Source organism: Ovis canadensis, chromosome 16, assembly GCF_042477335.2.
Source record: "Ovis canadensis isolate MfBH-ARS-UI-01 breed Bighorn chromosome 16, ARS-UI_OviCan_v2, whole genome shotgun sequence".
In the NCBI taxonomy this organism is placed as follows: domain Eukaryota; kingdom Metazoa; phylum Chordata; class Mammalia; order Artiodactyla; family Bovidae; genus Ovis; species Ovis canadensis.
Window position 1 is genome coordinate 51,591,663 of NC_091260.1, and position 288,358 is coordinate 51,880,020.

Below are 288,358 nucleotides of genomic sequence, written 5' to 3' on the forward strand. Positions count from 1 at the left end.
TGCAAACTAGTACAGCCACTATGGAGAACAGTGTGGAGATTCCTTAAAAAATTGCAAAGAGAACTACCTTATGACCCAGCAATCCCACTTCTGGGCATACACACCGAGGAAACCAGAATTGAAAGAGACACATGTACCCCAATGTTCATCGCAGCACTGTTTATAATAGCCAGGACATGGAAACAACCTAGATGTCCATCAGCAGATGAATGGATAAGAAAGCTGTGGTATATATACACAATGGAGTATTACTCAGCCGTTAAAAAGAATTCATTTGAATCAGTTCTGATGAGATGGATGAAACTAGAGCTGATTATACAGAGTGAAGTAAGCCAGAAAGAAAAACACCAATACAGTATACTAACACATATATATGGAATTTAGGAAGATGGCAATGACGACCCTGTATGCAAGACAGGGAAAGAGACACAGATGTGTATAACGGACTTTTGGACTCAGAGGGAGAGGGAGAGGGTGGGATGATTTGGGAGAATGACATTCTAACATGTATAATATCATGTGAATTGAATCGCCAGTCTATGTCTGACGCAGGAAAAGCATGCTTGGGGCTGGTGCATGGGGATGACCCAGAACGATGTTATGGGGAGGGAGGTGGGAGGGGGGTTCATGTTTGGGAATGCATGTAAGAATTAAAGATTTTAAAATTTAAAAAATAAAAAACTAAAAAAAAAAATAAAAAATTAAAAACAAACAAACAAACAAACAAAAAACAAAAGCTGGTTCTTTGAGAGGATAAATAAAATTGACAAACCATTAGCCAGACTCATCAAGAAGCAAAGAGAGAAAAATCAAATCAATAAAATTAGAAATGAAAATGGAGAGATCACAACAGACAACACAGAAATACAAAGGATCATAAGAGACTACTATCAGCAGTTATATGCCAATAAAATGGACAACGTGGAAGAAATGGACAAATTCTTAGAAAAGTACAATTTTCCAAAACTGAACCAGGAAGAAATAGAAAATCTTAACAGACCCATCACAAGCATGGAAATTGAAACTGTAATCAGAAATCTTCCAGAAAACAAAAGCCCAGCTCCAGACGGCTTCACAGCTGAATTCCACCAAAAATTTAGAGAAGAGCTAACACCTATCCTACTCAAACTCTTCCAGAAAATTGCAGAGGAAGGTAAACTTCCAAACTCATTCCATGAGGCCACCATCACCCTAATACCAAAACCTGACAAAGATGCCACATAAAAGAAAACTATGGGCCAATATCACTGATGAACATAGATGCAAAAATCCTCAACAAAATTCTAGCAGTCAGAATCCAACAACACATTAAAAAGATCATACACCATGACCAAGTGGGCTTTATCCCAGGTATGCAAGGATTCTTCAATATCCGCAAATCAATGTAATTCACCACATTAACAAATTGAAAAATAAAAGCCATATGATTATCTCAATAGATGCAGAGAAGGCCTTTGACAAAATTCAACATCCATTTGTGATAAAAACTCTCCAGAAAGCAGGAATAGAAGGAACATACCTCAACATAATAAAAGCTATATATGACAAACCCACAGCAAACATTATCCTCAATGGTGAAAAATTGAAAGCATTTCCCCTAAAGTCAGGAACAAGACAAGGGTGCCCACTTTCACCGCTACTATTCAACATAGTTCTGGAAGTTTTGGCCACAGCAATCAGAGCAGAAAAAGAAATAAAAGGAATCCAAATTGGAAAAGAAGAAGTAAAACTTTCGCTGTTTGCAGATGACATGATCCTCTACATAGAAAACCCTAAAGACTCCACCAGAAAATTATTAGAGCTAATCAATGAATATAGTAAAGTTGCAGGATATAAAATCGACACACAGAAATCCCTTGCATTCCTATACACTAATAATGAGAAAGTAGAAAAAGAAATTAAGGAAACAATTCCATTCACCATTGCAACAAAAAGAATAAAATACTTAGGAATATATCTACCTAAAGAAACTAAAGACCTATATATAGAAAACTATAAAACACTGATGAAAGAAATCAAAGAGGACACTAATAGATGGAGAAATATACCATGTTCATTGATCAGAAGAATCAATATAGTGAAAATGAGTATACTACCCAAAGCAATTTACAAATTCAATGCAATCCCTATCAAGCTACCAGCCACATTTTTCACAGAACTAGAACAAATAATTTCAAGATTTGTATGGAAATACAAAAAACCTTGAATAGCCAAAGCAATCTTGAGAAAGAAGAATGGAACTGGAGGAATCAACTTGCCTGACTTCAGGATCTACTACAAAGCCACAGTCATCAAGACAGTATGGTACTGGCACAAAGACAGACATATAGATCAATGGAACAAAATAGAAAGCCCAGAGATAAATCCACACACCTATGGACATCTTATCTTTGACAAAGGAGGCAAGAATATACAATGGAGTAGAGACAATCTCTTTAACAAGTGGTGCTGGGAAAACTGGTCAACCACTTGTAAAAGAATGAAACTAGATCACTTTCTAACACCGCACACAAAAATAAACTCAAAATGGATTAAAGATCTAAACGTAAGACCAGAAACTATAAAACTCCTAGAGGAGAACATAGGCAAAACACTCTCCGACATAAATCACAGCAGGATCCTCTATGATCCACCTCCCAGAATTCTGGAAATAAAAGCAAAAATAAACAAATGGGATCTAATTAAAATTACAAGCTTCTGCACAACAAAGGAAAATATAAACAAGGTGAAAAGACAGCCTTCTGAATGGGAGAAAATAATAGCAAATGAAGCAACTGACAAACAACTAATCTCAAAAATATACAAGCAACTTATGCAGCTCAATTCCAGAAAAATAAACGACCCAATCAAAAAATGGGCCAAAGAACTAAATAGACATTTCTCCAAAGAAGATGTATGGATGGCTAACAAACACATGAAAAGATGCTCAGCATCACTCATTATCAGAGAAATGCAAATTAAGACTACAATGAGGTACCATTTCACACCAGTCAGAATGGCTGCGATGCAAAAGTCTGCAAGCAATAAATGCTGGAGAGGGTGTGGAGAAAAGGGAACCTTCTTACACTGTTGGTGGGAATGCAAACTAGTACAGCCTCTATGGAGAACAGTGTGGAGATTCCTTAAAAAATTGCAAATAGAACTACCTTATGACCCAGCAATCCCACTGCTGGGCATACACACCGAGGAAACCAGAATTGAAAGAGACACATGTACCCCAATGTTCATCGCAGCACTGTTTATAACAGTCAGGACATGGAAGCAACCTAGATGTCCATCAGCAGATGAATGGATAAGAAAGCTGTGGTACATATACACAATGGAGTATTACGCAGCCATTAAAAAGAATTCATTTGAATCAGTTCTGATGAGATGGATGAAACTGGAGCCGATCATACTGAGTGAAGCAAGCCAGAAAGAAAAACACCAATACAGTATACTAACACATATATATGGAATTTAGAAAGATGGCAATGGTGACCCTGTATGCAGGACAGCAAAGGAGACACAGATGTGTATAACAGACTTTTGGACTCAGAGTGAGAGGGAGAGGGTGGGATGATTTGGGAGAATGGCATTGTAACAGGTATACTATCATGTAAGAATCGAATCGCCAGTCTACCTCCGACGCAGGATACAGGATGCTTGGGGCTGGTGCACGGTGATGACCCAGAGAGATGTTATGGGGAGGGAGGTGGGAGGGGGTTCAAGTTTGGGAAAGCATGTACACCCGTGGTGGATTCATGTCTATGTATGGCAAAACCAATACAGTATTGTAAAGTAAAATAAAGTAAAAATAAAAATTAAATAAAAAATCTCAAAAAAAAAAAATCTTCTAGTTTAATTTCTTATGAAAAGTTCCCTGAGTAACGAAAGCTCTTGAACGTTAAGCTCATTCCTTCATGCAGTAGTTTAGGCTCATTTTCTTTTGTTGAAGTCAGTAAACATCAAGAATTGCTACTCATTGCTTTTCAGAGGAGCCTTCACATATATGAAGAAAGGAGGCACAAAGCTTAAATCCTTTGTATTTTTATTGCTGTGTCATCTGCATTAGGGCTTCCCTAGTGGCTTAGTGGTTAAAAAACCTACTGTCCAATGCAGGAGCCCCAAGAGATGAGGATTTGATCCCAGGGTCATGAAGATCTCCTGGAGGAAGAAATGGCAATCCATCCCAGTACTCTTGTCTGGAGAATCCCATGGACAGAGGAGCCTGGTGGGCTACAGTCTGTGGGGTCGCAAACAGTCAGACACGAGTGAGCGACTGAGCATGCATACATACACATCTCCATTAGCTCTCTCAATGGTTTTATAATGTCTTTACAAATTCTTCTGCCTGGATTAAGATCACAGAATGGGATCTGGAATGTCAGCAAATGCCCATTAGCACTGAGTCTCTTGAAAGTCCTTCCATATTTGCTATAATCTGAAAAAATACTCCTGTACCTTTCATGAGGGCAAATGCATATGTTGATATTATTTCAACGAAATAAATAGAAAAGAACAATTTTTCAGTTTTTTTTTTTTTAGGGAAAAAGTGGTTTTTTTTATATGAAGACTTTAATATTAAAATAAATGGATTGACTTTGAGTTTAAAAAGAAATTTGTTAAACAACCCAATTCAGTATGCCCTCTCATTATTTCAATCAATAAAAACAAGTCATAATCTTAAACATGTTTTTCCTCCTCTTTCTCTTTGGTCCCTTTCCTGCCTTTTTTTTTTTTTTTTCAGATAACACAAAATTGACTCATCTGATTGGCTGCAACTATTCCTGCCTTGTTATCTTGCTATGAGTTACTAAGTAAGTTGCTACATTAAAAAAGCAGAATCTCAACCATTGCTGGCAGCATCTTGATTTACCAACACGGTTGCTGAACAACAACAAAAGGTGCTCAGGTAGGAAGTTTTAGAGACTTTAGGTTTTCCTGTTTACGTAGTTTAGACAACAGTTATATCCTGACACATCGGCTTTTATTTTTGTGATGTACCCTCAGTTGATTTGAAGTAGTGGCATGCTATGAGCCTGAGTTCAAAGATACGGATTTAATCTTGTTTGCCAAGCAATGAAAACGGTAAAAATCCTGAGCCAATTTTGAGTTGAAATGAAAATGATTCTCCACACTTCACTTCTGCTTGGTTTTTGAAGCCCAGTTAATCCTAAACCGTTTATCTTGTAGACTCGTTACCTTTTCAGCTGTTAACCAGCATCTCTCTTAAGTCAGCAGCTTGGGCCAGAACCAGGTTGATACCAAGTTTTGCTTACGGATACAAATTGTTCTTGAACAAACTGCGGGAACAAAGAGTTTCTTTAATCTGACACTCTGCTTGTGGTTTATAGGTGTTAGAAACATTTTCCCCAATAAGGGAACACCCAAAATAACATGTAAAATAACACTTTGGTAATTATATAATAAAAATGAATGGATGGATGATTTATCTGGGTAATTCTAGAATTTACAAACACTAGACCCTCCAAAAGCTTAATCTAGTACCATTTTGAGTTGTATTTCCATGTGGCCTAAGTAGAGAATATTTTATGTGCTGCAGTGTTCCAGATCAAAATCGTGATATTTAGGCAATATCTGACATGATACTAAAAAAAAAGAAACCCAAAAAACAAAAACACTGCCAGATAATTTGATCAACTCCTGTAAGCAGCTTTTTAATACTTGGATTAAATAAATTTGTTCTGCTATGAGTCATCCTTCCAGCAAGATGAATTAAACTGGTCAGTTAATAGGAGGTAAGAGCTGTCTATAGGAGCAATTTGGTCCCTAAGGATACTTCTTAATGAATCATTAAGAATACACGAGGATGAAAAAAAAGAACACAGAAAAGATGTTGACATCTGAATAGCCGAGTAGAAGAGGCTTTGATAGTAGCATTTTCTGTCATTTTGCTTCTGTTTGATTGAAGAGGCAATTCCATAATGATTTTAATCCACATGCCCCGTAAGTGTTCCAGAGAAGCCTTATATAATTGGAAAGAGGTCAGCCAGTGATGATAAGTGAAAGGCACAGGTACAACCCACTCCACTCCCATCAAAGTAGTTCAGGCCAGTGTCCTGCTGAGCACAATGCTACTTGTATAAGCAGGAGCTCAGCTCTCACAACAAAAATCTATGTAATGTTTGAAAACAAGGAGGAATAAAATTAGAGTTATATAGCTCTTCTTCCACAGTGATGCAGCATGAGTTGTAATACAGTCAATGAATCTGGGTAGAATGACCTGGCCAGTAAGGCTTCAAGCCAAGATGGAAAGAGAGAGATGACCATAGTAACAGAAAAATTACCTTTAAAGGAAAATATCTTTAGTGCGGCACCAAATACTTCAGAATGTTGGTCAATTATGTAAGCTAGAAGGATGTCTAATGAGGTGTTATCAATAAATAAAATATTTCCTAGGTTAATATTAAAAAAATCCTGAGATGTTATAATTAAGAGAACCACTAATTTTACAAATATTTACAATTGCTTTAGAACCAAAAACATTCATATGTGAATTTGGAATTAATTATTGCAATTCACCAAATCTAGATGACATTATTTGGAAAGTTCATGCCAATTTCATAGATGTTAACTTGTGGGAAAAAAGTTAATCTTTTAAAAACTGTCCTTTGATTAAGAAGCAATTTTGTCCCCCCAGTTACTGTAAATGTTTGTCTTTAATATTTGTGAACTATAGAATGGTACTGCTTGAAGAATATCATATTTCTATTCTTGTCCTTAATTCAGAGAGGATGCCATATTAATTTATACAAATTACTATGTACCATGCCATGAAGTTGTAAGACAAGGGGTACTCAAGTTGTAAAAGCACATGACTCATATGCGCCAAATCTCATGTCCTATCAGGAGTTGTCCCTCTCAATCCATGGATCACCCTATTGTCCCCTGAAATACTGTTGGGCTGCATTTCCAGGAACTAGCAACAGGTCTAGAACTCCGAATTCCCAATTGACTTTAATGTTCTAAAAGCGATGGGGAAGAGTCAGAGTGGGACTTTGTCTCCCTGGTGCCTTCTTAATCTATCAAGGCTAATGCTCTGTGAGAAGGGGTGGTCCCAGATACTTACCGCATGGGGGTAGTTCAGTATGTGGCTGGAAGGGAAAGTTACAATGAGTCAGAGACTATGGTTCTTCTAGCTGCCTTGCCGCTGGCCCCCATCATCTCATTCAGACAAGCATGGGGACTCTTTGTCTACACGATGTTTCCCATGGATGGAAGGAAGGCCCCAAAGGTATTTGCCAAGGAAGACTAAATGTTTACCGATGGTAGGTATCTGAAGCCCTCAGAACATCAACTTTCGAAGACTTGCCTTAACAATATGTAAGTAAACAGTATGCTACCCATCAGCACTACTGTGAGAACAGTTAATGCAGGTGACAAGAAAAATGAGACGAGGAAGACAGTTTTTGTCCTAATCTTTTACTTCATGAAGGAAACTTCTCAGAAAAATAAGAAAGCAGACAGCAGATGTTTTAGATGTCTGGATGTCTAGATTTCAATTTGCTATAAGAATAAACATTTAGGGTGCTAATAACTGAATGTATCAGATTACATATTTGTTTAGGTGTAGTGGTTTTTTGGAAATGGCAACCCACTCCAGTGTTCTTGCCTGTAGAATCCCAGGGGCAGCGGAGCCTGGTGGGCTGCTGACTATGGGGGTCACACAGAGTCAGACATGACTGAAGTGACTTAGCAGCAGCAGCAGCAGTGGTTTTTCATTTAAAAAAAAGCTTTGCTTGTTTTATTTTGGCTGGATTGAATCTCTGCTGCAGCACAGTCTCAGTAGTTGCTGCACATGGGCTTAGTTGCCCCAGGGCATGAGGGATCTTAGTTCGGTGACCAGGGATGGAACCCATGTCTCTTGCATTAGAAGGTAGATTCTTAACCACTGGACCACCAGAGAAGTCCAGGTTTAATGGTTTTGCCACTGAAATTAAATTAAAATATGTTCTGCATTTTGGAAGGATGAAGGGACTAGTAATCTATATGTTGCTTCATTTCTGAAACAGTTAAAGCATTGCCCTGGATTCTAAAACCAGGACTGTGGCTTGGAAACAATCTTTGATATTATCTGAAAATCTTCAAAACAAAATGCAAGTGTGGCCGTATTTTTTTTTTTTTCTAGCTGATCTGCCATATGCTTGTTTTAGGTGTCTGTCTGATCGCACTCATATGTGGGTAAGTGGTGGGGAGGAAAAAATAATGTTTCTTAGCTCTGAGGATAAAAAGACCTGAAATTAGATGCACTTCACACACTTTGGTAATCTGCCCCACATTCCGTGCCATGATGTGGGATATATACTGCTAATTCGGTGATTATTTCTTTGGGGGAAAACAAACTTTGCAAAAAAGCAGTTACAGATAAGTGACAACTTCTGTGCTCTATGAAGAGAACCTGATGATACTACTTGGTAAAGACTTCAAGGGGATTTAATCAGTTATGGAGCCTACCCTTCAGAGCTATTGATTTTGGGACTCCCAAACCACATCCTCTCTGGTCATTATTGACATACCAATCATCACTATGATGTTTTCTTTTTTTTTTCTGCTGGAAGCAACCAAACTGGAAAGTACCATGTAAACATCAGCAAGCTAAGAAAAGCTTCTTGAACATTCATATGAAAGTAATTTTGAAGTAATTAAGAAGACCAAGTTCTAAGTATATCAGAGACTGCTGTTTTATAATTTATTCCTTCTTGGCTAGAGCCTCAGAATGGCATTGTTGGGTTGAAGACTTCTAATACTCCTAATTTTAATAAATGTTGTCAGATCACTTTACAGAAAGTAATTCATGTTTCTCACCAGGATATATTAGAGTCAATATAATGTTTTAAATACTTGCTGTTCAATGTGTGATCAAGGACCAGCAGCCTTGGCGTTACCTTAAAACTTGTTAGAAGTGCAGAATCTTAGCCCTATTCAAGTTTGACTCAGTCAGAATCTGCATTTTACTAAGATCCCTGGGTGACTCATATATACTTGACCATTTGAACATTTCTGTTTTTAATCACTTGCAATCTGTGTTAAATTGACAGGGGTTGTATTGATGAAATATCTTCTCTGGAAGAAGAATTAAGAAACTGGTAATGGTAATTGACTCTTGGGTGGAGCATTGTGGGACTGGCATAGAGAACTGAGATGGAAACTTGTTCATCACCATATAGTCTCATCAGCTTTGAACTTTTCCATGTGCATGTATTATCTAAATGAAGAATATTTAAGAACACCTTCTTACAAATTTAACGACTACTTTCCACCCACAAATCTCCAGGGAGATGGTTGCCCAGTGGTTCCACGTTTATTCCTCACACACTCCTGCTGACTTTGTCATGTTAGTGGCCTTCAGTTTAACAGCATGATGGAAAAGAAAAACTTTCCAAGTCACACAACTTGCTTTTTGAGGATATGAAAATGTAATGATGTCAGTGGGGGTTTGTCTGACAAGGGAAACCTCGACAGGGCAGACAGAGTGAGTCAGTGTCATGGGGGTGCCTTTGAACTTTTTCTGTAACCTCCCCATAGTCTGAACTGTGATCATCATCCCAGTGTTCATGTTGCGATAATATACAATTCCCCCACAAGAGAAAATTGCACTTAAAGCTTTGTGACTGATATAACTTCTTGAAATACAAGAATTCTTGGGTTTCTTGTAAATCAGAGAGCTGGCAAGCTGGTTTGGAACATCTCAGTTTCAGAGTTCACACTGGATCTGCTGACACCAGGATGGCTGCAGGTTTCAAGGAGAATGGGAGGCAGCTTCACCTTGGGAGGTTAGAAATGGACCATCCGCACTGCCCTCTTGGTGCTTGGAGTCTTCTTGTGACAAGAATCCCCCTTTTCCTCAATGATCCATTATATACAGTGTAATGTGGTTTTGGGAAATGTTTCATACAGGCTACAGTGAAAATATATGGAAGTGTTAAACAGACTCTGAAGGTTAAAATAAATCAATCTGTTATTAGATTAGATTGATTTATTTTAACCTTCAGAGTCTGTTTACATATACACAATGGAGTATTACTCAGCCATTAAAAAGAATACATTTGAATCAGTTCTAATGAGGTGGATGAAACTGGAGCCGATTATACAGAGTGAAGTAAGCCAGAAAGAAAAACACCAATACAGTATACTAATACATATATATGGAATTTAGAAAGATGGTAACGATAACCCTGTATGCGAGACAGCAAAAGAGATACAGATGTATAGAACAGTCTTTTGGACTCTGTGGGAGAGGGTGAGGGTGGGATGATTTGGGAGAGTGGCATTGAAACATGTATATTATCATATAAGAAATGAATCGCCAGTCTGGGTTTGATGCAGGATACAGGATGCTTGGGGCTGATGCACTGGGATGACCCAGAGAGATGGTATGGGAAGGGAGGTGGGAGGGGGGTTCAGGATGGGGAACACGTGTACACCCGTGGTGGATTCATGTTGATGTATGGCAAAACCAATACAGTACTGTAAAGTAAAATAAAATAAAATAAAATAAATCAATCTTTTAAATCTAGTTTCTCCAGATGTCACCACCTTGTGGGTCTAACTGGCATTATAATAAGCATGGTAATTTAAAGTTCTCTGGCCCTTGAATACACCTACTCTCTTAGGACCACCAGCCTCCTGAAAAATGTTGCCCAGGTATTTTGGAGAACTTTTGGGAGGGTGGTGGTGGTTTTCACATATGCTCACAAGTAAACCAGGTGAGCCACCAAAAGTTTTCCATTTCTTAATTTTCACTGACTTTGGCCCCTTCCTCTGAGCATCACCACTCTTGTCAGGAATTTCTTCCTTTTATTTTTTTCTGCAGACAGTAAGTCCAGGCTTCCCTCATGGCTCAGTCAGTACAGAATCTACCTGCAGTGCAGGAGACCCCAATTTGACTGCTGGGTCAGGAAGATTCTCTGGAGAAGGGATAGGCTACCTACTCTAGTATTCTGGCCTGGAGAATTCAACGGACTATAGCCCATGGGGTCACAAAGAGTTGGACACGACTGAGCAACTTTCACAGTAAGTCCCCTCCATATGCACAAATTCTGTTCTGAGAGTGCATTCATAAGTTCAATTTGTTTGTAAGTTTGACAAGGGTAGCCTGGGTACCCAACTAACAGCTATATAATTCGGTACTGTAATAAGTTTATAATACTTTTCACACAAACAATACATACATGGAAAACAAACACAAAAAATAAAACATATTTAATCTTGGAGTACAGTACCTTTAAAAGTACAGTCATATAGTACAACAGCTGGCCTACAGGGGACTGGCACACATGTTCAAATCTTTGAGAAGTTTGCATCCTTGAAAGTTTGCAACTTGATGGTTTGTAGGTAGGGGACTTACTGTATCTCCTTTGTCCTAGGAGGCATCTGTCTCCAGATGTATCTGGGACACTGGAGCCCTGGAAAGTGTGGGGAGTGGAAGGGGTTGAGGCTGCAGGGTTTTCTTCTGGATGGGAGCAAAGAACTTAGTCTTCTTTTGGTGTTATTCTCCCTTAGAGGCCCTGTGTCCCAGGGTTCTTGTGAAACAGCCTTTTTAGCATGTCCTTACATTTCCCTCTGTCTTGAGTTCATGGCCATTTCACTGTTATTGAATCTAGTTTCTCTAGCTCTCTCTATGTTCCAGGTACATTTTTGCCTTAGGATTTTATCTTCTACCAATGGGTTTCTGCCTCCCAGAAACCCAAGTTTATGTTGGGATTTCTGCTCTATCCTCAGTGGAAACTCTAGGTTCATGAGAAACAATGGTTTATTACCAGGACCTTTCTGGGATTTGGGATCTAACTAAGAGGTTTCCATGGCCAAACAGATGCCACCTACTCAATTCTCTAGGAGCTTCTGGGGTAGGGGGCCATCCAGCTGTTCAGTTATGGGCTCCATGGCAAGGCCAGTTCTTCCTACGCTTCAGCCACTTCTCTTGCCCTCTCTAGCATGGAAGTGGAGATGTTCCATCCTGCGTGGGAGAGAACTGCCTCACTGCCTCACAGAGAAGCTAAGGGAGAAGAGACTGTGCTCCGTCCTCCAGGCCCATGATGCTTCAGAGCTGCTGCTGTGTGTTCAGCTCAGTGGTGGGGATGTTTGGTGTTGGTGGGTGGATGTGTGGGTGCTGGCGTGGAGGTGAGGAACCAGAAGATGGGAGGAGAATAGGGGAGTACCTTTGCCCACAGTGCCCCTAAAATTCATAATGAGGTTTTCAAAGGGTGCGTTTTTATACAGTATTATTTACTTTCCCCAAAGAGTGAAGGTGGTGACAATAAAAGGGGACAGGGTGACTCGGTGGGCATGGAGAATACATCTCCTGACCCTACTTTTCTGTCTTTGGGAATTTCTGTGAAAAGAAGGGGGTGCCTTACAAAGAGAGTCTGCAGCCAGTTTCAGGAGAGACCCACAAGCTGTGGTTTCCGGAACGACAGTGTGATCATAATTGATACCTGTGTTGTAGTAATCACCACTTCAGTGGCCTTGTCTGTTCCTAGACATAGGGGGAGGGGTGGCGACAGGAAGCGGTGTTGGTTCTTCCATCTAGATTCAGTCTTGCAGGTGAATTTGAGAGTTAGGTAAGAAGTACATGGCTAAACCACCGCCTAATCAAAGGAACTTGTGGGCAAATGCTGGGGAAGATGGCTGGAGGCTTTGTGTGCTTCTTCTCAGACCTGCCCTAGTTCACCACCTCCAGGTCTCTTTAAGGCGCAGCCTCATCTATCTCATGCATGTTTCTCTTCCACCATTCCATGTTTAGCATGGATAGGAGATGCAGGCGACAAGAAGATGGGCTGCAGAAAGGGTTGTACCTCTGATCTTGGTCTAGCCATGCACGCCTAGCTTCCCAAAGGGTCAAATGTCTGGTAGCCCAGGCCTTGCAGAAGGACCAGCTGGAGAACCTTGGTCACTTACTGTCTTCCTCCTTCAGGTTATTTTATCTTTTCATCCACGTGGTTGGAGTGTCCACACAAGCTGGATGGGACCGTGTCAAGGTGGCTGTGTATGGTTGGGCAGTTTGTACACTGTGAAAATGCAACCAGCTGAGAGAGAATGGGGCCTGGGCTCTATTAGCCCTGAACTAGGCCTGCCGTGAAGCTGTATCAGGCCACAGGAAGGAATGTCTCCTGCATAGTGCCTGGTGGAGAGTCAGATGAAGGTGCTGTCACGAGTTAGTGGTGGCCCTGGGTGAAGGGTTTAATGGAAACTCTGAAGCGTTGAATTTGGCAGCAATCTCCATTCTTGCTGCCACAACCAATCCTCTGATGTGCTTGGAGAGACTGCCTCTAGGAAACCTGATGGTGGAGAGCTGAGGCCACAGACCACACACATGGCCCACGAGGGTAATCATTCAGCTTATACAAAGTTGGCCCACATAATGTTTTAAACTATTGGAATTAATTGTCAATATTTGCAATGCAAGAGATTTTGCATGAGGATCAGAACTCCTGCCTTCCCATGGCACAGCCAGGTGACATGTGGTTGGCAGGCAGTTAGGGTGTGACAGTCCTCAACGTGCTCCGTAGACTCTCCAGCACTGAGGATGAGACTTCATTGATGCTTATCATAGTACTTGTGCTCTGTTTTCTTGTAGTAGAATTAAGAGACAAGTGAAATCTATCCTGGACTGTCTTTGAAAAGCAGGAACATTAAAGGCAGACTAAGAAGCCACTTAAAAATAATTCTGTTGATGTATTTTTTAAATACCTGCCAAGTCCCTCGGGCATTTGTGATTACACCCTGCACTGTCATGTGAAATCATCTCATAAACACATGGTAGAAAAAATTGGAGAAGTTCCTCTAAAGCCCATGCTCCTTCATTGGGCTGTTATATTAAGTGACTAGGCTGACAGAAGAAGCTTGGCTTATCATGATTCCTCTTCAGTGGAGTTCAGGTTGGGAGGTGTGTTTGGGGGATTTGCTTGTCACTCTGATGGCAGTTGGATGGCATCGCCAACTGCATGGACATGAGTTTGAGCAAGCTCTGGGAGTTGGTGATGGACAGGGAAGCTTGGCATGCTGCAGTCCACGGAGTTGCAAAGAGTCAGACACAACTGAGTGACTGAACCGAACTGACCTGTCCCTCTGCTCTCAGTGTTTGTCAGGACGGAGGGTTTTCGCCCTCTTGCTGAGCTGCGGGGCTAGCTGATGAGTGGAACACACAAGACCAGGTCAAGTGTCAGATAGAAAGATACTGTGATCAGATATATGGAATCTAAATGGTGGGGTGGGGAAGGACAGAGAAAATTCGAACATAGGTAAGACAAGCCAGGTGGCCACAAAAAAATCAGGTATCTAGGTCAATGGTGTCAGATTTCATAAGCCAAATCCCCTGATGGCCAAGTTCTGTTTGTAGGGAGGTGATGCTCAAAGGGCAGAGGGTTGAAGAGATCAGTCCTTAGCTGAGGGGACCACTGGGAATTTGACACCTGTGTTCATACTTTGTGTTGCCTCTACCTGACCCACACATGGCAGAGAAGTGGTGTGGTCCACGGGTTAAGGGCAAAGACCCGGAAAACTGATTCCTTCCCTCCCAGGTAGGAATCCTAGCCTCTTAGCTATGTGAGTTCAGTGAGCTCCTTACCCTCTTTGCCCCTTATTTCTCCTGTTTTATAATGAGGATAGGTACATATCTATTTTATAAGGTTACCTATAGATGAGAATTGAGTTAATTCTTAGAAAGTGCTTAGAAGAGTGGCTGGCACATGTCAAATACCCAAGAAGTATTTATTACTACCAGCTTGCTGTCTTTCCACCTACCTTAGGAAAATGCAATATTCAGAAACATAGTTATCAGCTTGGAGGAAGTCACCCTCTGAAAGAAATGAGAGCAGCGTATATTTAGAGTCACTCCATTCAGAAAGGAGATGTGAAGTTCTCCTGGAGAGTGAGAAGCTAGGAGATGGCTTCCTGTTCGGAGCACTCTTCCTGCAGACACTTGTGCAAGACACTTGGCAAAGCCTCTCCTTGATTTACAGGAGCTTTACCATGAAAGGGGCTCAAACGGTGGCGACATGGGTGGGAGAAGACTCAGCCCTCGCCCGCGGGAGGGCATGGCTTGGTTTGCCCTACGCAGAGCACAAGGATGCTGTGGTTTCAGCCTGGTTTGTGGGGGCACAGCCAGGTGAAGCTGCTTCAGACGGAGCTCAGTGTTGCTGTCTCCCTGCGGTTAGCATGAAGTGAGCAAAGACACAACTGCCTGTGCTTGGAGCTCAAGAGCTCGGGGTGCTGCTTTGAGCCCTGTGCGGCCCTTCTGGGGCTTTGAACTGTGGCCACAAGACGCTAGTGGCATCTTTTTCCAGATTTGTTTTGACGCTTGCTCGAAAACAAGATTTCACTCTGTCCTTCTGACGAGAATCTGACAAGGAGTGTGCTTGTAGATTTGTTTAGCCCTGGCGCAACAGACTCTCTGGTGATGCCTTGAGCAATGCAGGATGCTCTACGTCTGTGCGGAGAAAACTTTGGAGGCAGAAGGAGCCGTTACAACAGGCAATGTAAATTTGTTAGTAAGTCCAGTTTGCCAGCAAAGTAGGAGACAGAATAAGGTGCAAAAGGTGTTGGAAGCAGGTTTAGGAAATCTTTTGTTTAGACAAAAAAAGGAGTAGGAATGGGGGAGGGGCCTGAAAGAGCCCAGATGGCGGGGGTTGCTGGGCTGATGTGCTTGGAGTTAGACTAGGCTCCCAGTGCTGAAAGGAGTCCTGGTTCTCATTAGTCCTGGTTCTCATTAGTTTCCAGAGTCATTAGGCCTCTAGCAGATGTACCCTGATGTCAGGCAGCCTCCTTTCTCCAGAGCTGCAGGGGGGCCACTTGAAGAGGAAAGCGACCCTCCTTTCACACACACAAACACACACACAAATAATACTGACAAGATGAAATTGGTTCTCTCCACAGATCTAGAATATGGAACATATAAGATTATAGGAGGGCTTCCTAGGTGGTGCAATGGTCCAGAATCCACATGCCAATGCAGAAGGTCCAAGAGATGTGAATTCGATCCCTGGGTCCAGAAGATACCCTGGTGGAGGAAATGGCAACCTAGTCAAGTATTTTTGCCTGGAGAATCCAATGGGGAGAGGAGGCTGGTGGGATACTGTCCATGGGGTCGCCAAGAGTCAGACATGATGGAGCACGCATCCAAGCAAGATTATGGGAATATCTTTACTGTAAAAAGTTACTCTCCACTTGCTAGAATTTCTGTTAAAGGAGACATTCCTCTTCATTCATTAATCCATTTCATATTTATTGAGTATCTAATATTTATTATCTCATATTAATAAGTATGAGAAATCATGTTGAGGGAAGCTGTGTAAAATTGAGTAGAAAAAGATGATAAGCATAGAGAGATAGATTCTGAATAGCATCCTAAGAAATGTGGAATTTATTTGATAGTAAGGAGTCAGGGTGGAGAAGGCGATGGCACCCCACTCCAGTACGCTTGCCTGGAAAATCCCATTCACGGAGGAGCCTGGTGGGCTGCAGTCTGTGCGGTAGCTAAGAGTCAGACACGACTGAGCAACTTCACTTTCACTTTTCACTTTCATGCATTGGAGAAGGAAATGGAAACCCACTCCAGTGTTCTTGCCTGGAGAATCCCAGGGATGGGGGAGCCTGGTGGGCTGCCGTCTATGGGGTTGCACAGAGTCGGACACGACTGAAGCAACTTAGCAAGCAAGCAAGGAGTCAGGGGGAAGGTTTTAAAGCAAAAATGAGACATGCTTAAGTAAAGATTCAGAAAGATTATTTTGGGAATAATGTAGAGGCTGGGTTTGGATTGAACGATGGAGGCTTTGGGAGAAGATATGAAAATAGGGGGTCAAATGAGTGCTATTTCCAGAGTCTAGAAGAAGGATTCAGAGGGATTTTGAAATAGGGTGGTGAGTGGGCATTGAAAGGAAAGGAGAGATGTTTGTAAGAAGTGATAGGTAGGGGGAGGAGAATGAGAAGGGAAGGATGGAGCCCCAGTTCTGAGAATGGGAATCATCCTTCTGGGAGATGGAAGTTGGGGTAGTAGAGCTGAGGACCTGATTCAGTAGAAAGAGAACTGCAGTCAGGGTAGGTCAAAGGGGTCAAATTCTAAGTTCCTGTCATAGCCGCCAACTTCCCTGCTTCTTGGTACCCTTCATCTGTCAACACTTCTTGTAATACGGAGCTTGTAGTTTCTCATGGTCAGCTGAAATCTGCCACTAGTATTGGTTCATCCTTGGGGACCACAGAAAAGCCACCTCAGCTGGACATCTTTTCAAATAGTTTGGAGATGGCTCCTTTATCCCTTACATTGGAAGCTTTTCTTCTTTAGGCTAAAGCTATAGGGCTTTGAATTTCCTCCCTTCTGAGCATATGTATCAGTTCCTCTGCATAAATAAATGGTGAATATATTAAAGTGTGTGGCTACAAACTGCACACAGAATTGCAGGTGAGGTCTAACCAGCTCTGATCAGAGGAAAATCAGCATCTGCCTTCCTACCACTGATGCTCTGTGGACACCAGATTATTCAGGGGACTCATCACACAGCAAATTAGATTCAATTTACTTGGACTAAAAACCTTCTGCTTTTTATTTTTAAACACTGATAAGTCATACTTCCTCTATCTTGGGCTTGTGCAATTGGCTATTTGTACTCCAGTTGAGCAAACTAGGTAAGACAATGGCTTTGGGGGTTCATATTGGGTTCCTAATCTATGTCTATAATTTACAAGCTTGTGACTTTGGGAAAGTTATATGATCTCTCTAGCTGTCATTTTCATTATGTATAAATGTCCATCTTAAAAGAGTACTTACCTCACAGTTATAAGACTAAATGAGATAATGCCTGTAAAGCATTCATCACTGTGCCTGACTCACAGAAAATTTCAATAGTATTAGCTCTTATTATTTATTGTTACCATTATTGATCTTCTAACTTTGTTATTGGCTCCTCTTTTTCTTATTAAGCATGTGTGTATATGGGTATGCTCAGCCACGTCCTACTCTTTGCAACTCTTTGGACTACAGCCTGCCGGGCTACACTGTCCGTGGGATTTTTCAGGCAAGAATACTGGAGTGGGTTGCTATTTCCTTCTCCAGGGGAGTTTCCTGACCCAGGGATCAAACTCACATCTCCTGTATTTTAGGCAGATTCTTCACCCACTGAGCCATCAAGGAAGCTGATTAAGCATTATTTAACTCAAATTTCTTCAAACACTGTGTCAACCACAATTATAATTTATATGAATTCTCTCTCTCTTTGGATTTCTTTGTTGATGGTTTGATCACAGAAGTGAGTAAGACAGACATGGTCAGTTTCCCCTATATCTAACTAGTCCTAGTCCACCGAGGGAGAGGGAAAATGAATAATTCATGTAATGAATTCTGTGTTCATTAAACTCACTCCACCATTACACATTCACTTGTCATTCAGTCCTTATTTGTTTACCTTGTTCCCAAGGATATCACGAAGATGTCATGGATAATCCTGTAAAATGCCACAATGTTACACAGAGGAGAGCAACCAGGATAAGATTCAGATTCATCTCATAGAAGCAAGAGTTAGAGGACAGAGTATTATTTAGTGCCAAAAAAGAGGAGATAGTATAAATGTAGGTACTGAAGAGGGTGACAGTTTGGTGGGTGAGTTGAATGAGGATGGAGAGAAGGTGGGCCTGGGTGGCATGAACATCCAAGGAGGCCAGTCTTATGTTGGCAGGAAATGATCCTGGAAGTAGCTCTTTCAGGCAGCCCATGCTGATACCTCCTTGATCTACAATTTGTGAGAAATGGTAGCCCCCTTTCATGTCTTTCCCATTAATTAATCTAAAATACCAATTTTTGTAAAGAGAAGGAAATGTATCTTTGAAATAAGTGGACATGGACAACTAAGCAAGAAAGAGGAAGCTATCCAGTCAGGGGAAGAAAGAGAAGAGAAACTATGGTTAAGTAGCGGACTTCCCCAGCTTCTGTCTGCCATCATTCATGTTAAATGTGTGGAAACCAATGGAAGTGGTGAAGGAGGCATTTTATGCTTGTACCATAGGTTAACAGTCATTCTGTTTCCTTTGCCATCTTTTGCCCAGCTGATCTCTTCACTGAGACATCACTAGTGCAATATTTATTTTAGAAGAGAACAGCATCAGCTTCCCTTCCTTTTCATAGGAAATGCTATAACATTATTTTTTTAGACAGTTTTAAAATGGGTGATCCCTGGATTTTGTCATCTAACTTACAGCAAAAGTGCAGTGATGTACATCAGAATCATTGCCTGGTAGAAAGGTTGGCTCAGCTGTTCATCATGTGACAGATGGCTTCTTGAAGGCTGGCTTTTCAAGACTGGTGTTCAGGTTGAATGTCCAGAGTCCTGAAATGGATAACCTCCTTTGGGAGATTTAAAATCAAATGAACTCTATAGTTTTGAATTAGTTGAGGACTTGCAGGGGAGCACAGGTTCATCATGGGAGAGGGCAGACGAAACACCAGGGCAGATGAAAAACCATGAGTTTCCCAGGAGGGAGAGTGAAAAGCCTTCCTAACTCAGAAACGGGTCCTGAGACCAGGACACGTTTCACCTTTTAAGTGGACAGTATCCTTGTACTATATGGTAGGATTACATTGGAAACTGTCTTCTAACACCTTGACAACAGAATACAAGAGCATATGTTAGAGATGAATTTAATAGGGTTATGTGAAAATACCTGTACTTTAGTTTAAGTTTTTGTTTTTTTTCAATGTGGGCTCTGTTAAGATAGGTGAAAAGGTGGTTAAACTAAAGCACATGAAACGAGGACTTAGAAGTTTTTGTTACTTGTAAATTTAATATAAGTCATCAGTTTCTTTTGGTCATCACAGACTCCTGGTGTGTGTGTGTGTGTGTATGTGTGTGCGCGTGCACATCCATACACAACGGCTTTGACCCTCTGGGGTGCATTAAGAGGGATGCCGTGGTGGTGTATCCAGAAGGGAGAAACCCAGATCAGAGACTTCAGAGACATCTCAGGAAAGCAATTCCTGGGGGACATGGTGATGTGGAAGGCAAAAGCGATACCAGCTGGTTTGAAGATGGCTGGGCATTCACTAGAATTATGAGACATGAAAGGCCCTTGGGGAGATGAACTCCTAGAACATTTTTTCTTTCTCTGGCAGAATCCCACGCAGCCTCTGGTTTGAGTGTGAAGTTCCACCCTTGCCTGCTCTGGAACCTGCACAAGGCAAGAGCTCTGTTTACTTTCATCTCTGGGTCATCTTCCTCCTCCAGGTCCGCCCAATCCTGACGATGATTGGAGTCTCACCTGGTGGCAAATGCCAACCTGAGAGACCTTTGTGGGGGTTGCTCTCCCACTGTTTAGATGAGCTAATGGGCCGCAGGAGGGGAATTCTGCCATTTCCTCCTTCACACTGGGCAAGAACACTATTACAGCAAGAAATTATAAGGAAATAAACAAGGAATTCCTACAGAGCCATTGTCTCCGCTTTTCATTTCTTTCCATTGCAATATAATGTTGCCTTGTCTAGTTCAATCTTTAATAAAAGTGGGTTAGTTGACTGCCTGCATCCTTATCACAATATGTTTTTTGTTTGAATCCTATTTGCAGATACTCTTCCATTTCCTTCTCTAGAATAACTAGAACTACATTTGAACCAACTAAATTGAAATTGTGAAATCTTAGCTGGGTTTCCTCTCCACCTCCCAAGCTTCTGTATCACCACCCCACCCCCATAATCCTGAAGGCAAAAGTTCTGGGAATGGAACTGACAAGAAGCAGATTTAGGCAACACATCACTCTCCAGAAATAGAATACCATTACCACTGATAATTGAAATCATCTTTGGATCACTCATTGTTTTAGTGACCAATCAAGATGTGATCTGCCTACACATTTTGCACAAGTGTATTCTAATGCAACTTAAAGTTGGCTGTGCTTTTAGTCTTAGGTTCGGGAGCATAGCAATAAAGAAAATTCACAACATCCCTGATTTCATGGAACTTACACCTAGTGGAGTGATAGACAAACGAGAGTAAATGTACAATTTATCAGTTGTTGATAAGTGCAAGGGAAAAAAAATTAAAGTGGGTTTGAGATGTATGGGGATGGTAGGGTATTTCTATTTTGTATTATGTGTTGAGGGAAGGCCTTACTGACAAAGTGTCATTTGAATAAAGGCCTGAAGGAAACTGGGGACAGGCCATGATGATATTTGGGAGAAAATTACTCCAGGCAGAGAGAAAAGCAAGTGCAAAGGCCCTGAGGCAGGTATGCGTCCTCTGTTCCAAAATAACGTATACTTGTTGCTTATGAAGAGTGAGCTGCGGGGAGAACAGTGGGAAATGAGATCAGAGAGGCAGCAAGGGGTAAGATCCAGGTGAGAACCTGGATGAACCTCTGCACAACATGGGACTCTAATAGAAGGCTAGAGCAATGGGGTGACTTGAAGGCTCCTTCTCCTTGGCTTGCATATGTTGAGTCTGTGATGATGATAAACCATCCAGGTGGTAATCAAGTCCACAGCAAGAGAGAAGTTTGGATTTCGGGGAAAGAAGATGGGAATAGAAATTTCAACTTTGGCCTCATAAAGTCTTGGAAAAGTATGAGTCTTCCAGGAATTGACTGTGGATAGAGAAGGCTGAGTGCTGGGGCCTTCAACTCTTAGGGGCTGAATAGAAGAGGTGTGTGTGAGGTCCAGCAAAGATTCTCAGAAGAAGTAGCCAGTGAGGGGACCCAGAAGGGTTTCAAAGAGGCACAGCCACTGAAAAGAGCATTGTTGTTCACTTTGCAGAAATATGGATGGACCTAGAGGTTGTCACACTGAGTGAAGTAAGTCAGACAGAGGAGGAGAAATACTGTATGACACCCCTTATATGTGGAATCTAAAAGAAATTATACAAATGAACTTATTTATAAGACAGAAACAGACTCGCCGACTTAGAGAACGAACTTATGGTTGCCAGAGGGGAAGAGATAGGGAGTTTGGGATGGATATGTACACATTGCTATGCTTAATGGATAACCAACATGGTCCTACTGTATGGCACAGGGCACACTGCTTGATGTGGCAGCCTGGATAGGAGGGGATTTTGAGAGATAATAGATACGTGTGTGTGTATGGCTGAGTCCCTTTGCTGTCCATCTGAAACTGTCACAACATTGTTAATGGCTATATATTAATAAAATAAAAAGCTAAAAAAATACAACAAAACAAAATCACTTTCTTGAGATAAGTATCACTGAATTAGATTCACTAATTTACACAAGTAAAGAGCTATCATCGTACATCAATCTCTACAAGACACATGTTCTATTAATAAAGGACTATGAATAGATAACAAGATCATGACTATACCAGAAGCTGAGACAACAGCCTTCTCCTTGACTGGTGAGACACACCTTGGGATTTTACAGAGCAAGAACTATTGACACAAACCGTATGAAGCCATGCTGCCCTGATTTGAGCTTTGGGAGAATTTTTAATGTATCTGCCTAATGCAGATACTTCTCACAGGGACACATCATGATGTATGTGCTTGTTTATTTTTGAAAATATTGTTTTGGTGTCTTCTGTTTTCAGAATCACTTCAAAATGCATTCCTTCTTACTTTGGATTTTGGCTCAGAAATTTAAGGTTTATTACAGAATATTCTTTGAATTAAGGAAGGAAGACTCCCTTTACAGTGCCCCTCCTAGGCTGGTAGGGGCCATTTCTTCACTTACAGTGACAATGTATACAACAAACACCATGTTCACATGAGTTGTTTGGAAGATTCATTGCCACTCCCGTGCCTTCATTTCTTTTCCTCTGTAAGTCTTGAAGGAGACCTCTCTTCATCACTTCCTTGTACATGCTCACTCCTTTGGAGAATTATCTTAACATCCTAAGAGAAGAGATTCAAAGAGAAGTTACAACTCTTAATAAATGAATTAGAAGTAATGATTATTAATAATATGGCCTTTCAATATGTGGCAGGATTAAACAGTGAGTTTTTATTTTTTCCTCTGAAAAAATTGTTCTCTATTTAGTGTGAATACTACCTTGCAACTTACTAATTTTGCCAATGGAAAGATATTAAAGATCTTAGAGACTTCATTTCCCCATCTAGTAAGATCTAATAATAGAGTTGTCATATTAGAATAATTAGATAACATTTGTAAAAGCAATTACACAGTTCTTGTTTAGTTGCTAAGTCATGTCTGACTCCTTTGTGATCTCCTGGGCTGTAGCCCACCAGGCTCTTCTGTCCATGGAATTCTCCAGGCAAAAATACTGGAATGGGTTGCCATTTCCTTCTCTGGCAATTACAGAGAGTTTGGCACAAAATGGGTAAGACAAAACATTATTTCCCTATTAATCAATAAAAAACAATATTCATCTTCTATTAAAGGAAAATTCTAATGTTAAATTAATCATGTTTACAGATTTGTAGAATTTTAGAACAGCAGATTATTTTGAGGTGGGGAATTATCCCCTTTCTGTTTCCTTTTTTAATATTAGGGATAGAATGATCTGTTTTTTATCCAATTAAAATATCCAACTATGCTGCATTTTAAATCACAGATGTTTATAAAATAAATTTAAGATATTATCACAATGTATTAATAGAAGGGGTTCAGTTCAGTTCAGTTCAGTCACTCAGTCATGTCCTACTCTTTGCAACCCCATGAATCGCAGCACGCCAGGCCTCTCCATCCATTACCAACCGCTGGAGTTCAGTCAAACTCATGTCCATCAAGTCGGTGATGCCATCCAGCCATCTCATCCTCTGTCGTCCCCTTCTCCTCCTGCCCCCAATCCCTCCCAGCATCAGGGTCTTTTCCAATGAGTCAAATCTTCGGATGAGGTGGCCAAAGTGTTGGAGTTTCAGCTTTAGCATCATTCCTTCCAATGAACACCCAGGACTGATGGACTGGTTGGATCTCCTTGCAGTCCAAAGGACTCTCAAGAGTCTTCTCCAACATTGCAGTTCAAAGGCATCAATTCTTTGGCGCTCAGCTTTCTTCACAGTCCAACTCTCACATCCATACATGACCACTGGAAAAACCATAGCCTTGACTAGATGGACCTTTGTTGCCAAAGTAATGTCTCTGCTTTTGAATATACTATCTAGGTTGGTCATAACTTTTCTTCCAAGGAGTAAGCGTCTTTTAATTTCATGGCTGCAGTTACCATCTGCAGTGATTTTGGAGCCCCCCCAAATAAAGTCTCACACTGTTTCCACTGTTTCCCCATCTATTTCCCATGAAGTGATGGGATCAGATGGCATGGTCTTAGTTTTCTGAATAGAAGGGGTACTAGCTAGCATAAGGGGAAAATGTAAAATTACATTTATTCAGTTTCCAGTTTTTTTTTTTGTTTGTTTTTTAGGGAACTATTTAAGAGTATAAGTTTCTTTACTTCAGAGCTGAGTTCCAAAAGTTTCTATTTAATTGTAGTCATTTTACTCATGAAAACATGAGTTAGTTCAACATCTGAACAGAGCCCTGCTGAGTGACACCCACATGGCTGTATCAGTCACTGCCAGGAAACATAGTGAATCATTTTCTTGAAGGAGCTTGTTCTTTGAAAATATAGATCTCCCACAGCTGAAGGGCAATCTTGGGCAAGTTAAGTGAAAAAGAACAGCTGCTTGCCATTGACCTTTCTGGTCCTACCCTCCACAGTACTTACTGACAGGTCTTCTTTGCAGAGAATATTATTTTTAACAGCTATTGCTGACTAGTGACTATTTACTTGGGGATTAAGGAATGAGTTGACCTGTGATTATTTGACACTCCATAGCATGGGGGAAAATTATAAGCTCTAGATATTTCAATCAGACTTGGCTAGATTTATGGCTGAAATCAAGGGCCATAATTTTAAGTAACAGTTAGTGGAGAAAAGGCTGAGAGAGTCTAGAAATGTTTGGCATGGGTGCCTTGAAAACACAAAGCACTGAAGCAGCCATTGTATTTTGTTATAAACATAATAGAGGCCGTTGGAGTGTATCTTAAAGTCAGATACCTTGAAGACTGTGTCCCTTCTAGGTACATTTATATTTATAGGTACTTTGGCCTCATGTAATCAGGTCCTGACTCATTTGTTTCTAAGAAATTCTCCTGTGACATTCTGACTTTAACACTGAAAGATTTATTTTTATCTCCTAGTGAATGGAACCCTTAATATTAAGCCTATCCGCTGGATGTACAGGTTTTGTTAAAAGAGACTCATATTTATGCAGCATATGTGTGCATAACAAGAAACTACATTTGGTGAGTTGGTGCAGAAAATCCAATGCCCACTTACATTTGTAAATCTACTTATTGGAGGAAATTGACTTTCTTCACTAATCACCCAGTGATGGTGTCGTCAATGATCTTGTTATATTTAAGCAAAGGATTTTCTTAAGAATTTAGGAAACTTCTTTGAAAATAACCTCTCTATATAAACATCTATGAAAGAAGAAGTTAAATAAATGAGCATGAATTGAATAACTATAAAACCCAAAACTAAACATGGATCTTCTGAGTTGGAATTGACCACATGTGGATTCCTGGGACTTTGGTTTGGACTCCCTGTCATCATGACACTCTCCAGTGGAAGTCTCCTTTCTTTCCAGAGAGCAGACACTGAATTTGGCAGATGAAATGCCAGCTTTTAGTTCATCTGTGTACATTTTGCACTGTTCAGAAATATTTCTTATGCACTGCAACCACCAACAGGCCAGCAGTAATAATAATAGTAATAATAATTACTATGTAGTGTTAGTCACTCAGTTGTGTCTGATTCTTAGCGATCCCATGGGCTATAGCCTGCCAGGCTCCTCTGTCCATGGAATTCTCCAGGCAAGAATACTGGAGTGATCCAGGGGATCTTCCTGACCCAGGAATCAAACCAGGTCCCCTGCATTGCAGGCAGATTCTTTACCATCTGAGCCACCACGGAAGCCCCTACTATGTAGTGAGGGCTTTCTATCTGCCAAGCACGGAGCTAAGCACTTTGTATGGCTTAAGTCATTTAATCTGTACAAGGACCTTGAGAGGCATGTTTGAGAATTAACCTTATTTTATAGATGGGGAAACCAAGGCACCACGCGGGTCACTTGCCCAAGGTCACACAGTTAGTAGCTATGAACCCAATCAACATGGCTCCTGAGTCTGCTCTCCTAACCACAAAGCCAGGCCACTTCTCCACAGGAGCAAAAAAATAACACGTATCAAAATAATTACCCAAACTGGCCTTTTTCATATGTATTTTAAAATGTTTGCTAGTTCCAACCATGAATCTTGTAAACACAGAGCTGTTGGGTGACAGCCTTTACTTCCCACTGTTTATAACAGCAAACAACATTTTAACCTGAAAAACCACACTCTAGTTTTTGCTCTACTTATCTTGAAAGATCTTCAAACAACATCACTGTGGTTAAAGTTCATTTTAAAAATGTGATCTATTTACTTGCACATGGATATCTGGAGCAAAAAAAATTGATGACAGGATGAGAGTGTTAGTAATACAGTCTTCAGAGATTTTTTTCTTTTCCTTTCTTCTTTTTGTTTATTTGCTTAGTAAAAATGAGAGTAGAGCATCTTACTGGAAAGGGAACCTCTTTCCTTTTCAAGCATCACATTTAGGTTTTTCAGGTCAAAGGCTCAACTCTCGTCAGAATGGTGCCCTGACTAGATTCTAGCAGGTGGTTCACTATCCTCTTGTCAGATTCCAGGGTGAAGTGATGACAGGGAGGAGAGATGAAGGACCAGGACGGGGGAGGGTTGAAGAAGCCGACTCGGCAGAAGCACCCTGGCAATGAAGGAATGAACCATCGGACAGTTAGACAGACTGACAAGCTCTCTTTCTACTATTAGGGTGTCAGGTGACATTCATACTCTGAAGCTGGAGGTCAGAACAAGCTCCAGCTGTGGGGTGAGGGTGGGGGGAGGAGGGCAGGTGCTCTCAACCCGAGGGGTCTGTGCACCAAGCAGGATTTGGGGAACGTGAAGAGATCTTTTTGGTCATCAATGCATCAAGGTGCTCCCAGAATATAGTGGGCAGCAATTCAGAATGTCAGATGTGTTCTTCCATGCCAGAGTTGGTCCTGTGCTATTCAAAATGCCAGGAGTATTTCAGCTGGGGTGCATGCTGATAAAACTCCTTCCTAAATAAAAGAAATGCACAAAGTAATAAGAAGCCTGCTGACTCCAGCTTTCCCTGAGGATCAAAATCCATCTTCAGGGGATTGATCTTTGAAGGCAGTCAGCCATCTATTGACGGAGTTTTTTCTTCAGGAACATGCCAGATAGAATCATCTCTGCAAAAGTCAGTAATAGACATTCTGGTCAGAGTAAAAATGTTCCCAAATCGTCCTGACTTTGCAGGGAGTTCTTCTCCCATAATAGGAGGAAGTGATGGTGGAATCATTTTAGGGTCCTAGTTGTTGATAAGACAAGGTAAATCCTACTGTAGATTATTCTAGGGAACTGAAAATTATTTTGCTGGTTTAAAATAGGGGGGTTGTTCCCTGAAATGTGAAACAGAATGTGTAGGATGAAATGCACTCTAAAGAGATGGGCTTCTGGAACCCACCTCACACAGAATGATGGTTGCTCAGAGGACAGAAAAGGCAGGGAGATCCCACAAGTGGCAGACTGCCCCCCATCCTGCCCGTGACAACCATGAACCCACCCACCCACCCACCTCTCTCCACCCTCTTTGTCTAGTTCTGATGTGTGCTATTCCCACTAAATCCAGGGTGACACTAATTTATCCCATTCTCATCCTAAGTGGGGAAGAAAGCTGGTCTTTATGAGTGAAAGTAGGAGTGTAAGATGCTGAAAAGGGACCTGTGACATATGGGTTTCATTGTGAAGAGTAACTGTTTGTGGGATGTATGAGTACAATTACTTGGAATGTTGCCAACACATATCCAAGTATTCTGGGTCTGTTTAAATAAAGAGACCCAAATAATTTTACAAAGAGGATGGTTAGATGTAGAGATATAATGATGTGATATGGTTAGACGGCTTCCCTGGTGGCTCAGTGGTAAAGAAACCATCTGCCAATGCAGGAGACACACGGGTTCGATCCCTGGGTTGGGAAGATCCTCTGGGGGAACCCACTCCAGTATTCCTGTCTGGGAAATCCCATGGACAGAGGAGCCTGGTGGGCTACAGTCCATGGCGTCACAAAAGAGTAGGGCACGACTGAGCAACTAAGCAACAACAACAACAATGGTTAGAGATAAGGAAACACTTCATTTCAGTTCAGTTGCTCAGTCATGTCCAACTCTTTGCGACTCCATGGACTCCAGTACACCAGGCTTCCCTGCCCATCACCAACTCCCAGAGCTTGCTCAAACTCACGTCCATCAAGTTGGCAATGACATCCAACAATCTCATTGCCTGTCATCCCCTTCTCCTCCTGCCTTCAATCTTTCCCAGCATCAGGATCTTTTCTGATGAGTCAGCTCTTCACATCCGGTGGCCAAAGTATCAGGGAATTCAGCTTTAGCATCAGTCCTTCCAATGAATATTCAGGACTGATTTCCTTTAGGATTGACTGGTTTGATCTCCTTGCAGTCCAAGGGACTCTCAAGAGTCTACTCCAATATCACAGTTCAAAAGCATCAATTCTTCAGTGCTCAGCTTTAGATCACTTGCATCTTATCAAAATGAAAGCACTTTTATCGAAAACTCAGCTAACTCTCTGTGGTCCAATAAACCATTAGGAGAAGCCAAATAGGGAGACTGCATGCTGTTAGGTGTGTGAGGCTTGTGAGAAGGTTGTAGCAACCTGCCACATTCTGAAAGGTGGTCACCCCCAGCCTTCCGTGGCCCTTGCTGTTGGGGACCCGGCACTTGCCAGGTAGATGCACATTCAGCATGTGTGGTTGATGTGCAAGGTGATGGTGTGCGCTCTGAGCCCCAGCGCTTCCTCTCTTCCTTCCTTTATTCTGCTGACTTGGTCCAGCCTCTCTGGGTTTGGTCCTCAGAGTTCCCACCCTGAACAGTTTCTCTGATGGAACCCTTATCCCTTCTTTCAGAAGCACGGTCACCGGATGAGTTACAGCAACAATGTGTATGTGATGAGAGTTTGGTGAATAAATCAGCATTTGGCTGGGGATCAGGGTCTCCTTTGTTCTCTTGGGCAGGGGGATTCTTTTCCCCATGCTCTTCAATCATAGGCCAGGGTCATTCGATGGCTGGAATAATGCAGAACATGAATATAGCCACCCATCCAACTTTTACTGCCATTTACCTCCAGCCTTCTGTGGTAGACTCAAGGCCTCAGAGTCCTGGTGGGGCAGCTCTATGGTATTATCCCTAGTATTGGCGGGCCTATTGGTGGTACTAATCATACTACGCATACACTGGTAGTGCTAACTATCACGGTATCCATGTACTGATAGTCACTTCTACTCTGCCTGAACTCACTGCCTTTGCGGTATTGAGGGCTGGACTTTTGGCTGGATGCTGTTACCAGCTCAGCTTCCTGAGGCCCTGGTCTAGCCTAGTCCAGCTTCTTCCCTCCTTCTCTTCCTCCACAGTTGTTTTATCCCACCAAGCCCTGAACCTGAATTCAACCACGTTAAGACAATCAAGAAAAACAGTCCTGATGAACCTATTTACAGAGAAGAAAGGAGACGCAGACATAGAGAATGGACTTGCGGACACAGTGGGGGAAGGAGAGGGTGGGATAAATTGAGAAAGTGGCATTGACATATGCATGTGTAGATATGATATCATGTGTAGAATAGATAGCCAGTGGGAAGCTATTATATAACAGACAGCCCAGCCTGGTGCTGTCTGATGACTTAGAGAGGTGGGATGCGATGGGGGAGGGAGGCTCACAAGGGAAGGGATATACATATACATATATGCATATATATTTATATATATACAATATGTATATATAAAACAATGCAACATTTATAAAGCAATTATCCTCCAATAAAAATAAAATAAAATTATAATGACAATTTTATAAAAGACTGTATTAGGAGCTTTGGGTAATACTCACAGGGATCTTATAGTCTGGATAACTTGAAATCAGGTCTTGAATAAAAGGATGCTTCAGAAGAACAGCAACTTCAATTGGCTCAAGGTTCTTGGAACCTAGGTCCTGAAACACTTTTATGAAGTTCTTAAAAAGATTAAAAAATAAGTTAATTAAATCTATGATCCTGATGATATTAAAAATGATTTACTAAAGGAATCATCATAATTTCTACACGTTGAGACATTTCAGGAGAAATTCTATGACCATACACTCAAAATTGATAGAAATTTTCTTGGGTATAGGTTGTCTCTTTAATAAAAGAATCCAACCAACCTCTAAATAAATGTTCTCTATCTTTTGGTGGCTGGCAAATCTGTTAGCGTCCAGTACTTCATTTCCTCCTCGGAACACTTGGAGTAATGTTTGCATGGAAATAATTTCCGTATTTGCATTTTCAGGGATTTCTTCTTCCTTTTCCTCCCCGTCCTCTTGTAATTCCCTTTCCTCACTCATAAAGTTGTCCTCGAGTTCAGGATATTCCTCAATGGGACTCATATCAGTAAAGGAAGAGGTCTGTGCAATTAAATAAAGAGAAGATGAAGTCTTTCCAGTAATAGAGATATTTACTGCTGCTGCTACTGCTAAGTCACTTCAGTCATGTCCGACTCTGTGCGACCCCATAGACGACAGCCCACCAGGCTCTGCCGTCCCTGGGATTCTCCAGGCAAGAACACTGGAGTGGGTTGCCATTTCCTTCTCCAATGCATGTAAATGAAAAGTGAAAGTGAGGTCGCGCAGTCATGTCCAACTCTTCGCGACCCCATGGACTGTAGCCTACCAGGCTTTTCCGTCCATGGGATTTTCCAGGCAAGAGTACTGGAGTGGGATGCCATTGCCTTCTCCGAATAGACATATTTAGAAAACACCAATTTTGTCCCGAACTTTTTATGCCTCGCGATGGTAATGCCTACTGGTGTGCTGCAGTCCGTGAGGTTGCAGAGAGCTGAACACGACTTAGTGACTGAGCAACAGCCACAGACTAGCTAAACAAAGTCTAAAGATAGAATATGCTAGACAATAAGACAAGTCTTTCTTCCTTTTCCAACTCAGAAACAACAGCAAGAAGAAGCAAAAGTGGTTACCAACTGGGAAGGGTGGGAGAGGGATAAATTAGGAGTTTGTAATTAACATATACACATGAATATATCTATAAAATAGATAACCAATGTCTTACTGTATACTCAATACTTTGTAATAACCTATGACGGAAATGAATCTGAAATGAATCTGAAAAATATGTATGTATAGCTGAATCACTTTGCTGTACACCTGAAACTAACACAGCATTGTAGATCAATTATACTTCAGTAAAAAATAATAGGGTAGAAAGAATAAAAAGAAAAGAAGTAGAATATGCTGGCCGCACTGGAAATCATGTTAAAATTCTAGACCAATTCTGCTGGTACTTGACAGAGGCCTTAGTGTGGGGTGAGTTTTATTTACTTTCACACATGCTTTTGCTTATCACTATTTCAGATATACTGTATGCACTTGTACTAAGTCCCCTCAGTCATGCTCCATTCTTGGTGACCCTATGGACTGCAGCCCACCAGGCTCCCCTGTCCATGGGATTCTCCAAGCAAGAATACTGGGGTGAGCTGCCATTTCCTTCTCTAGGGGATCTTCTCCATCCAGGGATAGAACCTACCTCTCTCCTGCAGGCAGGTTCTTTACCACTAGTGCCCCCTGGGAAGCCCCAGATACACTGTATTACTCAATAAAAAAGCACTGAAATGAATTGTGTGACTTCTGTCAAACTTTTACACATGAATCTAGATTTTTGACAGGATTTGCTTTGGAAACTGCCTGCAGTCTAGAGGTTGTGGCAGGTTAATTTCTCAAGTTTGATAGATTCTGAGAAACTTTGGGGCCTTGGTTTGGATACTGGATGTTAAACTCAATGAAGCACTCAGAAAGTAAAATAGAAAACAGATTGAATACAGACAGATTGGGATTCATATTGCTGCTCTTTGAAACTTGGCCAAGAACCATGAATTTAGATGCTGGCATTCTGAGCATGGGAAAGAGTAAATTGTTTCTGATGTAGTTTCTTATGTATCAAAAGCCTGAAAAGTATCACCTACTTTTTGACCCAGTAATTACTGATCTAGGAACTGATTCTAAAGAAATATTCATGTGCACCAAGACTTTTGTATGTGGGTGTTCATTTTGTGTTACTTACCGCAAAAATAGAAAACCTATGATTACAACAACAGGGAATGGTTACATCAATGATAGTATCATTGGAATGATGGAATGCTGTGCTGCTGTGCGCATTTTAGCTTAGAATGATAGTGAAAATGACAGTGAAAAAACACTCATGGGATAAGTGCAAAAGGGAACAAAAACACAAATAATAAATACTGCTGGGGTCCAGCCCCGGTGGATCCAGGGTAATTCGAAGTGGGGACGGCATGGTGAGGGAAAACATATTTATTTAGAAATATAAAAGAGAGATTAGGAAAGAATAGTGTAGTAGGAAAATTTAGTGGAGAAAAGAGGCTGAATAACTTGGTTTACAGGGAAAGCTAATAAAACGTCAGGATAAGAGATTTGCACCATCTATGTTAGGCCACCAGCGCCCATTTGAATAGAGGAGGGTGCCCCGCCTTGGGCTCCCTCTCTCATGGATCTTAGAAGCCAGGGCAAGTAAGTATACATGGTGAGCCTCCACGCCCAAGATGGGAATTCAGACTGAAAATAGAGTAAAGAAGACACGGGGGAAACCAGTCCAGTGACTGGCCCATCCTCTATTGTCTGGAAAGGCCTTATATACTTTTGATTTTACATAGAGATCAATGGATAATACAAAATTATGCAGTGTCAACTGCCCTGACTCTTATCGAGACCAGGCTTTCTCTCTGCATACCTAGTTGTATACATAAGTCTTAGTGATTTACATCATCTTCTGGCCAGAAGGCCAATTAACATTTTATGGCCCTTTTCTGATAATGGTAATAGTGTTTTTCTTCCCAAAATCTGGTGCCACTCTCAGAAAGCACTAAAGAAAGTTACATTCTTACATAGCAAGGATACAACAATTTATAACAAGGAAAAAGGAGTACAGTGATTTACAACAAAGAGAAAATTAATTAACTCAAAAGTCTAGTATTGCTAACATCAAAACTACTATATTCCTATTTCTGCATTCTGATTACATTGATTAATATCCTCCCAGGTGCCTAAAAGATAAAGGATATGGAGGCCTGGTGGCAAATATTAACTTAACAATGGAACCCTTCACCAAACTAATTCTTAGCTCTAAAAGGCTCTATATCTTTGAGATGTTTTGAGCTTCGTGCCTCTCATAGTTGGGGGCTGTAAACAATCCACAAGTTGTAAAGTCCGGGCAGACCGGTCAGATAAGTTAGAAAGCCATCAAAGGGGTTTAAACCGAGACATTCTTTTTATATGCAGGAGACTGTTAACTGGAGCCCTAAGTTAATTCCTTTTAGAGGCAGAAGAGTGGAAAGCACAGTACAATAAGGCGGGCAGACTCTGGTTTTTGGGGGTAGATGTTCAGGAAAACCCAGGGGGAACCCCTGAAGCCTGACTCGCCTTGCCCATCAGGCCTCTCCGCATGACCTTGTCATGGGTGGGATCTCCCGTGCTGGCTCCCAGCAAAATACACCAGGGTCCTCATTTCCTTATATATATAATACTTATTAATGAAAAAGAAGATAAACTGATACATTAAAGAACTGACAGTAGTTACTACCTCTGATTGGTCAAACAGGTGATTTACTTTTTATTTTGTACTTTGCAAGTTCTCTGCAGTAGATTTGTATTTATAATACTTACTGCAATAAATGTGTGTTTCTGATGATGAAGTGATAGATATTCAATGATTTGCTGTTGGGGTCCAGCCCCAGTGGATCCAGGGAATTTGAAGCTGGGATGGAGTTGGTGAAGAAAGATTAATTAGAAATTTAAAGAGAGATTAGAAGAGAATAATGTAGTGAAAAAATAGAGGATAAAAGAGACTGATATTTCTTGGTTTACACGGAAAGCTAATAAAGTCTCAAGACAAGAAACTTGCACCGTCTACATTAGGCCACAGGCTCCCGCTTGAATAACAGAGGGTGTCCCACCTTGGGCTCCCTCTCGCGTGGGTCTTAAAAAGCCCAGGCAAATAAGTAGACACGGTGAGCCTCTGTGTTCCAAGGAATCAGCCTGAAAAAGAGAGGGAGGGAGAGGGAGAAAGAGAGAGAGAGTCGACACGGGGGAGGCCAAGCTTGTGCAAAAACCCTGTAACTTTATTTTTAAAAGGTACTTATATACCCTAAGTTTTACATAATGGAAGATACAGAGTCATGTAGGGGCAGCAGTCCTGACCCTTATCAATACCAGGCTTTCTTTCTGCTTATCTTTCCGTATACAAAAGGTCTCAGGTGATTTACATTATCTTCTGGCCAAGAGGCCTGTTAACACTTTATGGCTCTCTTCCTTAATGAATGTTAATCTCATTTCCCCTGAAGTGTTTTTCTTTAATCTGTATCACTCTCAAAGCACTAAAGTTACATTCTTGTAGAACAAAGGTGCAGTGGGTTATAACAAAGAAGGTACTTAACTCAAAGATCTATGTTGCTACTTGTTTTTTTCTATATACCAACTATATCAACAAATAAAAGATATGAAAACTTGGCGGCAAGTATTGGCTCAACAATGAAACCCTTAATCAGTCCTATTCTAATGATTTTGACTCCTCGGAAGCCCCTACATTCCTAGGATGTTTTAAGCTTCCTGTGCCTCTGCAAACAATCACATGCGCAGCTGAAAGAGTCCAGACAAACCTGTCAGGCAGGCTAGAAAGCCATCAGAGGGGTTTTTGGATTGAAACACTCTTATTATGCCCAGGAGATTTATTATCTAAAAGCTCTAAATTAACTTTTTCCAGAAAAAGGTGGTGGAGGGACAGCCCCCTGTTAATGTCAGAGGAGTTGGTGAAAGGCATAATATAGTAAGGAAGACAGATTTTTGGTTCTGGGGATAGATGCTCGAGAAAATCCAGGGGGGACCCCTGAGGCCTGATCCCACCTTTGCATTTTGTCAGGCCCCCTTCCTCATGACCTTTGCCACGGGTGGGATTCCCCATGCTGGCTCCTGGCATCTTGCCATGAAAAAATGAGTGTTTTCAGAATGTTGACTGGCCCGATGTCATAGAACACCTGAGGGCTGGTTCTCCTTTATTCTGAGGAAGGAAAAATGCTAATTTAGGTTTAAAATTAGAAGAGGGTGCCATTGCCTGCACATACTCAATTCAGTAGAAGCATTAAGTGCATAGATCATACAAGTTCTTTCCAAATAGCCACTGAAGTCCCATGTGTAAAAAGACTATACCAGGGCACAGAATTAAGCCTCTGGTCATCGTAAGCCCCTCTGAAGGATGTGTAGAGGCGCAGGGTGGTGCAATGGAGATAGGTTGCATTTGGCCTAGTTCTGTGTGGTCACCTTGCTTTAGTTGAGTTTCTGTATCCTTTGCTAAATTGGAAATATAATCTGATCTTGAAGTTCTTGGAACTGAGTATATCTATCTATTTAGTTTTCCTTGTTTATCTATCTGTCTACCTATCCAATTAGCTTCTTCTCCATTTTAAGCAACTGCAATATTGATTTACTTGGCAGAAATGTGAAACTGACTTTTTTGTCTCTACCTAGGAAGCTTTGGCAGAGAAGGCAATGGCACCCCGCTCCAGCACTCTACCCTGGAAAATTCCATGGATGGAGGAGCCTGGTGGGCTGCAGTCCATGGGGTCGCTGGAGTCAGACACGACTGAGTGACTTGACTTTCACTTTTCACTTTCATGCACTGGAGAAGGAAATGGCAACCCACTCCAGTATTCTTGCCTGGAGAATCCCAGGGACGGGGGATCCTGGTGGGCTGCTGTCTAAGGGGTCGCACAGAGTCAGGCACCACTGAAGTGACTTAGCAGCAGCAACAGCAACAGGAAGCTTGGGAATCATCACACTGGCTTCCCATCAATAATCCCTTGAAGAGACGGAACATTGAGTGTGGTGAAAAGAATCGTGTTGAGACATAGAATGTCTTGCTGATAGTATGAAGAATGAGTGAATTTCTATTCAGACAGAAACTGTAGGTGAGCACATGATGAACTGGGATGGATGAGCAGGCGATACCAAAATTAAAGAGCAAGAATCTGGTCTCTCTTCATCATTTCTGGAACTAGAGAGGGCCAAAAGTCTCAAAGGCTTGATATTGTCATCATGGGATAAATGGATTTTTAAAAATTTTAGCCCAAAGATAACAAATTAAACATTTGAATGAAGAATGTTTTTCAAATGGCATTATGTCATTAGGTCTTATTAGGTCAGAGGATACTTTATAAGCATTTTCTAGTTTTGCTCTTTAAGGGGTTGGACAGAATAGATTTAGTGGTTCAGTGGGAAGGGAGGGAGTGAAGGGCGGCCAAGATGAGAACCCAAGGAGCCAGCTCAGTCTCCTGGCAGGACTTCAGGGTGTGCACGGGAGGGGGTGCTCTCCAACAGACCGCAATTGTGGATATGGATGTATGGACAAAACCAGGCATGCTGGTTTGGAGAAAAGCCAGGGCTTCTGAATGAGCAATTATTAGAGGCATTAAAACTCTGTGTGAGTCACATTATCTTCTAAGCAACAGGCAGATTGTGGGGCTGGCAAGCACTTTGTCACACTCTCAGAGGCAGCCCTTGAGGACTCCCAGCAACATGTCTTCAGAATGGTGCCTGAGTGTGAACTTCTACCATTCAATCTGTTTAGTTCCCCACATCTCAGAAACAGAACAGAAGGTCAGTCCTCTGGACTAATGTAAACAAAGCATCAAAGAGCAGAATGGGAGGAACGTTTAAGTTATTTGAACCCCAAGGCCTCAACCCACCTATCAAGGTGCTTTAACAAGACTCTCAAAACGTGGGCAGTTCAAGCTCACAATTTACTAAATTCCAATATCATAACCCCGAATCCCACAGGCCAGGATGAACAAACATCAACTTCTTTGATGTTTCACATTAACTAGTGCCTGGTCATGAGTGCTTGGCTCTCGAGCTTCTTTAAACTACCCAAAGAAGCTGTGGATATAAACAGGAGGTCTGTGCCACACTGACTAAACCAGCGTGTAAGGAAGAATACAGTGAGGAAGAATGAAACATCAGGGAGATTTCCAGTTGTTTATTTGGAAAGCAAAAACTGAGATCTGATTAAATGTCTTGGGAGTAAACACAGAACTGTTAACCTGTTACAGGCATTGTTTCTGAGCAGGCTCATTTTAACTTCCTGGGATCAGGTTGCCCAGGAAACCAGAACACAGTTGGAAAGGGCACAGAGAGGCAGCAGGATAATTGGAGGCAGGATGGTGAGAGCTAGGAGGAGGCAAGAATGGGGGAGGCGATGGGTCCTGTATGCCAAAGGCTCCTATGCTTCACTCCCAGCCAGGAGCATGCCTGTGTGTGTGGCATGTGACAGACCTGCCCCCACCCTGGTTTCTTTGCTGCTGTACAGTGGTTGTGGGAGAATTCTTGCACAGTGTCCTTGGACTTTAAAAGAGTTCTTAAGAGAAGTAACCCAGGGAGCTGCTTCCTGGGTGAGCACTAGCTCTGGGGTCAAGGCCAGAAGGGATGCAGCCTCTTACAGTGCTGGTGGTAGCTGGCCTGGGTGCTACCCATCCAGACAGCTGTCTGTTGCTATGGCAACTCTTCTAGCATAGGCTGCCTTTTCCTGGTTTTTCTGGTGTCTCAGTGCAGCCTCCGGGAGAAGGAAATGGCAACCCACTCCAGTATTCTTGCCTGGAGAATCCCAGAGATGGAGGAGCCTGGTGGGCTGCCATCTATGGGGTCACACAGAGTCGGACATGACTGACGTGACTTAGCAGCAGCAGTGTAGCCTCCAAATCTGCTATTGCTTCTGCCTCTTGAATGTCTGCTCTCCTCCTCTCTGCTTCAGAGATGGGAGTCCACCCCTTCCTTCTCTCTTCTTCTCTTTCTTCCCTTTTACCAACACACATGGAGAACTTGTTATGTGCATTGCTGAGCACTTGCTACTTTAGAGGATGCAAAGAGGGGTAACAAGTTGTCTCCAGTGCACAGTGGAAATAACAGAAGTGGGAGTCAATAGATAAACCACTCCCTGCTTGCATTACTAGTCTTGCTTCCCTCCTGTGCTCCCTACAGTCTGTTCTATATGGGCATCCATTTCAAATGAAATGACCCTGCTCCAGTGCCTTCTCATCTCATCTCTTGGCACAGCCAAAGCCAAGGTCCTTCCAGGGGCCCTCAGAGTCCTCTCCTCATCACTGTCCTTTCCTGCTGCTCTCCTCCAGCTCAGTGCTCTGCAAGTGCTGACTTGAGGTTCTTTGGGATGCACCAGGCATGGCCCCACATGAGGTCTTTGGCATCCACTGAAGTCTTCATTTAAATGCTCTTCCTCCAGAGGTCTATCTGCAAGGCTCTCTCGCTCACCTCTCTGGGCCTTTGCCTGTATGTCTTTGCACAGAGACACCTTCTGTGAAGCCCCTATTTAACACGGCAACTCCTTCCCAAACTCCTGTATTTTTCCCTATCTTCTTTTTCATCTACGGCATTCATCACCATTTGATTTAGCCTTCACTTTACTACCCTTATCCCCAGGTCAAGGGTAGTTCCAAAGTCACCAAGGTGCTGGATAAGTAATTGAATAAATGCCTGGGTATGTGGGATGGTTCTCAGTCTTGCCAGAGAGGATCTGGATATAAATGGGGCCCAGGTAAAGGAGTGGTCAGTGTGTCAGGGGGAGCTTCATGAATGAGCTGGTGTAGGAAATAGGCCTCGAATACTGGAGAGGCCTTGAACCTCTTGAACCAGATGAGCTGGCAGGTGCTCCAGGTGGAGGGAACAGCAAGAGCAAAGACACAGAGGGGGCAAAAAAGAAGGCACAGACCTCTCTTTGGATCAGTAAGGCCTCACGCTAATCTGTCTTTTATTCTGTGTTCCCTCCGTGTTTGGGCCATCATTCCCTCGTCCTCCCATTCTTTCTTGTATGGTGAAAGCGAAAGTGTCAGTCACTCAGTTGTGTCCTCTGTCCATGAGATCTTCCAGGCAAGAAGAGTGGGTAGCCATTTCCTTCTCCAGGGGACCTTCCTGACCTAGGAATTGAACCTGGGTCTCCTGCATTGCAGGGAAATTCTTTACAGTCTGAGCCACCAGGGAAGCCCTGTATGGGTATGGGCAACTGGATTTGTAACCCTTGTAGATCACAGGACTATACAAAGGGTATAATTTACAAAGCTAATAGTGAGTTAACTGATTGTTCCACTCAATGAAATGTGTTTACTGAGCTCTATAGCAGTAATTCAGGTTCAGGAATGCAGGTTTGGGGATGCAGAACAAGACAGATGGCCCTTCCCTGACCACCGGGGGCCCAGAGCCCAGAATGGAAGCTGACCATGTAAAGCAGTTGTCTGTGAGGGGAGAAGTGCAGGGAGCTATGGGAACACAGGCAGGGTGCTGCCACCACTGCAGGTCAGGGAAGGTCTCCAAGAGGACAGACATTTCATAGAGACCTCAAGGCAGGTCATGATCCATGCCAGAGATGGGTGAAGGAGGCCCAATCCATACAGAAATGCAGAGACATCCCTGTGTGTGTGCGTGCTAAGTCATTTCAGTCGTGTCCAACTCTTTGCGACCCCATGGACTGTAGCCTGCCAGACTCCTCTGTCCGTGGGATTTTACAGACGAAAATACTGGAGTGGCTTGCCATTTCCTCCTCCACGACACCAACCCAGGGATCAAACCTGCAGCATCTCTGTCTCTTATGTCTCCTACATTGGCAGGCAGGGTCTGTATCACTAGTGTCACCTGGGAAGCCCTGGGAAAGTGGCAAAAGGAGTCCCAAGTGAAGGCAGACTGCATCTGGCTTGTCATTTATTTGGGAAAATGTAAGTGGTCCTCCTATGGTCTAAGAAGACAGCATTCTCGAGTGGGAATAACAATAACTCGCTGCTGAACTTTGTGTTGTTGAGTCAGTGTTAATGCTCCATTGACAGAGCATTGGGGTGAAGAGCCCTGAGCTGTCAGCTTCCTAGACAATAGTCCAGCCTCAGCCTGGTTCTGATAGAACGGGTAGGAGTTCCTCCTGGCCATTTGCCCAGGGCTGACATTTGGAGATGAGAGGGTCTATCTATGTCTTTTGGGATGTGAAAGCTATCACAGGAGCTTCCCATTTTCACTCAGAGAACCCAGCATATTTTTTCTATGAAAGGAAAAGAACTGTGGCTGGGATATCTGAGGAGTCTGGACACATAGTAGCCCTCTGCCCTCCGTGTCCACAAAGAAGAACAGAGGAAAGCGTTCCACTATGAGGGCCACAGCTCACCTCACAAGGCCTGCTGCAGACTAAAAAGTCAGACCAGCGGGCACCTCATAAGTCAGTACTCTGTTCTGTGACTTTTCTATCTGCCCTGCCCCCCACTAAAGTCAGGGAATGTTAACCCTTTACAACTCTATGGTGGGATGTGAGGTTTTATTGTACATTAAGGTTTTCTGTCCCTGGAGGCAGGTGACACAAAGATTGCCCATGCATCTTAGGTGGCCAAGTTTGGGCCTGAAACTCTATCAAGTGTTACAAATCTGTGGTATATGTTCCAAGGTTGAACTTGTTTTACATAGAATTTCCACACAGTGTGACAAATAGCCTGGATTAATACCCAGTTCATTCTCATTTATCAGGATTAGCACTTCATGCAAAATAAAGTCTGTCCCTGACAGAGCAATTTCGGTTCCACCAAGAAACTTTGAGCAAATTTTGGATTTTACTACCAAAGCATTTTTTTTTTTTCAGAGTTGGCCCCAAGTTCTAATCCAACTGAGTACGGCCAAGGCTATCCAAGACCTAGTAAAGCATTGTGTGAGGAAAAGTTCAGAATCTTCTGGGATCCCCTCCAGACCCCAATGCTAGTCCATTTCTGGAACACAATTACCTTTGCTGCAACAGGATGAGGCATTTCAATTGGCTGGAAGACGTGAGTCCCAATGGCTACGCTGAGGGCCCTGTAGACCCCTTCTGTACTGTCTGGATGGCAAGCAAAATAAAGCAGCATCTGTGTGTAGTCAAGCTGGGGTGGAACCTTCTCGCAGTCAGCAAACAACCTAAAGAAAAACTGTCACACAAAAAAGAATTTCAGCCAGAGGGAAAATGCAAACCATTGGGTAGACAGTGGATGCACAGACAATGAAGAATCTCTCCAGGAGTTTTGGAATAAGGTCATTTTCTGAGGACTGAATTATTAAAACTAACATGTAATGAATGGTATTAACTGAAAAGTAAGCTAAAGATTAAAAAAAAAAGTAGGGCTCTAAAAATTCTGATGTTCTAATGAGGTGGGTGAACCTAGGGCCTATTAGACAGAATGAAGTAAATCAGAAAGAGGAAGACAAATATTCGTGTGTGTGTGTGTGTGTGTGTGTGTGTGTGTGTATGTATGTATATACAGGAGACACAAGAGAGGAAGGTTTGATCCCTGGGTCAGGAAGATCCCCTGGAGTGGGAGATGGCAACCCACTCCACTATTCTTGCCTGGAGAATCCCATGGATAGATGAGCCCGGTGAGCTACAGTCCATGGGTTTGAAGAGACAGACAAGAGGCATGTGCTGATTAAAGTGGTGCACATTAGGTAGAAAAAGAGAGCAAGGACCCTTCTGTCCATCCTCAACTCCATCCTGACACACTGGCCCTGACTTCCAATCATGAAGCTTCTGGTACATCCCTCTCTGTGGGAAGTGGGAGAAGGGAGGGCACAATGCCCAGAGCCACTGGGACTCCAGCCATTAGCCTCCTTGTTTCAGCCACTTGACTCTGAACTCCCTAATCTGTTGATGCAATGTGACTCCTTCCAGTGAGGACTCTCACAGAGGAAGAGTGTGCTCATCACTGAATACCAGCTTTTTTAGCAAGTCTCTCCCTCATCCTGAATGACTGAGCTTCTAGTCAGTTCTAGAAGCATTGTCTCATGCATTTGACAGCAGAGTTGGTGCCTGGGGATCTAATATCATCCTCTGGGGCCCGGCAAAGCCCAGGCCAAACCCTGGGACACACAGGCCACACTTAAATACCTAGGGACTTCTGTTCTGGGAGGCAGCTGGCTCTTCTCAAACATGTGTGCTTAGTAACCTTTTAAAAATGTAGACTCTAATTAAGTAGATGGTTCTGGATGTTTGTGGGAGACCCCCATTCGATTCCTGGGTGGGGAAGATACCCTGGAGAAAGGATAGGCTACCTACTCCAGTATTCTTGGGCTTCCCTTGTGGCTCAGCTGGGAAAGAATCTGCCTGTAATGTGGGAGACCTGGGTTTGATCCCTGGGCTGGGAAGATCCCTTGGAGAAGGGAAATGCTACCCACTCCAGTATTCTGGGTCACAAAGAGTCGGACACAATTGAGCGACTTTCACATTTTCTTTCTTTCTTTTCTGGATGTTTAGTAGATGGCCTAAGTTTCTTTATGTTTAGCCAACTCCTAGGTGATTCCAAAACTGCTGGTTCTGACTTACACTTTGAGAAGCAAGTATCTAGATCTAGAGAGAGCATGTCATTCTTAAAAAAAATTTTTTTTAATTGGAGTATAATTACTTTACAACTTTGTGTTGTTTCTTCTGTTCAACAATGTGAGTCAGCTGTATGCCCTCTCTCTTGAGCCTCCCTCCGACCCCTCCATCCCACTCCTCTAGGTCATCACAGAGCACCAAGCTGAGCTCCCTATACTACACAGTAGCTTCCCACTAGCTATCTGTTGTACACATCATGTCATTCTTTATTACTAGCAATCCTTACAACTATTAGCAAATTCAATTATACATCCATGATGAATTGGTAAAATAAATTCCTGATATTTGACAAATCTAATCCAAATTTAAATAAAAATAACTTTAATAGGAAAACACTGAAGTCTAAAGCATAGCACAAACTAAACTTCATAGCATAAACTAAAGTTATGCTATGAAGCAGAAAAGAATTTTTGAGGTCAATGGGCTCTGCAAGCTCAATCATTCAGTTCTATCTTAATCATAAGTTTACTGAGTATTTGCTGTAAGCAGGCACAGACAGAGCCAGGCTCAGATGGTCAGGCAGCCTTATATTTTTCAAGAGTCATGATCCAGCTTTTGGGTTCCTTCAGGACGTTGTATTTATTTCCTCTTCCCACTTGTCATTGGAAGTCCTCAGGGATTTCCAGCAGGACATGGGGTAGAAGGGTGTTGACACTGATAGATAACCATGGCATTGTCCTTTCATGCTTATCTTCCATTTCTTTCATAAGAATTCTTGACCTTTAGTATTATTTCCACTGAAATGCTCTTGAAAATGCTATGTAGGTGCAACACATTATTTCTATTAACAAAGAGGCTGAATATGATATATTGAAGGAAGATGTGAAAAAATAAAGTGAACTGATATGTGAACTCCTTCTCTAACTACAAAGGCTTGATTTTAAATCAGTGGATGAAACATGTAAAAAAGGTAAGGCCTGCTATATTCTTAAGATCATTTACAATGTTTTTATGGGAAGAATTCTAAGAAGGCTTTGAAGTTTTCTGTCCCTTGGAGTATCCTCTTGAATAAATATCTTGTATAACCCCTTCCCCTTGAGTGTGAGGGATCTTAAATGTGATGAGAAAGTCATTCCCAGGAGTGAAGGCAAAGAGATTCTGCAGACAATTAAGGTACTTAATCAGTGGGTTTTGAGTTAATCAAAAGAGATCCCAAACTTGGGTCCTGATTTAATCATGTGAGGTGTTTTTTAAAAAGGACTCTTTTTAAGGAAGGTCTTAAGGAAGAGATTAGAGATTTGAAGCCAGTGAGATGCTCTCCTGCTGGTGAAGAAGCAAATCTCACACTGTAAAAAGGCCATGTGGCAGGGAATGATAGGCAGCCTCTCGGAGCTGCAGTTCTCAGTCCTACAGGATAATTCTGCCAGCAGCCAGTCCTGGAACCAATCAACCCTGTGTTTTGATGGTAGAACTACCAAGGCTTCCTAAAGGATTGGCTGTGAGAGTTTGAAAAGAAAAAAAGGAAAAGAACTGGGGATGACTCTAGGGTTCTGGCCTGACCAATAGAAAGGTCAGAATGTCCATTGACCAAGAGGGAGAGGGCTCTGGGTGAGGGCAGGGCAGTAGGGTGGGGAGATGGGGGGTCAGGACTCAGACTCGGATGCAGTAAGTTTGAAATGTCTACTAGAACATCCACGTGGAGAGGTCCAATAAGCAGCTCTGTTTAGGAGTCTCATGTTTGGGAGATAGGTTGGGGGTTGAAATAGACTCTTGGGATTTGTTAGCAAATAGATAGTATTTCAAAACACAAGCCTGGCTTCAACAAATGGTAACAGTCCAAGGTCCACTGTAGGGGAAAATGGAAGACTACTTCAGTATTTCTGAACCCCATGAACAGTAGGAAAAGGCAAAAGAAATGACACCAGAAAATGAAACCAGCCCCTGCACCAGGTCGGTAGGTGTCCAACATGCTCCTGGGGAAGAGAGGAGAAATAGCTTCAGAAAGAATGAAGAGGCTGCACCAAAGTGGAAATGACGCCCAGTTATGGATGTTTTGGGTGGTGAAAAAAAGTGATGCTGTAAACTATGATATTGCATAGGAAACTGGAATGTTAAGTCAATTGTAAATTCCAAGGTAAACTGGAAGTGGTCAAACAGAGATGGCAAGAGTGAACATCGACATTTTAGGAGTCAGTGAACTAAAATGGATGGGAATGAATGAATTTAATTCAGATGATCATTATATCTACTACTGTAGGCAAGAATCCCTTAGAAGAAATGGAGCTGCACTCATAATCAACAAAAGAGTCCCTAATGCAGTACCTGGGTGCAATCTCAAAAATGACAGAATGCCAATTATACAGAGTGAAGTAAGCCAGAAAGAAAAACACCAATACAGTATACTAACACATATATATGGAATTTCGGAAGATGGCAATGATGACCCTGTATGCAAGACAGGGAAAGAGACACAGATGTGTATAATGGACTTTTGGACTCAGAGGGAGAGGGAGAGGGAGAGGGTGGGATGATTTGGGAGAATGACATTCTAACATGTATACTATCATGTGAATTGAATCGCCAGTCTATGTCTGACGCAGGATGCAACATGCTTGGGGCTGGTGCATGGGGATGACCCAGAAAGATGTTCTGGGGAGGGAGGTGGGAGGGGGGTTCATGTTTGGGAATGCATGTAAGAATTAAAGATTTTAAAATTTAAAAAATAAAAAACTAAAAATTTAAAAAAAAAAATAAAATGCAAAATAACAAGTATTGGAGAGACTAAAAAAAAAAAAAAAGAAAGTTCATTAAATTAAAAAAAAAGATTAAGAGAAAGAAATAGAGGAAGGGATGAAGAGCAACAGAAATAGGTATTAATGATAAAAATATGTACGTATATCTAAATAAACTTTAAATATACAAAAAAAAAAAATGACAGAATGATCTCAGTTCATTTCCAAGGCAAACCATTCAACATCACAGTAATCCAAGTCTATGCCCTAGTCACTGATGCTGAAGAAGCTGAAGTTAACTGGATTCTATGAAGACCTACAAGACCTTCTAGAACTAACATTTTAAAAAAATGTCTTTTTCATCAGAGGGGATTGGAATACAAAAATAGAAAGTCAAGAGATATTTGGAGTAACAGGTAAGTTTGGCCTTGGAGTACAAAATGAAGTAGGCCAAAGGCTAACAGAGTTTTGCCAAAAGAATGCACTGGTCATAGCAAACACCCTCTTTCAACAACTCAGGAGACAGCTCTACACATGGACATCATCCGATGTCCAAAAACAGATTGATTACATTCTTTGTAGCCGAAGATGGAGAAGTTGTATACAGTCAGCAAAAACAAGACCTAGAGCTCACTGTGGTGAGCCATCAGCTTCAGTGAGATCATTAGCTTCTCATGATGGAAGACGTGGAGAAGAGATTATGACCAAAAAATGTGTGACTTTGAGTAGATGAATTAAATTGCCTTTTCTCAGGATATCCCTGTAGATCTGTTAAAACACTTGGTATTGTGTGGCCAGCTAGGGAGCCAGGACGCGGCTGAGCCTCATCAGTTATAGGGAAGTGCGCTGTCACTGTCGGGAGGCAAGGATGTGACTGCTACACAGACCTGCCTCAAGGATCCTTTCTCGGATGTAAAGAGACCTCTTCCCCAGTGCCTGGGACTCATCCGAACTCATTAACAGTGATAATGACCTATCTCCAGGAGCCCTGTCAGTCCTGGATCATAGAGAATACAGATGACAAAGCAGGAGAGCTGGGTGTGGCCCTAGACTGTAGGCCAAGCCCTCTTCTTAAGCCCTCTTAAGAGGATGCAGAGGGCTTGGCAGGTGAAAGAACCTACAGTTCAAGGTCCTACAGTGATTCCTGGCAGAACTGGAACACAGCCCAGGGATCCTGACCCTTAAAATTCCTCTTTATGGTGTTTTCCCCCAATTTGGTCTTTACTATTCTAATAATGGCCAAAAAGTAAACTTATTATTTTGTTTTATGTTTTCCCTTTGTGCAACTTCTTTGGGATGTTAACCATTAAGCGTTGTTTCACCATGTAGGGTTAGCGTGGTTAGCTTCTGTTTAGTTGACACTTACGTAAGTCTTACTGTGTGCTGATCACTGTTCTGAAAGGACCACACATATGAACTCATGCTGAACAACAACCCCAGCAGCAAAGGATGAAAATAAAACCACGGCACAGAGAGGTTAGGTAACTCCATCAAGACCTCACAGCTTGTCAGCCATGGCATCTGTGCTTTTAGTCCTAGTTGAAGGGTGTTGAGATTTATGTAATGTTGAGCATCCAGTCTGTGGGACAGAGAGGCATGGAAAATTCCACTCCCTTCTGTCCTCTGGACACTACACACACACTCTCATACATATCTGTCAGCCATCCTTTGCCCCATTATTGTTCGGCTGCTAAGTCATGTCCGATTCTTTGCGACCGCATGGACTGCAGCATGCCAGGCTTCCCTGTCCTTCACCAAGTTTGCTCAGACTCACTCTCTATTGAGTAAGTGATGCTCTTTAACCATCTCATCCTCTTTGCCCCTTTTTCCTCCTGCCCACAATCGTTCCCAGCATCAGGGTCTTTTCCAGCGAATCTGCTCCATAGAGCACATCTTTTTCAGACTTTGTGGTCCTGCCTCTACCCTCCCCCGCACACTTTGTTCCAGCAGTTTGGGTAGCAGCAGATGTGAGCCATACTCCTCCTTGGCACCCAGAGGCCTCTCTGGCTTCCCTGCCTTGCAGTCCTCAGGGCTGACCAGCATAGGCTGTATCCTACTTTCAGCAGCTCTGTGAGCAACTGAAAGGCTCTGCTGTGATGGACATTTCTAACAACTTCTCACAGAAAAGGAAAGTGCTTTGTACTTGACATCCTATTCAGACTACTGGCCTCTTCCCACAGAATGAAGAACCTATTTATATATAGATATGCTTTCCAAAGCTTTACAGGAGAATTGAACTAAGTCCTCAGGTTATAAAACAATCAACAACAACCAAAACAAAAAGCTGCCCCACAACTGCCAGCCTCATGTTTTGAACTTTTTTGGTAACTCCCTGACCCTTTCCTTTCACCTGCTCTCCTGCTAGCATCTAGCAGAGATGCTTGAAATATGCATCCAATGGAAGAAAATTGCTCACTTTCACGTTACAACAAGTCATGTTCAATTTTGCATTGCAATTTTACACTAATGGCTGGCTGAATTGATTAATCAATACACATAGCTTGCTGTCATGTCTAAACCTACCATTCAATGTTTCTCATATCTTATCGAACTTGATTGTGTTGGATATAGTTTCATATTTTTAACATTTATATTGAAGTCAGAATAGTTTTCAGATTTTAAGATCTTATATACTATTGTGGCCTCAGGTATAGAAGTTAATGATAGAAGTTAACGGCCAAAGTGTTCGTTTAGGCTTTACCATAACATGATATGAAAAGCCCAAATGAATTTTTTGGCCAATCCAATAATGATGATGATATTTTTGATGATAATAATAATCTGGTGGGTATGCAAACTCTTGGAATGTTACATGAGTTAGTCAAAATCAAAGAGAAATGAACAAATGCATATATTAGTAAAAGGCAGTTCTTATCCAAAGCTTTTACAATTGTAAGGACCTTTAGTGAAGAATATGCTCAATAACAGCTGATTTGCTAGATGAGAAAAGTGAAGCCCAGAGAGCTTAAGGATATTGTCCAAGATCACATGGGAGTTAACAGGAGGACTGTTTAAGATTTTGATCCCTGCCTCCTCCTCCCCAGACTCCTCTGTACTGCTGCCTTGGACTCAGTTGCTCGGTCTTGTTTGACTCTTTGTGACCCCATGGACTGTAGCCCACCAGGCTCCTCTGTCCATGGAATTTTCCAGTCAAGAATACTGGAGTGGGTTGGGCATTTCCTTCTACAGGGGATCTTCCCGACCCAGGGATTGAACCTGAGTCTCTTGTGTCTCCTGCATTGGCAGGCAGATTCTTAATCACTAGTACCATGTGGGTGAATATTAAACTCTGCACTTTGGGAATACATTAAAGAAACAGGGGGTGGGGATGGAGTCTAAGACTAATTACACAATTGATCAATGTTACCGTGATATGGTGCCACATACACTTTTTTTAAAAAACCTCAGTAATTACCTCTATAAGATGCTCCTGCCTATTGAATGGCAGGGGTTCAAGAGGATTTTCTGGAATTTTGATATCTTCATCTCCTGTAAACCACAGGCCAGCCTACACAAAAAAACAAAAATAAGAATCATTAAAGTTATGCTGAGATGTAATTGCTGCCCTCAGAGCCACAGAGGTTGAATTGATCTTTGCAAGATGTCTAGAGCAGAGGTCCACAAAGTAAGCTGCAGAAGCCATGCGGGTGCTGAAGCAAATTCTAGAAATTCCATTCACATGTATGAGATCTCATTCTTTTGTAATAATTGTTTTAAATTGATAATGTATAGAATGCATTAGTGCAGTAGTACACATGAATGACTTGTTAATGAAAACCCACAGACCAGGGCGCCAGGTACACTACGACTATGCTGTAACTGTTGGAGTGTGCAATGAAGCTTGGAGGTCCTCACCCTGGATGTGGATTGCACAGCAATATCATGGCTCAGACAATAAAGAATTAACCTGCAATGCAGGAGATCTGGGTTCTTTCCCTGGGTGAGGAAGATCCCCTGGAGGAGGGCATGGCAACCCACTCCAGTATTCTTGCCTGGAGAATCCTATGAACCGAGGAGCCCGGCAAGCTACAGTCCATGGGGTTGCAAAGAGCTGGACATGACTGAGGGACTAAGCACACTCTGCTGGTGTCTGTGTCCTCCATCACATTGCACGTGTCCTGTCCGTGTTTATATATGTCTTGGAGCCTAGTGTCCTGCTGGGGCATGTTGTTGGTGTTGGAAATCTTGGCTGAGTGAGTGACTCACTGACTCAAGAGCTCAAGGATCGATTTTGAAAAGACAGCACTTGTCGTCAGCCCATGTCTGACACTAATTACCAAACCCCTTGATTGCCATCTGGGGATGCCTTGCCCCTCTCCCCCTTTCCCCCACCCCACTGCTCCCATGCTGGTGTAGAGCCCTATTGCCTCCATCATGAGCTGTTCCAGCAGCCTTCGAGCTGTCTTCATTTCCAGTCTCCCTCTTGTTTGTTTCAACTCAGACCATTTGACCATATCAATTTTCCCTAAACTTGACTCTTGTCATGTCAGCCTCTACTCAGAACCATTTCCTTTTCTTGCTGTTTTGCTCACATCATTCCTCCTCCAGGTGATTACGTGTCCACCAATGTCAACCTGCTTATCTCTCCAGATCCAGCTTAAATTACACCGCCTCAGAGAGGTCCTCTCATCTTTGTTCTCTCCTCTAAACTCCAGTTTGACTTGTTTGTATCACACATTTGGGCATTCAGTACATTTTGGGCTGCCTCATTCATATTTGCTATTAAACAGGTATTAATTTGCTATTAAACAGGTATTAATTCCTTGGGTTCAAAGAATGTGTCTTGCCAAGCTTCCATATGGCAAGTACTTCCTTTTGTTCCTAGGTCTTGCTCCCTTGCTGTCTTCCACACTGACAACGAACTATTGGCAGGTCTAACTTGATTCTGGCCTATGCTCTGGGCCTTCTTTCCTTCCGAGAATTACCTGTGCTGGGAGAGAAAGCTGGAGTGGCACTGGGTAGCTTATTATGAGGATGCAGCCTCCAGAGGTGGAGACTGAGTTTTCATTTAGAACAGAGGAGTGCTGGGTGGGAGATTCTGGCCATGCATAAGCGTGTGAGGGAGAAGATCCAGGAGAAGTGAGGGTCCAGCATGGGCTCAAGTTTTGAATATAAGTGCTTGGCTTTGCCCAGTGACTAAACTGTTGACAGTAAGTATCACTCCATGGGGGCTTCCCTGGTGGCTTAGATGGTAAAGGAACTGCCTGTAATGTGGGAGACCTGAGTTCAATCCCTGGGTCAGGAAGATCCCCTGGAGAAGGGCATGGCAACCCACTTCAGTATTCTTGCTTGGAGAATTCCATGGACAGAGGAGCCTGGCGGGTTACAGTCCATGGGGTCAAAAAGAGTCAGACATGACTGAGTAACTAACACTTTCACCTTCACTTCACTACTCCATGGAGAATAGAGAGATAGGAGCACAGTTAACATTCATGCTTTGGGACATGATGGAGTGACAAAGCTCAGAATTACCCCTCCTGCCTAAAAAAATAAGAAAAATGACATATATATATATATATATATGTGTATATATATATATACACACACACATATATACATACATGTAACACAATTATTTCAGACATTGGACAACAGGCAACAAAGGATGGTGATTCCTGCAATAAGGAGAACAATGAGGAGCCCAACTATGGTTCAGGCTACAGAGCCAGGGGCGGCATCTAAATCGAATTGGGATGTCCTGCTGGGCTGAGAAGATAGACTTGGATTTGAGGGAAGGGTAGCTTCACTGGTAGCTCAGTTGGTAAAGAAGCTGCCTGCAGTGTAGGAGACCCGGGTTCCATCCCTAGGTTGGGAAGATCCCCTGGAGAAGGAAATGGCAACTCACTCCAGTATTCTTGCCTCTGTTCCTATGGACAGAGGAACCTGGTGCGCTACAGTCCATGGGGACACAAGAGTCAGACACGATTTAGCAACTGCCACCAAACGACTGCCACCATCATGACCATTGGGCTTCTCTGGTGTCTCAGACAGTAAAGAATCTGCCTGCAATGCAAGAGACCTGGGATCAATTCCTGGGTTGGGAAGACCCCTGGGAGAAGGGAATGGCAACCCACTCCAGCATTATTGCCTGGAGAATTCCATGGACAGAGTACTGCAGGCTGCAGTCCATGGGGTTGCAGAGTCGGAGATGACTGAGCCACTGACAACACTAACCACGATGATGACTATTAATAGAATTTCCAGGGCAAAACACTAGAGGTGCAGAAAGAGAAGGTGAGCCCTAGAGATGTGCAGAAAGATCTTCCAAGTCTCGGCTGAGAGCTGACTTGTGCAGATGTGTATGGAAAAATACCAGAAATGGGAGAAAGAATCACAGGGAGGGAGTAAGCTTAACAATTCCTAAAACTTACATAGGGCTGGGACTATATTACCACCAGGGAGAATGTGACCACCAGGCAGGGAAGGACTTTCTGATGCACAAAGTATTGGGTAGTGTCCCTAGGAGGATATTGCCTGAGTAGTGGGGCCAGAATGTTGTTATTTAGCGGTTCAGTCGTGTCTGACTCTTTTGCGACCCCATGGACTATATAGCCTGCCAGGCTCCTCTGTTGATGGGATTCTCCAGGCAAGAATACTGGAGTGAGTAGCCATATTATATCCTCCAGGGGATCTTCCCAACCCAGGGATCAAACCTGTGTCTCCTACATTGGCAGGCAGATTCTTTATCGCTGAGCCACCTGGGAAATCAGGGCCCAATTAGCCCTACGATAAAAGGCTGTTTTAGACCCACCCTTACCAGTCTTAATGTAACTTCGAAAGGTTAAAACTGATTGCACATAACATTATTGCATGCCCAATAATATTTAAAGGCATATAAAATTGGGCACTTAGCCATATAAAATTTGTAACATGTGGCATTCTATACAAAGGCATTCAAAAAAGCCAGAAAATATAACCCACAGTCAGAAGAAACATCAATCAATAGGAACAAACACAGCAATACATAGATAATAGAATGAACAGACAAGGATGTTCATTTAACTCTTCTAAATAAATTTCATTTGTTCAAGGAGATAGAGGGGAAAAATGCATATGATGAAGAGAGAAATGAAGGATATGAGAAAGATCCAACTTAAACTTCAAGAAATAAAAACACACTGGATTGTATTAATCACAGATTTGGTGCTACAAAGGAAACGATCAGTGAATGGGAAAAATGGAGCAGTAGAAATGAATACAAAATAGAATCAGAGAGAAAAAAATTGAAAAAAAAAAAATGAAACCAGGATCAGCAACTTTGGGACACATGTGATTGGATTTTGAAAATGGTAGTGGGGGAGTATGAAGAAAAAAAAAACTTCTGAAAAATTTCCGAATTTGACAAAAACTACAAACCCACAGATTCAAGAAGCTCAGTGAACCCCAAGCAAAACAAATGTGAAGAAAACCACACTGAGGGACACACTAATCAAACTGCTGAAAACCAGCAATAAAGAGGAAATGTTAAAAGAAGGATTCATTTTCATCCCCAATTTCTCTACTGTCAATTCCATATCCAGTTGTTTTAACACATAGGAATTTCCCCTGAGTCTTAAAACCAAGAATACATTCAGTCACATGAAAAAATATAATAGATGTATTTTAAAAATTAGGAAGCTGTTTCAAAGCATTTCACACAACAGGAGTGCCACAGAAGAAAGAACTTAGAGAAACTTGTACTTTTTAAAGAGTCGCCCAAGAAAATTTTGCTATGTGAAATGGTACACGTGAACTTTAGGGTTGGGTTTAAATTGATCAAGCAGGGTTCAGTCAACCACATCCTGCCCCGCTGGATAATCAGGGGCTTTCTCCTTGAAATGTGGAAATGTCCCTTTGTACTCTCTTGATAAAATATGGCCAAGGAATTTGAGGTTTACTTTTCCTTAAGAGAATAAGTGCTGTGCTGTTTGGATCGTAGAACACCTGACTCATTAAGCCTGTGATAACATGCATCCTCACTGACAGAAGGTGAGTCGAGAGAGTTCACCATCAAAGAATTCAGCGTGAGTGTGACTAGACACCCACACATGACAAAGGCCAGCATGTCACAGCTGCCTGAGGGCTGGGAGCAGAGGCAAGGCACTTTCACGCTCGCGTGGCTCAGCCCAGGTACACAGTCAGAGCCGCTTCACAAGCCCTGTGTCTTATTCCATTTTAGAAGCTGGGGAAGTCAACACATTCTCAAGTGGCAGTTGTGGTGAACGTGCAATTAGTCAAGAAAAGAAAAAACAAAAACAAAATTAAAAGCGGAGTAAAGAGCCTCTTTACCTGCCCTCACCCACACAGAACTTCATTTCAGCAATGCAATTGTACTATTTGTCTATTCTAAGGTGACATTTTCCACAAATCATAACATATTGCTGAAGGAGCTGTTTTGATATTCCCATAAAAGAACTCTGTGTGTGGTGTGATCTGGCAAGTGCTGGGAATACGTAAGTCATGTGAAGTCAAGTAGGGCTCTCCAGTGGCTCCCTTGTCATGGGCTTTCTGAGGAGTGGGCACTGGGTGGGCGAGGGGACAGGGAAGAGCTCAGAAATCAACTGCTCCCCAAACCCAGGTGGTGTTCTGATATGTATATTTGAGTTTCTGTTTCATGCAGCAGTCAACTTTCTCTAAGAAATTCACACCTTTGGTGAAGGAGCTTTCTGGTTTTGCTCAGCGCTTGCTGGTACAAATTACCAACACTTTATGTTCATCTCATGTTTGTGCAAAAAGATGTTTAACTGGATATCCTGTGTTCACTGGCACATACTGCAAAGAGTGAAGGTTGTTACTTTCATGACTGCACACTTGTTAAAATCTTAAGCCAACAAGTGTTGCTCTGCTGTTTGTGTTATTACACAAAATCATCTTTAGAGGTTGTAAGTCCAGGTCCAGGACAGTGAAAGAATTCACAAATTGCTTGGGAAGTAAGTCGGCCCAGTCAGTTATGTGTCTTTCTTCATCGGCCTTGAAGAGCCTCTTCAGTGTGTCAGTGCTGTTTCCTCTGGCTCAGCTGCCTGAGTGTGGGAATGTCAGGGTTGTCTATGAGCACGTTATCCATTAATTGAGGAAGAAAAGAGAAGCAGCAAGAGATGTGATCTTTCAATGGTGAAATACACGGGAGATACCGGCGCTGAGAGATTATCACCTGATTCAAAATCAGCACCTTATGAACCTTTCGTGTCTACCAGCTTTGTGAAGTGGTGGGCACTAAGATAAATTTCTTTGCTGTTGTTCAGTTGCTCAGCCGTGTCTGACTCTTTTGCAATCCCATGAACTGTAACCCGCTAGGCTCCTCCATCCATGGGATTTCCAGGCAAGAATACTGGAGTGGGTTGCCATTTCCTTCTCCCAGGGATCTTCCTGATTCAGGGATTGAACCCCGTGTCTCCTGCATTGGTAGGCAGATTCTTTGCCACTTTAGGGAAGCCTTGAATTCCATTAGCAGACACAAACTAAGTCACTTACACCCTTCTTAGTTATGGTGTTTCATTCTAACTCACTCTCTTCTTACTCAAACTTCTCAAAAGATGAATCGACTGTCTTATCTTCACTTCCTAAAGAACAACTTATTCCATCAGTCTTCTGCAATCTAGATTCTGTACTCTCTTCAAATTGTTCTGGCGAGGGTCACAGTTACATCCTATGTGCAAATCCATTGGCCAGGTACCATGTTACTGGATTACCCATCACTTTACACACTTCCCTCGGGTGATCTCATCCATTCATAACTTCAACATTTGCCTACATGATAGTGACTGGCTTCTGCATCTGCCATATCAGATGGGACATTTCTGCCTGCATTTCCCACAGACATTTCAAAGTCAGCTTGTCAAAAACCATCTCATCATTCAGCATGCTCATGATCAAAGGGGAAAAAAAGCAAATGTGTCCTTTCCCTGTCTGTGTTTACTGTAACTGTTGTTGCGACTTGCAAAATATTGGGTATTGGGCATTGGGCTGATTAAAATCTCTGCAGGTGAGTCTGATAAAAAGCCAAGGTTAAGAACTTGGGAGGAGGACAATGATGTTTGCTGTGATTTCTTTAAGAGCCCTTAGCTCTGCAAGCAGTTTGGACTTTTTCAGGCCCTCCTTTTCCCAGGGGGTGAAGTGGGGGTAGGTGGGAGCAGACTTCTGCCTAGGACCTGGGCAGTACCTGTGCTGCCTCTGGGAGCCTAAACATGGGCCATGAGACCTGGCATGGTGAGATCAGGGAGTAATACACTTCTTAGGTCAAAAGTACTCTGATAGGATTAGTGCCACCAGGGGCCGGGAGTGACCTGCTTATACTGTTCATAAGTGACGGTGCCCAGCTGCTCTGCATCCAGGGCCTTGAACCTCTGCAGGGTCTCCAGAAGCTCCTCCTCCAGGGGGATGGGCCAAGGCAGCGCTACGACTAACAAGAATTTCCGCCAGTCCACGGACTCCGAGTTTGTTACCAACAAAGATGCTAATTCCTGCAACTAGAAGAAAACAGGAAATGCCATTGGGATATTTGTATGATTCTCTTGTGACATTCCACCTGCTTGCATTTCATAGTGAGAGGTTCTGGCAAAGGAAGCAAAATTTTTAGCTTGGTTAATACAGTCAGAGCTGACTTGTTCCCTCAGATTCTACCAAGCAATCCATGCCAGACAGAACCTAGAGAGTGTTTCCATTTTTGCTTCCTTGACATTTGTGGGTTTTGCTTACTGTTATACAAGGAATTGGATTTCCCAGGTGGCACTAGTGGTAAAGAAACCGCCTGCCAATGCAGGAGATGCAAGAGATGTGGGTCTGATCCCTGAGTTGGGAAGAACCCTGGAGGAGGGCATGGCAACTCACTCCAGCATTCTTGCCTGGAGAATCCCATGGACAGAGGAGCCTCGCAGGCTGCAGTTCATTGGGTCACAAAGAGTCAGACACGATTGAAGTGACTTAGCACACACACATGCACACAAGGAATTAACGTTTGTGACCACAGTACACTTTGTACCTTTCCAACAGAGGAGGAATAAAGATGATATGAATGTGGGAGGGCTCGACAGCTTGTAGGGAAATATTCTTTAACCATCTTGTTTTCTTAAGGAGCAGAATATGATTAAAGCAAGCCTAAATCATCTACTGTTACTCCTTAGGATCACTCCATCTGGTAATAATAGGTACAAACTCATTGGCTGACCCTCACAGTCTCCGTAAGGTTTCACTGACTGTGAACATCATCACTTGTTTTCAAATACTGTGTATGAACATACTACGTGTCTTAACTTGAAGTTCTTTCATTTGTTTATTTATCGGCTGCCTACAATGCAGGAGACCTGGGTTTGATTCCTGGATTGAGAAGATCCCCTGGAGAAGGCAATGGCAACCCACTCCAGTACTCTTGCCTGGAAAATCTCATGGACAGAGAAGCCTGGTAGGCTACAATCCATGGGGTCACAAAGAGTTGGACACAACTGAGTGACTTCAGTTTCTGCTAAATGTCAGATACTGTGAATGGACTGGTTATTTTAAAACTATTGACTTATCAATCAAAGAAGAGAATTCTCAAGGCTTGAAACCCAAACAAAATTGAAGCTTACTTCCGGTTGAGTGAGGTTCATCCAACTAGTAGGAAAGTTGTTTGTTCCAAGGTTCAGAGTTACCAAATCCAGCAGAATGTCAGCAAATGCTTTATTTCCTATTATACCTACAATACAAGGATAAATATTTTTTGGTGTTATATGATCTGTTTATTTTGCTAAAAATGGAATAAATAATGAATATTTGTATAATCATTTTATTTAAAACTTCAACCTATAGAGAAACATTAGACATTTTGAAAATACAAAAATATTAATCAATTTCCTGATTCTCTTTCATGGTTGTTTCTCATCTAAGTCAACATGTCTTTTTTGGCTTAGTAATAACTCATTCCAGACTGGGTAAAATACTGAGACTTTATATTTTGGTTTGGAGTCTTCTTTGACCTTTTATTCAGAATAGGTTGATTGAATTAAAAATAGTTCATTATTCTTATTATTATTTATATTATTAAAATGAATACTATTGTTTACAGTAATATTCCTGTTATTCAGTAGGGCACTAGAGTACAACATTTTGGCAAATATGGGATAAAGATGTTTCAAACACATGCATATCACCACTGTGATCAAAATAACACATTTATCCTCATTTTGCTTTTTTTAGATCAGAATATATTTGTTTGGGTTAAATTTAGGGATATTTGAATCACTAAATTACTGGGTTGGAAGTGCTGATTTAGTTATCTAATTGGCTCAAACATTCTGATATATTTTATAAAAGGTCACTTTGAAATTTTTGAAGGCTTTTGCTCTTAAACATGAATCTACTTTACTATATTTGTTTAGTCTGTTGCTTATTTCAAATTGCATGCACATGCATTAAAAAAGAAGTAGGAAAGCAAAAATAAGTGTATCTGCTTAAAATATGTCTAACTCCCATAGCAGAGGTACCTTCTAGAGCCAGGAGACACTCCCACATGTATTCAGGTAACTGTCAGGTCCAGAGAATACAGCTATTTTTCTTTGTTTAGGAATAAAAAGAGTGAAATAGGCATAGAGTCTCACATTTTTCTTCCTATATCTAAGTTTTTAGCATTTCTCAAGTCCAACATGAACTTTATTAATAATTTCCTCTAACCTTGGGAAAAATGTAGTAATCATTAAAAAATGTCAATGGTTCAAATAAAATACACAAGGTTTAGATCTGGAAGGTAATTTTCTGTGTAGCAAGAGCAGAATATTTCTTTCTTTGATATGACTGGCCATTCAGCAGGTTGTTCAGAAACAAATTCTCTATCCTTTTTGACCAAACCTGAATATCCAATTTTAAAGAAATGAGAATAACTTCCCCAGGTACTGGAATTTTTGGTAAAATGAGCTTTGTATGATACTACATTGGTTTTCAGGTAAGTTAGAAATAAATCATTCATCTTCCTTAAAATGAAACCACAAATAAACTCAACTGAAACCATGAAGAGGCTCAAAGTATTTAAAATTTCTGGTAGATTTGTGAAATAGTTCCACTGTCTCTAATACCTATGGCACAAGCAAAGTGTTCTAAGAAAATACTTTCAGTTCACATCAGGATTATTTATCTGGGGACTTTAGTGTGAAATGCAAAAACTATTTTGGTCTTCGGCCTTGTTTCTTAAATGGCCAAGGCATATAATAATGTGACTTTCACATATAATGCAGTAATGGAAATAGATAAGCTTACAAATTTTGTTTACAGATTAAAAAACCAATTGGCCCTAAGTTATTTATCTAATGCAGCCATCCATTATAATAATCCCGGAAAAACAGTTTATTGTAAGCCAGGCCTAAAGGCACTCTTGGTCATAATTATAGTCCGGTTACCCTTAGCAATAATGCTCAGAAAGATGACATCAAGATAGTATCATTGCTTAGAAGTATACACTTCACTCAAAGAGTGTGAAAGAATGTGTGACTATAAAACTAGATTTAGAAGGTTATAGGAAAACCAATCTTTAGATTTTTGCTTTGTATGTCTGGATGATGCCAAATGCCTTTTGTGTTTGATGTGAAGACTGGTGACTTAAATTTCAGGGTTTTGAAAACAGTTCTTTTTGCTAGGATCAATGATGAGGTCGATATTTATCACATTACTCGTCACTTTCACCAAGGCTTTCTGAGTTTGATGAGCAGTCTGAGTTAGGTCTTGTGTCCTCAGTTGAGGATGGTGTTCTCGTATTCCATAAATGAATGGCTTTCCTAGGGTCAAAGTTGTTAATGTCTGGAGAATTCAACTGAATTATCAGGAGATCCGTCATGTTGTCAGCCTTGACCTTGGCATGCGTTTGGGACCTGATGCGCTTCATCTGACTAAAGCCACGTCCTGCCTCAGCTGAACTTGCAGGCAGGCTCAGCACGAGGTCAATGAGTGTCAGGATGTTTGGATACTTGTGTAAATAAACAGAATTCACAAAATCCCAGGTCAGTTTGCGAATGTTCTGAAATCTAGGAGAAAAAAAATGAAAAATGTGAAAGATGGAGACTCCTAAGTTTTACCCCAATATTTATAAATCAGCTAGGTTACTTATGCTTACCTAGAGTAGATCTCCAATTTCAACATGCTCCATTCTGTGTCTACTTGGTCAATTTTCACCTTGGCTGCCTCTAATACTGGTTCATAATGTGCAATCAGGATGGCCACCTCTTTTTCTCCAAATTCTGCAATCGATATGCCAAAGAAAAGGTCACATATCTGACAGACACGTGTACAGGCGATCAAAGAACAACAGAATCAGAGCCAGTGCTCCTGGGTTACCTTGATTTATTTTTGCCGGCCACAGTTTAAAGCTTCCAATCGTGGTTGCCTTCACCACATCTTGGTTGGCATCTCTGAAACAGCCTCGCAGCCTCTTGATAAGATGTGTTAAAATAATGTTTCTCACATCAGAAATGTTTCCCTTTCCTCCGAGGCAGTTACCATGAAAGTGTGTGACCGAATCCACCCCACGTTCTTTCGGCCCTGGTCTAGGAGGGGAAAAAAAATTGCCCCAAGAGACGATTACCTGTAAAAGCCTCTGGCAAATGGTTCCCAAGTAGCTGTCTGGTTTTGATAGACTCTCAGATCACCCCGGACTCCTCACCTTGTCTGATAAATTTGGAGAATTTCCAGTGTTGACTCTAAGGTGGCAAATACATCAGCAATTGAGGAATTTCTGTTCTGATTGACGTGGGACAGTATGCTAAGGACATTGATGACATCCACCAAGAAGTGGACAAATTTGACAATGTCTGCCTGGAGGAGAGACTCCAGGAGTTCTTCGGCTTTCTGATGACTGCTGTTGCTTCTGCTTTCTTCTGTCTGCAACACAGGTTGGGAATAAAATAGTGGTTTATCTTTCTCAAAATTATCTCAAATTGCTCAATAAAAGTATTTTTTTTTAAATTCTGAAAATCTGAAATAGTACCATATTTCAAAATTACTTACTGACTGCAGCTGCTGGACAATTGCTGGATATCCCTTGAGAAAGTTCTGGAGGGCAGCCTGCAATCCCTGAAGCCACCTCCGGCCTCTGATTTGAGAGGGCATCGCAGGTTGAAGGTGGAGGCCCTTGAAAGCAGTCACCAGAGCACTCCTGTGAGCAGGAGAATCGTGATAGAAGCGGTACATGCTATGCAGAAGGTCTTTCACACGGCTGTAGAGGGGAACGCTCTGGAACACCGCCTGGTAAGACAGTTCGAGGTGATGGGCAAAGCAGTAAACAGGCAGCACACCTGGCTGGATTTCCCTTAAAAGCAGGGCCACTGCGCTGCCGTTTTCTCCCTCTGAACCTGGAGCTCCATCGCTTCCGAAACCCACCAGTTTCTTTGCCCAGTCTTGGTTCGACAGTCGAAGTTGAAGATTTCTCTCCAGAGTTTTCTCGATGGCACGTTTTATCGCCCAGGGCTCCTTCTTCTCCACGGTCTGTACCCCGACGATTTGGCAGTGCACTTTCCCTGCGCGGGCAAACTGCACATATACGAGTTCAGCTTTCTCAGCTGAACTGTCTGCAATCCCATCACTGAGGACGGAGAAGAACTGACTTTTTTCTAACTTCTCTCTTAGAGTTCTCCGTTCCACTTCAGCAATAAAGTAGGTAAAAGTTCTGGCCGATTTACTGGTTCTGAACACCGGGCCGATATCAACTCCCTTCATATCGTCCAGCGAACACATCCAGAGGAAGTCTTTGAGGGGACGTCCGGTCTTGGCGATGGCGTGGCAGGACCGGAACAGGTTCTCCACCCTGCCGAGGGTCACCTTGCTCATGGTCCTCACCGTCAGCTCCGTGGTAGCTCTGCTCCCTGGAGAACCACTTGTGGCTTCCATGAGGGACGCCTTGGCGTGAGCCTCGCTCAGATGATGCGCGTTGAGAAATTCAGTCCTGAAGTTATCCGTGCCATAAAAAAAACTGACCTGATTTCCCTTTGATGTCACTCCATGTTTACGACACAGGCCGCAGAACATAAGATTTAGTATCTCATCATATACAAGCCAAGGGTATTTTTTAAGCCAAATTTTCAAAAATTGATTGTTCCTCTTTGGGAGGTAATGGTCAAGCTTCCAAGGCCTTTTCTGCTTCTTGGTGAATCCACTCACATTGTCTGGAGGATCCCTGCCTTTAAAATAACTCCATGTTGTTATTTTAAGTAATTTCTGATGCCTACTGGCAATTTTAATGCCCATCCCCCACTCTGAACTTAATATTTCTAGAACAATCCTAGGGAGGGCTTACCCCTTACTAGGCATTTTGGGAGTGCTCCAAGGGCTTTATATCATTTACTTGTCATCACCCAGTATCCCTATTTTATATAGTTAAGAAAGTGGGTCAGTTACTAGTACTGATAGCCAGTTTGTGGATTAAAAAACCTAAGGCACAGAAAGGGTAATTAACTTGTCCAGGGTCACAGTGGCCATCCACGGTGGAGTTGGGGTTAGCTAGCAGGTGGTCTTACCTAGCCCCCCACTGTTGCACACTTCATATTACAGGTTCCTCCTGTGGGCAAAGGGTGCTATGGTCTCCTTCTCCCTAAAACTGTTTCTCCAGGCAGGAGAGGGGCATGGTCTTTTGCTGTTAATTGCCTTCTCTGGGTGAAAACACAGGAATCACAGGACAGGTAGGGCCTTGCCTCTGCAGGGTTTGCTTTGGACACCTCTCCCCTCCCGCCTCAGCCCTGCCTTCTCTGGCATTGGTTGGTTGCTACAAATAGGGGGTCCTAGTGGGAAGCTCTTGTAGAGCACAGGGAGCCCAGCTCAGTGCTCTGTGATGACCTGGAGGAGGGTTCAGTGAAGGGAGGGTGGGTGTGGAAGGGAAGCTCAAGAGGGAGGGGATATGTGTATACTTATAGCTGATTCACCTTATTGTACAGCAGAAACCAACACAACACTGTAAAACTATTATCTTCCAATTAAAAAAACAATTTGAACATTTACTGATACTAAAAGAAGTTATATAGTTTAGATTCTACATTTAGATCTATAAAAAAAGGGGGAGGGCATCCTTCCTAGATTATTTTGCAAAGGAGCTGTGCCTCATCTTTTTCCTTTCCCTTAAGGTCTAATTTCTGACACTCATTTATCTGCCAGAGAGAGGAATATGTATTTATCTGGACAGAAGGACAAAATAATTAAAATCACACAAAACTGCTAAAATACGTTTCTTCCTAAAGGCAGAGAGCCTAGACCAACATCTCTCTCTCCTCCTACAACTTCTGTGAAACTCCTGGTCATGAGATTACATTGTCCTATTTCACAGCAAAATGAAACCTGGAACATGTGCTTGTGTGACTTGATACTAAAATGACTCATGTTGACACACACACTGAGTGTTTGCTTCAATTTAAGGCTTTAGGGTCCCAGGCTTTCCCTCCTCAACAGACAGAACCACCCTTCTTCTGTGCTTTGTCACATGCCAGATGACTGCTGAGCACTAGGGAGATGTTCAAGAAAACAAATCTCCTTTCCTAATTGATCTTTTGGATCTCATGTCTCTTAACATCTTTAAATTGAAAACCTTTGCACTCGTATCAGTCTGCTTTTGCCTCTTACTTTATTGGCCTCTAATTTATATTTTGCCTTTTAACCAATCCTTTTGCAGTTGTTGTTGTTAAAACAAATCCTTATTTATTTATAGATCCTAAATTTTCCTGTTTTCATTTAAACCTAGTCTGCTTATAGCTGGGACCCACTGCCTCCACTATCTTTCGTGCAGGTTGGCTAACTTTCAAGCTTCCCACACTAGACCCTCAGCTCCATGCTGGCTGCCTGCTCTATACACGTGAGAGCTGGTGAATACATGAACAGCTGCATGAAAAAAGCAGACTCTGGTTGTTGAATGAAAAGACTTTAACTTTCACTACTAATTTAGCTAGTTTTTATATCTTTAGCTTGCTGGCCAGATTTTCCATAAATTCTATCTTGAATTCTAAGCACACACTTTATCACTGGCCTCATGTAATTCTCTGGCTTCATGAGACTACATTCCCCCTGAAGAGACACCTGGAACTGTGCCCACAGACTATTCTACCAGGTCTAAAGGCTTCTAGATTTACTACTGCATTTCTGTGATGTGACTTGAGCAAGTGGAAGGAGTTTCCAGGCTGAGAGAAACACAGGGCTCCTGAATGCCACACTCCTTCTTGCCCTAATCTCCAGGACTTGCCACCTGCTTAGATATTCCTGTTAATAACATCAATCCTTTTACCTTTTCTAAGAAGCGTGAAAGTGTTAGTCGCTCAGTTGTCTCTGATTCTTTTGACCCCATGGACTGAAGCCCACTAGGCTCCTCTGTCCGTGGAATTCTTCAGGCAAGAATACTGGAGTGGGTAGCCATTTCCTTCTCCACTTTTCTAAGAAAATTTTCTGTATTTCTTGATTTGAGTAAATGTCAGACTGATTTATTTTCAGATCAAAATAGGGAGCTTATTTACCTGCAAAGTGTGGTGTCATAGTTCTAGAGTTTTCTCGAAGACACTAAGCCTGGGAAAACCCACACAACTGTCTAGTTACTCCTTCCAGGGCATCACCAGGTGCCCTTACTCTTGCCTCTAGGTTAGCTGAGGCTTTCTAGGGAGACAGTAGTGTCTGCTGTTCTCAGACACAGTCTTATCCTCCCTCCAATCCAATCTCCACATCCTTTGGCTCTAAATGTTTTTGATAATTCTCTCCATTGTGGCCTTTGGGGGCAGCCTGAGGCTTCACGTGGGCTTCCCAGGTGGTGCAGTGGTAAAAAAAATCCGCCTGCCAGTACAGGAAATGAGGGTTGGGAAGATCCCCTGGAGGATAAAATGGCAATCCACTCCAGTATTCTTGCCTGGGAAATCCCTGGTGGGCTATGGCCCATGTGATTGCAAAGAGCCAGACACGCCTGAATGACTGATCACACAATCTTAAGATTTCACAGCTTGACCACAAGCTCTTTGTGGCCCTCATTTCCTGGCTGGTCTGTTGCCCATTCCCTAAATAGGTCATGCAACTTCAAAATCTCAGTGTTAATTCCATTTTCTCCTGTTCCTAGAAGACTCTGCTCCTGCTTCTCTTCCTGGAAGCTTCTGTCCAGAAGTTTCCCATGGACTACACCCTTTGCTGACCCACACAGGAGCAACAACTACTTCCTCCTTGGATTCTTGTAAAAACCACGGAGCTGGGTGATATAGCTCGGCCACTACAGCCTAAACTTCCTGAATTTGTGCCCCATCTCTGAGACCAATCATTGACTCCCAGGGTCTCCAAGAGGGTGTTGAGAGGGACACTTGTCATTTTTTAGAACAAAGTTGCAGGCCTTGAAAAACTAAGCACTGCGTCTCTTGAAGAAGGAGTTGAGGGTACAGAATTTGCTGAATAGTGTTTTCTCTGGATAGCCTCTGAGCAAAAATCAAAATAACTATGAACCGAATCTCTATAAGATATTACATCGAGTACTGATGAGCTTACAAAGAAAAGGAGTCCTTATGGCTTAAGTGGGGACATTGGAACATTGTTAAAGTGTTCTAGCTTCAACAGACTCCAAATTGCTTGCTTTGGAGAAAGACTCTCTTTCTGATATGCTTGGCACTTGATGTTTGGACAGGATGTAACTACCCAGAGCTTACTCGGTACATAGCTGAAAGTTTTTGGTTTGGAGGCTTACAGTCCCCAGGGAGCTGCATACCTCATGGTTCAGTTCCACTTGGTGTTGTGAATTTTCTTTTTTTTTTTTCTTCTGGAATCATTCTAAGATAACCCTGTGTTCCTATGTGTTCTGTCAATTAGTCGTGTCTGATTCTGTGACCCAATGGACTGTAGCCTGCCAGGCTCCTCTGTCCATGAGATTCTCCAGGCAAGAAATCTGGAGTGGGTTGCCATACCCTTCTCCAGGGGATCTGGGGAGTTGAACCTGCATCTCCTGTGTCTCTTGCATTGCATATGTATTCTTTACCCGGTGAACCACCAGGAAAGCTCTGCAGCTACCTCTTAGGGCATGTGCACCTTCAGGATACCGGAGCTCACATTTTGCATAATAACAAGCAGAGTTTGTATCCATATTGCATAATGTTACATATTACATAAGAATATAACATTACTGTAATTATATAATTAAGAGATAATGGCTTATATCACATCTGAATTACACATTTAGTGTGCCAGATACTTTTAAAGCACTTTACAAACATTAATTACTTTAATGCTCATAACAGTGAAATATCCCATTTTTCAGATGAGGAAAGTGTGACAAAAAGAGGTTAAATAATTTGCTCAAGATCATATTACAGTCATTTGACAAGAGGGGGAGTTGGAAAGAGCTGTCTGACTCTTCTTACCCATGGATGGGTCTTCTTCCTCATCCAGCCATGGGTAAGAAGTGAATTAACGTGGAGATGCTCGAGTAGGGGCTGACACATAGGGCTCGACACCATTCCAATATTGACTACTGTCATAATTCAGAAAATACCCACAAAATCCATTCTGTGCTGGGAGTATGCTCATGGGAATGATCCTTGGGACAGGCAGTGGAAAGAAGGTCGTGAAGATTCAGGCTCTCTTACTGACTTAAGCTGCTCCTAAAATTTTAAGTATAGATCTTTGTTGGATCTTTGTTGGGTGGGAATAAAAATACTAGCATGAAAAGTCCTTTAATTATATTTTGCATAACTTTGTATGATTATCACATATAAGATCTTTTTTTTCTGGCATATTTGTGACAGTTAACTAATGATATTTTATGTCTAATTACTGCCTTTATCAAAGGAGATTTAGAAATATGACACAGGCAGAATTTGATGAGGAAAGCAGGGCTGAATAAAAGCATGACAGTATATGACACACTTTCAATTTTCCGTTATCTTCAGTAACCACTATCTTAATGACTTAATTTTCATGTGGATAACCAGTACTCAGTAAAAACTCTTTAAGCTTTAGTTCTTTCTATTAATATTTTGATACTAGTTATTCACAAGTATTTATTCAGTCACTTGTTTTAATGAAAGATTATCATTTCACTCAATAATTTTATTTATGTAGTATAATTAAAAGTAACAAAGTGTAACTTAATGACATTGATAGCCCTTGTAAATTTGCTAAAATACTCTTACTATGGGCCTAGTAACATAATGATTGTTACATGCAAATATGTGTTTTTTTCCTAGAAAAGATTCATCTATTCATCATATTTTAATATATTTTAGTGAGCTTGATGCATGCATCTTAGATATAATAGGTTGCATTGGACTATATGAGATAGTATAAGAAAATGCTCACATTTCTTGGCTTAGATATAACAGCAATTTTCAAGTTGAAGCAGGAAGTTTTGTAGGAGTCCACATTTAGAAAGTTACTACTTTCAGCCAGTTGTTCTATATTTTCAAAATGGTTATCACTTCGATTAAGATGGTCTTTTGAAATTGTAGATTTTTAGGGTAAGTACCATGAGAGGTATCCTAAAAGATTTTCTAATTCTTGAATACAACAAAAACTTCACGTAAAAGACAGATCAATGTGTATCTATTAATAATCACAAGAATGAAGAAGAAAGACTTAAGTCAGAGGATGTTTTGGGGGTCAAAGGAACTGGGAGAAAGGGTGAGTGGTAATTAACTTCTAAGATGTCATCAGAGAACCTCTAATTCTGTGACTCTGGGATACAGGAAATAGAATGATTATTATTATTTTGTCTTACATTTTATACATGAGCAAAATGACAACAATGAGTATTATTTCTGTTGTAGACCACCCGACTCTATGCTAAGTGTTTCACATGAACTTGAAAAGTGCCATATGTAACATATATTTTTTCAAATAGTATGACTGAGCTAATAACAAAGAAAGGGTTTAAACTTTTTGCTTATAGACCGTAACTCATTTTGAACCATTGAGATCTCCAAATCCCATGGTATTATATAGCTTTGTCAATTCTGTGTCAATTACAACTGTCATTCTTAAATCTGGATAATTCTCCAGCACAGGTGGTGGAGGTGGTTCCACAGAAAGAGTTGGTCTCTGTATCTGTTTTCCTGCAGTTCACACAACTGGGGAAGGAGAAGAAGAGAAGTCCCTGACCTTTCCATGAGCATCTGTACTCAAGCCTCATAGCTCCATGGTTTCTGGTGACTGTTCCCCCAACTTTAAATATCCTCTGTATCCTTGCCATTTAGTCACTCTTACTTCTTTCATTTCCTCCCTCCAAGCTGTTTTTCTGCAGTTTCCCTGACCAACTTCTTTGCACACTGATTCTCCCTTGTTTGCATTCTTGAGCACTTTTTTTTTTTGTTTTGTTTTGATCAAGTTCAGATTTTGTTTTGGAAAGAACCTAAATAGAAGTTTATATTTTCTTCTTCTTTGGATGCCTTTTCAAATTATGCTCTAAGTCCCTAGGGCAAGTGGTTTTCCTTTTACATCTACAATATATATATATATGTACATATTATATTGGAGAAGGAAATGGCAACCCACTCCAGTACTCTTGTCTGGAAAATCCCATGGACAGAGAAGCCTGGTAGACTACAGTCCATGGGATTGCAAAGAGTTGGACACAACTGAGCGACATCACTTTCATATATTATATATAACTATCTCCTTCCTCCTCTACCTCCCTTTCTTTCTTCTCCCTTCCTTCCTCTTCCTACCATACTTTGAGAACTGTTGTATCCTACCATACTCTGAAAATAGACAGTGAATCAGTTGATATCTTTTGGTCCAGTTTCTAGAGTTAATCTAAGACAAACACAGGTCAAGTTATAACTGATATTTGTAATTTATTCATTTTTTTACTTTTTGGCCACTCCTTGCAGCAGGAGTGGACCAGGGATTGAACCAGTGCCCCCTGTAGTGAAAGTGCAGAGTCAGCCACTGGACCACTAGGGAAGTCCCTGTAATTTATTTTTAAACTTTCAGTTGAAATGCAAACTCTTGACTTTGAGGCTGGATGCAAGAATGTTTTATGGCTATCGTAATAAATGTAAAGTCTCTTCTGAAAGGGACTATGAGTGGTTGATAATTTTCCACCTACTCAAATGTCCCCCAAAACTTTAAATTTTGACCTGCTTCCAGTCACCCTCGTTTAGGATTAAAGCAAATTATATTTTATATTTGAATTTTTGTAGCTCTGTCTTATTTTATATATAAACAATTATTTGGATAAAATGAAAAGTGAAAGCAACTTGGAAGAAGGAAATATGTAATAAAAAGACATTGTAAGCCCACACAATGGCAAAGAGGCTGGAATCTGCCTGACTGAAGGACTGAAGGGATTTCATGTGCTGGCTCTATAAAATTGAGATTTTTTTTTTTTTTCTGTAGCTGCTGATGGCCATATTTTGGGGCCTTCTGCTCCCTGCTCAAATGCTGCCAACCTGAGTTGCTGTCCTCTTATATCCTGGAGGTGTAGACCCACTCAAGCTGATTAGATGAGGTGACACTTCCCAGGGTAGGGGACTACCCAGGGATACAGTGGTTACATCTATTTCACCCACTGGGCTTAGCAAGAAAGTCTTTAGGCTTAAAGTAAAGCAATACTCTCTTGACTAATGAGATCTAATGTGGTTTTCTGGGGATACTGAAAAAAATAAGTGAAGTACAACCATTACGAAAGTAAAATTGTGTTAGTAATGGACAAAGGTCAGCTGACTATTCTCTAGGGAAAAGCAAATGATTTTCCAGTAAGTAGGAGACAGTAAGTTGGAAGACAAGCCTCTTCATGTGAGGCAACTTGGTTCAGCGAGAAGGGACAAGATCTTTGAACCTGAAGTGTCCTGAGGGCTATGTGACCATAGGCAAGTTCTCAACTGCTCTGCCACTCAGTATCCTGACCCATAAAACGGAGATGATGATCCTCCATGTTCTGTCTGAATTACGTGTGCTGTCAGTTGACGGCACTCACTGCTGAATATCTATAAGTAGAAACATCCAAAGCTTAAAAAAAAAAAAAAGCCTATGTAGGTGTTACAGAGTCATAATAATAAAATGTGAAGGAAATCAAGAATTTGTGTGCAGAAAATAATGTGTCCACTTACATGTGAACAGATTAATTCGTCAATTGATTAAGCAAGTATGTGCTCACAAAGGTTCTACTCTTGGTCTACAGAACATGGAAGGAAAAGGCATGCATAAATGGGAAATTCTCTACTCCCTGGTCTCCCTCCCTAGACTAGTTGGGGAAGATAGAAACATAGCTCATAATCCCAGTAAATTCCCAATGAAACTTAAACTTGAAGGATGCATGAAGGCTGCCTCTCGACTGCCAGATGAAGGAATGCTCAAGTTTGCCAAATGGCTAGCCAGGGGCAGGGAGAGCAAAGAGGAGAACTACCAGGGATGAGAGTCGCCATACCGCCAAAGTGTTAGACACTGTTTTGCTCTGTTTAATTCAGATCTCTGTTGTATGAAGCAAATACTAGATAAATTAGAATGAAGCAAGGGCTCATTTTAGCACCACACGACCCCAGAAGGCTGTCTTACTTGTGGACAGGTGATTGCCTTCCTGGTTAACCTCAAACTTTTTTTTTTTCCCTCTTTTCACAATAATCACTTTTCCTACCTTTGGGCGCTATATCTAAGAACTGATCCCGGAGGTTGTCAAGCTGCTCGATGGTCAGGGTGCCATTTTCCTCCTTTTCCACAGGTGGAGGGCGTACCGGAGGAGGTGGATCTGGAAAGACTTTGATATCGCCATTAATGAAGAAGTCTTCTTGGTCTAAATAAAGTTCATTCTGAATTTTGGTTGATGTTTCAATGTGATAGCGAGCTACCCCAGTTAGTTTTTCCACACTGAAAATAGAAACATGAATAGGTTTATCCTCATTGAAAATACTATCAGATTAATAGTGTTTTCTTCCTAGATATACACAAAGAGTTAACACATTAGAAAATATAGCTAAGTTAGAAAATTCAGTCTGCATGTTTAAAAATTCTAATTTATCCTCAAGTCCATTTGTACAAAGGTAGGATAAAAATAAATAAACATAGATTAGAAGTAAAATACATGCTCATTACAGGGCTAATAGTCTCACATTTTATTTTATTTTTTTAGTCCCACATTTTATACAAAACTGAACAAAAAGAGATTCCACTAAAATGATTTTATTAGTATTAGGCAAGATTATGTCGAGATATATTTCATTCTAAATATGGACCAGAATAAGGTTATATGACAGAAAAACCTGTAAAATATGACTATTAGTATAACACATTTATTTGAAATGAGGACAAGTTGTATGTAAAGTGAATTAAAGTTGATAATGGATTTCAAGAAAAATGGCTTTTTTCCAACTTTATATCAAGGAGTTTGATGTTATCTAAGACCCATTTGACAGAATGGACTCTGACAAAGCCTGTTGAAATTGCTTTCCTATGTTTATGGAGAATAACGTTGTTGGTATTGTTTAGTTGTGTCTAACTCTTTTGTGACACAATGAACTGTAGCCCACCAGGCTCCTCTGTCCATGGGATTCTCCAGGCAAGAATACTGATGTGGGTTGCCGCTACCTTCTCCAGGGAATCTTTCTGACCTAGGCACTGAACCCACATCTCCTGCATTGCAGGCGGATTCTTTACCACTGAGTCATCTGGGAAACCTGGTGAATAGTAATTCCCAGCTAAATCACATGGTATAAGCAGCCACAGTTTGGAGTGACTGTGGTGCAGTGGAAAGAACCCTGGGAGCTGTGCTCTCATTGTACACCGTCTCCAGCCCTGGGTCCTTGAGTTAGTGACTTAAGCTCTCCAAATTCCTCATTTTTGCAAGGGAGCCCAAAACACATAACTCCATACCTTATGGTTATTAATGTGAAATCACATAGGGCATGGATTTAGGCTTTCTTAGGGATTATAGTTCGGAGAAGGCAATGGCACCTCACTCCAGTACTCTTGCCTGGAAAATCCCATGGATGGAGGAGCCTGGTAGGCTACAGTCCATGGGGTTGCTAGGAGTCGGACACGACTGAGCGACTTCACTTTCACTTTTCACTTTCATGCATTGGAGAAGGAAATGGCAACCCACTCCAATGTTCTTGCCTGGAGAATCCCAGGGACAGGGAAGCCTAGTGGGCTGCTGTCGCACAGAGTTGGACATGACTGAAGCGACTTAGCAGCAGCAGGAGGGATTATAGTTATGGATCTAACTAAAGGCTACTTTAAAGGCCAGAGAAGTTTTATACAATAACTAAAATATCACTGTAATACAGAAAGAATCTTATATCTTGCAATAAAGATTGAACATGGCAGAAAAGTGCATATTTAATCTGCTTGTATATAACTCAGGAACACCAAAATAAACAACAACAAAAAAATCGTATTAGTCATTTTCTTTCAAAAGACAATCTTGAATTTAATTCCAGTACACTGTATTAGTGAGGTGTTTGTGAGTGCCCATATAGTAGGTATTATCTAGGTACTTTCTGCTTGATGGTGTTTGTAGGGTGGGGCAGAGAAGGGGCACTGGGTTAGGAGGGACGCCAAATGCATGCAGAGACCCAGCCAGAACCAGGTTATCAAAATAAGTGCGCCATCTAGTGGAAGGTTATGAAGAGTACCCTCAAAAGGGTAGAGTGCAAAGAGTCGGACATGACTGAGCAACTGAACTGAATTGAACTGAACTGAAGGAGAAATGCCAGGAGAATGAAAGTGGGATTCGAAGTTGAAAGAGATCCGTTAGGTCTCCCTATTAATTTTTTCTTGCCACTGGAGGATTTTTGCAAGAACCAAAAACTAACAGCATAGCTGAACAGTACTAGGTTTTCATTTCTTGTGGCCATATTCAGGTATCAGAGAGAGACGCACACATACAACCCATCTGAGAAATATGCACCTGTCAGATAAAAGTCAGCATTTACACTTAGTGACCACAAGGATGGGCGCTGCGAACCCTAAGAATGAATAAGATATGCTTTCATTTGTAAGTGGCAGGCAGAGATGAGGACTGTACATCACTGTTCTATGAGTAACTGTCTAATTATTTTAAGCATTATGGCAATGAGGTGACCAGGCTGAGGGGTATGTGTGTGCATGTGTGTGTGTGTGTGAGAGAGAGAAACTTAGATACAAACAATGAAGCTGAGGATTTTACAACAGAACTTTCACAATGAGGCAAGAACTGGAGAAAACAAACCATACTAACCATCTTCTAGCTGGCTCACGTTGCTTCTAAGAACACTTGCCGTTTGTATTCTATGTATGCCGTGACTTACAACTTATCAGTAAATGTTTATTGAAAACTGTGGTGTGGCCCAGAATCTAGCAGAAACCTCTAGAAGAGCCTGGTTGGAGTGTTTTCTTTTACAGATGAGGCTTGTGGGGTTGGAAGTGATTAGGCGTGCTGTAATTTGTGGACAAGGAGAGAGTCCCCATCTCTTGGTCTCCTGACTGTTGAGGGCATTTCTGCTCTGCTGAGTTGCTTTCTTACACCTTTCAGGGGAGAATTAAGAGGATGAGATGTTCCCTAAGGACCTGTACCTCCCCATAAAGAACAATGATCGGTCACAGGTCTGTTTCTGCTCTAGACTACAGTTCTGTTCCTCACTACAAATGAGGATCTAAAAAGCCTGTAGAATCTAACAGAAAAGTAAACTGGCTGTCACGAGGGAATCAGCCTAACGGGGAAAGCATTCCTCTAAATGCCTTCTCCATCTCCCGCTCACTGGCCCTGACTAATAAGATGCCTGGCATTAGAAAGATATGAAATTTTATATCATGTCTAAAGAATAATTTTAAATTGCTTATATGCTTACCTGGTACACTAAGGTCCTCATGGAGCAGTGTGAGAACCAAACTATCATAAATAATGTGTAGTAGTGCCCTTTGATACATGACTTAACTATGGTTAAAAAGAAGCAACACAAGCGTATAGGTGATTTCCTGCTGCTGCTGCTGCTGCTGCTGCTGCTGCTGCTAAGTCGCTTCAGTCGTGTCCGACTCTGTGCTACCCCATAGATGGCAGCCCACCAGGCTCTGCCGTCCCTGGGAGGTCAGAATTCTATTTATAAATATAATTCACATTTGTAGACATCTTAACATTTTTTGGTCAATTTTAGTCTTCAGGCATTAGCAAAGTAAATACTCAAAATACTTAAAATGTCTTGCAGTTCTTTACCTGGCCATTTCATTCAAGTACCTCTCACCGAGCCACTTGTCCATGAGTCTATATACATCAACCGCCTTTATTACTAACTCTTCCAGGAAAGCCAATGCTTTTACCTTTATCAGTTCAAGTCGGAACTGTGTAGCTATCTCTATTTAAAAAAGAAATAAAAATGTTTTTAATGTTTTATATGGCATGAACTTTCTGATGAACCAAATTCAATTTTGAACCAATTATGCTTTAGTTTGTGGAAATTTTGGCACATCTTTGATATACTAACATGGATAATTAATAACCTATCCACGTTGGAAACAAAACAGCATGTAGTAGAGTCCTTTGACAGTTTACTTATTATTATAAGTAAAAAATTATAATTCAATTTTACATATAATTGCACTTTATCATATACCATTTGATAAATTGGGATGGGAAAACAGAAATAGATAATTTCTGAATTTCAAAAAGGGGGAGGCTAACTAAGTCTCTTGATCTCTCTTCTTAGAACCTTGGGAAGGCGACACCATGTTCTTCAGCACAGGTGAGAGGAGGGTGAAGCCCATGGTCCCAGGGCCCGTTGATATTCTGGGCACACGGTGAGGTCTGTGATTTCCCTCTAAAATATCTGTCCAATCCTTCTTCTTTACTTTTTCTATTGCCACGTTTTGACACTGATTTATGTCTCGCCTCCACTACAGCAACCACCTCCATCCTGCTTTCTCTAAGTTCCCTTTCCCACCTCAAACCCAAATCTACCTGGCCCAGAGTGACCCGTCTCACCTGCCTGCACACATGCTTCTGGGCACTTTCTGCCCAGAATTCTTTACTAGCTCCCAGTTGCCATAAGGGAAACGGAACTTTCTGGACAGGGCCTATGTGACCCTCCATCTCCCAGATCCCTCGTTTCCAGAATGTGCCTCAGACTCCCCAGCTACTCCCCATCGGTGGGTCACCTAGTTCCCCTCCCCAATCTGTGCCCTCATCGTCCCCTGCACACATTTCTCACATTCTTCTTGTTCAGCTCAAGCATGAATTCAACTGCTCGGAAGTCTTTCTTGACTTCCTGCTTTTGCCCTTTGTCCTGTCCACCGAGCTCCAATATCACAACATATTGTAAGTGATCATTTGCAGTTCTGTTCCTCTCTATTTTTTTTCTTTTGATGCTTTGTGTTTGTGTATATATGTGTATATTTTTTTCACCTACTGTAGGACTGGCATATAGTAGAAACTCAGAAAACCTTTACTGTGTAAATATGTGAATTCAGCCACACTAGGAACCACGTATGCAATGAACTGAAGGATGACGTATACTTAGCTACTGAAAGCAGATGTGGGAACAGGCAATGTGACAGGCATGTGTCTTGACTCCCTGTGTTCAACATCCTTCAGATTTTACTCTTGGAAATAAGAAAACAGGGGGTAGGAGGATGAAGAGAGGGGAGAAAAGGAGAGAATCAAGGGATGGAAAGTATCTTTAGTGGCTAATCATCATTGAGTAGTTAATGGGTCCCAGCATATCCAACGCTGCATTTTTATGGTTTTGACATCTAGTATATTGACCATGGCTTCTTTCCAATGAGGATACTTTGGTTTAATTTCTCGATCTTTTCAAATTCTGTTTTGAATTGTGTTATAAAACACCTGGAAGAGTCAGGAGGAGATTATGTCGTATAAAATTGTCGCTCTCCATAGGGAAGGAGGCCCTTGAATGTTATTGATCCGTCACTAACTCTTCCATGGGGTCTACTCCCAAGAGCTCCCTTTCAGGACTGGTTAACCTTTAGTCAGAGTTTACTCGCCTAATGAGATGCCTAAATTATTCTTATTATATTATAGAAGCATAACCTTAAGCCTTCTTTCAGCCTGTAAATTCACACCAACTCTAAATATTGCTTCTGTTTTTTGACTTTGAGATTTTAATTACTGCTGATTGCAGCCATGAAATTAAAAGACGCTTACTCCTTGGAAGGAAAGTTATGACCAACATAGATAGTATATTGAAAAGCAGAGATATTACTTTGCCAACAAAGGTCCGTCTAGTCAAGGCTATGGTTTTTCCAGTGGTCATGTATGGATGTAAGTGTTGGACTGTGAAGAAAGCTGAGCGCTGAAGAATTGATGCTTTTGAACTGTAGTGTTGAAGAAGACTCTTGAGAGTCCCTTGGACTGCAAGGAGATCCAACCAGTCCATTCTGAAGGAGATCAGCCCTGGGATTTCTTTGGAAGGAATGATGCTAAAGCTGAAACTCCAGTATTTTGGCCACCTCATGCGAAGAGTTGACTCACTGGAAAAGACCTTGATGCTGGGAGGGATTGGGGGCAGGAGGAAAAGGGGATGACAGAGGATGAGATGGCTGGATGGCATCATCGACTCAATGGACATGAGTTTGAGTGAACTCTGGGAGTTGGTAATGGACAGGAAGGCCTGGCATGCTGTGATTCATGGGGTCGTAGAGAGTCAGACGTGAGTGAGCGACTGAACAGAACTGAACTGATGCTCTCCTAACCGCTTCCCAAATTCCCTTTTTGAGATCCCAGCAGACAATCATACAACAGTCAGATCTAGTTTTCATATGGTCATGTGAAAACAGCCAACTGAGTGTTATGCCTTTCAGTCAGTTTGCTTGTGCCTCATAGACACAAATCCAGCCAAGGGCTGCTTGCCTACTGGTCTATTTTCTACTCAAAATATCATCTTAGTTCTTTCCAATTGCTACCTTCAAATTGCAGGGCAGCAAGATGCTCTTCCTTTATTCTGAGCTTCAGTTCATTTTTTAATTCCACTTCCTCAGTCTCTTCTGCTGGCACTACTACAGGAGTAGCTTCTGCCATAGGTGGGGATTTACCTGAAAGGGTAATGAATCATGCTGAGTTATCTGCTAATGGGCAAGTATACACACAGGGTCTTGGATAAAATGCCTACAAAGTGGAGTGTGTAGAGATATACATGTCTAGTGATTTGGGAAGGAGAGACCCCAGGCCAGACAGTGTGAGTGATGAAGCATTAATAATCCTTCCTTGAGAATTCTCCATGTGGTATCTGGCTGGACACATATAAAAACGCCCCATTCATGTAGCATCACAGAAAGATGAGATATGCGGCTAGTGCAGACATGGTCACAGAATCCAAAGAGGGTTCAATTTAGAGTTTGGGAACAGAAATTAGCAAACCCCAAGATTGTGCTGGCCACCTGGAGAAACAACAGTCTTCAAAGGATACTTGCCCTGGCCAGTGTTCCCCAGGTTCTCATCAAGAAAGACCAGACAACAGCCTCATGCAGATACAGTGGAAATGTAGCCTATGGTCAAGAATTCATAATTCACTTCATTTAAAAAATTTAATTATTTTAATTGGAAGCTAATTACTTTACAATATTATAGTGGTTTTTGCCATACATTGACATGAATCAGCCATGTACATGTGTACATGTGTTCCCATCCTGCACCCCCTTCCCACCTCCCTCCTCATCCCATCCCTCAGGGTCATCCCAGTGCACCAGCGCTGAGCACCCAGTCTCATGCATCAAACTTGGACTGGCGATCTATTTCACATATGATAATATACATGTTTCAACGCTATTCTCTCAAATTATCCCACCCTTGCCTTCTCCCATAGAGTCCAAAAGATTGTACTTTACATCTGTGTCTCTTTTGCTGTCTTGCATATAGGGTCATCTTTACCATCTTTCTAAATTCCATATATATGTGTTAATATGCCCTATTGGTGTTTTTCTTTCTGACTTACTTCACTCTGTATAGTAGGCTCCAGTTTCATTCACCTCATTGGAACTAATTCAAATGCCTTCTTTTTAATGGCTGAGTAATATTCCATTGTGTATATGTACCACAGCTTTCTTATCCATTCATCTGCCGATAGACTTCTAGGTTGCTTCCATGTCCCGGCTATTATAAACAGTTCTGAGATGAACATTGGGGTACATGTGTCTCTTTCAATTCTAGTTTCCTGGCTGTGCATGCCCAGCAGTGGGATTGCTGGGTCATATGGCATTTCTATTCCCAGTTTTTTAAGGAATCTCCACACTGTTCTCCATAGTGGCTGTACTAGTTTGCATTCCCACCAACAGTATAAGAGGGTTCCTTTTCTCCACACCCTCTCCAGCATTTATTGTTTGTAGACTTTTTGATAGCAGCCATTCTGACCAGCGTGAGATGGTACCTCATTGTGGTTTTGATTTGCATTTCTCTGATAATGAGTGATGTTGAGCATCTTTTCATGTGTTTGTTAGCCATCTGTATGTCTTCTTTAGAGAAATGTCTGTTTAGTTCTTTGGCCCATTTTTTGATTGGGTCATTAATTTTTCTGGAATTGAGCTGCAGGAGCTGCTTGTATATTTTTGAGGTTAATTCTTTGTCAGTTGCTTTGTTTGCAATTATTTTCTCCCATGCTGAAGGCTGTCTTTTCACCTTGCTTATAGTTTCCCGTGTTGTGCACAAGCTTTTAAGTTTAATTCGCTCCTATTTGTTTATTTTTGCTTTTATTTCCATTATTCTGGGAGGTGGGTCATAGAGGATCCTGCTGTGATTTATGTCAGAGAGTGTTTTTCCTATGTTTTCCTGTAGAGGTTTATAGTTTCTGGTCTTACATTTAGATCTTTAATCCATTTTGAGTTTATTTTCGTGTATGGTGTTAGAAAGTGTTCTAGTTTCATTATTTTACAAGTGGTTGACCAGTTTTCCCAGCACCACTTGTTAAAGAGACTGTCTTTTCTCCCTTGTATATTCTTGCCTCCTTTGTCAAAGATAAGGTGTCCATAGGTGTGTGGATTTATCTCTGGGCTTTCTATTTTGTTCCATTGATCTATATTTCTGTCTTTGTGCCAGTACCATACTGTCTTGATGACTGTAGCTTTGTGGTATAGTCTGAAGTCAGGCAGGTTGATTCCTCCAGTTCCATTCTTCTTTCTCAAGATTGCTTTGGCTATTCGAGGTTTTTTGTATTTCCATAAAAATTGTGACATTATTTGTTCTAGGTCTCTGAAAAATATCATTGGTAGCTTGATAGGGATTGCATTGAATCTATAGATTGCTTTGGATAGTATACTCATTTTCACTATATTCATTCTTCTGATCCATGAACATGGTATATTTCTCCATCTATTAGTGTCCTCTTTGATTTCTTTCATCAGTGTTTTATAGTTTTCTATATATAGGTCGTTTGTTTCTTTAGGTAGATGTATTCCTAAGTATTTTATTCTTTTTGTTGCAATGGTGAATGGAATTGTTTCCTTAATTTCTTTCTGTTTTCTCATTGTTAGTGTATAGGAATGAAAGGGATTTCAGTGTGTTAATTTTATATCCTGAAACTTTACTACATTCATTGATTAGCTCTAGAAATTTTCTGGTGGAGACTTTAGGGTTTTCTATGTAGAGGATCACGTCATCTGCAAACGGTGAGAGTTTTATTTCTTATTTTCCAATCTAGATTCCTTTTATTTCTTTTTCTGCTCTTATTACTGTGGCTAAAACTTCCAAAACTGTGTTGAATAGTAGTGGTGAGAGTGGGCACCCTTGTCTTGTTCCTGACTTTAGGGGGAATGCTTTCAATTTTTCACCATTGAGGATAATGCTTGCTGTGGGTTTATTATATATGGCTTTTATTTTGTTGAGGTACGTTCCTTCTATTCCTGCTTCTGGAGGGTTTTTTTTTTTTTAAATCATAAATGGATGTTGAATTTTGTCAAAGGCTTTCTTTGCATCTATTGAGATAATCATATAGTTTTTATCTTTAAATTTGTTAATGTGGTGTATCACATTGATTGATTTGTGGGTACTGAAGAATCCTTGTATCCCTGGGATAAAGCCCACTTGGTCATGATGTATGATCTTTTTAACATGTTGTTGGATTCTGTTTGCTAGAAATTTGTTAAGGATTTTTGCATCTATGTTCATCAGTGATATTGGCCTATATTTTGCTTTTTTTGTGGCATCTTTGTCTGGGTTTGGTATTAGGGTGATGGTGGCCTCATAGAATGAGTTTGGAAGTTTACCTTCCTCTTTAATTTTCTGGAAGAGTTTGAGTAGGATAGGTGTTAGCTCTTCTCTAAATTTTTGGTAGAATTCAGCAGTGAAGCCATCTTGTCCCAGGCTTTTGTTTTCTGGAAGATTTCTGATTACAGTTTTGATTTCCATGTTGTGATTTTCTATTTTGTATTTCTTCCTGGTTCAGTTTTGGAAAGTTATACTTTTCTAAGGATTCATCCATTTCCTCCAGGTTGTCTATTTTATTGGCATATAGTTGCTGATAGTAGTCTCTTATCATCCTTTGTATTTCTGTGTTGTGATTTCTCCATTTTCATTTCTAATTTTGTTGATTTGATTCTTTTCCCTTTTTTCTTGATGAGTCTGGCTAATGGTTTGTCTATTTTATTTATCTTCTCAAAGAATCAGCTTTTAGCTTTGCTGATTTTTGCTATAGTCTCCTTTGTTTCTTTTTCATTTATTTCTGCTCTAATTTTTATATATTTTTTCCTTCTACTAACCCTGGGGTTCTTCATTTCTTCTTTTTCTAGTTGTGTTAGGTGTAGGGTTAGGTTATTTATATGATTTTTCTCTTGTTTCTTGAGGTAAGCTTGTATTGCTATGAACCTTCCCCTTAGCACTGCTTTTACTGAATCCCATAGGTGTTGGGTTGTTGTCTTTTCATTTTCATTCATTTCTATGCATATTTTGATTTCCTTTTTTATTTCTTCTGTAATTTGTTGGTTATTCAGAAGCATGTTGTTTAACCTCCATATGTTTGCATTTTTAATAGTTTTTTTCCCTGTAGTTGACATCTAATCTTACCACAATGTAATCAGAAAACATTCCTGGAATGATTTCAATTTTTTTTGAACTTACCAAGGCCTGATTTATGGCCCAGGATGTGATCTATCCTGGAGAATGTTCGTGTGCACTTGAGAAAGGGGTTAAATTCATTGTTTTGTGGTAAAATGTCCTATAGATATCAATTAGGTCTAACTGGTTCATTGTATCATTTAAAGTTTGTGTTTTTGTGCTAATTTTCTGTTTAGTTGATCTATCCATAGGTGTGAGTGGGGTATTAAAGTCTCCCACTATTACTGTGTTACTGTTAATTTCCACTTTCATACTTGATAGCATTTGACTTACATATTGTGGTGCTCATATATTGGGTGGATATATATTTGTAATTGTTATATCTTCTTTTTGGATTGATCCTTTGATCATTATGTAGTGTCCTTCTTTGTCTCTTTTCACAGCCTTTATTTCAAGATCTATTTTATCTGATATGAGTATTGCTACTTCTGCTTTATTTTTGTCTCCATTTGTGTGAAATATCTTTTTCCAGCCCTTCAGTCTGTACAGCCTTTCAGTCTGTATGTGTTCCTTGTTCTGAGGTAAGTCTCTTGTAGACAGCATATATAGGGGTCTTGTTTTTGTATTCATTCAGCCAGTCTTTGTCTTTTGGTTGGGGCATTCAACCCATTTACATTTAAGGTAATTATTGATAAGTATGATCCTATTGTCATTTACTTTGTTGTTTTAGGTTCGAGTTTATATACCTTTTCTGTCTTTCCTGTCTAGAGAAGATCCTTTAGCATTTGCTGAAGAGCTTGTTTGTTGGTGCTGAATTCTCAGCTTTTGCTTGTCTGTAAAGCTTTTGATCTCTCCATCATATTTGAATGAGATCCTTTCTGGCTACAGTAATCTGGATTGTAGATTTTTCTTTCATCACTTTAAGTATGTCCTGCCATTCCCTTCTGGCCTGAAGAGTTTCTTTTGAAAGATCAGCTGTTGTCCTTATGGGAATCCCCTTGTGTGTTATTTGTTGTTTTTCCCTTCCTGCTTTTAATATTTGTTCTTTGTGTTTGATCTTTGTTAATTTGATTAATATGTGTCTTGGGGTGTTTCACCTTGGGTTTATCCTGTTTGGGACTCTCTGGGTTTCTTGGACTTGGGTGATTATTTCCTTCCCCATTTTAGGGAAGTTTTCAACTATTATCTTTTCAAGTATTTTCTCATGGCCTTTCTTTTTGTCTTCTTCTTCTGGGACTCCTATGATTTGAATGTTGGGGTGTTTGACATTGTCCTGGAGGTCTCTGAGGTTGTCCTCATTTCTTTTAATTCTTTTTTCCTCTCTGCTTCATTTATTTCCCCCATTATATCTTCCACCTCACTTATCCTATCTTCTGCCTCAGTTATTCTACTGTTGGTTCCCTCCAGAGTGTTTTTGATCTCAGTTATTGTGTTATTCATTATTGATTGACTCTTTTATTTCTTCTAGGTCCTTGTTAAATATTTCTTGCATCTTCTCAATCCTTGACTCCAGATTGTTTATCTGTAACTTCATTTTGTTTTCAAGATTTTGCATCATTTTTACTATCATTATTCTGAATTCTTTTCCAGGTAGACTCCCTATCTCCTCCTCTTTTGTTTGGTTTGGTGGGCATTCATCATGTTCCTTTACCTGCTGAATATTTCTCTGCCTTTTCATCTTGTTTAGATTGCTGTGTTTGGGGTGGCCTTTCTGTATGTTGAAAGTTTGTGGTCCTCTTCATTGCAGAGGTTCCTCCATGTGGGTGGGGTTGGACGAGTGGCTTGTCAAGGTTTCCTGGTTAGGGAAGCTTGTGTCAGTGTTCTGGTGGGTGGAGCTGGATCTCTTCTCTCTGGAGTGTAATGAAGTGTCCAGTAGTGAGTTTTGAGGTGTCTATGGGTTTGGTGTGACTTTTGGCCACCTGTATTTTAATGCTTAGGGTTATGTTCCTGCACTGTTGGAGAATTAGCCTGGTATGTCTTGCTCTGAACCTTGTTGGCTCTTGGGTGGAGCTTGGTTTCAGTGTAGGTATGGAGGCTTTTGAATGAGCTCTTGTCAATTAATGTTCCCTGGAGTCAGGAGTTTTCTGGTGTTCTCAAGTTTTGAATTTAAGCCTCCTGCCTCTGGTTTTCAGTCTTATTCTTACAGTAGCCTCAAGACTTCTCCATCCATACTCCACTGATGATAAAACATCTAAAGACAATGGGCTGCCTTTCTGCGTGGCTGGTGTCCTCCACCACCGTTCAGAAGTTGTTTGGTGGAATTTGCTCAGCATTCAAATGATCTTTCAGTGAATTTGTGGGGGAGAAAGTGGTCTCCCCATCCTATTCCTCCACCATCTTAGGAACACCCCCCCCCACACTTCATCGTTTTTTAACTAGTACTTAACTACAAGTACTTCAGAGATAGTCTATGAGAATTAGAAAATAAGGATTTGTCAGTGTTTGCCTGAGAATGTACCCACCCATAAGAAATGGCAGTTTGATTCTAGCTGCAAGCCCAGCTTATACAATTCTTCTTAGTTCAATAAATCTTTCCTGAATGTCTGATCTCAGGGGGTTCAAATTTTGGGAAGAAGACAAATATTAACAAAGAAATTGTAATTAGATGTGTTGCATCTTATTTGCAGTAGTGGATATAAGTATACAGATAAAAGAGCCCTAATCTCTCTGGGTTTCTGTATTAGCATCTGTAGAATTAGGAAATTCGACCCAACTAACTATTCCATTAAAGTAAATTGAATCATTTCCTTCAAATGCTGATTATTTCCTTTATGTTATTTAGCCCAGATGAAACCCTGGAGGGTTTGTCTCAAATTTACCATTTGAGACAAATGAGGATCACAAGTTCTTAATTGTAGTGCTACTCTTTCCTCTGTTCCAGTGGCCATCACCTCACGCCTCCCCCACCCTCAGGGCTTTGTTGTAACTCCCACTCTAGATACCTGGATGGACTCCACCCAGGAAGCACTTCCTATTTCCTCGGATGGAGTGAGGTGACTGTGCTCTCCAGGGACCTGTTCAGTTCAGTCGCTCAGTCATGTCCGACTCTTTGCAACCCTATGGTGACCCCAGAGACCTGTACCTCCACATAAAGAATAATGGTTGGTCACATGTCTGTCTCTGCCTTAGACTACAGTTCTGTCAGGGCAGGGACCACGTTTCTGATTTTTTATGTAAGTTCGCCATTGGGTCCCTTGGACTCATCTTCATTGTGTTCTGCATGGTGGGGACTTAACAAACACAGGAGCAACTGATCAGTGGAGGGACTTCTGCTCATATGCTTCCCTCTCTTTCTCTCTGGTCTTAAGTCACTTCAGAAATGTACAAGTGGGAACATTCAGAGGGCAGAATATATCTGTGGTGGAGCTCATCCCCAAGGTTATTGGAGGTGTCTCCCAACTTAAGTTTTCTTTCCTCTTTTTACTCTATGTTAAAGAGTTTTAGGCAGGAGGAGGCCTCTAGGAGGTTAAATTAAACCTGAGATCTGAATTAAACCTAAGGGCATGGCAACTCACTCCAGTATTCTTGCTTGGAGAATCCCATGACAGAGGAGCCTGGCAGGCTACAGTCCATATGGTTGCAAAGAGTCAGGCACAACTGAGTGGCTAACACTTTCTCACTTTCACTTCAAGCCTGAAATTTACACACACAGAATTAGCTTTTGGGCTTCCCTGATGGTTCAGCAGGAAAGAGTCGCCTGCAGTACAGGAGATGCAAGAGATGCTGCTTCCATCCCTGGGTCGGGAAGATCCCCTGGAGAAGGAAATGGCAATCCACTCCAATATTTTTGCCTGGAAAATCCCATGGACATAGGAGCCTGGAGGGCTATGATGGTCCATGGGGTCACAAAAAAGTTGGACACGACTGAGTGACTAAACTACCACCTGTTGCTTGTAACCCTCTTTTGATTAAGGCAGCTACTGTCAGTCCCCTTTCACATACTTTTCAGATTGTACAGTGTCATCTTGGGGTTCTTTTCACATGTCTTTGAGATTTATTTCCCCCTAGATACACTTGGTTATGTGGATAAACAACTTAAAAGGGGCTGGCATGGAGAATGTTTGCCAGCTAACATTCGAGCTTACAGATTCCTGAGTCTCTAAATAAAACCTAATGAACAGCATTCTAGTAGCTCAGAGGCTCATGTGCCTGGTTAAGTGCTTATTTTCCACCAAGGAGAGGTTAAGCATCCACGGTTCTGGATGCTAAAGCTGTGAATACCTTTTCCTTTTTTGTCCTCTTTCTTTTTCTTGGGTGGTGGTGGCGGTGGCGGAGGCTCCTTTTTCACTTTTTTATTTGCAGCTGCCTGAGGAAGTTTTTCTTTTGTTTCTGCTGGCTGGTTTTCTTTTTCTTCTTCCATGAGCCTCTGATGAATTTCAGCAGCCACCTGGTTGTATAAGAGGAACACTTCAGTTCGTGCAACATTTATGAAAAATGATGACTATTTGGACTGAGTCATCACCCAATGTCATTGAAACCGCCTTTTACTGAAACAACCATGCCATATACTGAGTCTTTACAGGACACACTTTGATGTTTCACTTAAATGGAAACCTGTCTCTGTCCCAAAATGTGGCTTTCTGAGGCCATCTGTGTGGCAGCCACTCACTTTCTCAAGCCCTGCCTGCCATGCGTCTTTCTGTTTCCTCATTCCTGCCTCCAAACCTGGAAAGCTTCAGAGTCATGCAAGCATTTCTTTCTCAGTTTCAGTCCTATGGATTGAATGATCACTATTCCTCCAAGTTATTTAACTTATATGCAGAGTACATTACATGGAATGCCAGGTTGGATGAAGTACAAGCTGGAATCAAGATTGCTGGGAGAAATATCAATAACCTCAGATAGGTAGATGACATCACCCTTATAGCAGAAAGTGAAGAAGAACTAAAGAGTCTCTTAATGAAAGTGAAAAAGTTGGCTTAAAACTCAACATTCAGAAAAAGAAGATCATGGCACCAGTCCCATCACTTCATGGCAAATAGTGGGGAAACAATGGAAACAGTGAGAGACTTTATTTTTTGAGCTTCAAAATCACTGCAGATGGTGACTATAGCCACGAAATTAAAAGACATTTGCTCCTTGGAAGAAAAGCTATGGCTAACCTAGACAGCATATTAAAAAGCAGAGACATTACTTTGCCAACAAAGGTCTATCTAGTCAAAGCTATGGTTTTTCCAGTAGTCATGTATGGATGTGAGAGCTGAGTGCTGAAAAATTGATGCTTTTGAACTGTGGTGTTGGAGAAGACTTTTGAGAGTCCCTTGGACTGGATCAAACCAGTCCATTCTAAAGGAAATCAGTCCAGAATATTCATTGGAAGGACTAATGCTGAAGCTGAAACTCCAATCCTCTGGCCACCTGATGCGAAGAACAGACTCACTGGAAAAGACCCTGATGCTGGGAAAGATTGAAGGTGGGAGGAGAAGGGGATGACAGAGGATGAGATGGTTGGATGGCATCACCGGCTTGATAGATGTGAGTTTGAGCAAGCTCTGAGAGTTGGTGATGGACAGGGAAGCCTGGCATCCTGCAGTCCATGAGATCACAAAGAGTTGGACATGACTGAGTGACTGAACTGAACTGAACTGATTCTTCCAAGTTCCTGTTATCTCTTGGCTTTCAATATGGGGCATTCCCCTAAATCAGTGTTTCTCAATCTTTTGTTTGTTTGTTTTTTGCTGTTGATTGTTTTTATGTCCATTTCTCCTAATTACATTCCCCTCCATGAAATCTGAATACTGCAGAAGTGTACCTGCCTGTGTACTTTATATATGTCTGTGCTTTGTACATAAAGTTAGTGAGAATCTGTCTTGTTCTTCAGTCAAGTTTTGGGAGTCCATGCCCTGTATTAACTGGGCTCACCGACACTTGAATCCTGGGTTCCCATTCTATTCTAACACTAGACATCACCCCAGGAATGTATGATGTTCATGGAGGATGACTAACCACATTGCTGGTTCTTAAGTTCCTCTCTCTGGGAGACTTTGAACTTCTCTCCAATCTGTACCCTCCTCCTTTCACTCTCACAGATTTCCTGGTGTAAGAGATTAACTGTGTGGTCACAACACAACAGCTGATGAATGGGGTGGGGTGAACTGCTGCTGGGACCCCTCCCTCTCCCTGCTCTGTGGCCCTCAGGAAAACCTTGTCTTGGGGCTTGTGCAGCTGTGGCTGTGCCTGCAGTTAGAAAGAACGCAACTTTCAAACCATGTTATCTTCCTGATATATGCCCAGGAGTGGGATTGAATTTGAAAAAGTATATGTGTTAGTAGTTCAGTTATGTCTGACTCTTTGTGACCCCATGAACTATAGGCCGCCAGGCTCCTCTGACCATGGAATTCTTCAGGCAAGAATACTGGAGTGGGTAGTAGTGAAAGTCACTCAGTCGTGTCCAACTCTTGCAACCCCATGGACTGTAGCCTGCAAGGTTTCTCTGTCGATGGGATTCTCCAGGCAAGAATACTGGAGTGGGTTGACATTTCCTTCTCCAGGGGATCTTCCTGATCCAGAAATCGAACCCAGGTCTCCTGCGCTGCAGGCAGAGTCTTTACCGACTGAGCTAGAAGGGAAGCCTTACCATCCAAGCCACCAGGGAAACCACTGGAAAAGAATAGACATGTATATATGTATAACTTTCTGCACACCTGAAACTAACACAACATTGCTAATCAACTATGATCCAAGGTAAAATAAAAATTAAAAATAAAATAAATTATAAAAGACTAGACCTGCTAAAACGTGTCCAATGGCTACTGGAGAGGTGAAGGGCATTTATGGGTATCAAACTGAGAAACGAAAGCTGAGACAAGGTTTTCAAGGTTTTCTTTCTCCCTTTCACACACACATGGTGTGCGCCCCACACACCATGGGGGCGGTAGCAACAGATGGCTGAAAACTTAAAAATCTCAGTAAGGCAACTGGTGAGGAAATGGAGGTCCACGGACTTTGTTTATAATGTTCTCACTGTGTCCAAGACTGATGATATTTCTGGGGAGAATTGGGTTAGGGGCCTGGAGGAGAAAGGGGAAGTTGGATAGAGGTGAACCGAAAGAGGAAAAAGGCACAATGTAATGTTTACCTTCAAAGAAATTTGCTGTCTTGTGGGCAACATTGACCAGCCAATTCCTGTGCTCTCCAGATCCCTGCTGCAGAATCCCACCAAGCTTCACAACCGTGGCTCAGCATGTAACTGTCCTCAACTGTTCTGCGTGTTAGTCACTTAGTTGTGTCTGACTCTTTGCAACCCCAGAACTGTAGCCTGCCAGGCTTCTCTCTCCATGGGATTTTCCAGGCAAGAATACTGGAGTGGGTTGCCATTTACTTCTCCAGGGAATCTTCCCGACCCAGGGATCAAAACTGGGTCTTCCACATTGCAGGCAGACTCTTTACCATCTGAGCCTCCAAGGAAGCCTTCAGCTGTTCTATGACTACTAATGCTCATCTCCAATCTTGAAATGGGCTGAGAGTTCCCAAGAGCTAAGTGAGCCCTGTGTCTTAGTTTTATCCATAGCTTTTAGCGTCTGTGTTAATACTCATAGAAGATGCCCAGGAAAGGCTTACTGATTGACAGGATTTCTTTCTTTATTTTTAGTTATGAGCTGCCTGCACTTTGTTTTTTTTTTTTTAATATAAATTTATTTATTTTATTTGGAAGTTAATTACTTTACAATATTGTATTGTATTCATCAACATGAATCTGCTACAGGTATGCACGTGTTCCCCATCCTGAACCCCCCTCCCTCCTCCCTCCCCGTACCATCCCTTTGGGTCATAACCATATACTACAGAATATATCCACAGCTTCTGGCGCAGTGGTCAAGAATCGATCTGCTAATGCAGGAGCCGTAAGAGATGCGGGTTTGATCCCTGGGTCAGGAAGATCCTCTGGAATAGGAAAAGGCAACTCGCTCCAGCATTCTTGCCGGGAAAATTCCATAGACAGAGAAGCCTGGTGGGCTACAGTCCATGGGGTCATGAAGAGTTGGACACGACTGAGCGACTGAGCACACACATGCACCCACAGCTCTTTCGGTATTAGGGGAACCTTGGAGGGATGCAGAAAGGTTTCAAAGAGCAAGGCAGCTTTTTTGGTGTGCGTGCATGCTTTTTAATCAGATGCTTTTTTGATAAAAATGAATTTCATGATATATACTGTACTTTCAAATTCTTGGTAAAACTGTTAACATACTCACCTAAATTGCAAGCAATTTGTTTTTGAATCCGTTCTTGCAAGGCACAATAAGTTAGCAATTTCCTTTAAAATTGGATTTTTCTTCTCTGTAAACAGCCTTGTGATAATGGTGACGGTGATTATCATTACCTGCATTTTTCTAGTCCACTTCCCTCAAACACTTCTGGGTCTCTTTCAAAAATTAGCATAATTCACAGTACACCTAGTAATCTAGCTTGTAAGACTGAAGAAACTCTAGAAATAATGCTTTGACATAGTGGGCGTTAAACATGACTAGTTTCTTTGAAATCATTGCATACCTGCTGATTAGAAGAAAGTTCTGCTAAAAATTAACATAACATACTAAGTGGATAGCTCTTGGTAAAGCTGCTGTGTACAGAAAAAGCCCAGGCCAAAGTGCTGTCATTTCAATTGCCCTGATCTCAGCTGGTCCTGTTCTCCCTGCATCACTTCATTGAATCAAGCCTTTCTTATTTGAAACTCAAAGTTCGCTTGTGTGTGTTAGTTGCTCAGTTGTGTCTGACTTGTTGCGACCCCATGGACTGTCAGGGTCCAGACTCCTCCATCCATGGAATTCTCCAGGCAAGAATACTGGAGTGCATGGCCATTCCCTTCTCCAGGGGATCTTCCCAACCCAGGGATCGAACCTAGGTCTTCTGCATTGCAGGTGGATTCTTTACTGTCTGAGCCAGCAGGGAAAGTTCTCTTAAGGTTATTTAATGTCAAAATTATTTGGAAGTCTACTAGGAATATAAAGGGCTTCCCTAATAACTCAGTTGGTAAAGAACCCACCTGCAATGCAGGAGACCCCAGTTCGATTCCTGGGTCAGGAAGGTCTGCTGGAGAAGGGATAGGCTACCCACTCCAGTATTCTTGGGCTTCTCTTGTAGCTCAGCTAGTAAAGAATCTGCCTGCAATGCGGGAGACCTGGGTTAAGTCATAAATCAGGATTCAAATGTAATTATTGGGAATATTAATTACTAAACAATCCTTCCTCCTATGCTTTCTGTATGGTTTTCAAAAGTCTGAAAGCAAAGTGGTACAGTTTTAAGCAAATTTCTTAACATAATGATCTATTATATTTAGTTTCCAAAAAACTTTCATATTCATTATTTCATTGGACCTTTTCAATCATTCAAGAAAGGCTAGGTACAATGTCTCTCATGTTACAGATAAGGAACTGAAGACTCAGAGAGGTTAAGTGATTTTCCTGAGATCACACAGCTTAACCAAGAGGTATGGCCAGGGCTCTTGGTGCTATATGATACTCTCTGAGAATCTAATATTTTAAAACTTATTTTCCTAGGTAATTTTAGTGGGATGCATAAGACTTGTAAATTATGTTCATGTTCAGTTAAAAGAAGAAAAATAATTAATCAACTTCTCTTTTTAGAACTTCTAGATCTGGCTTTCTACTCTCTGGTGCTTGGTAGTTGTGGTCTTTGCAGGCTACAGCTCATTGCCACTGCCATCATCATTTATACGAACATCAGTGTCACCAGCATAGCAGCAGAAGCATCTCAAGAATGTACTGAGGACTCAATATTGTGTTAGATGTGGGCTTTATGCTAGGTGTAGCAGATACAGAAAGTTTTAGAATTGTTAAGTATTCAGGAAAACATTAATGAGATGAAAATTATAAACAATAACATAGACAATAAGAGTCAAGAGTAGGAGAGACAATTACTGCTACAAGGATTGGAAGAGCATATGATCACAGAAGGTTTGGGCTTTGGGAAACAGACAACCAAGTGGTTGGTAATGATAGTAATACTAAGACTTAAAGAAAGTGTAGGCTAAATTCCTGACTTTAAAAATCTGGCCCTATTGGGTCCCATTCTTAAATGGCAAAGTTGGCCTCTCTGTTTCTCTTATTTCTTTTAGGAAAAAAAAAAAGAAACTTCTGAGAGATATAAATGTATATTGTGAACATTGTGTAAGCTTTACATTCATAGCATATTACCAATTTTGGAATTCAATGGATGGGTATTATTAAAAGAAAATGTAAACCAGCATTGCTTACCATGTGAGATATTGCCAAAGAAGACTGCTGCCACGTATCCATCACCATCTTCTCATCAGTCTCAAAGTTTAACTCTACACTTTCCAGCGTGTAATCGATCTTGCCCTTCAGGATGCTTTTTGTTTTTGGTTTGGATAAAGCTGACTCTGGAGAAATGGATCTTCGAGGAACCAGGGGAATTCTTGGGAAAATCAACAAAAAAGAAATATAAAGACTTTAACAGAATTCTATTTTTGTGGCCATGCTATTTGGAAAATTTTGTTCTCTTGTTCTAAGAAGAACCCTTTAGATGGAGAAAAGACTATGAAAGGCTGTATTCAAATTTTTATGATCCAGAGACTCTTATTAACAAGAGGAAAGTAGAGACAAGTAATGTTAAAACATAATCTTTAGGACTAATTCTTGGTAATTATGAGGAAGGCAATTTTATGAAGAAATTCAATTTTGGAATTTATCTGGGATATAAACTTCTGACAAGGAATAAATCAGTCATGAAAAAGAGAACCAAATAGATTTGAGCATCACTTCTTTAATATGACTAGCACTTGGTTTCTGGAAATGAACAGTTAAAAGTGGGATATATTATAATAGATGTGAGGTCTGCAAGGGGTGTCTCACTGAGGTTTGAGAGTACCAGCATCCCTCCCCCAACTTTGAGAATAGATGATGAACTGTTTTGCAAAGTGCTGTGAGAACACAGAGTTAAGCTTTCCCCCTGCTCTCAACCATATTGGAGCTGCCCCTGGGAATGTCCAATCCCTGAAGGATCCCAGGATCTCAGAGGCCAACTGCAGGCAGTGATCCACAGATCAGAATGCTTACTGTGACTGGGATCCTGCTCAGTGATAGAACATAGGAAGGGCTTTCAGCTTGGGCAAAAAGGAGCTCCCAGGATGCCTTGGCTAAAACTTGAGAAGGGCAAGCAGTTAGCTTGGCAGACTCAAGTTGCTGGGGAATGGAGCAGTGATGCAGAAAGCTGGCTGTGAATTTTTAAAAATCACTGGCTTGGTCATGTTTTGAAGCATCAGATGAGGTTTTCTGAAGCTGGCTCTTTGATTATCACAATGTTTGGAATTTTGACAGTACACAGTACCTATGGAGGCCACGTGTTTATGACTCAGTACCCACCTACCCACAAGGCCAGTTGACACTTTAATAATCAAGTAATGCTCAGTCTCAGTCACTGAGACATATTAGATTCATGTGCCTAATCAGTTAAGGTAAAGGTTGTGTGATTATCTCTAGACATTTAAGATGGGGCAACAGGCAATTCGGAACACCTTGCTTTGGAGGACTGCAGTAGCAGCATATCATTTAAAAAAGGAATCTGGGTTTAGAATTCATCTACTGAGAAAAATTCTGGTCCAGCCAGTCCTCTCACTATCAGTAGATATTTCAGTAGATATTAACTGGGGCATGTCACTTGACTTTCTGAGGCTCCATTCCTCTTGGAAGAATACAAATATAATAATAATATTATTATTTTTATACATTCTTTATTATTAGTTAATACCATTATTATTCCTATTAGGTTGCTGGAGGAATAAAATAGACAAACTATGTGAAAATGCTTGATGCTGTGCTCATTTCCCTACACATGTTAAAGAGACTGGTTGACTGGTTGGTTGGCCAGTTGACACATCTATTGGCTGAGAGTTCCAGGAGTTACTTACAGCAGTGACTTGAGGTTGAGATTGGTGCAGAGTACTTTTGTAGAAAATAAGAACTGGCTGTTCTTTTGCCCATCTCATTCTACTAACCAACATTAACAGCTTCCCCATTATGCCTGACTTGCTATTTTGTGCTAAGAACAGAATGCACTGCTACTGGGGACACTGAAACTTGGCCTCTTTTGATGACTTGATGGTTCATATCACTTTGGAAATTTTCTTATTGTTTTTAATTGCAATGTTCTCTTTCTGCACTGGCTGAGTTAAAACACTGATCTCGTATTTGAGTCAAAAAGAGGGTACAGAGTTTCCTTTTTGTGTTTTCTTGCTTATGCGTGGTCCTGACAGGGACATGATGGGACTAGATGGAAGAGGTCTACAGAGAAATGGGTCTCAGATCACTGTGGAATCCTGTTGTGCTCAGGCCATTTCAAATTCTTGATGGCAAAAGGGAGCATAAAACAAGAGATACTCACAATTAAAACAGTGCATGTGAGGAAGAATAGTTCATTGTCATATTATGCAATAAAGATAATAGTTACCACTTATCGAGAGTCACTGGGACTAGGTCTCAAGTTTTCTGACTCTCAGACATGGTGCTATATGTTGTGAGGATTTCATTTTCTGCAGTCTTCATAACCACCCTACTTCTACAGATAATGAAACCAAGGCTTAAGAGAGTTGGGGGTGACTTTTCCAAATAAGTTGTTTTAATTTACTTACATATAACTAGTAATTGGCTAAAAATGTAATCTTTATTCTACCCTTACCGCCAAGTTTATTTTCATGCTGGTGGGAATCTGATGTTAGATCACTAAGAAGTTTCAGTCTCACAAAGACATAACCACATAAGTTTGAGTCTTTACTGTTTCTCAGTTTCCTATACTGTAAAAGAAGATACATAATGCCTTGCAGTTTCATTTACATGATGTCACACACAGACACACCCATACACACAGAACAGCATGAGACCTTTCGTAAAAGTGGTAGAGGGTCATGATCCCTTACCAGAAAGTCTTTGGTCAAAAGTGTTTCAGAATTCAGAATTTGTATATACTGTATACTCCCTATCATCCCCAGCAGTCTGGTAGAAGCACTCCGTTACAAAACACACTATATCTCTGCAGCAAAAATGAGTAATCAGTGAGTAGATAAGTAGAATAAATAATGCATATCAACAGTCTTTGTCAAAGTTAGAAAAGAAATTCAGTTTTCAGACCTTTTTTTTTTTTTTTTTTGATTTTGGATTAGCAGATACAGGAGTGTGGTTTTATAATGGTGTTCGATTTAAAATCATAAAGCTTTATGCTCAGACTAATTACAGTGCAACATGATAGTCTACCTTACCTAAGCTGGCTTTCCAAAATATCTCTACTATCCAGTCGGACCAGTGGGACTCGAGTGAATTTCTTAGTGTCATCCATCGGAATTTTACATTCCATGGCCCTGTAATAATCTTGCAGGAATCTCTTCGTATCTTGGAAACGGTTCAGTTCTGCCTTTAATAGCAAATATGAATGTTAATACCCAAGACAGAATAAGATAATCTGTACATATTTTCCATATAAGCTCTGTAAACACTATTTAAAAACAGTAGGTTGAAATCAGCTTTCTAGAAACTAAGAGAAGTGGTTTTAAGTGTTTATATAAGATTTCATAAAAATTAAAGAAAGTTGGTAAGTTTGCATTCTCTGTACTTATTGATTATGAGTCCACTTAACAAGATGACGTTTCCATTCCTCTTAATAATGTTACAAAAGATAGTATGATGTCTGAAATAGCACATATTAGTCATTATTTTGACATTAGGAATTCTTTGTGCCGTATATTCAACCAAGCAATACATTAGCAAACATTTGAATGTGTTTCATCATACATAACACATTAGTTGACTTGGTAAATACTAAAAGTACACCAAAAATACATAATATAAATACATACACTGCTATAAAAAAACTGAAACACAAAATAAGATTAGGTATTGGTCCTGTAGGACTATGAAATGTAGCTGTGGAGAACTAACAAATGGTGAGGTGAAGTGATAATGAATAGTCTTTTTTCTCACAGTTTTCATTCCTGCTCAACATGAACAGAAGGGAGGTCACTCCTCCAAGGTCAAAACAAAATGCCTCTGCTAACTTTGCCAGTAGGCATCTTGAGGGACAGGAAATGGAGAAGCACAGAGGAGCATCAGTTATTCCTGAGTGACTCCCTCCCAGCAGGTTGTTTCCGTTTGTGGTAATTGTGACATGTATGTGCAGTGAGATTCCACACACTGTCAATTCCACAAACAGACCATGAGTTTTCCAACCTACTCTCCTATCAGATGTCAGATCAGTTGGCATATCATAGGTGCTTCTCTCTGGTGGTGTAACCATGACCTTCATTCTTTGCTTTTATTAGTAGGGCTACTTAAACCAGTTCAGTTCAGTTCAGTTGCTCAGTCAGGTCTGACTATTTGTGACCCTGTAGACTGTAGCACGCCAGGCTTCCCTGACCATCACCAACTCCCAGAGCTTGCTCAAACTCATATCCATCAAGTCAGTGAGGCCATCCAACCATCTCATTCTATGTCATCCCCTTCTCCTCCTGCCTTCACTCTTTCTCAGCATCAGAGTCTTTTCCAATAAGTCAGTTCTTTGCATCAGGTGGCCAAAGTTTTGGAGCTTCAGCTTCAGCATCAGTCCTTCCAATGAATATTCAGGACTGATTTCCATTAGGATTGACTTGGTTGGTTTGAATGATTGGTTTGATCTCCTTGCAGTCGAAGGGACTCTCAAGATGGAAGCTATTATGCAGATGTATTCCACAAGAGTTAGTTAATTATAGAAAGCATTTTCTAGAAACAACAAAACTCACCTGGTGTTTAAAGCTCTTTGCTGAACCTAACTCAGGATATTTATAGGGGCTTCCCTGGTGGCTCAGATGTTAGAGTCTGCCTGCTACGTGGGAGATTCTGGATTGATTCTTGGGTGGGGAAGATCCTGTGGAGAAGGGAATGGCTACCCACTCCAGTATTTTTGCCTGGAGAGTCCCATGGAGAGGGGAGCATGGCAGAATATTTATAAAGGGGTCCCTATATTCAGCAAGCAAGTAATGTTGTCATTTATGTAAGAAAACATCAAGGAACAGTCTTGTACTGCCATACTGAGTTTGGAAAAAATAAGTGTCTGCTTTGCATTGTAGTCTACAACAAAAGACAAGGATGGTTTCAATAGATTTGTTTTTGATACAGGAATGGAGGGGCCAAACTGATCTTAAAAAGCTGCTCTCTGCAGTATTAAACTTTTCTAGCTAAATAACTGAAATAGGAAGAAATTCCTTTGGTTAATTCTATACTGTAAATAAAATTACCATTTATATATTATCTTAAGATATGATAAGATATGAAGAAAAGCTATGACCAACCCAGAGAGCATATTAAAAAACAGAGACATTACTTTGCTGACAAAGGTTTGTCTAGTCAAAGCTATGGTTTTTCCAGAGGTCATGTATGGATGTGAGAGTTGGACTATAAAGAAAGCTGAGTACCAAAGAATTGATGCTTTTAATGTGTGGTGTTGGAGAAGACTCTTGAGAGTCTCTTGGACAGCAAGGAGATCAAACCAGTCCACCCTAAAGGAAATCAGTCCTGAATATTCATTGGAAGGACTGATGCTGAAGCTGAAACTCCATTACTTTGGCCACTGACTCATTGGAAAAGACTTTGATGCTGGGAAAGATTGAAGGCAGGAGGAGAAGGGGATGACAGAGGATGAGATGGTTGGATGGCCTCACTGACTCGATGGACATGAGTTTGAGCAAGCTTTGGGATTTGTTGATGGACAGGGAAACCTGGTGTGCTGCAGTCCACAAGGTCACAAAGAGTTGGAAATGACTGAGCAACTGAACTGAACTGAACTGATACTCAAGAGAATCTTCAGGATATCACATTTACAGTGTGTGGCATGCAAATGTATTAATAAACCCAATTTGTACAAATTGGATATTGACAAATAAATTTGGGGAACTGAAGTATTGTGAGGCTATAAAAATTGTTAAACTATAAGCTTATGGTTTAATAATGCTTACCAAATTAGCATTATTTGTTAAATATATTTAGAAATCAGGAAATTATTCCCTCCTTAACATAGAGAACTGAACTCTTTAATTATGATTAAGATTAGTAGGTCCTATTTTATATAATTGGTATTTCAGACAGTGCTGGTATCCATGCCTCAGACTAACTCTGTTATTTTATATAAAACATTAATTTATTTTTGGGGGACATAATTTGACTAATTATACAGCTAACTATGAATAGGATGCCATCGTACATCCACAATACCCAGATAAGCAGAATTAAGATTCTTTTCACACTTGTGATAGCTAGTAAATCATGCTTTCTCATTGTTTCTGTCTTCATAGAATCTCAGTTTTGAAAGCGATCTTAGAAATCACCTTGCATAGCATTTTCTAAAATTTGTTTTGTACAAACCTTGTCTTCAATTCAGTTCAGTTGCTCAGTCATGTCCGACTCTTTGCAACCTTGTGTACTGCAGCATGCCAGGCTTCCCTGTCCATCACCAACTCCCGGAGCTTGCTCAAACTCATGTCCATCGGCTTGGTGATGCCATTTAATGATCTCACCTTCTGTCATCCCCTTCTCCTCCTGCCTTCACTCTTTCCCAGCATCAGGGTCTTTTCCAATGAGTCAGTTCTTTGAAACAAGTGGCCGAAGTATTGGAGTTTCCGTTTCAGCATCAGTCCTTCCAGTGAATATTCAGGACTGATTTCCTTTAGGATGGACTGGTTGGATGTCCTTGCAGTCCAAGGGACTCTCAAGAGTTCTCCAACACCACAGTTCAAAAGCATCAATTCTTCAGTGCTCAGCTTTCTTTATAGTCCAACTCTCACCTCCGTACATGACTACTGGAAAAACCATAGCTTTGACTAGACAGACCTTTGTCCACAAAGTAATGTCTCTGCTTTTTAATAGGCTGTCTAGTTTGGTCATAGATTTTCTTCAAAGCAGCAAGAGTCTTTTAATTTCATGGCCATAGTTACCATGTGCAGTGATTTTGGAGCCCCCCCCAAAATAAAGTTTCTCACTGTTTCCATTGATTCCCCATCTATTTGCCATGTCAATCTTGTCTTATAGACCGTTAATGAGCGCCACATTGGGAATAAAACAAAGAAAAACTTTGCAACATCAGTTTCAGAAATCCTGGGTTAGCACACTCTATATTGCAGGGCATCTTGATAATAATGATATGTCAATATTTTTGTTAATGTCCCAGCAAGAAGGAAGGGTAGAGTACATAGCCCTTCCCAAAGTCTTTTGAATCATCAAGTCCTTGTTTTGTAAAACATCTTGTAGGAGTAGTGTTTTACAGAATCCACCTTGGGAAACACTTACCTAGCCATAAACCCTTGACAACTTTCACAAAGATTTTTCTCTCCTTCACAAATATGCACAAGATTCTGCTTATGGGCTTCTGGACCAGCAGCTTAAGGGCCTGCAAAGTCTATTATCTGATGGACAGTTCCAATCATTAGGCTCTGTTTTTTACTTATTGAACTGAAATGTACTGCTCTCCTGTAGTTTACAACTTTGTTTTTTTCCTTTTTTATAGGATTCTGTCAATCCATGCAGAATAAGGCCTTTTCTGTTCTATTGGCTAGCCTTTAACTATGGAAAAACTGATGACAAATCAGTGGTCAGAGGTACTGGCCCAGGAGTTAGACTCCCTGAGTCCAAATCCCAGTTCTCTCTCGATTGGCATGTGGCATTGGTCAAATTACTTCATCTTTGTTTGCCTCGGTTTCCTCATCTGTGAAATGAGCACTAAGACAGAATGTATAGCCTAGGGTTCCTATGAAGGTTTAATGTATTGCACATGAAGAATCCTTAGAACTGTGTCTGGCACATACAGATTAAGAATTTAATACATATTAGCCTTTATTTGGAGAAGGCAATGGCACCCTACTCCAGTACTCTTGCCTGGAAAATCCCATGGATGGAGGAGCCTGGTAGGCTGCAGTCCATGGGGTCGCTTGGAGTCAGACACGACTGAGCGACTTCACTTTCATTTTTTATTTTCATGCATTGGAGAAGGAAATGGCAACCCACTCCAGTGTTCTTGCCTGGAGAATCCCAGGGATGGGTGAGCCTGGTGGGCTGCCATCTATGGGGTCACATAGAGTCGGACATGACTGAAGCACCTTAGCAGCAGCCTTTATTTGCTGTCCTTTCCTTTACCCTCCCCCACCCCCACCAAGTTGGTTTTAGATGTAGATTCTGTATCTCAGGGAGAGTCTGAAAGGCAGGTATTGTGGGGTGTAAGAGTTATGCCATTTTCACAAGAGGTGAGTATTCCTTGGACTTCTTGGGATTTACAAAAATTCTCTAATCCCTTTCCCTTCACTATTGGATTTCTGTTATTTCTACCCTAAGCTTTTGACACACGTTTACCAATGAGCAACTTCACTTTCATTTTTCATTTTCATGCATTGGAGAAGGAAATGGCAACCCACTCCAGTGTTCTTGCCTGGAGAATCCCAGGGATGGGTGAGCCTGGTGGGCTGCCATCTATGGGGTCACATAGAGTCGGACATGACTGAAGCAACTTAGCAGCAGCCTTTATTTGCTGTCCTTTCCTTTACCCTCCCCCCACGCCCCCCCCCCCCCCGCAAGTTGGTTTTAGATGTAGATTCTGTATCTCAGGGAGAGTCTGAAAGGCAGGTATTGTGGGGTGTAAGAGTTATGCCATTTTCACAAGAGGTGAGTATTCCTTGGACTTCTTGGGATTTACAAAAATTCTCTAATCCCTTTCCCTTCACTATTGGACTTCTGTTATTTCTACCCTAAGCTTTTGACACACGTTTACCAGCATTCAATATCCGTTTACCCAAAGTGGTGCCCCAGGGGTGTCACCCCAGTGGGTTTAGGCTGCTGGGTGTCTTGCCTTCATACTCAGCACAACCCATGTCTTGTGGCTCTCTCCTGCATCCCAGAGCCAGCAATCAGGGAGGCAGCTCCTGTCTCTTAGGCTTCTGCTTCCAGTGGTCCACAATTGTCTCTTGGAGTGCTGGAAGTCCTCGCCTTCAAAGTCACTTGTTGAACAAATATTTACTGAACACCTCCTGTGCACAGCTCTGGCCAGCCTCAGCTAACTATCTTCATCTCCGGCAATAACTTCTCCTATAAACTAACCAGTTCAAGGCCTTTTCCACTGTATCCTCACTGCTATTTCTTAGGAAAGAATACTCCTGTAGACACAAGATACCCTTCATATTCCCCTCAGTGTGAAGAGATTATAGACAGGTTTCTCCCTAACTCCAGGCTCCGGATCTTCCTTGTCTGAGAGTATTTACTTTAAGAAATTTGTCTTTGTAAGCCCATTCTCTGTCACTTTGAGATGTAAATATCTTCAGATCTTTCCTCAGGTTCTAGGAACCAGAACTGTCTCTGTCAAGGACCTGGGAACCACCTCTTTGAGAAGGCAGCATATGAAATGAAAGAAGCAGCCCCAGGTCCCTGTCCTCTGGGAGGAGAGGAGCTGACTTAGGAAGACATCCTGCTCCAAGCTGTAAAACTACTTGCATCAAGAAGAGAGGAGAAAGTTTACTTTTCCTTTAGGTAAGGCCAGTTGAGAAACACAGGTTGCTCATGACACCCCACCCTGCTCCAGCTCTTAGAAACATTCCAGCCCTTCTTCTTGGGAGAGCTGGATCTCCAGACTTGGTCTGTGCTCTCTCCCCTATTGTTGATGAATTTCTTGGGATGAAATCAACGTCTGCCTCATTAGCTGGTCCAGCACGATTCATTATTTCAATGGGCTGCAAAAGCAAGTTAATTAGGTTGTTCTTATGAATGGTCTGTGTTGCCAATCTGAACACAAATGTTTTTTGGGAATCAAGGGCCTGCTGAGACTGATCCTGCCCATGTTCTGCGGCAAGGCTTCGGGTATCTGCTGCAGGGGGCGAGGTAGTGACCCAGGACAGACACCATCTCTGCTGTCCCCTCCACAGCTCCAGGCCACCTGGAAACAACTGGTGAGATGTCGCTTGAGATGTTCCCAGTTCTGGTGTTTGCTTGAAATGGTTTATTTCAGCTGAATTCTTTGACAAGTTGGGGCTCAAGACTGGGTCGGATGCTCTGAGTGAAATGAGCTCCAAACGGCCCTTTACATTCCCAGAGGGGTTGGTTAACAGGAGGGCTGTGGCCATAGAGGGCAGAGTCTGTGTCATTCTGACCAGCCACTCTTACCTGCATCAGTGAGAAGAAATGGTTCATGGCAATTCCCATTGAGTCCTGCAACCAGCTCTCGTTAATTATGTCCAGACGCTCCTGCTCTGCTTCTTCCTTACGGGCATCGCAAATGTCCCACAGGCGGTCCCGTAAATCCTGAACACAGAGAAGCAACACTGTGAGGCTTCAGAATCGCAGCTTGGCTGACCTCCGTGTAATGAAACTAAAATCCTTTGCCTGTCTTAAAAATGTGCCTGAAGATTTAGATCTAATGCATTCATGTATTTTATCCTTTTGCTCAACAAATCTTTATTTTGCTTCTACTCTGTCAGGTCCTCACTTTCTAAGACCCCCGTCAGCATACCCTGTACCCATGTTCAAACCTGCTGCAGTTCACTTTCTTCATGGGGGGCTATGGTTTCTGTATTCTAATCCTTCCTCACAAGACTTGTTTGGTTGAAACAAGACCTCTCAGGGAATTTTTGAGGAAATGGTGTATTGTTGATGGAAGAAATCTGCAGCTCTGTGCAATCCAAGGGAATACATGTCATTCATCAAGAAATGGTGTTTGAACTTAATGGGGCTGTCCGAAGATAAGCTTTGTACTGCAGAGTTAGCAGTAAAATAAAATCTTTTAAAGATCCCATCTCTGCCATTTACTAGATCCTGAGCAATAGTGATGATAATACCTTTCTGTGTGTGTCACTGCATCAGAATAAAAGTCAGTGAACTTATATTGACTCATTGAATGCCTCCCAACAAACTTAGGTACTCTTATTATCTTCCTTTTGCAGGTGAAGATCTGAGTCAGTCACAGAAAGGTTTTTTCCTAAAGTCACCCTATGAGCAAGTGGTGGAGTCAGGATATGAACCTGTGGGCTTGAGCAAGACGTACCACTAGATTAGGGCTCAGTTACTTGACCTGTGAAATGGGGATATTGTTTACCCTTTGGATGTGCTATAGTCAGCCTAAGCCTCTAAAGCACTTTGATCCCTGGATTGCGGAGATCCCTGGAGGAGGGTATGGCGACTCACTCCAGTATTCTTGCCTGGAGAATTCCATGGACAGAGGAGTCTGGAGGGCTACAGCCCATGGAGTTGCAAAGAGTTGGATACAACTGAAGTGACTTAGCTTGCACAAAGCACTTAGCACAGTATTCAGCACATAATAATTTCTCAATTATAAACACTATCATAGAAATTCATAGCAATACAATATCTGTTTAATAAAAATCCCATTAAGAAAAAATATATAGTCCAATAAAACTTGACAGCTTTCATAACCTTAATAATTTATTGAATATTAACTGTGCCTTGGGCATTGTGTTTAATGCTTGACATTGATTACCTCATTCATCCCCACAATAACCAAGAGAGAAGTTCCTGATGAGAAACTGGAGGCCCAGAGTGGTTAATCACTTGCCAATGGTTTCAACGTGGTGAAGTCAGGAATTCAAGAGTAAGTTTTCTTCCAGTATCTACAGAGGGTTTTATTTCTGTGATTTTGTGTTTATGGAACACTTAGCATTTTGGTTTGTTATCTTGTGGGGGCTTCATGTGAAATGAAAAGATCACTGCCATTTTTATAGCTGTGTGCTAATGGCAGAAGAATACACTATTATTTAGAGCTGATCTGGGTGTCTCTGGGGTCTTTCCACAAATGCTATATCAGACATTCAGTGAGGACTGGCTTGTACTCCCCACACATTTATACATTTTTAAAAAGACAGCAGAGGAAACAGGGGACTTGTTTCTAGCTCTCATTCTGTTTCTGACTCACATGGAGGCCTTAGCAAGTACTGTTATCTCCATAGTTTGGTTTTCTAATGGTAAGGTAATGATAACATGATAGCAGAGCCTCATCATTAACTTCTTAGGATTGAAATGAAATAAGCCAAGAACAAGGACTGTTACTCCAAAAAAGAGGTTAACTACTGGCTAATAGGATTATGGATTTGTCATTTTAAAATTTTGTTTGTTTTAAGTATCGAATTTGTGTACAATAAACAAATGGTACTTCAGGAATTAGGGGGAAAATGCTCATAAGATATTTTAAGTCCTAAAACCTTCTCATTCTACTAGCAATCATCTGACTGATCTGGGGCAAGAGTTGATAAGAGGGTCGGCTTTGTGAATAGGTAGGAAACAGAAAAGGCAGATATGTTTTAGGATTAAGAACAGGTAAAATGCTTCAGTACTAGGGCATTTGTTAGTTCCATACCTGCTTGATAGAACCTACCAGCACCCTGCTCATCCAGGTTACTGTCATGCCTTCACTTAACTTCAATGGCTCCCAGTTGGTTTCCCAACTGGGAAATGCCTCTTAAACACACCAAGCACCCTCTTCCTCTAGTGTCTTTGCTTTTCTCTCTGCCTAATACACTCTTCCTTCCCAGATCTGCCTGGCTCATTCACTCTCTCCTTTCCTAAGTTTGCTCAAATATCACCTTCTCAGAGTGGGCTGTTACACAACCACTGGATACTAAATAGTACATCAGTGTTTTATCCTCCATGCTCTTTGTCCTTCACCTGGGTTTTACCAGTGATATACTCACTGTACATTTATGTGTTTATTGCTTATTCTTTGCATTCTGGCCCCCAGAATATAAATATCCTGACGTCACAGGCTTTTTTCCCACTGTTCAATCCCTAGCCCCTGGAACAGTGCTGAGACCCTGGTAGATGTTCAATAAATGTTAACAGAGCACATGAATGGGTCATGGGGTAGAGCTTGGCAATTTGTTGTTGTTGTACAAACAAACATTGAGACTATAATCAGATCTGACCACTAGTAGCCTATAGTTAGGGCTTTCCTGGTGGCCCAGATGGTAAAGAATCTTCCTGCAATGCAGGAGACTCAGTTTGATTCCTGGGTTGGGAAGATCCTCTGGAGAACAGAATGGCAACCCACTTCAGTATTCTTGCCTGGAAAAGCCCATGGACAGAGGAGCCTGGCGGGCTTCAGTTGTGGCAAGGGAAAGAATTACCCAAACAGGAAAAGGTAAGAGACAGGAAATGGTAGGAAATCAAAATCAGGCTTCTTACACATCAGAGGATCTTTTCTAAAGCATCAGGGTAATATATATATAAATATATACTTAAATGTATACTCTATTTATGAATTTATGAAAATCTGCCTGTTGATCAAGTACCAGGCACCGCGCTTGCTGGAGATACAAAAATGTATAAGATTTGGTAGCTTCCCTCAAGGGATCTATTCAATAGAGGCAACACTTCAGGCTTTCTGGAATGTTCCTTCATTCCCCTTCTCATTGACATCAACCAACGATTTAACTGCATCCAAGACAGGCACATACTTAAAACCAGACTTAGACATGCTTACCTGACCTGACAAAGTGGTTAACAGTGTACAAAATAAATAGAGGCTGGAATGGTCTTAGATCCCTGGCCTTGGCTCCTCCTTCCAGAAGCATGGACCATTGGATTCTCACTCTGAATTCAAAGTGCTGAAGAGCCATTGCTCTTGAAAGTCAGCAGGTTGGTGTTCGAACCATTTCCTGTCTCATCCTCACACCTCATGAAAGTAATGAGGGGGTAAATGAGGCTTTTGCAGTGGGAGGTTTGATAGTGTGGAGACCTGGGCCCCGTGAGTCAGATTCCCTTACATTCACTCTTTGGTGCAGCTCAGCCTTTGTTTCCTCATCATCCCACAGGTCATCAGGAAGGGAGTTGAAATCCGCCTGCCACTGAGACACGAAGTCTTGCTTGTGGTCTGGACGATTCAGAAACTGCTGGAAGCCTGTTCTGTAAGGCATTAGGGGAATGAGACAGAGCTTACACGTCCTCACTGTAAACTACATGACTGGAGCTGTGGGAACTGTACTTACCTAATATCATATAAGTAAGCAAGTACACTATGCTGGCCTTCTCTCAACTCCCTGAGTACTGTTTTGATGGAATTTATATAGGAATTTTCTATCAATTTCCAGTATGGTACTAAAAATGATGGTATTTCCTGTTAAATGACAAAGCATAAAAATCATAATTTCAAAGGGTAAAATGCTTCTGCGTAATCGAGTCAAAGGGCACTACTAAGTGGGAGATCAAGAGGCAACTGCACTGGGACTTCCCTGGTGGTCCAGAGGCTATGACTCCACACTCTCAATGCAGGGGGCCTGGGTTCGATCCCTGGTCAGGGAACTAGGTTTCACATGTGGTAACTAAAAGATCCAGCATGCAGCAACTGAGAGCCAGGACAGCCAAATAAATAAATATTTTTTAAAAAGATGCAACTGTGGCTACTTAAATGATCTCTATGCAACTTCTAGCTCCTCCCCCAGCTAACTCCTATTTTAAACCATTCTTTGTGTCTCAGCCCAGACATGTTTGTTTCCAGAAATCCTTCCCTGAACCCAAAAGTGTATAGGGTCATCCTTCATCCTCTGAAGTTCGGATGTCCCACTTGAGCACCCTGTACTTCTCCCTTTAGAGCACTGATGGCATTAGTTGTAACTGCTTATGTTATTTGTCTATATTCACCTCTAAAACAGCAATCTCATAAAACCAGGAAGAATGGTTATCTTATTCACCACTGGACAGTTTTTCCTATAATTAGCACAGCATCTGGGGCATGTTAGGTGCTCAAGAAATATTTATCGAATGAATGGATTGAATGATCACAGACATCTTATCTTGCCTAAGTTGGAGAACATCTAAGGGCTCATGTCACAGTGATGGATGAGTTATTCCTCTGAATTCCCCCTTGAGGTTTCACATTTGCTGTAAAGCATACCATGAAACTCAGAAAGTTTCTTTTATGTTATATTTAATGAGGCAAACCAACCATCAAAACCAAGAGATAATGAAAGAAGAAATAAAATTGAAGATATTTATTATATTTAGTACAAACTTTCTGTAGTAGTTATTCCCTTATTGGCTATGCATTTATTAGTCAGGGAACACACACATAGAGACCTTGGAGGTCATTTGGGCTAATTTCCCCTCCAACTGAGAAATGACAAGAGATCCAGGGATAGATTATCCAGTCTTCCTGTGGACCTCATTGATTTCAAAGCAACCCCCCTCCAGCATCACACAACTTGTGTTAGTGGAAAGTTCTTCCTGTATTATTCGCCTTCCTGTAGTTTCTACTTATAAGCCCTAGCTGTGCCTTTCAGAGGACAGGCTACATTCATACTGTCTTCCCTGTGACAGCCTGTTAAATATTTGAAGATGTGAGAGGGGAGATGTAGGCTGTCATTCAGGATGAAACTTGCTTATTTTTGTATTCCTGGCATCTGATAGAGCATTTGCAAATAACAAGTACTTAACAAACGTTGATATTGGTGTAAGTAGACTCAATTAAACCCAATTTATCATCAGTTAAATTTTAAGGAGACTGGATGGCTCAATCTAGTTCTATTTAATTTAATTTTATTAATATTTTATTGGGGCTTTCCTGGTGGCTCAGGCGGCAAAGAATCTGCATGTAATGCAGAACACTGGGGTTCAACTCCTTGGTCAGGAAGATCCCCTGGAGAAGGGAATGGCTACCACTCCAGGATTCTTGCCTGGAGAAACCCATGGGCAGAGAAGCTTGGAGGGGTACAGTCCATGGAATCGCAGAGTCAGACATGATTGAGTGACTAACACTTTCAATATTTTATTGGAGTATAGTTGATTTGCAATGTTGTGTTAGTTTCACATGTATAGCAAAGTGATTCAGTTATACATATATGTATCTTCATTCTTTTTTAGATTCTGTTTTCAAATAGGTTATCACAGAATATTGAGTAGAGTTCCCTGTGCTATACAGTAGGCCCTTTATGGTTATCTATCTTATATATAATAGTGTGTATGTATTCAACTCAAACTTCTGATTTATCTCTCCTTCCAGGTATGATTCTATGTTCAACCATACTTTAGTATTTCATTTATCTAAATTAAACATTTACAGTTCTTTCAATGCTTCTCTCATATCATTTTAACACCTTTCTCCTACATCAATTCCCTTCTGGTTTTCAGTTTTTTAAAAATAATCTCTATTAAAAGATATGGTATCTAGAGTGGTGCTTAAGACCATTTTACATAAGCCCACTACTAAACCTCAGAATTCCCAGGTGACTCAGGGGTAAAGAATCCATCTACCGATACAGGAAATATGGGTTCTATCTCTGGGTCGGGAAGATCCCCTGGAGAAGAAATGGCATCCCACTCCAGTATTCTTGCCTGGAAAATCCCACGGACAGAGGAGCCTGGCAGGCTATAGTCCACAGGGTCACAAAAGAGTCGGACATGACTGAGCATGCACCCATGCATGCACACACCGAAACTCCTTCCTAGTGACTTCAAGACATTAACACTCAGGATGTGGAGAGCTACCACCCTGGAATGGACCTCACTGAACTAATATCCTGCTCCCTGCTCTCATTTATCTACAAAAACTTCATAAGAAATTGTCAAATACTATTTTGAATTCAAAATATACTATGTTTATGGTCCTTCCCTGACCCACCAACCCAACCTTGCTATCAGAGAAAAGGAAAGGGCCAGTTCAGCAGGACTCAGGCTTAATGAACCTATCTGAGGTTTGTGTGCTTATTTTGTTTGTTATAAGTGCTCAGAAGGCATGTGTTTAATAATTTTCTTCTACATTTTGTCAGGGATTAATCTCTGAATCACTGGTCTTGGGCTTTCCTTGTGGCTCAGACGATAAAGAATCTGCCTGCGTTGTGGGAAGACATGCTATTAAATCTCATCCACCTTTAATCAAATATTTAGGCCTTTGTCCATATCTGATCTTCCAGATTATACTGTATCTTCCGTGATTTCTGTGAGTTATTGATGTCTATCTGTAGTTTCTTTAATTCTCTGGGATGTGATTTTTCTGGGTCTAAGGACTTGAGGTTATGTGCCGTGACTAGATACTAAGACCTATCCTTTCCAATTAAATAGTCTTCTCTTCATTGACTGAAGCATAATAGGAAATTGGGTAGCCAAGGCAAGCATCCTCCAAGTCTGAGAAGCTAGAAAGCAAAGACCCCTCACTCCACTGCCTCCTTGGTTTTCTTGGCACCTTCCTTGTGGCTGGCAAAGGGGGAAGGACCTAGGTTCTCCTCGAACTTGGTTGCTGCCTCCACCTGCAAGAGCTAGATGTGAAAGCAATAACTCTCTGTCTCTGTGTCTTTCCACATGCCTATTGAAGTACATCTGGGGTCCCTGGAAGGCCTGGAACTAGGTTTACCTGTTAAAGTATAGGATGAACACACACACACACACACACACACACACACACACATATAAATCATTGATTATGCACATATGTATCTATTTCATTGATTATCTGAAACTCAAATTTTTTAACTGGGCATCTGTCTTTTCTCTCTGTTTGCAGGTAAGCTCTGCAGCTCACATGTGAGAAGCTTAGAGTGGAAAAGGAGTAGAGGGAGAGCATGTGGCCTGCTTTGTTTCCAGGTTCTAGGCTACTTCTGGTCGCAGCAAGAGTACTTTCCATGGTGTCACTTAGGTAGCTAGAGGTCTGGGCTGTATATCCTTCCGTTGTCCCTATAGACTGACTCCACATCCTTCACGCTTCGCCCTGCTTGGTGCCCTGGGAGGCCGACTCACATAAATTATTTCAGGAACCTCCCTTGCCTTCCTCCTCCTGGGCAGGGACTACGAAAACAGAAAGGGTATGAGGTCTGGTTAAGTGTTTCCCTGCTCCTCTCTGCTGGTCGCTGCAGGGGGCTGCATCCTCTGGGAAGGCCACAGTCCCTGGCAGGTGGTTCTCTCTGTGCACAGGTCTTCTTGAGGTCTTCACCTGTGCTCCCTGTCCTCACCTTCTCAGGCCTAGGAGCAGTAATATCTCCCGTTGGGGGTAACAATCTAACCCTTGTAGATTTCCGTATTTATTGAACACACACACACACACACACACACACACACACACACACGTATGAGCTTCCCTGGTAGCTCAGTTGGTAAAGAATCCACCTGCAATACAGGAAACCCCAGTTCAATTCCTGGGTCAAGAAGATCCCCTGAAGAAGGGACAGGGTACCCACGCTAGAATTCTTGGGCTTCTCTGGTGGCTCAGCTGGTAAAGAATTCACCTGCAGTGTGGGATACCTGGGTTTGATCCTTGGGTTGGGAAGATCCCCTGGAGAAGGGAATGGCTACCCACTCCAGTATTCTGGCCTGCAGAGTTGCATGAACTGTATAGTCCATGGGGTTGCAAAGAGTCAGACATGACTTTCACTTTCACTTTTTCTTTCACACACACACACACACACACACACACACACACACACATATATATACATACAAACATATATATGGGCTTTCCGATGGCTCAATGAGTAAAAAATCCAGCTGTGATGCAGGCGATGAGGGTTAGATCCTTGGGTCAGAAAGATCCCCTGGAGTAGGGCAGGGCAAGCCACTCCAGTATTCTTGTTTGGAAAATTCCATGGACAGAGGAGCCTGGTGGGCAGCAACCCATAAGGTCATGAAAGAGTCAGATATGATTGAAGTGACATAGCACTTATGATTGAAGTGCATAGCACGACATAGCACTTATATATGTATATGTAAGTGCTATGTTGCTTCAATCATATCTGACTCTTTATATATATATATAAATCAGCCTTTGTTCAGTTGTCTTTAAATTGTCATCTGCTTTCTGCCAGGATCCTGACTAGAAGATCTAATACAAGGGAAGCTTGCGTCTTATCTCAGTGTAAATGTTTATTTTGTACTCCTTTTAGTTCCCTCTTGTCCTCTATGAATTTATTTCTCTCAAGGGCATCAAGGTTTGGAGTTAAGGATTAGATTTCACTATTTTTGTTTCTCACTGTCCAACTCCCACCCAATAATATCATTTTAATTTTATCTCCTTCCCATCAACCACTTCTGTATACCGCTTCTATGACAGTTTTTGAATATATTTAGTTTTCAAAGTGGCTACTATTTGGCTGAGTGATATTAATTATACACATCTATATTGATATCATATAAAGTTTTCATCTTTTAATATTTCCTGTTCTAATCTCCCCATCAATGCTAATTAATTAACTCTTCAGAGCTCTGTAAAGAATCTCTAATGCAGTTGTCACTGTGTTTGACTCTGTATTGAATGTAGTGAATTATTTCACATCCTTCTACCCTCCTCCAAAAGGTTTATTATTTAATTGGGGAGATAAAGAAGATGTTTCCCTAGGAATGCTCAATAATAACTGCAACTTATGACTTGGTCTCAAGTGTCTGGCACAGATTGTCAGGGCTGAGAGCTCCTAAGAGTCGAATACCACGGAGGACTGAAATTAAGAAGACAGGGACTAAGTCTTTCAAAAAGTCTTAAAAGAAAGGCCATTCTGTGTGATTTTCCCAAGATGACTTATCTATTAAAGCAGCCCATCTACTCAGTGTTCTGTGCTGACCTAAATGGGAAGGAAATCCCCAAAAGAGGGGATATATGTAAACACATAGCTGATTCACTTTGCTATACAGCAGAAAATAATATAGCATTGCATAACAACTATACTCCAGTAAAAATCAGTAGTAATCATTTAAAAGGCAGCCCAATTTGCCAAGGTGACAACTGGGCTTTGCAGCTGTCAGAGAATGAAGAACAAAATGAAGCTTCAGGGCTCAGATGGACATCCCCTTGCCGGACCCTAGGGTACCCATTTATTAAGGAGGTCAGGCCAGGAATTTATGAGTTGAGTTAGCTTCAAAATTTTCCTTCTATTTCTGAAAACTCAGGGGTTAAACTTCATATGAAAGCATTATGATGTGGGCATGAGAGCTGGGTTGGAGGGCTATAATTTGCTGGGTCTGCGTTCTGGGGAAGCTGTCCTTCCAGAAAATTGCATTTTTGCTCTTCCTTGGGGAGAAAATTGGTCCTCACAGAGACCATTTACTCTCCTGATTGCATCACTCACTAGCTGCTCAAAGCATGACTCAGAAACTCGAGGGTGCAGAGAAAAACATGGAATGTGGTTCACTGAGTATTCTCAATCATCTCTGCTTTTTTGATAAATACATATATTATCAGCCAAGAAAGGCCTTTTGGATGGTGCAATGTGAATCTTACTATAAAGAGGAGAAAGAAGAGATTCTACTAGTTTGAGTTTAAACTGTCATACCTCAGGAATTGGTTCATTTACATACACCCACTCTTCTGATCCGGGCTTCGATGGGGCTGGCACTACCGGGACCGGTGAAATATCTGTAGACTCGGCAGGTGATTTCTTGAGTGGAATCTTCCCTCCTAGCGATTTTCCTCTAGGAGAACCTTCAACATGCATATTAAATCATGCCATTACAAGGATATGGATGGGGACAGATTCTGGTGGAGGATTAAATTTATGATTGCCATGAGCTTCATGCAATTCATTAACTGCTCTTTAAGCAACTTTGGGCAGCCTTATCAAATCAAAAATAAAAAAATCTCATTCTCTAAAAAATCTCTCAGCCCCTAAATGTACCAATGATACCAACAGCAGGTTTTTTTTTTTTTTCAATACTGTACTTCTCTTGTCCAGTTAGCTGTGGAAAGCAACTTGATACTTCATTTTCATCTCTGTCCTTGCTTCCTCAATGAACACATGGTTTTTACAAAGTTTAGATTCCAGAGAAAAGTGCAATTTACTATTGCAAAAAACTGGCAAATTGAACTATCACCCTGAAAAAGAAAGAGCGTAGTCACAACAGGAGCAGTGCTCTTGTTTACTGAAACCCAGGAGAAATTGCCAGGAGAAAGGATGCTATTATGAGTCAGCTGGAGTCAGTGAAGGGTGGAGGGGAGAAGAAGTATTGTAGCTCTTGAATAGTTCCATATTCCCTGGATCAGACAGAGGGTTTCTAATCAGGGAAACTATATTTCTTACTATAGTCAGGTTGTATGGATGAAGGCAACCTCTGAGCCAAAAGCCTGGCTGAATTTAGGCATAAGGTGGTGGGGAGAGGGGAGGGAAGAAGACGGGAGAGGAAGAGTGAGGAGGGAAAGAGAGGGGAAGGAAGACAAGGAGGAAGAAAAGGAGGTTGGAGGAGCAGAAAGAGAAGCCTCATTTCCGCTCAGAATCCAGAAAGGGCATGCGCTATCTGAGAACATCAAGGGGGAATTCAGGCCAGTGAAGTGGTACCCACGTGGTCTGAAAGATCTTATGACTGATGAAACTACCTTAGCTCAGAAAGCATCTATATTTCCTTAAAGGATCAAAGTTATAATTTAGGAATTCATTCAGTTTAAATTTCACTTACTTTCAAATTCATTGTTAAGATTTTTAGACGCAGTTTATTAGATGCCTATAGAATTTGCAGCACTTTCTTTCCCCAAAATATATTTCTTTAGTGAATATTATTTAATGATATGCTGTTTAGGAAAGTAAATATATCTTCCATTTTTATACTAGTTAAAAATATATGGATTATAAGTAGAGGAGAAATTGTCAATTATGTACTGCAGACAGTTCAGTGCTAAAAACAGTACTGCTATCTACAAGTTTAAAGTTGTATCTAGATTTTATTTTAAATTAGAAAAATTTAAGAACATCTTTATTCAGGTAGTAACCAAAAATGTTCATAATTTGAGAAATTTTTCTATATGATAATTTTTTAATTCTCTGACTTGAGTTTCTGGTAAAATATGTGATAACACTACTACTTTTAAGATGAATTTTTCTAAGGAGAATTTCTAAGGATAACTTTGTAATTATGAGATTGGAATGAGTTTCTTTTTATTCTTTTCTTACATATCATGATCATTCAGTGAAAACTAAGAAAGCCAGGAAGTATTTTTGAACCACTGTGCTTTCATCTTATTTAAATTTTATCTAACTGTTTTAAACAATCAAAATGCTAAGAGGAAAAGATGTAAATGAATTAAAATGTATCTATTGGCATAGAGAGTGAAAATAGACATCACATTTAAACAAAATCATTCAACATCTCAAATTTACAAAAGGCAGTCCTTTTAAAGTATTACTTATGTGACCATGTGAAGGTTTCCATTTCTAAGATGTTTGCTTTCATTGGAGGTTGAATTATTGAGTCCTCAGGGCAGCCATTCTTCTTGCGTGAGAAGATTGAAGGGTAATCTGTTCTTAGCACAAAGTAAAGGTAGATTTTAGCAGTTTTTAGTCCAGTTATTAGCATCTAACTGTATCATGCAAAAGCCCATGGAGTGAGAACAAGTAGATAAAATGAGGTATAAAAGAAAGACAAAATTTTATAACGTGAACATGGGATTTATTTAATGATTTTATCTGTGAATAAATAGTCAAAGTTGAAACAGTAGAGCAACAGTTTTGAGCAATGATAATAACATACTAGGAGCTCAGGAAAGGTAAGAAAAAAACTTAATCAATTGAAGAAAGGAATTTAAGAAAACTGGAACACTTTCACATTAAGTTGGCACTATTCAGTGAGTTAAGGAGGATAAGAACTCACTATTCAGTGAGTTCAAGGAGGATAAGATGTAAAAAGTCTGATTTTTTTTTTAAAGAAAGGCATTTTTATTACCTTTCAGTCTTTAAAACATGCCCTAGTAGAATCTGACTTAATTAAGAACCTCACTGGGTAGAAACTAGAAGACTGGTTAATAGCGACAGCTTCAGCAAGAAAACATTTTGTTGTTAACAGATAGTGCTAATAGTTGCCTGGGCTGCAAACGGTGGCAACTGAAGTAGAGACTAAGTATGCCTTGGATAAATGAAAATTTTAGCTCTGAAGCAACGTGGCCAGGAAGAGAAGGGCATCAGTGTTAGGTAAGGAGCCAGATATGGAACATGAACCAGCTTATTCTCTAAATCACTACTGAGAAGCTATTTTGGAAGAGTTTTCTCTCCTTGGTGTCCTAGAATTCATGTTGTTACTCTGTGCGGAGCTCAGTTCAGTTCAGTTTAGTCGCTCAGTCTTGTCTGACTCTGAGACCCCATGGACTGTAGCACAGCAGGCTTCCCTGTCCATCATCAACTCCCGGAGCTTACTCAAACTCATGTCCATTGCATTGGTGATGCCATCTAACCATCTCATCCTCTGTTATCCCCTGCTCCTCCTGCCTTCAATCTTTCCCAGCATCAGGGTCTTTTCCAATGAGTTGGTTCTTCATATCAGGTGGCCAAAGGACTGGAGTTTCAGCTTCAGCATCAATACTTCCAATGAATATTCAGGACTGATTTCCTTTAGGATGGACTGGCTGGAAGTCCTTGCAGTCCAAGGGACTCTCAAGAGTCTTCTCCAACACCACGGTTCAAAAGCATCAATTCTTTGGAGCTTAGCTTTCTTTATAGTCCAACTCTCACAACCACACATGACTACAGGAAAAACCATAGCCTTGACTAGATGGACATTTGTCAGCAAAGAAATGTCTCTGCTTTTTAATACGCTATCTAGGTTGGTCATAGCTTTTCTTCCAAGCAGCAAGCGCATCTTTTAATTTTATGGCCATAGTTACCATGTGCAGTGATTTTGGAGCCCCCCGAAAAATAAAGTCTTTCACTGTTTCCACTGTTTCCCCATCTATTTCCCATGAAGTGATGGGACCAGATGCCATGACCTTCATTCTCTGAATGTTGAGCTTTAAGCCAATATTTTCACTATCCTCTTTCACTTTCTTCAAGAGGTTCTTTAGTTCTTCTTCACTTTCTGCCATAAGAGTGGTGTCATCCACATATCTGAGGTTATTGATAATTCTCCTAGCAATCTTGATTCCACTTTGTGCTTCTTCCAGCCCAGCGTTTCTCATGATGTACTCTGCATGTAAGTTAAATAAGCAAGGTGACAATATACAGCCTTTGATGTACTCCTTTCCCGATTTGGAACCAGTCTATTGTTCCATGTCCAGTTCTAACTGTTGTTTCTTGACCTGCATACAGATTTATCAGGAGGCAGGTCAGGTGGTCTTGTATTCCCATCTCTTTCAGAATTTTCCACACAGTCAAATGCTTTGGCATAGTCAATAAACCAGAAATAGATGTTTTCCTGGAACTCTCTTGCTTTTTCGATGATCCAGTGGATGTTGGCAATTTGATCTCTGGTTCCTCTGCCTTTCCTAAATCCAGCTTGAACATCTGGAAGTTCACAGTACACATACTGTCGAAGCCTGGCTCGGAGAATTTTGAGCATTACTTTGCTAGCATGTGGGATAAGTGCAACTGTGTGGTAGTTAAAAAATTCTTTGGCATTGCCTTTCTTTGGGATTGTAATGAAAACTGACCACCGGTCCTGTGGCCACTGCTGAGTTTTCCAGATTTACTGGCATATTGTGTGGAGCTGGATATGTGGAATGTAGACTACTATAGAGTAATAAGGACTGGTTATTTGGGGTCACTTCTAGGACCTGATTTCAGTATAATTATAATCAGTGGTAAACACTGGAAACTCCTAAATCAACTTTGCATAGCGTTTGCATTTCTGCCCACAGTCTTTAATAACCTGATCTGGAATCAATAATTATATCCCACGTTTATTTAGTCCCATGCACTCTGAAATGGATCCTGTTTTTTTTTTTTTTTTGTATATTTACTTATTCCCTGTAATGACCACAGGGAAGTACTTTTACGACCTCATTTAACACACGAGGGAACTGAGACAAGCCAAGGTCAAGTTGTCTGCCCTTAGTCACTTGGATGCCACTTAGATGGTAAACAGGCAGAGCTAGAATCTCAGTCCAGGCAGGGTGACTCCAGGGTCCATGCATTTGACTATCATATTTGATTGTCTTTAGTGTTTATTGATGTAATTTATGTTCAGAAGTGTTCATTAGGCTGACATTTAGAAATCTGCAAGTTTTAGAGTTGTTCTTTTAACACTATTTACTTGGCTCATAAATTGATTTTAAGACTGTTCTATTTACATTGCATTATAATTATTACAATTTCATTTTTCTGCTTGTGGTGAAAAATATATTAAAAGTTACAGTCTGATAAATCAATTCATTGAAAGGCTAGATAATAGAGTATAGATAATATTATTTAATTCATTTAAATTAGATGATGGTGTTAAGGAAAAATCCAAGGAAGTTCTGACACTGTGGAGAGTTAATATGGAGTGTAGACTGCATTCTCCAAAGTGTGAAGAGACTCTGACTTTCCCTTCTCTATATTACCTTATTTATTTTGACTCTCAATTTCCTCATCTTTGAAGGAAATGATCATTGCTACTTCACAGGTGGTTATGAGGATTTAGTGAGATTATACATAAAAATGATCTTGCACAGTGCCTGGCATATGGTAGGCATTCTACAAGAGGTAGTTTGTTATAATTATTATTATGAATTATATTGTAAAAGGAGAATGTTGAATTTTGCCATTTGAACCACGATTGTAAATTAATCATCAACTTTCTAATGTGTGGCATCAACTTTCAGATAAAACCTAACATGTTTTGCATTTATTCTAAAACCTATTAAGATCTTGTATGTAGTACCACATACTGTTCCCTGTTTAAGGTCCCAGGTGATTAAAAAAGAGTATTTTAGAAATTAATCCTAGAAAAGCTTAGGGCTTTTTACTTCTGTTTCAAAGTATTGTTAAACATATGCTGTTTTTTAAATTGTAATCCACCTTAAACATTTTGGGAACCAGGTCACATTATATATAATACATTAGAAATAACAGTAGGTGTCTGATATTCCAATGGCTAAAATAGAGCAATAAGTCTTTGGCATCAACACGGTATTTCTTCAACTTTAGTGAGCACCAGAATTCCCTAGAGGGCTTTTTAAAATACAAATTGCTTGGCCCCTCCAGGAGTTTCAGATTCAGTAGGTCTGGGGTGGGACCAAGTATCTGTTGTTCTAAAGAGTTCCCAGGTGATGCAGATGCTACTGATCTAGGACTGAACTTAAAGAACCACTGTGTTAATAGATGATCTAGGGATTTCAATTCCATTTCACTTTCATCTTTTTTTCCTCTGTTCTTCCATATCTTTACAATAAAGTGTCATTAATGTTTATAACATTGACAAAATATTTATGGCTAAGTGCTTGGTAGCACCTAAACGATGAGTTAAATCAGAAGGCTAGCACTGGAACAGTCCCAATATTAACACATGGGCAGGTTGACAGAACTAAAGAGGATGAGATTTCCAAGCATTTATTTATAGAACTCTAGTCCCAACGGAGGCTTCCCCAGTGGCTCAGATGGTAAAGAATCTGCCTGCAATACCAGAGACCCAGGTTCGATCCTTGGGTCGGGAAGATCCCCTGGAGAAGGAAATGGCAACCCATTCCAGTATTCTTGCTTGGAGAATCCTTTGGACAAAGGAGCTTGGTGGGCTACAGTCCATGGGGTCTCAAAGAGGCAGATATGACTGAGCAACAAACACTTTCACTTTTTAGTCCCAGTGGATACTCCTCCAAGAGAGTTCTGCAGTCACAATGTTTTGGGATATTACATAGTGTGCCTCCCACTGCCTTAGAGATAGATGATCACAGGACATACATATCTATATCAACATCTGTCTCTGTGGAGAGTAAAGTCCCTTGGACTGCAAAGAGATCCAACCAATCCATTCTGAAGATCAGCCCTGGGATTTCTTTGGAAGGAATGATGCTAAAGCTGAAACTCCAGTACTCTGGCCACCTCATGCGAAGAGTTGACTCATTGGAAAAGACTTTGATGCTGGGAGGGATTGGGGGCAGGAGGAGAGGGGATGACAGAGGATGAGATGGCTGGATGGCATCACCAACTCGATGGACTTGAGTCTGAGTGAACTCCGGGAGTTGGTGATGGACAGGGAGGCCTGGCGTGCTGAGATTCATGGGGTGGCAAAGAGTTGGACATGACTGAGCGACTGAACTGAACTGAACTGAACACAGTATTTTTCTGAAATTGGTTGATTAAGGAAAATTCTTCAATTAGCCCTTATGTAATACCTCCTAGGTAAGGTCGCAGAGTAGAAAAGTCCTTATTTTATGAAGGAATAAAATAGGGCCATGGCAAATGGTTGAAGTTAATAAATTCTTTAAGAATACCATAAATACAGAGAACATAGGCAAAACACTCTCCAACATAAATTACAGCAGGATCCTCTATGACCCACCTCCCAGAATACTGGAAATAAAAGTTAAAATAAACAAATGGGATCTAATTAAAATTAAAAGCTTCTGCACAACAAAGGAAACTATAAGCAAGGTGAAAAGACAGCACTCAGAATGGGAGAAAATAATAGCAAATGAAACAACTGACAAACAACTAATCTCAAAAATAAACAAGCAACTCATGCAGCTCAATTCCAGAAAAATAAATGACCCAATCAAAAAATGGGCCAAAGAACTAAACAGACATTTCTCCAAAGAAGACATACGGATGGCTAACAAATACATGAAAAGATGCTCAACATCACTCATTATCAGAGAAATGCAAATCAAGACCACAATGAGGTACCATTTCACGCCAGTCAGAATGGTTGTGATCCAAAAGTCTACAAGCAATAAATGCTGGAGAGGGTGTGGAGAAAAGGGAACCCTCTTATGCTGTTGGTGGGAATGTAAGCTAGTACAGCCACTATGGAGAACAGTGTGGATATTCCTTAAAAAACTGGAAAGAGAACTGCCTTATAACCCAGCAATCCCACTGCTGGGCATACACACCAAGAAAACCAGAATTGAAAGAGACACGTGTACCCCAATGTTCATCGCAGCACTGTTCATAATAGCCAGGACATGGAAGCAACCTAGATGTCCATCAGCAGATGAATGGATAAGAAAGCTGTGGTACATATACACAATGGAGCATTACTCAGCCATTAAAAAGAATACATTTGAATCAGTTCTAATGAGGTGGAGGAAACTGGAGCCGATTATACAGAGTGAAGTAAGCCAGAAAGAAAAACACCAATACGGTATACTAACGCATATATATAGAATTTAGAAAGATGGTAACAATAACCCTGTATGCAAGATAGCAAAAGAGACACAGATGTATAGAACAGTCTTTTGGACTCTGTGGGAGAGGGAGAGGGTGGGATGATTTGGGAGAATGGCATTGAAACATGTATAATATCATATAAGAAACGAATTGCCAGTCTAGGTTCGATGCAGGATACAGGATGCTTGGGGCTGGTGCACTGGGATGACCCAGAGAGATGGCATGGGGAGGGAGGTGGGAGGGGGGTTCAGGATTGGGAACTCATGTACACCCGTGGCGGATTCATGTTGATTTATGGCAAAACCAATACGGTATTGTAAAGTAAAATAAAGTAAAAAAAAAAAAAGAATACCATAAATACAATTGCAAATGGCATTTCAGTGTCAGGATTAGCAGGGAGAAGGGTAGGGATTGATCTAATATGCAGAGAAAAATAAAGATGAGTCAAAGATGCCAACAATAGGAAACAAGGATAAGTTTGAAGGAAGGAAAAAGGTGGTGGCTCCTCAAGCCTTGCTTTCCATATAATTAATTGGTATCAAATAGCTTGTGAAGTAAGCAGTTAACCAATTAATAGTATTCACCTCCCAAAGGTATTAGTTCCAAATATAAAGAACTAAAATTACTAAGACTTGTTCTTAATGAAGTAAATTCTGTTATACATGCCAAAACAACAGTACTTCTACATAGAAGAAAGACTTCTAAATCTTGATCAAGAGTTCATCTATTTCAAATATTCAATACAGTAGAAACTATGTTTATGGAAATTGAAACAGACTAGTAAAATAAAAGAAAAAAAGAGTTCTTGAATTTACTTAAACTGAGCAAACTGCATGATTTAAATGAATATATATTTTGCTGGGTGAGGTTGTATTTGCTTATGGTTCTTTTGAGTCTACTTTTACCTAAAGATGCTCTCAAAGAATGTGCATTATTAGGTCTAACTTGATTTGGACAGGACTGGAAAAGGTAAGTTTTCATTTTAATTCCAAAGAAAAGCAATGTCAAAGAATTTTCAAGCTACCGTACAGTTGTGCTCATCTCACACACTAGCAAGGTAATGCTCAATATCCTTCAAGCTAGGCTTCAGCAGTATGTGAACAGAGAACTTCCAGATGTACAAGCTGAGTTTAGAAAAGGCAGAGGAACCAGAAATCAATTGACAACGTTTGTTAGATCATAGAGAAAACAAAGGAATTTCAGAAAAACATCTATTGCTTCATTGACTATACTAAAGCTTTTGACTGTGTGGATCACAACAAACTGTGGAAAATTCTTAAAGGGATGTAAAAGCCAGAGCACCTTACCTGTCTCCAGAGAAACCTGTATACAGGTCAAGAAGCAACAGTTAGAACCAGACATGTAACAAAGGACTAATTCAAAATTGGGAAAGAAGTATGTCAAGGTTGTATAATGTCACCCTGCTTATTTAACTTATATGTGGAGTACATCATGCGAAATGCTGGGCTGGATGAATTACAAGCGAGAATCAAGATTCCCAGGAGAATTATCAACCTCAGATATGCAGATAATACCACTCTAATGGCAGAAAGTGAAGAGGAGCTAAAGAATCTTTTGATGAGGGAGATAGAGGAGAATGAAAAAGCTAGCTTAAAGCTCAACATTCAAAAAACTAGGATACTGGCATCTGGTCCTATCACTTTATAGCAAATAGAAGGAAAAATGTGGAAACAGTGACAGATTTTATTTCCTTGGGCTCCAACATGACTGTCTATGGTGGCTGCAGCCATAAAATTAAAAGATTCTTGTTCCTTGGAAGGAAAGTTATGACAAACCTAGACAGCATATTAAAGAGCAGAGACATTACTTCACCAACAGCTGACAAAAGTCTGTATAGTCAAAGCCATAGCTTTTCCAGTAGTCATGTATGGATGTGAGAGTTGGACCATCAGGAAGGCTGACGACCTAAAAATTTATGCTTTCAAATTGCAGTGCTGAAGAAGACTCTTGAGAGTCCCTTGGACTGCAAGGAGATCAAACCAGTCAATCCTAAAGGAAACTGACCCTGAATATTCATTGGAAGGACTGATGCTAAAGCTGAGGCTCCAATACTTTGGCCTTGATGTGAAGAGCTCATTCATTGGAAAAGACCCTGATGCTGGTAAAGAATGAGGGCAGGAAGAGAAGGGGATGATGGAGGATAAGATGGTTGGATAGCATCACTGACTCAATGGACATGAGTTTGAGCAAACCCTGAGAGGTAGTGAAGGACAGGGAAGCCTGGTGTGCTGCAGTCCTTGGGATCACAAAAAGTTGGACATGACTGAGCGACTGAAAAACCACTACAATGCATAAGTATATTTGATTTCTATTTTTGATGATTCTGTGCAGATCCTTCATTTGCTTTTGCTGATCACAATGAGAAAGTAAGGGATTCATAATGTAAATGTGAAAACTATTCTCCTATCTGTAAACAGGTGAGAGAAAGCATATCATAAATTATAGCCAGAACTCTAGCTAAATTTTTAATCTCACCAATGTTAACTCAACAATGACTAGTTACATAAACCTATCAGGTTATACAATCAGAAAAGGGTGAGATGCTTTGAGAATTATGGGTATGCATTTTTGAATGCCAAAATAGAGATTCTTTTAAGCCCATCATTTTGTGAACATTGCACATTCTTGGGCTGCTATTGCACTGGCAATCTGTAATGAAAAATTAAGCAGTAGTACATCATGACAGCCCCTGAGCACGTACTCCGCAGAAGTCAACTGCATGTGTCCATAACTGCATTTCAACCTTTGATTTGTTGCTGTAGCAGCTCCAGGGCTTTCCTGGTGGCTCAGTGGTAAAGAATTCACCTGCCAAAGCAGGAGATGTGGGTTCGATTCCTAGGCTGAGCAGATTCGCTAAAGAAGAAAATGGTAACTCCCTCCAGTAGTCTTGCCTGAGAAATTCCATGGACAAAGAAGCCTGTAGGGTTACAGTCCATGGAGTTGCAAAGAGTCAGACACAGCTTAAAAACTGAGCAGGCATGCATGTAGCAGCTTCAACACTATTGTTGTTTAGTCACTAAGTCATGATTGACTCTTCTGCAACCCCATGGACTATAGTCCACCAGGCAAAAATACTGGAGCAGGTTTCCATTTTCTTTTCCACGGGATCTTCCCAACCCAGGGATCGAACCTGTGTCTCCTGTGTTGGCAGGAGGATTCTTTATCATTGAGCCACCTGGGAAGTCCAGTGGCTTCAACATACAATGTAACTAATATGCTTTTAAGAGCCTGGCGTTTCTTCTGCCAACTATCAATTATTTACAAAATTTTATCCCCCTTATTTCACAGAAACAGTTAAGATAGAAAATAAATGAAACTAGATCAGGAAAAATACAAACTAAGTTAGGAGGTCAAAGCAAAGAGAGGAATTAGAAAGCAGACTCCAGGATATAGGTCCTTGCTTAGAAACTAAAATCTTATATGCTAATTTGGTTTTTATTTCTAGACAGCCAGTATAGAAAAGGCAGTGCTACCATTTAGAGGTACTAATTATTTAGCCATGTAGAGGAAGAAAAATTTTCCAGTCCCTTTCTTCTGAATGAAATTTCCCACCTAGGATTTTACACAGAGGCCAGTGAATGATGTAATGGGCATACTATCCCTTCAGAAAATGAAATACCAGGTTATTATTAGTATAATGAAAGTTTCATCTCCACTGCCGTTGTGTTGAGGACTTTATATCAAAGAACTTATCAGTGAAAGCAATTTCATGGAAGCTTTCCAAGAAAATATGGTTCAGCATGTAGTTTTCTGATGGCATAACTTAGCCCAAGGATAACCTTTATAATATCTATGATGATTGAATATTTTGTATCTTAAATATCAGAGAAAGCAATGGCACCCCACTCCAGTACTCTTGCATATTTGCTAAATTATTCCTCACAGGCATCACTTTCCTCAGCAGGACCTTTGCTAAGAGCCAGGTTACAGAAAGACTGAGGTTTTCTTTGGCAAGGGTTTATGATTTACAAATGCCTGAAAGAATGTACATTACTACATAAATATCATTATTTTCACTGAGAGTTATAAAATGCAGGATTATACTTAATCATATTTATCTTAATCTGTACCTTTTCTTTTGAGTGAAGTTTCACTTTTCTTCCCTTTTCCTTCCTGAAGAGGTTCTCGATTACCATGCAGGGGTTCTAAACAAAATTTAACACACAAATATCATTTATGATTTTTTCTGATAGCTAGGTTATGATTTGTAAGCAATCAAATGTGATTTCTCAAAACAGCTATATTTGTGAACTGCCTAAAATGGCTCAGACCTTTACTGTGAGTTAGAATTAATCTGAAGTTAGACTATGGATTGAAAATTCTTGAATGACAACCCTGATAGGACTATCCTATTTTGTGACATTGAGAAGTTGAGTCCTAAGTTTAACATCAGCATTTGGTAGTGAATTTGATTGTTGTTGTTCAGTTGCTAAGTCACGCCCGACTCTTTTTGACCCCATGGACTGCAGCACACCAGGCTTCCCCGTCCCTCATCATTTCCCAGAGTTTGTCCAAATTCATGTCCATTCTGTTGGTGATGTCATCCAACCATCTCATCCTCTGTCACCCTCTTCTCCTTCTGCCTTCAATCTCTCCCAGCATCAGGGTCTTTTCCAATGAGTCAGCACTTCCGATCAGGTGCCCAAAGTATTGGAGATACAACTTCAGCATCAATCCTTCCAGTGAGTATTCAGGGTTGATTTAAGATTGACTGGTTTGATCTCCTTGCTGTTCAAGGGACTCTCAACAGTCTTGTCCAGCACCATAGTTCGAAAGCATCAGTTCTTTGGTGCTCTGCCTTCTTTATGGTCCACCTCTCACCACAGTATGTGACCATTGGAAAGACTATAGATTTAACCATACAGACCTTTGTCAGCAAAGTGATGTCTTTGCTTTTTAACACACTGTCTAGGTTTGTCAGTGAGTTTGATTATAAACTCTTTAATGCAACATACATGCAGAGTTTTAAAAGTTAGTCACAAGTAAATTTGAGGCAGATGGCTCTATTAGTGTTTGGAGATAGTTCACTGAAATGATTGTTATACAATAAGATGATTGGATCTATAATAAGAATGATGCCAAAACACTTTGAAGGAGAGTTAAATAAACACATTGTTTTGATATGGCACATTCCTGAAGTTCTCTTGACCCCATACTTGGTTGCCTTGTGACTTTTACATTCCATTGTGCCTTGACTGTAACTTGTAATACAAAGGATTGTTTGGGAATATATACATTGGATTCCCTGGAATCTAATTAAAAGACATGCTGGAAATGGGGAAATGGGAAACTGATGACCAGGAGGTTAATAAGATTTCCCAAATAATAATCTGGTCTTTGAAAAACATCACTACATCCCACATAATTCATGAAACAAGTTCAGTCATCTTTCTCCGTTTGTCCTAGGTTACAGTTTGTTCCCCCTCGTCATAAGGATGCACATATAGGGCAATTTAAATGTCTGTGATAGAGTTTGTCTGACCTATTCTTTGTATTTAGAAGTGACAGTTATAAGAATGTGTAAATGCATAACATATCACTTATGTTTAAATATATCAGCTCCAAAAAAAAAAAGATTCCATAGAAATAAGACAACCTCTTTTGTTAATCTCTATAAAAGGACTTTTAAACATCCAAGAGTTAAATAGTTAAACACCAAACTCATTCATAAATAAATAAATCCAAAGGTTTGAATTAGGTTTTCTTTTTTAGAGGTAAGGTTAATAAAAAAGTCTAGATAACCTCTTCAGTTCAGTTCAGTTCAGTTCAGTCGCTCAGTCATGTCCGACTCTTTGCAACCCCATGAATCACAGCATGCCAGGCCTCCCTGTCCATCACCATCTCCCAGAGTTCACTCAGACTCACGTCCATCGAGTCTGTGATGCCATCCAGCCATCTCATCCTCTGTCGTCCCCTTCTCCTCCTGACCCCAATCCCTCCCAGCATCACAGTCTTTTCCAATGAGTCAACTCTTCGCATGAGGTGGCCAAAGTACTGGAGTTTCAGTGTTAGCATCATTCCTTCCAAAGAAATCCCAGGGCTGATCTCCTTCAGAATGGACCGGTTGGATCTCCTTGCAGTTCAAAGGACTCTCAAGAGTCTTCCCCAACACCACAGTTCAAAAGCATCAATTCTTCGGTGCTCAGCCTTCTTCACAGTCCAACTCTCACATCCATACATGACCACTGGAAAAACCATAGCCTTGACTTACGGACCTTTGTTGGCAAAGTAATGTCTCTGCTTTTGAATATGCTATCTAGGTTGGTCATAACTTTTCTTCCAAGTAGTAAGTATCTTTTAATCTCATGGCTGCAATCACCATCTGCAGTGATTTTGGAGCCCCCCAAAAATAAAGTCTGACAGTTTCCACTGTTTCCCCATCTATTTCCCATGAAGTGATGGGAACGGATGCCATGATCTTAATTTTCTGAATGTTGAGCTTTAAGCCAACTTTTTCACTCTCCTCTTTCACTTTCATCAAGAGGCTTTTTAGTTCCTCTTCACTTTCTGCCATACGGGTGGTGTCATCTGCATATCTGAGGTTATGGATATTTCTCCTGGCAATCTTGATTCCAGCCTGTGTTTCTTCCAGTCCAGTGTTTCTCATGATGTACTCTGCATAGAAGTTAAATAAGCAGGGTGACAATATACAGCCTTGATGTACTCCTTTTCCTATTTGGAACCAGTCTGTTGTTCCATGTCCAGTTCTAACTGTTGCTTCCTGACCTGCATACAGATTTCTCAAGAGGCAGGTCAGGTGGTCTAGTATTCCCATCTCTTTCAGAATTTTCCACAGTTGATTGTGATCCATACAGTCAAAGACTTTGGCATAGTCAATAAAGCAGAAATAGATGTTTTCTTGGAACTCTCTTGCGTTTTTGATGATCCATCGGATGTTGGCAATTTGATCTCTGGTTCCTCTGCCTTTTCTAAAACCAGCTTAAACATCAGGAAGTTCATGGTTCACATATTGTTGAAGCCTGGCTTGGAGAATTTTGAGCATTACTTTACTAGCCTGTGAGATGAGTGCAGTTGTTCGGTAGTTTGAGCATTCTTTGGCATTGCCTTTCTTTGGAACTGGAATGAAAATTGACCTTTTCCAGTCCTGTGGCCACTGCTGGCATATTGAGTGCGGCACTTTCACAGATTCATCTTTCAGGATTTGAAATAGCTCAACTGGAATTCCATCACCTCCACTAGCTTTGTTCATAGTGATGCTTTCTAAGGCCCACTTGACTTCACATTCCAGGATGTCTGGCTCTCGATGAGTGATCACACCATCATGATTATCCAGGTCGTGAAGTTCTTCTGTGTATTCTTGCCACCTCTTAATATTTTCTGCTTCTGTTAGGTCCATACCATTTCTGTCCTTTATCAAGCCCATCTTTGCATGAAATGTTCCCTTGGTATCTCTAATTTTCTTGAAGAGATCTCTAGTCTTTCCCATTCTGTTGTTTTCCTCTATTTCTTTGCATTGATCGCTGAAGAAGGCTTTCTTATCTCTTCTTGCTATTCTTTGGAACTCTGCATTCAGAGGCTTATATCTTTCCTTTTCTCCTTTGCTTTTCGCTTCTCTTCTTTTCACAGCTATTTGTAAGATAACCTCTTAGTACCTTTAATAACAATACTCTGGGTAACCAACATTTTAGCTCCAAACTTTAGTAGAAGGTAACAGAAAAGGGGGTGAAAATAGGGACACCTGAGATGCTGAACGTAGAAAATACTGTGAGCAAGTCTAATTTCTCCTGGGAGTAGCATGAATTCTGCCTATTTGAGAAAATTATTTCCAAAATGTATTCTGAAATCTCCAAATATACTCTTAGCAGCATGGATTGCACTACCATGCTTTGTCACACTCAGAACTTTAGTTTTAAATTACATTCTGACATTTGATAGTGGACTTGATAATAAACCCTTTAATGGAACAAAATTGTGAAGTTTTAAAAATTCAGAACTGTAAAAAATTAATAAACAGAAATCACAATTTAAAAAAAAGGAAATCACAATTAAACAGAGTTGAGAAACCAAAAGGGGGGGAGACCTTTGGCCCTAAGAGGATAGTATTACCCAACAGGAGGAAGAATGATTCCTCTTCTTTCCTGATGGATTTAGCCAATGAAAAGCCATGGACTCTTGGGGCACTATGGACCTTCCAACTTCCTTTTCCCTCCATAGAAGCATTCTCCTTCCCTTGTCATACAAGGACTTATATAGGGCTTGCCATAGTTGCAGACCCTGCATTATCATTCCCTGCTAATTCTGAATAAACCCACTTTCACTGGAGAAATATTTGCCACTCTATTCATTTCAGGTCAACAAACCCATACACAGTGTAGAACTGTCAGTTCAGTTCAGTTCAGTCACTCAGTCATGTCCGACTCTTTGGGACCCCATGGACTGCAGTACGCCAGGCTTCCCTGTCCATCACCAACTCCTGGAACTTACTCAAACTCCTGCCCATTGAGTTGGTGATGCCATCCAACCATCTCATCCTCTATCATCCCCTTCTCCTCCTGCCTTCAGTCTTTCCCAGCATGAAGGTCTTTTCCAAAGAGTCAACGGCCAACGTATTGGAGTTTCAGCTTCAGCATCAGTCCTTCCAGTGAATATTCAGGACTGATTTCCTTTAGGATGAACTGGTTCTATCTCTTTGCAGTCCAAAGGACTCTCAAGAATCTTCTCCAACCACAGCTCAAAAGCATCAATTTTGGGGCACTCAGCTTTCTTTATAGTTCAACTCTAACATCCATACATGTCTACTGGAAAAACCATAGCTTTGACTAAACAGACCTTTGTTGGCAAAGTAATGTCTCTGCTTTTTAATATGCTGTCTAGGTTGGTCATAGCTTTTCTTCCAAGGAGCAAGTGTCTTTTAATTTTATGGCTGCTGTCACCATCTGCAGTGATTTTGGAGCCCCCCAAAATAGTCTCTCACTGTTTCCATTGTAGAGCTGTATTTGAGCAAAATGACCTTTAGTACTCAGTGTACAATGCTTCCTTTTTTACCCCATTTCCACCTTGGCTTTTTTTTTTTTTAGTAAATAATTTCTCTTTTCTTCTCAACTTTTAAAGAAAATTGTAATTGGATATTTGCTTTGAGCTTGTTCAGAAGCCTCTGGCTTTCAGTTCTGAAAATGCGTTCTTTTGAAAAACACTACATTTTAAAATATAAATATAAATAAACCTGCTGGGAACTTCCCTCCATAAAACTGCTTATCCCAGCTTCCCTGAGCTGTAAGGGCAATGTGGCCTATGCTGTGGCCCCATCCGCATTTACTAGCACTGAGATCTCAGAGTGATGCCTTACCGTTGGAAGACAGTAATTAGGCCTCTGGGGGTGAACCCTTCTGTGCATTTTCAAAGCTCAGGCAGTACTCCTGCCCTTGCTGGAAGAAGGAGACATATACAACCACTCTTTGAAGCAACAACAGCTTTATTATTCCTCCAAATGCACAGTATTCAACTATACAATTTTAAATTCACAAGCAAACTTAAGAAACTTAAACGATTGCTAGAGACTGGTTTCAGGGAATGGCTCCAGTACATAGATACTCCTGGTCATGAGGCTGAGGTGAAGAAAGGGAGGGAAGGCCATGGTCTTGGGTTTGAGGCCTGGATGGACAATGCCAGGCCCCCTTGAGCCTCTGTGGAAATTGTCTTTCCCAGTTAAATAGCATTTTTAAGGTTTCCATTAGTCCTCCAGACCTCTGCTTTGTTTTTTAAAGGGAAAAAGTAGGTATGTTTAATTAAATGCTTTGTGCTTTATTGTTCATATGATAAAAACATTTTTGTGTATTTTGTCTTTAGTTAAGTCCCATTTTGTGGAATATAATGGTCTTTAGTAGACCATAATAAATGTTATTAAAGTTTTCAAATTTATTTGTTTACTATAAGTAGGCTTAATTTTGAAAAATCAGGCCCACCTCTGATCTCAATGAAGAAGAAAGATTATAGCCTTTAGAAATGCAATCATGACATGATAACAAGCAAACCTAGGTAGACTTGTATAACTGCACAGTTGACCACTTACAAAGCCGAAACCAGAAACTAAAGTCACGTTTGTTTCATATACACAGCACTCAGTTGATCCTGTCATGCTCCCAGTATCATACATTTCAACAGTTGAGCAATTCACTTCTGTCATTATATATTCTACCATTTCATGGTCCATAGTGGTTAAGGATACAGAAAGAACTTAAGCTAAAAAATATTCTCTATATAAACTATCCATGTATGCTATATGTTGTAAAGATACAAGTTTACTGAGATGTCGGGAGCTTGTTTCTAGCCTTTTATAATTGCAAAGCACAAAAGAATAACAGTTACATATATATTCTAGTCTCTAATGGATGCTGTTGATTTGTTCCCTTATTCTGTGGGCAACTGGTTATGTTCTCATTTTGGTAAGGAGGTCTCAGTCTTCATAAACTCAGCTTTACCACTCCAACAAACAGAAGTCTATCCCCTTGAGCTGCTCTATGTTCCTTATGGTTATTCTCTCTGTGCCTCCCCTTCTCTCATCCGTGGTCTTATTCTAATCAGTAGATCTGGGCATGAGGATGCCCACACGGAGAGATCCCACACGGTCAGGTACTTGCGCTTTGGGATAGCCGTGCTCTCAGCTACTGCTGCCTCTTCACTTCATCTGAGCAGACAGCATCCTTTCACATGACGGATGCTGTTCAAAGCCTGACTCTACTGATAGATAAATGGACTGGTACTATCATTTACAATTCCTTTCTAAGTGAAAACGAAAAACTGGTAGACAGGGTTAGCAATCACTCTGTCAATCACCTGATGCTTGCTTTCCTTTTGCAGCAGGAGTTTTGGACCGCTCCTGTGGAAGGTGGACTTCCTTCTCTTTCTCTGGTTCTGGAGGGGGAGGAGGAGGAGGGGATGTCTTCTCACTCAGGGAAACTTCTTCTTTTCTCTCAGCTTCCTTTTCTTCTAATTTCTTTTTCACTTCAAACAGGATAAGAGTGGATCTTTATTAGCAGCTCCAGACACCTACTATTTCATGTAAACTAAGATAAACCTAACAATATAAAATTGCTCTCACTGAATTAAGGCTAAATTCATGTTTTAAATTATCCAGTCCTTGAAGCTGACATCTGGCGTCATCTCTGTCTGGTTAGAAATACCATTTCCCCTGCCTCTGATGGAGATGGTGATGACGTGTGTGTGTGTGTGTGTATGTGTGTGTGTGTGTGTGTGTGTGTGTGTGTGTGTGTATCTGTAGCAGGTAGAAGACTTGCTGAGAGGGTGCCGACTTTAAAACTAACAATCTAGAATTAGCTAATATACTGGGATAGGAAAGTAAAGAATTAAGTCAAATTTTCTAGTGGATAAATGAGGTGAAAAAAGCCTAAAGAGAAGGTGAAGGGCAATATGACAGAAGAGGTGGGGGTCGGGAGGACACAGAAGGGAACAGAAATGCATGAGGCACCAACTTCTAGGGGTAAATACATATAAAGCATTTAGAATGGTGCTCAGTACTCAAATAAGGCTTAACAAAATTCATCCATTCATGCACTAGCTAGTTATTCAATCTTAGTTGTGCCCTAAAGGAAAGGAAGCCTCATAACAATAAGATAAAACTATGCCAATACTATGGGCTTCCCAGGTGGCGCTGGTGGTAAAGAACCCATCTGCCAATGTAGGAGACATAAAAGACAATCAATCCCTACAATCCCTGGGTAGGGAACCTCCCCTGGAGGTGGGCATGGAAACCCACTCAGTATTCTTTCCAGAAGAATCCCAGGGGCAGAGGAGCCTGGTAAGCTATGGTCCATAGGTTCGCAAAGAGTTGGACAAGACTGAAGGGACTGAGCATGCACGCAAGCCAATACTGTCAACAGGTAAAACTATACCAACACTGTAAATAATAGTAATACAAACAATGCTAGGCACAGTTGTGGCTGCCAGAGATACAAAAGTGAAACAAAAGAGAAAGATCACTGCCTTGTGAAGCTTGCAAACCATAAACATGATGAACAAAGTAAGTCACATAAGAAGCTGGAAGGTGGTAAGTGTTTTAGGGAAAGTACATAGAGCAGAGGGCAGGGCATCAGCAGTGCTGTGGGGCAGCACTTACAGTTTGTTTAAATGGCTTGCTTTGCAGGGTAGACCACTGAGGAGGTGGCAATTGAGCAAAGGCTTGAAGAGATTGAGGGAGTGTGAGTTCCAGGCAGAGGAGACAGCTCTGGGGTCCTGAGGGGGTGTTTCTGGATTGTCTCGGCTCCTGTAATTGTCAGGGCCCTTTGCCCTTCTGGATTCAGGCTTACCTTACCCAGTGTGCCCTTCCCACCCTCCCTGACTTCCCAGTGCTCCACCCTGGAAATGGCCACAACTTTACCCCTGTACCAATGAAAGTGAACACCTAAACCCTTGTATGGCTATTTCTCCCATTGCCCTCAGATCATTCTTTTCAACTTGGCAAGATAAGGAGGATTTGTTTTATTGGATTTTTTTCAAACTGGAAATTAATATATTTTCTGATTATGAAAGTAATCTATAATTACTGCCTTTAAAATCTCAACAATGTAGACAAATAAGCTGAAAGAGAAATTTCTTGTTAATTCTCTTTGTCCTCCTTCTTCCCTCCTCATCAAAGACTGTATTATTGTTGAAGAGAAAACCATAAGCCCAAAATGGCATCACTTGTGCTACATAAGTAAAGTCCATGATACCAAACCTATACTACCTGCCTCAGTTGCAGTTTCTACCTTCCTCAGAAGTATAATTTTAATCAATCAGTTTGGAATTTTCTGGTTCGCACCAATGAGATGATCTGTCATGGGGGCTCTCTCTATATCACCTCCTCTCTTTATCAAAGAAGAAGAGTCAATCTGCATGGCAAAGACCCCTGCAGTTCCCTTCCCCTAAAAGATGTCCTGGCCCAAAATAACCATTTTTCTCCCCTTTTGCTAAAGACTTCCCTGTTCCACCCTCATGTCTATGAAAACTTCTACTTTTTACTTCCCTTCAGAGTGTCTTCTAGTTGTTAGATGGGACATTGTTTGGTCAGGAATAGTTGAATAAAGCCAGTTAGAGCTTCAGATTTATTGAGTTGAATTTCATTTATATATATATATATATATATATATATATATATATATATATATATATATATATACTGTGCTGTTGGAGAAGACTCTTGAGAGCCCCTTGGACTGCAAGGAGACACAACCAGTCCATCCTAAAGGAGATCAGTCCGGGGTGTTCATTGGAAGGACTGATGCTGAAGCTGAAACTCCAATACTATGGCCACCTCATGAGAAGAGTTGACTCATTGGAAAAGACTCTGATGCTGAGAGGGATTGGGGGCAGGAGGAGAAGGCGACAACAGAGGATGAGATGGCTGGATGGCGTCACTGACTTGATGGACATGAGTTTGAGTAGAGCTGGTGATGGACAGGGAGGCCTGGCGTGCTGTGATTCATGGGGTCACAAAGAGTCAGACATGACTGAGTGACTGAACTGAACTGAACTTATATTGTCACTATTTTCTGTGCACATACATTTAATAATTGTTACTGTTGTTTTAATCGCTTAGTCATGTCTGACTCTTTTGCGACCCCATGGACTGTAGCCCACCAGGCTCCTCTGTCCATGGGATTTGCCAAGCAGGAATACTGGAGGGGGTTGCCTCCAGGGAATCTTCCCAACCCAGGGATAGAACTCATGTCTCCTGCATAGACAGATTCTTTACCACTGATCCACCTGGCAAGCTCAAATTTAATAATATATATACTTTTAAAAACAAAAAAGCGACAATTTAAATATAACCTGATTTTTCCCACTTAACAGTATATTATGATTATTTTAAAACAGCAGACTATTCATAGAAGTACCATATCCTTTTTTTTATTTGTTTTTAACTTAATCAGGATGCTAAGTACAGAGCACTGGAAAATATTTATTATTTTAATGACCAAAATATTTCTTAAAAATAATTAGTGGATTGGAATGTAAATCTTAAATAAGTGGCAGTGGATTCTGTTCATGTAATAAGTGACTGGAATATAAAACCTTTAGGAGAATGTTGAAGTGAGTCTGATAGCTGGTAAAAACACTGATTCAAATTTGTAGATGTTTGAAGCTACAGTTCAGTTCAGTTCAGTCGCTCAGTCATGTCTGACTCTTTGCAACCCCATGGACTGCAGCACGCCAGGCCTCCCTGTCCATCACCAACTCCTGGAACCTACTCAAACTCATGTCAATTGAGTTGGTGATGCCATCCAACAATCTAATCCTCTGCTGTCCCCTTCTCCTCTCGCCTTCAATCTTTCCTAACATCAGGGTCTTTTCCAATGAGTCAGTTCTTCGCATAAGGTGGCCATAGGATTGGAGTTTCAGCTTCAGCATCTGTCTTTCCAATGAATATTCAGGACTGATTTCCTTTAAGACAAATTGGTTCTATCTCCTTGCAGTCCAAGGGACTCTCAAGAGTCTTCTCTAACCACAGTTCAAAAGCATCAATCTTTGGCACTCAGCTTTTTTTATAGTCCAACTGTCACATCCATACATGACTACTGGAAAAACCATAGCCTTGCCTAGATGGACCTTTGTTGGCAAAGTAATGTCTCTGCTTCTTAATATGCTGTCTAGGTTGGTCATAACTTTTCTTCCAAGGAGTAAGCGTCTTTTAATTTCATGGCTGCAGTCACCATCTGCAGTGATTTTGGAGCCCCCCCCACAAAATAAAGTCTGTTCCCCTCCCAAAATAAAAACTCTTTCCCTATCTATTTGCCTTGAAGTGATAGGACCAGATGCCAGGATCTTAGTTTTCTGAATGTTGAGCTTTAAGCCAACTTTTTCACTCTCCTCTTTCACTTTCATCAAAAGGCCCTTTAGTTTTTCTTCCCTTTCTGCCATAGGGTGGTGTCACCTGCATATCTGAGGTTATGAATATTTCTCCAGGCAATCTTGATTCCCCTTTGTGTCTCACCCAGCCCAGCATTTTGCATGATGTACTCTGCATATAAGTTAAATAAGCAGGGTGACAATATACAGCCTTGACATACTCCTTTCCTGATTTGCAACCGGTCTGTTGTTCCATTTCCAGTTCTAACTGTTGCTTCCTGACTTGCATGCAGAGTTCTCAAGAGGCAGGTCAGGTGGTCTGGTATTCCTATCTCTTTCAGAATTTTCCACAGTTTGTTGTGATCCACACAATCAAAGGCTTTGGCATAGTCAATAAAGCAGAAATAGATGTTTTTCTGGAACTCTCTTGCTTTTTCCATGATCCAGCGGATGTTGGCAATTTGATCTCTGGTTCCTCTGCCTTTTCTAAAACCAATTTGAATATCTGGAAGTTCACGGTTTACATACTGTTGAAGACTGGCTTGGAGAATTTTGAGCATTACTTCGTTCTCAAGAGGCAGGTCAGGTGGTCTGGTATTCCTATCTCTTTCAGAATTTTCCACAGTTTGTTGTGATCCACACAATCAAAGGCTTTGGCATAGTCAATAAAGCAGAAATAGATGTTTTTCTGGAACTCTCTTGCTTTTTCCATGATCCAGCGGATGTTGGCAATTTGATCTCTGGTTCCTCTGCCTTTTCTAAAACCAATTTGAATATCTGGAAGTTCACGGTTTACATACTGTTGAAGACTGGCTTGGAGAATTTTGAGCATTACTTTACTAGCAAGTGAGATGAGTACAATTGTGAGGTAGTTTGAGCATTCCTTGGCATTGCCTTTCTTTGGGATTGGAATGAAAACTGACCTTTTCTGGTCCCATGGCCACTGCTGAGTCTTCCATATTTGCTGGCATATTGAGTGCAGAACTTTAACAGCATCATCTTTTAAAATTTGAAATAGTTTATCTGGAATTCCATCACCTCCACTAGCTTTGTTCATAGTGATGCTTTCTAAGGCCCACTTGACTTCACATTCCAGGATGTCTTGCTCTAGGTGAGTGATCACACCATCATGATTATCTGGGTCATGAAGATCTTTTTTGTATAGTTCTTCTGTGTATTCTTATCAACTCTTCTTAATATCTTCTGCTTCTGTTATGTCCATACCATTTCTGTCTTTTATTGAGCCCATCTTTGCATGAAATGTCCCCTTGGTATCTCTTATTTTCTTGAAGAGATCTCTATTCTTTCCCACTCTATTGTTTTCCTCTATTTCTTTGCACTGATCACTGAGGAAGTCTTTCTTATCTCTCCTTGCTATTATTTGGAACTCTGCATTCAAAATGGGTATATCTTTCCTTTTTTCCTTTGCTTTTCACTTCTCTTCTTTTCACAGCTATTTGTAAGGCCTCCTCAGATGGCCATTTTGCTTCTTTGCATTTCTTTTTCTTGGGGATGCTGTTGATCCCTGTCTCCTGTACAATGTCATGAACTTCTGTCCATAGTTCATCAGGTACTCTGTCTATCAGATCTAATCCCTTGAATCTATTTCTCATTTCCACTGTATAATTGTAAGGGATTTGATTTAGGTCATACCTGAATGGCCTAGTCATTTTCCCTACTTTCTTCAATTTAAGTCTGAATTTGGCAATAAGGAGTTCATGATCTGAGCCACAATCAGGTCCTGGTCTTGTTTTTGCTGACTGTATAGAGCTTCTCCATCTTTGGCTGCAAAGAATATAATCAATCTGATTTCGGCATTGACCATCTGGTGATGTCCACGTGTAGAATCCTCTCTTGTGTTGTTGGAAGAGGGTGTTTGCTGTGACCAGTGTGTTCTCTTGGCAAAACTCTGTTAGCTTTTTCCCTGCTTCATTCTGTACGCCATGGCCAAAGTTGCTTGTTACTCCAGATGTTTCTTGAGTTCCTACTTTAGCATTCCAGTCCCCTATAATGAAAAGGACATCTTTTTGGGGTGTTAGTTCTAGAAGGTCTTGTAGGTCTTCATAGAATCGTTCAACTTCAGCTTCTTCAGCATTACTGGTCAGGGCATAGACTTGGATTATCATGATATTAAATGGTTTGCCTTGGAAATGAACAGAGATCATTCTGTCATTTTTGAGATGGCATCCAAGTACTGTATTTTGGAATCTTTTGTTGACTATGACGGCTACTCCATTTCTTCTAAGGGATTCTTGCCACAGTAGTAGATATAATGGTAATCTGATTTAAATCCACCCATTCCAGTCCATTTTAGTTTGTTGATTCCTAAAATGTTGACATTCACTCTTGCCATCTCCTGTTTGACCACTTCCAGTTTCCCTTGATACATGCACATAACAATCCCAGTTCCCATGCAATATTGCTCTTTACAGCATCAGACCTTGGTTCCATCACCAGTCACATCCACAACTGGGTTTTGTTTTTGCTTTCACTCCATCTCTTCATTCTTTTTGGAGTTATTTCTCCACTGATCTCCAGTAGCATATTGGGCATGTACTGACCTGGGGAGTTCATCTTTCAGTGTCCTATCTTTTTGCCTTTTCATACTGTTCATGAGGTTCTGAATTGGTTTACCATTCCCTTCTCTGTGGACCACTTTTTGTCATAACTCTCCATCATGACCCGTTCGTCTTGGGTGGCCCTTCATGGTGTGGCTCATAGTTTCATTGAGTTAGACAAGACTGTAGTCCATGTGATCAATTGGTTAGTTTTCTGTTATTGTGGTTTTCAGTCTGTCTGCCCTTTGATGGAGAAGGATATGAGGCTTATGGAAGCTTCCTCATGGGAGAGACTAACTGAGGGGGAAACTGGGTCTTGTTTTGATGGGGGAGGCCATGCTCAGTAAATCATTAATCCGATTTTCTGTTGATGGGTGGAGCTGTGTTCCCTCCCTGCTATTTACCTGGGGCCAAACTATGGTGGAGGTAATGCAGATAATGGTGACCTCCTTCAAAAGATCCCATGCATGTACTGCTATACTCACTGCCCTCAACCCAGCAGCAGGCCACCACTGACCCATGCCTCTGCTGGAGACTCCTCGACACTCTCAGGCAAGTCTGGGTCAGGCTTGTTGAAGCTATAGCCTAGATTCAATTTGTTTTTGCTTTTCAATCTCAACTCTAGTGGTTACCTTCCTCCTCTTAGCCTAATTTCTGACTGTCAAAATAACATGTTAAGCCTTTTATATAACATATTTGCTTTGTCTGAAAGTTTCACATGGATGTTTTGGGGGCGTGGACATTTAGATGTGGAAGCTTGTCTTTCTAAATTTGAACTCCTGGCTTCCCAAGGTGATTGCAGCTTACACTTATGCACTATTTCGGTGTCAGTTCACTGATAAATCGTAGTAGTTAGGTCACAAATCTGGGGATGGAAGAAAGCATTCTACCAAGGCAGTTTTAGAACCTTTGTGATATTGATAATTTTGACCACTTTTTATTATACCAAGAAATTACAGTTGTCAGTGATAACTGATAAACAAAAGGGTAACATTTCATTTCTTCCTAAGCTCATCAAAACCACACATTACATTTTTGTTACATAAACTCAAAATTATAAAAGAATTGTAATTACCTTTATTTTCTTTTTTAATTATTTCAGTCATAATCATTTCCTTTACTTTTTGGAACAATGACTGTTTATCTACTTCAGCATTGATTTTTATCAAAATGTTTTCTGGTTCTGTAAACCACTGCTCCAACGAAGGCCAGTTGTCCAGGAAGCCTACAATTCTGCAAAACCCAAATATTATATGAATATAATATCATGAATTATATGACTATCACATACTGAATATATGACTATCATGTACTGAATATATAATATATATCACATATCACATATGAATATCACATACTGATTGAAATGTTGGAGTAACATTAAGCATGATTTATCTGATGTACATGATGAAAAAAACAGCTGCCAACATATATGAAAAAAGCAACTTTAAGAAGTCTACAGGCAATGAAATATATCCACTTTAAAGAAGACATCATTTTTAAGCAAACAGCAGCTTTACAAACAGTAATACTTCTTTATACATATATTAAAGCAACAATGTGTTAGGATTGAACAGTTTTATGTTAGAGTTGAAAAAATGAATGTGGAGTTCACTACTGTTTGCTTAAAAATAAACCTGTTATTTAAGTATTTTCTGTATGTTGTGCCAACAAGGTAGAACATTAACTTATCCGTTTATCTTTTTTTGATTTTTAAAAATTTTTCATGAAGTAATTTATTATCTTCTTCCTATCTTGTTCCTTCCAAACTTTACACACTTCCCAGAATCAACCAAATTGTTTGCCTAATCTGAAATCTGAATCCTAATTAATGATAAAAATTTAAACTTTGTTGGCACATCATACTTTAAAAGGATTTGTATTCTTTTCTAATTTAATTTCTAAATATACCACATGAATTTATAATTTAATGTCTTAATTGTAATGCTCTAATTAAAAGCTAGCAAAATTATTATGAATTATAACGTGAAGGGATTTTCATCTTGTTCTTTTGCTGTATGAAGGATGATTGTTATATCACATTTTAGAGGGTAACAACAGCTTTTTTGCACTATGTAAATACTAGTAGAGATTCTTCTGTAACTAATAAAATGATTATTGAAATGTAAAAAAAATAAAAATAAAGAAGACATCATTTAATGCCAACTAGCCATATGTTTTGAGGTATAGGAAAGAGTAAGAGAAGATTTGGAAATTCTACCATTTCAGGAAACCTTTGATGTGGGTTTAGTTTTCTAAATGAAGTTCTAAGGAAACATCACCTGTACTCATAGTAGACTGAGTGCCCTTCTGCTGGCAGCTATAGCCCGAGCCACATAGGTTATCTACTTTTTCATAGTTAGAGAAGTTCAAGAGACCCTTGAGTAAGTGTCGATGGTGGTGGTGGCTTAGTCAGTCACTAAGTCATGCCTGACTCTTGTAACCCCATGGACTATAGCCTGCCAGACTCCTCTGTCCATGCAAATTTGCTTTACTCAAACATACTCGTGGAATGAGTTTTGTCCTCTGAGAGTAGATAGGCCTCATGAATCAAATTCCTCTTTGTTGCCTCAACTCATGTTTTCAGAGTTCTCAAGTTTTCAAAACATTATTTAACTTTGTCTAATTTTTCTTTTCCAATGAGCAAACTGCATACAACCAAAAGAATGCTTATTACGCATTATTTCATTTTAGTTTTAGAACTACACTCTATACTCTGATGCCTAGATCTTTCGAATTCCAAGATCTTCATTGGCATTTGTTGAAAGAGGGCTGAATTAGGATTCCGTCTAATGAACCTGTAAGTTCATGTAGCCATAAAGGGAAATGTTGCTTGATTTAATTCTTTTTTACTGTGACTTTGATGACTTATACTCTGAATATAAAAGCTAGCACATAAATATTTCACTCAATATCAACTCTACTTAGTTTTGTTTTACCTATAAAACAGTGAACGCTAGGAAATACATCTTCCCCCTAGATCTGATGATTCTAAATTGACTAGTTGCCAGTTTGTTCACAGGGCAAGAAACAAGAAGACAATGAGTTTTAAACTAACCTGTGCTGTATTTGATCTCTTAAATTCTGGTCCTCATCTGTATCTTTGTTTTTAGCAGCTACACGCTGATTGATATCTTCATGAGGAGCTTCACTTGAAAATGCTTTAGCTATGATATTGAAATTACTTAATTAGACAATCTGCTACACCAGTCAAAGTTGCAGTAGCACTGCCAAAATATACTGATACAAAAAAGCCAAATGAATATGGTCCTCCTCTTTGGCTCAATATTAATTAAAATGTTTAACAAAATATTGAAAAAGTAAAGGATAGTTTTGGGGTCAGAATTCAAATTTCCCTTAGAAATTAGGAGAAGGAGGTAAAATACAACATTTAAGAGGAGCTCTAGTTTCAAGGTAGAACATCTTGGGATTGACCATGAAGAGAAGGTACTGAAAAATGATGGTTTGTCATAAATAACAAACAAGGAAGCAATTAGAAAATCAACACCATGATGTAAAAATTAAGAATGAAATAACAGGGTAGCCATAAAGTCAAATATGCAAGTTATTTGTCAATATTATATTAGAACACAATAATTTATCTTTCTAGACTTTATGATTTTTCCCTGTAGAAGAGACAGAAAGGAACATATCACAGGAGACTGAAGCCAAAACCAATTTCAGCTCCTCTGATTGAGTCCTAGCAAAGATTAAGAAACAATGTCCAGAATACTTATGAATTCAGTATAGATGGAAAATCATAAAGAGGGAAAGAAAGCCTTGAACTAGATTAAAAGGAACTAGATTACTCAGTTAATGCAAGAGAACACTGAAGAGCAAATTAATAGCACCCAAAAAGATGAAGGCCCCTCACAGGATACAGCAATCAATTGTCCTCCATCTATATTCATGATAGAAAAAGAGGAAATTAGTTCAGAAAACAGAATATGCTTTTAGGTTATTCAGAAAACCCAAAGATGCTGACGACAATGAGCGATGGAAAAAGACTGTGGGAACGATCATGAACCATCCCATGGTCAATAGCTTATTTTGTCAAGGACTTCAGAACATGTATCAGCATTCTTCTCTTCCCAAATTGCACCCAGGCTTTGGCCCCTTCCTCTTCTCTCCATTTCACTAACATGGCCACATCTTGGATTTTCTGATCACCTTGAAGGGCTCCACCTCTGGAACGGCCCCATCTCTACAATATTAATGATCTGTACCCTTATCATTTGTCTTGCCAGCACTCCTCTATAGTTGATGAATCTCTATGACCCATCCCCATAAATTTGTACAGCATTTTCCCCAAATTGACAAGCACTATCCTGACTTGATTTTATTATTTTAGCAAACCTGAGTTGCACGGTTGAACATTTCAACTTCTCTCCCTCATCTGACAACTTCAGTTTATATCTTTCTGCTGCATCAGCCTTAGATGATATCCATCTCTTTTTGACTTGTAACCTCACTGACTATCTGGCTCAAAAATCAGCTGAGCTCTTTCATATAAGTGTACCCTTTCCTAAAACAGGGTGTGAGGGGGAGAGAGACAGAGATGAGAAAGAGAGACAGAGGGAGAGAGAAAAGGAATACTAAAACAATAATGATAAAAATATCCTGTTTCCATAGTTCTTTCCTTTTGTTCAGAGACAAGTTTCTTGAGAGGTATCTTTATTCACACTCTCCACCTCCCCACCCCCATTCACATTCCGTTCCATAGCAATCCATCCTTTCCTGTCACCCACTCCATTGAAACAGCTCTCTTTCTGGTTATCAAAGACATCAACCCAATGGAAATGCTTCAGTCTTTGTCTTACTTGATTTATAGGTAAAATTTAGCACACAGTTCTTAAATGTTTTTACACATACAGTCAGCCCTCCATATCAGTGGAGTCAACCAACAACAGATTGAAAATATTTGGAATAATAATTCCAGAAAGGGCCCAAAAAAAAAACTATATTCTTCCAGGTGTGGCAACTATATAGCAGTCACATTGTATTAGGTATTATAAGTAATCTAGAGATGATTTAAAGTATACAGGAGGATGTGCATAGGTTATATGCAAGTCTCATATGATTTTATATAAGGGACTTGTGCATCCTTGGATTTTGGTCGCTCAGTTGTGTTTGTTTGCAACCCCATGGACCGTAGCCTGCCAGACTCCTCTGTCCATGGGAATTCTCCAGGCAGGAATACTGGAGTGGGTTGCCATGCCCTCCTCTTGGTATCCAAATGGGTTCTGGAATTAATCCCCTGTGAATACTAAGGGAAGACTGTAGTACATTATTTTATATCCACAACAAAACTTGTAAAGTAGGATTGTGATTCTAAAATTGGCCCCAAATGGTATAGTTTATAAATGAAAGAAAAAGCATTTGATTCCAGTTATCTCACTCCAAGTTCTGAATTTCTTTTTAAATTTTCAAACTGCTTATTGAACTATACCTTCCTGAAAGCATGCATACATGAATATACAGCTCAGTGGCTTCCCAAACTGAAAATAGGATAAATAGCACCAAGATCAAGAAATAAACATTCTCAGCCCTTATCATATCTTGAAAGCAAGTTGGATTGCTTTGAGTTGTAGGCTCTGTTCTGCCAATAAACAGCCATGGATTGGCAGTATTCTTCACCTATCCTCAGATATCCTTGAACAAGAATAGGAAGTTAGCTGAACAATCATCACTACTGTCAGTACAGCCCCTACTTCTTTGTATGGAGAGTAGTAAATTCTCCCTTTTGAAATTCGATGGACAGCATTCAATATAAAGTACTGTGCTCAAGAGCTGAAGTAGTATCTAATGGTTTTGTCCTTTTATTTAAATAAACAGTGAAAGGAAGATCTCAAAACTATACAAACTCAAAATAAGGAAGAGTCAAGTGCTCATGCTTTAAATGTCCACCTATAAATATAGGAGGAAATGATTCCCTAAGTCTCTCTTAGCCACAAATGTCATTATATTAGTTGTAACAGCAAATATATTGTACATATACAATGTACAATAACATCATCTAATTCTTTAATTAATGAGGGAATCAGCAAGATATTACAACTAGTTCAAATGAAAATTTGCATAAGGGACATATTCACAGACAGGAATGATAAAATAGATGGTAATAGATGAAAAAACTGGTTACTATGTATAGAACAATGTCATACTTGAAATTATCTTTTTCAGCATGTAGAAATTAACTATCTTAATTGAATAAAATTCATTTGTATGTCTATGCACAAGAATAATTTGAATTAACATCAATTTTCTACAATTTATGGTTATAGAAGAGATGAGTTAAGCCAGTGAAAGGTACAGAATCCTATGAAACCAAATACTCCAAAGGGTCCCATAGACAATACTCAGTCTTCTATTGAAAGAATATCCGATAATTTTTTGTTCATTTCAAAGTCTTCCACTGTTTTTCCTGATGCATTTCCTGATGTCTTGCTACTATTGTTCCTGATGCATGTACCAGATTCTATACTAAGTGTTTAACATTTATCTCATTTAATATATGTGAGACAATAAGAAATGTATATTTGGATTTTGTCTCCTGACGCAGAGCTTTGAAAACCCTTGTAATTTCCTATAGTGGTAAGAGGAGGGTTTTTATATTATCATTATTCATAATAAGCCTCTTTCAACCTTATCTGAGTTTATGCCAAAGAGGTGACTCTTGGGAGGGTGGAGCCCTTCTGCCTGTGCAACCAGCTGACCACAGAGTGGAACTTTCAGTCCTAGCCCCTGGTTTCTAGGGATGGGAAGAAGCTAGAGGCTGATCACCAATGCTCAGCTATATAGTCAGTCATACCTACATAATGGAACTCCCATAAAAACTCTAAAGAAGGGGTTCAGAGAGCTTGTGGGTTGGTGAATGCATCCATGTGCCAGGCGTGTGTCACACACCAGGCTCCACGGGGGAAAGGCCTGAGCTTGGAATTCCTCCAGACTCTGCCCTGTGTACCCCTTCAACTGGCTGTTCACTTGTATCTTCTATGTCAGTCTTTACAACAAAACAGTAATAGTAAGTAGAGTGCTTCCCTGCGTTCTGTGAGTCATTACAGATAATTATAGATAATCTATCAGACCTGAGGAGGGGTCATGGAAACCCCTAATTTATAGTCAAGTCAGACAGAAGCGTGGGTAACCTGGGGATTCACTGCATTGAGGCAGACATCTGAAGTGGGAAGAAGTCTTGTGGGACTGAGCCAACTGTGAAAATCTGTGACAACTCTGGGAAGTTACTGCTAGGATTGAATTAAATTCTAGGACACCCACTTGGTGTTTATTAAGAACTGAAGAACTGGGTGGTATGGAAAACCCATACACCTTTGGTGTCAGAAGTGTGAGTAATGAAACAGTTTTCCTTGAATTATCCAGTAATAATGCAATGAGCCATTCTATTATATATAGTGTGAGATGGAGGTTTAGAAGAAAGAAAGAATTAGCTTTCCAAAGGTCAAATGCCTAATAACCTGCAAAGCTAAGAATGTGTGCTTTTATTCATAACTACTTAATTCATGGAATAAAGTGATATTTTCATCTCAACAATGGAAAGTAGTTAAACCATGAATCTTGGCAAGACTATTTGACCTCATGATGTAAGGACTTCAGTCAACTGATAACTGCTCCTCAGTTAATACACAATTTAAGGGAAGGATGTTAGAAATCCTTGCTTGTAGCCCCAATGTGGTTCATGAACTTCACTAGAGTAACACACCAAGATATACTAAGTAGCCATGAGACGCTCCTTCATTCATGCAAGTCTCAAAGAGGGCACCTCAGGGCCAGGGGAGCTGCCAAGCTGATGGAAGGGTTGAATGAGATGCTTGCGGTCACCATGGAATTCTCTACTAGCTTCAGGTTTGGGCTAGAGTGCTGAATTCAGACAGAGCAGGAGGCAACTAAGCTGTGCTAGGTAATTCTTTGGAAGTCTGAAATGGATTCTTTATTATCCACTTACAATTGTAAATGGGAATACTCACCATTTCAGAGAAAAGTAAAGAACTCTGAATTACATAAAAAGACATTTTTAGAAAGGTGTCCAGCTTACCCATGATGTCATTCATGCGATTCAGTGAGGAATTATCTGAAATGTCTAATAACATGACAAAATCAAATGCAGAAGGGGGAAGAGGCACTTCTTTGGAAGCTGTAGGGTCAACAGCTAATGTGGATGTTTGTGATTTCTTTCCCTCCAGTTCTATGAGGTTTCTGTTGTAGCCTGTGAGTGCTTCCTCCAGAAGTTTTGCTTGGTTTAATGTCATTGGAAAGCCATCCAGGATCCAGCCTTTATACATAGGTATCTGACTAAATTAAAGAAAGGACAAATAATTAATAGTTTGATAGATACAAATCCCTTTAGAAATAATAACACAATGAATCTTTCCTTTATCTTTCTTTCAACTCCATAGTAACCTCTTTCTGCATGAATTTTACTTCTTTATGGCCGAAATTGGGCTTGCTGGTGGTGCAGAAGGTAAAGCATCTGCCTGCCAATGCAGGAGCCACAGGAGACTTGGGTTCCATCCCTGGGTTGGGAAAGTTACCTGGAGGAGGGCATGGCAACCTACTCCAGTATTCTTGCCTGGAGAATCCCAGACAGAGGAGCCTGGTGGGCTACAGGCCATAGGGTTGCAAAGAGTTGGACACGACTGGAGCAACTTAGCATGCACACACAGACATTAGGCTTCCTATTGTACCACAAACACTGCCTTGCTCAAAATCCCTCTGTGGATCCCTGCTGCCCTCCAAATCTATTCCAGAAGCCACAATGTGGTGTTTAAAATGAACTAGCCATAACTTGCTCCCCTATAACTTCTCTCTCACAGTTTTGAACCATTCACTTTGGACACACCAATCTCCTCACTGTTCGGGTCAGTTCAGTTCAGTCGCTCAGTCGTGTCCGACTCTTTGCGACCCCATGAATTGCAGCATGCCAGGCCTCCCTGTCCATCACCAACTCCCGGAGTTCACTCAGACTCACGTCCATCGAGTCAGTGATGCCATCCAGCCATCTCATCCCCTGTCGTCCCCTTCTCCTCCTGCCCCCAATCCCTCCCAGCATCAAAGTCTTTTCCAATGAGTCAACTCTTCGCATGAGGTGGCCAAAGTACTGGAGTTTCAGCTTTAGCATCATTCCTTCCAAAGATATCCCAGGCCAGGGCTGATCTCCTTCAGAATGGACTGGTTGGATCTCCTTGCAGTCCAAGGGACTCTCAAGAGTCTTCTCCAACTCCTCACTGTTACATGAATATAAATAGTACTTTCTAGCTGCGTTCATAGGGTGTTCGTCTTTAGAACATTAATTTCCTCCTTTATGCAGCAGGATAACATAACATACCTCACAGGATGCTGGTGAGGATGAACTGAAATAATACATTTTAAGAACTCAGCACAGAATTTAGCATATGGTGGGAACTCACATCGCCAACCTGGAAAGTTCTTCCTACCCCACCTAATCCAGCGTGGAGTCATAACAGCCTGCTTTGAACTCCTTTGGATTCTTGTTCACTTCCTCACACAATTGGTTAACTCTTACGTTTCTTGACTTAGAAAAATTCAAGTGAATCTTCTTTATCTCAATTAAATTCTAAGTTGCTGAAATGTAAGGATCCCTTCTTCAGTTTTTGCATTCAGTGTCATATCCTTTAAAGAGAATAGGTGCTCCAAAAACTATTATTTTAGTTCTTTAAATTGGAACACAACTTCAAGTTTGCTCTTGCAAAATCCTTAAATTATGTAAATTAAGACTGACTTTTGGGTGAAAAATTATAATTTCATTTCTTTCTCCATTATAACTCATTTAAACACTTAGAATTCCCTTTCTAAAGGTTTGGAAGTGTGTTTTGGTGCCGGTTTGTTTGTTTTGGTGACAGTGTGGCAAGAAAGGAATGGGAAAACTCAAGTTCAGAGAGCTTTAATTAATTACTTGTTCAAAGTCACAAAACTGCAAGTGACCCCAAATCTAGTGATCTTTCCACAGTATTAAGCTGCCTTCAGGTCACTGCTTCTATTACTCCTATTAGGCTATGAAGGGCAAGGAAAGCCTGCTTTTTGCTTTTATGGCTTCTTCAGAGCATGGTAAGCATTCTGCAGAGAATGGGATTGTTAATTCATTGGCCTCAGTCTGAGGAGAAGAAACTTCTTGAGCATTTTACCAGATCTGAGGAACCTTCTCCCACCTCCTGTCTCAGGAGTTACTTCAAGGGGAGGAGGCGGCCAAGGCCATGCTTGTCAGGCCGTAGTATGAGGACACCAGATGACAGGGAATGAGGAGACTTCCGCTTTAGCTATGCCACTAACCAGACATGTGACTGGACTGCCCAACTGAACTGCCAGGCCTTCCTTTCCTCATCGAAGAAGGATGCACTCGAACTAAATGGAAGGCTCTCAGGCTGATGGCAGGTCTCTGAACGTGTCTCAGGGGCAGGGGGGAGGGTGGTAATGAGAAGGTAGCAGAGTTGTGAGGGTGGGGTGTAGACAGTCCAACTCCATGGAAACCAAAGCTAAGATCCATTTTAGAGCTGATGCTCTTCATTCACAATTTTCTTTGAATGATGAATGCCATGGCTAAAACATATTTTATTCCAGTTTTTGAAAAATGCTGCAACTGTTAGAATGAGATCCCTTCCAACTTTGGGAATGGCCAACTGTGGCCAAGTTTCTTCAAAAAAGCAATCAGTCCAAGATATACCACCACTGAGAGGCAACTTAAACCTTGAATGAAGCCTCTTAAGGAAACTCGAAAGGGAGAGTCCATTGCAGATGCCCAGGAAAAATTCTCCAAAGCCTCCTGTCCTCATTCTCTTGGTCATAATGTTTCCCAAGCAGCACAGCCCCCAACCCCTCACCCACTTGATGGGTGAGGGGTTGCAAAGGTCTTTCACAAGAGCCTTTTTTATTTCTTTTTCCATCCTGCTCTGCCTCATTTCTTTATTGCATGAATTAATTAACCGAGACCCTATGGCTTTTTGAAATTTCTCTCTTTTCTCAATTGTAAAGGAGGGCTGACAAAAATCCTTTTTTTCTTAGGAAGGAGGAATCATAAAATTATAGCCTATTTAAATTTTTTCTTTACCCTATCACACATCACCTCTGTGCTATGCATATGCTATTCCTTGCCTGTGCAACCTCTACTTTCTCCTTGCCTTCCTACCTTATGCTGCCTGGCCTTTGGACCCCTGGGGTCACTCTCTCCTCCAGAAACACAAAATGAGGAAGCACTTTGGCCCAAAGCCATATAGTGAGGGTTTCTCCTCTCCCAAACCTGTCCTGTGGCTTTTCCAATTGTCTAATTTCTCCTTGAATTCCCCATACAGAATAGAACTTGGGACTTCCCTGATGGTCCAGTGGTTGAGAATCTGCCTCCCAATGCAGGACACATGGGTTCCATCCCTGTTCAGGGAACTAAGATCTCACATACCCTGGGGTAACTAAGACCAAGAATCACAAGGAAGACTCAGCACAGCCAAAAAAAAAAAGAGAATAGAACCTAACTTGAATTCCGGTCTGGGTGAGTGAAGTCAAGTTTGAAAAAGGGAGGAAAGTGAAATACAGACATGAAAATCACAAGATACATCTTTTTCTTTCTGTATGTATTCATTAGATATTAAAAATTAAAATGACTTCTACATTATTCTTTATAAAGCTCTACCTGCTAATATATTAAATAGACATAAGAAAGAAATTGTGGTCCATAGATACATACTTAATGGCATTTACCATGATGCTGACTAGCAATATATCAGATATGCTCTTTCCTTTCTTCAGCAGCATTTCTGATTTTGCACCAAGCTGAGCACGCACAGTGAGCTGTGAAAATAAACAAGGAATGGTAGGGAAGAGCTCATTTAAAAGTCAGATTCTAAATATCTGGAGGGGAAAAAAAATTAAATGGTCATGTCCTCTGTTGAATACATTGATCCTTTAGTACAATTCTGGAATCCAGCAAGCAGTTAAGGAAAATGTATATACAGATTTGGGAGTTCCTCCTCTAGCTCCCTCCTTTACAAGATCTTCCTCTTTAATACTTAGCTGCTCTGGCGTCCCCAGATTTCATCCTCTAACATGTTAAATCAAAAAGATTGAGGCTTTTGGCTTGAGTTCTAGTCACTCATGCCACGAAGCGGGAGCATGCCTCCTGGGGTGACCTGTGCAAGCCTGACTTTTGCCCACTGAAGTTCTCTTCTATCAATGGTCAAATCTGATATATTTCTGCCTTTTCCGTTATAGTTTATTATAAGATGTTAAATATAGTTCTCTATTCTACACAGTAAATCTTTGTTGTTTACTTTATATACAGTAGCATACATCTGTTAATCCCATACTCCCACATTATCCCTCCCCTATCCTCCTCTCTGGCAACCATAAGTTTGTTTTCTAAGTCTGCAAGTTGTTTCTGTTTTATATATAAATTCATTTGATAGAATATAATATTTGTCTTTCTCTGACTTACCTCACCTATTATGATAATCTCTAGGTCTTCCCATGTTGTTGCAAATGGCATTATTTCATTCTTTTCTATGGCTGAATAATACTGTTTGCTTTTTTGATACCTGATTTTGGCCCTCAGATAATTAGCTTTTCTATTTTTTCCAGCATTTATATTGTTATATGAACAGAACATCCCAAGCGTCTATTCTGAACTCAGCCACTAGAGTTAGCATTTTATGAGTCAAATGGTACTATGTGCTAGTGTGTTCAACTCTTTGCAACCGCATGGACTATAGCCCACCAGGCTCCTCTGTCCATGGGATTTCCCAGGCAAGAATACTGGAATGGGTTGACGTTTCCTATTCCAGTCCCTTTCCAGTCTAGGGACTGAAACCGTATCTCTTGTGTCTCCTGCATTGCAGGCAGATTCTTTACCTGCTGAGCCATCGGGGAAGTCTCTATTTAAACCCTGCAAAGGCTCCCCTGTACTCTCAATGTCCTCATCATGGCCTCCATGACCCTGGCTGACCTGATTCCTCTCCCTTCCTGCTCATCTCTCTAACCTCCTCGCTTCTCTTCCCCTGCCTTGCTGCACAAGCACCTTTCTGCCTCAAGGCCATCATTCAGCTCTTCTGGAGACCTGAAATGGTTCCCCAGAGCCAGTGGTGATTCTGTCAATCTTCTTTCAATCTGTTTAAACATCACTCTCTCAAAGCGATCTCCCTTACTCTACTTTTCCTTTTCTTTTCTGTTCATATAAAATCATTTACATATGAGTTTATGGTCCCTCTCTTTTAGACTGTAAATTCCTTAAAGCTTGGGAACCCTGTCACTTTTGTTCACTGATATACACTCCCCCCTCAGATTACAACAATACATGGAACAAAGTATGCCCTTAGAACTGAATTGAATATGGAATGCAGGAGATTTGTAACTCAATAAATGTAAATATAAAAGTATATTTAGCCTTTATGCTAATTTATATTTCAAAAATACAGAGAAAAAGTTATAAGCCCCTTTTGATCATTTTCTCCAAACTCATTTTTCTCCCTATATGTCATCATGTTTATAGTTTGGTGTATATTCTTCCAAAACTTTTTCTATCTTAAAGCAGTTTTGAAATCTAAAATATTATAAAATTGATTTCCTTGGGGGAAAAACAATAAATTAAAAGATATACTTTTATTTATTTACTTTAATTATATTTAATAAAATCCCACTTGATTAATGTGACCATTCTATTTGACCATTATATTTCCATATACAGTAAAGCAATCCTATATATGGAAATATTAGTTTTCATTAAAAGCAATAGTTGGCAAATTGTTGTAAACATTTTTTCGGGGATTAATGAAAAATTCTGCATAGTCACCAATAAGTCTAAGGGTAAATCCTGGAAAAAATTTAAAGATAAAGAGATTGTGAAAGAAATAAAAATAATAAATTAAGTGGTAAAGAAAAACACATCAATATAAATTTGGTATAAGTCTAAAATTTTTAAAAGCATGTGTTTACTTTCTTACCAGGCACAACTGAAAGCAATTTCCACTGCTTTAGATACAAACTATATAAAGATATAAAAAATATCAAATAAACTCAGGTTTAGTATTTCATCATCAGGTTTAAGCCAAAGAGGAGCACATTGCTATTTCATATGAAGATGAAAATGCTACAGAAAGGCTATGAATCACAGAACATTTCAATATGCTAGTAGCCAAAATTAGATTATAGTACTTACTTCAGAGAAACTATCACTCGCTACGACTTCTTCAGCTTTTGCTGCTTTTCTAGCATCGGTATCTAGGAATGGAAAAAGTGATGAGAACGTACTCCGGTACTGACAACTAACAGCCATGTTAGTATTTGACCATCTGTGGTTTTGGACCTGCGGGTTATTGGACTCAGCTGTGTCTGAGATACGCAGAGGAAGGAAGTGAAAGCAGCAGCCCAGCGTGGCATCTACCTTCATTTCACAACATTAAATCCTGGCCACTGTGTGGCTCCATGTTTTCTACTTGTTTTCCTCCAGTGTGGCTCACTCATAACAATGTCATTAGAAATACTTTAGTACAGTTTCTCTTCTTGGAAAACAAGCCAAAAATATAACTAGTTAACTGTATCTTCACTTTTCCTGTATTCTTCCCTGGAGAATCCCACAGACAGTGGAGCCTGGCAGGCTACAGTCCATGAGGTCGCAAAGAGCTGGACACGACTAAGTGATTTTCACGTTCACATTTCTTTCCTGGGCTATCAAATTATAGGTAATAAACATGTCTGAAGGCGGAAAATTCTAGAAGTCAGAGAGTTTAGTCCAATTGTATGTAAAAAATTAGTTTTCAGAGTCTTTTTATAAGTTACTGGACTTTCATAATAGAATGCCATAAAATACTTAACGATAGTTTAAAAATCAATTAGAATTATCATGTAAGAAACAAATAACTGAAACAAGGGACAGCTTATATTTTTTTAAAAGACAGGAAACTTGGCCTCTCTGGCAGAACTGCCTGCTCATAATAAACATGCATGTTGTCCAAGGTTGATGGACATTAAGGTGATGGTACTGTGCTTAGTCACTCAGTCGTGTCCTACTCTTTGCGACCCCCTGGACTGTAGACAACCAGGCTCCTCTGTCCATGGGATTCTCCAGACAAGAATACTGGAGTGGGTTGCCATTTCCTTCTCCAGTGGTGATGGGACAGGAGGAACCAAACTTTATGCAATGATTAAATATGGTAAAGCCTTAACTAGCACAAATAGAAAACATAGTCAAGATTTAAAATTGTTTTTCTTCAATGGTTTTACCAAGGATCTGTAGGACTGAAGCCCAGATCCCAAGGAAGATAATGTTTTGTTGGGTTTGAAAAGCTTGGTTCTATTTGCTTTGTACAAGGCTGAGAATAAGCGTTAACTTTTATAATATCTGAGGAACCACTGTTGAGGTGGGTGGATGAGACAGAGCCACAGCCTCCCTCACCACAGTGAACAAAAGCAGCTGCGTGCAGACAGCACAGTGGTACACGCCCACCTGCATAGGTGAGAAGAAACAGTAACTACTGTCTCCCTGCAAAGCCAGGAAGAGTGATGATGATTTAGCCTGGCTGTTTTCAAAACCACAACAAAACTGAGCAACTACTTGAAGGGATGTGAAAAGATTCCTTTGAAATTGTCATCTCTTATTGCCAGTGGCAGACAGTGGTTAGGGACAGCTGTGTTGATCTTGTTCTCTCTGTCTTGTGACCACTTAGACAACTGTGTAACCCTCCCCATCTCTCCTCTCTTGTCCTGAAAGTTTGTTTGTGCTCACATCCATGTGCTCCTACTATTAGTCTCACTTATGTAAATGATGGATGATTTATTTTGCTATCTTACTTACCAAGTCTGGTTTTATCTTCTCTTTCTGGTAGTGCTTCATCTTGCACGTCCTTTGGGGAGGAAGTACATGCCGGCACACACGGAGAGATTTTAACATTGTCAGATTTTAATAACATTCTTGATTTTACTTCTATAAGTAAGGTTTACAACCATAGACTCATTAATCTAAAACATTAATGATATTAGGAAGAACTGAATGAGTTCTAGAAATGAACACAATTTGATGATAATTGTACTTAGAGAAACACATAGTAACCCGTGGTATAATCTGTCTTTCAGCTGGTCTTCAGTTTCTATGTAAAATATACAACTGCCATTTGGAAAGGATAATGGGAGCTGAGAAAGAGGTAGAGTTTGTGGAAAACCACCTTAGAAAGATCAGACCTAGAGGGGTCAGTCATAGCCATAATGGAAATAAAGAAAAATATGTACATTATCTATTACCTCATCAGTTAGAATACAGAGTACCACAACACAGAAGAAGAGGCAGCCCACGATGAAGAAAAACCCTCCCAGTTATTTTCAGAATCATGGTTAAATGGTATTTTCCTTGCAGCTCATGCAAATGACCTGGATTAGAGTCTCTGTTAATTTATTCAGAGACAGCATAAGGTAGGGAAAAGAATAGTGGATTTAGAATCTGGGATTCCTCAAAGCCTAACCATCAACAAGCCTGTGATGCCAAACGAATCAATTCATGTTTAGAACTGCTACTGTTTCCCTTTAAAAGAGCAGATTAGACTATATCTGGCACTGGAGAAGACTCTTGAGACTCCCTTGGACAGCAAGGAGTTCAAACCAGTTAATCCTAAAGGAAATCAAGTCTGAATATTCACTGAAAGGACTGATGCTGAAACTGAAGCTCCGATAGTTTGGCCACCTGATGGCAAAGAGCCAACTCATTGGAAAAGACCCTGATACTGGGAAAGATTGAAGGCAGGAGAAGGGGACAACAGAGGATGAGATGGTTGGATGGCATCATCAACTCAATGGATTTGAGTTTGAGCAAACGCTGGGAGATGGTTAAGGACAGGGAAGCCTGGCATGCTGCAGTCCATGGGGTCACAAAGAGTCAGACATGACTTAGCGAATGAACAATAACAAGATCACATCCTAATTCTCAACGTGGGGCCATACTCTCCAAGTTCCTGCCCCAGAATCTTTACGTAATAAGCAAGACGCAACACTGATGGAAACAGTAATGCAAGTAAACCATAAGAGATCTTCCCCTACCAGCCACCCCCAAAACTGAGATATATTAGTCTAATCAGAGGTCTGCAAACTACGATCCCTGGGGCAAAATAGGCTGGTTGCTTATACACAGTCCATAAGCATCTCTCCAGGGGATAGCACTGCAAAGCATCCCCCTTGCCATCTGTCTGCTCCTCTCCAACACCTTCCTTGGCTGCTGCCCAGGACTGGCACTGGGCTGCATCTAGAAGATGGGGACTTGCTGCTGGTCACTGCCAAGGTTTCCGTAGTGGAATTCTACTCTGAGAGCTGATCACTTCGTGAACTTTCCCAAAACGCCAACATCTCACCCCTCTCCAAGCCCTTACAGTTGAGCCTTCCACCCCCTTACCTTACAAATGGACATGAATTTGAGCAAACTCCAGGAAAAGGCAGAGGACAGAGGAACCTGGCATGTTGTAGTCCACGGGGTTGCAAAGAGTTGGACATGACTTAGCGACTGAATGAACCCCCTTACCAACCAGTGGCTCTTTCTTCAGGAGAATGCCTGAACTCAAGTCTATCCTACCATACTGGATGGCCCACCTAGGTAATAATATGTGTGTGTTTGTATGTATTAGGGCAGTAGGGATGGGGGTTGAAATTTTCTCTTGTTATGTAAGTACCCATGTAATATATCCTTGATGTTGCCTCTGGGCCCATAAAACTTAAAATATTTACAGTCTGAACTTTTACAGAAAACTCTGCCAATCTCTGGTCTAGAGGATCTCTTAGATGCCAGCCAGTTGGAAATCTCTAATGTATGAAGTGCAGAGAAGAAAACTAAGGTCACACTTGCCTGGTTTTCTTTACCACTCTTTTGCCTAACGGGTAAAACCTTTTCTTCAGGTGCTTTCTGAAGTCCATGGGCCCCGCTGATACTTTCATTGTCATGAAATGCTTGGATAGCTTCTTGAACAAGAGTGTCAATAGAAAGTACCTGAATAGGAAAGCCTAAAATACAAAAGATTATTTTACGAATAGCTTTTCATTTAGGAAATTGAATCATTGTTCTTCAGTGCTGGCTTCAAACTTAGAAGATTCTGTTTAGGGTCTCCTAGAAATGCTTTTTGGGTCAAGATTTCTTTTTTTTAATACTGTGGTAAAATTCATACGGGGCTTCTCTGGTGGCTCAGTGGTAAAAGAGTCTGCCTGCAGACGCAGCAGACTCAGGAGGTGTGGGTTCGATTTCTGAGTTGGGAAGATCCCCTGGAGAAGGAAATGGCAACCCACTCCAGTAATCTTGCCTGGAAAATCCTATGGACAGAGAAAACTGGCAGGCTACAGTCCATGGGATCGCAAAAGAGTTGGACACAACTTGGCAACTACACAGCAACAAAAATTCACACGATGTAAAATGACCCATTTTAACCATTCTAAAAGATACATTTCAATATTACGGTCATTTACAATGTTGTTCAATCATTACTGATATCTTTTTTCCAGAAATTTTGATCACCCCAAAGGAAACCCTGCATCAATTAAGCAGTCACTTCCTATCTCCTACCCTTGCCCCCAAGAACAAACTGCTTTCTGTCTGGAGATTTGCCTATTCTAGACGTTCTATATCCAAGGAATCAAACAATATGTGGTCTTTTGTATCTGACTTCTTTCACTTACTATGATGTTTTCAAAGTCCATCTATGTTGTAGCACATAAGAGTGACTGAGTAGTATTCCATAGTATGGATATGCCACATTTTGTTAATGACTCATTGGTGATGAACATTTGGGTTGTTTCCACCTTTTCTCTATCATTAATAATGCCGCTATGAATATTCCTGTACAAGGGATTTTTTTTTGGACCACCTGTTTTCTACTCTTTAGAGTATATACCAGTGGTGGGATCGCTGTAGTCATACAGTAATTATTTAACTTATCAAGGAATCACCAACTATTTTCCATAGTGGTTACAGCATTTTAACATTCAAAAGCAATGTATGAGAGTTCCAACTTCTCTATATCCTCACCAACACATATTTTCCATTTCCTAAAAAATTATACTCATCTTATTGGGTGTGGAGTGGTATCTCATTGAGTTTTGTCAGGCTTTAGACAGGTCTATTTAACATCTCAATAATGACCTACCAGTCTTAATACAGACTGATCTTAGTAAAATTTTTAAATTTTCTAGTAAAACAGTAATCGTTGTTCAGCTGCCCAGTCATGTCCGACTCTTTGCAACCCCATGCATGCAGCACTCCAGGCTTCCCTGTCCTTCACTGTCGACTGGAGCTTGCTCAGACTCATGTCCATTGAGTCGATGATGCCATCCAACCATCTCATCCTCTGTCTTTCTCTTCTTCTCCTGCCTTTAATCTTTCCCAGCATCAGGGTCTTTTCCAAGGAGTCAGCTCTTTGCATCAGGTGGTCAAACTATTGGAGCTTCAGCTTCAGCATCAGTCCTCCCAATGAATATCCAGGACTGATTTCTATTAGGATTGACTGGTTTGATCTCCCTGCAGTCCAAGGGACTCTCAAGAGTCTCTTCCAACACCACAGTTCAAAAGCATCAGTTCTTCTGCACTCAGTTTTCTTTATAGTCCACCTCTCATATCCATACATGAGTATTGGAAAAACCATAGCATTGACTATACAGACCTCTGTCAGCAAAGTGATATCTCTGCTTTTTAAATATGCTGTCTAGGTTTGTTATAACTTTTCTTTCAAGGAGCAAGTGTCTTTAAATTTTAAGGCTGCAGTCACCATCTGCAGTGATTTTGGAGCCCAAGAAAATAAAGTCTGTCACTGTTTCCATTGTTTCTCCATCTATTTGCCATGAAGTGATGGGACCAGATGCCATAATCTTAGTTTTTTGAGTGTTGAGCTTTAAGCTATGTTTTTCACTCTCCTCTTTCACTTTCATCAAGAGGCTCTTTAGCTCCTCTTTGCTTTCTACCATAAGGGTGGTGTCATCTGCATATCTGAGGTTATTGATATTTCTCCCAGCAATCTTGATTCCAGCTTGTGCTTCATCCAGCCAGCATTTCGCATGATGTACTCTGCATATAAGTTAAATAAGCAGGGTAACAATATATAGCCTTGACATACTCCTTTCCCAATCTGGAACCAGTTCATTGTTCCATGTCTGATTCTAACTGTTGTTTCTGGACCTGCATACAGATTTCTCTGGAAGCAGGTAAGGTGGTCTGGTATTCCCATCTCTTGAAGATTTTTCCACAGTTTGTTGTGATCCACACAGTCAAATGCTTTTGAATAGTCAGTGAAGCAGAAGTAAAGGTTTTTCTGGAATTCTGTTGCTTTTTCTATGATCCAACGGATATTGCCAATTTGATCTCTGGTTCATCTGCCTTTTCTAAATCTAGCTTGAATATCTGGAAGTTCTTGGTTCATGTACTATTGAAGCCTAGCTTGGAAAATTTTGAGCATTACTTTGCTAGCATGTGAAATAAGTGCAATTGTGAGGTAGTTTGAACATTTTTTGGCACTTCCTTTCTTTGGGATTGGAATGAAAATTGACCTTTTCAAGTCCCGTGCCCATTGCTGAGTTTTCCAAATTTGTTGGCATATTCTATTTAATTAGCTTTTCTTTGATAATACTCACTTATTAACAACAGTAATAGGTAAGTAGTATTAAAGAAAAATTATTAAATAGATGGAAATCTGTGATTTCACTTCTAATTGAAAGAACTTCTAGAGAAAAAGCCAAAAGTTCATGAAAGGGAAAGAACTCAATTGATGTGAAGGATGAAAACAGTTACAATTTTAAGTCTATATCTTTTCTATATGTGACAAGTTGTTATTTTCCTATTTCATCTATTGGAAAAGTAAGTAAACTCTATGATGAAAGGTTTAAGATATTATTTCCCTTTATACTATACATCATCATTATATAGCAAGCTCATAGATCCAGGTTTCCTTGGGACAGTTCTGATTCATGACTCTATATTCTTAAAAGTGTCTGCTTTGGACAATAAGTTATGTGATCACTTTATTACAATATTCTTAATGCTAGAACTTCCAAATATATTAGCAGATTTTCATGTATGTTTTCTACAGACAGAGCCATTTGCAGCTATATTCACTGTAAATAGAAATCAATAAAGGAAAAAAAAGAGAAAATAAATTTTACTTTTCTCTAGAGCCTTTAGAGCAGTAGTTTTTCCACTAAAGGTTTTCCCCAACAAGCATCCTTTTATAGCAAATGAAGGTAACTCAGGTACTGTAGATTCAACTTGAGGAGGAAGAGAACTTTCAATTAGTCTGTGAATCACATGGCCCAATATGCAGTTGTTGGAGGGTGGTAAGTTTTCAACCATTTCTTCTGGTAAGGCCCATTCTCCAACCATGTTCTGTAAAAATAATAATAAAACAAAACAGAAATATTCTTAAAAGTGGAATTTAAGCATGTAGGAAATTGAAAATAAATACAAATGATAACAAACAAAAGTGAATCAGTACTTTAAATAGTTATATTACATAGATGAATAATAACATAATACTTTTATATTAGTGAAAAATAAGCTTCCCATATAGAAATAAAAAATAAATTCTAAAATACTTAACACTTTATGAAAGTAGACATATTGAGTAGAGACAAATTGTAATGCCAGTTGAGTATTAACACACTTAAATTGATGCTATCAGTAGATAGATAAAAGACAGTAAGAGTTATTTGGCTACTGTATGCAAATACTAAACTATTTTTAAATATTTTGAAGATAGATAAAAGAGAATTTTCATGACCAATATGTTGTCCTCTAAGTTTCCTATATTCGTCTTCCAGTTTCTTTAAGTTTCTGGCTTCAATGATCAAACAATTAGAGGAAAAGTAAAACAAAGACAAAACAACAACTATACAGTTCACATTCTCTGACTTCTGTGCACTAAAACTAGAAATAAATTTTATTTTTAATAAGTAAAGATTGGCTTTCTGAATGATTCTTAATGAAAAATTAAAACTGTAAATAAACATTTGTAAATGACAGACTGAGAAAAATATTAAAATGATAGATTTATTTTAAAATATGAGATGAAATCAAGCTGTAGTTAGAGGAAAACTCATAGTCATTTAGCTTAAAATGCTTTGATCTAAAATAAAAAGAAGGAAAGTGAACTAAGGTTGAAAATAGGAAAAAAAGAATTTTTTTATATAACTAGAAAAGAACATGGAGGAAGAAACTCATGATAATGGGGATTGATAAATTAGAGAGCAATACTATTAAGATATTTTTATTGATATAATTCTAGAACTTATTCATATTGATCATAATGAAATTGCAACCAGTTATGCACAAGGGTGAAATATAGCAAGTAACAATTTTTTTTAACATAAGAAAGGCAGTAACAACAGATTTTAAGGAGACTTAAAAATCCTTAAGAAAATATTATATACAACTCTACTATGACAAATTTGAATTTATTAACAAATGGTAAAATGATATTTTAAGAAAGTACAAATAATTAAAATTAATTTAAAAGGAATATTTGTAAATATGAAAGGCATGAAAGAAAGAAAAACATTATTGAAGAACTGTGTCTGGGAAACTTGATGATACTACTAACAGAAAAAGAAAAAGAAAAATTTTCATTTCTCAAACAGAAATTTAAATGTTATTTAAAGTCTTCTGAAATATGGAAGAAGATAGCTTTCCAGTTTGCTTGGCGAGACTAATGTAACACTGATACTAAAAAGGTGTCAAAGATCATTGACAAAAACAGCATCCAAAAAAGAAAATAACAAACCAATCTCATTTGGAAATATACCGCAAGAATCATGCATAAAATACTGACAACAATCAGCCTATATTAAGACAAAACAATTATATTAATTGACATTTACTACACATTCAGTATATCCCATATACTGCTGTTTTCATGAATTATTTCTAATGATTCTCATACAACTCTTCAGTTCAGTTCAGTTCAGTTCAGTTGCTCAGTCGTATCCGACTCTGCGACCCCATGAATCGCAGCACGCCAGGCCTCCCTGTCCATCACCAACTCCCAGAGTTCACTCAGACTCACGTCCATCGAGTCAGTGATGCCATCCATCCATCTCATCCTCTGTCGTCCCCTTCTCCTCCTGCCCTCAATCCCTCCCAACATCAAAGTCTTTTCCAATAGGTCAACTCTTTGCATGAGGTGGCCAAAGTACTGGAGTTTCAGTTTTAGCATCATTCCTTCCAAAGAAATCCCAGGGCTTACCTCCTTCAGAATGGACTGGTGGGATCTCCTTGCAGTCCAAGGAACTCTCAAGAGTCTTCTCCAACACCACAGTTCAAAAGCATCAATTCTTCAGTGCTCAGCCTTCTTCACAGTCCAACTCTCACATCTATACATGACCACTGGAAAAACCATAGCCTAGATGGACCTTAGTCGGCAAAGTAATGTCTCTGCTTTTGAATATGCTATCTAGGTTGGTCATAACTTTTCTTCCAAGGAGTAAGTGTCTTTTAATTTCATGGCTGCAGTCACCATCTGCAGTGATTTTGGAGCCCCCCCAAAATAAAATCTGACACTGTTTCCACTGTGTCCCCATCTATTTCCCATGAAGTGATGGCACCAGATGCCATGATCTTCATATTCTGAATGTTGAACTTTAAGCCAACTTTTTCACTCTCCTCTTTCACTTTCATCAAGAGGCTTTTGAGTTCCTCTTCACTTTCTGCCATAAGGGTGGTATTATCTGCATATCTGAGATGATTGATATTTCTCCCAGCAATCTTGATTCCAGCTTGTGTTTCTTCCAGTCCAGCGTTTCTCATGATGTACTCTGCATAGAAGTTAGATAAGCAGGGTGACAATATACAGCCTTGACGTACTCCTTTTCCTATTTGGAACCAGCCTGTTGTCCCATGTCCAGTTCTAACTGTTGCTTCCTGACCTGCAGACAGATTTCTCAAGAGGCAGGTCAGATGGTCTGGTATTCCCATCTCTCTCAGAATCTTCCACAGTTTATTGTGATCCACACAGTCAAAGACTTTGGCATAGTCAGTAAAGCAGAAATAGATGTTTTTCTGGAACTCTCTTGCTCTTTCCACATAAGTATAATTATCTTGCCAATTTTGCAGAAGAAAACCCTGAGAATTATAGAAACTAAGTTATATTTTTCTATGTGTGTGTGTGCTCAAATACTTAGTCATGTCTGACTCTGTGATCCCATGGACTGTAGCCCACCAGGATCCTTGTCCATGAGATTTTTCTAGGCAAGAATACCGCAGTGGGTTGCCATTCCCTTCTTCAGGGGATTTTCCTGACTCAGGGATCAAACCTGAGTCTCATGTCTCCTGCATTAGCAGGCATATTCTTTACCTATAGTGCCACCTGGGAAGTTCATAGTCACAATAAATGGTAATGGCAGAGCTTAGTAAGGACTCAGGCAGACAGACTGCAGAACATGTGCTCAAAACCTTTATATTACATGACTGAATACGAGTTCCTTCATGAATATAATGAAGGTTAAAAATGAGAAAACCTATCATATATCACATTAATAGGTTAAAATACAAGCATACGATCATTTTGACCAAGAAGCATCTGATCAATTCAAAATTCATTTCTGATGAGAAAAAAAATTAAACAAATTTCTTAGTATGCTACAAACTGAGTATGACTGGCCTAACATTTTTTTACATATCTTACCAATATGTAATGGTGAGCCAAAGTGAACAACACATTTTTCTTTTCTTTTTTTTTTACTTTATTTTACTTTACAATTCTTGAAGTTCTAGCCAATGCAAATAAGATAAAGAAAGAAGTAGAAAATTTCACATATCTACGAAGCAGATTCACAGACACAGAGAACAGACTTGACGTTGGCAAAGGGGAGGCAAGAGAGGGAGGGAAGGATTGGCAGTTTAGGGTTAGCAGATTTAGCAGATATAAACTAGTATATACAGGATGGATAACTAATGAGGTCCTGTTGTATAGCACAGGAAACTCTAATCAATAGCCTGTGATAAAGCATAATGGAAAAGAATACGAAAAAGAATGCACATATATTTATAACTGAATCATTTTGCTGGACAGCAGAAGTTAATACACCATTGTAAACCAACAATTGTAAATCAATATTGTAAATCAAGCAAATTTTTTTAAAAAAATAGAAAAAGTAGTAGTGCTCCTAGAATTAGCAGTTGAGTTCCTGGTGCAGAGGTAGCTGCTGCAACCTGAATTTCCAGTGCTCTGTGCTGGTGACAGTCTTCTCATCAGATCTGGCTGTGATGGTTCTGGTAATTTTCCTTGGAAGTTTAACCTTGAGCATAGTTCTTGAATTGAACCTACTGAGTCACTGAACTACCTAACATATTTTGGATATTTTTTCTGCTTACTTAGCATAAGTCAACTTTTTAAATTGCATTTAGAAACTTTGACAAAAATCATTGGAATTGATGAGAAAAATATAACCTAAGCATAGTCTTGCATTTCTACTGACGAGTGTAAGAAAAATGACTTGAATAAAGGGAAGTTCAAAAAAGTCCAAAATTATAAGCCACTTAATTCTTCTCCAAAGTAATCTGATTTAATGTAATGAAACAAAAGTGTTAGTGCTATTTATTTATTTTTCCTTCAAGATATCACAAATGGTTCTAAAGTTGAAGCATAAACAGAACTGTACAGATAAAAATATGTACTTAAAAAGGAAAGACATACAGTTTTGTTGCCTAACCAGAGATATTAAAGCACTTATTAATAACTTATGAGGACTTCCTAGGGGGTGCAGTGGTAAAGAATCCACTTGCTAATGCAAGAGATGAAAGAGATGTGGTTCAATCCTTGGTTTGGGAAGATCCCCTGGAGGAGGCATGGCAACCCACTCCAGTATTCTTGCTTGGGAAACTCCATGGACAGAGAAGCCTCATGGGCTATAGTCCATGTGGTTATAAACAGTCGAACATGACTGAATGAGCACTCAGTGCTTTATACTCTTGTCAATTCCTTCATCTTTGTATGATAATGATATCTATTTCACAGGGTTGTTATAAAGGTTGAGTGAAAGACTTGTGTGACCACTGATTTTGAATGCTTAACTATTAGTAGAAGTTCTCTTGTTGCTGCTGGAAGCACACATGGTAATACCCTTAAGGGAGACAGCAGCCACATTTTTGCCCAACAAGAAGTGCACTGTAATCAGAAAGGCATGCGTCCTCACAAAGGGGTCAGAATAAAGCCCTCTTCCCTCACTGGTTAGTTGTAGAATGTGGTCAGACACAATGGGATAGAATGTTGACCACGAAGAGAACTGAAGGCTTAGGTCAGGCAGAGGACCAGTGGAAATGGACAGATTGAGTATTTGGTAGAACATATTTTACAGCATCACCTTAAAAATACAGTTGTGAAATTCCTAATAAGACTAAAGATAAAGGGTAAGTAAAGGGAGATGTGTCAGGTTGGATTAAGAACATGATGAGGGAAAAGGAAAACTGAAAAAAGAGAGAAATTAGGCCGGAATAAAGATGACTAGTTTAAGGACAATGGCAATGAGCTAAAGAGACTTTGTTTCTGAAGGCTCTTTTTTTCACTCTCAATTCCCAGAACCATGCTGGAACCTAATAGGCATTCAATATTTATTGAATGAACGAGTGAATCAATCAAATATAGGCTCAATATATGTGAACTAAATAAATGAGTGAATACGTGGACATTGCCTCTTATTAATTTTGATTAAGTACAAGGATGACTTAGTTCTCCAAATAGGATAGACACAAGCCAACCTAAAATCTAGGATAAGATCAGCAAGAATCACCCTCACAGATGGAAGTTAACAAGAATCCACAATGTATGAAACTAGCTAACCCTGGAAGCAGGTCTTGAAGTAACAGCTTGGAGTATGCTTTTCAAATGCTTTTCTCCATTAAACCGAGGCATCCTTTTTCATGGCAGCAGGAAGCATCTCAGTTAAAATGTACTAAATTATAAAGAATTTATAAAATGGGACTTTGTAAGAAGTTCTGCCAGAGATTTTTACAGGGTGCTAAGGGGGTAAGGAGCAGCCTGACTGAATGAAGAGGTAAGGTCTGTTTTATGCCAAGCTATTATGATCCGGTTAGTTTCATTTTCCTAACTGGATATTTGTCTTGGGTCTCACAGATTACATTGACCCAGGGTATTCCACATCACTGACAGATATTCTAGTTCTGTTTGTGGCAATTAACTTCCAAGCCTTTCATCTGAGCCCTGGCCTGCCTAGCTACCAATCTGCTGGCTTCATCTCCATTCTCTAGTCTGGTTCTTACCCAATCTCAGCTTTGATCATTGGCCTGCTCAAAGGACTTGGCTTGGTCCCACCTTTGTCTCTTCCTGTTTCTGACTACTTCAGGTAAATTATCTTGACCACCTTTGTTCCAGCTCTGAGAATTCAATGAGCCCTGGAGCTAGTTCTCATGGCTGACCTTCTGTTCAGGTCTGTCCTGTCTCCTACCCGAGGGAATCAAATATCATAGAAGCACATCTATTATTATGGCAACATGGAAAGTCTAGGAGCTGCATTCCGGTTACTATGCTTGGAGGATTTGGCACTCAGGAAGACACCAAATTCCACAGGGAAGTACTAATGTACAAGCTCGTAGCTTTTTGGAGCCTCTGTCCTTTGCCTTGCTTTCCCAGACTTTCTCCTCCAACCACCCCCAAACCCTGAGGGAATCTGGAGGAACTGCTTATGTTTGTAATTCAGACTTTAAAGTTCCTTATAACCACCCCTGGTTCTCAGAAGAAGAAAGGGTGGTTGGGTATTCTGCCAGATGGGAAATTCAGCTTATATAAACTGGCAACCCTATAGGGCTTGACTACTGTGTGGGACCTGTTTGAGAGGCAGGTTCTTATCAAAAATGGGAAAGATTGATGGAAAAATGGATGCTATGCTCTTTTGCCTCTAACAAGGAGGAAGGAAAGAGGTCCAGTTAGGTGATGGGCAGCTCAATCCTGACCTCTCTTCCAAGAGCTGTCATGGAACAGGCTCTGTATCAACACCCAGTTCCAAGAAGAACTCAGAACAACCTGAAAAGATGAGCTGGCTGAGTGAGACTGGAAGCCTTTCTAAGGTCACCTGACCTGCAGTCAGGTCAGAGTCTGGTCAGATGTCTGGCTACGCCTTCCTGCCAGACAGACTGGCCCTTGACTTCCAGATAAGGCAGGGGCATGGTGCTGGGCAGCTCTCACTGACTGACGTTGGCATGGTAGGTGCACCTCTGGGGAGAAGGTATGCCACCACATCCCTCTAAGCTAGATTGTTCAGTCTGGACCACATCTTATCTGTGGCCAGGAAGTGCAAGTGTCGCCCATGGTAACAAAGGAAAAGCAGATGTTATCACAGCTTCACCTGCTCTGCTCAGCTGAAGACTGTTCAGGCTAGAAGCAGCACTGTGAATAGCCAGTGCCTTTCTATCAGTTGATCTCATGGTTAATTCTGGCTCATTAAGATATATGAAGAACTGGTTCTGATCCTATAATGGCTTTCACTCAGAAGCCTGCTCACTTCTGTCCCAGAGGCAGTCTTCCCCAGTCTTCTCCGATATTATACTATGGAAACAGACATGTTTACTTCTAGCCTGTCACAAAAGAAGACCAGGACAACAACATCCATGTACCTTGTGGTTATTTTTGGAGGAAAATTCAGACAAGATCGAGCGCATTTAGGGTGATATGGCTGTAGATGGGAGGGAAGGAGGAAAATTCAAATTGGCTATGGTCAGTCACCAACAAAGTGACAAAGCCTACAAGCCCACATGACACCTCCCTATGCAATCCAATAACTCTACCTTCTGACAAGTTTAGAAATTCAGCAAGCTCAGCAGTTGTGAGTCACAGCAGGCTTCTTTTTCCAAAACTCTGAGCTACCAATTACTTGTAAGTCATGCAGCTGGAATCACTGGGCCGATACTTTGTCTTCAGATTTGATTACCAGGGGGTAACTGAGATGAAGCCACTCTAAGAGATCCCCTGTTCCAAACACATTTCAGTTTTATTGAAACCCAAGGACAAATCAGATGCAAACAGCAGGCAGGAGATTCTGCTTAGCAGTCTGACTCCACATACGCAAAGTCACCCACTGAGATCATGGAAAGAACACCTTATTTGCCCCAAAATGACAGGCTCCCACTACTGGTTCATTCTGTGTCCTGGCAAGCCACATGGCCCTCCAAGGCGTTGAATGTGACACCCTGGAAGTTGCAGCAGCTGTGTAGCCAGCCTAGCACTTTTCAAAGCTCAGTTGCCTGAGTCTAAAACAAAATAAGAATAAAGCTACTTCATTTCTCCTGAAGTCCAAGCGCCCTTGGGGTGGCATCACAATGAACTTTATATCAGATCTCTCCTTGTGCCACAAACAATTCTGGTGGTGGTGACTATCCTCATGAAAACAGCAATCTTCATTCCTTAGATGCTCAAACTATGCTCTGTTCATCATCAGGGAGGTGGCAGTCTCCCTCCAGATCGCTATTTTACTAATATCTATGGTCTTGCAGACCATAGAAAGAACTTTTCCAGAGGCCTCTACATTGGAATTCACCCATCTGTTGCCATTGACCAGCCAGGGACAGTCAGACAGGCTTGGTTAGAATTTCTCAAATGTCACAAGCATGGAGACACTATGACTTGCTCTAATCTTGTCACTGCAAAATTCACACGGTTTTTCCAAACAGCATACCTTCTCTCATAATAATGCCCACAGTCACTCTGTTTTCTTGTTTCACTACTAAACGCTGATATCTCAAAGAGGTGTGAAAGTGAAAGTGCTAGTCGCTTAGGTGTGTCTGACTATTTGCGACTCCATGGACTGTAGCCTGCCAGGCTCTTCTGTCCATGGGATTTCCCAGGCATGAAAACTAGAGTGGGTTGCCGTTCCCTTCTCCAGGGAATCTTCCTGACCCAGATCAAACTCAGGTCTTCTGCACTGTAAGCAGATTCTTTACCATCTGAGCCACCAAAGAGGTATACAATGCTCCAAAATAGCTTAGGAATGGCATTGACAAATGTATGAAAGACTACTGTAGGGTCAGTGTACTCAATGATATGGCTGACAGACTCTGGTACTGGATAGGAGTGGTAGAGTAGGGCATCATTTGGATGGAAGTTTCTCTATTCCTCAGCCCAACACATCTGCCCAACACCAAAAGTCAAAGACTTTCTTGGATCCATTAAGGTTTTTTGAGGTTACTAACCCCATGAAATTAAAAGATGCTTACTCCTTGGAAGAAAAGTTTTGACCAACCTAGATAGCATATTCAAAAGCAGAGACATTATTTTGCCGACTAAGGTCCGTCTAGGCTATGGTTTTTCCAGTAGTCATGTATGGATGTGAGAGCTGGACTGTGAAGAAGGCTGAGGACCCAAGAATTGATGCTTTTGAACTGTGGTGTTGGAGAAGACTCTTGAGAGTTCCTTGGACTGCAAGGAGATCCAACCAGTCCATTCTGAAGGAGATCAGCCCTGGGATTTCTTTGGAAGGAATGATGCTAAAACTGAAACTCCAGTACTTTGGCCACCTCATGCGAAGAGTTGACCTGTTGGAAAAGACTCTGATGCTGGGAGGGATTGAGGGCAGGAGGAGAAGGGGACGACAGAGGATGAGATGGCTGGATGGCATCACGGACTCGATGGACTTGAGTCTGAGTGAACTCCGGGAGTTGGTGATGAACAGGGAGGCCTGGCATGCTGCGATTCATGGGGTCACAAAGAGTCGGACACAGCTGAGTGACTGAACTGAACTGAACTGAACCTCACTGTGTTCTTGCCATATTTATCTACCAGATCCCTAGAGCTATCTCTAAAATATTTGGTGGGAAGTCTGAGCAGTTGATTGAAGAGAAGTTGGACTTGTGGTACAGAAGCTGGATCCTATAGTTGTCAGAGTAACAAAGGATGAACAAGAAAATCAGGAAGCCTAGGGAAGATTTTCACCACCTTGTCTTGGCTGGTTCTAGATGAGGAGCCAGCGGCAGAATTAGATTCTCTCTATTCTATGTGATCCAGAGCAAATAACAATGAATGGTGAACTTCATATCAGTCACCCAGGGCTCTTCTTTCTGGTTATATCCTTCTTACTCCTTTTTCCATTTTACTTCTATCTAGGTACCAATTCTTTAATTTTGCAAATCATTTCTCCATTATGGTCTAATGTCTTGATCTTGTTACCTGAATTCAACTGCTCTTACCATGGTTTTCCAATGAACTTAGTTTGTTTTCAGTTCTAGTAATTTGAAGCTAAATACTCTACCAGTAGTAGCTCAGACATTAAAGCATCTGCCTACAATGCAGGAGACCCGGGTTCGATCCCTAGGTTGGGAAGATGCCCTGGAGGAGGAAATGGCAACCCACTCCAGTATTCTTGCCTGGAAAATCCCACAGACTGAGGAGCCTGGTAGGCTACAGTTCATGGGGTCGCAAAGAGTCGGACACGACTGAGTGACTTCACTTTCTTTTCACTCTACCAGTGACCCAAGCTTCCCTTCCATTACATAAGACACATACCCCACAGGCACAGTGCCAGACTTCTGGCCAAGCCTACTCCAGTCATCTGAAGTTCTTAGCCCAAAATAGTCAGAACGCATTCTTGGGGCTAAGCCATCAATAGGTATACTTTTGAAAACTAATAAAATGATGTTTTGCTTTGTGAGTATCAGTACACTTGATGGCCATTAATGAGTATTCTAGGGCATAATGGTGATTCTACCAGGACACAGCTACATGATGATGCCTAGCCTAGAAAGCCTTACCATTTGAGGAGAAATTTAGTGAGTTGGGCTTTCTTGATAGCTAAGTTGGTAAACAATGTTCCTGCAAAGCAGGAGACCCAGGTTTGATTCCTGGGTCAGGAAGATCCACTGGAGAAGGGAAAGGCTACCCACTCCAGTATTCTGGCCTGGAGAATTCCACGGACTGTACAGTATATGGGGTTGCAAGGAATCAGACATGACTGAGCAACTTACACTTCACTTAGGGAGCTGGGGGCAAAAGTCTAAGCAAAGACAGAAGAACATTACAGCTGTGAAATGCATACGGCAAACATGAGGACATTCTGTTCAGTACCAAGCTTCCTTCTTGGCTCCTACTTTAGAGGCTGAGCATGATTCTGGTTATCTATTTTGGGAAATGTTTATATTTTAGCAGGTTCCTCTGATGCATCCATCCTTGTCTTCAGCACACATGATAATATGGGGCATCAGGTACAATGGCTGGCAGAATTGTTAAAGTGTAATGCCCCAGCAGAAAATCTCCACTCCCATCATATAAGCAACTACTTACTCTACCTACTTAACAGTCACATATATTCTTGCATGTTTGAAACTAAAAGATAAAACCATCATAAATTCATAGTCAGAAGGTAAGTCATTCAGTTAAGATTTCTTTCCCGGAAAGGCAAAGAAGAGGCCATGAAACAATTTCATTTGAAACCAGGGATTCCTTACTTGACTAGTAAATCTGAGCTTTGAGACATTTTATAAGTGTCTTGAATAAACACATATGTAATGGACTGAATTCTGTCTCTCCAAAATTCATATGTTGTGTCTCTCCACTGTAATGGTATTTGGAGGTGGGGCCTTTGGGTGGCAGTTAGGTTTAGATGAGATTAAAGAGGAGAGTGAAATGGTTGGCTTAAAGCTCAACATTCAGAAAACTAAGATCATGGCATCTGGTCCCATCACTTCATGGGAAATAGATGGGGAAACAGTGTCAGACTTTATTTTTGGGGGCTCCAAAATCACTGCAGATGGTGATTGCAGCCATGAAATTAAAAGACACTTACTCCTTGGAAGGAAAGTTATGACCAACCTAGGGAGCATATTAAAAACCAGAGACATTACTCTGCCAACAAAGGTCCATCTAGTCAAGGCTATGGTTTTTCCCATGGTCATGTACGGTTGTGAGAGTTGGACTGTAAAGAAAGCTGAGTGCTGAAAATTGATGCTTTTGAAGTGTGGTGTTGGAGAAGACTCTTGAGAGTTCCTTGGACTGCAAGGAGATCCAACCAGTCCATCCTAAAGGAGACCAGTCCTGGGTGTTCATTGAAAGGACTGATGCTGAAGCTGAAACTCCAATACTTTGGCCGCCTCATGTGAAGAGTTGACTCATTGGAAAAGACCCTGATGCTGGGAGGGATTGGGGGCAGGAGGAGAAGGGGATGACAGAGTATGAGATGGCTGGATGGCATCACCGACTTGATGGACATGAGTTTGAGTGAACTCCGGGAGTTGGTGATGAACAGGAGTTGGCATGCTGCGATTCATGGGGTCGCAAAGAGTCGGACATGACTAAGTGACTGAACTGAACTGATAAGGGTGGAGGCTCTGTGACGGAATTGGGATCCTTTTAAGAAGAAGAAGAAGAAGAGAGATCAAAGTTCTCTTTCTGCCTCCTTTATGTGAGAAGATGACAAGAAGGTGGCTGTCAGAAATTCAGAAAGAGAGCTCTCACTGGGAAATCAAATCAGCTGGGACTTTGGTCTTGGATTTCCCAGGACTATGAGAAATAAATCCCTATTGTTGAATCCACCAAGCCTACAGTATTTTCTTTTGGTAGCCTGAGCTAATACAATGGATATCTTTAAACACACACACTCAAACAACACAGCAACCACAATTAAAAAAAAAAAAAGATCTCTTCACATGACCTTAAGACTCATCTACTAAAATCGATCACTTTGCTTCAGTCAGTTATCCAGCAACACTTCCTGAGTAACACAGGCTTCAAACTGATATTCAGCCCACAGAGAACAAATTCACTCAGGTGGTTTCTACTCTTTGCGACCCCATGGACTATACAGTTCATGGAATTCTCCAGGCCAGAATACTGGAGTGAGTAGCCTTTCCCTTCTCTAGGGGATCTTCCCAACCGAGGGATTGAATCCAGGTTTCCCACATTGCAGGTGGATTCTTTACCAGCTGAGTCACAAGGGAAGCCCAAGAGTACTGGAGTGGGTAGCCTATCCCTTTCCCAGTGGATCTTCCCAATCCAGGAATTGAACTGGGCTCTTCTGTATTGCAGGAGGATTCTCTACCAACTGAGCTATCAGGGAAGCCTGATCAGACACTAAACCATAAAAATTTGGGTTGTTCACTGGGAAGTCAGAGAGCCACAGAAGAGCTAGGCTGGAGAGTCCACTGTCAAATGTCAAATCTAAAGAGCCACTGGATCAACAACAAAGGCTGGAGTTGGAGAGTAAGAAGAAGTCAGTATTTGGATAGTGCCTTTGGGTCAAATAAGTCAGATGAGACTTATATAGGAAGATAGACCCCCCCCCCCCCCCATGGCTCATTTAGTCCCACAACCCTATTTCCATGTGGGAAAATAAATCCAGTGATAATAAGTTCTATTATATAAATAAATTTAGGGATACATCTGCAGTAGTGACAAAAATATGAATGTTAAACCCTAACATATACAGCTACATCTTAAAGTTTAGTTAATGTAAATCACGAGTCAAAGTGTTGCTGATAAAAACATTCATCACAACACACATTATAGGGTTAACCTAACAACTACAGCAAACTCAAGAGATCATTAAATAGCAATTTTCATTGAAAACAAAAATAACAGCAATGAAAAACTATGACCAGCATCAGACAACAGGGATGATGTGCTGGACACAAAATATCCTCCCTCCAAATTGTAGGAATTCCAATTACACCTTGCTCATGGGCATGCACAGTAGAGCCCTCAAATTTCCAAGTGCTTTGTGGTAGGGACTTCTTAGAAATATCTGCATCAGCAGGAAACCGTGGCCATGAGCTAAATTTAGTTTGAATACCCAGTTATAGTAACTCAAACTCATTCAGTAGCTAATTGCTAATAAGCAGCTTATGTTAAAATGAAATACTATGGACCTGTGAGTCGTTTGCCAGTAAGGAGTATGGAAGGGATTTGCATTTGGGGGAGCTTGGGGTTTGCCAACAGGAGTCCACTGAATAACTGAGAACTAGTGGCTGCTGTGTGGGAGCCATGCTGTCAATTGAACTGGGGCAGTTGGGCTCTTGGCTTAGCCTGTTGTTCATGGTCCATAGGATTTTGGACTCCTCCCCATTCTCCACTAAACAACTCTTATTCTGTAGTGGTTGCTTGGGAATCCCAGTAGGGTATGGCTCCATAAGGAGGCTTCTGCCTCCCTCTTAGGAGAGACAAATTATATTTTTGGCCACACCATTCCTGGCCCAGAGTTCTCTCACATGTAGCCATTCTAAAAAGAGAATATGATGATTGGGAAATAATGTGAGGAAAAAGGAGTCAAATTTTTGGTGGCCATACATGACATGGACATGAGCAAAAAATTGTTTTTATGTTAGTTTCTAGGTGCAATATTTAAATTTTTTAAAATTTCAAATGCTAGCAAGGTAATGCTCAGAGTCCTTCAAGCTAGACTTCAACAGTATGTGAACTGAGAACTTCCAGATGGACAAGCTGGATTTAGAAAAGGCAGAAGAACCAGAGATCAAATCGACAACATCTTGTTGGATCATAGAAAAAGCAAGAGAATTCCAGAAAAACGTCTGCTTCATTGACTATGCTAAAGCCTTTGACTGTGGATCACAACAAACTGGAAAATTCTAATGAACTGGTTCAAAATTGGGAAAGGAATATGTCAAAGGCTGTATATTGTCACTCTGCTTATTTAACTTATATGCAGAGCACATCATACAAAATTCTGACCTGGATGAGATGGTTGAATGGCATCACCAACTCGATGGACATGAGTTTGAGCAAGCTCCAGGAGTTGGTGATGGACAGGGAAGCCTGGCCTACTGCAGTCCATGGGGTCGCAGAGTCGGACATGACTGAGTGACTGAACTGATACTGATACCGAAGGGAAAAGGTAGGATGGGATGGATTGGGAGATTGGGATTGACATATATGCAGCACAATGTATAAAATAGATAACCAATGAGAACGTACTATATAGCACAGGAAACTCTACTCGATGCTCTGTGGTGACCTGAATGGGAAGAAAATCCAAGGAAGAGGGGCTATGTACATATGTGTGTGGCTGATTCACTTTGTTGTACAACAGAAACTATCACAACATTGTAAAGCAATTATATTCTAATTAAAATAATTAAAATTTAAAAAGAAAACATGATTGCTTCCTCTAACCAAGTTTTAAAAGTATGATCTCAAAACCAGGAAGCATCAGTTCTATACAGATGGTAGATACTGCTGTTCAGTTGCTAGTTGTGTCTGATTCTTTGAAACCTCATGGACTATAGCATGCTAGACTTCCCTGTCCTTCACAATATCCCAGAATTTGCTCAAACTCATGTCCATTGTGTTGGTGATGCCATCCAACCATCTCATCCTCTGTCACTTCCTTCTCCTCCTGCACTCCATCTTTCCCAGCCTCAGGATCTTTTCCAATAAGCTGGCTCTTCGAATTAGGTGGCCAAGGTATTGGATGGATGGATGGTGGATATAGGCACTAATAAAATATGCTAAGAATGTAAACTTTTTGAAGATCAATTTTTAAGCTATGTATTTGGCTGAAGGATTAAAAATTTTGAGCAAAGTTAGCACTTTGCTAAAACTGTTCCATGTTTATTAAGCCACATGTGTTGATCCCCTGTCTCTTGTGAAAGACTATTTAAGCCAGAGGATAAGATGGCTGGATGGCATCATTGACTTGATGGACATGAGTTTGAGCAAGCTCTGGGAGTTGGTGATGGATAGGGAAGCCTGGAGTGCTGCAGTCCAAGGGGTCGCAAAGAGTCAGATGTGACCGAGCAGCTGAATTGAACTGAACTGATTTAAGCCAGATAATGTATTTTCAAAGTTAAGACATTTATTATTTACTTAAATGCAAAACACTTAACAAGTATCTGAAGAAATGAAAGTTCTAATAATAGGGAATAATAAAGGACTGTTTACAGTACATCCGTTAACACTCGTATATGGTATAGTTTCTATCACAAAGTCAAAAGGAACACAGCATATAACACGTATCAGATATCCTAAGGTAATATTCACTTCCAGGACAACAGCCAAATCCAGAAATAAAATACATAGCATTATCAGACGTTCACATACTCCTAGAAAATGTTTATAATTTGCTGCAAAAGAAACATACCAGCTACTTCAGGATGTGGCTAAGACAAGCATGTTCCTGTGGTAACAATTTCCCAAACAAGAAAAAAAGTTAAAAAGACAAGTCTTTGCTAAGCTGCAGACTACCAGGTCTCCTGATTTATGAAAGCAACAAGATAGATCTGGTTAAGAAATAATTCAGAAACAAGTATTTCATGAGCCAGCAAAATCTGTCAAATAAAATGACTTTGAATCTACAATGGAAAGAAATACCTTCACATAGGTTGACAATGTCAAAGAATTTTATTAGGCAGCATTGTACTTTAGGTTGACATACTAGATCTAGAATATTCTATTACCATGCAAATAAATATGAACATATATCCTATAAGGTTCTGGCCAATCCTTAATAATTATTTTAGTGAGATGTATATATAGACTTATCCAATTAAAATATGATATACATTTAGTTTCTCATAATAACAAAATCTCTCTTATCTTTTTATAAAAAGCTTATCTTCTTTTAATATTTTCATATTAGTGCTATTTTACACTTTGCCCTGTTTATTGTCACTCATTCATTTTATTTGTGCCTTCTTTCAATAAACATTGAGTATTTGCTAAGTATCAGAAAATGATTGGGTCAAATTATCTTTTTTTCATATTGTACTTACTACCGTTCTAAAACCCATTCAATCACATTTTTAAGAATAAAAAGCCTCATTTGCCATTCCATTGCTGATGATCTACCCAGAACTTCTATCCCATAGCTATTCATTTCACATCTTTCCTGCTAAAGGTGAGATGAAGTAGGATAGGGAGGGCAGGGTGGTCAGGAAAGAAATTAGTACATATTATTTGCATCCAACATGTATTGCACTTGGCTAAGTGTTTAACACATATTGTCTTAAATAAGTTTCACAACAACACAATAAGGTAGTCATATTGTTATCCCCATTTCATATATCAGATATGAAATCAAGACTCTTAGCACTACAGGCCTCATAGTTAGCAGTTGGCAGTGCCAATAATGAGATCTCAGTCTGGTTTATCCCAGTGGTCTTTCAGGGGCTCTTTTAAGAAGCACAGCTGGCACCCATATTAAAAAAAAAAACAACACTGAATCAAATTATTGAATAAAAATGCATCTGTATCACTCAAAAACTCAGATCTTCTCTCCTTTTATTTTCCTCTAAAAGCAATATGCTATGTAGATAAATTACTAGGAAAACACATTTGACCAGGGGTTTTGAAGCAAAGGTAGATAGCTCACTCAAAGAAAACTGCTAACGAATAAATTAAAAACTTTAAAATTCTGAAATCCACCTATTGTATTATTAATTTTATTTCAGACCACTCTCCAATATTACTGCAAGTAACAGATAATGAATTATGAATAGGCTAGGCATTTAAGTTATTACTATAAATACAAATTAAACTAAGGCAAAATAGAACACAAAACACCCCATTTTATTTAATAGAGATGAAAAGAAATAATATCACAAAATTAATATAAAGCAATGGCATTTATTATGTTGCATGCTCTTTAATTATTCCACATTGATAGGTACCTTATATTCTTCATAATCATTGTTATCTAGCAAGTTCCTTTTCTCCATTTCTACAAGGTGTTCTGCAGAGAGCTTAGTTGGTAAATGTCTCAGAGAGGCTTGCTCATATATGGGTTTTCCATGGAAAAACAGTTCCTTCCAATCATGCATCAACTTATATGGGATCAGGCTACAGCAACAAAGAAAGAAAAAAAAGGTTGAGATAAAGCAATGGTTAGTTAAATACACATCTTAAATCTTAGCCTTGCTATTACCATGTTCATTCCCCAGGCTCTGCTATTTGAGGCCAGAAGTTCCACTTACTATGACATTCCTAACAGCCAGTAAAGTGGCTGAAACTTAGTAGTATGAATGAATGAATGTTACCTAAAGTCAAACTTGCTTTGACTGTGCACTGAAAGCACACTATATCTAAAAATAATGACCACTAATCATAAAACTTAGTTTCTTTGATTTCCAGCTGTGATACTAAATGCTGTGCAAGCTTTGAATATCATTTAACTGTTCCAATATCAGTGTCCTCTTATGCAGAATAGACAGAATATTTTCCAAGGCCCCTTTAATATGACAACTAGTTTGCATATTTGCAAGTAATTTGTAACAGAAAAATCTAATGTATGGTGGCTTTTATTGTCACTGAACATCTGGTAGCATTTGCAATTATTTTTCAGTACTTTGTCTATTTAAGTTAGATGAATGACTTGGAGGCAGTCAGGACAGAGTAATCAAAAAACAGTTCCAAGAGGAACAAAATGTGCAAAGGAAGGAAAGAGCCTAACATAACTCAGATGCATTTCTCTAAAAACAGTGGAAATTGAAATTACAACCTAAAGAGCTGTATTTCATTGAGAGACATGCTACAACATGCATAAACCTTGAAGACATCTTACTAAAATGAAATAAGCCAGATACAAAAGGACAAATATGATTTTACTTATATGAGGTACCTAAAATAGACAGATTCATAGAAATAGAGAACAGAACAGAGGTTACAAGGGGCTGGAGGGAAGGGGAATGGGGACTTATTATGTAATGAGTACATCACTTCAGTTTGGGATGATGAAAAAGTTCTGGAGAGACTGTACCCAATGCTAGTAAACTTTAAACAGTTTGAAAGTCACTTAAAAAAGGTTAAAATGGTAAATTTTATTTTATGTATTTTTCTCCACAACAGTAGTTTTTCATTAAAAGCAAACTTCAAATATAATATATTGTTTTCCATTAATAAAATATTTATATTTATTAGATATTGCAGAGATATGAAGTTTATAACTAATATACTCAAGCATAGAAAAATTCTAACAAGAATTTTTAAAATGGCATGGGCTCCTGTGTTGAAGCAAATGATTAACAACTTATATATTGTCAAAAACTTAATGTGGCAATTACTGAATCAATATTCTCTTATCTGAATATTGATAATTTTTTTAAGAAGTCCTAACAAAAGTCAGTTGATGTAAGAAGCCTAATACCAAGAATATCCCTGTGATCTTGAAAAAAAAAAAAACGTTGATAACATCTTCTTTAGGAAAGTACAGAGAGAATAACGTTATCTTGACAGTCAATAGTAGAGAGTAAAAAGATCTTAACATATATGCGTAAACACTGTATTCACTTGGAAGTAAAAGACACTTAAAATTTCAAAGCAAATGACCCCTTCAAAGTTTGATATTAATGCTCCTGGAATTTTAAAATTTTGTGTATTTTGCATTAAAATAAAAATGACTTCATATAGTCAATGTTCTCTCAATATTAATTTTCACAAAGCAGGATTTAGAGAGTAACAGAAGTCAGAGTAGTATATGACTCTATAAAATACTATGATAGTCAAAAACAATACACACAGGAAGTCCTCACCTTACTAGCTAAGTTTGTGCTCTGTAAGGGGATTTTTAGGTCACCTATTTGACACAGAAATAATCCTTCTATGGGTGAAAAGAAAACTCAACGTTGCCCCTAGGACAGGTGATTAACGTCTAGCTCCTTTCATGCTGGTGCCCAGCCAGCATGGCTGAGACTATCTCCACAGCCTCACCCAACAGAGGAGTTCATGGAGCAGGTGTGTGAGAAACCCTTTTCTCACAGTCTTCTTTCCAGGCTCTACCAGGGGTGTTAGGGACCTCTGGCATTCTCTGACTGGCAGCTGTGTGATTCTCCCCTGATGTGATCACAAGGTGTTCTCTCTATGTGCATCTTTTCTGTTTCTTATAAGGACACCAGGCATCTTTAATAAGGGCCCCACCTTCCATGGGTATGACCAGATCTTAAATAATCAGTGAAGACTATTTCCAAACAATGTTATACTCTGGGGTATGGGGCGGGTAGAACTTTTAATATAGCTTTCTGGGGCAGGGGAACAATTGAACCCGTATATAAGCATTTCTATATTGCCTTTTTTAGACACGAAATTTCAAAGTAAAGGCCCCTTAAAAACTTATGCTATTAATACCTCTGGAAATTTCATCCTATATATTTCGTTTTTACATTCAGTTTGAGCTCTCCCTGGCTTTTGGTATGATGCATGGCTTTTCTTTTTACTGAAGTCTGCACATTTTTGGATTATGCTGTGACACTCTGGATCATATATAAACCTTCTGTTCTAGTTGATTTTTTCTGACATTGCTTGAGGAAGGGAAGGAGAAGGGGCCATCATGTTACTGACAGGTGAGGACAGAGGTCCCCATGTGGACTTCCTCATCACCAGAGGGAAGGGCATCTTTGTTGCTGATGAAGGAGGTGGCAGTTTTGTCCCCTCACAAGGTCTCTGCCACAGTGGGGGTGGCCTTGTGACCACCGGGCGATGGTGAAGGTCCTGACCCTCCCTTGGCTCCTCTAACATGACCCTCATGGGGAGGGAGCAGTGGTCGGTCCTGCCTGGTGGGGGTGGAAGTCCATGCTTCCTACCTGGCCTCTGGGATGGTACCCTGGTGGGGTGATGGGGTCCCTTGTTACAGTCTTGTGAGGGTGGAAGACAGGCTCCCTCCTTGCCTTTGCTGGCCGAGGTGGAAGTGAGGCTACATTTTTTCTTGCATGTGATAGTTGGAAAAGACTGGTTATCGTCTGAAAGTTTTTCATCTTGCTAGGCTGCTCCTTAACCGACTAGAGACAGCAGGTTCTTGTCGGGCTTATTTTTTGTCTACACCATTAGTATCTATACCATTAGTATCTCTGTTTCCAGAATATTCAGTTCCAATCTGGGATGTGTGAGGCAAAAAGAGAAAGAACTGAGGAAGCTCATCACAGAGTCCTGAGGTCATCAGCCAGTCCCACTTCTTCCTTCCATCTTCAGAGCCTTCTTATGCTTGTTTCATTCACAACGTCCAGGGTTTTTCACTGTACTTAGTGGGAGAAATAGGGAAAGGGGTATCCACCCCATTTTCCCACAGTAGAACAAGATTTCTGTTTATGTTTCAATTTTGAATTATGAGATTTTACTTAGGGAAATCAAGCTGTACTTCTCCCACTCCAAATTATTTTTTTATGTTTTTATATTTATATCTACTATATTCTATTTTTTATTCTATTACTCTATTTTTATCTTATTACTCTATTTTTTATCATTATAATGCATTGTATCACCTTTCCTTTTCAACCTTTTTGTAGATTACTTCTTCATCAGTTTATTCTAATTTCAAAATTTTGGATTTATATTAACAGGAAAAAGTATTTTTAAACATTTACTCCTTAATTCATTTCAATTTTTAGTCTTATTTTTCTTTTCTCAATCTTGTACCATTATAGTTTTATCTTCAAAATGTCCTCATCATCATGTTATTTCATTTAGTAGTTTTTATACAGTATTATGTCAGAAACATACTTTTGAACTGTGGTGTTAGAGAAGACTCTTGAGAGTCCCTTGGACTGCAGGGAGATCAAATCAGTCAATCCTAAAGAAATTGGTCCTGAATATTCATTGGAAGGACCAATGCTGATGCTCGAATACTTTGGCCACCTGCTGCGAAGAACTGACTCACTGGAAAAGACCCTGATGCTGGGAAAGGTTGAAGGCAGGAGGAGAAGGGGACAACAGAGGATGAGATGGTTGGAGGGCATCACCGACTCAGTGGACATGAGTTTGAGCAAGTTCCTAGAATTGGTGATGGACTGGGAAGCCTGGCATGCTGCAGTCCATGGCATCGCAGAGTCAGATAAGGAGCAACTGAGCTGAACTGATGTCAGAAACATGGCTGTCAGGGTGAAAGCAGTGGAGAAAGTTCCTGTCAAGTCCAGAGGTGATGGGATTATCTCCCCAACTTCTATTGACCCTGAATATCATGGGGCCTTCATTCTTTTCACTGTGGGTTTTCAAGAAGATCTCAGTCTGGATAACATCAAAAGTGTACAGACTTAAGTGGAGTGCCTTATCCTTTTGCTTTTGCTGAGAACTACAATGTTACCATTCCCTTTCAGCTTCCAGCAAAGGACATCACAAGAAATTGGTCTCTGAAGCCAGATGCCATATTTGCTTAAAAGCTGTTGCTGAGATAATTCTCCACAGATACACTACACTACTTATTGTATCTTAGCTGGGGCCACAAGAGAAAACCATTATTCTAAACTGAGAACCAAGAAGAGTGATGTATTCTGTAAAGAGCTAGAAATGGAAATGAGACATCATATGACAAACCGTGTTGCTCTTTTTGCTTTTTCCACCTGGAAGCACAGATAAAATTTGCAGCTCAGTTGCAGGAATTGGCATATCTACTGACACCTCTATAACTATGTTTCAACGTATTCCTTGTTTTTAAGTTTCTACTTTATCTGGCAGTGCTGAATGGCTTGTAGGATCTCAGTTCGCCAAGCAGGGATTTAATCCAGACCATGCCAGTGAAAGCCCAGAATCCTAACCACTAGACAACTGGGAAGTCCTATCCTTTGTTCTGATTTTGGCAACAGTGTATTCTTAATATTTTCTGTACTGTTAAATGTTTCCTTACAAATAGATTGACTCCTTTTAGAAAGAATGTGCAATGAAAAGTGATTTTGATTAGTAAAACAAAAAAATTTAAGTAATTTCAGTCCTCTAGGAAGCTCCTAATATTTTAAGTAAATTATTATAGTCATCTTTGTAAATTACAGAGAATTTAGACACAAGGTTTAAATGTTAAAAGACATAAGTACAAATTAAATCAGGCTAGTAACTGGGTGAAATAAGTCTGTAATCAAGGTATTCTGGACCCCACTCCTAAGTCTTTCAAGAATAATCACTGTCTCTCTTTACTCATCAATTTAGTGCCACAATCTTACTCTTTTCTCATTTTCTTTGGTGTCTCTATTGTATTAACTATTAAAAAAAACAACACTTACTTATTTGTCAACAATCGATAGTCTGCCACCTTAGTGGACAGATCAAGTATCTGATCCAAAATTTCTGCACATATTGAATAATGCTTTTTGTAACGAGCTTGAGCTCTTTCTATGGCGATCTGCTCATGAATTTCCTTATCTCTGAGGGCTTGTTCTTCAAAATCAATCTTGGCTTGTCTGGCTAAAGCCTGAGAAGGAAAAGACATATATTTCAGAGATTTGATTTTGTACTGGGGTATAGCCAATAATGTTGTCACAGTGTTGTGACAGTTTCAGATGAACAGCAAAGGAACTCAGTCATACATGTATCCATTTTCCCCCAAACTCCTCTCCCATAAATCACCATAACTGGACAGTGATTCAGGTAAAAATAATGTCATCATTTCAATAGCTAAAAAAAAAAAATCTCTAAATAGAATGTAACCTCCTTTCATATCAGGAAAATGATAAATCATAAGACAGCACTTTCTCCTTAATACATTAAGTACTAAGTATTATGGTAAAGACAATATTAGAAATAGTTCACCCTTAGCTTATGTTATCAGCAAAACCTAGTGCAGAGAAAAGTGTGCTTCATGGATTAATGATAAATTAGATCTGAAGTATTCAAGAAGTCCTGAGTTCATGGGCTGCAAACAGAGTTGGGGGTCACAGAGCAACAGGCAAGTTGTGCAGGGCACCAAGCATAGCTGGCCCCTTTGTGCCCATCTCAGAAGACCAATTAATCTAACATATCTACTCTGGCTAATGCCCTATGTCTTTTAGCAGGAGACTTCTGGAACACTGATTTATACTTAGAAAATATTTTGGAAATTCCCTGATTATTCTGGCTTGAGAATATCACACATTTGCCAACAAATGTTAAATGTAAACAATGAAGCCTTCTGCTGTTACAGCCTTAATAAATTGATAAATTCATAAAGACATGTATTTATATAGAAAGTAAGAAAATATTTAAATGGTTTGACATCACTCTCTGCTTGGTTTGCACTCTTATTTTGTTTAGGGAACACTTTCCTTACACCAAGTAAAAGGCCAAACTTGGCACAACCAAATGTTTTCAAATAGTTATACCAACTCCTTGAGAAATTCAATCATGTGCTGACATGCTCCAGAAACAAGACCTGCCTCCCAATGTAACCTACCTCCCAAGGTAACCCAATGAATGTAGAATGGTGGCTAATGTGGGCCTAGAGGAGCTGTGGTTGAATTCAAGCCTCAGTTTGTACAGGACTCAAGTCCTAGCTGCGGGCATGGCATGTGCGCTCAGCTGCTGGATTGTAGCCTGCCAGGCTTCTCTGTCCATGGGATTTTCCAGGCCAGAATATTGGGGTGGGTTGTCATTTCCTACCCCAAGTGATCTTCTCAACCCAGGAATCAAACCCACGCCTTCAGCATCTCCTGAATTGGCAGGCAGGTTCTTTACCACTGCACCACCTGGGAAGCCTCACTAGCTACGGGACCTGGGCCAGGCTGAAACCTCCTACATCTCCATCTCTTCACTGGGAGGCTGGGATGGTATAAAGACTTAGCATGAACAGAAATTAACTGTGAGAGCAAATATCTCAGTCACAAGGGGCGAAATGCATGACAATGGGCTGCTACTGTCCACTGAATCGAAGGGAAGCTTCATTTGTTTTGTTGTTGCTGCTTTATTTTGTTAGTTTGCTTTATCTTTGCTGGGAAAGGAGTTAGCTTAGGTGACCTCTAATGTAGATTCTGAACATTTGGCAGGTCCAGGAATTACACTAGTACTTGCTATTGTTGCTGTATTGCTTCGTAGGCCCTGTTGTCATGGAGAAAGCACCTGGTTTAAGTGTAAGTATGCTTACGGCATGCTTCTCAAAGTGTGAAGGGAAGAGAAATCTGAGAGTCTAGGAGCACCCAGATGAGACTTTATGGAGAGAGCCAGTGAAATGGGTTGTGAGGTGGGATTATTGATACTACAAAGAGCCTGGAAGGCATGTGGAATATTTAGGATGCTATGGAACTCAAACCTTGGGAGCCCAGGAATTCCTTCTGCAGGAACAAAGCAGCTTCCTCTCAGTTCTCCTCCCTCCCTTCCCCTCTCCTCACTCTCTCTTTCCTGCCAGGCCTTTCTTCCTTCTTTTTTAGCCTCAGAGTCTGCTATTTCTACCCCTTTCTCCTCCCCCATGCTAAACCCACCACAATATCCGGTCCCATCACAGCAAAGTGGGTTGCAGCCCCAAATAAATAAAGAAGGAAAAGGAGAAAGGAAATCTGTGGGAGGCAGTAAATCTCGGTGGTGATGAGCCTAGACTCTGAGAGCCACTGTGCTCTGGCTTCTCCACCAAGCTGTGCAACTTTGAGCTTTCTAAGTTTCATTTTCCTGACGTGTGATATGTAGACACGAGCAGTGTCCACTGCCAAATGATGCTGTGAGAATGATAATGCATGAGATGAACACAACTCAGTGCTGGACTCAAAGTGAATACTCACAAGTGGTAAACATTATTGCAAAGAATTATTGATAATAATAGCAGGTGGCACTGAAATTTGAAACCAGAAACCGTTTTAATTAAAATAGAATTGATGCCCAGGTGCCTTCAAAAAAGAGATCAGCATATTTAACTTAAAAGCAAAACCAACTCCTGATGAGAAACATGAAGTTCTCTCTCTCTTTCTTCCTTTCCTCCCCACTCCCTACTTGGGCACCAGCCACTCCTATTGCAGAAGGTAATACATTCAAACTGTGAAAACAAGTTATCTCAGGGGGAAGGGTGCTGGGGAGGCAGATACCTCAGCTTTGGGAAAAAGTAATCATGTAAGAGAAAGGGATGTGACTTTTGTTTTTTTTTTTAGGAGATTCAGAGCCTCACAATTCCGACCACTGAGGCTCTGGGAGACCGAGTGTCTCAATCCTCTGTAGTGAGTTCAAGCCAGGTAAGGAGAGAACAGGTCATGCTGCTCACCATAGTGAGAGCAGTCCTGCTCCATGAGACTAGGGCTTTGCTATTCTGCACAGAATTAACTAGGCTTGTGAAAAAAATATATTTAGTAAATAGGCACTTATTTCTCATGTAAGCAAATGCCACAGAATCCATTCAAGTTTACTCTCGTCAAAGATGAGAAAAGAAACAATCCTCCAGATAATTCACCCCTTGAAGACACTTGAGATTATGCAGATCTAATACAGGGGATATGGCTCCCTGCCCTCCTCCTAACTTTTCGGCTATATCTGTTCTACAAAGGCAAAAGCACTGGTCAGTTTCTTGACTCTGGGGAATATAGTACTTTCCAAATGGTATTTCTCTTTTTTTTTTTAAGTTTTGGGTGCAGTACTCAACAAAACATTGTATTTGCAGCATAACAGCATAAAATTCTGCATACTCTACGTGAAGAATCCATTTCCTACAGAACCCTTAATAACATAAAAAAGGCAAAGTTTCCGTTATCGGAGGAATAATGTTTTCCCCAGAGGAAAGACAGTCTAATCTCATGTGATGATACAGAAGAACACCCAAAGACAGCATATTCCAGATACTCTTTTTTTTTTTTCCTTAAGAAGCACACAAAACACAAGTCTTGCTACATTTTTGTGCTGAACACAGACTATCTTTAAGGGTATGATTCCCTTAATCTGAAAGACCATTATGATTACATTTAAATCTGGCTCCAAACTAGCTTTTTAAAATTGCCTAACTTTGACACAAGCTACAATTCATTTTCATGAAATATCACAGTGGAAACCATGATCAGCATGGTTTATAAAGCATATTTATATTGATTTATACATAAAGCATTACCTTCCTATTTTCTGTAAGGTTTTCTCTTCTGCACAGCCTGGTTTTATGAATAGTTTATGACAGTAAAGACAAGCTATCTAAAATGCTTCCCATGTGAGTTTTACACTTCTTCAATCAAATCTGGATTAATGGATTGTATACATGTGAAACAACCTCAATAGGAAAAAGATAAGAAGTGATCCATATAAACACCTTGATAATATAAATATATTTTGGTTATTAAAACTAATACATATAAAAATAAGGAAGATGCTAATATATCAAATAACTAAAAGATTAGATACTTTGACTTTCAGAGCTATATAGGACCTCAACACAATGATATCATGTTGGCCAAGAGCATACCTGGCACCCATATCTTGGCTCTGTAACCATTCTCAACTACAATGAACCAGGGTCCCCTGTAAAAATGGCTTGTTCTAGTTCTGAGGAAAAAAGACTACAATATGGGCATGGGAAATCTTGTTTTACCAGAAAGCAAGGTATTGCTTATTAAAGACTCATGGTATTTTATAAAAAGGAGACAGCTTGAAAATGCTCCCATTTCCTGAGAACAGTATTCAGCTAGAATAATGAACACTAATAACATCCCAGTAAACTTAGTGGATTTTAAAGAAAAAGAAAGTCCTTTATGCATCTAAAAAACATGAAACTTAGATTATCTTTTTTTTTTTTTTTTTTGGACAGCAACACTTTATACCTGAAGAAAATGGAATAAAGTGTTTAAGATAGTCAAGGGAAGAAAATATATATACAGGGCAAAACTGACTCGTATAAAAGGCACATATTGTTATCAATACACAAGCACTCAGGGAATAGTATTCCCATGAGCAATTCTTGAAGAATCTACTGGAGACCTTCAAACAACCAAAAAGATCACAGAGACGCGGATACAAGGACTGGTGGTGAGTGTGAAATATTTGAAGAACCAAGACTGAAGGGAGAGAGTATAGTATGCGGATTTTATGTGCACCATTGGTGTAGCTGTACAAAAATAAAAACAGGGAGATAATAGAGAGATCATATAAAAAAACTGACTCATGAAATGATTGGCACCTAAATGGAGCCCTGTTTACCTTGATGCGGTAGAAAGGCTCAAAAGAAATCTTAGAAGGATTGCTTAGAAGGAGGGTATTGTTTACCGCTTCTCGATCAAGAGCATCCTGGAAGTCTTTAAGCCGTCTTTCCTCATATTGTTTTTCTCTGAAAATTCTGTTTTGCCATAAAACTTCCTTTTCATGCCTAACGTGCATGAGCTGCACAGCGATCCTGCGTTCCTGCTGGGACTGTCGCATCAGCCGGTTGATCAACTGCTCCTCCCGATAAGCCTCCTGGAAACACCATTGCAAGAGCCAGTCATTTGTCAAGGCCATGTCCACTTTTGCTCAGCCCACTGAGCTGAGAAGCTTACACACACATCATGTGTAAAAGGCATAGTATTCACCTGCATCAGTTTTTGCCATTTGATTTCAAGTCAAACATGGCAAAAAATTCAAGCTATAAAAATGAAAATTTCCACCAAAGGTTGTATAACCAGAAGCATATGGTCTTGCAACTCAGTCATCTTAAATGAATGATTACTTCCTTTGAAATCTGATCAAAAATAATTTATGTAATTGTTTTCAAGGTTTTTATAAACAAAGGGTAACTCTCAAATTATAAGTATCTTTTCAGAAACTTGGAATTGTGCTGTATGCACTCAATATAAATACTAGTGGTAAAGACAAATGCAGATATTGTCTGTCTGAGAATGGCAGATCTGATAAGTTCCCGGCAGGGCCATCTCAATTTCTACATGCTAGGATGGGGAGACTGGAGAAGAGGCTAAGAGGAAATGACCTACAGTTACCTTAGAAAATTCGAGAGTGGTTGTAACCTGAGAGAGAAACTAGATGCACTCGTCCCTTGGCTATCTTAAGAGAAAGAAGGGGAACAAGTATTAACAGTGGAAGAAGCATTAAACTGGCAGTCGGAGGCCCTGGCCATTGTAGTTCCACCTCTACCACTGATTGGCTGTGTGGCCTTGGGCAAGTAACTTGGATTTTCAGGGATTATTTCTTGACAGGTGAAATGAGGGGTTTGGGTAGAAGATGGTCTCCAAGGCACCTCTAAATTCTCTCAATCTGTCTAAACAGAGACACCGTGTGGAAGAAGGAGGTAATTAAACTTCCCCAGGGGGAAGACTTGGAAGAATATCTACATGTTGGAGTTGTCTATTTAACACTAGATGGTAAAGAATCTGCCTGTAAAGCAGGAGACCTGGGTTCAATCCCTGGGTTGGGAAGATTCCCCTGGAGAAGAGAATGGCAACCCACTCCAGTATTCTTGTCTGGAGAATTCCATGGACAGAGGAGCCTGGTGGGTGCAATCCATGGGATCACAAAGAGTCAGACACAACTGAGCCACTAACTCTTTCAATTTCAATCCAGTTGTTTAGGAATAAAATTGGGCATCACTAATAATACTGTTTCAGATTAAGGGAGAAATACTCTATATATTTTCAGAATCAAGATACAAACAACAACACTCTATGGAAAGTAGCAAAACTTGAACTTGGGAACTATATAAAAATGTAGATTAAATAAAAGTTCAACTGAAAATAAACATAAAAATTTTTTTCTATTAGTAACATATCAAATAAAAAATAAAGTCATGAACAACTTTGAAACTGGTTTCATCTAGTTACAACATTCTAGAAGTTTTAACATTAATCATTTGTTGCCTATGTTGCCTGTGGAGGTGAGGCAGAATGTAAAAATGACCATAGGTTCTTCAGCTTTCTTCATCCACAGCCTTGCAGTGGATGCAAGCCTTGCAGATATTCCCATCAAAAAGTAGAATCTATTTCTCCACTTCTTAAATGGGTAGGGGGTGGCCTCTGACTTGAACTGGCCAATGGAACTTGGGGTCTGAATTTAATTCTCCTGTGAGAATTAATTCTCCTCTGTCACTGTTACCACATTTTTTGCTTAGTTAGAAAATGAGAAACCATAGATGGAGAGATACCAACCTTCTCAGTTGGAACTGATGAAACTCTCCCAAGTCAGCCAGCCTCAGCCAGCCTCTGAGACAGGACAGGTAAGACCAGCAGAAGGTACACAGCTGATCCCTGCCCAAGATACCTACCACATCTGAGGGTGGTTTGTGATAGCACAGTCACAGCCATATTTATTAAAAGTATAGCCTTGATTTATTATTCCAAGTGAATTCTATACTTAATGTGGAATATATTTGGCTGTATTTATATGGCAAGGCAATCTGGTTGTTGAGATGAGAGCTGGTCATTCTGATCCTTACAAGAACTGAGCTGGTCAGATAGGTCTTGGCTATTGCTTAGATGACAACATATTGTGATTAAAAAATAAAGGAAAATTACTGTTTAATGGCTGAGTCAATGTTACATATATAAAGCTTCAGTAGGAAGAACCATCAACTGTATTAGGACTTGTACTAAAAAATTGAGTGGAAAGGAAGATTTTTTTCTGTTCCACTGTACAAGTAGTTAATGTTTTAGAAATAGACTTTTCCTCAAAATTTCATTAGAATGTGGGACACATTTTCTCACAGAAAGAATATATGTTATGCTTAGGTGTTCAGGGAAGCCTACAGAAGTCTGTTTAACCCATAATGTACATGAAATAGTCTACATCTGCAATGAATAAAACAGAAAATAATAGAAGTCACATTTCTCTTTTAACTATATATAAAATTATATTTGGGGAAGATTTATACAGATACACAATCCAAAACATGCTCAGTTTGATTGTCAAGACCTCTGCCTTTCCCATGAGTTGGAGCTAGGAGCTAACTCTGGTGAATACCATTGCTGTAATTCTCTAAATATGTCCAAGTAGCTCTCTTGGAGCATAGTGGCTTCACCAAACACAGAGAAGAAGCAGCGCAGAGATGGAGTTCCTTTAGTGGAAATATTAGTCAGAGAACCAACTTTCTTCAGTGTCCCTTAGGTTGCTAGATCCCTGAACAGATCCCTAGCTAGAGACTGAAAAAATCGAAGCTGTGAACATTCTGGTAGAAAGTGACGGAAGCCAGAAAGCATTTATTCACCCAGTTTTCTAAGTAACATCTCTAAGTAACACTTTCTAAGTAAATGTCAGTCCTGAATTACAAGCAAAAGAGTAGAAAGAAAAAACCTAGCAGCCAACACACAGCTGTTTTATAATATAAATGAAAATGTGTTTAAAATCTCACTGCTCGTTAATGAAATGTGAAATTGGTAGTTATTTTAAAATCTACCTTTTAATCATCTGATTTTCATAACCTGTAATTCATCTAATGAAAAGAGTGACTATCAAGGTGGCTGAGTAAAAATATTAATAAATGTGAATTCAAAGTAAGAAATTACCTTTCAGCACAAAGAGATGGCAGAGTTATTCTTTGAATTTTTCACTAAGAAAGGAGTGACACTATCAGAGTGACTCTGATACTGGATAAGCAGTATTACTTCTTCATATGTATATGAAGCCTGGATTTCTCTTAAGGTAACAGAATACCACTGAGTGGATCAGATGTAATTAGGTGAATAAAAGAAGTGCCTTCAAATGGTCTTTCATATTTCAGACCCACAGATTTGTCCTACTTACATTCACAATCTGAATCACCTTGCTCCCCGTCTGTTCTTCCTACCATCTTCTGTATCATAGCTAATGACTCCTCCACGCACTCGGCTGCCCACGCCAGACACCTGGCTTCTCATCCCACTTTTCACTCCTCCATGTCTAATGAGTCAGTTATTCTCATCGATTTTACTTCTCAAATAACTCCTGAAGCCACTCCTGTCCATCACTACTGCCACTACCCTAAATGTAAACTGGAATAATTCCTTACCTGGATTACAGAAACAGCTATAACTTGGTCATCCCTCCTGCCATCTATTTTTAAAAGTGAAGCCAGACTGACCTTCCTAAATGTCAGTCTGGCCTTGTCACTCTTGTTCCCCTTTGCACTCAGGATAAAGTATCCTATTTCCCTCTTTGCAGCTTATAAGGCCTCTGATGGCTTGGCCTCTGGGGACTCCTGCCAGATAACATTTAATTTGCTAAAAGCCCTGAGCCATCCATGCAATATTCTCTCTGAAGACACACTTTACCTTCCACCATCTCTACCTCTGCTGGAAACTAACTCCTCACACTATACCCAGAACCACCACCACCTTCAACTGTCTAACTTCAACCCTCCCTCATGCTTCTGTGCTCTCCTACTCTAGAAAAAGCCTCTGAGGCAGGACAGAGCTGGACTTCCCTCTCCTCACTTTCATTGCACCTCCACACTCCAATGTAGTTGGTTGTTTACAGATCCCCCTCAAACAGCAAGCTCTGTAAGAGCAGGTTTTTTCTTATTCTTGTTCACTGTTGTATCCTAGGCCTAGGACAAGTTCGCAGAGCATAGAAGAGATCCAGTAAATATGTGTTCAATGTAAGAGTTGATCAGTGATTCTCAATCCATAGCTGAATCAAATCACCTAGTTCAGTTCAGCTCAGTCGCTCAGTGGTGTCCAACTCTTTGTGACCCCATGAATCGCAGCATGCCAGGCCTCCCTGTCCATCACCAACTCCCGGAGTTCACTCAAACTCATGTCCATAGTCAGTGATGCCATCCAGCCATCTCATCCTCGGTCATCCCCTTCTCCTCCTGCCCCCAATCCCTCCCAGCATCAAACTCTTTTCCAATGAGTCAACTCTTCACATGAGATAGACAAAGTACTGGAGTTTTAGCTTTAGCATCATTTCTTCCAAAGAAATCCCAGGGCTGATCTCCTTCAGAATGGACTGGTTGGATCTCCTTGCAGTCCAAGGGACTGTCAAGAGTCTTCTCCAACACCACAGTTCAAAAGCATCAATTCTTCTGCTCTCAGCCTTCTTCACAGTCCAACTCTCACATCCATACATGACTACTGGAAAAATCATAGCTTTGACTGGATGGACCTTAGCTAGCAAAGTAATGTCTCTGCTTTTGAATATGCTATCTACGTTGGTCGTAACCTTTATTCCAAGGAGTAAGCGTCTTTTAATTTCATGGCTGCAGTCACCATCTACAGTGATTTTGGAGCCCCCCAAAATAAAATCTGACACTGTTTCCACTGTTTCCCCATCTATTTCCCATGAAGTGATAGGACCAGATGCCATGATCTTCGTTTTCTGAATGTTGAGCTTTAAGCCAACTTTTTCACTCTCCTCTTTCACTTTCATCAAGAGGCTTTTTAGTTCCTCTTCACTTTCTGCCATAAGTGTGGTGTCATCTGCATATCTGAGGTTATTGATATTTCTCCTGGCAATCTTGTTTCCAGCTTGTGCTTCTTCCAGCCCAGCGTTTCTCATGATGTACTCTGCATATAAGTTAAATAAGCAGGCTGACAATATACAGCCTTGACATGCTCCTTTTCCTATTTGGAACCAGTCTGTTGTTCCATGTCCAGTTCTAACTGTTGCTTCCTGACCTGCATATAGGTTTCTCAAGAGGCAGGTCAGGTTGTCTGGTATTCCCTTCTCTTGAGGAATTTTCCACAGTTTATTGTGATCCACACAGTCAAAGGCTTTGGCGTAGTCAATAAAGCAGAAATAGATATTTTTCTGGAACTCTCTTGCTTTTTCCATGATCCAGCAGATGTTGGCAATTTGATCTCTGCTTCCTCTGCCTCTTCTAAAACCAGCTTGAACATCTGGGAGCTCACGGTTCAAGTATTGCTGAAGCCTGGCTTGGAGAATTTTGAACATTACTAGCATGTGAGATGAGTGCAATTGTGCAGTAGTTTGAGCATTCTTTGGCATTGCCTTTCTTTGGGATTGGAATGAAAACTGACCTTTTCCAGTCCTGTGGCCACTGCTGAGTTTTCCAAATTTGCTGGCATATTGAGTGCAGCACTTTCTCAGCATCATCTTTCAGGATTTGAAATAGCTCAACTGGAATTCCATCACCTCCACTAGCTTTGTTTGTAGTGATGAAGAAGATATAAATAAATGAAAAAGTTGCTCATGGATTTGAAAAACTAATAACGTTGAAATGTTCATAATACCTAAAGTGATCTACAGGTACAATGCAATTCCTAACCAAATTCCAATGGCATTTTTTACAGAAATACAAAAACAATCCTAACATTCATTTGGAGCCAGAAAAGACTCCAAAGAGCCAAACCAGTTTTGAGTAAGAAGAATATCAAGCTTCCTGATTTCAAAATAATTTACAAAGCTTCAGTACTCCAAGGCTACACAATGGAGGAAGGATGTCTCTATAACACATGGTTCTGGGAAAACTGGATATCCACATGCAATAGAATGGTACTATACCCTCATTTCATACCATGTATAAAAATCAATTCAAAATGGTTTAGAGACTTACACATAAGATCAAAAACTATAAAACTAACAGAAGCATAATATAGGGAAAAACACATCCTGACATTGGTCTAGGCAATTAATTTTTTAATCTGACCCTAAAAGCACAGGCAATAAAAGTAAAAATAGATACATGGATTTGGATATTAAAAAAGAAAAAACTTTGCACAGCAAAGTAGACAATTAAAAGAGTGAAGAGGCAACCTACAAGATAGGGGAGATTACTATTTGCAAACCATACATGTTGGCTAATATCCAAAATATACAAGGAACTCAAACAACTCGCTAGCCAAAAACCAAATGGCCAGATTTAAAAATGGTCAAAGGACCTGAAAAGACATTTCTTAAAAGAAGACAAACAAATGGCCAACAGGTATATGGAAAGGTGATCAACATTCCTAATCATCAGATGATGCAAATCAAAACCATCTGTTAGAATAAGTTCAGTTTAGTTGCCAGGTCGTGTCTAACTCTTTGCGACCCAAAGGACTGCAGCGTACCAGGCTTCCCTGTCCATCACCAACGCCTGGGGCTTGCTCAAATTCATGTCCATTGACTCAGTGATGCCATCTAACCATCTCATCCTCTGTCATCCCCCTCTCTTCTTGCCTGCAACCTTTCCCAGCATCAGGGTCTGTTACAAGGAGTCAGTTCTTCACATCAGATGGCCAAAGTACTGGAGTTTCAGCTTCGCATCAGTCCTTCCAATGAATATTCAGGACTGATTTCCTTTAGGATGGACTGGTTGGATCTCCTTGCAGTCCAAGGGACTCTCAAGAGTCTTCTCCAAAACCACACTTCAAAAGCATCAATTCTTCCACGCTCTGCATTCTACACAGTCCAACTCTCACATCCATACACGACTACTGGAAAAACCACAGCTTTGACCAGACAGACCTCTGAGAGTAAAGTAATGTCTCTGCTTTTTCATATGCTATCTATATTTATCATAGCTTTTCTTCCAAGGAGCAAGGGTCTTTTAATTTCATGGCTTTAGTCACCATCTGCAGTGATCTTCAGTTCAGTTCAGTTCAGTTGCTCAGTCTTCCCTGAATCTTTGCGACCCCATGAATCACAGCACACCAGGCCTCCATGTCCATCACCAACTCCTGGAGTTCACTCAAACTCATGTCCATCGAGTTGATAATGCAATCCAGCCATCTCATCCTCTTTCATCCCCTTTTCTTCCTGCCCCCAATCCCTCCTAGCATCAGGGTCTTTTCCAATGAGTCAACCCTTTGCATGAGGTCGCCAAAGTATTGGAGTTTCAGCTATAGCATCAGTCCTTCCAATGAACACCCAGGACTGATCTCCTTTAGGATGCACTGGTTGGATTTCCTTGCACTCCAAGGGACTCTCAAGAGTCTTCTCCAACATCACAGTTCAAAAGTATCAATTTTTTGGCACTCAGCTTTCTTCACAGTCCAACTCTCACATCCATACATGACCACTGGAGAAACCATAAGCCTTGACTAGACGGACCTTTGTTGGCAAAGTAATGTCTCTGCTTTTTAATATGCTGTCTAGGTTGGTCATAACTTTCCTTCCAAGGAGTAAGCGTCTTTTAGTTTCATGGCTGCAGTCACCATCTACAGTGATTTTGGAGCCCAAAAATATAAAGTCTGACACTGTTTCCACCGTTTCCCCATCTATTTCCCATGAAGTGATAGGACCAGATGCCATGATCTTCGTTTTCTGAATGTTGAGCTTTAAGCCAACTTTTTCATTCTCCTCTTTCACTTTCATCAAGAGGCTTTTTAGTTCCTCTTCACTTTCTGCCATAAGTGTGGTGTCATCTGCATATCTGAGGTTATTGATATTTCTCTCGGCAATCTTGATTCCAGCTTGTGCTTCTTCCAGCCCAGCGTTTCTCATGATGTACTCTGCATATAAGTTAAATAAGCAGGCTGACAATATACAGCCTTGACATGCTCCTTTTCCTATTTGGAACCAGTCTGTTGTTCCATGTCCAGTTCTAACTGTTGCTTCCTGACCTGCATATAGGTTTCTCAAGAGGCAGGTCAGGTTGTCTGGTATTCCCTTCTCTTGAGGAATTTTCCACAGTTTATTGCGATCCACACAGTCAAAGGCTTTGGCGTAGTCAATAAAGCAGAAATAGATGTTTTTCTGAACTCTCTTGCTTTTTCCATGATCCAGCAGATGTTGGCAATTTGATCTCTGCTTCCTCTGCCTCTTCTAAAACCAGCTTGAACATCTGGGAGTTCAAGGTTCAAGTATTGCTGAAGCCTGGCTTGGAGAATTTTGAGCATTAGTTTACTAGTGTGTCAGATGAGTGCAATTGTGCAGTAGTTTGAGCATTCTTTGGCATTGCCTTTCTTTGGGATTGGAATGAAAACTGACCTTTTCCAGTCCTGTGGCCACTGCTGAGTTTTCCAAATTTGCTGGCATATTGAGTGCAGCACTTTCTCAGCATCATCTTTTAGGATTTGAAATAGCTCAACTGAAATGCCATCATTTCCACCAGCTTTGTTTGTAGTCATGTTTCCTAAGGCCCACTTGACTTCACATTCCAGAATGTCTGGCTCTAGGTGAGTGATCACACCATAGTGGTTATCTGGGTCATGAAGGTCTTTTTTGTATAGTTCTTCTGTGTATTGTTGCCACCTCTTCCTAATATCGTCTGCTTTTGTTAGGTCCATACCATTTCTGTCCAATTTTACTGTGCCCATCTTTGCATGAAACGTTCCCTTGGTATCTCTAATTTTCTTGAAGGGATCTTTAGTCTTTCCCATTCTATTGTTTTCCTCTCTTTCTTTGCATTGATCACTTAGGAAGGCTTTCTTATGTTTCCTTTCTATTCTTTGGAACTCTGCATTCAAATGGATATATCTTTGCTTTCCTCTGCCTTTAGCTTCTCTTCTTTTCTAAGCTATTTGTAATGCCTCCTCAGACAACTATTTTTCCTTTTTGCATTTCTTTTTCTTGGTGATGGTCTGATCACTGCCTCCTGTACAATGTCATGAACCTCTGTCCATAGTTCTTCAGGCACTCTATAAGATCTAATCCCTTGAATATATTTGTCACTTCCATTGTATAATCAGAACGGATATGATTTAGGTGATACTTGAATGACCTAGTGATTTTCTCTACTTTCTTCAATATAAGTCTGAATTCGGCAATAAGGAGTTCATGATCTGAAGCACAGTCAGCTCCCGGCCTTGTTTTTGCTGACTGTATACAGCTTCTCCATTTTTGGCTGCAAAGAATATAATCAATCTGATTTCGGTATTGAACATAGGGTGATGTCCATGTGTATAGTCTTTCCTTGTGTTGTTGGAAGAGGGTGTTTGCTATGACCAGTGCTTTCCCTTGGCAAAACTCTGTTAGCCTTTTTCTCTGCTTCATTATGTACTCCAAGGCCAATTTTGCCTGTTACTCCAGGTATCTCTTGACTTCCTACTTTGGCATTCCATTCCCCCATGATGAAAAGGAGATCTTTTTTGGGTGTTAGTTCTAGAAGGTCTTGTAGGTCTTCATAGAACCATTCAGCTTCTTCTGGTTGAGGCACAGACTTGCATTACTGTGATGTTGAATGGTTTGCCTTGGAAAAGAACAGAGATCATGCTGTCTATTTTGAGTTTGCACCCAAGTACTGTATTTCAGACTCTTTTTTTGACTATGAGGGCTACTCCATTTCTTCTAAGGGATTCTTGCTCACAGTAGTAAATATAATGGTCATATGTATTAAATTCACCCATTCCAGTATGTTTGAGTTCACTGATTCTTGAAATGTCGATGATCACTCTTGGCATCTCTTGCTTGAACACTTCTAATATATCTTGATTTATGGACCTAACATTCCAGGTTCCTATGCAATATTGTTCCTTACAGCATCGGACTTTACTTTCATCACCAGTCATATCCACAATTGGGCACTGTTGCAAATCTCTGTTAGAATAGCTATTATCAAAAAACATAAAACAAAAATGAGACAACAAGTGTTACAAGTTTAACCCTTGTAAACTGTTGGTGGGAATGTAAACTGGTACAGCCACTGTGGAAAATAGTATAGCGGGGGTTCATGTTTGGGAATGCATGTAAGAATTAAAGATTTTAAAATTTAAAAAAAAATAAAAATAAAAATAAAAAGCAGAGACATTACTTTGCCAACAAAGAAAAAAAAAAGAAAATTAAAAATAGAATTATCATATGACCCTGAAATCCTACTTCTGGGTATATATCCAATGGAAATGAAAGGAGATGAAATTAGTATCTCAAAGAGATGTTTGCAACCCTATGTTCACTGCAGCACTATTCACAATGACCATGATACAGAAACAATCTAAGTGTCCATTGGTGGATGAATGGACACTTAAGTGAGTATAGATATGCATGTCACATTTTCTTTATATATAAATATTATATATACATATACACACACATAAATATATATATATATGTATATATTTATATCTAGAATGAGCTTTCCAGGTGGCACTAGTGGTAAAGAACCTGCCTGCCAATGCAGGAGGCATAAGAGATGTGGATTCAATCCCTAGGTTGGGAAGATCCCCTGGACGAGGACATGACAACTCACTGTGGCTATGGTCCATAGGGTCACAAAGAGTCAGACACAAATGAAGCAACTTAGTACATATGCATGCATATATAGAATATGATCAATCTTAAAAAAGAAGAAAATCTTATCATCTGTGATAATATGTTTAAACCTGGAGAACATTATGCCAAGAAAAATAAGCCAGACACAGAGAGACAAATATTACATAATCTTACTAAATGTGGAATCTAAAAAAGTTGAATTTACAAAAGTAGATCTTAAGTATTTTCACCAAACACACACACAAAAATGGTAACATTTTTTTGTTGTTGTTAAGGTGATGGGTGTGCTAATCAGTTTGATTATGGTAATCATTTCACAATGCATACATATATCAAAACACAATTATATACTTTAAATATATACAATTTTTATTTGTCAATTATACCTCAGTAAACCTGGGACAAAAAGTTCTCTTCTCCCTCTAAAAGTAACAACAGATATACATGGTTGCCATAACTTTTAGATTCCTATTTTGTCAGCATTTTTTTACTGTGGTAAAATATATGTAATATAAAATTTACCATTTCAACCATTTTCAAATGTACAATTCAGTGTACAATTAAGTAAATTCACAATGTTGTATAAGCATCATCAGATTTTAGAGTCTTTGCTAAGTGTTTGATGTAGTTTTTTTCCTGAGTGTATTTGCTGTCATGGTGTAAAGATGAAATGCTGATTCAGAGTAGCATATGATACATACAGAAAATATACATAAGAGTGTATAAAAGACTATACTTTGTAAAAATTTCCAGCACTTTTATTTAATCAATAATGAAACATCTTACCTCTTGGGCTTCATGAGCTATTAACTGATCCATTAAGAGTCTCCGCCGTCTTTTCTCCCTTTGCTCTCGTGCAAAAGCATCTTCTTCAAGGCGTTTTTGGATTTTTTTAATGTAGTCATCATCTGAATAAGTGTTTAACAAATCAGCGGTTGTCTGGCCTGCTGTATCTAGAGAAGTCTTGGATGCACTAAAGGACAATAGTTTTTATTTAGATTTGAAAATACAACTCAATCACACACCACTACTTGTGACTATAGAGGAAGACCTCAGAGGACGGCTCCCTTGGGTGCTCTGTTCATTTATTAATACAAGCATTAAGGCAGATATTAGAACTTCAGTGTTCTATTTAAAATATAACTTATAATATTATTCAAAAGACAGGGAAACATTATTATGGTATTCAGGGATTAAACAGTCATCAATTCTCATATTGACAGAAGTGTTTTTATGAAAGCATAGTTAATTCATGTTTAACAAAGTAATAATCACACATGTTCTTTCCTAATCTGAGTATATACAGTTTTATTAAATCAAAGAGCAAACCCATTTACATAGTTGAATCAAAATTCTTAAATTATAATTAGTTCTATGTAATAATCACATATTTATGGCACAGATCATATTTTATTATAGTTCATTATTTCTATATTTGCTGCTTCCAGCTGAAGTCTGAGCACAGAAGAAAAGTATACTATTTTACTTTTCTATGTACCCATGCCTCACAGTACTGACATGTAGATGATGTTTGCTAAATTTCAAATCATATGCTAAGAAGCACTGCAAGTATAATACAATTTTTAAAAATTACACATTGAAATTCTGGTTATTTTATCAGCAGGTGCTCAACCTTTGATTGTATTCGGTCAACTGAGAGTCATTCAGCAGAAATTGTGTAGCTAGCAAAGCCTCAGGAAGATCAAAGACAAATTTTAACTTTATTTACTAAGATTTAGTATAATTAATACTTATGAATATTAATTTATGAATTTAATATTAATTTATGAAAGTGTAGCATAACTTTTTTAGATCCTTCATCAAAATTATTATATTTTTACTTAAGTGTGGTGTTTAAAGGTCTGCCTTACATTGAGCATGGGTTAATAGGTCTCCCTTAACATTGTGTTTGGCTGCTACCAATATACTTAAGATATTGATTCTCCTTTGTTCATCAATCAGTCTATCCAACCATACATACATACACCCATCTTCTGTCTTATGCCAATCAAGGCCTGAAGAAAGTTACATGATATTTTCTTGAATAAATATTCATTTTATGAGATGTGGGTTTCTTGAGGGCAATAATTATGCTTACTTTATATCTGTTTGCCAAGCCTCCATAGAGTTAGTAATTGTATGAGTGTGAATTATTAGTGATAGGAACCTTGGTCAAATTCATGCGTGTGTGCTAAAAAGCAGTTGTTAGAAGGAAACTAATGTAAATCTATGAATCCAAATGTCAAGTTACAGCAGTCGACAGCCTCAGAAAAGAAACAAAGGACAAAAGAGCAGGTGGCATTTACTATTTGTTTTAAAAAATAAAGAGTATATGTGGGGGAAAAGCAGCAACGGTCGTTCTTGCATTGCTCTCACTGAGCATTCACTTCATCCTTTCACAAAAGAAACGACAGACTTTGAAGTGACATCCAGGAGAAAGTGTTTTGGGAGCAGGCTTTGAAAGGGGCAGCTGCAGAAATTGCTCCTTAGGTCACCCTAAAAGATGATTTTAGTGCTTTCTGCCATCAAGTAGTGTGAAATTTCTGAAAGAGTCCAGAACATGCTTGATTCTAAGCTAAGGATTCAGAATGAACTAAAGAAGTAATGGTCAATAACAGGGATTAAGAAAGGCCATAATGTACCATAGCTTTTTTGTTTCTTTAAAAGTTTGCTCTAGGCCAGTGCCTCCCAGCATTTTTTTATCTGGGGGTCCATCAGAGGAAATGCCCTTTGTGAAGTGTACTGGAAGGGATTTGGAGTCACCGCTGGGGCTGCTCACAATCAGAGGTGACCGGTCCAGGGACTCCAGGGACCCCAGGCACTATCCTTCTGCCTTGAGAAGTGAGTGTGTTCATATCTCAAGGGCCCTGGTAGTAAATCTCTGGCAAGACCAAGTGGGGGTTTCTGCAGAGAAAGGACTTGAGACAGACACTGCTATTTCCCTCCCTTTTCCTTCAAAGCAGAGCCCATTTTATTCAGGGAAACAACATCCTCAGATGAAGACTACAGTTCCCAGTCTCCCATTCTGCTAGATTATGGCCATGTAACTGAATTCTGGCCAATAAGGTATATGCAGAATTGTTATGTGGGCATTCTGGGAAGGCTGGTATAAAGAACTATTTTAGATTGGAGATATCCACTTTATGCCTGGGGCTTCCCAGGTGGTGCTAGTGGTGAAGAACCCACCCGCCAATGCAAGAAACATAATGAGATGTGGGTTCAATCCCTGGATCAGAAAGATCCCCTGGAGGAGGACATGGCCACCCAATCCAGTATTCTTGCCTGGAGAATCCCATGGACAGAGGAGCCTGGCGGGGTGCAGTCCATGGGGCTGCAAAGAGTGAACATGACTGAAGCAAATTAGCATGTACTTTTTGCCTATCCTCCTTTCTGATACTGGAACATGGGTCAAATGGCCAGGGGCCTAGAAGCTATCTTACATTGTGAATGTGACTCTAAAGACAAAAGCCGCATTTCAGGACAGTGAAACGAAAGGGAAGATTCAGTCCTTGATAACCTTGGGGCAACAACACATACCCTTGGCTGCTTACATTCTAATTTCTGTTACAAGAGAGAGAAGAATGCTGCTGCTTCTGCTGCTAAGTCCCTTCAGTCATGTCTGACTCTGTGCGACCCCATAGACGGCAGCCCAGCAGGCTCCCCTGTCCCTGGGATTCTCCAGGCAAGAACACTGGAGTGGGTTGCCATTTCCTTCTCCAATGCATGAAAGTGAAAAGTGAAAGTGAAGTCACTCAGTCATGTCTGACTCTTAGCGACCCCATGGACTGCAGCCCACCAGGCTCCTCCATCCATGGGATTTTCCAGGCATGAGTACTGGAGTGGGGTGCCATTGCCTTCTCCGGAGAGAAGAATACACCCATCTAATTCAACCCCTCTGGTTTCCAGGTTTCAAAGCTACCTTAGAGGTCTAAATTCAGAACAGGCTGGGAAAGCAGTGAAGATCAGAGTGAAAGTTTGTGTGGGTATGATCTTTCAAATATTTAACCACTGACATGGTGATGAGATTAATTAATCCAAATAGATGCTGATGTAGGGAGTGGAAGATGTTGGCATGCTTGGTGTTAATCCTGGTTGTTAACTGTGTGGAAATCAAGGGGTCCCAAGAAAGGAGTGGAAGGTAGAGCTACAGAGAATGCCATTCACTAAAAGTTTTTCAATATTTTAAGATGGTCATTTTGGTAGACACCATCCGTTTGTCACTCCAGAGCATGAGACTGGTGAGATGAGTGGAAGAGTTGAAAGAAATGGAGTGATTTCATGGGCCAAGGTCAGGGAGGGTGTGCTGGGGTTCAGATGGCAGCTGCAGGGGAGAGTGGGCTTGGGCTGTGGTTATTTTAGGAGTCAGGGAAGTACAGATAAACATGAGCAGGGCTTAGTGTAGGGCATCAGGAGTTTCTGCAGAAGGAAGGAGGAAAGGCAGTTAACACATACATTCTTCATTCTGCTTCATTTTCATTCACACCTGACTTCCTCACCATTTCTTCTTTCAGCTTAATCTTATTCCACTTCATTTGACTCTATTCCCTTTCTTCAGAAATATTAATATGGAACTGAAGTATATAATTTGTGTTTAATTTTCTTCCTTAATAGAGATTTATTTCCTATTCTATAAAATGTAAATGAGTAGACTTTGGATAGCTTCCATGAAAAAATGCAGAAGCATTCAAGTTGCTTCCATATGTGCAGTCCCTCATTAGTTGTTTTCTGTGAGTCAGTGACCCCTGATAGGAAACAAAAGGGGAGGAGATCTTTATCTTTAGGCAAAAGAAGCCCATTAACCAGCAGCTTTCTGTAAAGAACCCACTGAAACTCTTAGTGATATTTTGTCAGCACTCATTCAGCAGTTCTTTATTGCTGGTCCCTGTGCTAAATGCTGAGGATGCAAGGTGAGAGCAACTAGAGTCTAATAAAGGCAGTACAGTAAAAAATGTAAATGAATAATGATAGCCACTTGCCTTCTTGATATTTACAAAATTTTTAATGAACAACTAATCTGAATTTTATCTCATTTATCTTCCTTAATATACTCTCTCAATGAAGACTCTACAAAGTGAAAACATCCTTGGAATAGCTACTTCAGGTAAACTGTTTCTAAATATTCAAAAGTTAAAGTAAAATGAACTTTTTTAAAGAAAATCAAATTTTTGATTATTAAAATAATTTTATCTCACCTTTCTTTTGCCTGGAGATCCTTTTTTATTAATGCTTCAAACTTCTTAATTTCATTGGCCACATCCTTTAAAGAAAATTCATTAATTTTTTACCTCTAGATATATTGAAACTTTTTCATTTATCACTTTCATTCAAATTTATAAAAGTGATATGTACTAATAATTCAAGCTAGTTAGGATTTCTAAATATTCTAGAATATTATTCTATTCTAATTTGTTACTTTTAGTGTAGGCTAAAGGTACCTAAAAGAAGGTGAAAATTGCCTAATCTGAATTATTCAGTTCACGATTCTAGCTCTGACAGTACATAAAAAGGCATTTAATAAGAAAAAAGATTATCAAAAAGTTAGGATGTGCATTTTTAATTACAATCATTTTAAATGAGAATAATTCCAGGAGTTGGTGATGGACAGGAAGGCCTGGCATGCTGCAGTCATGAGGTCGCAAAGAGTCGGATACGACTGAGCGACTGAACTGAACTGAAGCATTTTTTGGATATAAATATTTCTTCAAAAATTATCTTGGGTGTTTTAAACACTTCTTGTGTACTCCTATATGCACTATGAATTTGCTGTTGGAAAATTAATTTTAGCTGATCTGCCTACTGCAAATCCTTTTTCATAAACTTTAATCAAGTCAAGGAAACATAAGAAATATTTTTATTTAAATGGGGTCAGAAAAAAGCCTCTGTGGGTAATATATTTAGACTCTAACTATAGGATTTTAATATTAAAAATTAAATGCGTTAAAATCAAATGCAATGGATTTAGACATCAGAGTGACCTGCCAATCTTTGCTTTATCAGCATTGTGAACTTGGATAAAACATGCCAGTTTTCTGAGCCTCAGTTTCCTTATCCAAAAAATGGGGAAAGCAATACCATACTTAGAGAGTTGTTTACAAATTCAAGACAATGTGAAGTGCCCAGCCCACACCCTGACATATAGCAGATGATGAATAAATGGTAGCTATTTTCTTAAGTTAAAGGGGAGAATATCAATAACAATCGTTATAGTAGCATGAAGTATAGATTCCAGGAATTAGTATCAAAATGTACAGATAGTACTGCTCCCCTATGAAATATAATGAGATTGTATCCTATATGGATGACTGATAATTGTAAGTAATAAAATATTTATCAATAGTATATATTAAATCTAAATATAATGAGAGCAAGCAAATTGCTTAACATTTCTAGGACTCATAGAAAGACAGTGCAACATGGGAAGGGAGTGCCCGGGAAAAGCAAATAGTAGTAATGGCACATAGCTGGTATTCTGGGTACCTAGACTGGCCCCTGTTGTATGCATGGGTGTCATGACCCATCACAACAGTACCCACTCTGGCACAGTTCGCTAGTGATCACAGAATCCACCACACAAGAGTCCACACAGGTAATTTCATTTAACAGCAGTTTGTCACCCATATCCTTAAGCTATATTCTCTGTTTCTAAAGAGTTTAAATAATGGAACAAGATGGATTGGACATGCATGCAGTGCAGGTGTTTTAAATGAGAAGGGACAATGCCAGACGTAATTTGAAAAGGAAGTGGGACGTTCAGGGAAGTTTCTCTCTTAGGGAAAGATCATCCTTTCATTAAGATAAACAGAACACAATGTTAAAAGATTATCACTTACCTCTGCCTCTTTTTTCTTTTTCATTAATTTTTGGGCGTCAAATGTTTTCAGAGTACGATTTGATGTGGGTTTAGGAATCTGTATGATAGCTGCTTGGATTTTGGCCATGATTTCATTTTGTCGTCTTTTGCTCAAGCGTTGCTAAATATTCCATATATATAAGTTTAGCTATTCAGTTTATCAGAATAATATGCAATGTAATACACTCACAGGTACACAGATATGTAAATTTTCCATTCAAATTTTCTAAACTCAGCATTAACTGATGGACTAGGTAATATTAGGAAAGAAGTATCAAAATAACTAATTCTGAAAAGTACGATACTGAAACACAGTTTGGGAGTCCCTAAATTATGCAGATAGAATGTGTCTATTTTCATTATGGGTGGTGATCCTAAAAGGCTAATAAAGGTATCCCCAATATGAAAAATGAATGTAATTCTTTCCCAGTTCCACCTTCATGACCTGCCTAATCATGGGAAGAAAAAATTTAATCCAGGGCACGGTGTCTAGGAGGGCTCTCAACATCACTAATTATTAGAGAAATGCAAATCAAAACTACAATGAAGTTTATCACCTCACAGCAGTCAGAAGGGCCATAACCAGAAAGTCTCAAAACAATAAATGCTGGAGAGGGTGTGGAGAAAAGGAAACCTTCTTACACTGTTGGTGGGAATGTAAATTGGTACAGCCACTATGGAGAAAAATATGGAGGCTCCTTAAAACACTAAAATAGGACTACCGTATGACCCAGCAATCCTACTGCTGGGCATGACCCAGAGAAAGCCACGCACTCCAGTGTTCACGGCAGCACTATTTACAACAGCCAGTTCATGGAAGCAACCAAAATGTCCTTCAACAAAGGAATGGATAAAGAAGATGTGTTATGTATCAATATATACAATGAAATATTACTCAGTCATAAAAAAGAACAAAATTGTGTCATCTGCAGAGACTTAAATGGACCTGGAGACTGTCGTACATAGTAAAATAAGTCAGAAAGAGCAAAAATGTTAATGCGTATATCTGGAGTCTCGAAAAATGGTAAAGATGATCTTATTTGCAAAGCAGAAATAGACACATGGACGTTCAGAACAAACATATGAATGAACTGAGAGACTGCAGTTGACATATATACACCACTATGAACCTACTGTATAGCACACAGAATTCTACTTGGTGCTTTGTGGTGACCTAAATGGGAAGGAAATCCAAAAAAAAGGGATATATTTAAACGTATGGCTGATTCACTTAGTTGTACAGCAGAAACTGACACAGCAGTGTAAAGCAACTATACTTCAATTAAAAATAATAATCAAAGGACATTTAATGAGTATTTTCAATGTTCAAAGCATTGTACCAGGCAAATTTTTTGAATGGGAGTAACTAAAAATCTTGTGAGGCCATATGACAGGTAAATAATGAAAGTCAATAATATCAGCAAGAGGTGGTTAACACCAAAGAATGAGAATTATCTGTGTCCTAGGAGTTCCCCAGAAAAAGTTTATGTGCACTGGGAAGGTTGCAGAGTAGATGGAGGGAAGTTTAGGGGAAGAGGAGAGAGGAGAACGAGGAGAGTGAGCTTGGGTAGGAGAGAGGGAAGAGCAGAAATAAATAAGTCCTATTCAATGACAGGCTGCCAGTAATAACAGAAGAAAGACAATTCTGAGGGTTATGAAAAGATACAGAAAGACAGGTTGAGACTGTTTAGTGAAAAAATTTGAATGCTAGTCAAATCAAGGGGCAAGATATTTGTAGAATAGCTTCCCGGGTGGCTCAGATGGTAAAGAATCTGCCGGCAATGCAGGAGATCTAGGTTCAATCGCTGGGTCAAGAAGCTCCTCTGGAAAAGGAAATGGCAACACACTCCAGTATTCTTGCCTGGAGAACTCTATGGATAGAACAACTTGGCAGGCTACAGTCCATGGGGGTTGCAGAGTTGGACACAGCTGAGCAACTAACAAAACACAACATATTTGTAAAATAGCAGGTTTCTGAGAAGCAGCAGCCAACAAAAGTGGAATTGAGGGTAGATTCTCCTAGCAGTTGATTAAACTCTAGGAAACAAGCCTGAAGATCAGAGATTCATCCATAGGTTGCAGCAGGAGATCTGAGTGGATACGACAGGGGTATAGAAGAAAAAGAGCGGGCCTGAGAAGCACTAGGAATTAGGAACAAACAGAATTTGATAAGTTACTGGCGATTAGTGGATAGGATGGAGGGAGGCATCAAAAATGAATAAATGGAAAGAAAATATAAAACCTGAATAGCATTCTAACATGTATACTATCATGTAAGAATTGAATCGCCAGTCTATGTCTGACGCAGGGTGCAGCATGCTTGGGGCTGGTGCATGGGGATGACCCAGAGAGATGTTGTGGGGAGGGAGGTGGGAGGGGGGGTTCATGTTTGGGAACGCATGTAAGAATTAAAGATTTTAAAATTTAAAAAATTAAAAAAAATAAAAATAAAAATAAAATAAATTAAAAAAAAAAAACAACCTGAATAGGGCCAATAACATAATCAGGGACATACATGCTCTAAGGGGCTCCTTTGAAAATGCAACATCTTTGCCGTGTCTCTTCAGCAAGCTTTATATTCTGATATATTTATAATTTTTCTTTATATACTTACATCTCGGAAAGCCTCGCTTTTCATGTTTTGAACTTTTGTGCTCATCAGGGGCTGTACAGTTGGCATTTCCACTCTAGTCTGAACACCTTTCTTTTTCCTCTGGAGAGCAATGTACAACTGATATAAGAGTTTCGTGGCAGCCCCAGGCTTCTCTGTGATGATATTGTGGGCCACATTCTGATCAAATTGCACACCCAAAAGGTGAAGTGTGGGCTCCAAGCGAGAAAAATTGTTAAGTCTGGCACTGGAAATCCTAGGCATTAAAATATTTCACATAATAAGACACTGAGTTAAAAGCAAACAACAAATATCAGAGGATTTTCATAACCAAATACCATGTTCTTTTAAATGTATCAGTCCTTGCAAAAACCACTTAATCCTCTAGACAGGTTGAGATTTTGTCTATTGCCCTAGCTCCATGCATTTATTTCTCCTGAATGGTTAAAGTAAAACTCGTTAATTTCATATACTCTTCTACTCAAATAGATACTAGAATTTCTACAGGAAGTCAGTACCAAAACATACCTAAATGCCTTCTTTGAAATGGAAAAACTTAGCTATAGTTTTGAAAAATATATTACTCAGAAGACAAAACTGCACTTTAAATATCCATTTCTTTAATTCATATCACCTGAAGATAACCTTATTTTCAGTGATGACTGAAAGTGACGACTCTCACCATTATCCTCTCAGGTATTGTCAGAAATAGTTAAACAATATTAGCCATACAACTAGATGAGTCATGAGATCATCACTGTATAGTGTATATCACTTCTTCAAAAATCACTAAAGACTTTCTAGAATATACTTTTTGTTGAATCATCTATTATCAAAGGAGGCTCACATTTTAGAAGAACTCACTAATTCATTATTAATTTACTCTCTCAACTATACTAATAACTTATTGAATTTAATAAATGTTTATAAAATTATTAAGGTCTTACAAAGATGAATAAGACACCCTGTCCTTTAGCAGTTCATAGCAGGAAAACAAGCGTAATAAGTAGTGATAAACTAATGCAACTGTTGTAATAAAGATCTCAAATGACTTAGGGCCATCAATAAGCCTATGAATACAGCAGTAGAATAAAAGCAAAAAGATGTTAGATGCATTTTCAACTTTTGTTCCTCTCTTATGTTCAAACTGGATGCAAATGTCAATTTTATCCACTGGCCCATTTTCTCTTTACTTTAACTTTCAAACATCAGTGACATTCTTTGATGGAAAAAAAAATATACTGAATATACTTGAATATAAGTCAAAGTCCCATCTTCTCCCTGACAAAAGAGGATACTTTAGAACAGAGGGAGTTGGCAGAATTTCTAACATTATAGGGTTACTCACTCAATAACTTCATTTTAGACTATAAAACTATTTGGGGAAGATACAATGACCTCTGTTGAATTTTCAGAAGCTGAAAGAGATCACTTAGCACTTAAACTTTTTAAATTTTATTTTATTTTTAATTAGAGGATAATAACTTTATAATATTGTGATGGTATCTGCCATACATCAACAAGAAACAGCCATAGGTATACATATGTCCTTTCCCTCTAAAACCCCCCTCCCACCTCCCTCTGCATCCCAGCCCTCTAGGTTGTCACAAAGCATTGGCTTTGGGTTCCCTGTGTCATACAGCAAATTCTTACTGGCTATCTACTTCACATATGGTAATGTATATACTTCAATGCTACTCTTTCAGATTATCCCACCTTCTCTGTCCCCCACTATGTCCAAAAGTCTGTTCTCTATGTCTGCATCTCCGTTGCTGCTCTGTAGATAGGTTCATCAGTATCTTTCTAGATTCTGTGCATGCGCACGTGTGTCTGTCTGTCTGTCTGTCTGTCTGTTAGTTGCTCAGTTATGTCCAACTCTTTGAGACCTCATGGACTGTAGGTCACCAGGCTTCTCTGTCCATGGAACTCTCCAGGCAAGAATACTGGAGTAGGCTTCCATTCCCTTCTCCAGGTCTAGATTCCATATATATGCATTAATATATGATATTTACCTTTTTATTTCTGCCTTACTTCACTTTGTATCCCTGGTGAAGGAACTAGCAACCCACTCCAGTATTCTTGCTTAGAGAATACCACGGACAGAAGAGCCTGGAGGGCTACAGTCCAAGGGATCCCAAGAGTCGGACTCAACTTAGCAACTAACCCACCATTTTGTATAACAGGCTCTAGGTTCATCCACCTCATTAGAATCGACTCAAATGCATTCTTTTCTATAGCTGAGTGATATTCCATTATATATATATATATATACACATATATATATATGTATATATATATATATATATATCATAACTTATTTATTCATTCATCTGTCAACAGACATCTAGGTTGCTTGCATGTCCTAGCTATTGTAAATAGCACTTAGCACAAACTTTATATACTGTCATACTGTTTCTAGTATATTATTTCTCAAGAGATAGTTCTCAAGCAGTGATTCTAAACATTTTTTTTCAATCACATATAATATCCTTTGGAAATATGATGAGAACTATGAAACCTTTTCCCCAGAAAAGAAAACACACATCCATGCATATACACAAAATGTGTATGCAATTTGGGGGAATTTGTCAATCTTCTAAAAATCTAGCCTAAAAGTGCCTACTAACTGCAAAGGAGGTGGGGTTGGGAAAATAAAGGAATTATTTATAAATATAAATAAAGAATCCAGTGCCATAGGAAGGCCAAAGCAACAAGTGCATTGACAGAAGACACTGAATCCCTTTCCAGTCGTGTGGTGTAACTCAGTGTCCCATTTCCTCTATTTGGTCAAGTATATTTAGCATGGCATGCCACATTGGCCAAACTTTGAATAAAGTATTTCAAATCGATAAAAGATAAACAGATTTTAGAAGGAATGAGAAGAGATAAGGAGTGCTAAAAGGCAATCTTATCAACAACAAAAGTAAAACACTTTTTTAGGTCTTCTCATGTCATGTCCAGTGTTGCAATTTGTTTTCCCACAAATGACCTACAGTTTGAGATAACAAGCATTGGCTTAAAATGATTAGGGTACTATATAGACCATGTTTTGAAGAGTGTGATTGTGAAAGAGGATGGTCAGGTCAATGACCTGTGTTCACGTTCCTTGGATGGGCACCTGACACCCACTTTTGATCTGTCATCACAGTTCATCTTTTCATGTCCTTCTTATCTTTGGAGTTTGTATGTTTTCTCCACTACATTTATTTGCAAAGATATGGCCCAAGGGACACCTTTTCAAGATTTTGCCTGTGACATAAGCTTAGGCTTCAGAGATCAGGGGCACCATAATTTGGGAAGGAAAAGCCAAAAGCAAACACCATTCATTTCCAAATTTTATCAAAATTTAGCCGTGTGCCCAATGAAAGTAAAGCACACTACCCTTCCTCTTACTTGTTTTTCAAAACCTCTAGAATGCAGCGTAGCCTGCTAATACTACAGGGTTCAGTGACACAGTAAGCTTCAAAATGGCTTTTATGGTCTGGCTGAAGTGTCCAGGTGTAATAGCACTTCTTTCTGGAAGTTTTTAATAATATATATTCTAAATATCCAACCAAAATTTTGGGAATATAACTGGTATGCAAATGGACGGAAGTCCACTCTTATTATAATGTATGCTCAATCAGTATACCATGATAATCAACAGTTTGTTTTCAAACCTAGAGAAACCACTGGGACATTTTTGCTCTGGAGACAGAGCATATGATGTAAATGATGACCCTTGAGGGGGTAAGGTATGTGTTCTGGGAAATGCCTTCTCCCTCTCTAGCTGCAGTCCTTATCTGCCAAGGGATTACCTGTCTCTTCTCCTCCTTGACACCTTGTGAGGGAATACAACTCAAAAGGTCATTAGGATAGGGATATCCATGCTCCTTTACTTTTTATTTTTTTAACTAATCTGCTCATTTCTCACCCTCTGAGTTGGACTACAGATATCCTAAAACAGAATTCTTTCAGAGTTAGATGAGTTGTTCTTAGGATGAAGTAATTCCCAAAGCAAGTTAACTTCAAGTTATGTGCAATGCAGATTTAGTTTACTGTTTACATTTTAAACTAAAGAAACCAAAAGTATTACACAAAAATCCCCAAATCATGAGCTCTGGCACTAGACAGCTGTTTAAAAACTAGGCTTTACAAAGAAGGGTCCTTTCCCCCACTGAATACCCTAATACAAAGCTCAGATGTATGGATTTACTGATTCTTGTCTTCTTTAGAATATCATGTGCCCTAGAAAAACAGTGAGTTGTCCTAGGAGCTAAAGCTTGATAGTACTTTGTTGTTAAGACAAATAGATCCATCTCCCCATGTTAAGAAATATGATCCTTTGCAATGAGTGAAGGGCAGGGCTGCAACACAGGATGATACTCAGGGCACATACCTATGAAGAGGCAAGAGAGGTGTGAAATCTACCCTGGGCTCAGCTTGCTAAGTCCAGGACCTTGGTATGAGGCAGCTTCATCCAAAATGGGGCTTTCTGTTCTTTACACACAGGCTTTCCTATTTACTAAGACCTTTTTGCACAAGGGCTTTCCTATTCACTAAGATCTGTGTCTTTATGATTACCTCCATTCATATGGGTCCCTATTTCTATTTCATGCAAAGGCCTTCCATGGTCTTGCTAACAAGAGCCAACTCAGTACACGTGAAATACTGCACGAATGATCTGATTAGTATGGTTCTTTTAAGTTTTCCATACCTAATTCAGAACCAGATACACTTTCTGAAGTCAGTCATTTTTATTCAAATAGAGAAACATGATGGTGTGCCTGCAGTGGGTCAGGGACACTGCCTGGAGCACAAAGAATAAACGTACTCTGCAACTTTGAGCATCTTTGCAAAGTAGTTAAGACACAAACATTCATATATTCACTCATCATATATGGTTTGAGCTCCTTCAGGTGGTAGTAACTCTGATATGAACTGACATATAAATAAAAAATATAACAAAGTAATAAAAAAGGCATGTCTGAAGTGTTGCTGAGACAAACAGAAAAAAAAAACAAGAGGAAAAGGAAATTAAATCTGCTTGGGAGAAAACAAAGAGTTTAGAACAGGGTGGATTTTTAGCTGGATCTTTAGGATGAGTAAGTTTCTCAAGGTCAAAGGGAACAAAGAATGATATACAAATGTTCAAGGCATAACAAAAGCACATGACATATTTGTGGACCAAAGTAGCTTATGTCAGAGCTACAAACTGGTGGAAAATATGCCTGGAAAGGGTGGATGAGGGTCACAAGGGAAGCATTTTGTAAGAGAAGCCTTGAGAAACAGAAACTGGAATACCTAGAGCTTTTTAAGCTGATGGGGGAAACCACACCTAAAGATGTGGGTGTAGAGTTCTATCTGCCTATGGAGAAGTTCAAACAAGGGGCTTAATGCAGGACTTATCAGAATATGCAGCCATTCATTAATTCAAAATACATTTACTGAAAGCTAAACATGTGCCAGGCCCACGATAGCCCTGGGGATGCAAAGAAAAATAATTCGTACTACAACTACAAAATCCCCTGAAGGTACAATGTGCAACTGAAAGAGATACAAACAAAGAAACTGACAACAAAGTGACCGATATTATAACAAGTAACTGTACAAGAAAAGTTTATAACTTTCATGAAGGGGTAATAAGCAATGACACCAAAAACGGATTGGAAACCTGGTTACACGGAGATCATCACAAATCAATCTGTGCATATGAGAACTTGTGAGAAAGCAAAAAAGAGAAAAGAAAGGAATGTACACTGACTTACCTACCCTGGAAATCTTATACCTTAGAGGCTGATCCTGGCTTCTACTGGAAGGGAGGAGATTTAGGTAGAAGCAGAGTGGGCACAAGGCTAGAAGATCAAGCAGAGGAGTCAGCTTGGGCTAAGCAGTGAAGGACAGTGTATACCTTGCTCTTGAGGAAGAGATGTGAGACATAAGAGTAGGATATGCACTAGAATGTTACCTAGTACCCTAGAAACTTAAGAAATTGTCAGGGATTAGCAAAAGAGGCTAACTTGGTATAAAAATATATTTACAATCCATAGCTTCTCTTGAATTACACTATTATTACCTGCACAACTAGCATAATCTGGCTTGTGAAAGAATAACTCACCTCTAGAATGGAGGTAACTAGACTTCTTTCCCTTAAACTCTTGCAATGTAGGTAATGCTCAATGGAGGTCTACCATCCCAAGGAGCCAAAAACTAAGAAATACTCGAGTGGGAAATTTCAGGTTAAAACACTATGGATATGGAGCAGGATGTCATGAATGGCAGAGTAAGGACCTCCAAAAATCTTTTCCTCCAAAAGACAATAATAAAACTGACAAAATTAACTTCTTCATAACTCTAGCAATTAGCCAAAGGCATGTAACAGTATAAAGAAAATTTATTCAAGAAAAAAACCTTAATCTCAGTAAGAACACAGAGCTTTTAGTCATTTTAACTTGCCCTATTCCCATTTCCTTCTTCCCAGCTCTTGAAAATCAGTAGCCTTGCAGTGAAAACCAGCAGCCTAACAGCCATCTGAGAAGGCAGACAGGTTTGAAACTCCTCAAGAAATCCTATCCTCAGAACACTGTCATTATTTAACATAATTTAGAGCTCAATCACTGCCTTAGGTAGCTGTGATCTTAAACAGTTGCCACTGATTGCTTTTTACTAATACCCTGGGAATAAGGTTTTCCAAATGGCAACCCACTCCAGTATTCTTGCCTGGAGAATCCCATGGACAGGGGAGCCTGGCAGGCTACAATCCATGGGCTCACAAAGAGTCAGACACAACTTAGTGACTGAACCACCACCACCACCTAAGGCAGTAATACCACTGGTGAAAACAAGAGCTGCCCCAAAATTTAAAAGGAAGATAGAAGAATGAAATATCCACTGGGAACTTTGAAAAGCTCTGATACATTCCTGGGGATCAAGAGGACCATATGCATGTGTAGGAATGTTTGGATACCCAGGAAAGATAGGAGGAGGTCCAAATCTCTCACTTTTGGCTGACCTTAAGCTCCTGTACAAGCAGGAAGTAAAGGTTAAGGCAGAGTTGTAAACTGTGAAAGCACTGAAGATATACCTCAACAAACTCAGCATCTCAGTCAAGGAAGATTTATCAATTCAAGATATTTTAAAATATCTCCATTTACTTGCTGAGCTCTGTTCACTAAGCTAACCAAGCAGAGTCTTCAGGTGCTATACACAACAGGGAATATAGATTTTTGAAAATTAGTCCAAAAGAGTCATTAAACAAAAAGTAGCAGCAGAGCAACAACAACAAACCCTGGGAAGGTGGAATAATCTGTGTTACCTCACTGCATTATTTTAGATGTCTGTTTTCAACAATTATGAGACATATAGAGAAATAGGAAACACTGTCCATAGCCAGGGGGAAAAGGTCAGTAGAAACTCTCTGAGGAAGCCCAGATGTTTAATTTGTTAGACAAAGACCTTAAGTTGGCTATTATAAGTGCTAAAAATGAAAATAATTCATTTTTTAAAAATTATAAAAGAAAGTATGAGAACAACATCCCAACAAAAAATAGAATATCAATAAGGAAATAGAAATTATAAAAATGAGAACCAAGTGGAATTCTACAATTAAAAAGTATAATAACTAAGAGGTAAAAAGTCACTGGAATAGCTCAACAGGACATTTGAGTTGGCAGAAGAAAGAAGCAGTAAACTCAAAGATAGATCAGTTGAAACTATTCACAGGGGCAACAAAAAGGAAAAAGAATGAAGAAAAATGAACAGACTCCCAGAACACATAAACATGTTCTAATCATGAGAGAAAATTTCAGACTAATTCCAACTGAGGAACAACATCAAAATACTTGACCAGTTTTTAATTTTTCAAAACTGTAAAGATTATCAAAAACAAGGAAAGTCAGAGAAAATGATATCCTCGATATTAGAACAAAAAAGACATTAGACATTGTTATAATTCTTATAACAAATCTTTGGTACAAGATGTACCATACCAATATAAGATGACAACAGTAGGGAAAACTAAGTGTGAACAACATGGGAACTCTCTGTACTATCTTTGCAACTTTTCTGTAAACCTAAAATTGTTCTAAAATAAAAAGTTTAGTTTTTAAAAATCAACAAAGCTCCCAAGACCTGTGTGATACTGTCAAGTATACCAACATACACAAAATAGGAGTCCCAAAAAGAGAAGAGAGATGAAAAGAAATGGGGAGAAAGAACTTTTGGAGAAATGAGGAGCAAACGTTTCACAAATCTGATTAAACACAGGAGTGTAGGATTATGGAAGACATTAAAATGGGGCCCATCTAGAGATGAGGTCTTGTAACAGCCTGTAACTTTTTCTCCTTTGTAGTCCTGGGAAAATGACGTATGTATATGTGAGGAAGCGGCAATTTTCATACCAATGGTGTGCTTGCCTGGTTTAAGTCTGGAGGGAATCTTGTGATAAATGATTCCTTAATGTTAACTTTGGAGGCTAAATCCATCCAAATGCCAAAGGAATTGACCTTTTTTAAAAATAAAGAATAATCTCACTAACCTGCTTTCTGAAAAGTCTGCAAAATCATCCTGAAGTGCAAACTTGTGCAAAACTTCTCCAATTAGATAGCCACTGGAAAATGCCTTTGCAAATGACTTGGGACCTGATTTTTAAAACACAGAGATAAAAAAATAAATATAATGCTTTACACAGCTTATATATTTTCAGTATGTACATACAGAGTAAAATCCCATAATTTAACTTGAATTCAGAATGCCATCAAAATAGTTCTAAAAATATCTTTTAATAATCAGATGAAAATACTGAATTTTAACAGTAGGTATCTTATAAAGGTCCCTGAATAAATATGGATCAGTAGTTGATAACATATGATATTTTGAAAGAAAAGACAACTTCTGATCAAACCAAACCAAACACAACCAACAAAATAAATAACCTTCGATCTAAAAACAAATCTTCAGTATATTTTATAAAATTATACTCTAATACTTCCATTATCAATACAACCTGTGGATGATTTCATATTCTTGACCAAGTGAGGTACAATCCAACTTCTTTAAACCTCAAAACTTAATTTTAACCTTTATGCAATGGAAATTTTAGAAAAATCATCTGTGCCTTCTTAAATAAAACCTACTGAACATAATCAAGGTTTTCCTTGGGCTTCCCTGCTGCCTCAGTGGTAAAGAATGCACCAGCCGATGCAGGAGTCATGGATTCGATCCCTGATCCAGGAAGCCCACATATCTCAGAGCAACTAAGCCCATGCACCACAACTACTGAGCTCGTGCTCCAGAGCCTGGGAGCTGCAACTACTGAGCCCATGGGCCTCAACTACTGAAGCCTGTGTGTCCTAGAGTCTGTATTATGCAATAAGAGAAGCCGCTTCAATGAGATGCCTGCACATCACAACTAGAGTAGCCCAAGCTCACCACAACTACAGAAAAGCCCGTGGAGCAACGAAGATCCAGTACAGCCCAAATGGGGTCGCACAGAATAGCACACGACTGACGCGACTTAGCAGCAGCAGCAGCATATTATAAAAAAAGATTTACATTGGTGGTTCTGTGGTTTACTCCAACGTAGCTGGTGTCCTGTACAATGATGGAGATGGCCCAGAGGAAGACAGGTTTTGGAGCTAGAGATACCTATGCTGAAATCTTGTCTCTGCCTTATACTAGCTGTGCAACCTCTGACGAGCTGCTTAACCTTCCTGAATTTCTGTCCCATCCTACCTATATCTATCTTGGTGAGCTATTTTAAAGATTAGAGGTAATATATGAGAATTTCTTGGTACCATGCCTGCCACAAAGTATGCACATAATGATGAGTGCAGGAAAAAAATTAAGTATAAAACAGAATTTGCTTTCTTTAAAAATGTCCTTAGTTTGGGGTAACTTATATTTTTCTTTTGAAGGGTATAGGGTTACTTGGTATTCGAGAATGATATTTGAAGTTGATACATAATACATTATCATAAGACAAAGTCATCAGCTCTCAAAGGATTTCAAAATCCTCCAAAAATCTTCAGTGTGTTTCTATCAGAGTCCTTTAGGCAACTGCAATATTAAATATTTATAAAATGTTATACATTATCACAGTATCACAAACTCATTCATACGGAATTATCCTCTTTTATCTATTTGACTATCAACAAGGTGGCTAACTGCAAAAGAAGTTAGAATGATTTCACGATTCGTCGAGCTGGTGCTTGGTGTGTGATTGCAGGGAGGTGAGGGGAGAGACCTTACATCACTTTACATCATCATAAGGCTCCTGCATATCTGACACTAGCCCAGAATTTTGCCCAAAGCTTCCCTATTATCTGCTCTCAAAGTATTTTATAATTTAGTACCCCAGTTCTTAGGTTAAATCAATATAAAGTAGCTTAAAAAGATGTCAACAATCCTCATTGATTCTGTTTACTCAGGGTGAGCTCCTAAACTATCTAGCACTAGAATCTATTGACTCTGCCTTCCAGCATCATGGGGCTTCCCTAGTAGCTCAGTTGATAAAGACTCTGCCTGTAATGCAGGAGACTTGGGTTCGATCTCTGGGTCAGGAAGATCCCCTGGAGAAGGGAATGGCAACCCACTCCAGTACTCTTGCCTGGAGAATTCCATGGACAGAGGACCTGGCTAGCTACAGTCCATGGAATTGCAGAGAGTCAGATGAGACCGTGAGACTAATATTCCTTTCCTTTTCCAGCATCATACACCAGCATCATACACATTTCAGTCTTTGCAGCAACTGAAATCCAAAGAGCTCCTTCTGCCCCTAAAGGCAAAGGTGTGCCTTGTCCTCCTGCTGAGTCACTGTTGCTCTCCCCTTCCCTCAGGACCCACCACTGCTGACCTCCAAAGCTGTTCCCTGCTTTTCGGTTTCCACCACTGTCCTTGCTGTTATCTGCGCTGCTCTGGCTGTGCCTTGCACCTCTTCTGTCTGTTGTTTTCTCTGTTCGGCTTCTTTCCCTTTTTTCTCTGTCTGCTGCTGCTGCTGCTGCTGCTGCTAAGTGGTTTCAGTCATGCCCGACTCTGTGCAACCCCATAGACGGCAGCCCACCAGGCTCCCCCGTCCCTGGGATTCTCTAGGCAAGAACACTGGAGTGGGTTGCCATTTCCTTCTCCAATGCATGAAAGTGAAAAGTGAAAGTGAAGTCACTCAGTCATGTCCTACTTGTAGTGACCCCATGGACTGCAGCCCACCAGTATTCTTAGTTTTCTGAAATGCCATTGGACATATAGTCATTGTCAGACTATAGAATCCTATTAAAAATCTAAAGACTACTACCTTGCATTCAGGAGCTGCTGCTATATCTGGTGATCTCGTTCTCCCACTCTCTGGATTTTGCATTTTTGCCTGTTGCTCCTGTTGACAAAAGACCTGAAATCTAACCTGTGAGTAACTGGGGAATAACTGTATCCTAATTCATCACACTCATCAGGCAAATGGTCTGTAGCAAACTCATAGCTACAAAAAGGTCAGGAGAAAAATAAAATCATAATCTACTTCCTTTGAAATGGCAGGACTTCTTAACAAGACTATTCTGATATGGATAAAATAGAGGCATTTTGGCTATAAAGGTCAAAGAAGAATAGCAAACACATTATTTCATTGTCAAGTAGGTTACTATAAATAAGTTTGAAAATGTGTTTGGAGCTCTGTGTGCATTAGACACTTTCAATTTTTCTTTTTTCTTTTTTTCCTGTGCTACAGGAACACAGAAGAAAACAATCAGAGAAAAGCTATAGGAAGCAGCAAAAACAACAGAGGGATAACACATAGAAAAAAAATGGAGAGAAAAAGGGATTCGTGCAAGAAATTAGATGAAGAAAAAGCAGATAATCCAGGAATATGTAAATTAAAAGGTATAAGAAGGAAGATAAGAAGCCAGAGAGAGAAAGAGAAATGGAGAGAGGTGAGGGGAGAAAAACAGTAAGGAAAAAAGAAAACACAAGGGAAAGATTTTTTTCTTTTTGGTTTATCAAATTTTCCTTCCCAGTAAATGTTCCGGAATACCACAACTAATGATGGCCATCTCTACAAGTTAATTTGCACTCAAGACTGGAATTACCTAAGGGAAAGAAAAGGTAGATTGGCTCCAGGATAAGGAACAATGAAGAATGCGGGAAAGAAATGAACCATAGGAGCTCAGTAACAACCTTCTCCCTGAGCTCTGAAATGATCTACAACTGGAAAAATGTTGTTCAGTAACAACTCAGCCACACCTCCAGTCTTCCAAGCCACAGGTCTGATCCCATTCACTAAAGCTTTCAATTGCAGAAACCTTTGATGTGAGCTTTTGTGAATTTTCTGGGACGGAGGGCAAAGAGTCTATGTGCTTTTCACCTGAGCCAGCTGGAGAAAAGACAAAAGATAAGCCTTCTACATTCCAGATGGTAATGCGGTCAGCACAGACTCTGGAGAGAGAAATATTTTCTGGTTTGACTCTTGCACCATTTATAAGACCCTGGACTTTGGATGGTTACACAGCCTCAGTTTCTTCTCTTTAAAAGAGGGAGAGTGATGGGTTCTACCTCCTGACAGTTGGTTTAATTAAATGAGATAATTGATTAAATGAGATAATGTAAAGTGCTTAGCATAATTCCTGGCCTATAATAAGTGCTCAGTGATCACTTTTATTATTATTGAAAGTGTTAGCTGCTCAGTCACGTCCAATTCTTTGCGACCCAATGGATTGTAGCCTGCTCAGCTCCTCTGTTCATGGGATTCTCCAGGCAGGAATACTGGAGTGGGTAGCCATTCCCTTCTCTAAAGGATCAAACCTGGGTCTGTAGTGGAGGCAGATTCTTTACCATCTGAGCCACCAGGTACTGCTTCCTAATTTAAGACAACATGTTATATCAATTACACAATTCATAAGCTCAGTAATAGATCCTCAATGACAATAGTACAGGACTTCCCACGTGGTGTTAGTGGTAAAGAACCTGCCTGCCAATAAAGGAGGTGCCAGAGCCAAAGCTTTAAAGCCTGGTTCAGAAAGATCCCCTGAAGGAGGGCATGGCAACCCACTCCAGTATTCTTGCCTGGAGAATCTCATGGACAGAGGAGACTGGTGGCTTACGGTCCATAGGATAACAAAGAGTTGGACATGACTGAAGTGACTTGGCAGGCATGCACTCACACATGCAATGACTACAGTACAAAGATCCTTATTTAAAGATAACTTAAAATTTAGATAGCAAATATTTGACCCTGTCCTTAAAGTCAGATACAGACCTACTCTTGGGTCCAGATAAGCGATAACACTCTCCCCAGTCTGGAGAAGCACATATAATCAAATGTAGTTGATTTTTACAGCAAACCATTTGAGGAAAAGAAATAATGACTGAACATAGCCTCACAGCATTTGTGGTCAACTTTTGCTACCAAATAACTAAAGAGATTTGGGGATGTGGGGATCGTAGATGAGGGCCTATAAACCTACACATTCTATGCAAGTGAACTTTGTTCCTCTTTTACTAGAACAGCAAAGACCTAGCTCAACTAACATGTATACTATCATGTAAGAATTGAATCGCCAGTCTATGTCTGACGCAGGATACAGCATGCTTGGGGCTGGTGCATGGGGATGACCCAGAGAGATGTTATGGGGAGGGAAGTGGGGGGGGGGTTCATGTTTGGGAACGCATGTAAGAATTAAAGATTTTAAAATTTAAAAAATAAAAAACTAAAAAAAAAAAAAAAAGCCAAACAAATTTACTTTCATTTGAGAGATAGAAAAGCTGCTGGTGGTGGCCGGGCACTGGCCTGACCCCATTAGGCGCTGGTGTTCCTAGAAGCTGGTCCAGCTCTCACGGTTAGACTTTGGCCTTCTCCTGCTGGCCATAATCAATTTCACAGCACACCAAGATCAGACAAGGTTACTCAGTGACCCTGATGGACTAAGACAAAAACAAAGTCCCTCTATAAACATGTCTGAACTCGGAGTGAAATAGTATTGCCCAACACACAAAAAATGACCAAATGTCACCCCCCTATTCTGACCGATGTGAGTGGTTGCTACTGTTTTTCCCTCCTTGCTTTGTTATCCCCACTTCCATTACCAGAATAGGTTATTCTGGTGTCCTTTTCTGCAAGAAGAATTGGTACTGTGGCTTATAAAATCATCAGAATGTACTGTCTGTTAGCATGTCACAATTCCTAAGAAGTTGCTTAAAGTAATAAAGCAGAGTTTCTGAAATCACAAAAGTGAGGATCAAAGTACCTAGGATGACCTTCCTGAGATGAACAAATCCATCAAGTTCGGCTAAAAACAATACTTTACCTTACTTTTGCCTCACTCATGCATCCTCATATAATAAAATATTTACTAGGTGCCTATTATGTGGCAGGCATCATGATAGGTATTCTTCTAAAGTGAGAGGCACAAAAGTTGTTGAAATAATATTATCTAGACCTAGATAGATGATAGGCACTGTGGTAGATATTTTCCACTTGCAATATCATTTGATACCTCCCAAATATACAGTAATTATTATTATTACCTCTCAGGGTATAAAATTGTGACTAAAGATTACTGTTTCTAGTTCAGATATTAGAAAATCAGGACTTTAGAGATAACTAAATTTTTCAACTCCGTTTTCTATTTATTGATTCTTTGTTACTTGTGATAATGATGTCTGAGACTATTGAAACAAAAATACCTATAATAAGGTATCTACAATTTTCAATATGACCCCATCCAGAATCCAAAAGAATATGGACTGCTTGTATATCAATTTTTACATAGAATCTGATGTATACAGTACATGGAATTTGAATGCTCGACATTTGTGGAGAATGTTTAATTATGACATTCTGATGCCAACTTCCTCTTACAGTGAATTTATAAGCATTTTGTAAAACAGAGGCAATGATTAGGCTTGAAAATAACTGAGAGTCTGTAAAGACTTTTACAGCAAATCTCTTAGTAACATTATTTTGTTTGCTTATTTTTTATTACAAAAATAATTGCTTAAATTATTTTCTATTGAACAACTTTTAGTATTTTAAGAGATTTCATTAACATACATCTAAGCATTATTTTCCAGGACAAATGGTCTAGTTAAACTTAACTCACTGGAGATCCTTAGCTTTAGTAACATAGAGCTGAATCTTCGTATGTTGAGACTAATCAAACCTCTGGTGACTCCCAGAAACCTCATTAAGTAGGAGACTGTTCTTAACTGAGGATCATTGGAATTCATTTTCTTTACTGTTGATATTCAGGGTAGTCCAGGCAACACAAAATTCAATATGAGATGCTTTATCCAAATTGATTTCTACTTTTCAAAATAATCCAGAAATCAATCAGCTTTACCTGCCTCTCTAATGACTAAACCATTATTGAGTCTCACTGAGGCAGCAATGCATTCACTTGGCATTCTCATTCTGTTTGCTTTGTCTCAGGAAGCAACATGTGGACTGAACTACTTCTAAACAAATACTAATAACTCCACCATTGCCATTTAACCATTTAACCATCTGGTTGAATTTCTGTACTTCTTGCAACTTCAACTGAACAATAATCCTCCTTAAAAGGAGCTCAAATGAATATCTTTGGGAGGGTTAATTTTTAAATAGTAAATTCCCTAAGCATAAAATCAAATGTATAATATATCCTAAGAGCACTCGTCAAAGATCTAGCTCCAAATTCTAGTTCTAGGACTTACTAGATAGGTGACTTAGAACAAATCACCAAGCTTTCTCAGCCTCTTTTATACATCTGTTCAATGGAGATAATGCCTCTTAGTATTTTTTAAAATCTCAAATATGAAAACCTATGTAAAAGGCTTAGCACAGGGTCTGGCTACCTTTTATTATTATTATTATTCCATGTATAAACTTCATTTGAGAAAATAACTCTTATATACTCCCCTGTCCCAGCAATACTTTAAGATGCTTACTATATTTCAATTAAAGTGTTAAGCCTCTTTTCCCCCTACATTGTCATGTGACATTTGATCTTCTTTTTTTGATTTTGCATTTGAAGGCTATACTGAATTTTACTTTCAAATTATGAAGGCAATACAAGCAAAACATCAAATAACACAGATGTATCATCTCCTTTCCCAGGGTACACTGGCTTATATGCTTCCACACCTCTCTATGCTTACACAAAGATTAAGAGTCATGTATACGTCAACAGTCCAGTATATGCCTCTCCACACTTTTCTCTCACACATCCTCATGCAAAATGGTATTATATTGGTTCCAGTAAGTTTTAATTTTGTTTTTCACTTGACAAAATTACATGAGCTCATTTTAGGTCAAAAGTTAGAGTAACTAACTCATTTGTTCTAACAACTGCATGATAATCCATAGCATAAATACAGGATCATTTACCCAAGTATTCTATTTTTGAAGCAAATTCATATTGTCTCCATTTTTTTTTCTTTTAGCCCCTACAATCCATGTGGCAATAAATATCCTTGTTCAAATGTCCTTACACATTGGTGATTTTATTTTTGTATGATAGTTTCTAAAAAGTAAGATTTAGCATTTACTGTGTGTCAGGGACTGTTTTAAATGTTTTGCATTTATTATCTCATTTAATCATAACACTATTTGATGAAGTATTATTATTACCCCTATTTTGAGTATTATTAAATTTAGGTAAATAAATTGCTCACAAACACTAGCTAGTTAAGTGTGCATAAGTGCTTTTAACCTAAACAGTCTGGCCTCCAAATCCTTGCTCTTAACAGGACACTTATCCAGAAATTGCCCAATTATTTTCCCCAGAAGTTGCATCTACTTACGGTTCTTCCAAGAGAGTTCCTATAAACTGTTTTAAGTCTTCCATTTTACACCATTAGAATGGCTTATCTAAAGACAGAAATCAACTGGCAGTATGCTTCTTAGACATACAGATCTTATCTTGTCTGTTTCCAAACACAGTTGAGTGTATTCCCTATAGTCTGAAAAGCCTTTTACAACATGGATTTAGGTAATCTCAAGAATTATGTCTCTCTCCTTTGACTCCTCTTAGCAGTTGGGATCAAGAAATGAATACGTATTACTAGTGAATGGGATGCAGAATATATTAGCTGTCTCTGCCAACAGCTTCCAGCTTTATACTTGGGGAAAGCAGACATCAGAAATTTTCCATTTATAGTTTATGTTATTTAAATTCTTTAAAACTCTTCAGTCTTGGGACTTCCCTGGTGGTCCAGTGGTAAAAACTCAGCACCTCTACTGCATGCAGAGAGTAGGGGTTCAATCCCTGGTCAAAAAACAGTTTCTGCATGCCTCTAGGCGGGGCCAGAAAATAAATAAAATCTCCAGTCTTTTAACCCTCAGGGAATGAAGTAATTCTTCCTCCTCCTTTCAAAACCCAAACTCCCCAAACTGATTACAATTATAATGGCATATTACTGTTTTTAGATTTCTTGTAAATTTTATTTACTTTTCTCAAAAGTGTTTGAATATGCAACAGAGTCTTGTGGACTTGAGCAAAGAATATGGCTTTTATTAATCAAGTAAATGAACCAAAGTAAACTTAGCATCTGTAACTGCTTTTCTTAATAAGAGTATACCTTAAGGCCATGATACTACATTTTGGCTCCTATGGTGAGAAAGAAATAAGAAAAGAAAAATGCTAACACCATCCTGAGATAAGCATCATATGTTCGATAAGGAACAGTCAGAGACACCTGGGATGATCATGGAATCCTGGGAAAAAACTTACTGTGTGTGGGTGGCAGTTTGGCAAAGAAAAAGTCTGGGTTTATGCATCAAGAAAGGCAACTGGCAAAACCAATACAATATTGTAAAGTAATTAACCTCCAATTAAAATAAATAAATTTATATTAAAAAAAATAAAAAATAAGATTTTAGGATATTAAAAAAAAAAAAGAAAGGCCACTGGAGTGAATGATAGTCACTCAGTTTGTGTTCAACTTTGCGACTCCCTGGACTATAGCCTGCCAGGCTCCTCTGTCCATGGAATTCTCCAGGCAAGAATATTGAGTGGGTTGCCATTTCCTTCTCCAAAGGCAACTGCAAATGCTCCAAATTTAAAGATCCTAACACTGGTAACAGATACTTCGCAGCTGCAGAAACAACTATTGGTTGAGCAAATACTGTGAATGACTTAAGATTGAGTTGGCATTACTGCCCCTCTGGAAGCAAGCTGACATTATGCAAGAATGCTTCTGGGAAAAACAGATTGAAATGATTTGGCCTGAAAACCTCTTGCTTTGAGCAAAACCATGCCAGTTGGAAAATGAACTCTTGTTTAAGAAACAACAAAAAGAAGCTGAATGGGGTATAGTGCTGTTCTGGAATTACTTGGTTGTCACAAAAGTTGTCAGCATGTAAAACTGCGTCTGTGGTTGTGGGATTTAGGCAATTTGGATGACAACTTTATGGCTGGGATAAAGTCAGGTTGGTGAAGAAGTCAGCTTTAGGAAGAGTGAAAAGTGGTCAGAAGTAGCGAATGTGCACATATTGAGTTAGAACTGCTGAAATTTGTAAATGTTAATATATTCTGCATTAACTCAGTTTCACACACAGCCCTTTATACTGGAGGGAACACAATGGGAGAAGAAGAACGTATTGTAACTTGTCCTGGGGCACACAACTAGTAGTGAGGTAGCTGGCTTTCAGGATTCACATTTCGCTGGTTTGCCAGCACACCACGCTTCTGAGAGTGTGAAAGGAGCAATGTCAGGGCTAGACTAGAGTCCAGAAAGTTCTTCTTTCCATTGGAGCAAGGGCGCCCTCCCTAAAGCCTCAGAACCGTGGGAGGTCAGAACCCGCGGGGCTGGGACCACCGTGATGATGGGTAACTCAGAGCCGAGCGTTGGAGTGGAGAAGCCAGGCTCCACGGTGGCTGAGGTGAGGCAGAGGCGGCAGCTAGCCTGCCCCGCCAGACTCCATCAGCTCGCCGCGCCCCAGGCTCCGCGCCCTGTTCGCCCCCGGTCCGCTCGCCCCAGGCTGTGTCACTCACTCACGGTCTGGGACACCTTCAATTCCTGGTTGAGCCACTGGCACAGGATTTCCGACATGGTTTGGCCTGTATGTCCCACCGCAGGCAGGTGCCAGGAACGCGCGGGAAACCTAGCCCGCCTGCCTGTCCGCGTCCTCCTGTTGCCAAGGGCGACCCGTTGCTAAGGAAGCGTCTTCAGGCCGGAGCTAGGGGAAAGGCTGGGAGAAGAGGGGTGCCAGAGCTCAGCCCAGCAGGACAGAAAATCGTGGCTTGCCCCCTGCTGGTAGGTAAGACCGAGATGTGCGCAGGCCCGGTGGGCTTGGGAGGGCTGGGGGAAGGCGGTGGAGCGCTGTTAACAGAACAGCCAGGAGATGGTAGCGGGGTTGGTGTGTGGAGGAGGAGAGGCAAGGGAGCCTCTCAAAAGGAAGAATCTTGATGAAGGGGAATTTTCTTCTTCCTGTTTGCCTCCTAAAGAAACTTATGGAAGCCCCTGCTCCAGTGACCTCAATTTTGTCTTTAACTTACAAATTGCCAGTTTTAATTGCTGTATTATATGCAGCCATGAAATTAAAAGATGCTTACTCCTTGGAAGGAAAGTTATGTCTACCTAGATAGCATATTCAAAAGCAGAGATATTACTTTGCCAACAAAGGTCCTTCTAGTCAAGGCTGTGGTTTTTCCAGTGGTCATGTATGGATGTGAGAGTTGGACTGTGAAGAAAGCTGAGCACTGAAGAATTGATGCTTTTGAAGTGTGGTGTTGGAGAAGACTCTTGAGAGTCCCTTGGACTGCAAGGAGATCCAACCAGTCCATCCTAAAGGAGATCAGTCCTGGATGTTCATTGTAAGGACTGATTCTAAAGCTGAAACTCCAGTTCTTGGCCACCTCATGCAAAGAGTTGACTCGTTGGAAAAGACTGGGGGCAGGAGGAGAAGGGGACGACAGAGGATGAGATGGCTGGATGGCATCACTGACTCAATGGACATAAGTTTGAGTGAACTCCGGGAGTTGTTGATGGACAGGGAGGCCTGGCATACTGCGATTCATGGGGTCACAAAGAGTCGGACATGACTGAGCGACTGAACTGAACTGAAATGATGGGCTACCCAGACAGGGACTGAATAGGTCTTATACAACTTTTAGTTCCAGAACTGGTAGAGGTCCTGACCTGTAGCAAGCTTTCTATAATTTTTATTGGTGGTGGTGACAGAACTGACATTTAGGGTAATTCATATCTTTATATTGTTTTGAGAGGTGAGTATTTAATGAACTTGTTTTTTGGTCAGTTTTTTTTTTTTTTCCCCTTCCAGGTATTATTTTAAATTGTATTTTGGGAAAGACTCTCACCTTGACCAAATCTGAGTCAGACTCCTTTGAGCCCTCTTCTCCCTGAGGTCCTACCTTGAACTTTGTCCTTGGCTCCTTTGTCAAATTTTGGCAAAAATTCTGCTGGGTGAGTTTAGTGAAAACCCTCCACCCTCCATATCTGATCTAGTTCCCTGTCCCTCACCCGTAATACCTGATCATTCTGGACTGTTTTCAGCAAATATCCTGTCTAGTCAGTTTAGTCTTTAACTCTGATGTTTCCTTGTAGTAGTTGTCCATCCAAAGACCTCAAATGCACTCCTTGGCTGTAAATCCCCACTTTTCCTTATTATATTCTGAATTGAGCCCTATCTCTATCCACTATTGCAAAACCCCATTGCAGTAGTCCCCTCAATAAAGTCTTTCTTCTGGTCTTTAACAACAGAAAAAAATTCTCCTTTAATAATTTCTAAAAGTTTAGATGGAATAATGGAAAAATTATTTACGTATATAATGTGCTTAGTCACTCAGTTAAGTCTGACTCTTTGTGACCCCCATGGACTGTAGCCCACCAAGCTCCTCTGTCCATGGGGATTCTCCACGTAAGAATAATGGAGTGGGTTGCCATGCCCTCCTCCAGGGGATCTTGCCAACCCAGGGATTGAACCCAGGTCTCCTGCGTTGCAGGCGGATTCTTTACTGTCTGAGTCACCAGGGAAGCCAACATATATAATAGTATACGTATGTGTGTACCTATGTGTGTGTGTGTGTGTGTCATAAACATAAGTAATTTCCCCCCCAAAGCTTGAATTCATCAAATTATTTCAAACTGTGAGAATGATGACAGTAATGTCCTAAGAGGTGAAATTCTCTTAAAATTAATCTGAAATTGATCTGTGTGTCCTGATTGGATAAAAGTTTAGTATCATTTCACTGCTGGCTTTACTTAACATTGAAATCTCTCATCTTTTGAGTTTCTCACACCCAACACAGCAGGCATAACTACAATGGGAATTCTGAGGGAGATTTATTGCCAACAGAATTGGAGCCTGATACACTTGATATGCATCATATTAGAGTCATCCAAATTTAAAAGGTTATAATCTGAATACCCTGTTTAGCTTGGGGGATGTATCTAATAAACCCTTAAACATGAGAAATATGTCATCCCTGAAAATTCTTCTGAAAGATGAATATCTGCCTAGAAATGACCTCCAAGACTAGTCATCTTGGATGACTATGGCTAGTCATCCCAGTTGTACATTTAAATTGAAGACTAGTGTTACTCATTTATTAAGAAGTTCCAAGCTTTAATTTCAGTCTGTAGAGCCTGGGGGATAGAAACTATTGTTTTCTAGATTGCTGAGAAAATTGCTTGTGGGGAAGGATGTAGATGGAGGCACATCAAATTCCACAGCTGCACCAGAATAAAATGTCTGAGCTCATAAAGCATCCATCAGTTCAGTTCAGTTCATTTCAATTGCTCAGTTGTGTCCGACTCTTTGCAACCCCATGAATCACAGCACACCAGGCCTCCCTGCCCATCACCAACTCCCAGAGTTCACTCAGATTCATGTCCATTGAGTCGGTGATGCCATCCAGCCACCTCACCCTCTGTTATCCCCTTCTCCTCCTGCCCCCAATTCCTCCCAGCATCGGAGTCTTTTCCAATGAGTCAACTCATCACATGAGGTGGCCAAAGTATTGGAGTTTCAGCTTCAGTATCAGTCCTTCCAATGAACACCCAGGACTGATCTCCTTTAGGATGGACTGGTTGGATCCCCTTTCAGTCCAAGGGACTCTCAAGAGTCTTCTCCAACACCACAATTCAAAAGCATCAATTCTTCAACGCTCAGCTTTCTTCACAATCCAACTCTCACATCTCTATGTGACCACTGGAGAAACCATAGCCTTGGCTAGTTGGAATTTTGTTGGCAAAGTAATATCTCTGCTTTTGAATATGTTATCTAAGTTGGTCATAACTTTCCTTCCAAAGAGTAAGCATCTTTTAATTTCATTGCTACAATCACCATCTGCAGTGATTTTTGAGCCCAAGAAAATAAAGTCTGACACTGTTTCCACTATTTCCCTATCTATTTCCCATGAAGTGATGGGACCAGATGCCATGATCTTAGTTTTCTGAATGGTGAGCTTTAAGCCAACTTTTTCACTCTCCTCTTTCACTTTCATCAAGAGGCTTTTTAGTTCCTCTTCACTTTCTGCCATAAGGGTGGTGTCATCTGCATATCTAATATCTTGAATAGTTTGGACTTGTTTATAGCATTTCAAGAAGTTTTTGAGACATTTGTTTCCTAAATCTGCTTTGGTTTTATTAATGACTAATTCAATGTTTATATATACATAAGTCCATACATACTGAGGGATTTTTAGAAATCTTACATGGTCTTCTATGTGTGTGTTGCATGCGTTTCTTCATTTCTCTCTCATCACCTTAAGATCATTCTCTCATTCCTTCTCCTCAGCCAGTTTTGCAATGTCCTTGCTCACTTTATATTAATTAATTCAACAAATATTTCCCCATCATCCACAATAAGCAGCCAAGCTAGATTTCCCTGTCCCTTCCCCTCTAGTCACTCTCTGAAACCAGTCACATTCATATTCCTTCCCTATTTTTCAACTCAGACACTTCCATTAATTTAACTAGAGCAGCATTTACAGACTGCATTTTGACTTCTTAAGAAAGAAAGAAAGTGAAGTCCCTCAGTCGTGCCCAACTCTTTGTGACCCCATAGATAGTAGCCTGCACCAAGCTCCTCCCTCCATGGGATTTTCAAGGCAAGAGTACTGGAATGGGTTGCCATTTCCTTCTCCAGGGAATCTTCCCAACCCAGGGATCGAACCCAGGTCTCTCACATTGTAGACAGATGCTTTACCATCTGAGCCATCAGGGAAGTCCTTCTTCCCTGACTTCTTAAAAGAATATGTAATTTTTATGATGGATCATGCTAGAATTGTTTATAAATGAAACAGTGAAGAATAAAACAGAATAGAAAATATCAGGGGGCATTTCATGAAGGAGGGTTAATGTGAAATGAGGGTGGCATCATTTTTGGAGTCACTGTCCTGGAGGATAAAGACCCCACTGGAGGCTATTTACAATGTAGCCTGAATGCAAACTTAACTATGAGCCACAAATTCCCTTTGCATAGCTTGCACACATTTCTTTACAATATACCACTTTTCTCATCTCTGCATCTTCTTTTGGCAAAAAAAAAAAAAAAAAAAAAGAACTGTCTATCTCAGCCAATCTTTAATTGAGGACTCAGCTCATCAGTTACCACCTTCACAAAACCTGCTATTCTCTCCATCTCCCTAATTCCTTCTCTCTTTTGAAAGCTCAAAATAAGTGCTTTCCTTTCAACTTCCATCCGAGACACCTACCTCTTTCCAACTACCCACAGCTTGGCCAACAACTCAGTTTGGCAATCTTCTACAAGTCTTTCTCAACACATTTTCAAACAAATATTGATTTAGGTTTGTATTATTTGTGTCAAATAGCAGTAATGCTGTTAAAGTTTAATTCTGTTTCAAAATTCTTGAAGTCTTTTCTATTGAAGCAGATATAACCTTTTCTTTAATGTGTCATATTTTCCAGGCCCACATGATTTGTCTTATATATTGATTGGCTTTCTTAAGCAAACATTTAAAATTTCAATCTTAGAGAGCAATCAGATTTGAAACAAAATCAGATTACAAAGAAAACAAAGTGAGACAAAAAACTAGGTACCTTATGAGAAAAAGTGAGTCATATGTTCTACGACTAAGATAAACCGAAGTTCATTTATCAGAATTCTTGCTTTAATTTCTTACATACTGAAGTTTTCAGAGAAGCCAAACCACCCTTTAGTATCTTAAATTTAGGGTTGTGAATTCCTGTTTTACTTTTTCCTTACTCAGAAAAAAGTAAAATATTACTAGTAAACCTTTTTAGTTTTGCTGAATGTGATCAAATAAATATACATTTCTCCAAGGAAGACATAGAGATAGCCAAAAAGCACATGAAAACATAGTCAACATCACTAAATATTAGAGAAATGTAAATCAAAACTACAATGAGATATTATCCCACACCAGTCAGAACGGCCATCATTATAACATCTACAAATAATAAATGCCAGAGAGGGTGTGGAGAAAAGGCAACCCTCCTATGCTGTTAGTAGAAATGTAAATTGGTACAATGATTATGGAGAACAGTATGGAGGGTCCTTGAAAAACTAGATATAGATCTAGCATATAACCAGCTATCCCATTCCAGGCATATATACAGAGAAAGCCATAATTTGAAAATATAGGCATCCTGTTGTTCATTGCAGTATTATTTACAATAGCCAAAACATGGAAGCAACCTAAATATACATCAACAGAGGAGTGGATATTGATGTGATACATAGATACAATGGAATATTACTCAGCCATAAAAAGAATGAAGTAATGCCATTTGCAGCAACATGGATGGACTTAGGGATTGTCACATTGAGTGAAGTAAGTTGGACAAAGCCAAATGTCATATGATATTGCTTATATGTAGGATCTTAAAAAAATGGTACAAATGAACTAATTTACAAAATAGAGGCAGAGTCAAAGACGTAGAAAACAAGCTTATAGCTAACAGTGGGGAAAAGAGGGGAAGAATAATTTGAAGATTGGGATTGACATATATACACTGCTGCTGCTGCTGCTGCTGCTAAGTCGCTTCAGTCATGTCCAACTCTGTGCGACCCCATAGATGGCAGCCCACCAGGTTCCCCCATCCCTGGGGTTCTCCAGGCAAGAACACTGGAGTGGGTTGCCATTTCCTTCTCCAGTGCATGAAAGTGAAGTGTCAAAGTGAATTTGCTCAGTCGTGTCCAACTGTTAGCGACTCCATGGACTGCAGCCTACCAGGCTTCTCCTCCAGTGGGATTTTCCAGGCAAGAGTACTGGAGTGGGGTGCCATTGCCTTCTCTGATATATATGCACTACTGTATATAAAATAGATAACTAATAAGGAACTACTGTGGGTTTTCCTGGTGGCTCAGTGGTAAAGAGTCCGCTTGCCAATGCAGGAGACACAGATTTCATCCCTGGGTAGGGAACATCCCTGGAGGAGGAAATGGCAACCCACTGTATTCTTACCTGGGAGATACCATGGACAGAGGAGCCTGGTAGGCTACAGTCCATGGACCCGTGAAGAGTCAGACACGACTTAGTGACTAAACCAACAACAACACAAAGGGCCTACTCTATAGCACAGGGGACTTAACTCTATATTCTGTAATGAGCTATATGGGACATGAATCAAAAAAATGTAGCTATATGTATAATTCACTTTGCTGTACACCTGAAAGTAACACAACATTGTAAATCAACTATACTCCAATAAAATTATATATATACAAATATATTTAATCTTATTTGTCATACCCCCTAATGATAAAAGCAAAAACTGGCAGAACTAAAGGAAAATAAAAATTATATAAAATTAAAATGAAAAATATATACAATTATAGTTGAGACTTTAAAACTTTACCCTTAACAATTGATGAAGTAGAAAAAATTTTCTTTAAGGATATAGAAAACTTGAAAAACACCATAGCAATCAAATTAATATAACTGATATTTATAAAACAATTTGAAAGGAAGCGCTTATTCATTGAAAGCTGATTACACAGTAATACAACTAGAAATAGGGGTGGTATACATTAGGTTGACTCTGATGACTTCAAAAATCACATGGAGAAAATTACTTTTAATTTTTCTTCCCACTGTGAATCTATATTGTCATCATGACGCATTAGGTTCTCCACAATTGAGCTCTCATTGTTTTTTCAAACTTCATCTAATCACATTTTTTATTGGTACCTTTTCAAATATGTTACCAAAAATTTCATAATCATTTTCCTAGATTACTAGAGAAAAGTTTATTGAATTATGTAATATTTTTATATCAAAGGAAATAACAGTGCCAAATATGGGATTTCCTATAGAGTATAGAAGGAAAGAAATATGATAGCAGAATTTCAGTCATATGTGCACTTCATGAAATAAAATATAACTATATTATTGTTACTTCCCTCTTGATTATTTATTTTTATCTTGTTTTTTCTTTGTTTGCTTTTCTTTTTGTGGAAGGAACTTATCTGAATTGACAGAAAAATAACATAAAACTAATTTCTTTGTAATGGTTTATAAAACCAGAATGACAATTCCCTTTTATTTAGCAAGAATGAAGGAAGGATGTGTGCTCTATGCTCCAAGTGTGATGGCAATTTCCAGACTCTTGGATTTTACCAACTGGTAATATTTCAAAAGCAAATTTGGAAAACAATGTAATGTTGCCAATTTTCTTTTTTTTTTTTTTCAAGTAAGAACATAAAAGCAAATACCATATCTTTTCTGGCCATTATTTCACATGAGAAAGAATATTTTACAAAGAAAGAAATAGAAATCAGAAAATTTGAGAATGAAGAACCATACATTAAACTGAATAGACTTTATGAAAAGCCCACAGTATGTCATCAGAGACTTGTGAATGTCTTTGAATGTCTTTATAGATTGTTCCTACTGTTACCAAAACTCTGTTCCAGAACCTGACACTTAGGTACCTCTTGAACATGGATCCTTAATCTCCATGATGTTTGCAACCTTTCCACGTTGGAATTTTCAAGACCTGTGAGATGGTGTGTGTGTGTGTGTGTGTGTGTGTGTGTGTGTGTGTACACGTTAATGGAAAATTATCTGTGGATACTTTTTTCAGCCTTAGTCAGTTTCTTTTTGTTTTTCTTTTTGGAGTATTAAGTATCTTTCTATGTCTTCCAAAAGAATAAATACAGGGTTAAATGTTGGGTGGGGATATTTTTAAGGCTACCTGAAGACTACAAGCTCTCATAGAATTTGAAGGTCTTCTATAGAGTTTATCGACACCACAGCCACAAACTCTGCTGAGAATTCCTCATTGTAGGAGACAATTGCCTATAGCAAGTCAAACCCCTAAGAAGAAAAAAATGGCTTTCAGATTATGCACTCCTTGGGAGACAACTGAATTCTTATAGTACTAAACTAGAGGCTTTAAATCATGCTATTTTGAATTGCATCAGGAAGCCCAATCCTAAGTAAGACCTGTACTTGCTATGGCTACTAGCAATTTCCATGCCATATTCTTACATATGTGTTCTAAGCATGTGATTAAATTGTCAAATCCTCCAAAAGTCTGAGAACACTGGCAAGAGTCAGACCAAAGAGATCCAGACATTTAAATGAAGCATGAAATTAACTTCAATTTTCTTACTTAGCTATCATCTACAGTATGTCACCAAGTTAATAGCAGGTCTTCAAAAACTTTATTTATTCCAAACCACTCAAATGTGAGGAAGTCAACAGTGATGAAATTATAATGAAAATGCATCCATATTTGTTAAGAAATTGATTTTTTATGCCTAATATGCCAGCAAATTTGGAAAACTCAGCAGTGGCCACAGCACTGGAAAAGGTCAGTTTTCATTCCAATCCCAAAGAAAGGCAATGCCAAAGAATGCTCAAACTACCACACAGTTGCACTCATCTCACACGCTAGTAAAGTAATGCTCAAAATTATCCAAGCCAGGCTTCAGCAATTTGTGAACCCTGAACTCCCTGATGTTCAAGCTGGTTTTAGAAAAGGCAGAGGAACCAGAGATCAAATTGCCAACATCCGCTGGATCATGGAAAAAGCATGAGAGTTCCAGAAAAACATCTATTTCTGCTTTATTGACTATGCCAAAGCCTTTGACTGTGTGGATCACAATAAACTGTGGACAATTCTGAAAGAGATGGGAATACCAGACCACCTGACCTGCCTCTTGAGAAATCTGTATGCAGGCCAGGAAGCAACAGTTAGAACTGGACATGGAACAACAGACTGGTTCCAAATAGGAAAACGAGTACGTCAAGACTGAATATTGTCAGCCTGCTTATTTAACTTATATGCAGAGTACATCATGAGAAACACTGGACTGGAAGAAACACATGCTGGAATCGATTGCCAGGAGAAATATCAATAACCTCAGATATGCAGACGACACCACCCTTATGGCAGAACGTGAAGAGGAACTAAAAAGCCTCTTGATGAAAGTGAAAGAGGAGAGTGAAAAAGTTGGCTTAAAGTTCAACATTCAGAAAATGAAGATCATGGCATCTGGTCCCATCACTTCATGGGAAATAGATGGGGAAACAGTGGAAACAGCGTCAGACTTTATTTTTTTGGGCTCCAAAATCACTGCAGATAGTGATTGCAGCCATGAAATTAAAAGACGCTTACTCCTTGGAAGAAAAGTTATGACCAACCTAGATAGCATATTCAAAAGCAGAGACATTATTTTGCCGACTAACGTCCGTCTAGTCAAGGCTATGGTGTTTTCTGCGGTCATGTATGGATGTGAGAGCTGGACTGTGAAGAAGGCTGAGCGCCGAAGAATTGATGCTTTTGAACTGTAGTGTTGGAGAAGACGCTTGAGAGTCCCTTGGACTGCAAGGAGATCCAACCAATCCATTCTGAAGGAGATCAGCCCTGGGATTTCTTTGGAAGGAATGATGCTAAAGCTGAAACTCCAGTACTTTGGGCACCTCATGCAAAGAGTTGACTCATTGGAAATGATTCTGATGCTGGGAGGGATTGGGGGCAGGAGGAGAAGGGGACGACAGAGGATGAGATGGCTGGATGGCATCACTGACTTGATGGACGTGAGTCTGAGTGAACTCTGGGAGATGGTGATGGACAGGGAGACCTGGCGTGCTGTGATTCATGGGGTCACAAAGAGTCGGACACAACTGAGTGACTGAACTGAACTGAACTGAATTAGTTTTTGAAAATGGGAACTCAGTGTTCAAGTACTTAATTTGATATATCTACCAGATGGATCTCTTTTATATTAAATTCCTACTGGTTTACCAAATAATAACTATTAAAGTTACTTAGGGTGTCTCCAAAGACAAAGCAGGATTTTAACAGCATCAGGAAATTAATGATTATAATGTATGCTAGAATTGTGATGAAATGGTGACCAATAATTATATTAAGTTCCACTGCTTTGAAAATAGCATTATTTCATTAGTCAAGGTTCAGTTTTTATTCTGACACAAGATTCATGAAGACAAGTCTAGTGCATATGAATTTAAATAATTTGGCAGTCAAAACTGGAAATATTCTGTATCAGGATGTCACATGCAAAGAATGGATTCTATCCTTGCTTCTTTATGCCAGCTCCTAGTAATTTCCATATTATATTCTTGGATGTGTTTACATATATATATATGTGTGTATAAAACCTTGCATAAAAAGTGGAAAGATAAGAAAACACTGTGCTTATTTCTAGTACATGTGGAAAATACATGAGTATCTGGAAGCAAAGAATAGACTGAGATTATGTAAAAAGTTTGTTAAAATATAAGTCCAATGTTCCAACATATAACTCTAAAAATTGCTTTTCTTTGAGTATTTGAAATTTTTAGAAATCAGGAGCCCTCTTTTATTCCAAAGGCCATTGGAAACTTGAGGGATCAGATCTTATATCTTATTCCACTTACACTGTAGTTTTATGTGAATGTCTTGAAAGAGATTAGCAGAAAACAAGATGCAGAAAGTTGTTGATGAGCTGAATGTAATGAAAGGGGTAGTAAACCTGGAAATGGAAGGGGGGACTGATGAAAGAAAGAAGGAAAAGTACAGACAAACTTTTATCCCTTGCAAGATTTACATAAAAGTAAGTCTGGGGTCAAGAGATGCTATATAAGGGAAAAATCAAACAAGTTCTCAATAAAATATAATATTTACCAGGAAGTTTGTTGCCTAAAATAAATATCTTAGAAAATAAAAAGTTTGGAAATCAATGAGTCTAAGCCTTTCTCAAGAAATTGGAGATTAGAAATAAGTTGTTTTTTAAAAAAGAACAAACAAATGTGCTAGGATAAAAATTATTTTTAAAAATAGATCTGATCAAATTTGAAGTGTGCATATCTATAAAAAGGTCTCTGTGACTGTGAATTATTATAGTTGTTTAAGTGTAAGGAGGTAATGGAAACGTATTTTGTCTACTTAAGGTTTAGAGATCTATCTTCTAGTTCTTTTCATAGAAAAGACTAGATATTGTTTTACTTGTGGTTCACTTTGCTCTTCTGGACCTTAATTATTTAATTAATGTGAAATGAAGAATTTGGAGAAAAAGTCACATCTAGCTCTTCTGGGATTCTGCTTTTCTAGGGCCTTTGTGGAGGCAACACTTTGCCCAGAAAATAGCATATATAGTGTTGTTATCATGTGAACCACTAGTGTTTGCCCGGGAGCCTGGAAACTGAAACAGTGAGTTATGTTACACGGGACACAACATTATTATTATGGCCAGTAGTAGCAGTGGTGGTGGTGGTAATGGTAGCAGTGAAAAATCTGTAGTAAAGATGACTCACTTGCTACTATTATTTCTTTTGTGTGGTCACAGTTAGTTCATAACCAAATTCTCAGCATTAAAATCCAAACTCTCCCCTCTTTACAACATTTTCAGTAAAATATATAACTCTCTTCCAAGGCACATTACATTAATAGAAGTTCCAAGTTGCTCTTAAGTGCTCCGAGGGCAAAGCGAATGACAATTGTCTTGTTAAATCAGTGTCATGTTCACTTACTTAAGGAGATTCTGGTCTGAAAAAATAGTAAGGCAGGCTGTTTTATTTTTCATACAAGAAGAATAAAATAAAATTATTTTTCAAAGTTAGAGAAAATTTCACAGTGCATTTTTGCTCACAATGGAGAGAAATCTTCCTTCACTGTTTCTTGCTCCTTCCCTTTTGCCATGCTGTAAAAAGGATGAATTGACAGTTAGGAACAGGACACGAGGGAACCTACTTTTTCTCCCCTCTGTTCTCTTGTAAACCAATATCTGTTCTCTGTAAACCAATGGTTCTCAAAGTGTTGTCAGAGACCCTTCCAGGGGCATCAAAATGATTTTCCTAGTAGTTCTAAGTAAGACGTTACTTTCCTCTTTCTCACTTGTTCTCTCATGAGTGTACAGTGGAGTTTTCCATAGCTATATGACATGTAATGGGGCATCCCAGGTGGTGCAGTGGTAAAGAATCCACCTGCCAGGGATTGAGCCCACCACGAGAGGTGGGCTCAGTCCCTGGGTCTGGAAGATCCCCTGGATTAGGACATGACAAACTGCCCCACTATTCTTGCCTGGCAAATTCCTTAGTCAGAGGAGCCTGGCAAGCTACAATCCATGGGGCCGCAAAGAGTCAGACACGTCTGAGCGACTGAGCACATAATAAATGATGCCACAACAGTTGGAATATGGAAGCAGACAGGAGAATCTTACTGTCTTCTATCAAACCAGAGGTTAAAAACATTTACATTAATACAAAATAATGCCACTCTTCCTACAAAATATTTCTGGCTTTGATCACATATTTTTCATAAACACATTATTTTTGTTAATATGTCAAGGGTTTGTTATTATATATTAATGTATGTATTATACATAATTTTAATGTATTTATTTGTATACTTATATAAGCATGCTTAAATTAAACTAATATAATTTATGTATATATTTATTATATATAATGTATTTAATATATTTTGATGCATGTTCATAACTAATGTATATTATGTACTACTTTAAATTTGCATTTTAATTTCAAAGGTAGTAAATACCGATAGATACTAATCCACAAGAGCAAAAATTCTTTACAAAGTTTAAGAGTTCTTGAGATCAAAAATTTGACAACTACTGCAGTAAGTATTTCCTTTGGTAGCAAAGAGGAAAATTAGAAAACAGATGAACCTAAAATCTAGAGAAAAGGACAAGAGGCACTTAAATGCTGAACTAACCCCAAAGAAGAGGATAAAGCACTGGGAAAATCTCTCTCAACCTCCATAAATAATTGTTTAGACTCAATGTAAGTGACAAATAAACTCTTTAATTCAAAATCATGTATGAGGGACTTCCTTGGTGGTCCAGTTGTTAAGACTCCACACTTCCACTGCAGGGGGCATGGGTTTGGGGAACTAGGATCCCACATGCCTAGTGGGTGAAACAACACTGAATATTCATTAGGATGACTGATACTGAAACTCCAATACTTTGGCCACCTGAGGTGAAGAGCCAACTCATTTGAAAGGACCCTGATGCTGGGAAAGATAGAGGGCAGGAAGAGAAGGGGACAACAGAGGACAAGATGGTTGGATGGCATCACTAACTCAGTGGACATGAGTTTGAGCAAACTGGGAGATGGTAAAGGACATGGAAACCTGTTGTGCTGCAGTCCATGGGGTTGCAAAGAGTCAGACATGAGTGAGCGAGTGAACAACAACAGTGACATAGCCAGGGATGAATAAAAAGAAGGGGGAGTTAAGTAAGGATAAATGGGAAAGTGATCAAGCTAGATTCTAGATTTTCAATGCCAAATAACGTATTCTTGCTGCTGCTGCTGCTGCTAAGTCACTTCAGTCTTGTCCGACTCTGTGCGACCCCCTAGACGGCAGCCCACCAGGCTCCCCCATCCCTGGGATTCTCCAGGCAAGAACATTGGAGTGGGTTGCCATTTCCTTCTGCAATGCATTCTTACTGCTTATCTTAAAAGATGATATTTGCTTAATGCCCCACGCATCTGTGTATCTTAAATGTCTGGGTTGTCATATATGTGGCATCTGTGTATATGGTTTAAGATTACTGTTCAGAACATTTTGCCCTGTCGTTCAGTCCTGGATGGAATAGTAGTATAGGTTCAAAGCAGACATCTGGAATCAGGCTTTGGAGGTTGAATCCTAGTCTTTCAAGTTACTTAATTTCTTTGTCTATAATATGGGGTTAATAACAATAGCAGCTCTACCTTGGGGTTGCTATCATGATGATAATATTTGTGACTACTTGATAAATGTTTAGCAGTGTCTGGATCACAGTGGGTTCCCTATAATTATTGGGTTAGCAAATAAGTGAAACCAGAGCTGGCCAGGTTAAACACCAGGAAAAAGCAAAGGCCTAGGCTGTGAAGCAAATATAACATGACTGAGGGGGTGGGAGGTGGCTCCACAGATCAGAATGAATTGCTAAGTAGGGAAAACAGACAGCAGCCTCTGGGGTTAGAATGATTGGGTATGGACAGACCCAACAGCGAATCATCAAAGCCCAAGGAACCAAAGAGGCTTTACATGATAGAGATGTACTCAGTTGTTTCAGTCAAGTCTGTTTCTTTGTGACTCTACAGACTGTAGCCTGTCAGACTCCTTTGTCCATGGGATTCTCCAGGCAAGAATACTGGAGTGAGTTGCCATGCTTTCCTCCAGGGGATCTTCCTGACCCAGGGATCTAACCCAAGTCTCCTATGTCTCCAGCCTTGCAGATGGATTCTTTGCCACTGAGCCACTGGAGAAGCCCAAATGAGAGGGGAGGGGCTGGGGGGAAAACGTGTTGCTCCCAATATACTCTCATGAGAAACGTTTCACAGAGATTGAGCTTGGTGTGAAGGACTGCAGGGGAAGAGACACAACCCTCTGAACCCAAACATCACTCTTCCAGTTATAAAAAATTGCCACCACGGCTTGATGGCAGCATGTTCAAATCATGCACATCACAGCATTTTCTGTTACTATATCATTTCCAAATTCTGTCCCAATGTGCTGAAAAATGTATTTGAAATATTCTGAAGTCCAAAGAAGAGACTTTTTTAAAAGTCATGCCACATTTCTTTTCCAGGGGAATTTAATTAAATTTAAAAAAAGGAAATTTGATTTACTCTGGTATTTATATTAATCTGTTCTAATTTCATTAAGTAATCCAAATGCTTTTGAAAACACCCTTATTGTTTTATATAATAGTTAAATTTTAATTGTGTGCTATTTATTTAACTACTCATGTTCAAAAATAGGGTCTTGTTAAATGTATAATTCTCAGTTTGGCACATATAGTTATTTACATATCATTTCAAACAAAGACTTGTAACCACTGTGTATTCAGAAGTAAATAATGGAATTCATATTTTAACATCAGACACAACTTAGTTTCCTATAATTAAAAATGTCACAATAGCAAAACTCCAGATTTGCGATGGATATCCTTTTGTTTCTTTGAAGATTTAGACAGTTAAGGTAGGAGGAATTATTCTCCAAGCAAAAATGCCTATTGCTTTTCCACTCAAGTTCAAGATCAAGTCACCATGTTGTAGCCAAGCATTCTGGGAAACAAACTCACTCAGAAGGACAGTGCAGATAGCGGGATGCAGTTTATTACACTGGTGGGCCCAAGGCAGAGTCTCCTCTTAGCCAAGGACCTGGACCAGTTTTTGTGAAAACCTTATACACACTAAGTGTACATGCCCAAACCCACCTACCCAAATTCTCTGAAACTAGTCTGAACAAAGGAAAAGAAAGATACAATCAAAGTTAACCCATGATTCGTATGCCTTAAACCCGTGATTCGTATGCCTTAAGCATAGGTAGTTAACAGTGGACAATTATGAACAGGCCTGTGGTCATATCCCAATAAGCATAATAGAATTTATGATTCTATTCAGTTACACAGATAATTAGGATATTCTTTTAGGTGATGGGAGAGCCGAGGTAGGAGCCCTGGGACTTTTCCATCTGGGGAGTCTGGTTTTCCAGCTGGTATGTCATTTCCATAGGTACCGGGCATATCGCTCAAAGCCTACAGTCTGGCCCAAGATGGAGTCCTGATTTCAAGATGGAGCCTGTTCTGTCTGTTTCCTCCTGCAAACATCTTTAAGCTTATCATGTAACTCCAGAATAGCAGGGGTAAACTTTTAGAGAAAGATTAACTTTCTAGTACGCACACTTCCAGTACTAAGGATCCAGGTACCTGTAAATGTCCCATTAACAGGTAATGATTATAATGGGCACTCTTCTTCTAGGAACAAAGTGGAGGAGCACAGTCTTTCAGAAGTTTCAAGACAAGTTCTTCTCAGTGGTATTATATGAAGAAATGCTGAGGCTTTGTATGCAATAGTAGGAAGTGGCTTGTCTTTCTTCTATTCCTCTTTAAGAACAACGTGAAATAAATATCCTATATTAACACATATATGTGGAATCTGAAAATACTTAGTATAGATGATCTTATTTACAACGGGAAATAGAGACACAAATGCAGAGAACAAACGTATGGATACCACAAGAAGAAGGGTGGGGTCGGATGAATTGGGAGATGAGGACTTGCCGGGGGCCAGCGTGAGGAACTCCACCCATGGCAAAGGTCATAAGGAAGGAGGATCACCCTGGATCCACCGGGGCTGGACCCCGGCAAGGACTGACAAATATTCACTATTAATACTATGTGTAAAAGATAACTAATAAACTACTGTTTGGGTAGGGAACTCTACTCAGTGCTATGTGGTGACCTAAATGGGAAGGAAATTCAGGAGAAAGGGGGTGTATACATAGAGCCAATTCACTTTGCTGTACAGTAGAAATGAACACAATATTGTAAAGCAACTAAACTCCAATGAAAATTAAATAATTAAAACAATTGTGTTCTTGTTCAGGAATTCTGCGCTTGACCTACTTTGCAAAAACCATAAACTCTCTTTGTCCAACAATTAAATACTGTCAACAATTAAATTTTGAAAGTAGAATATAAAGAATAGTAGGAAAAGTTAAATATGTATATTTGCTTTTGTTGGGAGATTCACTTGAATTGAATACTTGTACTTTTAAGGTGACATTTCTGCTGAGAATTTGTGAAGTGTTTTGTATGTGTAAATTTTTCAGCAACCTCTGGATTGAAACATAAGAAATGCAAGGATTATGTGGGTTATGGGCATGCCCCTGATTCTTTTATGAGAAAACTTTTCTAGAGAGTTCAATAATGAATTTGTAACATCTGAGGATAGTTAGTTTCTGTTTTTAGAAGAATCTTTGAAAAAGATTTCTGGGGTGAATAAGTTTTTTCCATTTCCTTCTATTCATTGGTTGCTCTTTTACTTGTCTCCTTGCCTTTCCTGAGGGGTATTCATTCATTTATTCAACAAACATTTTATTGGGTGCCTAATCTATGGCTCTGTTTTGGAACTGGTTGACAGTGTTGAACTTTACCTAGGCCTGGAAAATAGGATTCCCCGAGACAACCATGAGGATCATTGAGGAGATTTGCATGTATGCAGTGAGACCTAAAGAGTCAAATTCTTGTCTTCAGGTTCAGTAGCAGTGAAACCATCCTCATAAAATTGAGTTCCTCTGCTGAGTTTATGATTAGCTTTTCTATCCAAAACATTATTTCCTTTCTTGTTTCATTCCTATTCCCCTCAGGATTGACAAATATCAAAGAAAAGAGGGGATAGAAATTGAGAAGGGCCCCATGGAGACTTCCTAGTACACAATATCTTTGTGTCTTACATTTCGTGTTTGTAGAAAGAAGTATTAGTCTCCTAGGCCTTACCTGACTTCCAAAGATCAGACTTAGGGAGTTACTAATTAGGGAAATGAGAAAATGCAGAAACAATGGACAAGTAGTCAAGTCAGGAAAGGAATGATTGATTAAGCAACAGTTCAGCAGTAAATCTTCCCTAATGGCTCAGATGGTAAAAAGTCTGCCTGCAATGCCAGAGACCTGGGTTCGATACCTGGGTTGGGAAGATCCCCTGGAGAAGGGAATGGAAATGCACTCCAGTATTCTTGCCTGTAGAATCCCATGGACAGAGGAACCTGGCAGGCTACAATCCATGGGGTCACAAAGAGTCAGACACAACTGAGCATTAACACACAGCAATAAAACAGAATCCTAATTCCTCAAGGGGTGTACGAAAGATGTCTGACCCACATCTTTGAGTTGTTCTGCAGAAACTAAGATCCTCCCCCACCACTACCCACGTGGAGGATGACTACATGTTGACCATAAGTATGTAGACTCCAGATTGGAACCAGAAGCTTGATGATTAAGGTTACTGAAATATCACCCTTTTACCTCTTAACCTCACCGCCAGCCAATCAGAAGAAAGTCCACCAACTGCAACCCTCATCCAAAATGTTGCCTGTAAAAACCCTTTCTTAAAAGTCACTGGGGAGTTCAGGTGTTTGAGCTTGACCTTCCCATTCCTCCTTGCTTGATGTCTTGAAATAAACACTGTAACTTCCTTCATCACAACCATGTCAATAGACTGGCTCTTCTGAGCGGAGGGCAAGCAGACCCAAGTTTGGTTCAGTAACAGTAGTTCAAAGCCAAGGTTTTTGACATGCAAGGGTCTACCATATATATATATATATATATATATATATATATATATATACACACACATTTATATGTATATACACACACGTGCACATATGTATATATACATACACATATATGCATATGTATACAGATGGAATTCAGTTCAGTTTAGTCACACAGTCATGTCCGACTCTTTGCAACCCCATGGACTGCAGCATGTGTCTTCCCTATCACCAACTCCCAGAACTTGCTCAAATTCATGTCTGTTGAGTCGTTGATGCCATCCAACCATCTCATCCTCTGTTGTCCCCTTCTCCTTCTGTCTTCAATCTTTCCCAGCTTCAAGGTGTTTTTCAATGGGTCAGTTTTTCACATCAGGTGGCCAAAGTATTGGAGCTTCAGCTTCAGCATCAGTCCTTCTGATGAATATTTAGGATTGATTTCCTTTAGGATTGACTGGTTTGATCTCCTTGAAGTCCAATGGACTTTCAAGAATCTTCTCCAACACCACAGTTCAAAAACATCAATTCTTCAGTGCTCAGCTTTCTTTATGGTCCAATACATATGCAATGCAGTGTTCCAAAGTATAGCAAGAAGAGATAAGAAAGCCTTCTTCAGCGATCGATGCAAAGAAATAGAGGAAAACAACAGCATGGAAAAGACTAGAGATCTCTTCAAGAAAATTAGAGATACCAAGGGAATATTTCATGCAAAGATGGGCTTGATAAAGGACAGAAGTGGTATGGACCTAACAGAAGCAGAAGATATTAAGAGGTGGCAACAATACACAGAAGAACTGTACAAAAAAGATCTTCACGACCTGGATAATCACGATGGTGTGATCACTCACCTAGAGTCAGACATCCTCGAATGTGAAGTCAAGTGGGCCTTAGAAAGCATCACTACGAACAAAGCTAGTGGAGGTGATGGAATTTCAGTTGAGCTGTTCCAAATCCTGAAAGATGATGCTGTGAAAGTCCTGCACTCAATATGCCAGCAAATTTGGAAAACTCAGCAGTGGCCACAGGACTGGAAAAGATCAGTTTTCATTCCAATCCCAAAGAAAGGCAATGCCAAAGAATGCTCAAACTACCGAACAACTGCACTCATCTCACACCTCAGTAAAGTAATGTTCAAAATTCTCCAAGCCAGGCTTCAGCAATACGTGAACTGTGAACTTCCTGATGTTCAAGCTGATTTTAGAAAAGGCAGAGGAACCAGAGATCAAATTGCCAACATCTGCTGGATCATGGAAAAAGAACGAGAGTTCCAGAAAATCATCTATTTCTGCTTTATTGACTATGCCAAAGCCTTTGAGCTTGTGGATCACAATAAATTGGAAAATTCTGAAAGAGATGGGAATACCAGACCACCTGACCTGCCTCTTGAGAAATCTGTATGCAGGTCAGGAAGCAACAGTTAGAACTGGACATGGAACAACAGACTGGTTGCAAATAGGAAAAGGAGTATGTCAAGGCTGTATATTGTCACCCTGTTTATTTAACTTATATGCAGAGCACATCATGAGAAACGCTGGACTGAAAGAAACACAAGCTGGAATCAAGATTGCCGAGAGAAATATCAATCACCTCAGATATGCAGATGACACCACCCTTATGGCAGAAAGTGAAGAGGAACTCAAAAGCCTCTTGATGAAAGTGAAAGAGGAGAGTGAAAAAGTTGGCTTAAAGCTCAACATTCAGAAAACGAAGATCATGGCATCTGGTGCCATCACTTCATGAGAAATAGATAGGGAAACAGTGGAAACAGTGTCAGACTTTATTTTTTGGGGGGCTCCAAAATTACTGCAGATGGTGACTGCAGCCATGAAATTAAAAGACGCTTACTCCTTGGAAGAAAAGTTATGACCAACCTAGATAGCATATTCAAAAGCAGAGACATTACTTTGCTGACTAAGGTCCGTCTAGTCAAGGCTATGGTTTTTCCAGTAGTCATGTATGGATGTGAGAGTTGGACTGTGAAGAAGGCTGAGTGCCAAAGAATTGATGCTTTTGAACTGTGGTGTTGGAGAAGACTCTTGAGAGTCCCTTGGACTGCAAGGAGATCCAACCAGTCCACTCTGAAGGAGATCAGCCCTGGGATTTCTTTGGAAGGGATGATGCTAAAGCTGAAACTCCAGTACTTTGGGCACCTCATGCAAATAGTTGACTCACTGGAAAAGACTCTGAAGCTGGGAGGGATTGGGGGCAGGAGACGGGGACGACAGAGGATGAGATGGCTGGATGACATCACTGACTCGATGGACGTGAGTCTGAGTGAACTCTGGGAGTTGGTGATGGACAGGGAGGCCTGGCGTGCTGCGATTCATGGGGTCACAGAGAGTCGGACACGACTGAGCGACTGAACTGAAATGAACTGAACTGAACATATGCAATATATGAGTATATATGTGTATATGCATATATATACATGTGCACATATGTGTGTATATGGCTTTCCTGGTGGCTCAGATGGTAAAGAATCAACCTGCTATGCAGGAAATCTGGGTTCAATCCTTGGGTTGGGAAGACCTCCTGGAAAAGGGACTGGCTATCCACTCCAGTATTCTTGCCTGGAAAATTCCATGGACAAAGGAGCCTGGTGAGCTACAGTCCATGGAGTCACAAAGAGTTGAACACAACTGAGCAAATAACACACACACATATGTGTATATATACACTTATGCATATATATGCATATATATGTATAATGTGTATATGTGTGTGTGTGTGTGTGTGTGTGTGTGTGTGTGTTTGTGTAGCTTCCCTAGTGGCTCAGACAGTAAACAATCCACCTGCCATGCACGAGACCCCAGTTTTATTCCTGGGTTGGGAAAGTCCCCTGGAGGAGGGCATAGCAACCCACTCCAGTGTTCTTGCGTGGAGAGTCCCCATGGACAAAGGAGCCTGGAAAACTATAGTCCATGGGGTCATAAAGAGTTGGACATGACAGAGCAACTAAGCACAGAACACATATATGTGTATGTGTGTGAGTATATGTGTGTGTGTGTGTGTATTTATATCTCAGATCCTTGCAAGTCAAAAGTCTTGACTTTGAACTACCTATAGATATATGTGCAGTATTTGTACCTTGGCCACGGATAGTAGATTGGAAAGAAGATAGATGAGATGCCAGATAATCTTTCCACCACAGACCAGAAGGAGGCCTTCCTAGCTTGGTGGCTTAAAGGGGATGAATAAGGGAACACAAGCAGGATAGTCCCTGTATCCTGCCCCTCTTTCTCTTGCCTGGTATTGAATCACTGTGTGTGAGTAAGGTAAATGATAAAACTGTTGCATGGGTTTGGGAATCTGTGATCTGAAAGTATCTCACTTCTTTTGTGAGGCCCACAAAAATTCCAGATTTCTTGGAGTTAGCCTCCTTCCACTCCAATCTGTTCCCTCACATCCAAGCATGCTGCAGCAGCCATAGAAGAAAAATGGAAGCATAAAATGTACAGGAAGAGAGTGTTGAGACCCTACGCACAATATGCACAGCCCAAAAAAGAGCAGAAAAATGAACAAAATGTCTTCCCAACTTCTGTGACTTGGAAGGAGGTGGCTGAGAGTGGGCTGCAGTGGGGAGTGGTCTCCCGAAGTTGAGGAAAACACAGTTCTTCACAGACTGGTTCCTGGAGAGCAGAGAGGGAAGGAGCTGTTACAGCGTATGTACTGAGACTCACTGGAGGAGACCAGCTGAGACAGATGCTGATGACCTTGCACCAGAAACCTCTCTCCCAGTGATAGCAGGAAAGCACATGCACGACAGCAGAGGAGTCTTCCAGGGAGAAGAGGGCCAAAGGGGACTAAAGGAGGCAGACCTGACTTCACTGAGTTTATACCTGAAATAATGGAGGCAAAATCTATTTGAATTGACCAGACTAGATTTTCTATGATCAGATTAAATACAGTCTTAGAGGTTAAGCTGAATATGAGGTCTGAAATATCACACTAGTTCCATTATTCTATAGTATTAATTACTCTTAGTATTAGTAAGTAGTGAAACCACTCAGCAGTAGAGCACTATTTCTCTAATTCTGTATTTCGTTTCCTAGAATCTGGCAGAACACCACTGGTACTAATGTTCATCTCTTTAATTTGGGGGCATTCAAGAAACATCTTCTCTGGCTGTTAGTCTTTTTGTGTCTTTACCATCAACATTCCCTTTGAGTATCCTTTCATGTCAGCCAGAAGTTGACCTTTGTTCACTAGTCATAGAGAATAAAAAGTTCAATCATTGCACCAGTATTTCACTGTACAGCTCCAAGGGGAGACACTTACATTGATTTTATGTAAATGGCATTTTCCTGTGTTATGCAATGTGAATTTCTTCATTCATAGGGGGCCACTCGTTAATGATCTGGTTATACTCCCTTCTACCAAGTATGTTTCTATGCGTACTTCAAACTTTTTGTAAACACATTTTAAATCTTTGCTTAATAATTGTAGTACATACGCCATAATAGCTCCAGAAACAATGAAGCAGTTGGCCTGAAGCAAAAATAATCCACAGTTGTGGAGGTGTTGGTGGTGAAAGTAAAGTCTGATGCTGTAAACAACAATATTGTATAGGAACCTAGGATGTTAGGTCCATGAATCAAAGTAAACTGGAAGTGGTCAAACAGGAGATGGCAAGAGTGAACATCAACATTTTAGGAATCAGTGAACTAAAATGGACTGGAATAGGCAAATTTAATTCAGATGGCCATTATATCTACTACTCTGGGCAAAAATCCCTTGGAAGAAATGGAGTAGCCCTCATTGTTAAGAAAGAGCATGAAATGCAGTACTTGGGTACAATCTCATAATTGACAGAATGATCTTGGTTCATTTCTAAGGCAAAACCTTTCAACACCAAGCAATCCAAGTTTATGTCCCAACCACAGATGCAAAAAAGCTGAAGTTGAATGGTTCTGTGAAGGTTTACAAGACCTAGAACCAACACCAAAAAAAGATGCCCTTTTCATCACAGGAAATTGGAATGCAAAAGTAGGAAATCAGGAGATGCTTGGAGTAACAGGCAAGTTTGGCCTTGGAGTACAAAATGAAGCAGGACAAAGGCTAACAGAGCTTTTCCAAGAGAACACACAAATCTTAGAAAACATTCTCTTTCAACTACTCAAGAGACAGCTCTATACATGGACATCACCAGATGGTCAATACCGAAATCAGATTGACTCTATTCTTTGCAACCAAAGATGGAGAAGCTCTATATAGTTGGAAAAAACAACACCTGGAGCTGACTGTGGCTCAGATCATGAGCTTCTTATTGCAAAATCTGGGCTTAAATTGAAGAAAGTAGGCCATTAAGGTATGAACTAAATCAAATCCCTTATGAGTATACAGTGGAAGTGATGAATAGATTCAAGGGATTAGATCTAAAAGAGTGCCGAAGAGCTATGAATGGAAGTTCATAACATTGTACAGGAGTCATTGACCAAAATGACTAAAACCTCTAAAACGCCTTTTGATGAAAGTGAAAGAGGAGAGTGAAAAAGTTGGCTTAAAGCTCAACATTCAGAAAACAAAGATCATAGCATCTCGTCCCATCACTTCATGGGAAATAGATGGGGAAACAGTGGAAATAGTCACAGACTTTATTTTGGGGGGCTCCAAAATCACTGCAGATGGTGACTGCAGCCATGAAATTAAAAGATGCTTACTCCTTGGAAGGAAAGTTATGACCTATCTAGATAGCATATTCAGAAACAGAGACATTACTTTGCCAATAAAGGTCCGTCTAGTCAAGGCTATGGTTTTTCCAGTAGTCATGTATGGAAGTGAGAGTTGGACTGTGAAGAAAGCTGAGTGCTGAAGAATTGATGCTTTTGAACTGTGGTGTTGGAGAAAACTCTTGAGAGTCCCTTGGACTGCAAGGAGATCCAACCAGTCCATTCTAAAGGAGATCAGCCCTGGGTGTTCTTTGGAAGGAATGATGCTAAAGCTGAAACGCCAATACTTTGGCTATCTCATGTGGCCAAAGAGTTGACTCACTGGAAAAGACTCTGATGCTGGGAGGGATTGGGGGCAGGAGGAGAAGGGGACGACAGAGGATGAGATGGCTGGATGGCATCACCGACTCGATGAACATGAGTTTGAGTGAACTCCGGGAGATGGTGATGGACAGGGAGGCCTGGCGTGCTGCAATTCATGGGGTCACAAAGAGTCAGACATGACTGAGCGATTGAACTGAACTGAACTGAGGAAAGAAGAGAAGTTGAAAGGCAAGGGAGAAAGGGAAAAATACCTCACCAAATGCAGAATTATAGAGAATAGCAAAGAGAGATAAGGAAGGTCTTCTTTAATGAATAATGCAAAGAAATAGAGGAAACAATAGAATGGGAAAAACTAGAGATCTCTTCAAGGAAATTGGAGGTACCAAGAGAATATTTCATGCAAGGATGTGCATGATAAAGCACAGAAATGTTAAGGACCTAAAAGAAGCAGAAAAGATTAATAAAAGGGGGCAAGAATACACAGAACAACTATACATAAAGGAACTTAATGACCCAATAATTATGATGGTGTGGTCACTCACCTACATCCAGACATCCTGGAGTGTGAAGTAAAATGGGTCAGAGAAAATATTACCATATACAAAACTAGTGAGGATGATGGAATTCCAGCTGTGGTATTTAAAATACTAAAAGATGATGATAAAGTGCTGTACTCAATATGTCAGCAAATTTGGAAAACTCAGCAGTGGCCAGCCACATGACTAGAAAATATCAGTTTTAGGGGTGCGGTCCTAAGATGGCAGAGGAATAGGATGGGGAGACCACTTTCTCCCCCGCAAATTCATCAAAATAAACATTTGAACCCTGAGTGAATTCCACAAAACATCTTCTAAATGCCAGCAGAGGACATCAGGCACCCAGCAAAGCAGCCCATTGTCTTTGAAAGGAGGTAGGAAAAAATATAAAAGATAAAAAGATAGACAAAAGACGTAGGGACAGAGATCCATCCCGAGAAGGGAATCTTAAAAATGAGAGATTTCCAAACACCAGGAAACACTCTCACTGGTGAGTCTGTGGTGAGCTTTGGAACCACAAAGGGCAACATAACCAGGAGGAAAAATAAATAAATAATTTAAACCCTCAGATTATGTGCCCAGCAGTAACTCCCAGCAGCAGTGCAGATGCTAGCATCCATGACTAGCAAGCGGGGGCTGGGCAGCATTGCTTAGAGTAAGGACTGGGCCTGAATGCCCTGAGGGCAATCTGAGGGAACTGACTTGAGGCAGCAAACCAGTGGGTGGAGCTACCCCGGGAAAAACCCTAACATAAGACACCACCAGGCCCGCTCATAGAACAAAGGACTGACTAGAGCTAGCCGGCTGCCAGCCGGCCCATCCCCCGCCAAAGGCAGGCAGTTGAGGGCAGCCAGAGCCGGAAGGGGACAATCATGGCCGCAGAGAGGCATCATCTACCAAACTGCAAGCAGGCTTCATTGCTAACCAAGACTTCTTGGGATTCTGGATGGTCAACATCCACCTGAGAAGCTGCACTGGTTGTACACCCAGAAAACTGAGTGGCAGGGACGGGGGAGGCGATAAGTCGCAGCAACCACACTTGCCAACACCTAGTCACCTGACCTGCTTAGACCTGGGAAAGGCACAAAACGCAGGCCCAACCGAGTCTGCACCTCTGAGGACTACCCGAGTACCTGAACCTGAGCGGCTTAGACCTGGGAAGTGCATACAACCCAGGGCTGGCCTCAGACAGTTCCCAGCAGAGCAACCTAGATCCTGAGCAGTGTAGACTGGGAAAGCACACACGCCATGGGGGTGGGGGTAGGGCAAACCCACTGTGGCTGAGACACTGCGAGCACACACCAGTGTTACTTGTTTGCAGCATTCCTCCCTCCCCACAGCGCGACTGAGAAAGTGAGCCTAAAAAAGTGTCCAACATCACCCCCTTGTGTCAGGGCAGACACTGTAGAGACCAGGAAATGGAAGAAGCTAAAACAGAGGGAACCACCTTGGAAGTGACAGATGGAGAAGTCTTGAGGCTACTGTAAGAATAAGACTGAAAGCCAGAGGCAGGAGGCTTAAGTTTAAATCCCGAGAACACCAGAGAACTCCTGACTCCAGGGAACGTTAATCCATAGCAGCTCATCAAACGCCTCCATACCTACACTGAAACCAAGCTCCACCCAAGGGCCAATAAGTTCCAGAGCAAGACATACCATGCAAATTCTCCAGCAACACTGGAACATAGCCCTGAGCTTCAATATACAGGCTTCCCAAAGTCACTCAAAACCCATTGATATCTCATAACTCATTACTGGACACTTCATTGCACTCCAGAGAGATGAAATCCAGCTTTACCCACCAGAACACCAACACAAGCTTCCCTAATCAGAAAACCTTGACAAGCCACCCGTCCAACCCCACCCACAGTGAGGAAACTCCACAATAAAGAGAATTCCACAAACTGCCAGAATACAGAAAGGCCACCCCAAACACAGCAATATAAACAAGATGAAGAGGCAGAGAAATACCCAGCAGGTAAAGGAACAGGATAAATGCCCACCAAACCAAACAAAAGAGGAAGAGATAGGGAATCTACCTGATAAAGAATTCTGAATAATGATAGTGAAAATGATCCAAAGTCTTGAAAACGAAATTACAGATAAATAGCCTGGAGACAAGGATTGAGAAGATGCAAGAAAGGTTTAACAAGGACCCAGAAGAAATAAAAAAGAGTCGATATATAATGAATAATGCAATAAATAAGATCAAAAACACTCTGGAGGCAACAAATAGTAGAGCAATGGAGGCAGAAGATAGGATTAGTGAAGTAGAAGATAGAATGGTAGAAATAAATGAATCAGAGAGGAAAAAAGAAAAACAAATTAAAAGAAATGAGGACAATCTCAGAGACCTCTGAGACAATGTTAAACGCCCCAACATTTGAATCATAGGAGTCCCAGAAGAAGAAGACAAAAAGAAAGACCATGAGAAAATACTTGAGGAGATAATAGTTGAAAACTTCCCTAAAATGGGGGAGGAAATAATCACCCAAGTCCAAGAAACCCAGAGAGTCCCAAACAGGATAAAGTCAAGGTGAAATACCTCAAGACACATATTAATCAAATTAACAAAGATCAAACACAAAGAACAAATATTAAAAGCAGCAAGGGAAAAACAACAAATAACACACAAGGGGATTTCCATAAGGGTAACAGCTGATTTTTCAATAGAAACTCTTCAGGCCAGAAGGGAATGGCAGAACATACTTAAAGTGATAAAAGAAAATAACCTACAGCCCAGATTACTGTACCCAGCAAGGATCTCATTCAAATATGAAGGAGAAATCAAAAGCTTTACAGGCAAGCAAAAGCAGAGAGAATTCAACACCACCAAACCAGCTCTCCAACAAATTCTAAAGGATCTTCTCTAGACAAGAAACACAGGAAGGGTGTATAAACTCGAACCCAAAACAATAAAGTAAATGGCAATGGGATCATACTTATCAATAATTACCTTGAATGTAAATGGGTTGAATGGCCCAACCAAAAGACAAAGCTTGGCTGAATGGATACGAAAACAAGACCCCTATATATTTTGGCTGTAAGAGACACACCTGAAAACAAGAGACACATACAGACTGAAAGTGAAGGGCTGGAAAAAGATATTCCACTTAAATAGAGACCAAAAGAAAGCAGGAATAGCAATACTCATATCAGATAAAATAGACTTTAAAACAAAGTCTGTGAAAGAGACAAAGAAGGACACTACATAATGATCAAAGGATCAGTCCAAGAAGAAGATATAAAAATTATAAATATATATGCACCCAACAGAGGAGCACCACAATATGTAAGACAAATGCTAACAAGTATGAGAGGGGAAATTAACAATAACACAATAATAGTGGGAGACTTTAATACTCCACTCACACTTATGGATAAATCAACTAAACAGAAAATTAACAAGGAAACACAAACTTTAAATGATACAATAGACCAGTTAGACCTAATTGATATCTATAGGACATTTCATCCCAAAACAATGAATGTCACCTTTTTCTCAAGTGCACATGGAACCTTCTCCAGGATAGATCACATCCTGGGCCATAAACCTAGCTTTGGTAAATTCAAAAAAATTGAAGTCATTCCAAGCATCTTTTCTGACCACAATGCAGTAAGATTAGATCTCAGTTGCAGGAGAAAAACTATTAAAAATGCCAACATATGGAGGCTGAACAACACGCTGCTGAATAACCAAAAAAATCACAGAAGAAATCAAAAAAGAAATCAAAATGTGCATATAAACGAATGAAAATGAAAACACAACAACTCAAAACCTGTAGGACACTGTAAAAGCAATGCTAAGGGGAAGGTTCATAGCAATACAGGCATACCTCAAGAAACAAGAAAAAAGTCAAATAAATAACCTAACCCTACACCTAAAGCAACTAGAAAAGGAAGAAATGGAAAACCCCAGTGTTAGTAGATGGAAAGAAATCTTAAAAATTAGGGCAGAAATAAATGCAAAAGAAACAAAAGAGACCATAGCAAAATTCAAAGTCAAAAGCTGGTTCTTTGAGAGGATAGATAAAACTGACAGACCATTAGCTAGACTCATCAAGAAACAAAGGGAGAAAAATCAAATCAATAAAACTAGAAATGAAAATAGAGAGATCACAACAGAAAACACAGAAATACAAAGGATCATAAGAGACTACTATCAGCAATTATATGCCAATAAAATGGACAACATGGAAGAAATGGACAAATTCTTAGAAAAGTACAACTTTCCAAAACTGAACCAGGAAGAAATAGAAAATCTTAACAGACCCATCACAAGCACGGAAATTGAAACTATAATCAGAAAACTTCCAGCAAACAAAAGACCAGGTCCAGATGGCTTCACAGCTGAATTCTACTGAAAATTTAGAGAAGAGCTAACACCTATTCTACTCAAACTCTTCCAGAAAATTAAAGAGGAAGGTAAACTTCCAAACTCATTCTATGAGGCCACCATCACCCTAATACCAAAACCTGACAAAGATGCCACAAAAAAAGAAAACTACAGGCCGATATCACTGATGAACATAGATGCAAAAGTCCTTAACAAAATTCTAGCAATCAGAATCCAACAACACATTAAAAAGATCATACCCCATGACCAAGTGGGCTTTATCCCAGTGATGCAAGGATTCTTCAATATCCACAAATCAATCAATGTAATACATCACATTAACAAATTGAAAAACAAAAGCCATATGATTATCTCAATAGATGCAGAGAAAGCCTTTGACAAAATTAAGCATCCATTTATGATAAAAACCCTCCAGAAGGTAGGAATAGAAGGAACATACCTCAACATAATAAAAGCTATATATGACAAACCCACAGCAAACATTATCCTAAGTGGTGAAAAATTGAAAGCCTTTCCCCTAAAGTCAGGAACAAGACAAGGGTGCCCACTCTCACCACTACTATTCAACGTAGTTTTGGAAGTTTTGGCCACAGCAATCAGAGCAGAATAAGAAATAAAAGGAATCCAAATTGGAAAAGAAGTAAAACTCTCACTGTTTGCAGATGACATGATCCTCTACATAGAAAACCCTAAAGACACCACCAGAAAATTACTAGAGCTAATCAATGAATATAGTAAAGTTGCAGGATATAAAATCAACACACAGAAATCCCTTGTATTCCTATACACTGATAATGAGAAAATAGAAAGAGAAATTAAGGAAACAATTCCATTCACCATTGCAATGAAAAGAATAAAACATAGGAATATATCTACCTGAAGAAACAAAAGACTTTTATATAGAAAACTATAAAACACTGGTGAAAGAAATCAAAGAGGACACTAATAGATGGAGAAATATACCGTGTTCATGGATCAGAAGAATCAATATAGTGAAAACGAGTATACTACCCAAAGCAATCTATAGATTAAATGCAATTCCTATCAAGCTACCAACGGTATTTTTCACAGAGCTAGAACAAATAATTTCACAATTTGTATGGAAATACAAAAAACTTTGAATAGCCAAAGTGATCTTGAGAAAGAAGAATGGAACTGGAGTAATCAACCTGCCTGACTTCAGGCTCTACTACAAAGCCACAGTCATCAAGACAGAATGGTACTGGCACAAAGACAGAAATATAGATCAATGGAACAAAATAGAAAGCCCAGAGATGAATCCACACACCTATGGACAGGCTTCCCTGGTGGCTCAGATGGTAAAGCGTCTGCCTACCATGTGGGAGAACTGGGTTCGATCCCTGTGTTGGGAAGATCCTCTGGAGAAGGAAATGGCAACCCACTCCAGTACTCTTGCCTGGAAATCCCATGGATGGAGGAGCCTGGTAGGCTACAGTCTATGGGGTCGCAAAGAGTCAGACATGACTGAGCGACTTCACCTCATGGACACCTTATCTTTGAGAAAGGAGGCAAGAATATACAATGGAGAAAAGACAATCTCTTTGACAAGTGGTGCTGGGAAAACCAGTTAACCACTTGTAAAAGAATGAAACTAGAACACTTTTTAACACCATACAAAAAATAAACTCAAAATGGATTAAATATCTAAACATAAGACCAGAAACTATAAGACTCCTAGAGGAGAACATAGGCAAAACACTCTCCGACATAAATCACAACAGGATCCTCTATGACCCACCTCCCAGGAAATTGGAAATAAAAGCAAAAATAAACCATTGGGACCTAATTAAAATTAAAAGCTTCTGCACAACAAAGGAAAATATAAGCAAGGTGAAAAGACAGCCTTCAGAATGGGAGAAAATAATAGAAAATGAAGCAACTGACAAACAACTAATCTCAAAAATATACAAGCAACTCATGCAGCTCAATTCCAGAAAAATAAACGACCCATTCAAAAAATGGGCCAAAGAACTAAATAGACATTTCTCAAAAGAAGACATACATATGGCTAACAAACACATGAAAATATGCTCAACGTCACACCTTATCAGAGAAATGCAAATCAAAACCACAATGAGGTACCATTTCATGCCAGTCAGAATGGTTGCTATCCAAAAGACTATAAACAATAAATGCTGGAGAGGGTGTGGAGAAAAGGGAACCCTCTTAGACTGTTGGTGGGAATGCAAACTAGTACAGCCACTATGGAGAACAGCGTGGAGATTCTTTAAAAAACTGGAAATAGAACTGCCATAGGACCCAGCAATCCCACTTCTGGGCATACACACAAAGGAAACCAGAATTAAGAGACACGTGTACCCCAGTGTTCATCACAGCACTGTTTATAATAGCCAGGACATGGAAGCAACCTAGATGTCCATCAGCAGACGAATGGATAAGAAAGCTGTGGTACATATATACAATGGAGTATTACTCAGCCATTAAAAAGAATGCATTTGAATCAGTTTTAATGAGGTGGATGAAACTGGAGCCTATTATACAGAGTGAAGTAAGCCAGAAAGAAAAACACCAATAGAGTATAATGATGCATAATTATGGAATTTAGAAAGATGGTAACAATAACCCTATATGTGAGACAGCAAAAGAGACACAGATGTATAGAACAGTCTTTTGGACTCTGTGGGAGAGGGCGAGGGTGGGATGATTTGGGAGAATGGCATTGAAACATGTATATTATCATCAGTTCAGTTCAGTCTATCAGTCGTGTCTGACTCTTTGGGACCCATGAACTGCAGCACACCAGGCCTCCCTGTCCACCACCTGTAGTTCACTCAAACACATCCATCGAGTTGGTGATGCCATCCAGCCATCTCATCCTCTGTAGTCCCCTTCTCCTCCTGCCCCCAATCCCTTCCAGCATCAGAGTCTTTTCCAATGAGTCAACTCTTTGCATGAGTTAGCCAAAGTACTGGAGTTTCAACTTTAGCATCATTCCTTCCAAAGAAAGCCCAAGACTGATCTCCTTTAGAATGGACTGGTTGGATCTCCTTGCAGTCCAAGGGACTCTCAAGAGTCTTCTCCAACACCACAGTTCAAAAGCATCAGTTCTTTGTTGCTCAGCTTTCTTCACAGTCTAACTCTCACATCCATACATGACCACTGGAAAAACCATAGCCTTGACTAGTTGGACCTTTATTGGCAAAGTAACGTCTCTGCTTTTCAATATGCTATCTAGGTTGGTCATAACTTTCCTTCCAAGGAGTAAGCATCTTTAGTTTCATAGCTGCAATCACCATCTGCAGTGATTTTGGAGCCCAAAAAGTTAAAGTCCATGACTGTTTCCACTTTTCCCCATCTATTTCCCATGAAGTGATGGGACCAGATGCCATGATTTTTCTTTTCTAAATGTTAAGCTTTAAAGCCAGCTTTTTCGCTCTTCTCTTTCACTTTCATCAAGAGGCTTTGTAGTTCCTTTTCACTTTCTGCCATAAGGGTGGTTGCCGGGGTCCTGCCCCAGTGAATCCAGGGTAATTCGAAGCGGGGATGGCGTGGTGAGGAAAAACTTATTTATTTAGAAATATAAAAGAGATTAGGAAGAAATAATATAGTAGGAAAATTAGTAGAGAAAAGAGGCTGAATAACTTGGTTTACGTGGAAAACCAATAAAGTTCCAAGACAAGGAACTTGCACCATGTACGTTAGGCCACTGGTGTCCTCTTGAATAGCAGGGGGTGCCCCACCTTGGGCTCCCTCTCACGTAGATCTTAAAAGCCAGGGCAAGTAAGTAGACATGGCAAGCCTCCACACCCCAGATGGGAATTCAGCCAGAAAATAGAGTAAGAAAAGACATGGGGGAAACCAGTCTAGTGACTTGCCCATCCTCTATTGTGTGGCAGGCTTTTTATACTTTTTGGTTGTACATAGAGATCAATGGATAATACAAAATTATGCAGCATCAGCAGCCCTGACTCTTATCGAGACCAGGCTTTCTCTCTGCATACTTAGTCGTATACACAAGTCTTAGGTGATTTACATCATCTTCTGGCCAGAAGGCCAATTAACATTTTACGGCCCTTTTCTGATAAGGATTTGTCAACCAGAAGACTTATTTGTCTTAAAAGTGTTGTTCTTCGCAAAGTCTGGTGCCATTCTCAGAAAGCACTAAATAAAGTTACATTCTTACATAGCAAGGCCACAGAAATTTATAACAATGAAAGAAGTACAGTGATTTATAACAAAGAGAAAAGTAATTAACTCAAAAGTGTAGTGTTGCTAACATCAAAACTACTATATTCCTTTTCCTATATCCCAATTACATTGATTAATATCCTCCATGTGCCTAAAAGATAAAGAATATGGAGGCCTGACAGCAATCATTGACTCAACAGTGAAACCCATCACCAATACAATTTTTAGCTCTTTAGAAAAGGCTCTGTATCTTTAAGATGCTTTAAGCTTTGTGCCTCTCATGGTTGGGGGGCTGTAAACAATTCACAAGTTGTAAAAAGTCCAGGCAGACCGGTTAGGTAAGTTAGAAAGCCATCAAAAGGGTTTAAACCAAGACCTACTTTTTATATGCAGGAGACTGTTAACTGAAGCTTTGAGTTAACTTTTTCTAGAGAATGTCAGGAGAGTGGAAAGCACAGTACAATAAAGCAGGCAGACTCTGGTTTTTGAGGGTAGATGTTCAGGAAAACCCAGAGGGAACCCCTGAAGCCAGATCACACCTTTGCGTTTTGTCGGGCTTTCTTCCTCATGACCTTTGGCACAGGTGGGATTTCTCACGCTGGCTCCCGGCATCTCTCCCTTTTTTATTTCTTAAAACAGCCTGAGGCAGCTCAGTTGCGAGCCTCTGAATGCTCTGCTGAAGATTCCTGACAATACAAGGAAAATGATTATGAGGAGCAAGATTAGAGCACCCACAGCAGTATAGCTAAGAATAGTAGACAGAATAGTCTTTCCAGAAATGAAGTTAGAGAATGTATGGAAAAAGTCGTTGGCTTCTCCTGCAGCAGTAAAATCTAATAGGGAGTGTTCCATGGTCTGTATCTGATTATGAAGTTTCCCTAAGTCTAAACTAATATCTGAGCTATTCCAAATGCCTAACATATGATTTTTCAACATATTGGGCATTTGCACTTGTTGAGTCAATGATATTGCTTCCACAGTAACAATAACAGTAACAGTAACATTTGTTGTTATTAAAGCTGAATTCCCTAAGATTAGTAAGCCCACACATCGTCCTGATAGCATTAAATCTTGTAGTTGTTTTATCACAGCAAGACCATAATTATCATACCAATAAGTAGTTACAGTTACAGGCACCATAAGATAGTGTGGACGTTTTAACACCACAAAATATTGAGGAGTTAAGCAAGATGAAAGCATACATTGTTCACAAGATTTTACATTAGGTTCATTTGTACATTAAGTTTTCTGGAATCATTAGTGAAAAGAAAAACATAAGGAGAGGATAAACAAGCCAAAATAGAGTAAATAGAGTCATTTTCTGGTTGGAGTTTGCGCTGCAGCAGCTGTCAGTCCTGCTGGGATGTTTATCTTGCCTCTCCTGCTGGCACACTAGGCAGCCCTCACCCCACCCTCCGCTGAACTGCGTTGGGTCTAGCGGCGGCCAAGCAAGACAAAAAATTGAGCAAATAGTATACAGTTCCCATATATCTCCTCTCCCCATTAACCGTCTATCCCATAGTTTTGCAGATGGAGGCTGGAGCTGCTACCAGCTGCGAGCACTGCACGCTGGGTCCCCTCAGTCAGTCAAGCTGGCCCCGTCCACGGCTCCCGGCTCGCGGCTGTTTCCTGCGGTGGCGGCAGCAGAGGAGTCCCCTTTTTGTTTTATGTGGTCACGGCAGTGAAGGAACCAGGTGCCTGGGGGACTGTGGCATGACGAATCAGCCTGTCCGGGATCCAAATTGATGAACCTGCATCCTGTGGAAAAAATATAAGCACCTCCTTGACCACTAGTTAATGGGTCTGGACTTTTCCATTGTCCAAAGAGGAGGTCCTTCCACTTTACCAACAGCTTTGCATTTTGTTGCTCTGAACACCAATGACAAAACATTGCAGTTGTCAATTTAATTTAAAAAATTTTTAAAATTTGTGTTTTAACAACATGATTTTAGGGATATGTTAATTTAAGTCTAATGTTTAGTTTAGGTCTCTGTATAAATTTAAATAATAAATGTATAACCTCTCTATCTCATTTAGGTATACAGATATACCTAAATAACGTATTTATATATGTATTTATGTACGGCAACAAGCATAAACTCATTGACATATGATATATATAAATCAATATACTTGAATTAATCTTTATAATTAACATTAATTAATATATATTGCACCAATACAACATGCACACAACTAATACCAACCAACATAAACCACCGCACTGTAATAACGTATGTCACTCACACAATATAATTATACAGTATATATAACATATATCACCATAGCACACCAATCTCTACCAATCAATATCAGCCACATACATATTATATTACTGCAATACATATATTATATATAATATAATTATACAGTATATATCTAATATGTATATATAGTATACATATTAATTTATATACCAATTAATTGAGTATAGATTTATAAACAAAATTAGGTATATTCTTTATCATATTTTATTTATACCCATACCCAATTAGGCAAACTGTAATTAGGCAAGTATATTTATATTATGTATTTATAACAATATATGAAGTATTGTTAATTGTACTGCCTATTGACAACTAAGAAATTGAGAAAACCCTTCTCTGAGCAACTCCTATTTGAGACAGCACGTCCCTCCCTCATAGGATAAAGGGGAGCGAAGGAACTACATAGAGTTAGGAAAGTTTCACAGGTATCCTCAAATTGCCAATCTAACATTTTTGAACTTTTGACTACTGTGGGGGCTTGAGGGCAAATGAAACAAAAGTTGACCCCTGAAATCTATCAGGGCAACTTGCCAATCATCACTATTTTGTAAAAGACTTGCAATTGATCCTTATTGGATGGAATGAATATATCTGTTACTTTTTTCTAAAAAGTTCCACACTTCTTTTTCTTCCTTTTATAATTAATTGTGCCACCAAGTTGGGATAAGATAAAACTATTTTTCTTGGGGTCACTGGTAGATGGAACCAATGGGCCTTCTTGTCACAAGCATCATATTTTGTGGGAAGAATAATTTAATCTCATCTTTTGGTAATATTAATCCTAATTAACTGATCATTAAAGCCTCATCTATTTTAACAAAAGCCAACTCTGTCTCACTAGTCAACTTTTTCTTAGAACTGGGATTAGGATCGCTTTTTAAGCAATCAAACAAAAGCTTTAAATCTGCATTAGTCAGTTTTAAATGTGGGTGTATCCAATTAATACCCCCTAATAATTTCTGAAAATCATTTAAAGTTAGTAAACAATCTCTCCGCAGCTTCAAAGGGGCATTATCCGTTTAAAAACTTTTGGCAGACCTAAATATAAGAAGCAAGTAACAAGGTGTTGCACAACATCTTTATAAGCTTTTCCAATTATCCTTTTGTAACCTTAATCTGGTCTATATCTTTTTAGGTGACAAGTAACCATCTAATCTTTGCTTGAATACCTCCAGCAATGGGGAACTCACTACTCGCCAAGGTTTTAAACTCTCTCTCACCTTTTCCTCTACAGCATTCCCAACCTGCATACCACTTTCTCTAATCCCACCAACTCATTTTCAGTAGTATGTGTTGGCCAGAAGCTGGGCCAGTCTTTCCCAGCAATGCAAGAAATATCTGTTCTAGTGTCTAACAACCCTGATATTTTATTTCCTTGAATTAAAAAATCTTTTAAAGGCCTAGAAGCTGTAATTTTCTGCATCCAAAAAGCTAGATCACTAGATTTAAATCCTCTGGGCCCCTAGCTTGATAAGTCAAGGTTTTTTTTTTGTCTGATAATAAAGTAAAAGCAAAAGCTGTATTATTCCTTAACCTTTATTAATTTGCAGTTTTAGCAGGGTGGCAAGATCAAAGCTTTAATTTCCTCAGTATAATCAGCATCTACTACACCAGACACCAGCAAAATTTTTTGAAAAGAAAGCGAGCTATGCCCTAGCACAAGTCTTACAATGTCCTCAGGCAGGGGGCTAGCCACTCCCGTTGGAATCGGGGTAACCGGCACATCAGGGGTTAATATTGTTGCCATGGAGCTGAGGTCTAGTCCTGAGCTCCTGGGGTTAATTGGCATGGCTTGTTGTCTCTGTTTAGCAGGACATTGCTGGCAAAAATGTTCCATTTGGCCACAAGAGAAACATTTTATATTTGTAAAATCCTTTTTATTACGATTATTTTTCTTTCTTTTTCTCTTTTCTGTTTTCCTTTTTCTCTCTCTCTCCTTTTTTTGTTTTGTTTTGTTTTGTTTGGGTGAAGCCCTCCTGAGGAGATTTTTTGTAAGGAGCAGGCTCTGTTTTAAAAGCTCGTTGTGTTTTTTTTGTTTGTTTGTTTTTTAATTCTGCCTATCTTTCAACCTTAGGCAATGTTCTAGGAGGCTTTGGATGTAAAGTGGGGAGTTCTTAAGCCCTGGGGAGGTGCAAGCAGAGGTGGCGGTTGGTCATCTTAAATCAGAAAATGTTGGATAAATTTTTAAAGGTTTGCATAGAGGGGGAGGGCGCTCGGCTGCAGCGTCCTGTAAGCACTCCCCTTCCTTGGGAGGAAGTCTCACTCCTTTTCTTTGTCAATGGCAGAAAATATGATCTACATAGAAGGTGGAGACCCACTACCATCTACCGCTATAGCCTCTCCCATAGTCTATCTAACAGCCTCATACGGGGGGTCCAGAACATTTCTAATCATATTCCACAGAGAAAAAGCATTTACAGGAACTTTTTCTGGCTCATACAAAGTATAATAAGTTTTTAGCTATTTTCCTTGCTTCACCCAAATATCTAAATTAACAGTGTCCTTTTCTGGAAACCAAGGACATTGCTCTTATACAAATTTTTAAAGAAATTGAACACTAGCCTTTTTATCTTTAATTTATCTTTTGTTTAACAGTTGCAAAATTACTTCTATAAAGAGTTGTCATTCTTTTGACTCATTGTTACCTGTGTCAGAAAATTAAGATTTATAGAAAAGTCTGCCTTGTCAAGGTTTTATCTTAGCCAAGGGGGGTTTTCTTTCCAACACGTAGAAAGTCTGCTTTGTCAAGGTTTTTACCCTTGCCAAGGGGGGTTTCTTTCAACCCATCTACCCTTCACTAAGGGGGGGGGGGTTTCTTTCAACCCATCGGTTTCTTTCAACCCTTCAATTGGGTTTCTTTCAACCCAAAACTTCCCACCCTTCTTTCCCTACCTATCTTATGCAGGGGGGGTCTGCAACACCCTAAGTGGGGTCCTAGCCATTCCGAAAATTGCACACTGGGGGAGACCTACCTTTGAATAGCCTGTTCCGGGCACCAGTTGCTGGGGTCCTGCCCTAGTGGATCCAGGGTAATTCGAATTGGGGACGGCGTGGCAAGGAAAAACTTATTTACTTAGAAATATAAAAGAGATTAGGAAGAAATAAAATAGTAGGAAAATTAGTAGAGAAAAGAGGCTGAATAACTTGGTTTATGTGGAAAACCAATAAAGTTCCAAGACAAGGAACTTGCACCATGTACGTTAGGCCACTGGTGTCCTCTTGAATAGCAGGGGGTGCCCCACCTTGGGCTCCCTCTCCCATGGATCTTAAAAGCCAAGGCAAATAAGTAGACATGGCCAGCCTCCACACCCTAGATGGGAATTCAGCCAGAAAACAGAGTAAGAAAAGACACAGGGGAAACCAGTCTAGTGACTGGCCCATCCTCTATTGTGTGGCAGGCTCCACTTTCACTTTCATCAAGAGGCTTTTTAGTTCCTCTTCACTTTCTGCCGTAAGGGTGGTGTCATCTGCATATCTGAGGTTATTGCTATTTCTCCCAGCAATCTGGATCATATGTGAAATGAATTGCCAGTTCAGGTTTGATGCATCGTACAGGATGCTCTGGCCTGGTGCACTGGGATGACCCAGAGGGATTGGATGGAGAGGGAGGTGGGAGGGCAGTTCAGGATGGGGAACACATGTACACCTGTGCTGGATTCATGTCAATGTATGACAAAACCAATATAATATTGTAAAGTAATTAGCATCCAATTAAAATAAATAAATTTATATTTAACAATTTTATTTAAAAATAAATAAAAAATAAAAAATCAGTTGGACCTAAAAAAGAAAAGAAAACTTCAGTTTTCATTCCAATCCCGAAGAATGGCAATTCCAAAGAATGTTCAAACTACCATAAAATTGTACTCATTTCTCATGCTATTAAGTAAAGTTATGCTCAAAATCCTTCAAGCAAGGGTTTAACAGTACATGAACTGAAAAGTTCCAGATGTACAAGCTGGATTTAGCAAAGACAGAGGAACCAGAGATCAAATTGCCAACATCTACTGGATCATGGATAAAGCAAAGGACTTCCAGAAAAACATCTACTCTTTTTCGTTAACTATGCCAAAACTTTTGACTGTGTAGATCACAGCAAACTGTGGAAAATTCTTACAGAGATGGGAATACTAAACCCTAAACCACCTTACTTGTCTCCTGAGAAACCTGTATGAGGGCCAAGAAGCAGCAATTAGAACCGTACATAGAACAATAGATTGATTCCACTGGCAAAGGAGTATGACAGGGCAGTATATTGTCACCTACTAATTTAACTTCTATGCAGAGTAGATCATGTGAAATGCTGAGCTGGTTGAATCACAATCTGGAATCAAGATTGCCCTGAAAACTATCAACAACTTCAGATATGAAGATGATATCATTCTAATGGCAAAAAGTGAAGAGGAACTAAAGAGCCTTTTGATGAAGGTGAAAGAGGAGAGTAAAAAAGCTGGCTTAAAACTTAACATTCAAAAAGCGAAGATCATGGCATCTTGTCCCATCACTTCATGGCAAATAGAAGGGGAAAAATTGGAAGCAGTGACAGATTTTATTTCCTCAGGCTCCAAAACCACTGCAGATGGTGACTGCAGCCATGAAATTAAAAGACACTTGCTCCTTGGAAGGAAAGTTATGACCAACATAGACAGCATATTAAAAAGTAGAGACATTACTTTCGCCAACAAAGGTCCACATAATCAAAACTATGATTTTTCTCCAGTAGTCATGTATGGATGTGAGAGTTGTTCCATAAAGAAGGCTGAGTGCCAAAGAACTGATGCTTTCAAATTGGGGTGCTGGAGAAGACTCTTGAGAATCCCCTGAACTGCAAGATCAGGCCAGTCAGTCCTAAAGGAATCAGTCCTGAATACTCATTGGAAGGACTGATGCTGAACCTGAAGCTCCAGTATTTTGGCAACCTAATGCAAAGAGCTGACTCCTTGGAAAAGCCACTGACGCTGGAAAAACTTGAAGGCAAAAGAAGCGGGGTGGTAGAGAGTGAGATGTTTAGAAAACATCACGGACTCAATGGACATGAATTGAACAAATTCCAGGGGATATTGGAGGACAGAGCTTCAGTCCAAGGGGTTCGCAAAGAGTCGGACATGATTTAGTGACTGAACAACAACTGCAATACCATAATTTACATACTTTCTTTATTTTTAAGAGAAGTATTATGTTTACAAAATATTGCTATTAAAAAATAAACGGGTAAACATTCTCATGTATAATTATTTCTTCATACTTGAGTTGTTGCTTTAGGATAAATTCTCAGAAATAGGTCAAAGAGTATGGGCATTCTCAAGGCCCTTAACACTCAGTTAAAAATTGTTTTCCAGGAATATTGTTTTGATTTACTCTTCCATTAACTGTGTATGAGAATAGCTTTTTCACAGTAACTTTGCCAGCATGAGAAGTCTCATTTATCAAATGACAAATTGGCAGAGGTTAACATAGTGAGTGAACTGGTGGTTTAGACGCCAAGTCATGTCTGACTCTTGTGACCCCGTGGACTGTAGCCTGCCAGGTTTCTCTATCCATTGGATTCTCCAGGCCAGAATACTGGAGTTGGTTGCCATTTCCTTCTTCAGGGGAGTGAACTGGTGGGAGTAAAATTTTGTACATTTCAGGAGAGCAATTTGTCATTGTCTTTCTGAAATGATGCATGCAAGGACACTAGAAAAATTCACAACATTTTAATTAGTTATACCAATCACAAAAGTTTTTCCTAAGAAAAAATAGATAGCATGTGTAAAATGAACATTTAAAATGTTAATTGTAGTGTTACAAAATAGTAGGGTAAAGGCAACTTACATAGGAATTATTGAAGAAGTCGTGAAATAACTGCTAAAGATTAAACTACATATAAAACTACTAAACATGTAGAAAAACGTTAGTGGTGATGAGATACTAAGCAAAATAATCATGTATCAGTAAAACAAAATTTTTGAATTTTTAAAAACCATATGTTGATTTTATTTTTAAGTATGGAAAGAGATACCAAAATGTTAATAATGTGTTTGAGGTGTTTTTTGTTTGCTTTGTTTCTCTTATTTTGCTCTTTTTTATATCTTTCTAGAATGATGCTTTCCCTGATGCTGGGTAGGACTGAAGGTAAAAGGAGAAGGGGGAGGCAGAGGATGAGATGGTTAGATAGCATCACTAACTCAATGGATATGAATCTGAACAAATTCCCAGAGATAGCAGAGGACAGATAAGCCTAGTGTATTGCAGTCCTTGGGTTCGCAAAGAGTTGGACATGACTTAGCAACTGAACAACAATAACAACAACATCTTGGTAGAATATATATTTTAAAGAAAGCATGTATAAAGATAAAATCCTTATGTCTAAGTCTATAAAATTATAATCATTGATTCAAAAACTTGCCAAAATTTATTATAGTTAATATAGCATTTAAATGCCCTTATTTTCAATATCAACCAAAGCCATTATTATCAGCTTTGTTTTTATTCTCAGGAAAATGGATTTTCTTTCTTAATTCTACTAATATGTTGAATTATTTTGTATCATGCCTTTAACTGCAATTATGAGTGAATGTAATACTTTATATGTCACCTAATTAGTTTCATGAAAACTTATAAAACCACACAATATTCCCATATGTGAATATTTCCATATGTTTTATCATTAATAAACATTAATTGACTTTTTAAAATTGAAAACTTTAAGATTTTTAAATATATTAAACTGTGTTGCTCTTGGCAGTCCATCTAACTAGGGAATGAGTCTTTGCCAACTCTATATCCGAATATTTCCATCCCAGTCAAATCAAATTCTTGCTAAGTCAATCTACCCCTCAGATGTTCCAAATGTGGTCTGTTAACCAGTGACATGGTCATCTCCAGGACGCTTTTGAAAATGCAAAATATTCAGCCCCATTCAAGACCTGTTCAAGTTTTCCAAATAATCTACATGTATGTTAATATTTGAGAAGCACTGGGCCAGAAATGATGGAGAATAAATTTTTTCAATCTTCCCCCACTTTTTTTGTTGGTTTTTGTTTGTGAATGTTATTTAAACCTAACATTGATGGTAAAAACAACTATTATAGTACTTTTCTGCCTAGCTTGAAACAATTTTTGTTTTTTTTGACTGACTGGGGTAAAGTGTGGCTACATAATTTCAAACCAAACAAATCAAGACAAAGCTGAAGTTTTCCTGGAAAATAAAAATGTGGGGAAAAAAAATCACAGACAATTGCTTAAGTGTGCCTGTCAAGACTAGATATATTTTCAAGTGAAAAGATTTCTTCTTTCTTTATCAGACCAAAACATAGATTCCGGTTCATAAGAGATGACTACATCACAATTTATGGATGACATTTTCTGCTTCTAGGACTTCTTTCTGGGGAAAATGGGTTCTATCAAAGCTATGCTGTTAAAAGACATGAATATGTAAACTAAATATTTCAACTAAAAACAAAGCTAAAACAGAAAAATAACATGACACTATTTGACCACTTATACTAAACACATCTAGTGGAAAATAATATCCCTGGTTCAAAAGACCAGATGGAAAAAATTTCTCCTGGAAATCAATGTTAATAAAGCAATCTTTTCAATCTTTCCAAGAACTTCACTACCTTGTATACCTGTAAACAGAGTAGCAGGGAGAAAAATGATTATATTCTTCCAATGAGCCCAGTGGAAATAATTACTCAATCTATGAGGAGTATATAGCTTCAAAAATCTCTAAAACAAATGCTTCCATGATTGTTGTATCTTCTCTGAGAGATGTTCTTGTGAACATTCTAGAAAGTGGGTTTCAGATTGCTGATTGATTGCTGGGAGAAATATCAATAACCTCAGATATGCCGATGACACCACCCTTATGGCAGAAAGTGAAGAGGAACTAAAGAGCTTCTTCATGAAGGTGAAAGAGGAGAGTGAAAAGCTGGCTTAAAACCCAACATTCAAAAAAACAAAGATCAGGGCATCTGGTCTCATCACTTCATGGCAAATGGATTAGGAAACAATGGAAACAGTGATAGACTTTATTTTTGTGGGCTCCAAAATCACTGCAGGTGGTGACTGCAGCCATGAAATTAAAAGCCCCTTGATCCTTGGAAGAAAAACTATGACGAACCTAGGCAGCATATTAAAAAGCAGAGAAATTACTTTGCTGACAAACGTCCGTCTAGTAAAGGCTATGATTTTTCCAGTCGTCTTGTATGGATGTGAGAGTTGGACCATAAACGAAGCAGAGCGCCAAAGAATTGATGCTTTTCAGTTGTGTTAAAGAAGACTCTTGAGAGTCCTTTGGGCAGCAAGGAGATCAAACCAGTGAATCCTAAAGTAAATCAGTCCTGAATGTTCATTGGAAGGACTGATGCCGAAGCTGAAACTTCAACACTTTGGCCACCTGATGTGAAGAACTGACTGTTTAGAAAAGACCCCGATGCTGGGAAAGATTGAAGGCAGGAGGAGAAGGGAATGACAGAGAATGAGATGGTTGGGTGGCATCAATGGACATGAGTTTGAGAAAGCTATGAGAGTTAGTGATCAACAGGGAAGCCAGGTGTGCTGCAATCCAAGGGGTTGCAATGAGTCGGACAGGAATGAGTGACTGAACTGAACCCCTTGACCAATATTTGGCAGATTAAGATGTCATAAATTATTTGATATTTCTCTTTTCAAAAGGTAAGATCTAATGTGCCTGTCTTTGCAGCTGGCATGACCTTGCAACCAACAAAACGCAGGGAAGTGACACTTCAAGATTCACTGAAGTCCAGGACTAGATCAGAAAAAACCATGCAACTTCTGCCTTGCCTCTGGGAACCCAGGCTATCCAGATGCTTCCAAATGGGTCTCCCCTCTTGAAAGTCACCTTCTACACAGCTAGAAGCCCAGGTTACTGCTCTTGGTGACAGTCCCAGGTGGAAATCTTGTGGATGAGTCATTTTGACATTGGTTGCCATTAAGCATTCAGAAGGATAGATGCTGCAGCTGAAACTCCAATACTTTGGACACCTGATATGAAGAACTGACTCATTTGAAAAGATCCTGATGCTGGGAAAGATTGAAGGCAGGAGGAGAAGGAGAGGAGAAGGACGTTGTTGCTGTTGCTAAGACTAGACTGTAGAAGGAAGGTAACAACTTTGGGCACCTGGACCAATGAAAAAGCTAGGTACAGACTCTAAAGAAGATTACCTAAGAGGTAAGCAAAGACTGACGAATGAGAGAATAAAAGTACTGTTGCCTACTGTGCATAAGACTTTTTAAAATATGATATTGTTCTGTAGTCTGTTCCGAGGAATGTGTTTTCCCAAGAACATTAACATTTATTTTTGTGCAAACAAGCCAACTCTTTTCAACTACTAAATTACATTGGCTTCTAATGCATAGAAAAAGGAATTTCTAATTTGAAATTAAATTTTGTTGCTTAAGTGACAGGATAGTTTTAGGTTACAGCTTAGTCTTCTTGAATTAAACTGTAACTGAATGAAAAGTTAAAGACTCCAATCATTTCATACATATTTTTAACCAGTCTCATAAATTTGACTAGTGTCTTTGATTTCTTTCAAAATTCTTTTTCCTGTTTTATATATAAAACACAAGGTAAGCTTCTTGGTTACTCCATGTCTGAGTCTCTCCTCATCAAGATGAAAAGAAAAAGCTTATCACTGCGAAATATTTATTGAAGATGTATTGTAATATTTTAAATAGCCCCTCTGAGGCAGTGTCAGGATGCTGGAAAGATGGATAGTTTGTCTTGGAACCTAAGCTGTTAGCAAGGTTATGCAAACAAGAGTATACTGCTCTCAAAATTCCACCCAGGGAAACACAAGACAGAATTTCTTCCTTGTTATGTAGTTTAATGCAATTTTCTTATGGGGAAGCATGGTTATGATATTTTACAATCAGCATGCATTTATTTTATTTACCCACTTACTGATTTCCGTCTGTTTAATTATTTACCCATTCTACATTTAAGAAGAATTTAAAGTCATTTACAGTAAAAAAAAAAACAAAAACAAAAAAAAAACACACTAGGAGAATCCATACAGTGGTAAGAAGCTTCGTATTTAGTTAAAAGTTGAAGAAATTACATGGACATTGGGTGAAACTGAATTACTGCTGATAGAATCAATGAAGCTCTCCGAATATTTACAGTCTGGTCCATATTGTAATAGTAGATGACCTCGCTCTTTCATCTCACTGAGAAAACAGAAACAATAGGAAGAGAACTTCCGGTTCCTCCCCAGACCATGAATTATATCTGAACCTGTTTTCTGCTTTCCTTTGTGTTTCCATGGGCGACCATTCCCTCTCATCTCAGGGCAATCGCTTTTCTAGGGTCCTGGATGCCATGTATTCCTTTCATCTAGTGAAGGGCTTGGTCCTGCAATTATCACTGTCTCCTGCATCTTCTATTATTTGTTCCTTACTATAGGATCACCCTATTACATACAAATACACTGTTGTAACTCTCATTAAAAAAAGGAAAAAAAAAAAAACCTCTTGATCCCACATTTCTCTTCCTTCCACTGCCATATGGCTTTGCTGCCTATACAGCAAAAGTTATTGAAGTGCTGTCTTTACAGGAATTTGAGGCAACTATTAAATAATACCTTGTTTCCTGTTCCAGTTGAGGTCCAAATTGAGAGAGAAACAAGATTTAGAGAAATTGAGATTGATGACAAAATGAATATGGGAGAACACAGTTTAGGTCCTCTAGTTATAGGCTGATATTTCTCTACCTCACTAGGCTGACACCCAGTCACTGGGTGGGACAAGTGTATGCCTCTCTGGCAAGGGCTGCCCCCTTTACCTAAAGAGGACAGAGAAGAACCAGTGTGTTCTGCAGGTCAGAAGCTGCAGAGAGGGGGAAAGGAATATGGCACCTCATCTGTGTTCTTTCCATAGTTCAGCATCAGATCAACTCCTCATTTTCTGGGAAGGAGTGATGAGGCAGAGAGGCCAGGAATGTGATTCTAGAGGAGACCTCTTTCTAGTCAAGAAGCTAAGGAAAGGAGGTTCCTTCCTAAATGCACTATGACCTCTTCTTTCAATGTTTCTTGAGTCTAAGACAGTTGGTTTTCACTCCACTGGTCCACCAACACTCGTATTATCCAGTCCCCAGTGAGTTCCTACTTGTCAGTAACAGCCAGGTACAGACGAGGCACAGCTGCTGTGATATCATAGATATGTGTTGTGTTGAGGTGTGGGAGGACCTGCAGCAGCCTCCACCTGCTTCCCCTTAGTTCCAATAAGGTGTGGAACAGATTCAGAAAGTTCTCCTGTGGGACCTCTCTGGGGCAGGGAGAAAGAGGGAAGAAAGGATGTAGAAAGTGATTCAGAATTAAATCAAGGTGGTTGGAACCGCACGAGGTGGGGAGGGGAAGCTCAGGGATGGTCAGGGGAGTTAGAGAAGTATAGAGAGATAGTAAGGCTAGGGAGTAGAGAGGCCAAAGTCTAGTGCAGCTGAATATCTGAAGTTCAAGGGAGGAAGACGGGAAGCCCAGGCAGTAGGGAGTGATGGCTTAGCTTCCCAGAAGCAATAGTCATCACAATTCTATCTTGGGCTGAGAGCAGAATATGAGCCAAAGAGACTTGAGCAGCATCTCTAGCAGGGACAGAGGCTAGAGCCCAAGGACCAGCTAGAGACAGCAGAGAAGACACACTTTCTCTGGAGCAGACAATTGACGGTTCTCTCTGTACCTAGACTCCATCTCATGAAAAGGCAGAATGGTCTCTTCTTGAGAGAGGCAACAATAGTCTTCATAATGAGTCTAAACTTTGAATAAGCTTCACAAGGACTTTAAATATTCATTTAAAAAATGACTTTAGCAGAGACTGAATCACCTCAAATTATCAGATTAAAGTTTATTCAACTATTATGGAATAATAGGTACCAAACTTCCCAGGTGGCACAGTGGTAAAAATCCACCTGCCAATGTAGGAGGGGTAAGAGACATGGGTTCCATCCCTGGGTTGGGAACATCCCTTGGAAGAGAAATTGGCAACCTGCTCCAGTACTATTTCCTGGAAAATTCCATAAATAGAGGAGCCTGGTGGGCTGCAGTCCACGGGGTTGAAAAGAGTTGGACAGGACTGAGCATTCACTCACACAAGAGTAAGTCAGCTCATTTATAAGATGTAAAGCTCCTCTTCTGTACACTTTGTAGAAATATATTCTGAGTCTTCTGTAACTGTATCTACCTCCTAAGTGAACAATGAGCTTAAATTATGCTTCTTTTTGTCAAGTTTTGTTTAAGAGAATAATAATGTCACTTAATAACCATGCTGCTTCATTTTAATATTGTCAGCTGAGAAGTTGTAGCAGCTCAAACATAAATACAGGTTTAATTAATGATGAAAAGCAAAGGAAATACAACTTTTATCAGAAAATGACTCATGCCTGAAAGTGTGGGGCCCTGAAAGTGTTCCATCAGTGGCAGTTTAGTCTCGTGACATAAGCTCTTTATTTAGGAATCTCACAACAGAAGAGAAGGATTCTGACATGAATTTAGACACATCTTTGTTATGATTGAGAGGATCAGACATCTCTAATTAAGAAGAACCTTATTTCTGAACCTCTTCTTGAACCTGGACAGATATTCTGGATTTATACTACATGGGAATGACTAATAAGCACTTAGAGTATTCCTGCTGTTTGGGGAGGAGTATTGATTTCCTCATGAACAATCCTACTGCATTGCCCAGGAGAGGCCCTGGGAAAAATTGGACTGTGTCACCACAGGGGATGGGTTAAAAACAAAGGCATTGCCCTGTGGGACCTTGAACTAGTTAGAAGGCAAAGGAACTCCCAGAAGCATAACTTATAACAAGGTGGCATGATTGTTAATTACTGGCAATTGCAGCACAAAAAAAGTGGGGAAAAGATTTACACAATTAAGACACCATTTTTATATCAGTGAGTCAGAGCTAGAGTTACAGAATGAACTCAAAATATAGGCGGCAGGGTATTGAACATGCGAAAATAAAGATTTCCATTTACAGTTATCTTAAATTTAGATGCTAACTCACTTGTTTTTGAATATGACTACCCATAAAACAAATTTTTTAAAATGCAAGTAATGATGTAGTAGAATGCAAAAACAAATCAATTACATAAATTCATGCTGTCCCCTGATATTTACAATACAAATGATAATCTCTAAAAATATTTTGCCTATGTGTCTCCAACTCAGAGTTCTTTGGTATCTGATGAAATACATACCATGTTGTTATGTTAACTGCTACAAGTGAGCAAATACTAGTTAAGTCATACTGTGGGGAAACATATTTTTCTTTCTCTTTTAAGGAAACAACTGTATTTGCCCAGCTTTGATTACTCATAGTCTCACCTCTGCTTGTAGGATTAAACTATCCATTTGATCTTTCAACTTTCTAACTCTTCCTTGAAAACCTTTTTTGTGCTTTGGTTTTTCAATGTGCACTCATCAAACCACTTTATTCTTCAACATGTCTATGACTTGATTCTGCTCATAGCATGTTCAAAGAAGGAACATCTTTACCTGGAAGAGGGGGCATTTATCTTCAGTAATCATATCATTCACACTTGTCAATAGGGCTGCCTCTCATGTGAGTGAAGTTGTTGAGTGGCCTCTTGATTCACAGAAAGTGTGCCCTAGAGGGTGATTTGAATACCTCTCTTGGATTCCTATCACAAATTAGAGGTGGATGCATCATGCTTGCTGATGTTTGCTCAGAAAATTTGAGAGAAAGGGGAATATGGCCAATGATATTACCTGTGTTTTGTTTGTTTGTTTTGTTTTTGGTGAAGCATCACAATTTTTTATTAAAAAATTTTCCAGTATTTGGCATGCTGTATTTATTTTTTCTGTAGATGATTCTTACAATATTTGTAATGTTGTGTTATTCTCTGCTATACAATGAAATGAATCAGCTATATGTATACTTATATACCCACCCTATTTTTTCTAATGCAGAGTTAGGGGCTGAGATGGGAGAAAGCCAAGAGTCTAAGAAGATGCGGCAAATGAAATTCAGCTTGTCTGCATTTCTGGTGCATAGGACTTCTCAGCATGTACCTTGGAATTGATTTAGACTTTCTGTAACAAATTTTAAATTGGAAACAAGATATACTAGGACTTGGGGAATGAATTTCAGAAAGTATTAGAATGTATGTTTTCAGAGCCAGGTTTAAATCCTGACTCTGCCATTAACTGGCTCTGACTATGGGCAAAGCTATTATTTGGTTTTAAGAAATAACTCTATAAAGAATGAAGAGATTGAGCCAAAGCAAAAACAATGCCCAGCTGTGGATATGACTGGTGATGGAAGCAAAGTCTGATGCTATAAAGAACATTGTTGCATAGGAACCTGGAATGTTAGGTCCACAAATCAAGGCAAATTGGAAGTGGTCAAACAGGAGATGGCAAGAGATAACATTGACATTTTAGGAATCAGTGAACTAAAATGGACCAGAATGGGTGATTTTAATTCAGATGTCTGTTGTATCTACTACTGTGGGAAAGAACCCCTTAGAAGAAATGGAGTAGCCCTCAAAGTCAATGAAAGAGTCTGAAATGCAGTTCTTGGGTGCAGGCTCAAAAATGACATGGAAAACCATTCAGTATCACAGTAATCCAAGTCTATGCCCCAAGCACTAATGCCAAAGAAGCTGAAGTTCAATGGTTCTATGAGGACTTACAAGACCTTCTAGAATTAACAACCAAAAAAGATGTCCTTTTTATCACAGGGGACTGGAATGCAAAAGTAGGAAGTCAAGAGATATCTGGATAAACAGGCAAATTTGGCCTTGGAGTACAGAATGAAGAAGGGCAAAGGATAAAAGAGTTTTGCCAAGAAAATACACTGGTTACAGCAAACACCCTCTTCCAACAAACAAGAGATTACTCTACACATGGAAATCACCAGATGGTCAATACTAAAATCAGATTGATTATATTCTTTGCAGCCAAAGATGGAAAAGCTCTATACAGTCAGCAAAAGCAAGACTGGGAGCTGACTATGGCTCAAGATCATAAACTCCTTATTGCCAAATTCAGACTTAAATTGCAGAAAGTAGGGAAAACCACTAGCCCATTCAGGTATGACATAAATCAAATCCTTTATGATTATGCAGTGGAAATGACAAATAAATTCAAGGGATTAGATCTGATAGGGTGCCTGAAGGCTCTGGACGTAGGTTTGTGACATTGTACGGGGTCAGTGATCAAAAGCATCCCCAAGAAAATAAATGCAAAAATGCAAGTGGTTTTCTGAGGAGGCCTTATAAATAGCTGACAAAAGAAGAGAAGCAAAAGGCAAAGGAGAAAAGGGTTAGGGTTAGATATACCCATCTGAATGCAGAGTTCCAAAGAATAGCAAGGAGAGATAGGAAAGACTTCCTCAGTGATCAATGCCAAAAAATAGATGAATACAATAGAATGCCAAAGACTAGAGATCTCTTCAACAAAATTAGAAATCCCAAGGGAACATTTCATGCAAAGATGGGCACAATAAAGGACAGAAATGGTATGGACTTGACAGAAGTGGAAGATTTTAAAGAGGTGGCAAAAATACACAGAAGAACTTAATGACCCAAACAACCACAATGGTGTGATCACTCACCTAGTACCAGATATCCAGGAGTGCAAAGTCAAGTGGGCCTTAGGAGGCAACATTATGAACAAAGTTAGTGGAGGTGGGCTATTCTAGTTGAGTTATTTTAAATCCTAAAAGATGATGCTGTGAAAGTGCTGTGCTCAATATGTCAACAAATTTGGAAAACTCAGCAGTGGCCACGGAACTGGAAAAGGTCAGTTTTCATTCTAATCCCCAAAAGGCAATGCTAAAGAATGTTCAAACTATCACACTGTTGTACTCATCTCACACGCTAGCAAAGTAATGCTCAAATTTCTCCAAGCTAGGCTTCAGCAGTACATGAACTGAGAACTTCCAGATGTTCAAGCTGGTTTTAGAGAAGTCAGAGAAACCAAGGATCAAATTGCAACATCTGTTGGATCATCATAAAAGCAAGAGAATTCCAGAAAAACATCTACTTCTGCTTAGTGATTATGCTAAAGCCTTTGACTGTGTGGATCACTACAAACTGTGAAAAATTCTTCAAGAGCTGGGAATACCAGGCCACCTTACCCGTCTCCTGAGAAAATTGTATGCAGGTCATGAAACAACAGTCAGAACCAGACATGGAACAATGGACTGGTTCCAAGTTAGGAAAGGAGTAAGTCAAGGCTGTGTATTGTCGCCCTGCTTATTTAACTTTTATGCAGAGTACATCATGTGAAGTGCCAGGCTGAATGAAGCACAAGCTAGAATCAAGATTTCAGGGAGAAATATCAATAACTTCAGATATGCAAATGACACCGCCCTTATGGCAGAAAGCGAAGAGGAACTAAAGAGCTTCTTGATGAAAGTGAAAGAGGAGAATGAAAAAGCTGGCTTAAAATTTAACATTCAAAAAACAAAGATCATGCATCTGGTCCCATTATTTTCTGGCAAATAGATGGGGAAGCAATGGAAACAGAGTCTTTATTTTCTTGGGCTCCAAAATCACTGTGGATGGTGACTACCACCATGAAATTAAAAGACGTTTGCTCCTTGGAAGAAAAGTTATGATGAACCTAGACAGCATATTAAAAAGCAAAGACATGACTTTGACAACAAAGGTCCATCTAGTTAAAGCTATTTTTTTTTTTTTTTGCAGTAGTCATGTATGGATGTGAGAGTTGAACTATAAAGAAAACTGAGGGCCAAAGCTTTGATGCTTTTGAACTGTGGTGTTGGAGAAGACTTGAGAGTCCCTTGGACTGCAAGGAGATCCAACCAGTCCATCCTAAAGGAAATCAATCCTGACTCTTCATTGGATGGACTGATGCTGAAGCTGAAACTCCAGTACTTTGGCCACTTGATGTGAAGAACTGACTCATTGGAAAAGAAGCTGATGCTGGGAAAGACTGAAAGCAGGAGGAGAAGGAGATGACAGAGGATGAGATAGTTAGATGGCATCACCGACTTGACAGATATGAGTTTGAGCAACCTCCCAGATTGGTGATAGACAGGAAAGCCTGGTGTGCTGCAGTCCATGGATCACAAAGAGTTGGACATGACTGAGTGACTGAACTGGTCTGATATATATATATATATATATATATATATATATATATATATATATATATATTAATCTTATGCCTATCTTTATTTTTTTCCCTTTATTAAAAAATTTAAATATATTTATTTTAATTGGAGGCTAATTACTTTACAACATTGTATTGCTTTTGCCATACGTGAATTTCTGTTTGTTCATGTGTCAGGATGCTTGGCCATCTACCAGGACCCTGCCCCTAATTCTGCTCAGCTGTTTTCAAGCTCTATTCTTTAGAAGTGGCTGAGCTTCTCCTTTGTTCCAAAGATCAATTAAGTTGTTCTGAAGAGATCAAAATAATTTCATACCTCTTGCTGAAGATTGTTTTGAAGATGTAGATTTTACCCATTTCTGGTCAACAAGATATAAAGAAAGTCTGGGAGAATTGTGAGGACATTTTCCTGGCCATAATAACCCCTCTTGTTACTGTTCACCACTGTAAGAGAGTATGATTTCTAGAAGACTGGGAACCATCTTGTGGGAAGAAAGTCAAGTGAGAATAGTAAAAATTCACATGCCAAGGATGGAAGAAGGAAGTTGTGCCAATACCATGCCCCCTGCTGACTTCTTGAGTTCCTGCATCAAGAGTTTGAGACTTCTTATTATGGAAAATAATCAATTCTTCCTATTGTAAAAGTCAGTTGGATTAGGTTTCCTGTGGGACAAATTCCTCTTAACAGATATACTAGTTCTATGAAATGGGAATTGGAATATCTGTATCAAAGGTTTTGAGAAAAGAATATGAGATATATGTGCAACATTTCACACAGCAGGTGTCATGTGCTTAGTAAATGTCACCATTGTTATAATTAACATCAGGATTAATATTATCTCAATATTTTCTAGGCATAGAAAATGTTTTCTTTCTTTTCTTCTAGGTTCTTTGACTGACCAATTATAGGCACACCTTGGTGATATGCAGGTTCTGTTCCAGACTACCTCCAATAAAGCAAATATTGCAATAAAGGGAGTCACAAATTGTTTGGTTTCCCAATGGATATATAGGTTATATTTACCCTATACTGTATTCTATTAAATGTGCAATAATATTATGTCTGAAAAACAGTGTATATACCTTAATTAAGTATACTTTATCACTAAAAAATGCCAACCATCATCTGAACCTTGGGCAAGTCATACTCTTTCTGTTGGTGGAGGGTCTTGCCTCAATGTTGATGGCTACTGACTAATGAGGGAGGTGGCTGCTAAAGAAAGACTGAGGTGGTTGTGGTAATTTTTTAACGTAAGACAACAATGAATTTGCAGCATTGATTGATTCTTCCTTTTCATGAAGGATATCTCTGTAAGATGCAGTACAGTTTGATAGCATTTTATCCACATTAGAACTTCTGTCAGAATTGGAGTCAGTCATCTCAAACTCTGCTGCTGCTTCATGAACTAAGTTTATGTAATATTTTAAATCCATTTTCTTTGTCATTTCAACAATTATCACAGCACCTTCACTAGAAGTAGATTCCATCTCATGAAATCACTTTCTTCGCTCATCCATAAAAACTAACTCCTCATCCATTGAAGATTTATCATGAGATTATAGCCATTCAGTCACATCTTCAGAACTTCCAGTTCTCCTGCTGTTTTTCAGTTCAGTCTCTCAGTCATGTCTGACTCTTTGCGACCCCATGAATCACAGCACGCCAGGCCTCCCGGTCCATCACCAACTCCCGGAGTTCAACCAGACTTGCATCCATCGAGTCTGATGCCATCCAGCCATCTCATCCTCTGTAGTCCCCTTCTCCTCCTGCCCCCAGTCCCTCCCAGCATCAGAGTCTTTTCCAATGAGTCAACTCTTCGCATGAGGTGGACAAAGTACTGGAGTTTCAGCTTTAGTATCATTCCTTCCAAAGAAATCCCAGGGCGGATCTCCTTCAGAATGGACTGGTTGGATCTCCTTGCAGTCCAAGGGACTCTCAAGAGACATCTCCAACACCACACTTCAAAAGCATCAATACTTCGGCCCTCAGCCTTCTTCACAGTCCAACTCTCACATCCATACATAACCACAGGAAAAACCATAGCCTTGACTAAACGGACTGTAGTCAGCAAAGTAATGTCTCTGCTTTTGAATATGCTATCTAGGTTGGTCATAACTTTTCTTCCAAGGAGTAAGTGTCTTTTAATTTCATGGCTGCAATCACTATCTGCAGTGATTTTGGAGCCCCCCAAAATAAAGTCTGACACTGTTTCCACTGTTTCTCCATCTATTTCCCATGGAGTGATGGTACCAGATGCCATGATCTTCGTTTTCTGAATATTGAGCTTTAAGCCAACTTTTTCACTCTCCTCTTTCACTTTCATCAAGAGGCTTTTTAGTTCCTCTTCACTTTCTGCCATAAGGGTGGTGTCATCTGCATATCTGAGGTTATTGATATTTTTCCCGGCAATCTTGATTCCAGCTTGTGCTTCTTCCAGTCCAGCGTTTCTCATGATGTGCTCTGCATAGAAGTTAAATAAGCAGGCTGACAATATACAGCCTTGACGTACTCCTTTTCCTATTTGGAACCAGTCTGTTGTTCCATGTCCAGTTCCAACTGTTGCTTCCTGACCTGCATATAGGTTTCTCGAGAGGCAGGTCAGGTGGTCTGGTATTCCCATCTCTTTCAGAATTGTCCACAGTTTATTGTGATCCACACAGTCAAAGGCTTTGGCATAGTCAATAAAGCAGAAATAGATGTTTTTCTGGAACTCTCTTGCTTTTTCCATGATCCAGCGGATGTTGGCAATTTGATCTCTGGTTCCTCTGTCTTTTCTAAAACCAGCTTGAACATTAGGAAGTTCACGGTTCACGTATTGCTGAAGCCTGGCTTGGAGAATTTTGAGCATTACTTTACTAGCGTGTGAGATGAGTGCAATTGTGTGGTAGGTTGAGCATTCTTTGGCATTGCCTTTCTTTGGGATTGGAATGAACACTGACCTTTCCCAGTCCTGTGGCCACTGCTGAGTTTTCCAAATTTGCTGGCATATTGAGTGCAGCACTTTCACAGCATCATCTTTCAGGATTTGAAATAGCTCCACTGGAATTCCATCACCTCCACTAGCTTTGTTCATAGTGATGCTTCCTAAGGCCCACTTGACTTCACATTCCAGGATGTCTGGCTCTAGATGAGTGATCATATCATCGTGATTATCTGGGTCATGAAGATCCTTTTTGTACAGTTCTTCTGTGTATTCTTGCCATCTCTTAATATCTTCTGCTTCTGTTAGGTCCATACCATTTCTGTCCTTTATCGAGCCCATCTTTGCATGAAATGTTCCCTTGGTATCTAGTTTCTTGAAGAGATCACTAGTCTTTCCCATTCTGTTATTTTTCTCTATTTCTTTGCATTGATCACTGAAGAAGGCTTTCTTATCTCTTCTTACTATTCTTTGGAACTCTGCATTCAGATGCTTATATCTTTCCTTTTCTCCTTGGCTTTTCGCTTCTCTTCTTTTCACAACTATTTGTAAGGCTTCCCCAGACAGCCACTTTGCTTTTTTGCATTTCTTTTCCATGGGAATAGTCTTGATCCCTGTCTCCTGTACAATGTCACAAACCTCATTCCATAGTTCATCAGGCACTCTATCTATGAGATCTAGGCCCTTAAATCTATTTCTCACTTCCACTGTATAATCATAAGGGATTTGATTTAGGTCATACCTGAATGGTCTAGCGGTTTCCCCTGCTTTCTCTATATTTATTTCCTCTACTGAAGTCTTGAACTCCTCAAAGTCATCCATGAGGATTGGAATCAAATTATTCAAACTCCTGTTAATGTTGATATTTTTATCTATTCCCATGAACCATGCATGTTCTTCTGGCATCAAGAATGGTGGATCCTTTTCAAAAGGTTTTCAATTGCCTTTGCCCATCCAGATCAGTTCAGTTCAGTTCAATTCATTCACTCAGTCATGTCCGACTCTGTGACCCCATGAACTGCAGCATACCAGGCCTCCCTGTCCATCACCAACTCCCGGAGTTCACTCAAACTCATGTCTACCAAGTAGGTGATGCCATCTAGCCATCTCATCCTCGGTCGTCCCCTTCTCCTCCTGCCCCCAATCCCTCCCAACATCAGGGTCTTTTCCAGTGAGTCAACTGTTCGCATGAGGTGGCCAAAGTATTGGAGTTTCAGCTTCAGCATCATTCCTTCCAATGAACACCCAGGACTGGTCTCCTTTAGGATGGACTGCTTGGATCTCCTTGCAGTCCAAGGGACTCTCAAGAGTCTTCTTAAACATCACAGTTCAAAAGCATCAATTCTTTAGTGCTCAGCTTTCTTCACAATCCAACTCTCATATCCATACATGACCACTGGAAAAACCATAGCCTTGACTAGATAGACCTTTATTGGCAAAGCAATGTCTCTGCTTTTTAGTATGCTATCTAGGTTGGTCATAACTTTCCTTCCAAGGAGTAAGCATCTTTTAATTTCGTGGCTGCAATCACCATCTATAGTGATTTTGGAGCCCCCCAAAACAAACTCTGACACTGTTTCCACTGTTTCCCATCTATTTCCCATGAAATGATGGCAGATAAAGCCTTATAAAATGTATTTTTTGAAAAATAAAACTTGGAAGTCTAAATGACTCTTTGATCCATGGGCTTCAGAATGGGTTTTGTGTTACCAGGCATGAAAACAACATGAATCTTATTGTACATCTCTATCAGAGCTCTTGAGTGATCAGACGTACCATCAATGAGCACTAATATTTTGAAAGGAAGCCTTTTTTTCTGAGCAGTAGCTCTCAACAATGGGTTTAAAACATTCAGCATATTATGTTGTAAGCAGATGAGCTGTCATCTAGGCTTTGTCATTCCATTTATAGAACACAGATAGCAGATTTAGCATAATTCTTAGAGGCGCTACGACTTTTAGAATGATAAAAATAAGCAATGGCTTCAGCTTAAAGTCACCAGCTGCACTAGCCCCTAACCAGAGAGTTAGCCTGTCCTTTGAAGCTTGATTTTTTTCTCTTGCTGTTAAAGTTCCAGATGGCATCTTCTTTCAGGATAACGCTGTTTCATCTGCATTGAAAATCTGTTGTTAGAGTATCATCCTTCATTAGTGATCTTGGCTTGATCTGCTGGATAACTTGCTGTAGCTTCTACATCAGCACTTGTAGCTTCACCTTGGATTTTTATATTATGGAGATGGCTTCTTTCCTTCAACTCCAGGAACCAATCTTTACTAGCATTAAACTTATCTTCTGCAGCTGCCTCGTCTTTATCAGTCTTCATAAAATTGAAGAGAGGACCTTGTTCTGGCCTAGGCCTTGGTTTAAGAAATATTGTGACTGATTTGATCTTCTCTTCAGATAATATCAGTGTATCAGCAATAAGACTATTTCCTTTCTTGTCATTCACATGTTCACTCGAGTAGCACTTTTAATTTTCCTCAAGAACGTTTCCTTTCCATCCACAACTTGACTAAGCATGTGGTACAAGATGGCTAGCACTCGGTCTATCTCAGTTTCAGCGTGCTTTCCTCTTTGCACTTAATCATTTCTAGCTTTTGATTTAAAGTGAGAGACATACAACTCGTCCTTTTACTTAAACACCTAGAGGTCATTATAGGGTTTTTAACTGGACTGATTTCAATATTGCTCTGTCTCAAGGAATAGGGAGGCCTGAGGAAAGGTAAAGAGATGGGGAACTGGCTGGTCAGTGAAACAGTAAGAATACACATAATGCTTATTATTTGCCATCTTTTATGCATACATTTCATGGTACCCGAAAACAATTACAATAGCAACTTCAAATAGTAAACAAGCCAAGGTTGGTTCCTGGGGTTGATTAATCACAGATCACCTCAAAAATTATAATAATTATGAAAAAGTTTGAAATAGTGTGAGAATTACCAAACTATGTCACAATGATAAGAAGTGAGTAAATGTTGTTGAAATAATAGTGTCATAGACTTGCTGGATATAGGGTTGCCATAAATATTCAGTCTGTAAAGACAAGCCAATATTTACAAAATGCAATAAAGCAAAGAACCACAGAATGAGGTACGCTGCTGCTGCTGCTGCTGCTGCTGCTGCTGCTAAGTTGCTTCAGTCGTGTCCGACTCTGTGCGACCCTGTAGACAGAAGCCCACCAGTCTCCCCTGTCCCAGGGAGTCTCCAGGCAAGAACACTGGAGTGGGTTGCCATTTCCGTCTCTAATGCAGAAGGGTGGAAAGTGGAAATTGAAAGTGAAGCCACTCAGTCATGTCCAACTCTTAGTGACCCCATGAACTGCAGCCTACCAGGCTCTTCCGTCCATGGGATTTGCCAGGCAAGAGTACTGGAGTGGGTTGCCATTGCCTTCTTCCAGGATGAGGTATGCCTGTGATTAAATTGCCATAAGACAGATTAACAGGAGAAAAACAAATTTAATTCTGTATATATGGGAGCCTTACCAAAAAAAAAAAAAAAGAGAGACTCAAAGAAGTAACCAAAGTAGGCAAGTTTTATATCTTTAAAACAATAAATTTGTGAAACATTGGCAGGACAAATAAGTTTGGACTTGGGGTAGTAAATTTGTTAAGGAGTAACAGGTTTTTTTGTATAGTCTACTTGGCCTTAAATTCCCTATTTTTGGTGATAAAGATGACTTTAACCCTTCTGGTGCAGAGAAGCTTACCTTTCACATGAGAGAGTTACTTCTTGTTTTCAGGGGGAAAGAAGAGAGTCAGAATGTTCTTCTTGAACCAGCTGTTTCTTAAGTAACTAATTAAAAAGAGACACAGATATATAGAAGTCTTTTGGACTCTGTGGGAGAGGGCGAGGGTGGGACGATTTGGGAGAATGGCCTTGAAACGTGTATAATATCATATGTGAAACAAATCGCCAGTCCAGGTTTGATGCATGATACAGGATGCTCGGGGCTGGTGCACTGGGATGACCCAGAGGGATGGTATGGGGAGGGAGGTGGGAGGGGGGTTCAGGATGGGAAACACGTGTACACCTGTGGATTCATGTTGATGTATGACAAAACCAATACAATATTGTAAAGTAATTAGCCTCCAATTAAAATAAATTTATATTATGAAAAAAATACTCACTACACCAAAACGACATATGTAGGGGTAGCATAAAGTAAGAAATTTCAAATCAGAGAGGCTAAATGACTTGCCAAAAGTCACCTAATGAGCAAAAAATAAGGCAGAAAACAGATTCAAATTCCTAGCCTCCTACAGGACTTTATGTTTTCCCCTCATTGTGAGGCCTCCTATGTTAGAAAAATATCTCTATGAGGTTACTATCACCATCAAAGACCTTACTTTTTTTTTTTAAGAGATGACCTTTATTCAATTTAAAGCTTACTTAGCATCATCAATAAATGTTTCATTCAAAAGGAATGAGAAGAATCACTTTTCTTGTATCTTAGGGAACAAATCCACAGGTAAACATATTTATTGAAAACATAAGAGTGAATTTCCCTCAAAACAGAGTGACACATGAACAAGCCATATAAATAAACTCATTTTTATATATTTATTTTTAAATTGCTTTTTATTGGAGTATAGTTGATTTATAATGTTTTGTTAGCTTCTACTACACAGCAAAATGAATCAACCATACATATACATATACATATAGCCTAAGGACCCTAAATCTTACAGAGTTTCTTTTCCTTTCTCTAAAATAATGACACACCAGCCAGTATTTGATTTAGCTGCTTCCTCCTTGTAACGCATTTGTTTTACTTTTCTAATACTCATATTCATCTTCATGCTTGCTCCTAAAAAAGCAGCAACACAAAATAAAACTCCCAAAACTCCATTTTAAGAGCTAGAAAATTGAAAGCGAAAAAGAGTAAGGGCTGTATATTTTGTTTTTCCAGATAATAAATATTTTGTCTTCCTGGATGTCAATTCAATTCTTTTTTCATTTCACCGTTTTCTTACAATGAGAAAAGAGAAAGTATAGAGTTTTACCCCAAGGAGGGAGCATAGAAAATAGGAAGAGGTAATTCAGAGAACATTAGGGAAGAAACCACCCCCATTTTCACCCCATTTGCTCCAATTTCCTAACATCTTCACAAATTGAAACAGCAGATAATTTTTATTGTTCCTGGTGATGTCATGGATGTCTGGAAAAACTTATTTCACATGAGTTTTTGTTCATAATAGACTGAACCACATTGATTTTTATGTTTTCTTCTGACCTTTTGATTTCAGGACAGGGCTGGTTGTTAACTCTCACAGCATTTCCTAGCAGAGTTATGCTCTGCAAAGAAATGAAGCTTTCTTTGTCAACTCTGTGTCATTGTGCAGTGGAAATCATGATATGTGGTATTATTCTTTAGTAGAGTCATCTCCAAAAGAAGTAATGTTCTCCCATTAAAAATTTAAAAATTACTTTAGAGACTTAGGGCATTGGAATTGCCTGAGAGTTAGACAAGCTGGAAAAATACTGTTTCTCTAAGATTACCAAGAGCTTTTTCACTTAAATAAAATAATGTATCCTCATCACAGTTTCCTGCAATTTCAGATTCAGGGTGGTGGAACCAACACAGAAAATGACTCACTAGTGCCCCATGCTGAGTAAATTATGGGAAGAATAAAATCTTCCTACAGAGCTGATCACATCCATTGATATTTGCAGTAGTTTGAATGATTGATTCCTGTAAATAACTCCATCTCAGATAATGGGTAAAGGTAATTTCAATATTGTTATTTCCCTTACCAGTCTAGACATGGTTATGTGATGACACTGAAGCTGATGAGGCAGAAGGAAAGTCAGGGGGAGGTGAAGGAAGGGATTTTCTGGGATGAATGAGATTGTATTTTAGGCCGAGTTCCCTAAGGAAGACCCTGAGATGTGGATTCTTATGAAAGGTATGTACTGACCATACATACCTGGAGAGCAAGAACAAAGGAAGCAGAATGAGGGGTAGAAAACAGCTTAGCAAGAATGTGTTCTCAGTCAGGAAAGGGCTTCAGTCTCATCCAATGGGAAAACCTGGAGCAAAACTGGATCCAAGGAGTTGATTCCACCTTGAGGTGAAGGGTGAAGGGAAACGAGTTCAGAGAGGTAGAGTGGAGTCACGTCATGGAAGGCTTTCAGTGCCAAGCAAAAGAGCTTGTGGTGACTCTATAACTGATGAGAAGCCAGAAAAAGTTTTATTTTATTTATTTACTTTTTTAATTATTTTTTTTAAAAAATGTTACTTTACTATACTGTATTGGTTTTGCAGAAAAAGTTTTAAATGGGTCAGATACAGCTATGAAATAAGCCCATTGTTGCAGATAGGAGAATGGATTAAAGAGGACATGACCAGAGCTAGGCAGACACAAGAATTTTATTGCCCAGATTTTAACTGATGAGAGACTGACTTATGACATAGCATGAAGAGTAATGAGAGAAAGATTTGAGGCACAACTTGGAAGTGAAATCAGCAACACATGGCAATTGACTAGAGCGGGGTTAAGTGAAAAGAGGAGATACCATTTCATGCCAGTCAGAATGGCTGCGATCCAAAAGTCTACAAGCAATAAATGCTGGAGAGGGTGCGGAGAAAAGGGAACCGTCTTACACTGTTGGTGGAATGCAAACTAGTACAGCCACTATGGAGAACAATCCCACTGCTGGGCATACACACCGAGGAAACCAGAATTGAAAGAGACAAGTGTACCCCAATGTTCATCACAGCACTGTTTATAATAGCCAGGACATGGAAGCAATCTAGATGTCCATCAGCAGATGAATGGATAAGAAAGCTGTGGTACATATACACAATAGAGTATTACTCAGCCATTAAAAAGAATACATTTGAATCAGGTCTAATGAGCTGGATGAAACTGGAGCCAATTATACAGAGTGAAGTAAGCCAGAAAGAAAAACACCAGTACAGTATACTAACACATATATATGGAATTTAGAAAGATGGTAACAATAACCCTGTATGCGAGACAGCAAAAGAGATACAGATGTATAGAACAGTCTTTTGGACTCTGTGGGAGAAGGAGAGGGTGGAATGATTTGGGAGAATGGCATTGAAACATGTATAATATCATATAAGAAACAAATCACCAGTCTGGGTTCTACGCAGGGTGCAGGATGTTTGGGGCTGGTGCACTGGGATGACCCGGAGGGATGGTGTTGGGGGGAAGGTGGGATGGGGATTCAGGATTGGGAACACATGCACACCCGTGGCAGATTCATGTTGATGTGTGGCAAAACCAATACAACATTGTAAAGTAAAATAACAATAATAATAATAATAAATAAATAAACTAAAATGTTTAAAAAAAGAGACAAGTAATATCCCAAGCTTCCTAGCTAGTGACTTCTGCCTCCCCTGATTAGCCAATATTCAATAAAAGATAAAAATGACAAGCAGAGATGAGTTCAGTTTGGGAAGCCCAGTGTTTATGGTGTCTGTAGAGACATTTAACATTTTACCATGGAAGTCTGAAGATTCATGAGGATAAACTTGGGCTGAAGATGCTATGCAGTTGCCATCAGAGTATTTACTGTAAGGGACAAGCAAAACCAAAGGAGAGTCCAGAAGAGGTGGTTTGACTATTGCAGGCAAATAATGCTCCCCCTAAAAATGTCCATCTTGTAATCCCTGTAACCTGTGAATATGTTTCCTCTCATGGCAAACGAGACTTTGTGGACATGATTAGGAAAAGGATCTTGAGATGGATTATCTGGATCACCTGGGCAAGCCCACTATAACACAAAGACTCTTACAAGAGGAATGATGGAAGATCAAAGTCAGGCAAGGAGAGAGGTCTTAGAGAGAGATTGGAAAACCCTACACTGCTGCCTTTGATGGTGGAATATAGGGAAACCAGCCAAGGGAGACAGGCAGTCACTAGAAGCTGAGTAAGGCAAGAAACCAAACTCTCCTCTCAGATCCACCAGAGAGAACAGCCCTGTTTGTGCTGCAATTTGAACCTATTAGAACTGATTTTGGATTTCTGACCACAGTAACAGTAAGACAATAGCTTTGTGCTGAATTATGCCACTGTGTTTGTCAAAGAAGCAAATGGAGACTATTACAGATTACAGTGGCTTTGTGAGTCTGTTGACATCTATGAAGTGAAGTGAAGTGAAGTGAAGTCGCTCAGTCATGTCCGACTCTTTGCAACCCCATGGACTGTAGCCCACCAGGCTCCTCCATCCATGGGATTCTCCAGGCAAGAGTACTGGAGTGGGTTGCCATTTCCTTCTCCAGGGGATCTTCCCAACCCAGGGATCAAACCCAGGTCTCCACATTGCAGGCAGATGCTGTAACCTCTGCGGCACCAGGGAAGCCCTATAGACTACAGTTAATTCTGTTCTTCCAAAAATATGTATGGAATAGCTACTCGGTGTCAATTCATAGCCTTTAGAAACCAAGGAATGAGTGGACAAGAAAGAAATGGAAACAAATAATTGTAAACACAGTGTGAGAGGGGCTGAGATAAATGGATCTTCACAAGGGAATCATGATGTCAGAAATGGTGGTGGGGTCAATTCTCCCAAGGTTAAGGAAGGCTCCATCAAGGTGGTATAGCTTAGTGAGTCGCAAGGGATCCCTGCAAAAATTACAAGATGATCTCTGAGATTCCTCAAAAAGGCAAAATTCTGAGATCATGGAACTGTTTTTCAATAGAGTGGTTAACTGTAAGACATCTTGGGACATAGGCAACCATGCTGGATTGAAATGATTGATTTCCTCAATTGTTTCTTCTCAATTTCTCTGACTCCACATGGTCCTTTGTGATGGTGATATTTGATATAGACTGTCATTCTTAAAAACATGAAAAATTAGAATATATTATACTTATTTTTCTATCAAAGATAATTGCTTTATACTTTTTGTGTTAGTTTGCAGAATTTATTATACTTCTATCTTTAGTTATTGGTTTTTAAAAATTTATCAGTGTATTAGTTTCCCACAAAAGAAACGGAATGTTTCAAAACAACAGTAAATTATTGTCTCATAATTCTAGAGGCCAGACATCCAAAATCAAGGTTTTGGCAAGGCTGTGCTCCCTCCGATGGCCCTAGCGAACAATCCTTCTTTGCTTTCTCCAGCTTCTGGTACTTGTGGGTAACCTGAAGCATTCCTGGGCTTCTCGACCCACAAATTCAGTTTTATCACCAACCTGTGTA

At 39.9% G+C, this 288,358-nt stretch overlaps 1 protein-coding gene across 7 annotated transcripts; it reads right to left on the reverse strand.

The window, feature by feature from the left end:
• Positions 1-20,083: 20,083 nt before the first annotated feature.
• On the reverse strand, positions 20,084-223,635 carry SPEF2 (sperm flagellar 2). Of its 7 annotated transcripts, XR_011249554.1 has the most exons (37): positions 223,353-223,635; positions 212,936-213,038; positions 204,424-204,676; positions 201,790-201,930; positions 200,152-200,216; positions 195,746-195,932; positions 184,172-184,360; positions 179,263-179,450; positions 173,956-174,124; positions 156,510-156,729; positions 153,217-153,371; positions 151,189-151,237; positions 149,554-149,615; positions 147,091-147,194; positions 143,434-143,690; positions 138,439-138,547; positions 136,456-136,613; positions 128,812-128,979; positions 122,088-122,162; positions 110,269-110,417; positions 104,011-104,138; positions 103,789-103,927; positions 100,181-100,318; positions 93,277-93,428; positions 90,260-90,440; positions 84,267-84,432; positions 75,968-76,096; positions 73,266-73,404; positions 69,717-69,946; positions 56,758-56,864; positions 55,477-55,659; positions 48,630-48,722; positions 40,921-41,100; positions 30,248-30,487; positions 29,936-30,058; positions 22,663-22,823; positions 20,084-20,154 (listed from the first exon to the last, which is right to left on the reverse strand). XR_011249554.1 is itself a non-coding variant. In XM_069555868.1 (36 exons), the coding sequence occupies exons 1-36, from the start codon at positions 223,408-223,410 to the stop codon at positions 22,734-22,736; spliced, it is 5,277 nt and encodes a 1,758-aa protein (XP_069411969.1). In that variant the 5' UTR covers positions 223,411-223,635; the 3' UTR covers positions 22,141-22,733. The 7 variants fall into 7 exon arrangements, 6 of the variants coding, with proteins under 6 accessions (XP_069411969.1, XP_069411971.1, XP_069411966.1 ...); XM_069555868.1 differs by lacking the exon at positions 20,084-20,154 and having other exon boundaries at positions 22,141-22,823; XM_069555870.1 differs by lacking the exons at positions 20,084-20,154; positions 30,248-30,487 and having other exon boundaries at positions 22,537-22,823.
• Positions 223,636-288,358: the final 64,723 nt, after the last annotated feature.

Bases quoted from the DNA above. Each gene is read 5' to 3' on its own strand.
- SPEF2 (XM_069555865.1), bottom strand. From the start codon at position 223,410: ATGTCGGAAATCCTGTGCCAGTGGCTCAACCAGGAATTGAAGGTGTCC. The intron at 213,039-223,352 runs GTGAGTGACACA...TTTAAAAATCAG, and splicing joins GAAGGTGTCCCAGACCGTGA to GTCCCAAGTCATTTGCAAAG. The intron at 60,032-60,157 runs GTAAGTAATTTT...CCTGTGTTGCAG, and splicing joins TTGTCCAGCAGCTGCAGTCA to ACAGAAGAAAGCAGAAGCAA.